Below are 288,358 nucleotides of genomic sequence, written 5' to 3'. Positions count from 1 at the left end.
CAATTAAAAACTCAGTATTATTTAATTCAATGGCTAGTATCATAGAAAGGAAAAACAGTGCCCCAGAACAGGTTTTACAGCTGAGTAAACTGAGACAAAAACAAGGTTAAGAAATTTGTCCCAAATCACACAGCAAAACACTGGGAAGATCAAACAAAACAGAACAGAGTCCCACATCTAACCTACCCCTTCAATTGTATTATAATCAATTGGATTAACCTGAAATAAACATTTTTATGGTTGAAGAAGGGAAAAATTCATTTTTTGAGCCACATTCTCTCTAAAGAAAATGTACCAATACTCCTTTTTCCTTCTCATTCCTAAGGTCTAACACAAAACCAGCAGAAGTACAGGAGCCCTGATCTCACTATACAGACTAATCTCATTGGGCAGCCACAAATTACCTCTAGGAAAACAAAATGAGCGGAAAAACAAAGCCTTTCAAACAATTACAGCACTTTTCCTATATCTTCCTTTGTGCTCACTGAAGACCAGTACTCAGTAAAAGAAGAATTTAAAGCACAGTTTGGCACAGACAAAAGAAAATATTTACCTTGTAGACTCCTCCTACACAGCTACCAATGCAGCTGTACGAAATTGATGAAATTTGCAGAACTTCATGGCTCAATCCAATTGCTTCCACTGTACAGACATCAGCTACTCTCTGTCAAACAATTTTTTTTCCATATTATAATTCAGTGCATAGGAATTTGTGCTCTCAATCTGTCTCAAAGGTTCTTCTGCATCAGAATCTTCTATTGCACATATTTACATGTTTAATCACTATTTTGTGTAATTCATGAGATTCTAGATTTTCTTTTATAAATAAACCTACTGCTCTGGAACCTCAGTGGAATTATTTCAATTGTTTTTATTGTTGCCATCGGGTAACGGCCAGAAAAATCTTGTTATGGCCCTTTCTTTTCTCTGTAGTAGGTCTAGACAATAGTAGGAACTGTGGGGAGGATTTGTGCATAGGACAAACCTGTGATGAGGGAAGAGAAACATTAATTAACACTTTCTAAGAAAAGAAAAAGCCACAGTAAGAGCTTCATCAAGACCAGCCTTGTTGCATACATGTTAGGTTAATTACATTCAATGCTGTTCTTCTGTTCTGAGAGTTATGTATTCTTTTTGCCAGCACAACTACACACCTGTGGCATAATGAAAGCATAGCTACTCTATGAGTGTAGAGTTTCCAATAAAATGTAGAAAGATATAATTTCCTTGGGATATGTGCAGTCTCTCATTAGTAAAACATAGCAGGCTTCACATTTAACCTAGAAATTGCTTCCAGTGATATCCTATGAATAACAGAGATACATTTATCCTGAGAACTTATGATTGTCTGGAAACAATGTACCTCAGTAGTTCAAGCATTCCAGAGGCCACGTCCCACAAATCAGTCAATATCTACCATAACATTTCAGCTAGCCAGAGCCCACACATCTACCCATTACTCTACAAATGTGAGAACAATTACACATAGCAATGTATTTATGTGGACCACAGGAAAACTGAGCACAGTCCTGAAGGGTCTCTTAAGCAGATAATGCTGGAGCCACAGACTCTTGGATATTATCTCGGCTATCTGGCACATCAGGCCTGCCTGAGTGAGAGAGTTTTATTTTCATTCTATGGATTCTCAGAACCCTATTCAATGATGCTTCATCTTGCTCTGAAACTTAGTTAAATAAACCTGAACTGTGAGATGTTACATGTGAGGTGTTAAATCTGCCTGAACTTTGAGCAATCTGAGTTAGTGGAAAATGTCCCTGATCGTGGGAGAGGGGTCAGAATTATATAATATTTAAAGGTCCCCTCCAACACAAACCATTATATGATTCTATGATTCTGTGTTAAAGTTGCAGCTTCCCTGCCATGCATTTTGTGCATCATCACGGACAGAATAAAATATGGCTGTGAGTAATCTCTCCCAGATTTATAAGGAAAAAAAATCTGTGTGACTCCCTTGCTGGCTAAGTAAAACGAGATCCTAGGATACAGCTTGTGTTTCCTGCCATAGAATTCCCCCAGGATGTAGCGCACTCATCTATGGGCACTTTCAAAGTACGGATGAGGAATGTATTCTTTTTATCATATGAATCACCCTCTTTAGGTAAGAGGGCATTTGGTAAGAAGCTAAGGTGAATGCAGAATAGACAGTGTTGCTTGGGTTTGAGGACATTGGGAAGACATGAGAGGGGCACTGTGTACTGGCATTAGTTAATATGGTTCTGGTCATCATACAGTCTTCAGGAAAAGATTTAAGTGCAGTCCTTCATTTTCCTGCCAGGGAAGCCATCTGACACATCAAAATACGGGTTTGAAGGAAAACTGGAATCCACATCAGTATAAATACAGAGTCGTTGTGCAACCAGCTGTAGAGTAGGTTAAATTCACTGTAAAATTTGCAATTGTGGAATATATTCTTCCACTTTTCCATAGTGAAAGAAGAAAAAACCTTATGAATACCCCAAAATGCAAACTCCCACAGCAATTGCTTAAACTGAAAGATAAGCTTCATCATGTAGAAAATGCAAGCAATTTGGGTATGACTAGAACATTCAAGACAAATTGCAGAGATTTTCTCTGAGGAGGATAAGACTAAAAGAAAAACATTGAAATAAAATTAATGAAATTAAGTTCCTGAAACAACAGTATTACTTAAAATACTGTTGAAATAAAAGTTCAGCCATAATCAACACAAGAAAATTGTCAGATGTTTCTACAGTTTGGAGAAGATTCTGTCTAATTGAGTAGACTAGAAAATATATCATTTTGCTTTATAAGCTCAGCAGTAATTTGAGGATAGTTGTGTAAAAACAGGCTCTTCTTCTGGCTACTGAACATAAAACATAGTTAAAAACAATCATTCTTCAAGCAGCGTCTATGCATTTATATCCCATTTACATTCATTAATCGGATAGACTGAGTGAAAATAACACAGTAGACCTCTCGTGCCCTAACGTTCAAAAGGATTTTGGAGAAGTTGATAAAGAATTATTCCATCACAGACCAAAAGAAAGGTCTTTCCATCAGGGAAATATTTTTCTACCCTCTCTCCCCACAAGCAGTGAAATATAACTTTCAACGTACTATATTCCTAGGATTACCAGTTCCCTCAGAACTTAAGCTTCATGCTAACAAGTTTAATCAACCTTAAAGCTAGCAAATGAATTGATGCATTATACAAGAAACCTTACTTATGGATTTAATATTTTTTTTCTTAATATACTGAATGATATCATCAATACTACACTATTGAGGCTAACCATATCTTGACAGAACTAAAGATGGCAACATCTTGACAATACTTCTAAATAGTTTGAATGACTATTCTCCATAGATGAAATGCTGCAAATGTGAAGAAATACAGGGGGAAAACACATATACTCTTTTAAAACAAATCAATATTGTTGACAGCTAATTTGGAATTTTTACTAGTTAGTTTCCCCAGTAAAGGTGGCATACTCCAGCCAGATGTCAGTTCACATGAGAAAGAAATAAATAGAAAAGGATTGCAATGGGATTCTCCAGCAAGTTATCTATGTAAACTTTGTGAGCTGAAAGCCAAATTCGATGATTTAACACTATACAATATGAGCAGCAATTAGCACCTAGCTCCAAAAAGTGTCAGTTGTGAAATCAACTTTGCAGCCTCATCTTCCTTCTCTGCTTTTTATTTTTCCTTTAATAAAGGATCTCTCTTCAAACAAAGCACAAATTATGAATAAGCCTAGCGTTACTGTCAGTGATTGTGGCTCATCTCCAAAACTGGCTCCCGAGCAGAAAAGAGCAAAAGGATACTTAAAACACAATGGTATTATTGCAGCAGAAGGAGATTACTATATAATTGACTCATTTCTAGGATCACTGTGAGCTTGTACAGAATGTAGTCCCATGATCTAGGCCCTGACAGGCCTAGGTCTTGGATGCTGATGCTGGGCCTAATTCTTTGTTGAGAAGGACATAGATTATTATTGTAGTAAAAGAATAATATTCAGATATGAGCAAGTTAGTGAGTTGTTGGTTTACAAACATAGGGTAAATAATAAGTAAGCAAGCAAGCAAACAAACAAACAAACAAACCCTATCCTATGTTAGTATTATCCTCACGTTCTCATATACAAAATTCAAGAGTATTTCCAATGAAAATGAAAGGCATGTGATGTTTCCTGCTGTTAATATCTCTGCAATACACTTTTAAATTTATCTGCTTGAGCTTCAGCCACTAGTTTGCTAAAACAGCATCAGAGCTAACAGTGAACTTTTGTTGTCAACAGTTTACGGGCATTCGGCCCAGTTCCATGACGAATGGGATGGGGGACCCACGGACCCACACCCCGGGAAAAGGGAAAAAGGGGTAAGGAAATGGGCCTGAGAGCAAAAACAGCAGCAACAATCTGAGGAGAAACAAACTAATTTACTAAATAAGATATTGGAATGCAAAACAACACATTATAATACAATATAATTATAATTTAAGCTGATATATCCAATACAGCAAGAGAGAATGTCCAAAAATCAAGGTAGGCCTTACTCTACTACCGACGATAAGATGGCTGGGGAGTGAGGTGCTGCCAGGATAAGAGACGGGCGGAAAGAGAAGGGACGAGGTCTCGTGATCTGCATGTTTATGTTTTCCCTCTGGCTAGAAATGGTAACAGAGGAGCAACGTACCCTGGGGAATGTAGTAGTCCTTCTCTTCTGAGAACCAGGTACATACACTACATGATGTTATGATGTGGAATACCAACAACCGAAAATCACAGAACCATGACATTTGTAAAATGGAACCACAGGAAGGTTGTTTCAATTCCAAGCTCATTCGGTTTGCCTATCATGAGAATTTTCTGGTGCTGGCTGTATTTGTAAATATGGTGTGTGTTAGTATTTCGTTTCTAACAAATTTGACAATTCCTCTATGTTTCTTCCCTGAAGAGTGACTGGGAATGTTCAAGTAAGAAGCAATCCACTCTAATGATAGCTCTTCGTATTATACTTTAACACTGTTGAAAAATAGTGGTATCCTTCTCTAAGTGGATTAAAAATAGCTATTTCTAAGTTTTCTTTTCATTCAGGTTGGAAAACAGAACCTTTAGACATTCTTGTTTTCAACTAGAAGTTTTATTGTCAGTCGACCTTATACTGTATCTGTCAAATCCAACCTTAATCTCTTATTCAATGGCTATTCCAGAATTTTAGTCATGTATCTCACATTGATGTGAAGAAAATCTTATCCATGATGGTAAAAATTAATGTGAATCACAGAATCACAGAATTATAGGGATTGGAAGGGACCTCCATAGACTATCTATTCCAATCCCCATATTAAAGCAGGTTCCCTACAGTAGTTTACACAGGAAAGTGTCCACGTAGGTTTTGAATATCTCCAGTGGAAGAGACTTCACAACTTCTCTGAGTAGCTTGTTCCAGTGCTCTGTCATCCTCAAAGTAAAGAACTTTCTCCTCATGTTTGTATGGAATTTTCTATGTTCCAGTTTGTGCCAGCTGCCCCTTGTTCTGTTTCTGGGGACTGCTGGTAAGACCCTGACCTCATTCACTCGACTCCCACCCATTAGATGTATATAAGCATTGGTAAGATCTCTCCTCATTCTTCTCCAGATTGAAAAGCCCCAGGTCTCTCAGCCTTTCCATGTAAGGGAAATTCTCCAAGCCCCTAATTATCTTTGTGGCCCTTTGCTGAACTCCCTGTGGAAGTTCCCTGTCTTTCTTGAACTGAGGAGCAAATAACTGGACACAGTACTCCAGATGTGGCCCCACCAGGACAGAGTAGCAGGGAATGATCATTTCCTTTGACGTGCTAGCCATCGTCTTTTCAGTGCACCCCATGATACCACTGGTCTTCTGGGCTACAAGAGCGCACTGTTGACTCATGGGGAAACTGCTTTCTGCCAGAATTCCCAGGTCCTTCTCCATGGAGTTCCTCTCCAGCAGGTCATCCCCTAACCTGTACTGATGTGTGTGGTTATCCCTCCCCAGGTGCAGAACCTTGCACTTGCCCTTGTTGAACCTCATCAGGTTCCCCTCCACCAATCTCACCAGTCTGGACAGGTCTTGTTGAATGGCAGCACAACTTTCTGGTGTATCAGCCACTCCTCCCAGCTTCATATCAAGAAAATTGCTGAGAGTAGATTCTATTACTTCATCCAGGACATTAACGAGGATGTTCAACAAGACCAATTGCTGGGGAACACCACTAGCTACAGGCCTCCAACTAGACACTGTGCTGCTGATGACAACCCTCTGAGCTCTGCCAGTAAGCCAGTTCTCAATCCGTCTCATTGTTGACTTGTCTCTCACACATTCCTTAACTTAGGATGATCTGAGAGACGGTATGTACCTTGCTCAAGTGAAGGTACAGTTTCCACTGCTATCCCCTCATTGATCCAACCAGTCATGACATCATAGAAGTCTAATGTGAAGCAAGTGTATGAAGGTACAGTAACAGAACATTAGCTATAAGGAACAACGGGAGAAAGTATTTTACAGGTGCTTGGTGTGCCAACAGAAACTAAAGTTAATATTTAATATTACATAGTTGTTTCAATAGTTGGTGTATGTATAGTCATGAAAGAGCCACAAATAGTAATAGCACCACGAATACCAAATTTTTGCAGATTTTTCCAAGTGTCATATACAAAAGGGTTTATGATGAACAACACAACTTTTTCCCAGGATTAAGTAGTGTTTTGAGTTCACTGTCATTATGCAGTTGTGTTAATATGTGTACAGTACACTTTCAGTATAACATCCTATTGGCTTCCACAGAACGATAGTTTGAAAGGATGTAGCTTCTAGACATGGACAGCATTCTGCTTAAAAGAGTATGTTCTATTTCTATAAGGCCTGCTAAAGGACATATATTACTCCATCATGTTTGTGACTCCCATTCTTAAAATATTCAGAAATAGAGAGGTAACCTTTGTAAAGAATAATGGTAGTAATGCAAGACTTATTTTGAGAAAGTGCCCAAACTTGCATCTACAAGCACATCCAAAACAAATAAAACCACTGCTCTAAAAGGGAGCTGTGAGGATTGCACTGTCTGGTTTAAAAGGCAATGATCTTCTTCTTGTTGCAGTTCTGATGCCCAAGAAGAGATTTTGCCTTCAAAATCCCTATAGTCACACACTGTCATTAGCTAGAGAACAACATATTTTGTCCCTTGAGAAGACCCTGCCTGCAGTGTTATATATTACACAGTGCAGAACACATTGTTGGCAATGAATGATCATGATAAAGGCATTTGACTTGTGAATGTGGCAGCTAAATGGGTAAAAGACGGACTTTGCTGGGAAGAAGAGAATGGGCAATTTCCAAAATGTTTTGTTCCTGATGCGTGTTAAGCTTTATGGCTGTGTAGGTTGAGTGGACTGCAGATCCCATACAGGCTTTTGCCAGAAGGCTCTGATGAATGAGAATTAGGGAGCAAGCTTGAGGGGGAAAGAATGAACTGTTTTCAAAAGCATTCCAGATGACTGAGGATCTACATGACAAGTCCTTTTGAAAGTCAGAGCAGTCAGATGAAAATCCCTGACAAATCTCTTACTGTTGGAAACAGATATGCATGCATACATACATATTCTCTATACTCTTGGTATTGTTGCTCATTGTCCTTTGCATTGAGAAATGCATTTTTCTTTGTGTTATGCATATTAACAGGGATTGAGACATGGCCATGTCACTCAGTTTTTTGAATTGAAAACTGACAGCAGTGCTCTTGTGGGACAATACAAATTCCAAAGCCAAGAGAAATATAACATAAAGTTAGGGACCAAAAGGATAAATACTTATGAAGAAAAAAAAGAAAAATAAATAACAATTGGAGGACAGGTTGGAGTCTGGTTGACTTTATATCAACCTTTCTAAAGAACCTTCTAGTCAAATGCAGAAGGTTCTTTATAACACCAATACCTTTGTAGCAATGATGCTTCCCCTCTCAGAGTTACCCATAAAACAAATTTTAAAGTAATGTATAAAAAATAGACAAAGCAACTGAACATCTCTGAAAACTTTTGTCTTGAACAGTGAAAAAAATATATATCACTAGGGTTATTATTAATTTCTAATGAAAGGCACTAGGACCCATGAAAAACAGAAATTAAAGGTGAAACCCATGACACTGAAGAACCTAAAAACTGGATCTCTGAGTCTGAGTGAGTGCATCTTGATTTTTCTAATAATTTTTGGTGAGAATTCGGCAAATTGAATGACTTGTTTATTCTTAAAATAAAATGGATATTATCTTATGTGGGTTATGAATATTAACCTGTGTGGCTTGTTATTTTTTTAAAAATTGTTGATAAAGATAGTGTTGGGGACAAATTAAGACTTACCCATATAAGCTTGGAGCAGTCAAAATAGGAAAGATGAATCCCAACATACATCTTTAAATTCAGATAAAAAACAAGATCTGCTATTACAGCAATGAATGACAAAAAAGCTGATAACTATGCAAAAATGAATAACTGGCAAAGCTGAATGCATAAGCCTGAAATAAGATAGCTAGTGGTAGAAGAAAAAAAGTCTCTGAATTTTGAAATGAGAAAAAATTACTCTAAATGTATTATGGATTGAAATTTTTAATGCTGAGGTAAGGCTTATAGCCCTTTCTCACTGTGCTTTTGTTGCTGTTTCTCTGGTTTGGTTTGGCTTGGCTTAGTTTGCATTTGAGATGTGATTTGTTATGTGTTAACCCAATTCTTGTGCCCATTTGCAAAATGAGATGAAGTTTGGCTTTTTCCACTGCATGTGGAACCCAGGTTTTCTTACATAAGCAGACCTATTCCTATGCCATTTTCCTGAGGATTTATCTACAACTTAAAACAGGAAGAAGGATTATATGTGGAAAAGGAAAAAAAAAAAAACAACAAGAAATTGAAAGGGAAAAAAAAAGACTGCATTCAAATTAAAGATTAAGCGCAACAAAAAGATAGTCACAGTCACAATGCCATAAGAAAGAGATGTTAGTGATGTATTTTGAAGAAATTTTTTTAATAAGTCAAAAGGAATATAACTGAAAGATATTGAAAGAAATCTATTTACATCAAATTTTTACATTTTATTTTTACTTGATACAATCTTTTCATGGAAGTACTACTTTTCAAAAGTTAAATAGAAGTTGTCTAATTCTTACTGACTCAGAAGAATTTGTACGTGATACAGTGATGTACATAAACATTCTCAGTGGGAAGCAAAAAGGTACTTGGGGGAAAACTGGATCAGCCCTCAAAGAAGACTAACTTTGTTGACGAAGTACAGGCAAGAGAATTTAGCAGGCACTAATTTGTGTATGCTCGTTTATATAAGTGTTTGAAAGGAAAGCATAATCTAAGAGTGGATATGCCCTACTAAATCCCTTATTAACTCTCCTAGGTAACAGCAACTTCAATGTTTCACACAAGCGATACCTTTCAGACTCACGCAGAGAAATACGCCCTCCTGCCTCCCATCATCTATCACAATCCATGTCTATCAGATGATAAATTGCTCACACCAGAAGGGCCTCTATTGTTGATTAAATATGTGGTGTGCATATTTCAGCAGTTTGCAGCATTTAAAGGCTGAACTTCTGCATGATTTCTACTTTCTTTACTCTCTTTAGAAATAATGAACTTATTTTTCAAGTGATATTTTTTAGCTTCACTTTGAATCCTCCGATACTGTGCCAATTTCTCTAGACTGTTACATTACAGTATTAAATTGAGGTTGCTGTCACAGTGATGCAGAAGACAGAAATCTGGTAAAGAATAGGAAGCTATCTTTCAAAAGTCAAAAGTTCCCATGATTTATGGCAGTACAAGATATATCCTTTTGGAAACTCACTCCTTTTAAAGGTGCCTTGAACTAACTGCTTTTTAGGTGTGTTTTCCTAACAAGATGGAGCTAAAAAGCATAAAGGTGAAATTGAATTAAAAAATAATTATTTATGTAAATTTTACTTTCAAATTCCTAAGTACAATTATCCATCGTGTTCCAGAAAAAATAGTGATAACTAAAAAAAGCAGATAATGGATAAGTACTATACCAGACCAATTAAGTGAATGCTAAAAATTACTTCTTTACAAACTCATTCTCAATCTCTTCAGTTCTTTTGACTTATGCATCATATGACCTTTTAATCTCTCAATTTTATCTGTTTTTTGAGACCTCACTTAAGAAGCTTATATTTAAGGAAGAGCTGAAAATCAAATTGGCTTTCCTTTTGAACAATGCAGACTGGATCTTCCCCAAAGACATTTCCTATGGTAGTTCTTTGCAAAAGATATTGCTTTTAATCTGTGGATATCTGTAGTGTTCATTCAAAATAGTTGTGATGTTGCCCAAGAAAGTTTTCATTAAAAGTAAAGACAATCACGTTTGCCTTTTCCTCCAAAGATGATATCAACAACACATCAAAATTGTGGTGTTTCTGTGAAATGAAGAGAGAAAAGGATGAAGAAAAGTTTTTGGTAGAAAGGCTGAGTAGTAGCTCTCAAAACTTGTTAGCACAAAATCTCTGGAACCGTATTAGATTATCATCACGTACCAAGATCCAATACTGAGGCCAAAATTTTGTGCTACAAACAAGTTTAAAACAGCTGATCACAAAAAACATGGCTCCACCTATCTTTGTAAATATGTTTTTCCCTGCTATTTTTAAGAATATTTAATAAAGTAATAAATAATTTATTTTTCCCTTTTAAATGTATTTAATTAACAAAATCTAGAATTAGCACTTACTTCACAGATATTGCCTCTGAATTCCTCTTAAAAAAAGCACAAAAAAACCATTCCAAGTTAATTAATGGGAGGCTGATTACGTCCTGTGTATTTTACCTAGGCATCTTCTCATATAATCTTATAAACATATAAGATTATGTACATAACCATATAACAGAAAAAGGTGTTTTTATTCATATACGAGAACTGCTCCTAAAGTAATGCTTCTGATTTTATTATGCTAGCCCACAATGTCAGAAGCAGACGTTGGTGGTATGGCAGTAGAGGTTGAATCTTCCCACCAACATTCCATTACATGTTGTTGCTGCACCACAGATGACAGCAGAGGGGCAGTGTGACAAAACAGTGCCTGACATGGAAGTGCACATGAGGCAAAGGTGCAGTATTGAATTAATCCATGGTACCCGTTGACATTCATCAACACTTGCTGAATGTTTATGGAGACCAAACAGTGGATGTTAGCACAGTGAAGTGGGGGGAGGTGAGATTCATCAGTGGTGACAGTGACCCGAAAGACAAGCCACTTTTCAGACAGCCATGCAGACTTATACAATCATAGCATGCAGGCTCTAGTTCATTGCCTGCAAAAATCCATAGCTAATGGTGGTGGCTATGCTAAAAATTAGCATTTTGTAGCTTAGCTGAGAATTTGCTCCATCAAACAATGTTATTGTACTCTTCGTATCTATTTTAGTTTCCATGTAAGTAAATAAGAGGTATTACTTTCAAAGTAATCTACATACTTCATTCACATTCTAGCATTTTGTGGATTAACCTGGCAAGCAGCTAAACACCACAGAGCCTTTCATTCACTCCCTCTCCTCCCAGTGGAGTGGGGGAAAGAATAAGAAAAAAAAAGTAGAACTCATAGGTTGAGACAAAAACTATTTACTAAGGCAGAAATAACAGTAATGATAATGATATATAATATATATATCTACAAAAAAAAAAACAAAAAAAAACCAAAGATGCACAAAACAGCTACTCACCATGCACTAACTGATGTCTAGCTAGTCCCTGAACAGTGGCTTCCCATCCCACCCACCTCTCCCCTGCAGCCAACTCCCCTCAATTTTGAAGTTTTTTCACATTACATCATGCAATATGGAATATCTCTTTGGCCAGTTTAGGTCAGCTGTCCTGGTTCTGTCCCCTCCCAGCTCCTTGTGCTCCCAGCCCCCTTGCTGTCTGGACACTATGAAAAGCCATAAAAACAAAAATGTAAAACTGAAATGTCCCTTGCTCTGTGCAGCACTGCTCAGCAACACTAAAACACTGATGTTTTATCAATATTAGTTTTCTCCTAAAGCCAAAATACAGCAACACACTACACACTGTGAAGAAAATCTCTGTTCCAGCTGAAACCAGGACATAGCATTAGTAGGAAATCCTTACATGCCTGTACTTTATGACTAGCTGTTACATATCCTCAAGCTATAGCTTTTTAAATGATCGCAGAAAGAGGAGAAGCTTAATATCACAGCTCTCTGTTTCTTTTATCAATACTTTCCAATAGCAGACAGATACTATTTTCTCAAGACTTCATTCCTACAACACAGTCTGCCTGCTGCATTAGCAATTATTACTGAGGAAGTAAGTACAACTTGGCTAGTGTATTCATGAAACCAGCAGATAGATAGGTGGTACTTCTTGAGCAGAGAGCCTGGACTAGATGAATGTCAGCCATTCTCTCATTCCATGATTCTGAGATCTTCTACAAGAGGATTAACTGGGAACAAAGGTTTCAGATGAAAACAAAATTGAAAAGCTATCATTTTCTTTGAAACTGTCTATTTGGTTTGTTTGGATTTATGGTCAGCAGCAACTGCTGTTATATGGGAATTCCATGTGGAAAAGCAAACAACAATCACATTTAAAAAAAGAACACCAGCAATTAAAATACTGACTAGAAAATTTCATAGAATCATAGAAACATTTGAGTTGGAAGGGACCTTTAAAGGTCATCTAGTCCAAAACCCCTGCAATGAACAGGGGTACATCTACAACTAGATCAGTGTGCTCAGAGCCCCATCCAGTCTGATTTTGAATGGAAATCAACACCAGAAATCTTATGTGACTATTTTCAAATGTGATATGACTTTCACAATTCCTTTTCTTAGTGAGACAATATTTTAGAATTAAAAACATTTCTGTCAGTTATTTGTTTTGTTATATATTTTGACCAGTTCTGTCACTTACATAGCTTTATTACCTACTCTAACCTACTTTCCCAAAAGATAGATAGGACAGGTCCATTGGCCAAAAAGCTTAAAATCAGGCAAATATTGAATGTACAGCAGCTGTTCTGACTGCACAACGTTTCACTAAGTAGAGAGACTTGTTCATTAGACTGCACTAAAGACAAAAGAAGTTAGAAGTAATCACTGGCCTTTGACTTGGTAACAGATTCCATCAAACCTACCAGAATCAGACCTACCAAGTTATGCCAAGGTTTTGAGACATACACCTGGATATGCATGAAGAGTGGTGATGTGAAACCACAGGAACACTGAAAAATCAAAAGGACTCCACTGAAGAGCTATCAGGGTTCTGCCAAACAAGAAGCTAACACAGAAAGATGCAATAACATGGGTGAATTATTCTTTCTTACTTTTTTTTTCTTTTCTATTTAGTTTTGATTTTTGCATTTGACTTCTTTGTTTCTTGTTTCCTAGTATATACAATATTCAAGAAGCATGAAAGAAAGGAAGAAATGAAGAAATAAAACCCACACAGCCAGCTTCTGACATTTTCCCAGCATTTAAAGCTGTCGCAGATAAAAAAGCTGAACTAGTTCAACACAGAGAGAAAAATGCTTCCTACTATTCTCTTATACTAAAACAGAGTAGGAATTTTTGTCTGTTTGTTTGTTTTTCAGTGAACCAGCCATGAACTAAATATCTTTTTTTTTTTTTTTCCAAATAAGTAGCAGAAGTCCTCTTGTAATGTAGCGTTGTGGGATGATGGATCACTTATGTTAATCACTGTCTGAATAGCTGAACCATTATCTTGGTTGCTAATGGTTGATAAATCAATTCTACAAACCTCAAAGAAGACAGAAAAGTAGATAATTCACTCCCGACCCCACCCCTCTTACCCAAACTCTGAAAAGAAAGCTGAGTTTTAGAGGTGACATGGCTTCTTTGTTCTCCCTTGGGATACAATAGGAAAGGAGTGAGAGAGAGAAAAACGTGCAAAAATCTAGAAAAGGCAGTTGTTTGAATTTATAAATAATGTTTTTGTTTGTTTGTTTGTTGAGATTGGCATTAATCTGTACATACATTTTTATTCTACATTATCATCCTGTTTGCTACGTGGATTGTGCTCTGGTAGTATCAGGAAGTGTCAGCATTGCTCCTATCTATGAAAGATTCCTACACTCTTTCACTTCTGGTCTTTTCTGAAGTTATGTAACTGTTTATAGCACTGAGATGTACAGATAATCTTTATAATTATTTGTATGTCATCAACTCTATCTTCTCTTACATCTTTATAAGTCACGTCAGTTCTAGACATACTAATTTATAATCTAAGTCTGTTGAAAGAGATTTATTTGTTTTAAATTATCTGAACTCTCTTTCCAGTCAAATAGTAGTGTTTATGTTAGGTCTCAGTGCCTTTTTTCTGTGAACACCTCAAGCACATTTATACAAACTACCATTTCAAAATAATATGCAAACTGCCATTCAGTGCTGGCAGGGAAGACTCCCACCCACTTTTCCTTCTTACAGGTATAATCTGCTTTCTAAGTAGGACAAATACTGATATGCTTTCCCTGAAAACGGATAAGAAAGACCTCACATTTAGGACTTATCACCACTTTGGATGGAAGAGCAGGGGGAGGAAAAGATTATACATCTTGGAGCTTACAACTCCTAATTTTGAGGTTAACAGTGATGAACAGTTAACAAGCTAGTTATGGGCAAAGGTTCAACATAGATGCATTCTTTCTTACATTTGTAAGCAATCCATCCAACTGAATAGGTGGAGACATTTTCTGAATATTTTCAAAGAGAATCAGAATTTCCAGAAAACCTTCCATCGAGCTGAAGAGCCACATACCAAGGAAAAGAACAAATGTAACCCTCAGTAGTTTTAAATTTTGTCCCTAGTACATCCCAGAAGTTTTGTCCTCAGTTTTAGCTGATATCTGTTGTTGCAATCAGTTCTTTGTTTTTATTTAAATACGTAGATCCTTTTGATCACCTGAAATGTTTTATAGACTCCTGTGGGACTTATTTGTGAAAGGTTACATCATATTTATGTCATGTCAATGAAAGAACAACACTTCAAAATAAACAGATGTTTCTAACACCAAACAACCAAAAAACCCACAACAGTAAATGAAACAGTTTGTAGGAAAACATTTTCAGTTCAAGCTTTTTTGCTTTTAACATAATAAACTGATGATTCTTTGAGATAAAGGAGTCTGAATGTATTGCTTCATTTACACTGTTCTAAGAACTACAAGTCCCTTAATATTTTTGGCATTCCTGATAAGTAGAATCTTCTCCTTTATCCTTTTTCACCATTATTGTCTTGTGAAGATAGCTAAACTAGGCCAGGACAAGAAGTATAGAGCTTGGCAGTCTTCAAATCTCTGGCGAATTATTTCAGGGACTGCTAATTACAATGAAGTAGAGAGAGAAGGAGCTGTTCATCACCGCTGAAACACAAGTCAGCATTTGTAAATATTTCACTCTGACAGCTGTCTATCTGCACTCCAGAGCTCTCTCTTTTTGTGTACTAAAGCCTGTCTGATGAGAAATCTCTTAAATTTTTTTCCTATTAATTGTTAAACACATGTAGTCATGCTTGATTTTTTCACATAACTAGTTTAAAAGGTACTCTATATTCATATCATAGCTGTATGCGTACCTAACTAATTCATCAACATCAATGGAAACACCAAACCAAGTACTCCTACGGACACCTAGAAATGCTCTGCACCTACAGCATCATTTACTGTGCAATTGGTCTCATTCCATTTTTTATTTTCTTTCTACATTTCTATTTTTATGTCGTTCACATATCTTGCTGATTCACATTACAAGACAGATCAGAATTCTATATTTTATACATGATTTTGCTCCCAAGAATGAAAATGCTCCTTTAATTTTTTACAGCTACCTGAAAAAGTGGAGTCAGAATTATGTAAGGATAGTTAAAAAGACTACTAATCACTGAAGATTTTACAGTTAATGTTGAAAACATGAAAAGTGTAATTCTAGAAGAGCTGCAAAGGAAGAGAAAACGTGCTAATCTTTAGGCAGTATCACTCAATGACTAAGTGGTGTGTGATATTCATTAAATGGGGAAATAGCTTATAATCTCTGACTGATTAATGATTAAACAAACACTGAAGTGTTACATTAAATTTGAGATGATTTAAACAATTTCTAACCAGAGGTAATCCAAATCACTAGAAGGTAAATTGAATGATCTTGGGAAAAATAAATTATGTTAATGGTCATTACGTAAGGGATTTCATTAATCTGTTCTTTTCAGGTTTTTCTTTTAATAGACATCTTACTTTTCTGTCAAAATCTAATTTTAAATAATGGATCATCCTATCATCTGTATAGCATTATTAAACAGAAACAGGAATTTAAAGTTTATTCTACTGTTACTTTTGTTAGCTACTGGATAGAAATGAACAGTTGCTGTCATCTTCTTGAAAGTCACTGGTCACTACAGATTCAAAGACAAACTTTGTGCATTTCTCTTATATATGTCCCAAGTTACCTGGCAAACATATGGAGTTCTTTATGACAAGGAATGTCTGCAGAGTTTTGATTGCCGTGGTTATTACGTTCTCAGTACAAGATTCTCCTGGGAAATGGAAGAAAAGGTCCTTGGTTGTTTCTGCGAAACTTCAATATAGGTTTATGGCATGCAACATAACATAATTCATAATGCTGAAGAAAAAAATGTAAGGGGAAAGGGAAGTTAGTGTGCACAATAATAGAGCAAAAAAGAAGTTTGAAGGTATACATAAGAGTGGGAAGAGAAAAGAGCTAAGAATAAAACTGAGATTTCAGAAGTTCCTAATTTTGCCTTAACTCGATTATCAACCAAACCTTAGTTGGTAATCCCAACAGGAATAGAAGTTAACTTAGACTGAGCACTTAAAATACAGCATGGTGAGTGGCATGGAGAAAATGGTCAATGGGGAACAAGCATTCTCTGTCTTTTCTTATCAGATATCCAGGAACATCAAATTAAACCTTTTGATTTCAAGTTTAAAGCAAGAAAAGGCATAATTTCTTGAATATACAATGAACTGTTACTTTACATTTTCAGCACAGGATGTTGCAGAAACAAAACTCATGGCAGAAAACCCACAAGAGCTATTAAATAAAAAAATACCTCACTTTAAACACTCGCTCTCCAGTCATATACTAACAGAACTCAAATTAAATTGGAGATGATTTGAATTCTCAGTCAGAAATATGATCACCACTATCATTGTCCATAGTATTACAAGATACTTGAAGAACTGAAAAAAAAAAAAAAAAAAAAGGAAGAAAAAAAAAAAAAAAACAACAAATGACTTTATTTCAAGATAATGTATTCTGGAACAAACTAGATTTCCGTGGCCTGAAAGACCAAGCTCTCTGTTTATGCTTTAACGACATCTATCATTCAGAAAGTAGTTCTGTTCCAGACATGTAATAGTAATGCAATTAAAATGGCTAGTGCCCTTGTAATACACATCATGTATTTCCTGTGTTTTAATTTTATGATCAAACTCTTTATTTGATGCAATTTCAGATGTTACTGAAGTTCTGCAATTGTTAAAAGAGTCAAAGCTTCAGCTGGGCATAATTTTCTGATAAATCTTCTTTTTTTATTTATAACATTTCATCAAAACAATATCAATTATGAAAACCTTCTGTGAGCATGACCCTGAAATCAAGTGGCAAGAACTGATTTTCAACCACGTTCGTTAAAGCTAGTCTTGTGTAAAGCAAATTGTCTATGTTTGTACTACAAAGCACTTTGCCTTGAACTTCCCTTAGGCCCTTTGTGCTCTATCTGAGAAATTTTTTTGTGTGTGAAAACATGGGGCATGAGGCTCTGTGCATTGTCTGAGATTACAAAACTGCTGAGAGAGAGAAGAAGGATGGTTCAAAGGAGAAAAAGCCAAGATTGGTGAAATTTTGTTGTACTACCTTGTAAGATCTGTGTAAGGGACATGAGAGCAGCATCCATCTCTGTATCTCTTCCCCTTGTGTCTTGTTCCAATTTATAGGAGGGAGAGGAGGTTCTTTTAATATATGTATACCCAATGGCGAGTTTAAGACACAATGGGTCAAATGTTAACCCGATCAGTTCATTACAAATCCTAGTTGCTTAGGGAGATGGGGAAGGGAAGACGGGTGATAGAAAAGAGATAAAAGCAAGGAGTCTTTGTAGAAAGCAAGAGAGATAATCACCACCATGGGTCCAGCTTTGCTCATGGTTCAGATGTTGATCTTCAGTAGTGATGGGTCATCAGGGGGTGTTGCTCGGTAGACAACTGCTTCAGTTGGCAACCGCTTCGGTTGACGACAACTTCCAACAGCAGTACGAACTTACTTATGATGACCAAAGTGGCTGAGTCAGCTCTCTTTGGAGTGGCAACTTCTGGCTTTGTGATCTCAGCAGAAACTCCTTTGTTCCCATCTTCCAGGCCTTGCTAGCAGATAAAAGGGAGCAGGGAGGTGCCCACCTGCATCCTGTATTTCACAGGATACGATGGTGTCATTCCCCAGTCTCCTATACCAAGCTGGAGTTATTTGGTCACAGGACAGATCTTCTGCCAGTAAACACTCCTGAGCACTCTCTTTCTGAGGCAAACAGCTGTGAAGGAAATGCTTTCCAATGTTCACAAGGTGATGTTGATTGCCACATAGCGACACCCACCGTTCGCCTCCTTGGTAAGTCAGTTAGAGTCTTATCACAAAAGATACCTCAGAAAGCAAGCTTTGAGCCAAAAAAAAAAAAGAAGGGTTCAGACACCCTGACTTGTGGAAACAAACTTTACAACCAGGGAAGGTTATAAAGCAGGTATGTTTATTACAGCGTTGCACCCACACGCTGGGTGCAAGGGGGATATCCCCATCCTAGCTTGCACAATGAAAGGCAGAAAACTTCCATATTTAAAGATCAAAAGCATATTCATGTTATTCCTGAGGGAGGGAGGGACTATTACAATTAATTCTGAAAAATCATTAAAATATGCTCCACCCTAGAGTCAACCCCTTGAGCAGTCGTAGTGCCTCCTGGTGGTCGTCTTCGGGGGTTGTGGGGATGAAGGCTGTGTCTCTTCCTCACTGTGTACTCTTGACCTTGGCACGGTTGAAGAGGGTGATCCAGCTTCAGCTGGTTTTTCTTCAGGATGTAGTCTCCAGTTCTGTTCCAACAACTAATCAGCAACTTCTAGGCTTCCTTGCCCCATTAACCCACATCCATCTTTTATTGTTTGTTTGAAACTGTATCCTAACCCTTTCCTCCCTCACCCTCTCCTCAGCCTCTGGCTGCCTGTGCTGAGACAACTCTGCAGCAGACTAGCGGGGTAAGCTAGGATCACACTGCTGGAAAGGTGTTGGAAGTCCTTGGACATACCACATCAAGGTCTGTCCCTGACCTTGGATCAAACGGTACATTTCACCACAGACTCCTGCTGTTGGTGCTTGCCCTAGCTATGTTGTAGCTATGCTTGGACCTTGCCAATCCTGTTCTGACTCATCCTTGACACCTCGTTGCTATGGACTTGCCCAGCAATCACTACAAAGTGTTTGGATCTGACTATCTTTTTGCATGAGTATTATAGGAGTACTCTCTTGTTGCTGAGGCCACTGCCCCATCTGCCTCGCTGTCACACTCAACTCCCCGTTCATTTTGCCTTGCAGAACAGCTAGTACTTGCTGCTCCCTGGCATTAGGTTCTTAGAGCGAAGTCACAGAGGACTGCATCTAGTGAGAACTACTTGGAGCAAGCTGAAACAGAATCACAAAGCAAATTAACAACGGAGCTTTGTGAGTAACGAGTGTACATGTGTTCAAACTTACTGCCTACAGCTAATCTACTCAGTCTGTGACTGTGCTGATTCACAGAACAGAAACATTCAGAGGCTACATAGCTGGAATACTGGCAATTGAAAACTCCTCACTGTTCTCACTACAGCCTCCACATCGATTTCCATAGCAGAAATGAAAATTCCGAACAAACAGAAGTCTTTATCCAGATCAGGCTTCCAGCCCCCTAGAGTAGGAACTTAGCCTGAATTTGTTAGCTCCATTACAGAGAAGATTTCAGAAATCATATCACAAAAATGAAGGAAGACAGTGTGGGCTTGGGTCTCATCCTGACAGTATGTTAGGATAAAAGCAGTCCTAGCAACTTCTACCATTTTCAGTGTGTCACGTTCTGGATGTACAGCAAGGATATTAGAATTAGTGAGAGATCACATCTGAATTAGGGCTACTGGGGCTTATAACTTTTTTCACTGAGTTGGAGACCCGGATTCAAAGCCTCCGAGTTTCCTTTGGCTCCAAAAGTGTTCATCTTTAAGTGCACCTTTGTTTTGCTACTGCTGATAAAGAGCTAGGAGCCCAGTGTGCCCTTAAAAGACTGAAAGATAAACTGAGAGTTTCCTTAGTATTCACTGAGTGTTTTCTCACAATAAAAAAAACGTTTAGATAGCAAAAAAAGACCGAATGAATGCCATTGATCAGTAAATTCAATCAACGTCTCTGATTACTGGACAGGCAAAATTGAGTTTGACTGTATAGTACTGCAGATGAACCTGGAATAAATACATAATCTAGCAAGATAGTTTTCTTCTGAAATAAAAAGTAATTGATACTTTGAAAAAAATATTCCAACATTTTTAGCAAGAGACATTTTTAAGCAAGATACTGCTTTTTTTTTTTTTTCCCCGACTAACAGGCATCTTAAATAAGACAAAAGTAATTTCACTTCGAAAATAAAAAAGAAAGGAAATAAAGATGGATGCAAAAAGTTTAATGGTCACAGGTCTCTAATTAAAATACAATTAAAAGTTAAAATCTAATTTTTGGTTTTGTTTCTCCACAACATATTGCAAGAGATTATTCTTCTTGCACCTTTACCTCAAAGCTTGCTGAGGAACACAGATGGACAAGTCCAGGCAAGTCTTGGTTAAAGTTAGAAAAATCTTTTGTCTGAAGATTTGCAGGCCAAGGGCAAGGAGAGGGGGATAAGTAGCAGCTTAATGGCTGGGAAGCGGTCTTTTGTGTGGGCTCATCTCGAGGAAGATAGCCATCTCAGGGGTGCTGCACATGACTCTTACCTAAGCGCCCAGGAATGCCACGTTGGCAGAAGAAGAAGGATAAAAACGGGACCTACAACCAAGAGGTGAAGTCTCTGACATCATATTCCTCGTGACGTGCTAGCTGCCTGCTGCCGGACTCTCCTGGGCCTGCTACCCGCTTGCTGCCTGTTTATCCTGGACTTGCTGTCACCGTACCTGCTTGCTGCCTAAGGACAGCCACTCTGCTGCTGCTTTCTCCTGCGCTCCTGCTCCTGTATGGGCCTCGGACCATCGGAACGGCGTGCAACGGGACGCTGCTTGATCTTTGGTCATGACTATCCCTGCTTCACATCATTCTTGCTCTTTCCTATCTTTCCTGTCACCTGCCTTCCCTTCCCCATCTCCCTGACTGCCTAGGATTTGTAATAAACTGGTTGGATCAACATTTGAACCGTTGTTTCTTAATCTCAGGTTGGGTATACATACATCAAAGAACCTTCCTCTCGCCGTGATAATCGGAGCGAGACACATATCAAGGAAAAAACACTTCACTGAAAAACTTCGAGAACATTTCAATTTCCTTTGCCCCACAAAAGTATTGTGACAAAATGCTATGAGATTACAGGCATTTTAGGACTAGATACTACAAGCTAAAATCAAGCAGGAAAAACATTTTAAGTACTGTTCCATATGTAATTGATGAGAGATGTTCCACAACATTGGCAGTCAATATCATGTCAATTAAAATTTTTGTTATCTCTTTGTCTTTATGTAATATATATGACTCTTCTACCAAGAAAGTTATTTGTTAAATTATTTGGGAAACTGAGTTTTTTTGTTGTCATCCACAACCTGTGTCAACCTGTTCCAGCACCTCACCACACACTCTGTAAAGAAATTCCCCCTGACATCCAAATTAACCTTCCCTCCTTGAGCTTAAAACCACGCCCCCTTGTCTTATCACTGTCTACTCTTGTAAAAAGTTAATTCCCCTCCTGTTTATAATCCCTTTTAAATACTGGAAGGCTGCAATGAGGTCTCTTCTCAGCCTTCTCTCCTCCAGGCTGAATAAGCCCAGCTCCCTCACCCTGTCTTCGTAGGGGAGATGCTCCAGCCCTCTGATCATCTTCGTGGCCCTCCTCTGGACCCTCTCCAACAGCTTCACATCTTTCCTGTATTGGGAGCCCCAGACCTGGATGCAGTACTCCAGATGGAGCCTCACGAGGGCAGAGTAAAGAGGGACGATCACCTCCCTGTCCCTGCTGGCCACCCCTCTTCTGATGGTCCAGGATACCATTGGCCTTCCGAGCTATGAGAGCTCAGAAGTATATATATATAGTATATATATATATATATATATATATATATACTGTATGTAGTACTAATACATCTATCTTCTCCATTAAAGAAAGAAAAAAGCAAGGATTCTAGGAAATATTAAATTCCTTCAGATTTCACTAAAATAGACCTAAGATTTGTTACTGGCAGAACTAAGGGAATGGACGTAATTTCTAGACACAAGAGAAACTTCAAAAATAGGTCAAAGGGAAATTCTGATTCCTAGTTTTGCTTCTTACAAAGATTTTTTTTTTTTTTTTTTTAAAGTTGTAGCTAATGAAAAGCCAGAAATTATTTGAGAATCCAAATAGATCTACATGTAGATAAGGAAAATGTTGACCACACGGTTATCTAGTGAACTACTATTCCCTCAGAAATAGTCACTTTAATGCAAATTGTAGTCCCATTTAAAAAGATTCATCTCTCTACATTGCAGAGCTTATGTTCTCTTCTGTCAGTCAGGAGGATCCCTAGCAGCAATAAGAAGACCTTATCAGCATTTGAGAAAGAAGCAGGAAAACAAGGTGGTGTACTTAGTTTGTCATGGAAAACTTCCAAAATGAGAGAGAGATAAACGTATATGGATGCGTTTTGAATGCAGTATTTCATATTTGTCTTACCTATGTTTAGATCTGGCTAAGTAGAGGCTGTTAAGATTGTACAGATCACTTGGCAAGAATTGTTAAAGCAGGAATATGATGTTATGGAGCTTATTAACTTCACATAAAGGTCTATGTGGATAATGTAAATGCTGATGTCCAGAATACTGATAGTTGTAAGTAATCATTGACAGAGACTAGGAAAACCAGAATAGTTGTAATTGAATAAACATAACCAGCCTTGCAGTTTTCCAAACAAAGGTGAAAAATTCATATTCCAGAAGTGTAAGTGCATGTGTTAGCAAAATCCTTAGATTGTTAAACAATATATTATACAATCTAAAACACATACTTTGAAAGAGAGCAGAATCAACCTTGAAGTCTTGAGGCTTATGAGTGCACAGAGTTCTTGTCTGCCCAATACTATTCACGAGATTTTCTAAGGGAAAAAAGAAGCCTGAGTAACAATTCTGGTACCAAATCAAGTTCATAGGTACTGACCTTGAGGTTGGGGTTCTCTTTGATACATGAGAGAGTGTAACAAGAAGAGAAGTGAGCTTAGAAATAAAGAAAAGTAAATCAACAGTCTAAAGCAAAAAGTCACTGTGTACATTACCTAGAGACGACTGATACGTAGCTTAATCAGATTCCACAAATATAAGGAGCCATAATACTCAAAACGTAACATCTGAAATTAAGATGTTTAGCTCATTGATCAGTGATATATTTTGACAGAAGAGGCTGGGATGTAATAGGATAGTTATTTTTTTAATCAGATTTTTAATAAAATAGATTGTACTTGCATTGTGGATCTTAGATGTTTAAGAGATATAAGTAGTTCTGTAAGAATGCATAAAACATTTACTGAGATACCAGTGCACAGGCTTAACGATGCAATTTTACAACTAGCATGAGTCAGAAGCAAGAAATGGCTGATATTTTTTTCTGATGTAATATTTTCCATAGGAAAATTATAATTCAGCAAAACCAACTAATTCCACAATTTCATTCACACGGTTATTGAAGAATTGCAAAAGTGATTCATTTCTACAAGTCCAGAAAAAAATAGATAAATTTGACTTCTATGTAGGTCACCCTGAAAGTAATGCCTCTTATTTATTTCCATGGAAACTACAACAGATACAAAAAGCAAAATAACATTATTTGATAGAGCAAATTCTCAGCTACAAAGCACTATTTTTCAACATATTCATCACCATTAACTATGCATTTTCACCAGTGATGAACAAGAGCCTGCATATCGTGCTTATAGAAATCTGCACCAGTGGAGGTGACCAACTATCACTGTCGCCACTGCTGAAACCCACTACCCACAACCTCACTGTACTCACATTCACTGTTTGGTCTCCGTAAACATTCAGCAAGCATCAATGAATGTCAATGGTGCAATTTTTTCTGTGTGGAGGAACTCAGTGACATACCTCTGCTTCATACCCACTTCCATGTCAGATGTCAATTTGTCAGACTGGTCCTCCGCTGCCATCTGTCACATGGCAACAACACATAATGGGATATTGGCGGGAAGGTTCAACCTCTACTAACATACCACCAACACCCACTTCTGACACTGTGGGCCAACAGACTAAATTAGAAGACATTACCTTTGGAGCAGATGTAATCATTGTGTCGATAAAATCAAAAGTAAATATTTCAGACCTATCAAAGAAACCTTGTTCAAGCATATCATTTCATAAAGCCAAAGGAAATGCTTACAGTTTTCCAGAATAATAATTTTAATTCTATGTTTTGAATTCATTGTTTTCTTCATAATAATGCCACTGTCAAATATGAGAAGTCCTGAAGTTTAGGAAATTGTTGCTTCGTGCTCTGATGTACTCTGCGTAGAAGAAAAAAAACTGAAAGAAGTAATGTTACAATTGTCTGTAACAACTAATACTTTTGAGTATTTGATTTGGCTTTGGAATTGGTATATTCTCAGAAAGCAATGGGCCATATGCACCAGGATTTCTCTTTAACATGTGATATGTATCCTTCTCCACAATTGAAACAACCAAAATATTGTCTCTTAGAATGTTTCAAACAAAGGGCATACAAAAATTCAGTACGAGAACTTCTATGTTGTTGTTCATTCTGGTGATTAAACATGGTTTCAAGATCCATTAAATGTTTTTCAACCTTATGAATTCCTGGTTCCCCCTCCTGTTTTTCCACACTCAGTGGATCTGTAGACAATTTCAGAAGTTTTGTATTAAAAATATATTACACTCATAAATTTGCTTCTCTTAATCACTTTTCATGAATATATCCTTTACAAAGCTGAGATTTTATACCACTGAATACCAAGCCAATATTCACTGAAGACAGCAGTAATGTACTCTGTAAACATCTTTTTACAGATTTTGCTGTTTTCCTGAGAATGTAACCTTTCATGTAAAAATAAATTCTCACCCTTTGGCTGTGGAAATAACTTTCATTTCCTAGATCAATGGATTTCTGTCTTGTTCACTCTGCAGTCGAGATAGACACAACAATATAACACCTGGAGAGGTGTGAGTGTCTTTCATCTGAATAGGATCGTAACTTCAAAATCAGTCTTTGACTCTTTAAATGCATATGGCTCAATTTTCTGTTTGTTAAAAACTACAGACAGTGACCAAAATCACCGTTTAGCTTTCAGTTATTTCTGTTCTAGCAGCAGTAAACCTCATACAGCTTCCTTCCCAATGTACTTACAGGGAACCACAGGTGGCTGTGCTGTCCACAATCTCACCAACTCGATAAGCATCCCAGGGAACAGTTTTCTGCACAGCTTGTGCTGTAACTTCTGTAAGGCCAATTTGGAAGGTGGAGCGTGAGCTCCCTCCACCTCTGTGCCATGCAGGTCTGTCGAGGGAATTACAGCCTTGCTAGGAACACAAGGCAACTTAACAAATAGGTTCCAGGTGGACAAACCTGTATTTTTACACACAGCATCTGACACATACACAGAATATTATGCAAGCTCACTCACATACAACAAAATAATAAAATGTATTTTATTGTTTTACATAGGTGAGTAAAAACCAAATCTAACTGAACTGCATGCAAATTATTTTTGCCCTTCGTTCCATACCGCTATTAATCCTAGACATAATTATGACCATTTTTACAGTGTTAGGGACTTGCTGACATCTCATGGAAAATATTGACAAACTCTCAATGCTGGGAAACAGCATTATGAATTATAATGACAAACAACCTCAAGTATACTGTGGTGGAAACATTGATCAAAACAATTTTGCTTATGTTTCACACTTAGGATAAAAATCATTTGTACTGATTTTCCTCTAAAAGGAGAAAGACTATATTGACAGACATGTGAGTATCTAATATTATTGGAAGACATTTTTTTAAAGTGTTTTACACATTTAAGATTTTTAAAGTAAAAATACTTGCCACAAAACTAAGCATAATATTAAAACCACAAGGTCAGTTTCTGAAAACACTGTGAAATAAAATAAACTTAAGGTTGTCTTTTGGATTCCAAGTGATGCAGACAAGTATCTGAAGTGCAATGCACTCCAAACTTGTTTATATTCATGCTGTATGAGTGCTTTGGTCCTATTTAGTTCCATTTTCCAGGACTGTTACCATCTTGTGGGTCTTGAATCCTTCAAGCACCACAAATTAACCTAACTTTCCCTTAACAAGTGACCCAGACAGATGCAGGACAGTGACCTCACTGTTAGAAGAAAAGCATTTACCTCCACATTGCTGTGCAGACTGGGTCAGTTATGCTGAAGACTGCAAGAGACATCTAAGAGGTTAGATATGGTTAGATATTTCCCATACAGGATTTAGAAAATCTGAGCACAGTTTTGTTCAGCCTGAGGAGCATGCAACCCCAGAGGATCACTGGACTGTGGACCATCCTTAGCAAAGATGGCATGAGTGACTTTTTGGTCAAGATAGGCATTTGTTTAACTATGAAATGTGCTATGTGCTATTTAAGTTTTTCATGCTTTACATAGCAAAAGCAGTACAAGCAAGGTAAAGAAACCATGGATTAGGACAACAACATTTTTAAAAATATGTAGCTTAAATAAAAGGAAAATACCTGCTGCCCAAATTCATTAGTTTGATTAGTCACAGTTAGAAGCCATTTCATTCGGATCTCCATATCATAGAGGATTTAGAGAACAGGAGAACAAACTTGTATTGATATAATCTGATTGTCACAGAATATGAGCATAGATCATCATCAAAAACTAAATTCTCCAAAATGGTGTGCCTGCAAATTGATCGTTGTGGTCATCAGTGTTTTGAACAGATTAAAACTTTACATATATTAAAAAAAAAATCAAATATTGTGTCCCATAATAATAGTAGAATTCATATTCACAGAAAATTATCTTTTCAACTAAATGAAGGTATTTTTGTTTCAAGAACTTCATAGTAGGTGTGTGAATTTTTTGAAAATAAAATTTTGATACTGTGATACTTGGCTAACTGGCAGATGCCCATCCAGTTGCTCACTTGTTCTCCCTCCTCATGACGGGTGGAGAAAATATAATGAAAAAGCTCATAGACATAGCGATATAACAAACTAGTTACTGTCATAAGCAAAACAGACTCAACTTGGGGAAAAATAATTTTTTGATAGTTAAAAGTAAAGTCAGATGCTGAAAAACAAAGACTAAGCTAAAGCTTGACCCTATCATTCCCACCTCCTTTGTCTTCTCCTCCAATAAAGTGCACAGAGGGAATGGGAGTTGCAGTCAGCCCATAGCAGCTCTGCTGTTTCTCCTTCCTCCTCACACTTTCCCCTATCCAGCATAGGCTCCTCTCCAGTATCTGATGTTCCAGCTAGGATCCTTCTGCATTTGTGCTCTGTGGGCTGCAGCCTCCTCCAGGCCTCATCCACTGCTGCCCCACTGGCTCCTCCGTGGTCACAAAGGGAGATCTCCGCGCGGTGCCCATGGGCTGCAGGGGATGGCCTGCTCCTTCACTGGTATCTCCTGCTCCAGCTTGGAGCACCTCCTGCCCTCCTGCTGTACCGACCTCGGTGTCCTCAGGGCTATTTCTCATACTTTTCTTTCACCCACACCTCTCTTTCACAGACTGTCACACAGTGTTTTTCTTGCCTTTTCTTAATGATATTTCCCCCAACTGAGCCCTGCAGTGGGGCCACTGGAGCAGGCTGGAACCACCTGTGTCTGACACAGGGCAGTCCTTGCCATGCCACACAGAGGGGCCCTGCAGGCCTCGCCACCCTGCTGCCAACATCAGGGCACCAGCAGCCCATGCAGATACAGAGAAACTTGATTCCTTTTCTGGAATATTCCCAAAAAGAAGTGAACAAATTTTACACCACTTCCTTGCATTTTAATGTTCCCAAGATCGAGATTGCTGAGATTGCTTTTTTTTTTCTGTTACAATTTGTGAAAGCAAAAGCAGGTATGCTCCTATCTCCGATGAAAATAACCATAAAATTACAACTATTAAATGTTATGTATTCCGTTCTGTATTCTGCAAATGTTTCCAATTATTTCTGAGGCTAAATGGATAAGGTGTTTATTAACGAAAGATAGGATGCTTTGTTTTTTCCTAATCTGAGGTCAAAAGTCTTTGGAACAGTGACAGACAATAGATGTAGGACATAACCCGAAATAGCAAAAAACATAAATCTCTAAGTCATTGAATGCAAAAATATACATATGAATTTTAAATAATAAATTAATGGAAGGAAAAGACATTAAAAGTGGCTAGACAGAAGGATGCTGCCTCTGGCTTAATCTACAGATATCATAAATCTGACAGCACATAGTTCCTTTTTTTTTTTCTAAGAACAGGAATAATTAATAAATTAGGACTAAATGCAGATTGAAGGGTACATTCTGATTTATTCCTGTAATACCTATAACTCTAAAAGTGAGACATCTTTTTAAGACTTAACTCCAGTAAACAGTGTTTTCCCATCTGTGCAATTAATAAAATCAGTTTCATTAGAGAATGAGTAAAAAAAACAACAAACCTGTTCTCAAGAGTGAGAAAGCTGAAAAGCAGAATAGAAGGAATGGACAAGCAGAAACTGATGGAGGAAGAGTTTAAAATGACAAATGTAAAATAATTCACTGGTATGTCTCCTCCTATGCCAGGTGGTGCATTTCAGACTGTGGTTTTTTGAGGTGAAGACCCACAGGAATTGATCTTGGAAACCTAAATAAAAGTTATATCAGTTTTCCCTTCAACCTGAGTCAAATAAGAACAGTTCCTAATTGCAGACAAGGTGAGGATTTTCTCTTGGCTACAGCACTTGCAGCAACAGTGGAACATCTCCCTTACGAAGAAAGGCTGAGAGAGCTGGGTCTCTTTAGCTTGGAGAAGAGGAGACTGAGGGGCGACCTCATTAATGTTTATAAATATGTAAAGGGTGTCATATCAGGAGGATGGAGCCAGGCTCTTCTCAGTGACGTCCAGTGATATGACAAGGGGCAATGGGTGCAAGCTGGAACATAGGAAGTTCCACATAAATATGAGAAAAAACTTCACAGTAAGGGTAACAGAACACTGGAACAGGCTGCCCGGAGAGGTTGTTGGGTCTCCCTCTCTGGAGACATTCAAAATCCGTCTGGACATGTTCCTGTGTGATCTGGTTTAGGTGTTCTTGCTCTAGCAGATGGATTGGACTAGATGATCTTTTGAGGTCCCTTCCAATCCCTAACATTCTGTGAAGTCTGTTATTTGGGAAGAGATTGTATCATTCATTCTGTTTTTATTGTGTCTGGAAGAGTGCACAGAGGAACCATAGTCTATAACTACAGCCACTTTAGGAATAACATGGCTAATTAATAGCAATCCATGTATACTATATAAAATTTAACTTTTCTTTCAGAAGCCAGATGCTCTGTCTGGTAATCACTTAAAGCAAAAAGGATTTTACACTTTTAAATCTCAATGCCTAAGTTCTAGATGAACAGCATTGTATGACTTCAGTATCTGTGCACTCCAAGTGGTTCCAAATGCTTTTTTAAAAATGTTGTGGGCTTTCTTGGTGGTGTTTTTGTTTGTTTTTTTCTTTCTTTCTTTTTTTTCTTTTAAATTGGAATTGTTGAGGCAGTTTAGCAGAAAGCTTTTGCTGCTATTTTTAGTTCCACTTTAGATTAAAATTAACCTTTTTCATTCAAGCAAACCTACACCACTAGATTGATTATAAATGGATTGGTGACAGTAGCTGCCGTTTTACTGGCAATGCTGAAGAGCTAACTAGAAAGGCCCAAAGGGCAAGATTTACAAAGTGGACTTGGGTATGTAGTTGTCTTGTTACCTGCCACTGGCAATTACAAAATCAACTTATCTGCCACTTACAGTCCTATACTCCTGTTTGCGCATAACTCTGAACAGACTTTACATGTAGTTTACAGCTAACTTTGAGAGTAGTTTATAAAACAGTCACTCTTATTATTTCATTTACCTACATACTCTGATTCAGTAGGCATGGTCAGAGTTTCTGGATAAGTAATGCCAAGAAACTACTTCCCAGCAATTTATTAGAGACTGTATATAAGACATTAAAGACCAGATGAAATTCCTTTCTTTAATTTTTAAACTGGAGTATGAATTTGTTCTTCATTTTCCCACTCTTTCCTTCCTTCTAGGTAAAGCAGCACAGGCAGCTGGGTGTTTCTTCCTACTCAGGTCAGCTTTATGAAACACTTGTTTCAACCAGAATATAACAATGACTCCATGGACAGATGAACAGGACAATCACCAATGCTCTAGTTCCTCATTAACATCCTCATCATTGCAGACAAGTTTAACAAGAGAGATTTTCCCACACATTAATATACCTCAGAGACACATACAGAAGAAACTCATGCATAAAAGCATGCTTTGCACAGCTGAAAAGATTAAAATTAATAGACAATGAGAAGCTAAATTTTATTTAGAAGAAATGTCCGCCATGACTATCTAGTGCCCAAAGAAGGAATAATATTATGCAGCCAGAAAGACTTCTCTCTCAGCAAGATGTCTAGTTACTGGAGTAATCAGACTTTGTTCATGGTGTCTCTTAGTAGTTAGCTTAGACTGACCTCCTGTTGAGTCACCTATATAGCTGTCTGCCTCCTCTAATAATTATGAAGCATGTAGTCCTTGTATATGTGTCCTTATACATATATCATCAGGACTTTGAGAGTACTGCCAGACCTTACTGCCCCTGCCTAACCTCACCTGGTCACCTCCCTCTGCCCATGGGACCAGGAGATTTTTCAGCCTAGTCCTCATCTGTTGGTCCCTGTCCCATTTGTATGGCTGGTATGGTAGTTTCCATCCCTGCCCCTGCCCCTGGCCCTGCCTTCTGGAAGGACCTTGCCTCTACTCTGCAGGTGCCTCATCTCCTGGATGGACCCTTAGACACCCACCTTCTTTTGCCTCAGGCTAGAGCTTTGTCCTGGCTCTGACCCTGGTTCATTGCCTTGCCTGGGGCTGTCAAGGACCCCATCACCTGCCCTGTGCAGGCCTTGGGTGGCTGCCCCCTTGAAGAGGGCACAGCCTGTCCTGGGGTCACCCTCAGCCAACTTATATAACCCATGAGTTTAATTCAGACTTTTGAATTTCATTAAGTACATGTGCATGATATTGTGGCACTGAGTAATTTCAGACTATAGGTCCTGCTGGACCTATGGCTCCAAGTGCCTCCTAAGCAATATTTCCACCAAAGTTCTTCAGAGAAGGCAAAAGAAACACAAGAGAATTCAAGCTTGGGGAAAAGAGCAAATGGAAGCAGGTGTTCGATCTCCAAATGAGGATCATGGTAGTTTAAGGGAACAATTCACCTATAAAGGAGTATGTCAACAAACCCTCACTTGAACAAAAAAATGAGACAGCAAACTTCTTAGTCTTGAGCTGATAGAGAAAATCTTGGTCTATGGAGGTGATTGTCTGCATATTACTCAAACATATCTTTAAAAGGCGGAAACTTATAGGCTACATTCAGAGTATATGGAGAAGTGCCTGTTACAGTTCCTCACTTCTAGGTATCCAAGTGTGAAAACAAAAGTTTTAAAGGTATCCCTGATATAACCCAAAACTGCCTTTTCCTTTTTTGATGAAAAGAACATTTTGGCATAAAAACTGTGCAGTCTTTAATGCTGAGCTCCATTTTGAATGTGCAGCCAGCTATCCATGCTCTGAGTTTCATGGTTTATGACTCCTGTGCTAACAACAAGAACCACATTAAGTTTCCTCTTCTTTGGATAGCTGACCCTGAAGCTTAGCAGCCAACTCTGCAAAGATCTTGCTACTTTCATATATGACATTAAAAGAGTTCTGTTAGCATAATAAATTAGTTTGACCATTTCAGTCTTCTGAGTATGTATTTCATGAAAAGTGCCGCCTCTACAATAAAGGCAGCTGAACTAAGCGTAGAACAAGCAGCTGTTTCCTCTATAAAATATTTGGACTCTGAGTAACTAACTCAACAACCTTACAACCTCTGTAGCAATCTCACTCAAGTCACTGGAAGTGTCAAATACAGCAAGTTAGATAAATATTACCTGTGGATAAATTTAATGCATACTCAGGTATATGCCCAAACACCAAGTTTCTACTACAATGCCTATAAACAGTGCCACTTCTGCTTAATGCCATGTTTCTACTGGAAGACATTTGCAAGATCAGTGCTGCTCTCAAAGTCAATAAGCTGCTCAGAGATCAGTTCAACTTTGCTTTGACAGTCCTCCAAAGCACTATTTCTGGAGTGGTCTAAATCAATAGCAGACACTGAATACATCTGAAGATAGAACCATCCTAAAGGACTGACAAAAATCTGAAAGCGTTACTCCAAAGAAGTTAAATATGTAAATACTTTATATACTGTCTTCAAAGGAAACAGAGTCATATATTTGTAAACACAAGGCAAAATTCCTTCCTTAATGGAAGCTGGACATACAACAGATCCATTCTCTCCCAGCAATTCAGTACTGGCTTGTCTATAGCAAGTCCTTTTTCAGTCACCATCCGAAAAGTCTTGATAATGGTATGTACCTTGTGGCAGCAAGTCACCTAGGAAATGGGAATGGCAAAGCTAAAATGCCTTTAAGGACCTGGAACAAAAATATTATTTCCCCTGGTTAGCTATGCAGCTCAGTGGAGTTCCAAATTTTATCTGGTACCAAAGGAGATGACCATGTCCATCGAATTTTCTAAGATTTTTTACTTTTGATAAAATATGCTCCAAAATGTGTTTCTGAAATACACCTGATGTCTTCCATTTGGCATAAATCACACTCAGCTTGATATACAGAATAATCACTTATTCAAAATATTTTAGAAGTCTCTATCATTTTACTTGGTTTTGCAATTAAGGCATATCTACAGATATTTTATTCCAAACTACTCCCCTACTACTCAAATATGAGTATTTTAATGCATATTCTGCGGTTAAAACATACTGATGACCATTGTGACACTCTATTTTGGTAAAGAGAACAGAGCAGTCATTTTTCTCATGTATTGCTATTTGTTTGAAACTCTCCTGTCAGTTTATAGGCAATGAAGAAAGCAGTGAACCTTATTTTCTGACAGATCTGCAGCTTTAGGGTCTTTGCTTGTTTAAGAGAAAGGCTTTTATTTTATAAAAGAAAATATAATTATTTTCTTCTTTCATCTAGCTTCTGGTTCCAACATACACACGAAGAATCCAGATGGAGCAGAAACCTACAAGTTGCTAAAATTTTTCATTTAAACCTTTCATTCAGGAACTACTGTCCCATCTACGGATATTTCATATCAAGAATCGTCGTAGCAAGCAGGAAAATCACACAGAATCACAGAAACTTAAAGGTTTGAATGAACCTCTGGAGATCATCTAGCCCAAAGTGTTGCTAAAGCATGTTACCTACCACAGGTTGCGCAGGAAAATGTCCAGGCAGGCTTTGAATATCTCCAGAGAAGGTAACTGCACAACTTCTCTGGGTAGCCTATTCCAGTGCTCTGTCAACCTCAAAATAAAGAATTTTTTCCTCATGTTCATATGGAGCTTCCCATGTTCCAGTTTCTTCCTGTTGCCCCTTGCCCTGTAACTGGGCACTGCTGCAAAGAGCCTGCCCGTACTGCTTGACTTCCACCCATTAGATATTTATAAGGATTGATTTAGGAAAGTTTTAGGAAATGTTGTACTCTAATAAAGTCATGGGAAGTGTAAGTTTCCTGAAGAGATATGGACCAGAAAGAAGTGCTGTTCTCTAAGTAAGGCTTAAAATAGTTTTAATTTACCAGATGTCCTCTATGAATCCTGGATATTTAAAACTCCTTTAGGAATCCAGTTTTCTTCAACTGTGAAATGGTAAAATCATGAAGTAGAAAACTCTTGAGCTGCTATCTGATAACTACCTGATATTTTGTTTGTTGATTTTGGGCTTTGTATCCCATATTCAGTGTATGATATGATGAAGAGAATTGTCTTTTTTAAAGATTATTTGCAATAATAAAAATAACAAATTGAGAAACACTCCAGAGTGGATGAAAAGCTACTGTTTTAAAGAGACAGACAGTATCAAAAGGCAGTGGATGAGGGAGAAATTTGATGAGGCACAGTTTAGTCGTTGATTCTGTGTTAAACAGTATTCTCAGCTACTAAATTCTGGTAGCTGAAGTATCTATGTGTAAGTCAATTTTGATCTTTAATTTGAGCAAATTTAAATAGGTCAAGGTCTAAGTTTGAATGTAGATCATTGCTATTTATCTGGAGCTGGCAGAAAATGGCATCAATAAATCCTGTATTTCAGTTGACTTAGCATGATACCTTTCTTTGTGTCAAGATGAAATGAGTTTTTTGTGCTACTTGGCTTTAAATGCACTTGGACTTAAGTGTTGTTTTGGGGTGTGTTTATTTTTCCTGGTTTTGTTTTGTCCCCCTAAAAAAGTTTTATTTTGTGTTTGAGTGTCTCCATATGAATTTAGTCAGGCAGAAAGAACAAATCAGTGACTTTGAAACAGCAGCAGTCTCCTGAAAAGGACAGAACCTGGGGACATGTAACTATATAACTGTCTAAAGATACACAGTCATCTTTAAAACTCCACAAAATTCTCTAATGATTATTCTCTGCAGTTGTATACTTGATATGATAACTCCAAAGAATGATTTTTTGAGTTGAAGAATAGACTTTCTAAATAGAATGATAATGTCAGAAAATCATAAATTCTAAGATAGAACACCTAAAATTGGATAGAAAATTATTTGGCATGCTTCCTAGTGCCACATATTCATATAGGATATTAAAGAAATTCAAAGAGGGAGGTTAATTCATAAAGTAGATCAGGAATTTAAAACAAAAGTCACAAAATGGTTGAGATGCTGCGAAAATGGTGTAAGTTATTTCAGTACAGGAACACCACCAAAGCTTCCAAACTCAGGCATCTGTTGTTGGTGTTTCCACAACATTCTACAGCATCCTGAGATTTTATCTTTTCAATACATTGGAATATTACTAGAGCATCACTAATTACCTTTATGCTTTCACTTGTGATTATACTCTTTAAAACAAAATAGTAAAAATGACAATTTTCTGTGTCAGGATAATAAAGTCTTCATGTCCAATTTTTCTTCTTCATTTTTTTTTTTTAATGGAGAAAGGTATAACCATCTTTGGAAATTTTAATAGTCAGCAGAGAGACTTAAAATAAGCAAGTACCTGGAGGATATGCATTGAAGAGCAATCTCATGCATTTTTTCTTCCCCTGGAGGAGGTGTTAGGATTGTGGGTCACTGATTCAGTGAGTCTGAGAAGAAAGCAGGTGACCTGAACACTGCCTTTTACTATAGTTTGAGACTGAGGTTGAAGGGGAGCTAGTTAACCTTTGCAACACTATTATATACACATTACTTTAAGAAAATTCTGCTTCCTGAGGTTGTCACCATTTAACACCTCTTCCATGCCAGCACATTCTCTTCCTGAAAAACAAGTTTATCTCTAGCAATGGCTCAAAAATATATGTTTTTTTTTTTCTTTTGTGCCTGAAGGCTGGCTAAAAAGGCTAACAAGAGGGAACAACTTCCCCATTACGTCCAAGAATACTGGTTGACTATTTATGGTTGAAGTAAGCAGTGGGGCCTTCATGTTCTGCCCATGCTTTCCATTGCTCTCTGCTGTTTATGGGGACAAGAGCAGGTTTTTATACACATCCATTTCCAAGACTTCTTTGGATTCTACTGAAGATAAAGTTAAAACCATTTATTTTTGCCTCTTTTAAGTTAAACTTCTTTCCACTTGGGAAATTGACATTTCTTCCTTTGTCCATTTATTTCCTCAGGTTTCTGAAAACCTGCTGGTGAAAATACGACTGCAAGCTTTTCTCTCATTCCCTTATGGGCTCACGTGATATGTGAGAAAGGCTGTGGATGGTCTTGGGAGATATTCCTTTCTTAATAACTTTGCCTTTGGGGCAGACAGGCAATAAATAAAATTCTGATCTACCTATAGCTATTGTAGGTTCTTAGAGCCTCTAAATCAAGACACATAATGATCTGGGCAATACTTTTTTCAGTAAAATGAAAATTGGCCAATTACTCATTATGATATTCAGTTTCTCAGAGGGGGAAATGGCACAAAAACGAGTGAAGCAAAATCTGTGATACTAGCATCACTATACTAGGGATACTAATCTACCTCTTTCATCCTAAAGAAATCATGGTTGCGGTAGCATTTTGTAAGTCCTTCTCTGGGATCTCTCTGAAGAACCACTAGAACTAAGAATCAGAAGTCCTAGAGTAGAGTTATCTGTTGTAGTAGGCATGTTACTGAGTACTCGGGCTGTAACGCTGAAGGTCCTTCCTCATATGCTTGCTATTGGTTCACCTACTTTACTTGAACCCATGTCGTAAGAAGGAGAGGCTGTCCTTCTTTGTTTTCATAACAAGGTGTATAACAGCTCCGTGTATGGCCTTTCGGAAGAGAGTGGCCAGAGCGGGATATTCAGTATGATTGGCCAGGGGCCTGCGTGAGCATCTGGAACAGTCTAGTAAAAGATAAGATATACTATATAGTTTTGTAGCTTTGAACAATAAACGCCATTTTGCCGCTCATCATATTGATGTGTAAATGCGACGAGGTGGCCGAGGACAGAAAGTAGTCCTTGCGGGCAGGGTGACAAGTTACGAACGGAATATCAGATGTGGTGGTCTTCACTACAGTTATCAGCTAATTATTGGTTGACTGTGTATATACTGGAAAAGGTCAAACTCTGCTGGTTATGAAGAACTCAAGGAATAATCTTGGATAACTAAAATATAAAAGACTAAAAATGAAGTACAGAAATAGTTCATTCTGGTAGTTCCAAAACACAATTTTTATTCTTGTAGAAGTAAAAGCATCCCTAGGAAATCTAATTAAGAAAGCTAGTCTCATCTTCCCCACTCACCTAATTCAAAACAGATTTTTTTACCAATTTTTCTTACTGTCACCATGATTTCTTTTAATATTAATCTGTAAACTGTTTTATATGTACTAAATCAGTTTAATCGTAAGATATGCCAGCAGTTCAGTATCTCTTGCCATCCAGATGGTCATTGCTGTAAGAAAGGAGAAGGCTTCAGAAACAGAGGCAGAAATGTAGCATTTTTACTGGGTCTCCAATACCCTATCACAGAAGCACAGAATTGTAGGGGCTGGAAGGGATCTCTAGAGATCGTCAAGTCCAACCCCCTTGCCAAAGCAGGCTCCCTAGACCAGGTTGCACAGGGTTAGGGATAGGGTTACTGTATCTTAGTAGGGTAGTTACTTGATTGGAAATGGAAGGGGAGATCAACTTCATATTTCTGAAGTAACGTGGGATCTACAGCATTAAAACGTAACAATGTGGACCTAAACTTTTGCTGTTGCTAGAAGTGCCTGAAAAAGATGTCTCATAAAATGCTATCTTTAAAATTAGCTGATGACCAAGAAAGAAAATGTGGAGTAAACCTGTATTGGCCTTTTTTTCTCTTTTGTTTCTATTAGGACTTCCTGAACTTTTTTTTACCAAAAAATGTAAATAATATCACCATAATCATCATTTTTGTTTCAGAGGGGGAAAAATAAATCCTTTTCTTTAAAAGATTGGCATATTTTACATCTGGCCTTTTTTGGTTAATTTTATTAAATGTTGATATACCTTTGGCTTGTTTTATGGTAGGAAAGACCAAAGCAGTGGACCTTACATTTGGACTAGAAAGCAGTGAAAATACTAGTTACTTTCTTCAGTTTCAGTTTTGAATTTGTCTTTTTTTATATAAGCTCCAAAAATATAGTGACTCAATGCTTTTCACATGTAGTTATGTAGTTAAATTCTGAAGGTCAGAGTAACCCACGCCTAACTCAGTCAGAGACTGGAAAACACTAGATGAAACAATACAAGTGACTCAGTGTGCTTTCTATTGGGAGTTAGTGCCAAGAGCAGAACAGTAGGTGTAGGTGCTTACTGTGTTCAGGCTTCAGTAAGCTTCACTGTGATAATTAACTCATGAAACAAGAAAGGTATACATGATTAAGGTAATTTTGTCACCAAACAATTGAGAAGTCTTTTAGTCTTCTGTTGTTTGTGTATAGGTTGTTATTTGTAAGTCCAGGTTCAGAGGGGTCCTAGAAACCCCTCTGTTTTGATGGTTTGTGCGATATGCCTTCAAATGAAGTAATGAATATGATGGAAAGCTCCCTAGGGGTTTTCTTCTGCCTGCAGGCATAACCTCTGTCTTACCTGAATCTCATTTCAATTAACTCCTCATCAGCTATGTGCTGAACTCAGTCAGGGACCAGACCAGTCAGCAGTCTTCATAACTTGTGACTAATAAACAGATTTGAGTAAAATCTAAACAGCTAACCAGAGCCCTAGCTTTTCTTTCATATTTGGTTGCTAACCATGTATATCCTGATTCAGCATTACTTTGCATTTTTGCACAGAGTTATGCTCCAGTTCAGTGTCTGAAGAAAGTTACCTTCTCTAATTTGAGCATTTTGCATTTTTTTTTGCAATATCAGTGAATGTATATCTAGACAATTGATTTATGTTTTGATGGCCTATATTGTTTTATTTTCAGCCTTTCTTTAGGTTTGCTAGGTAACATCTAAAACATTTTATCCCCAAGACGTGTAAATCATTTATTACCTGTATAATCAGCAACTGCATCTATATTTATTATGTAAAAACATTTGACCCAAGTGACTAATTTAAATGCAATCATAAAGAAATGTTTATCCAGAACGAAGTACCTCTTACCGTGTATTTGAAAGCTGCCCAGAGCAGGCCTGGCAAAAATAACTTTTTAAAATATTACTTCTAACCATGAACTGATATTAAAATACATTTCCTTTACTATCACTTGAAAACCAGCCTCTGCTTTACTGTCATAGGTTTGTTTGGTATGTTAGAAACTGCGATAAAAGGTGCTGGCTAGGTAGAAGCTCGTTGCCAAAATATACAGCATATTATTCAAGTGCATGATGATGAGACAAACTTTTTTAAAAAAAAACAGCAACTGATATTACATTTAGGAGGCATTAAGGCACCTTGGTGAACCAGACTTATTCCAACTGCTTAGTGGAATGGGAACCTAGAAAAGGGTTCATAGTAAAGGGAAGTGTAACATTTCAGAAAAAAAATTAGAAGTTCTTGCATGTACCTAACATGAATGGTGTCCCCCAGGGACAATCTTGGAGCCAATGATATTCAGCATCTTTATCAATGACATAAATGGTGGGATTGCGTCTATCCTCAGCAAGTTTGCTGATGACACCAAGCTGAGTGGTGCAGTTGACACAATAGAAGAAAGGGACATCATCCAGAGGGACATGGACAGCTCAAAAAGTGGTCACAAGAGAACCTAATGAGGTTTAAGAAGGTAAAATGCAAGGTGTTGCACTTAGGTCGAGTCAGTTCCAGATATGAGTGCAGACTGGGAGAAGAGCTCAGTGCCCTGCAGAGAAGGAGTTGAGAGATGAAAAGCTGGGCATGAGCCAGCAGTGTGCGCTTACAGCCTGGAAGGCCAACAGTATCTTGGGCTTCACTGAAAGAGCGGTGGACAGCAGGGAGAGGGAGGTAATTGTCCTCCTCTTCTCTGCCCTTGTGAGGCTCCATCTGGAGCCCCCAGTACAGGAAGTATGTTGGAGCACATCCAAAGGAGGGACACAGAGATGATCAAGGGGCTGGAGGACCTCTCCTGTGAAGATAGGTTCAGGGAGTTGAGCTTGTTCAGCTTGGAGAAGAGAAGGTTCTGGAGAATTCTCATTGCAGCCTTCCAGTACTGGAAGGGAGCTTACAAGCAGAAGGGAGAATGACTTTTTACACAGTCTGATAGTGACAGGACAGGGGAGAATGGCTTTTAATTAAAAGAGGGGAGATTTAGATTAGATGTTTTTACTCAGAGGGTGGTGAAGCACTGTCATAGGTTGCCCAGAGGGGTTGTGGATGCCCCATTCCTGGAGGCCTTCAAGACCCGGTTGGATGAGATCTTGGGCAGCCTGACCAAGTGACTGGCAACCCTGCGCATGGCACACTAGATGATCTTTAAGGTCCCCTCCAGTCTAAGCCATTATATGATTCTATGGTGATTCTCTGATCTCTCCATCCAGCGCCATGTTTTAGTATGTTGTCTAAACCTTTTCCCTCCAAAAAATATACTGTTTGCTCTATACTCATTGTACAAGTTAATATCAACCTAGTAATGTAATAATGCTGAAAAATTTCAAGTGTGTTTGTTATGTCTGGAAAGTAGAACTTTCTTTAGTTCTGCAGAAGTATTCCGAAGAGTATGGTCTGAGTTCTATACTGGCTTTTGTTTAACATAGCAGTGAGGACATAAGAAAAGCCTAAGGCAAGCACTAAATGGTATGGATCGTCTTTGAGAATTCATGTAGATGAGGTGATACTTCAGATACATGAAGAAGGTACCTTGAGGAGGATCCCTAGTGATATGCTATTAAACTATTATTTTCAAAGCCGTCTGTAGCAATTTAATGCAATTCTATGAATGGAAGTGCATACATGGAAGGAAAGAAATAGTATGGCTTCAAGCTGTATCTTTTTGTTTGTTTGTTAAAATTATAGTGTTCTTATAAGCAAGGGGGAACAGAGATGAAATTAACTAAAAACAAATATGGCATTAATAAAAGTGGCAGAATAGAACCTAACTACTGCAGGACTATGGGTATGCTTTATTTTCTAAGACTGGTAGTGTTCAGTATTTTCATTAGTAACCAGGAGAGTTTTGGCTGGGATAGAATCAATTTTCTTCCTAGTAGCTATTATAGTGCTGTGATTTAGGAAGAAAATAGTGTTGAATACACACCAGTGCTTTAGTTGTTGCTGAGTACTGCTTACACTAAGTCAAGAACTTCTCTACTTTTTCATGCTGCCCTGCCAGCAAGGAGCTGGGGGTACACAAGGATCTGGAAGGGGTCGCAACCTGTACAGCTGATCTGAACAGGCCAAAGGGATATTCCCTATTACATGGGGTCATGCTAAACAATAAAATGGGGGGAAGCCTCTGCTTTGGCACTGGCTGGCCATCAGTCAGCAGGTGGTGCACAACTGCATTGTGCATCACTTTTTTGTATATTCCTTTATCATTGTCGCTATTATTTTTGACGCTGTTACTATTTCCCCTTCCTTTTCTGTCCCATTAAACTGTCTTTATCTTAAACCTTGAAGTTTACCTTTTTTTTTTTATTCTCTTCCCAACCCACTTGGTGAGGAGAGTGAGCAAATGGCCACCAGCTGAGATGGTGCTGGGTTGAACCACAACACAGTGGGATACAGTGATGACAGGAGGTTAAAATGACATTGATCCAGCACAGGACTCAGGCCTTTAGGAAGACGACCTCAGAATGCAAAATTATCTCTTTGGTTTGAAATGATCATCAGTTGTTAAGTCCTGACACTAATGGTAAAATAAAATGGATGATTCTACTAGGTAGCCAAGCAAGTGAGAGTGAGATTACACCAAGAGGTAGATAATGAGCACTAGTGGAAATGGAAGGGCTGCTCCTGAATATAGTACACTGATTTTACAGCAACACTTAGGAAAAATTTGGACTAGTTAGAAAGAATCAAAATGAGACCATCAAAATCACTTAAAAAATTATAAAATTCAGATGTGAGGATGGGCTAAAGAAATTTTGTCTCTGATTAGGTTAGAGAAGACAGCGACTGAATCTTCCACTATAAAAGGTTGCTATTAATGAGAGTGATCAATTGTTTTTATGTCCCCTGAGTGCAGTACGTTAAGTGTTCAGCTTAATTTCCAGCAAAGGAAATCTTGGATAGATCAGAAAACACACTTCTCACTATAAGGATCATTAAAAGTCAGAACAGCCTGTTTAATAGGCTGCAGAAGCAGTATAATTTCAAGTCTTAAAAGAAATCATACCAGCTCCTTTCAGAGAAAGCCTAGCTGTATTTGAATTGTCGCAAAATAAGGAGATAAAGGATCTTTTTTTTTTTTCCCCATCTTTCTAGTCTACATTTTTGGAAGGTTTGTACTTACAAGATAAAATTATTTTTGTGTTTAAGGTTTTTTTTTCCTATTATGATTTTTTAGGATCATATCCAGTTTATCCAGCAATCTGGGAGCTCTTTGGTTTATATAAAATTCCCACTATATTACTCATCTATTGGCATTGCAGTATTAATAAAGCCAATGCATTAAACTAGGTTTCTGCTACTGGTAATCACTAAAACATAGAAAGATTCTAAATAAAAATAGTAAAACAAAGAATAAAAATAGCAATTAAAAAATTTAGAAATTGAGAGGGAAATTACTAGGGAAAACAATTATTGATATGAACTACATGTTTAGCTAAAAAGGATGAAATTATTCTTAACTACAATTTTATAATATAAGAAGCATTAAAATGAATCTTAATATAAATGTAATGTAGGAGTTAGTGAGAAGGATTTAGAAAAATAATTAAAATTCCTGTAAAAACTGAAGAACAAAAGAAGTCAGCTTTTGAAACTTTACCTGAGGAGGAGTTATGATGTAGTCAGAACATCATGTAGCTGGAAGGGTAGGAATAGAAGCTATAGGCCGTATCCAAGAAGGAAACAAATAAGCTTTAGCAGCATGCAATTCTTAATTAAATCATGAGTCACAGTGAAGCTATCAGAGACACAGGAAGAAGACAGAGAGTAAGAAGAAATTATATTTGAGTCTTCTGTGATGAAAGGACCAAAACAGTCCAGAATCAGCAGAGAGAAAAAAAAAAGAAAAAGGTTTTTACAAAGGCAGGAGAACAGCAGAAGACAAATGATTTGAAATGATCCACCAAGATAAAGCTGGTGAGCAGAGCTTCATGGTCACAGAAAAAGACCATGCCATATCCACCTGCAAATCTTGGAAGTAGTTTATCAATGTCTTGCTTAGAGTGAAGTGAATGGGAAGTGAGCAATAAAATTTCACAATATCAGCTTAGTAACATAATAAGAAAGCTCTGCTAATCTTGTTAGTTCAGGAGAGATGTTATTATTTTGTCCCAGAAATATTGGTGCTGCCTCTTTTTAATTTCCTACCAGTCAAAAAAGGAAAATGATTTGATTAGCTACTATACTAATACTTATGAAATATTTTTCATTTAGTATTGTGCAATAAATATTCTGATTGTAGCCAGGAAGTCTAGTCAATGTAATGAAAATAAAGGACAATGTTCAGGTGATATTACTTATTGAAACTTATGGAAGTCAGTATTTTAAGAATTACAAACTAAAACTATGACAAGAAAATACCTTTTCAAATATGAGAGAATCAGTAGAATCCTGATCTTGCTGTAGATGTCCCTGCTCATTGCAAGGGAGTTAGATTAGGTGACCTTTAGGGTCCCTTCCAATTCAAATGACTATATGATTCCACGATTCTAGGAATATCAAAAGTCCAAGGAAGAATGTGAATGTGTCCCAAGGGTATATAAATTATAATATCTTCCACAAAATATTCAGACAAGCGAAACTAATTTTAAATACTCAGACATTGCATAAACTGAAGTCAGTAGCAACTATCACTTCTCTTCTTACAAAATGACTATTAAAACCTCATATGGAATATTTTATTCAACTTTAATTTTATTACATTAAAAATGACAGAGATTTTCCACAGTTCCAGCATTGCAAATGAGTTGAATGTTCTAAGATGTTATATTATAAGAGCTTACTGCACTAAGCACTCAGGAGAGCCATAGAGTACAATTCTGTGAGACTGAGAATTTACATACATGTTACATAGGTAAAAAAATACTTTTTTTCTTTATGTAATGAGCTGAAAATTATGTATTTGGAAAGTGAATAAATTAGAGAAAAATTCTTATGTTGTGTGGAACGCAGCTGAGAATGACAAACATTTAGAGAAGACGGTGAAATGCTGAGAAGACATGCATGCAAACGTGCACACACACACACAAAAATTTTGAGTTCAAGAAAACTCCAAATGTAGGAGAGTAGGTTACTAGATACTATTAATGCTAAGGTAATTTGTAAGACTACTTTAAGTGTTCTTCCCTATCACACTGGCAGTTATAATTACAAGGAGATAGACAATCCTGAAACAAAATTAACTTCTGAATAAATAATTTATTTAAAATCGCAAATTGGAATTTGAAATGACAATCAAAAAAATCAATTTTTCCTTTTTTGTGCTTTATTTGAGCATTTTTTGTGCTCAGTTTTTCTTATTTTGCAATAAAAACACATGAAAAAAGAACAAACAAACAGAAGTGAACTGATTTACTGAATTACATTTTGTTGAAATGCAGTCTCTGTGGTATTTCCTTCACAGAGAGATAACTGTATTTTTAAGTTTCTATGTTATCACAGACCCAACTTTCCTTTGATCATTGTTACATTTTAAAAAATTGTAGCCAAGTTTTACCATCCATCATTCTTCTGTTATTTTGGGAAAGAAATGATAGACAGAGCTTAAATTTTCAGTTCAGGAGAAGAAAAAGAGTTAGGACAAACTTAATGAAGAAACAAGATCCTCTGAGACAGCTTCTGCAATCTGCAGAAGAGAAGGAAACTAAGAAAAATTATACAGCTACTTTTGGGTGTCCAAACCAAGAAAAATGCAGTATATTTCTGTATAAGAAAGGTGCCCAACATTCTCTAGAATATGAAATACCTTCAGTTGAGCAGCAAAAAATTCTAATTGCCTCTGAGTTAAAAAGGAAAAATCTGAAAAAAAGCTTACACTTTTCCAGTCGTCTTCCTATAAAGCCCACAATGGCATCTGCAATGGAGCACAGCATTTCATCTATACAAACTGAGCTCATCAGTTTAGCCTGATATCCAAAGAGCATCATCAAATTACACCACCTAAGGTCCAGACAAAAATTTAAAGCTCTTTAAAACAAACAAAAATCTTGGATTTTTGACTTTCTTTAACTTCAGATACTGATGATTCTGTTTATTATACTTAAAAGTCTTGTATTCTTTGTGTATTCTGTCTTGTACTAGGAATAGATTGCCACTTTTGTTCCCACTGCATGCTATTAACTGGAAATTTGTAATAGTGAATCAGTCCCATTGTTGCTTTTTCCTATAGGTGTTCCCTATGAATCTGAACTTTAATCTTTGCATATTCTTAATCTTTCCATTTTATCATTTAATATTACCGAAATTCAATATGTAAATGAACAATTTTAGCCACAGGAGAAAAGATGAAGCCAGCCAATTGTGGACTTAAAGCTTTAGGGAAAGAACAAGAAAGACTGCACTTCATGCACAGGGCCTTACATGTTCAAAGTGCTGTATGAGCATTCATTAGAGGAAAATGTCTCCTTTCATCCTCCCATGCTAATTACCGATAGATGTAGCAAAACATTAGCAGTGTTCGTGCATATACACTGCACAATATAGTACCCTGTCATGTATTAATTAGCAAGAGAGTGAGAGAGAAAACTTTTACTGGAAATTTTCCTGCAGAGCAGAAGCAGCAGGAGAGGAAAAAGCGTACCAAAGTTCTTGAAGTCAGCAAAATGTAAAACGCAAATAAGTAAATCTGAAGAAAACTGCTAGCTGTTTTCTGATTTTGGTTTCTCTTCTGAAAGTTCTGATTTGGGTTAATTTTTTTTTTTATTTTTATTTTTTATCATCATAGTGAAAGGGGGGTATTTTTTATGACAAATTTCTATTCAACGTCATTCAACTTGCCTATATTCAAAGAAAAGAGCAAATGTCTGCTGTCTGAACCTCATATAACTGATATTAGTAAATTATTTCCCATTATAAACCTGTTTCTTCCCCAAAGTGAGTTTGTAATTTACACAAATTGGGTAATGTTTCTTTCTCAGGTGCTGTGCAAAATGAAGGTTCAGATCTCTAAACCATTTATTAGAATTTTTCTTAGGAAACTTCCTAACTGGAATTTTAACACAATTTTCCACTGGTTCGTTTTATATTAGAACTCTGTGGCAACATTTCTTTTTTGCTTGAACAAGTTTTTCCACTGATTTTCTTCATCTATGAGAAATGCAAAACTTTTGTCATACTTTTACGAATAGTATCAGTTCATTTATATGGGGAAAATCTTATTTTCTGTGGTTGTTTTTTTCTTTGTTTGTTTGTTTGTTTGTTTGTTTGCTTGTTGTTTTTTCAATTAGCTTCTCATTCCACTGGTAACTGGACATTTTTATCTCCTAAAATGGTTTTACTTTCATTGATTCCACATTGATTTTTGGCGGGGCTGCAACTATTTTCTCTTCGGATTAATCTCCAAAATGCTACAGTTTAAAAAAAAAAAACATGGGTAAGCAAAAGAGATGTTGTCTAAAATAAACATTACCCATAAGAAGTTGTCTGACAAGATATTCTTTGGAAAATAATATCATAAAATTCTACTCAATTTTTATCACAAAGCTATTGAGGTCTGATGTGTATCATTCTGGGCATCCCACCATCTGTAACAAAGGCAGTGAAAAATATAAACACCCATGGTAATCATTGGTGTGTTTTCTATTACTAGAGACATTAGCTAGCAGTAACTTTGCTCCAGTTCTGCACTGTGCATTGTGCCAGAGTTTCTTTGGTGACACATGCAATGTTAACTCTGGCAGTACAGTTATGATTGCATTTAAAATTGTTTTTCTAGTCAGAAGAGCTAAGCTGAGAAAGTGACAGCACTGCTCATCTCTCAGTAGCCTTCCATCAAAAATTCCAAGAAGAATGCAAAAGAGAAGGGGTCTTTTCATCTAACAGCCAGTGAACGCACCACTGAAACTAGCAACCAGATTCTGTTCAGCACAGGTTTTACAATCACCTTTTAAGCTGAGGGTCTGGCAGGTCCATGTCCAGAGGTTTAACAAAGAAGCAGTGGCAATGAAAACAGCCTGTGCAAGCTGGGATGAGGGGCACTCATAAGAACAAGAAGGTCAAGATCCTGACAACAAAACATTTCATATCTTCATATCATGTTGCTATGTCCTGTCACGATGTGTGCCACTGTGCAGAGAACTAAGGCATTACTCAGGATCCACTCTAGCTATCCATCTCAAGCAGAAATAGCAGCTTATTTAGATTTTTAGAAAATATGTGAATGAAGATATTTGAATTTCACCTAGCCCATTCCTTGTCCCAAAGGCAGGATGGACTCAACAGGTGGACTTCATGTTAGCAATACTGGCCTGCAATCAGGCCAGCATTTCAGCACTTGCTCTGATATGAAAAGCTGACATAAAGGTCTAATCATAACAATGAAAATATCCTTCCTGTGTTTTTCCCTTCCTTTAGAAGGCCGATTCCTCAGTGTGTTGTTGAAACCCATCTTCACTGCAGCTCACTGCTAGTTAAATCTTTACTTGTAATTTAAGTCTGGATAAGACACAATCAAAAGAAAAGCATATGAACATCCATCCCATCCAGTGGTTAGCCTGCTTTCAAGTATGACTGTAGTTTGTGCCAAATAACACTCTCCTGAACTCTGTTCAAAACATAGCACAAGCCAGAGACGTTTCATAACAGGCAAACAGCAGACCCTGTGGTAAGACGCATTTAGTTGCACAAATAAAAGCTGTATTTTGTCAGGATCACAGAAAAGGGTGCAGTCAAGTCTTTTGATATTAGCAGAGTTATAACCTTTAGGAAAATGAGACACAAATCCAATTTTCCTTCAAATTTGTCATCCTTGGTGGTCTAAGATTAATCAATTGTTTCGTCTCATGTCACCAATACATACCATTGCAGAAACAGGAGCACATACTTGTCCATCTGCAAACACATATTTCCAGCACTGCAGAATTCAGCAATCATGGATTTTGAGTATTTGGACCAGATAGAAAATAAGCATATAGTCAGCCCTGGAGTTTTTCAAATTCTACACCAGTAACTTCTCTATGCTACCCAGTAAGCATTCATTGCTTTATGTCGTCTTCGTGGCTTTTTTTTTTTTTCAAGAAGTGATGTTGCATTCATACCCTAAAACCCTTAGTGCATTGTGAAATGTGTACTATTAGTCATATTTCCACATTCACAGGATTTCAAAACCAACACAAGGCACCTTGACTTCATGAATTACATGTTAAAAAGGCACAGTATAGTCATGGTAAAGTGAATAAAACAGTACTCCCAAGGTTGCCTGTAACAAGCAGACACAAGTATAGCAAGGTGCTTATTTCTTTTTCATGAGAATATTATGAATTACAATACAGAGACTGTGATTACATTCAGCTGTGCAGTAAAAAATGTTGAAACTATTACTAAACATTTATATTCTGTTCCAAACTGTTCTATCTCATGGTTGAAAAATTCCTCTAAATCTGCCCAGGGCCCTCCAAACATTTCATAATATTGACTTCTTCCAACTCAATAATCGTGAGCCATCTTGCCATCAATAGATATATGTAACATTCCTATGATATCTACAGCAACTGTTTATATATAAAATTAATATTAGGAGGGTGACACATTTTTAGTCAAGTTTTACTATAATTTTGCTGCTGGAAACCTCAGAGGAATAGTACCACTGTAAAATGATGCAGCTCCTTGTGGAATATCATCAGCTGCTCTGTGGAACAGCACTTAGAGGACTGCTGTGTTAAGTGGCCACTAAGAACATAATTAACAATTTCACTTAGTACTACTGTTCTGATCTGAGAGCCAAATTAGATTTGTACTCCAAGATATTACTTCCAAAACAATATATCAAAGTGAAATATTCCTTGGCCATCTTCTAATGAGCTACTAACTGCTAGTTGCTTTTAAAAAGTGGAAATAAACATCCAGGAATGCTCAATGGAGAAGAAAAAAAAAAAAACAAACACAAAAAATGAAGAAACAAAACAAAACAAAAAAACAAACAAGGATCACCATAGCCTGAGATTTGTGAGGATATTTTCTCTACATACCTATGCTTACCTTCTTACTGTATCAGAGCTGCTTGCGAATGTTCTAAAGGACTGCCAAATAACTAGCTTGAATCTAACAATTCACTATTTTTCAGTGACATTTTGTCCTCACACAAAATCCTGTGAGATCAGATCATCATTCTGGTTTCTCTCTAGGTCCAAATCTGATAATGCTACGTCATTTTACACCAACTGATATCTCTGCATTAGATTTTGCAAACTGCAACTGCAAAGTTTGGGTGTGTGTTAGCTCTGATGTTGAATAGGCAAATACATGTTCCATATAACAAACCATTGTCTGTCTATATATTTTGTCTTATCTAGTAGCTAGGCAGATCAGAAACTCAGGCATTGACTCTATCATATCAGCTTTAGAATTTGCTACAGTCTCTAGAGGATTTGGCATCTTCTAAAATAATCAAGGATTTATGAGACATAAATACCATGTTATGGCTTTAACAAATGATTTTTTCCCCACTAATGATCCTGGCCAGTCTAGGAACTGAAGAAGGTCGTTGGATGAAAAATAGATACTGTAATAGACTGCGTGAAGGGAGTTATAGCAGAGATAGAAATGAGGGAGGAACTTTTCCATATATTGTCATAAAACTGTAAATTATACCTTTTCCTAAATATTATGACTGTGATTGTTTCTCTGTTTTGAATATTGTTTGGGTCTCAATGAATACTAAAAACTGTCATGCTCGATAACTTTGTTAATTGCACAGAAATCCATGTTGTGCAGGCTATCTAAGGAAAAATGAAGAGCTTAAATTAATGTTATAAAAAAAAGTGCATTGTTTAGGGAAGTTACAGTAGTTTATATCAGCTGAGAATCTACCACAAAAGTGAGGGTGGCTAATAGCTGTGAAGTTCAGTTCCTTTTGTAAATTGTGGAAGACAAAAACGTGATATTTTTAGCAGCAAAATTGGAAGAGACAACTTATGCATACATGACACGAATGGCATAAGACATTGAACTCTGAAGTACTGCTTTTCCTTGTTTCCATACCAGTGCATTTTCTTATATTTCACTGATATCTTATACGTATATCTGCTCTTTCATTTCCTTTATTTATGTAAGGTGTTTTCTCCTTTACTTGGCTTGTTTGTTCACCTTGATATTTTTAGGGTCTGCACATTTATTCTGGGAATATGTTTTGTTTGTCAGGATGAGTCATGCTCATCCCCTTTCATATAAGTACACAAGCAGAACATAAATGTCCTTTATGTCTTCAGAGCGGGAAGACATTCTCTTGGTAGCATGCAATTTCTTTCGCCTAATAGAGCTCTTATCAGAGGTGAACAGTAAACAAGAGCCACTTTTTGACAGTTGCACAGGGGACTTTTATTTTGTTTTGTTTTGTTAATTCCTATGGAGACTGTCTTTACTACATTCACATATCTTTTATGATGTGGTGACTGATGCAAAAGCTGTTGGGTTCCTTACAGCTTAGTAAAATATGCAATTATTTATTCTTACATATTTTTCTTGATTCTCAAATTGAGATGTTAATGTTCTGTGCATGACCATACATTGTTTTATAGACAGAGCTATATGTCTTCACTGGGAAATTTACTTGTCAGGGTATTTAGAATAGCATAGAAAATTTTTGTATTATTATGCATCTGTTTTAAATGCAGATAACATTTCATTTAATTGTGTCTGTATTTCCCTCACACTGAAATATATGCACGATTGCTATCTTAACTTAAAATTCCTCTTGCACAAAGGACAGCAATACTTGTGCTTACTTGAAACGTGCACATACACGTTATGCATATATGCAATGAACAGGAAAGAAGTAATTCCTAAATATTCCTCCCCATGCCAAACTTATGAAGTTCAGCAAGGACAAGTACAAGGTCCTGCACTTGAGTCTGGGCAGTCCCAAGCACAGATACAGGCTGGGCAGAGAATGGCTTGAGAGCAGCCCTGAGGAAAAGGATTTGGGGTGCTGGATGATGGAAGACTCAACATGAGCCAGCAGTGTGCACTTGCAGCTCAGAAGGCCAACTGTATCCTGGGTTACATCAAGAGAAAAGTGACCAGCATGTCAAGGGAGGTGATTCTGCCCCTCTACTCTGCTCTCGTGAGACCCTGCCTGGAGTACTGCAGCCAGTTCTGGGGCCCCCAACACAAGAAGGACATGGAGCTGTTGGAGCAGGTCCAGAGGAGGGCCGCAAAGATGATCAAAGGACAGGCTGAAAGAGCTGGGGCTCTTCAGCCTGGAGCAGAGAAGGCTCCGGGGAAACCTTTTAAAAGGCCTTCCAGTACCTGAAGGGGGCCTATGGAAAAGCTGGGTAGGGACATTTTATAAGGGCGGGTTGTGACAGGACGAGGGGAAATAGTGTTAAACTGGAAGAGGATCAATTTGGACTAGATATTAGGAAGAAACTCTTTACTGTGAGGGTGGTGGAGACACTGGAACAGGTTACCCAGCGAGGCTCTCAATGCCCCCTCCCTGGAAGCATTCAAGGCCAGGCTGGATGGGGCTGTGATCAACCTGGTCTAGCGGGAGGCGTCCCTGCCTATAGCAGGGGAGTTGGAACTAGATGATCTTAATGGCCCCTTCGAACCAAAACCATTCTATGATTCTATGATACTGGAAATATTTCCTGTTTATGTGTAACTGTCTTGATTGGTATTTTTGCTTTTTCTTTTATATATAGATCACTCAAAAAGTAATGCCTCCTATTTATTTCAATGGAAATGACACTAGATACAAAGAACACACTATTTGATAGAACAAATTCTCAGCTACCAAATAGTAGTTTTCAGCATAGTCACCAGCATTAGTTAGGCATTCTTGCCAGCAATAAACAAGAATCTTCATATCATACCCATAAAAATCTGCATGGCTGTCTTTCACATCATTGTCACCACTGTCAAAACGCATCACCCACCACATCACTCTGCTCACATCCACTGTTTGATCTCCATAAATGTTCAGCAAGCATCAATTAATATCAATAGATGCCTTTTTTTTTTTTTTTTTCATGGAGCAATTCAATGACACAGCTCTGTACTTCCATGTCAGACAACATTTTGTCCCTCTGCTGCCATCTGTCACACAATAACAAAATGTAATGGAATATTTGTAGGAATATTCAGCTTCTACTGCCATACCACCAACATTTGCCTCTGATGTCATGAGCCAGCATAATAAAACAGGAGACATTATTTTCAGAGCTTTTTTATTTCAGTCCTGGTCACAATATGTTAGTCCTTAACTCAGTTTCTCCTCTTAAATGGAATTAAAATTTCTTCAGTGAAAGAAATTAACTTGGTTCCTTAAACAGGTCTCTGAAACAGAGTGGAAGAAACCATGTTCAAGTTTATTCATCCTTTGTTGTGAAATAAGCCAAACATTTTCTGAAGAGGGTGTGCAAAGATGAGGAGATGAGAATGGGAAACAAAAAACTTGTCAGAGAAAATACATATACTTCTATTTTCATTTTACTTTTTTTTAACTTCATGGCCATTACACTGAAACTGTAATTATTTTAAATTTTGAGTAAGTTACAATCTTTTATTTTTCAGTCCTAGCAGTGAAGTAGACTCACAAGGGCATCATCTTCAGCTAGTGTAAGTCACCGTAGCCCCAAAGCGGAGTTACAAAATTTGTAAACAATTATATTTTTGAATATTCACTCTCCTGAGCATATACTGAAATCACAGGCATATACTGAAATGTAGCTTGCATCCCTCTTATCATCTTCTGCTTTTTCCATTGGTTCTAACCGAACACGAGACACTAAGCTCACATAAATAGCATATGGAAGAATCAGAGAGATAGGAAGGAAATGCAAATGTATAATGCATATGCATCAGTTCAATGAGCAAAAGTGATCAGATGAATACTCTATCAGTTTAATTTATAAGTGTGTCTTGACTGCATTGCTTAAGTTCAAAGTTCGCACATCCTGCATGACATATTCAACTTGGAACAAGACATCAGAATGTTTTGTCTCATTCCTAACAATGGAATGTAGATCTCACGAACATTTTGCAATGTAAAATGATCCCAGATGCTAAAGTCTAAAAAGAAGAACCTTCTATGTTCTTCTGGAGTGTGTTCACTCATTTCCCTCAATTCTTCTCCTCTTTGTTTAAAAAAATAATATATAAAAGTGTTTTTGCCCACTGTTTTACAGTATTACTGTTAATCTCTTGTTATAAAAGTTTCTGCTTTCAAGTGCATTAAATAGTCAAGACAAAGAAACTCAGTTATGATTATAGCATTAGTGGATCTGTTGCAATTTACACCTCCACTATCTTCTTGAATCATCATTCCCGGCACAGTAGGCAGTAGAAAGGAGATGAGTTATTTTCTTGAAGATGTGTCAATGAGACAATCTGTTTGTATTGCAGAGGGACACCACCAAAAGCGTCCCTGAAATTCAGCTCCCTTAGAAATGGTACACTGTAACCTCGGAGAAAGCTGTGCTTCCTCATTCACGAATCTCCCCCCCCCCAAAAAAATGTTAAGTAGTGCCTGAAAACATACCGTTACAAAATCTTAAGCAGGCATGACATTCTTAAGTTAATCACTTGCACTAATGTTCAGGTCAAAAAAGAATTAACTATATGTTGGGAAAGATTTTCAGCTTCTCAAGCAATAGTTAGCTGATTCATAACCATTGCCTTCATAAATACAGAAAATAAATAAAGTTATGGATAGAAAATATCACGAACTTCCCTCCTGAGTCTGTGAGCCTGCACATTTACCTCACACCTGACTTTAGCTCCAGACAAGTAGTGAAGGCAAAAAGGACCATGGAAACTAAAACTAAAGGCAAGTGTGTTTATAAAAGCATGTATCTATCTCACTGATGAGACATCCTATCAACAATAACTGCCAACTAAAAAGAATGTATTGCCCCAAATCTTTTCCAAAGCCAATACTTTCTTATAATTTGTTTTAGATCTCTATATTTCTTTTCCTTCTCTAAGCTTGGATATATTGAAAAAGTAATTTAATTTTGCTTTCTAGTCAAATTACCTTCTAAAGTTTTCATGCTTTAGTTAAGATTTTGCTGAAAATTTTGCAGGGCAATTTTTACCTCAAGAAAACTAAATATGGGAGGTTATCTTTTTTATATTATTAAAATAGTTTCATAGTAGATTTTTTTTCTCCTTCAAGCAGGTATTAAACCAAATTTGATCATATAATACCTTTTCTAAAGGAACATTGAACAATTAAAGTCTTAATGGACACAGGACTATAACGTCAAGCTCATGAAGTTACAATAAAGTATATTTTATCATAGATCTAGTAGATCTGTTTTAGCTCTTTCATAAAGCATTTAGATAATTATCCAAATAAAAACAACAAGAACCCCTCTACACAAAAATCAGAATGAGAATGCTAACTTTTTTGAATCATTTAAGTAATATGGACCTCTTATGACAGCTCTACCAGCCACTATATCTTTTGATGAAAACATAAATCTTTTCTGGCTCTTTACTTACTTTTTAAAAATGAACAGCCGTTTATTTAGGAAATAAAGGAAATGCGACATGAGGTTTTGTTAAGGTGATTTTAGTCACAGAATCACCACCTAGCTAGTAGAATTTGACTGAAAATTTAGCTAAATTAACAGTATCAGGATCTATATACTTCACTAGGGAGGGTGAATCTGCTGGCTGTGTAATGGTTATGCTCTAAGGGTATAAGTAAAATGATTCTTGTAAGGAAAAGACGTAAAAAAAAAGCAGCAAGTGTAACATTTGCTATCACATTAATACTGTGATTATGAGTATCAAAATTATATACAGAGAGGTATTTGATGATAGTCTTTGGCTATACTTTGTACAGTACAGAAAATGTTGGATATAAAGAAAATGCTTTTCACTAGAGGGTGGTTGGGCGCTAGAAAAGGCTCCCCAGGGAAGCGGTCACAGCCCCAAGCTGCTGGAGGTCAAGAAGCATCTGGATAATGCTCTCAGACATATGATATGACTCTTGAGTGTTCCTGTGTAGAGCTGGGAGTTGGACTCAATGATCCTTATGGGTCCCTTCCAACTCAGGGCATTCTACGATTCTATGAATGAAAAAGACCCAAGCACTGATATGCTAAAGCTCAAACAGCAAAGGTATGGCTTGAGTTCTCATGACTGTCCAGAGTAAAGTGATTGTCAACGTCTAGCTTTAGATCTTGGTTCTTTGTCTCAGATAAGGGACCTGCCATCAGTGAAGATCCTGTAATGGTTCTGAGTCTATGAAAATTCAAAGTAACATCAAATTCAGGATTCTGGAAAACAATAGAGCTGAGAATATCCCCTAGAGAAGGTCACCATTTCTTTTTCTACTGATGAGGGCAGAACAATATTTTTTATTTTATCAAAGTGAGGATAAAAATCCTGCAGCAGAATAATTTGGAGTCTTTAGTCCTTTGGAGAAGAATGGCTTTTCCTGTGGAACAACTGTGCTACAAACTCAGTGAAAAATACAGATTAAAATTCATGAGGCAAGTACATATTCAAGGACATAAGATATTCATGATGGAATAAAGGACAGAAGTTACAGTAGCAGAAAGAAGTTAGTAAAGGTGATCCTCTTAAAACTTCTTAGATCTGGGGGATGTGAGAAGGGAAGCTTCTTTTATAACAAAAGGTCATTTCATTAAAGGAGACGACAGCTGTTTTCTGAGGCAAACTGCTTTGCCCTCTACATTTCTTCGATACTTTCCCATTGGTATCTTTAGCACTCATAAGAAGGTAAAAGAAAATGTTTACTCTGGAATGTTGAATGATTGGGTTTCCATTCTTTTTCTTACAAAAAGAAAACCCAACAACCATTATATGTAAAAGAAGCATGTTATGAACACATAGTTATATACAATGTGCATGTATTTCTTATATTAAATTATGAACTAGTTAAAATTAATTTTATTAATATTAATACAATATGATGCATTTCATAAAGCTTAGAAAAGGTAGTCGTCACTCAACAAACTTTTAAATATTGTTACATATTAGTATGTCCCTCACATCAATTCTGATATGATCATCAAATGTTTTTTTTTAATTATACAGACACTACTAGAAATAGAAAAAGAAATAGAATAGACATAGAATAGAAAAAGAATGCACTTTTAAGATTTTTTTTTTAAAAAATAAGATAATTCTGCCTTGAATCCTTGTCCCCCACAACTACCTCAGTCTTATTTTTCTGTTTTTACTAGTATCCAATTAAAAACAACTTCAAAAGAGTTAATATTTTCATGGAGCTTTTATGTCAGTGCTTGCATGAGATCATTATGAGGGTGACCTTTTCATTTACCTTATAATTTCTTTCTTCAAACTGAAAAAAATGAGGGCTTATTTTTCTTGAGAAAGGGGAAGTTGATGGCTATATTAATATGTCTTCAGCATTCTTGTAAGCAGGGACAATCCTGTAACCAAAAACTATAAAAAGTCTTTGTATATTATATACTGAGAAAATGCATTTTACATCTTACAACTTTATTTCCTAAGAGATTTAAAGCTGAATATTATTTGGAAATCTGAACCATTATTTTCTATTGAAAATTTCACAATACAGCTGCATGACTGTAATGTTCATAAAGAATGATGGATATCCAGGTAGATAGATATACTATTCTTTAAAAAAAAAAATCTGAATTGCTTTTGAGATTAATTGACATAACTGGTACTAAATATGTGAAATATGTGTCTGACTTTTTTTTTTTGTTAACAACTTCACTTGGTAGAGGATGTTTCATCTGAACTTTTTAATAGGATGAAAGAAAAGAATCTTTCTTTCCAGAAAGAACTACAGAACCTCTTCTCTTAAACCCACTTGCACAGATTATAAGACAAAGTAAAATTACTGTGATCTTCAGATCTGATCTCTTGCATGACATCAAATGAAATATTTCCCCGAATAAGTTATTTGACAAATTATACTTATATTTCAGGGGAGAAAGAAAATTTTTCTCATTCTGATTTTAGTATTTCAAGAAATAGTTGATTCAAGACATTGACTGACATGTTTTCCTAGCAACAACATAGAGTTCACACATGCCTTGTTTATAATCCTTGTTTTTCAAGTTTAAGACTTCTGTCTTATGAAAATTCTGGTAAACTGAAGATCTTCTCAGAGCTTCTTTTCTCATAGCCTTGGCTCTGAACCCTGAGATTATTCCCTGCTCCTGCTTGACAGTTCTCTGTGCACAGGCACAAAGCTGGCTTCAGCCTTTCTGTTTGCAGTGGCTCTGCCTCTCATGCAAGGCAGCAGTGCATAAGGATTTTCCCTCAAGCACCAGTACCTTTCTGGATTCCTATCCCTGAGGAAGCCACATGGAGACCCAGAGTGCTACAAGGGCCTTCCAGGCTAGCAGCCAAGAGTAAAAAATATTAAAATGAGGCTGCTTGGGATCAAAAGTGTTTTCCCAAATCTGGCATGAAAGTGAAAACTGAGTCCCAGAGAGAAGATAGTGGATTGTGTGATAAAAACTTGCTGACATACCCACAATGATGGTCAGAGAGATGATGGTAGGTGAGGAACCTCAGATCACACCCTTCCAGCCTATGCCCAGGCCCATGACAGGAGTCATCATTCTGTCAAAGGTCCACCTCATGTAGGCCATGGGAGCACAGAGGCCCAAATGGAGATGGGAAACCAAATTAAGGATTCAGAGGGAGGGACGCTCTGTCCAGTCAGTTGCAGGGCTGCCCAGGAGAATCTCAGCCGTACTGTCCCAGTATGAGACTCATCTAGACAAGTCAGTGCTGGAGTATGTTTCAGTGTGGTATGGAACACATTGTGGAGTGTGAGGGAAGGGCATTTTAGGATTGTACAAGTCTTATTGTAAGTTGTATAGAGGAAGAAACAGAAATGGTGAGAAGGATGGATCCAGGTGATCTGGGGAGGAACAAGTGTGTGAAAATAGAGGGGTAAGGTGTTATGAAGGACCAGTCATGTATAATCAGTTATCTAATTGGTTCAGTTGTCTGACTATACCCTGCTCCTGATCAGCACAGTTTGTCCTATCTTATTGCTAAGTTCCACTTACTAATTATTTTCCTAGTGTCGATGTGGTACTTAGGGACCTGGTTTAATGAGCATGGTGATATAGGTTGATGGTTGGACTAGATGATCTTAGAGGTCTTTTCCAGCCTTTATGATTCTATGATTCTTTTTTAATGTTTATTTGTGTATGGGAGTCTGGGTGCCAGCAACTGGGCTGGTACCACATGCCAGCCCCAAAGAGGGACCTTGCATCACTGTGTCTGTGAGGCCAGCAGCCAGAGTGAGTGTAGGTATGCAGGTAAGTGAAGAGCAATCTGAATGAAGTGGCAGCCTTGAGAGCTAGTTTGTACAGGTGTCAGCAACTGGGGAGACTGGGATCCAGGAGTAGCTACTGGGCAAAACGAGAGTTTGAACCAGCTGCTGGACAATCCATGCGGCATGTGAATACTCTAACAAACCTCAGCCAAGAATCTCGGGAACAGTATAAGCCCATTGGTAATGTTCATGTTTGTGTGAGTCCTGTGGCTGTGCCGTGGCTGACAATTTATATATGGTGCATGTTCTCTGTGCATGTGTGCCTGCTGGGAACAAGCTCAGCCTCACTGATGGTTGGACCTGAGGGGATGGAGCTGCTGTGTGTCCCAAATGAGACTTTGCAGATCTTATCAGATATGCCTACTGCTCCACTGGGAACTCTTCCCACAGACCTACCCAGTGTGATCCATGATTTCCAGAGCCATGGATTACCAGGAGAAAGTTCTCCATCCTGTGGGAATGGACTGCATTCACAAATGCTTTGCTGAGGGTCCTAGATAGTAAGTAGTCTGCGAAGATTTTTCTGTACCAGAATCCAGGCACCCTCATTCATCTGCTCCCATCTGCCCTTTCCCTCCTTTGGCAATTTGTGTGCCACTTGAAAACTGTACCAGTAATTATTTTTTCCCAAAGACATTCATAACTGTGTTAAGTAGATTAAAGCCAGAACTTGATCCCTGTGAATTAACATCCATAGCCACTTAACAATGAATTCTGCTTGTAATTACACTGAGATATTATTTTAATAGACTTTATGTAGAATGCACGTCTTCTTTCTTTTACATTATTTACCAGGGTATCATGCCATATGAAGTCAGTGACAGAAATCAAAGAATCTTACAGTACCTTAATAAGTCAAGAAAAGATCTCTTTTGCAGAAACCTGTGCTGATTTTCATTAATTTAATTTTAATATTTTGAAAATTGAGTCCTCTATTACGTGTTTCACTATTTTTCCCAGACTGATTTTAAGATGAGAGGGTCACAAATAAAGTGTTTATTCTATTTATTGTTTCTTGAATATTGGCATCACATCTTTCTTCCAGATGTTTCCTGGATGTCCTCCATGCTTCAATACAACCTTGACAGTGTAGAGAAATCCTCTGACCCTTTTGTTATGTCTTTGATACAGATTATATAGACATGCTGACGGTACATCCAAGCAAGAGGGGAAAACTTGACATCCTTCAAAATAACTTCTGCAATGGAAATTTTTTTATCATCAACTATGATGGCACTGTATTATCTGGATGTTTTGCAAAAGAGAACAGGAATGGTGTAACAGCAAGATTTTAAATTTGTTAAGTGACTATTATTGTGAATTCATTAGAATGTATTTTATCCTGTGTTCAAACACACAAAAAAAGCCACAACCCAAATATACAATCAGCCAAGTATTTTCCTCATTGATTTGCTAACCTGGAAGCTTTGGGTCCATGATGTTGAAAAGCGTGTTGAAATATCTTCACCATGATGGGCATGGATAGCAAGGTTCCAAGAAGGCCTCCTCAAAGTCCACAGTCACCTTAGCCCATAGCCAACACTTAGCAGAGAAAGGCACTGAAACATTAATTTCACCAAGCAGCTGAAGGGCTGTAATTACATTCAGCTCAGTTTATTATTTCTTTACTTTTACATTATGGTTGTTCAAATGTGAACTGGAACAAAATCGAAAAAGGGCTGAATCGACTATTTAAACAAAATCCACTCAGTGGACACTTTAACATCTCTCCAGCCACCTTAGGTCTAAGAACAGATTACACCTTTCCACAGTGTGGAAAGGCAGCTTGACTGGATTGATTCCAATTGTCCTGACCATACACAAGAAAAGTAATATTTTTATTATTCAAAGATGCCAACTTCTTATTCTGTTGATCAGAGGAAGTGTACATAGTAATCCCAAGTGATTAAGCTGTTTTTGAAGTGATAAAAAAGAGATAAGGAGAAAGGGGATAAAACAGAATGGGACAGCCTGGGATTTTTGTGTATTTTAGATTTAGGAGCCATTTTTTTTTTTTTGTTTGCTTTCATCTAATAAATACTCTTGAAATAAGCATTTTATCTTTCTATTATTATTGTTTTACAGAATGCAAGTTTTGCTTTGTATTAGTTTTTAATCTAATCAGAAGTTTGTCTTTGTAAAATTTACAGCTATAATTAAAAGATAAAATAATTTTGAATGAGGATAAAATACATGATTTGAGTAAATTTAATATTTTCTACTCAATGCTAATTAAATTATACGATTAATTATTTCTCTTTATTTACAATATTTCTTAAATAAACTAATTGCAAACTGATTACTAAAAACTTTATATAATAATATTCAAGCAAACTTCCTCTCAGAAATTCAAATGTGTCACTAATATTTTACCAGTAGTTAAAATCCTTGTTTCCATTCAGGTTTGTGAGTTTCTAAGTATACAGAATTATAACTTTTTGGGAGTGTTTTGTGATTAATTGCATCTGCACAACTTAGGTCTGGTGATGGTTTACGTCTGGAACCAGTCATGCAATCAGACAACAAGAGGAGTTGAATAAGTCAAGTAGTTTACACGTGCTTACAGAAAACTGCAGGTGCAAGTGGAAAAAAGAAATAAAATGTGAATATTAGTGAACTACTATCAAAGAGTTTGTGGCTATGCTTTGGACTTTTGAAACAGGTTTGATTCTGTAACAGCGACAATTCCTACTTCAAACATTTTGGATGCTCTCTGAGCACTGAAGGTGGCTATTGATACCAGAGAAGATTCAGCAGCATCTGAATTGTCATCTGGCCACTATGCTGAATGAGTGATCATGAATTATATGCACATTTTGCCCATTATTGTTGTTACCTTTTCTTTCCTTTCCTTTGGGAGAACATGACTAATGGCAGTAGAAGCTCTTCTAGGACATGATGTTCTAGTTATTTACCCTGACTGCACATGGTAAGTGGCACACATATTAGTTCTAATCTTCAACATCATAATTGATACATGTTCCACTAGGGCCAGCATGTGCTGGTGAGAAATCTGAGGATAATATTATTTGCAAAAACAGATCTAGATGGGGTTTCCCCAGGGACTCCTTAATAAGGTGAAAAATTTTACCTTCTGAATAATAAATCTGTTTGGTTTTCATTTAATTAGCAGAATGCATTTTTTCCCTTTTCACATTTGAAATGCTGGTTTGTTTTGTTTGTTTGTTTTTTCCCTCCCTAGGTACATTTTATGTCAGAATCTAATTTCAAAGGGAAGGTCTCTGTTTAATGCATAAGCACAAACAAATGTGGTTTCTTGGAATTCTTTGAATCTTAAATTTTGAAGAGATTGCTTAAAATTTTGTCAAGTATTTTGTTGGATATTTTGCTCACTGAATGAACAAAACTGACTATTAGCAATATTTTCTTTTACTTTTTATATAGCTATAAACTTCAAATACTGAAAAATAATCAGCAAGAATAATTTTTTAAACATTATAATAATTTTGTATTTACTTTTCAAGGCAAGTGGGATATTTATTCAACATTCACACCTTTCAAGAGAGAATTTATCTTATTATTTTTGATGTAAATCTAACAGAACAGAAGACTACAGTAGCAGGAATTATACGTTACTGTAGCAGGAAAGATACTTTGGTTGTGGAACCCAGAAGCAAAGATGGCATTTTACCACAAGTATGAGAGTCACCTATATATTGAAAAATTCTTATCTTCAAAGAAGAATCCATAAGAGCAATAGTGTTCCATCATGTCAAAAGTATTGATCTAGAGGTAGAAATTGAAAAAAATATATAATTTCTGCATTTAACTTCTAGTACATGATAAAAAAAGATGTGTGTATGTGGCAGAGGGAAGGGAAGAGTAGGGTAGTGGGAGAGAGGAAGATGAGCTAAAAGGAAATTACCTGCATATACTCTTTTGATGTATAGCCCATTTAACAGAGGATTTTATGATCTGCAATTACCTGTACATCTCATGAGAGATATTTTTTTCATTCTAGCCATCAGACTCAAACAACAAATGTGTGTCACCCACTTAGTCTTATCACTACCGCTGACCCAGGCAGGAAGATGGTGTCATTAATTGTCATAAACCATTGAAGTCTGTAATATTCTTTTTATATTTTGTCTAAACTTCTACAAACAATTATACAGTACATGTTACTTTATGTTATTTAAATATTGATGAAATTTATGAAGCATCATGGCACGAAATGGACTGGACATTTAACTGAACAAATTCAGTGCTAGCAGTGTTAGTTTTCTGGTAGAACCCAACTCTCCTGGAGTCAGAGGTTTATGAATTCTCTAATTTTCACTTACTGAGGCTTGAAAACAGCATGTCTGAGACAGTATAATTTACTGGAGCTTAGAGTATGACTACTCTGTTCTGCAGCTACTTAGCTTTCATTAAAAATAAAAGAAACAAATTAAAAAAAAACCCTAATACTCATATGAAAAAGACAACTTAATAGGAACTAATAAGGCCAATATTAGGGAAGTAACTACAGATGAGTTAACGGAAGGAAGGTTTTCGTATTACTTAACTAAGTATGCAGGCAGTTGTAAAAAATATATATACACAAATTGGAGCAAATAATGATTATAGTCCCACATGAATGGTCCCGGTCACCTTTGTGAGAGGATATCTCAAATGCTCGGAATAGAATTTGCTCACAGATGCATTCTTCCAAATGTTTAGCATTTGGTGTGGTCATTATAGCAATTCAAAGCTGATATCATGAACATCCAGATTATCTACAGAATAACTAGACTATGTATGGACACTACCATAGCAACATAGAGGTGTAGGTAGCTGTAAAACTTAATAGAAGTAAGATAAATACTAACACAGTTATCTTGCTCTGAGAATAAAACTGTTCCATGATACATGTTATTATTTGCTAAACAATCAGACTCCATACTCTACCTCTGGCTCCGTATCACTGAAAAAAGGAATGTGAACCTCTCAGGGGAGTGCTTATACTAAACTTTCAGTCCTTCAAGCAGCCTGTCTCTTTACAGCAGAATTTATGGTGATAAGGTTTTACTTCCATTTCCTGGGGTAGGTTGGTAATTTAAGTAAATGTCACTCGAGAAACATCCTGTATTTTCAAAGCCCAGGGAGTTTCAGCTTGGAAGAAGTACTGCCAAGTACATCTCATAAAGGTCTTTCATGTCCAATTTGATGATACACTTGATTGAGAGGGCTTGGAGTTAACTTAGTGGGCATGGTGGATTTGGTTTCTTTCCTTCTACTTCCTTTCCTCCCTCTCTTCTCACTCTTCCTCTTTCTTATTTGATCTTTGCATCTCAGTTCCACCCCCCCCCCCCCATCTTTGTGCCCTATATAAATACAAAACAAAATTAAAGAAAACCTTAAGCAATACATTTTCTTTCTCTAGGATCTCAAGGATTCACAGGTGAGGTTAGAAAACCACTACCACTTTCCTTTTTCCAAGACATCTTTCTGTAAGAACTAGTATCAGTGCTGCTTTTTAATTGATGGCATAAGCAGGCATAGTTCCTCCCTCACTTCTATAGTCCTCAGCAGTAAGCACAGTCTCCACAGACTTTGAAATGTTCAAGTAACTAGGGCCTCGTCAGCTAAAGGCTTTGTTGCACAGTACTTAGAGATATTTGGTATGTGCTTAAAAATACACAGGAGTTACACAACCAAGCTCACTTTAATGAATATGAGACACAGTTTTGCATCAGTCTCCAGAAAGTTTTGTTTAGCAACAGGTAAAGACTGAGCATCAAGAAGAACTTCTTTACTTTGTGGATGGATGACTCAAAGGTCTGTTCCAACCTAAACCATTCTGTGATTCTGCGAACATGTAGCTGCAGTGACCCTAAGAGGGGTATCCCTGCGTCTTGACTTCACACAAAGATGTCTTCCCCTGTGTATTCAATATTCTGGATGAATTCAGCACAAGTCCATCACTTTGAACTGTGTTGGTGAAAAGCAGTCATCGTAGACTTCCAACTGATGAAGGCTGTTACTAGAAGAAGTAAGACAACAGTTGGCATCCCAACTGATACAACAGATACATTACTCAGAGAGATTATAGCTTTCTTTCAGATGTGTCATAATAGACAAAGGTGTCATGGTTATTGGTATTCCACATCATAACATCATGTACTGTATGTACCTGGTTCTCAGAAGAGAAGGACTACTACATTCCCCAGGGTACTTTGCTCCTCTGTTACCGTTTTCCAGCCAGAGGGAAAAAGATAAAAACTTGCAGATCACGAGACCTCGCTCTCTTTCCGCCCGTCTCTCGTCCTGGCAGCATCTCACTCCCCAGCCGTCTTATCATCGGTAGTAGAGTAAGGCCTACCTTGATTTTGGGACATTCTCTCTCTCTGTATTGGATGCATCAGCTTAAATTGTAACTATATTGTATTATAGTGTGTTGTTTTGCATTCCGATATCTTATTTAGTAAATTAGTTTGTTTCTCCTCAGATTGTTGCTGCTGTTTTGCTCTCAGGCCCATTTCCTTACCCTTTTTCCCTTTTCCCTTTTCACGGGGCGTGGGTCCATGGGACCCCCGTCCCATTCATCACAGAACCGGGTCGAACGCCCGTAAACTGTTGACAAAAGGTAGTAATGAAGAGCTTTATGAGACTGGCATATTAATGCAATAATATTAACCTTTAAACCTGCAGTTTCTTGTGATTTCAATTAACAGGACCCTATCGAAGCTAGAGGGAAGAAGACATGGACATGTGCCATAAGGACTTTGCTGAAGAAAGCAAGTGCTGTTTGTCTTGCAGAGCTAGGTGATTTGGCTGTTCAGTATTCTTCAGCAAGATTCCACACAGGTGTGAACATCACTAAAGATAAAGCACTCTCTGCTGAGTTTACAAGGAGAATTAATTTCCTATCAGGTACAGCAGTGGTTTTTAGAAGTGCACAAATGACAGCTGTGCACCAACAATTTTCAGGAAGATGTCAAAATGTTCTTCTTAGAAGAGCTTTGCATGCTGTTACTAATGCAGTTGAGTCTTAACTAGAAAATCAGAGTTGAAATGATGTATGCTCCATACATAATTTCACAAACAATCTCCCTTCAAACATACTCACAAAACATAGAAAATAATTTGACTAGACAGGCATGCAGTGCTTTTAGTAGATTCCAGACAAATAAATTCATTTTCAACCTCAAATTTCAGTTATATATATACCCTAAAAATGCAGTTAAAACATTATTAACCAGAATATGAAATTATATGATTAATAAATTCCTTTAGAGTAAGATTTGATTCAGAGAGGGAAAAAAATCCACCATATTTTGCTGTCTCATATTGCACTGAAAAATATAGTCACTTTCCTAATGTTTTTGGTCTGATGAAAGTGAATGCCATGGGCTTTACAATGTTTCAGATGCAGCCATCAATAAGAACAATGTTGAGGGCCATAATCAATAAGTTTACAACACTGCAGTCATAAGCCACCAGGAAATCCATTTCGATTTAATCAGCTTTCCTATTTTTCAAGTAAAAAAGAGCTTTTTTGGATCATATCCAAGCAATGAAGACACAGTCATAAAATGTTTCAATACAGTTTGGACCATGTTTACAATTTTTAATTCAAGACAGTATTTTAGCAAAGGTTAACATTATGTTTCCTTCATCTAGTTTATCTAATTCCTCCCCCTTTTCTGTTATGGCAATGAGAACTAGTCTCTTCCTACTTACTACTGGTTTATGAAATCCATGTCTCTGTGGATACTCTGTAGAAAGTTAAATGTGTAAAATATGCCTAATGTGATAAAAGCACATTTTGCTGAAATTACTCTGCCACAGCAAAGAGACATTTCACAAGAAACAACACTTCTTCAACATTTTCTGAAAAGGTGAAACATTATTATTTTATTTTTATTTATTTTATTTTTCCATTATAGTACTCTTTCTTACGCATATTTGCCATGGTCTAGTGTTTGAGATCTTGAGTGTTCAAACTAACTAAAGAGCATGGGAAGCTGTGGGTGGGCAACCACTGAGAATAAGATTTAGGTTTGTACAGGCATGTCACAGAAATTCTTGTTTGTATTTTCAGCAATGTATAAACATATTTCTTTGCAAGTGAAGCTTAAATACATTTCATATATCTGGCTTACCTTCAAAGACATTAGACAATGTATATATCTTTTTTTGGTGAGAACAGAGATAAATCTGTGTATTTGAAATACCAAGGATGTTTGTTATGCCAAAGCAGTACTTTCATTAACAGCTGGAAGAATTCTTCCCCTTTTTCTCTTGGTCTCAGGCACTTCCTCTTGGAGTCAAAAGAGGCTCAAAAAGGTTGATCCATGAGTGTAGTCTTCCTCTTGCTTGTGTACACTTCTACCCTGCCTTTGGAAAAAATATTTAGAAATAAAACTATTCTGTGGATCTACCATATTTATGTACTTTCCAAAACAAGTTTCATCTATGTGTGAGGAGCACGTGGTGAGTGTATTTTTCTATCAGTCATAGATCTACATTGTTTTCTACTAAACACTTCCTAAAAGAATTTCATAGAATGTAGGAGGAACTTCTATTTCGAAGGCTAATTGTTTGAGTTTGATTTGCGTTGTAATTAAACTACTAGCAAGACATCAAGAAGATACAGTGGAAACTACTTTTTCAAATCTACAGATACTTAATTAAACCTCCCTACACCAACTTCTGCCGTTTTCTGAACGAGGAGGAGCTGCTGGATATACATTGTTACTGCTCTTTGTGAAATAAGAATTAAATGAAAAAAAATCTTTTTTTTTTTTAAATTAACTATGATATTATAGAAGAATGACAGTTTAAAACTTTTCCAATATTCCTTTCAATGAGAAAATTGGTCTAGTAGGAATGTTGTTGACTTTGAAGAAATGATGAATTCACTCCCTCAATAAGAGATTAGAGGTAAAGGTGATAGAGAACAATGGTATGAAGTAGTTTCCTTCAGATGTATTCAGGCTGATAACAGAATCATAAATCATAAAACCATTGAATCATAGAATCATAGAGTCATAGAATCACAGAAACATAGAATGGATTGGGTTGGAAGGGACCTCAAGGATCATCAGGTTCCAATCCCCCTGCCACAGGCAGAGTTGCCAACTGCTAGATCAAGTACTAGATCAGATTGTTCAGGGCCCCATCCAGCCTGGCCTTAAGCAACTCCAGGGACAGGGCAACCACAACCTCTCTGGGCAACATGTTCCAGCACCTCACCACTCTCTCCGTAACAAAACTTTCCCCTGATTTCCAATCTAAATCTCCTCTCCTTTAGTTTAAAAACATTCCTCCTTGTCCTATAACTATTACACTTGTAAAAAGTTTATTTCCCTCATGTTTATAAACTCCCTTTAAATATGATTACATACTCTTCCACTTCATAGTTGTTTGACCAGTTCAAAATTTCAAAGTCAAATCTGAAACTGTTTAACACACTCTACCAGCAACAGAACTAAGGCCTGTAATGATGCATTTCTGTATTTATTTGTGCTATGATGCTCATCAAAGGTTATTTACACATCTTCATTGATTCTGGATTCCAGCTGTTCTGTTTTCTTTGTTCTAAGAAACATGCTATAGGAGGTTGCCTCTCATCTCTGTAAAACTCAGTGCCTCATTTAATAGTCTTTACATATGTTTTTACTTCTGTTAATTTTAAGATTTTCCCTCCACAAATAATGCTTTTGATTTTTTCCTAGGGAATAATGAAAGATTCTTATTTGCTTTTCCTTCACTTCATTGGAGTCTTTGGTTCTAGATGGTGTACAGAAGGACTTGCTTCTTTGTCTCTAGGTTCTTTCTTCTAACACTTTTTTTCCATTAAATAATTGTCTCTCTGCTATTTTTTTTTTAATCAGTCATATTCACAGTGACCATCTTAGTATTTGGCTTCATGTTCCAGTTTCACACTGCAGATATTCTGAGGAAAAGACTGCAAAGAGAGGGGTAAGAATTGAAATGCTTTCTTCTTGCTAAGGCTTGTTTTAACCATGTGAGAATGAGACAACAGCTAACATTTTAATATGAGGACTTAGAGCCCATGGCTTGAAAGACCAAAGAATAGAAGGCTAACAGCTTTTCTCAGAATACTTTGCTACACTCTGTGTTCTGAAGCCAATTTTTTATGGCATCGAAATACCTGGTGAAGACAGAGGCTCCAGCATTATCAGTGAGCTCTGCTGCTGAGGTCTTGAGTACTCCGAAGTTATGGCACATACTTTAGTTCAAATCCTCTTTCTCCTTCTGTTCTTCACTTTAAACATGATTAATCTCACAATTTGTGAAGCATCAGCCAAAGGGAAAGTTAGCATAATCTATTGTTGACAGTCAAGCTTCCCTTGGGACAGACTGTACTGAGAGTTACTTTTCCTCCATTCCAGTCTTTCTATTTCTTTCCACTAAATTGGCAAAAATCTGTTCTATTTTCTCAAATGCAAAACACTGGAAGTACAGTGTAGCTACAAATGAGAAAAATAGAAACGTAAATGATTTTTTTCATATGGCACGTAGAATTGTGGATTTAAAAAAAAAAAAGGTTTTTATATGAACAATCAATACTTGAAGAAAATCTCAAATTTCATTCTGTTAAAGATACAGGTAAATCTTAAAACAGTGGAAAATACTTTCTTATTAATATAATGCTTCTTGCAGCTTTTTTTATTTATCTAGTTTGGCTTCTGCTGGAGACAATTTTTTGGAATATATGCAACATTAATTTGATTCTGGGTTGACATTATTGTGCTTTAACTACAGTATTATTTAGAAAGATATCTAATCCAAGTGAGGAATGAACATCTCAGCTTTTTCTAATGTTTATTTGCGGAACGCAAATGCCAACCTTAGCAGAAGTCGGATTGCATTCTGAAATTATTGCTGTTCCAATGCAATGAATTTTTACTTAAATATATTCAATGAAATTCCTGTTTAGATATATCTTTCCAACCTACAGATCCTATCAGGATGAATGCAGATGCAAAACTTACTTCAGTTATGATGCAAAAAGTTCCAGTATAACATTTCATAGATTATGGACATATGCTTTTGTTTTTCTTTTCCTTTTTTTTTTTTTTTTTAAATAAAGTATTAACTTTCTTGGTTACATTTAGCTCCAACTTGCCATACTTATCCAATGGCAAAAAGCTGATCGTGAAGTTTTGCCTTTATTTCTTGGAAGGTGAACTTCTTCTCAGGATACGACTGTAGCATGTGCTCAATATTAAAGAAAATGAAAAGAAAGGTATCCTTATAATTAAGCTGGTGCTTACTTGCTTAATGAAAAAGAAATGCTTAATGAAAAAAAAAAAAGAAATGCTTAATGAAAAGGAAATAAGCATGTACTTAAGTATTTGTTGGAACTGAAGCCTGCTTGCTGAGTTAGAGGACTGTTGTTTTTTTTTTTTTTTTTGGATTGGTTTTTAACAGTCCTCTTCATACAAACACAGATGGAGCATTCAAATGTCCTGATTGCTCACATGTCCTCATGATCTGTAGCCAGGATCTGGTACAAATTTTTTTAGCTCTGTCAAAACAGGACTTCATCTGGAAAGCAGCAGATGGAAGGAAGGGAAAGGATCCAAGTTTTTAATTTTTTTTTTAATTTATTTTTTCCTGAACAGATGTTGTTGAGATGATTGAGCTACAGAGCCACAAATCCAACCAAAAAAATGGATAGAGAAATATATACAAACATATGTTGATATTTGGTATACGGTTCATTAGGCAGACTACAGTCATATATGGCTGCCATGAAGATCCACCTCTCATATGATGGAGATGACAAGATTTTTGCTATTACTAGGCTGGAAAAAATTGAATTTTATGTACACTTTCCATTTTTCTTCTAGTCAGGAGAAAAGCTAACAACTACACAGATACTTTAATAACTGCCAATGGATTCAGAAGAGTACTGAGACGTTGGTCAACAGCAAGCAGTAAAGTACATGGAATAGAATTTTACTAAAAGGCATATGTTATCAGACATAGCTCAGGTTCATGGATTTCAGTTTGGGGCAATAATAATGAAAACTGCCAGATGGGATATAAAATGCACAACAGAGTAATTGTGCAGGACAGGATTTACTGTTCAGTTAAGAAGTGGAAGTTTTCTCACTGAATTCTCAGTAAAAGATGATCTTATTGAAATAGTATTACAGGGTCTGTTGATCTCATGGTGATCATGATGAAATAATTCTGATTTTCTGATATCAATTATTAATCTCAACATCTTTAAAAATATGCGGGATTTTGATGGCAGTTCCTTCAAAGTAAACTGTAAATGAAGTGCACTTCAGGTTTTTTTAGAATTTCTCCAGTTAAATAAATGCCAAACTATGAAAAAACTATTAACGTACTAATTGCAGTTTATTATAGCTTGTTCTATGTAGTAACTTCCCTGTTGGAATTTAGTAATTATGAAAAAAGGGGATCCCAATAGGTACCTATTTTACATTTGAATGTTCAGAATTACTGCACAATATTAACACTTTGTTGTGCATAAAAGATAATGAAGGAATTATATAGCTATATTTCTATTACCTTGGCTGAGAAGCTCAGAAATTGAATTTATTTTGGAGAGAATGGTTTACTGTCATTGTGCAAATAACAAAGAAAGCATATAATACACAAAATAGCCTCATCAAATCAGTATTTCCCTTCAAAAAAAAAAAAAAAGCTTCCAGATGCTTCGATTAAAAGCATTACACTGCAAAATATTATATTATATGTTCTAATGATCTTCTAGTTCCATTCAAATCATATTTTACTGGCTATATGGAATATAACTTTCTTAATTTTTTGAGGCATGAAAAGACTACAACAGCAGAAAACTGTAACAGCCTATGTAGAAGTTATAAAAGTAATTTTGTTTTAATTTAAATATATCTTGAAGGGGAAAAAAAAACCCAAAAAACAAAAACCATGAAGAAACTCAGTTTGAATGTGAAGCACTGAAGCATCTTTGATTCTTGCATTTTTGTTTTCACAAAAAAAACTTTCTAGCTAAAGCAGTAATTATGAAAATGTCTGGAAAAAGAATTGTAAGAACACAGATAAACAGATGATCTTAAAACAACAAAAAAAAAAACCCACAGAAGAGTTCACAGAAGTTTTCAATTCCATGGAAAATTCCTTATTCAGCCTATGTCACACTCATTATATTTACAGAAACTAGTATTTTACCAGAATTTTGGAGTACCTTATGGAAAATGAAATAGAATTTTTCTTTTTAAATGTTGAATTTTATAAATGCTATAAACCCCCGTGCTACAGATTTTTTTAGACGAAGAAAACGCATTGCTTCCACCACAATATATACGTACTTTGGATTCCATTAAAACTTTTCTGTATGTATAGCATTTTCTAAAGAGGCCCTTAATCTTGTCCTGCCAAGATACCAGAAACAGATATAAGTAATAAGAAGAGATGACAAAATAATCATTTTGTGCAAATCGTGTTTGCCAGAAAAATAAATTTTAATATTTAAATCAACCAAAATGACAATTTCTACAATTAAAAAATAGATTTTAAAAATGTCTCCAGAAATCATGGACTAGTTGAGATGGTCTAGAGAAAGCTACTTGGATATGCAGGAGCTAAAGCCATAACTTTATCAAGATTAAAACAGAGAGATAGAATGGATTCATTTCACACAAATGGGAGGGAAGGCTACATGGCAACATGGAAAACAGGAAGAATTTAAGGAGGAAGATGAAGAGTAGTTTGGTTAAACAGAAAGATCATGTAACCCTGTATAGCTCTATAGCAGGCATTTACCATACCCCAGAGCTCAATGACAGAACGGAGGTTGTAAGGGACCTCTGGAAGTCAACACATCAAACCCCCAGAAACAAAAATAAATCAGAATAAAAGAAACAAAAAAACCCACACACACAGAAAGTGTAACATAAAAATAGTAAATGAAATTATGAGGATACAAAAGGGAATAGACAGGCAAGTAAAAGATGAGGAAGTGGTACATGTTTATAGTGATAACTGTATAGAAAACAATGTAATGCGATAAAAGCCAATCCAGAACAGATTTCTGGTTAAAGGCTAAACAGTAAGCCATTCAAATGGAAACAGTACAAGAAGTTTCCAATGTAATTACAATAAATTGTCTAAATAGTTTCATAATATTCCCAGAAGACATTATGGTGTACTGAGAACAAAGCTGGATCACTTCAGAAGTCGAAATACTGTTTTAACTTTGCATACATCATGAGAGCAAATATGTAATATTTCAGTCAATTTTCAAAGGTTATACCACTGTGGAAGACATGGTGTTAACAGGATTTCTGTGCTCTAGATTTAAGAAAGAGAGATAAAGCAAAACAATTATCAAACCTTAACAAGATTTCATTTCAGTTTCTTGAACTCCAATCAAGCTTATGTACATAGACATTAGGCATTAATCATATGCTGGTAAACCAAAAAGCTCTGGTTTAAAGTCCTCCATGGAATTCAGCAGCAGAGTTGCCCCCTTTTTATGATCAGGACTTAAATTTTCATCTGGAATCATAACCACTTGCATTCCTGCTGCCAGTGCTCCTTTGACTCCAAGTGGTGAATCTTCAAACACAAGACACTGAGAAACAAGGAGGCGAGGAGAAAGAAAGGAAAGAATAATGTTATTACATACTTTTCATATTCTATTTATAAAGAGAGAATGATACCGAATAAAAGAGGTTTAGACATCCCTGATTAGAACAAGGCTAAACCTCTAAATTTGGACATCTGCATGGTAACTAACCTTAAATTCATTTCAATTCAAAAAAGCATCAACACACATATTTAAATCCCAACAAATGGTTATCCAGATGTTCCTAAGAAATTTCTTTTATAGCAATAGGTTTAAGCAGAGGCTTAATGTAAAGTTAAGCACGTGCTTACATACCTCTATAAGCAGGCAATTTAACTAAAACCAACTTTACAACTTTCACTTACAGATGTTGCATTTCTTAATGTACATGAGAGGTGGAAAGACTAAAGTACTTAGGTCAATATTAGGACTCTGAGTGAGTGGAGGGGAAGATGGAAATTATTTGTCAGAAGAGTACTGCTGAATTCATGTCCTCATTTTTTATTTCTTTTGAAACAATGGTGACAAGAAAATCAGAAATTATATTAGACTGCTACTCTTAGACAAGGCAGTTTAGTCAGGTTGAAGTTACATACCTTAAAACAGTCAAAATCACTGACTGGTGAAATTATTGACAACGTGAAATCGAAATTGTTAAAAATAATGTATTATTTGTGTGAATTTTGTAGTTTAACAGTACAATACTGAATAAGAAATACAATATTTTGAAAATTGAATGGCTATACTATTAAAAAAAATTGCATTCATTCTCTGTGTTTCAGCATTTAAACTATAAATTACTCATAAGGATAAATTACTGTAGCTTTTGATTATTGGATTAGAAATACACTTTTCTGAAAAAAGAAAGCACTAAAAATCTAGTATTTTTTAAGTCCTAACTTAAAGGTACTTCTCACTATCTCGTTTGATTACTATAGCAATTCTAAAATTGAAATGCTGTAAATTAAACTAACCAAAATAAGAGAGGTGAAACATCCTACCTCTTTAGATAGTATGCATTATCCATATAATGTGCTGGTGCATTATCCATATAAAGTGCTGGTGAGAGAACCTACCAGGGGAGGTGCCCTGCTAGACCTGCTGTTTACAAACAGGGAAGGTCTGGTGGGAGATGTGGAAGTTGGGGGCTGCCTTGGACAGAGCAACCATGAAATGGTAGAGTTCTCAATTCTTGGTGGAACCAGGAGAGGGGACAGCAAAACGGCTACCTTGGATTTTCGGAGGGCAGACTTTGAATTGTTCAGGAGGCTGGTAGGGAGGGTCCCTTGGGATTCGGTCCTGGAGGGTAAAGGGGTCCAGGAAGGCTGGTTGTTCCTCAAGAAGGAAGTCTTGAAGGCGCAGGAACAGGCTGTCCCCCTGAGCCGCAAGATGAGCCGGCGGGGAAGGAGATTGGCATGGATGAACAGGGAGCTTTTCCTGAGGCTCCAGGAGAAAAAGAGAATCTACCTCCTGTGGAAGAAGGGACAGGCAATTCGGGGAGAGTACAAAGAGGTTGTCAGGATGTGCAGGGAGAAAATTAGAAAGGCAAAGGCCCAGCTCGAATTAAGCTTGGCTGCTGGGATTAAAGGGAACAAGAAACTCTTTTACAAATACATTAACAGTAAGAGGAGGACCAAGGAGAATATCCATTCTTTACTGGATGTGGCTGGGAATGTGGCCACTGAGGACAAAGAAAAGGCTGAGGTTCTCAATGCCTTTTTTTCATCTGTCTTTAAAAGCCGGACCAGTTGTCCTCAGAGCACTCTACTCTCTGACCTGGAAGTCTCGGATGGGGAGCGAAACAAATCCCCCATGATTCAGGAGGAAACGGTCAAAGACCTACTACTCCACCTGGACTGCCACAAGTCCATGGGGCCGGATGAGATCCACCCGAGAGTACTGAGGGAGCTGGCGGAAGAGAGCCAGCTGGAAGCTGGCCAAGCCGCTTTCCATCATCTATCAGCGTTCCTGGTCAACTGGAGAGGTCCCAGAAGACTGGAGACTCGCCAATGTGACTCCCATCTACAAGAAGGATTGTAAGGACGATCTGGGGAACTACAGGCCTGTCAGCCTGACCTCGGTGCCAGGGAAGGTTATGGAGCAGATTGTCCTGATGGAGATCACGCGGCATTTGCAGGACAACCGGGGGATCAGGCCCAGCCAGCATGGGTTTGTGAAGGGCAGGTCCTGCTTGACCAACCTGATCTCCTTCTATGATCGAGTGACCCGTCTGTTGGACAAGGGAAAGGCTGTTGATGTGGTCTACTCAGACTTCAGCAAAGCCTTTGACACTGTCTCCCACAGTAATCTCCTGGAGAAGCTGGCAGCCGGTGGCTTGGACAGGTACACCCTTTGCTGGGTAAGGAGCTGGCTGGAGGGCTGGGCCCAGAGAGTGGTGGTGAATGGAGTTAAATCCAGCTGGCGACCGGTCACGAGTGGTGTTCCCCAGGGGTCGGTGCTGGGGCCTGTCCTCTTCAATATCTTTATTGATGACCTGGATGAGGGCATTGAGAGCACCCTCAGTAGGTTTGCAGACGACACCAAGCTGGCAGGAAGTGTCGATCTGCCTGGGGGTAGAGAGGTCCTACAGAGAGATCTGGACAGGCTGGATCACTGGGCTGAAGCCAGTGGGATGAGGTTCAACAAGACCAAGAGCCGGGTCCTGCACTCTGGCTGCAACAACCCCAGGCAACACTACAGGCTTGGGGCAGAGTGGCTGGAAGGTTGTGTGGAGGAAACGGACCTGGGGGTATTGGTCGATGCTTGGTTGAGCATGAGCCAGCAGTGTGCCCAGGTGGCCAAAAAGGCCAATGGCATCCTGGCTTGTATCAGAAACAGTGTTGCGAGTAGGAGTAGGGAAGTCATTGTCCCTCTGTACTCAGCCCTGGTGAGGCCCCACCTTGAGTACTGTGTCCAGTTTTGGACCCCTCACTGCAAGAAAGACATTGAGGCCCTGGAGCGTGTTCAGAGGAGGTCAACAAAGCTGGTGAGGGGTCTGAAGCACAGGCCTTATGAAGAGTGGCTGAGGGAGCTGGGATTGTTCAGTCTGGAGAAGAGGAGGCTCAGGGGGGACCTTATCACTCTCTTATAACTACCTGAAGGGAGGTTGTAGTGAGCTGGGGCTCAGCCTCTTCTCTCTTGTAACAAGTGACAGGACGAGGGGGAATGGCCTCAAGTTCCGCCAGAGGAGATTTAGTCTGGACATTAGGAAATACTACTTTTCTGAAAGAGTGGTCAGGTGCTGGAACGGGCTGCCCAGGGAGGTGGTTGAGTCACCGTCCCTGGAGGTGTTCAAGAAACATTTAGATATAGCGCTGAGAGACATGGTTTAGTGGAGTTATTGGTGGTAGGTGGATGGTTGGACTAGATGATCTTGTAGATCTTTTCCAACCTAGCTAATTCTATGATTCTATGATTCTATGATTCTCTCTCTATATATAACAAACATACAAAGTCTGGAAAAACTTTGAAGAAAACAACCAGAGGTATATTCTCAGAGTTTCAAATTACACAGATTATTGGAAAAAAATATTCACGTGTGATTTAAAGAAACAATCATGAGCTCAGTCAACTACATAATAAATTAATATTCATTAAAAATAAATACGACTACCAAACGTACAATCTCACTTTCAGTAATGTTTGCTTTGCCTAAGTAAAATTGAGAAAGCTACTTCAGCATCTGATATAAAATTAGATTTTGATTGATAATACTTCTTCATATTTCCCACTTCTGCAATATTTTCATAGATGTCAAAGATATAAACATATAGGAGTAACTAAAGTGCTGAAAAGTTTGTCCTCTCAATTTTTATGCATGTATCTGAATGACCCTGGAGCTTTTGCAATTGGCCAGTGTACCATTTCCTAGAAATTTTCATTTTTCCACAGTATATGGGTTGGGTACATTTCAGCAAAACACAAACATTTTCTAGGCATGAAACAGAGTATTGAAGAATTGAACTAACTGAATTAAACTGAAATATATTTGCATATTTCAGAGTGTGTTATAATGGCAGAGTGAACTTTATTAAAAAAAAAAAAAAGGTGAGTAACCAGTAACACTGAAAATAAAGTTTTCCATTCAGCAAAAGCTCTAAGAAAGACAACAGTAAGCATGCAGTGTAAGTTTTGAGGTATTATCAGCTGAGGACCATAACAAAAGACATGAAATAGGACAGATGACTTTTAGGCACCATTTAAAACACATTTAAAACAATTTTACAAAGACACACACTTTTCAGCTGGATTCTGAACAATTCATACAGAGTCAGGTTGATTGCCTGGTTTGAACTTTCATATAATAAAACATTATGCTTCTCAAGTTCATTGTAGCATGAAATAAAGCATCTCTTCCTGATGTCATGCAGTCTTAAGTTTGAATTTTTGGTCATGAACAATCCACAGCATGGACAATTCAAGTATCCAAGAATTGAGACTTATGCTGACCAACGTTTTCTAACAGTTTTGTAATTTAGACTGTATTTATTAGCTAAGTTATTAGTAGTGTTACTACTACCAATATCAAAAATATAGCCACAAGTCATTTCAGTAATTCAATACAGATGCTGGGATAAAAGTATAGTGCTCCCCACACCCTCCACCCACTGAAACTATGACTCATTACTAACTTCTCTCTCATGCATTAGGTTCTTCTTTACCATCTTTATCAATGTAGCCAATGCTTTCCTACATACACTGGATGAGTCTTCTCATCCTTTTCTTCACAATGTAATAGATTGTAGCAAATAATACTTACTGTGTGAGAGTAATAAATACCTAAACTTAGTATAACATCTGTCTGAATCCAGATTTGATGCATTGGGAGAGAACATAAAACAGTATACTGCATCTTTTATTTTTTAGGTTCCATAAAACATTGTTTGATCAAGAAAGATAAGGGATGTACAGAGCTTATCTGTTCTGGCTCTGCTCTTAGACTACCAAGTCACAACCTGTACAAACTTTATTATGATCAAAGAAAACATTTTTGCAAGACATATTAAATAGGTGCACTATATAAGTGTACCCATTCCTATGATGTGTATCAGAGATCAGATCAGACAGAGGGAGTGAACCCCTTCTTTACACTTTTTCTTTTCTTTTTAAAATATTGATCTTTGTCCATGAATGTGTCTGTAAGCGCTTGGGGTCAGCCAAGGAAAAGTAAAATGTGTTTTCTACCTTGCATTTCCTAAAGCAAACTTTAATGACTTTTGGTGAGCCAATGGAAGCAAACCAACCTCTCCTGTGCTGATTCCATTTATACAGTCTCTAAATTCTTTCTTTTCTTATTCCAGTTTGAACAATATGATATTTTCAACTGTTGATCAGTATCTGTACTATAAATATGCAAATCTGAAACAACTGCGATTAGAACAGAAGCACAGTTACGCCTACAGGTTTTCCTAAGAACGGATTAGTTTGTTACCCTAAGAACTCTATGCATCCTGAAACAGTAAATAAAGCCCTGACGGGCTTTCCCTTTTGAAGACAGAGCTTAAATGTTGCACAAAACAGCATTATCAAGGCTTTTCAGAGACTTTTTCTAATCCAGCTCATACAAAGAAATGTACTTCACTGCTGTCTTAAAAGACTTAATTGACTTCCATGATGTTACTAATCTTAAGAGTATGAGAAGTGATGATGATTATGGAAGAAAATATGCATAATGAACAGCTTAACTAATTCCCTAGAACTAGATGCAATTAAAACTCTTAATTACCAAAGAAATCACACAAATGACCCATAATTATAGTGCTTTTAACATTTCAGGAAACAAAGTAAGTGTACTAGGTCTTCCTACAGTCTTTCTTGCTACTGATGCTTATTGTCAACAGCACAGCAACATTTTTTAATAGATGATGAAAGGTTTACAGAGGTCATATACAAAACAGATTTATTAACTTTTCTGCACACAGATGTTATAAACTGCTCACTGTCCCAGCCCACCCACATACTAAATATAGAGATATGAAAGCAGCCAAGTTCTTCCCCATTTTGCATAAATACTGCAATATCAGCATCACCCCTACCAAGAGAGACAGATGAGATTTATACAGACTTCAGCTGAGATTCTGGCTCCTTTTCTGCATTATCTCTATAACTTGTGTCATGGATCAATACTACTGCTATGAGATCTCTCAAAAGGTCATACTAATACAAGATAATTTTCACTTTGGAATGAACTAGATGCTTTAAAAAGTAAAGTAATAAAGCACATTAATTTATATTTCGCTCTGTGGATCTAGCATAAAAGAAAAAATAATCACTTTACCTAAGAAAGAAATAATATCACCACAACACATAATTACCTCATCTTCCTACATGCAATTTAAGAACATAAGGAACAAGCTGCTAGTTAGGTCCATGGTATATACTGCAGGCCCTCTCTAACCTACATACCGTAAATGTCTGGTTGGAACAATTATATAAATTACAGAGATAGTCATAAGTGTTAATACTATTAATGATAACCAAAAAGTTTTGAAGGGAAGGAGATTAATAACAATTTTTAAATAAATAATTTTAAAAGCCTGTGTGTATAATATGCACGGGAAGTGCTTTTTGAACACGTAACTTTGATGACATAGGACATTATTTTACCAGTTCTAAAACAGAACAATGGTTGAGACTAAAGATGACATAACACATACAACTTCTTTGAAAAATAAACACTACCATTTGTTTATTGCTTTACAAAGAAAAAATGAAAATAAAATTTTCAATTTCTTAAAAATTGGTAAATAGAGCACAAGATTGTTTCTTATTCTGTTAAAAGAATCTTCTGTTTGCTGGTTCTGGTCTGAATTTGAGCCAAACCCATTGAAATCATTTGCAGACACTGGGACCAAGACACATATTTTAGTACTTTGTCTTTGAGTCAAGGTCATACAGGTATGTTACAAATACTGCATTTCCTTTGAAAAAAGAATGAGAAGAGTAGGAACTGTGTGTTTGTTAATTTCTCCCTTTTTTTCCCAAAGCATTTTCTTTAATTATTATTACATTGTTTTCCTTGTGTGCAACATAGAAAACAGCTACTATAGAATTAATAATAAAATATTAGACTTCAGGTTTCATTTTTTCTGTTATCACTGTTACACTTACATCACCTTTTGGTCTCTTCAAACTGATACCACTGTGGTTAAGTTTTTCACTGGGTAAAATATACATAAAAACCATTCCATCCTACTGAGTCTTAGAACTAAATTAACATAGCCTTGCCTTCTAAGGAACTACTGACACAATGACTCCAACCATGTAGGAAAAAAGAAAATCATGTTTGGGGAAAAATTGTACTCTGACTAAAAATAAAAACATGCTCTGTGTATGAAAGCATTTAAAATTGAAGACTAATAATCTATTTTATTCTCCCTTCCCGCTAAGTCAAAACAAAAAGGGAAAACAGTAGAATTCTGAGGTATTAGATAGATTTTAAAAGGGCTAGTAAGACCTTTGAGACGTTATCTCAGTGTTCATTTTTCAGCTTCCAAACAAGATCTACCTTTTTCTTTGCTTAGTGAGAAGGAATAGTAGAAGATTATTTTATATTCTGTCTTCAAATGATCCAGAATCATTTTTATGAGAATGTTATGTATTATGTTTGAAGCTTCCTACGGCTTGTATATGGCACTTCCATAAATTCACTGCTTATCATCATCGATTTTTCTCCTTCATGATCAAACCAATAGGACAAAAGCATAATAAGCTATTTTCAAAATTTATACTTGGTAAACATTAATTTATGTATACATGGCACAATGTAGTCTTCCATAAACATTTAAGGCCTAATTAAAATTCTATCATATCATTTTAAAAACAAATGCTCTATTGACCTCAACTGGTATGAAGTCATCCCTAAAACAGGCCTCCAAATGAAACTAATCAAGTACAACTAGCTCACATTGCTTTCAGAAGTAAGTTGTTCATCTCTGCTAACTAGAGGGTGGTCAGGCCTTTCATGTCTATGGATAATTTGTTCCGTTGAATTCCGAAAGTATTTTTACTTTCTTTATAAAAACAAATGAACAAACAAAAAATCTAGTTAATACTCTGTGGTTATATTCAAATTTAAGTAGCATATAAGAAATTATTAGTCTGAAAGATAATAATATTGTAACTGTTTTTTGTTTTGCCCAATGACTTTTACTTCTCTTTTTTGCTGACTCATTTTTTTCAAATTTTCAAAACAATTCCACCACGCTTGACCAAATGCTACTAATATGAGTGATCTACGTATATTCAGGAACGATGATATAATTCAGAATACAGTGCAGACTCATCTACACCCCTTATAAAAAAAAAAGTGAGGAAACACCAACAACTTCACTATCATGTCTCAGCAGAGCTGCTGGGCAATTATTTGGTAACTTGTGATTCCTTTTTTCTTTCTCTTTGACATACAAACTATCTAGAAACTAGGGAAAAAAATGTATTTCTCTATAACTAATTTGCCAGCAGACTTACTTAAGTAATATTGAATAAATGCATTTTAAGCAGCTACAAGTATTTGCAATTTTGGCCTACAACATTGTTAACTCTGAACATTTAACAACAAAAACAACAATAAAAAGAAATAACTTGATTAGTGCTTCATAACCTTTGGACTTAAGCTCCTTCCGGAAAACAATGGGAAATCTCAGTCGAAACAATGAATTACACTTATTTTATTAAAAGGATGTGTGCCCGGGATAAAAGAGAAATATTAAATATATTGATTAAGAAGGTCACACAGCTTACAATTCTTCCTCCTCTCTACCCACCTTCTCTCCCTGCCCCGGGTTCATTCTATTAAGAAACTACTCAGAAGCAAGCCAAGATGTTTTCAAATGATATAACAAATGAACAAAAAAGCTGAAAAGTTATAATCAAATTAAGCATCAGCATATAAGGAATACCAACTACAAGCCACCATTCTGTATGATTCACATCAAAACCTGTTCAGAATTTATATGCACACTGGCTACTAAATTCAGATTTTTATTAACTATTTTGTATTATACTGTGCAAGTCAGTACAAGAATCAAGGTATTCACCAGAAAATTTACAAGTTAAAAACGAAAAAGTCATTAGAAGAATTAAAATACAACCACCATCACACCAAACTGTGCTACAACTGCACATTATTAGATTACTCTGCATTTCCAGCAAAAATGCCACTCCACATTCAAGCACATTCTAGCAGCTACCATCTCACAAACCAGTTCATCAGCAGTTATCTTAAGGTGGGCCAGAAAGATTAAAACAGTCTGAATGGGAAAGAGGAAGAACAAGGAGGAATTTCAAATTTCTTGCTTGTTTTCAAGGCTCAAGTGAAAGAAAGTGTCTCTCTGAGTGACAGATCGAGACACAGAGGCTCTGTGAAGCAAGAAGGTGACATTTACATGCGGGGTTATTCTGATAATTCTGGATGGATGGAACATTCCCTTTATAGAAGACTGTGTGTTTAGAGGACAACACATTGAGAACGTTGTATGGCAACTTGTGTTACAGGCCTCAAGAAATTCCCAGGCATTTCTGAAACAGTATCCAATTATCCACACAGCAGAATTCTAACTCAATCAACTGTGGTTTGGATTAGCAATAGAAGAGTATTGTTCTTTTATGGAGGACCCAAGGCAATCCAAGGCAATACTGAAGCTATTCAAACTGCATAACATGCTTTTTTTTTTTTTTTTTTTTTAATGTCACTTACCTGTAGAAGTAGACTGAAAAAGGAATTCTGTGCAATGACCTAGTTAATCTGTGCTGCCTTCCCTTCCACACAAAAGCACATTTACTAAAACCACTGGCTTTCTTGACAGGTAACACAGAACACACACACATAGCTGCATCTCCAGTGTAAAGTCAGAATAATTTACACTTGAAGGCATCTCTGGATCTCTGGAGGCCATTTAGTCACAGCTCTTTCTCAAAGCATGTCCAGTTAAAGTAGGCTACTCAGGGCCTTGAATGGTTGAGTTCTGAGTATCTCTAAAGATAGAGAGTACACACACTTTCAGGCAACCTGTTCCTCTATTTCCCCCATCCTATAGTGAAAGTGGTTTCCAGTAGGAGACTAATAAAAGTAATAGAAAATGTATGTATTTATTTATTTATTTTTCTCAGAATGGCCTTTGCATTAAACTGTACACTACACATTGTCACTGATCTAGAGTGACTTCATGAGATATATCTCTGTCACATTTTAACACTTCACAATCAGGAAAACCAGTTTTCCTTCAAACTTCAAAGAGCTAAAGGTTATCTTTTAGAGAATATTTCAGTTTCACAGCATAAAGCCCCAGGCATGAAGCCGCAAACTAGGACCTTTAAGTAACCTAAATAAAACACTAACAAAATTTAATTATAATTATGTACACATTTCAACTTTGGGAAACAAGTACTTATCCTTAAAATGGCTATTGTCTGTTCTGAATATATATGTATTTTATGACAAAGATGGACAACATAGCACAAAAGCAAAACAAGTTGGAAGAAATATTGATTCCTAATTTGTTGAATTCCAGCAAGCACCTGACCTGAATCTTAAATTCTTATTTTGGAAAATGGAGTTTGTAAATTTTGAAGGAAAAAAAAAGTCACTTCTTGGAAGAATGAAGTGATAACACTGCCTTCACAGCAAATAATAATTAAATCAGGATATTAAAAGCTAGTTTTATTCCAGAAAAAAAAAATCAGGAAAAAATCCTGAAGTCTTAAAAATTCACTATGTTGGTAAGAGTCACACCTCAAAAAGGGACAAAGAAACGGAAGAGCTAAAGAAGAAGAGAATGCTTAAAGTAATCAGCGTTAGGAGGATCCATCAGAATCTGAAATAAACACATTATTTTGAAGAAGGAAATAATTCAGCATCATAGAGAAATACAAAACTGCAAAGCTTCGTATTTTGAAACACATTAGTATGATGGTTCACTTGGGAGAATATTTGCTAAAACAGAATTACTTAAATGTTTTCTTTTGAACTCACTGCTCTTTGAATTACTGTTTCCACTAAAATATGAACTTGTAATAGTATTAATAGTAATTGTTTATCACAAAAAGTTTGTCATATCTGAGCAAAGGAAAGTATGTCCTTCAATTAAATGTATGTCTATAATAAACAATTAAATTCCATATACATATTTATGACAAAATTGAAGGTGAAAAAATTAGAACATTATTTCCTAATCAGAATTCTAACCTCTTACAGGAAGGTACTTTAAAAAGTAGCTATGCCAAAATAATGGTTTGTTGCCAGTTATAGGTAGAGGTGCTCCTTCCGTCTTTATTTTAATCTCCCACAAATGAGTACATGTTTTCATCTGTTTCCAAGTGATGGATATTGCATTCATGTGCCCTTCTGTGAATCAACTCTGTACCCTAAGAGAAAATATTTTCATGTTAAGCTCATTAATTAGAGAACAATAAAGTAACACCTGGGAGAAAATAGGAAGACAGAAGAGGAATGTAAGTTCTCCTTTTTGGACAGTGTTTAACTCATAGAAGGGTTCATCATATCCTTTCAAACTACGGTTTTATTCCTTGCATGTCTTTCACTCTTCTAAAGCACTCCATGTGTGTAAAAGCACAAAAAAGCAGAACAAAATTTTACAAAACTTACTCTTTCAACACATACCCAACTCTGGGCATGGTATTGTGGTTATGAAAGTCACAATTCCAGAATTTACTCTGCCATAGTAATCTAAAAAATTAACATCTGAAATGAAATGCCTCAATACATTGTTAATCAAATCTATTTCATTAACTGCCCTCATGAATTCAAAAGATGTTTTCTCCAACTCTTAGCTAGCAAAGCTGCTCTGATTGTGAAGTCAAACTAAGTCAGAACATTCTGAACTAAAAATTTCTTAGAACACATTCTCTACCTATGAAAATATTTATGTATGTTAAAGGCAGAATTTCAGAATAGATAAATAAATAAAGCATAAGAAGTGTACAGCAAGATCTACTAGGTCAATACAATTACTATGGGGCAAATGTACTAATAAGAGGAAAGTTATATGTCAAAATTATGTTTTTTAAGGGTTCAGTAGAAAATTACTATCTTTCACATTAATCGCTAAATTTTTCTTATAAGATTACTTTATAAATTTCAAGAAAGCAATAATTATCCAGGTATGTCAAGCTAAGAGAACTCTAAGATGCAAAACCAATGAATATCAAGCAGTGTTATATGAATTAATCATCAAAATAGACCAGTTCTCTCATTTTTTTTCTCCTCTATAAATTCAAACACTTCTATAATATAAAAATGAATACCATTTTAAAAAGAAGTATAATGGAAAAAAGCTATTTCATAGAATCATGGAATGGTTTGGGTTGAAAGGGATCTTAAAGACCATCTAGTTCCACTCCCTCTGCCATTGACTGAGTTGCCCAAAGCCTCCATCTAACCTGGCTTTCAGCATTTCCAGGAATGGGGTATCTACAACTTCTCAGAGCAACCTATTCCACTTAAGTCATAATCTCCTATTGAAATATATTTCAAAATACTCTAATTTCTCTAATAATATCATCTTGCTACTTTAAATACTGCATGTATACATTTCTAAATGCATTCATGATCCACAGTTATCAAACTGTGCTTATTTCTCTATTAAACTAGTTCTATCATGTAAAAGAGTACTGCTAGTTCTCTTAACCAATGGTTTCCAGTCTTGTTTGAATTCAAGCATACTTAAGGGCAGAATAACAAGTCATTTTCAGTGAAAGAAAAAACAGACATAAGTAAGCGAGCCTTTCACAATAAACACTGAACAAAAATAGAAAAATATGCTTCTTTAACACTATGTGTACACGTGTATAAATATATGGTGTATAGATGGTCTCAGTAGTCTCTATAGATATGTGGTATGAGGCTTATTTAATTTAATGTATGTTAGATCAGTAACTAACACAGCTATAGCACTGGCTTAACATTAACATTAGTTTGGGAATACTAACCACTAACAGTGTTTACCACACAAGTTCTACTGTAAGTAGTAGGTACTCATTTTTTCAAAGCAATAAGTTTATCATCATCTGGGCTCTCATCACCTTTTACTATCATTTTAATTTAACGAACAGCACATCTGTATATTTCAATCAGAAGTAATGCACAGATGACAATGGGCAATAAAGCTTACAGACAGCAGACTAATTTAGAAGGGAAAGTACCACCTATCTGCCTGTAAATTGACCTCTCATGAGAAAAGTCCTCAAAATATGTTTAAGTGCAAACAATCTGCTCATCCAACACAATCATGATTTTATATTAAAAGAATTATATCAGCCACTCTGAAATATCCTGCACTTGTTGAAATTCATCTGTTTGAGAGAGCCTTTGGAAAAGACATGAGGGTTGATTTATTTCAATCTATTTGACTGTAACTACTGAAATTGTTAGTTTAAAGCTGGTTTCTGTGTTGTTATGCCTCTTGGTTACCACAGAATCACAGAATTGCAGGGGTTGGAAGGGACATCAAGAGATCCTCGAGTTCAAGCCCCCTGCTAAAGCAGGTACCCTACAATAAGTCGCACAAGTGGGCGTCCAGACAGATCTTGCATATCTCCACAGAGAGACTCCACAACCTCTCTGGGCAGCCCGTTCCAGTGCTCCTTCACCCTCACCATAAAGAAGTTCTTCCACATGTTAGTAAAGAACTTCCTATGCTCAAGTTCTAGGCCATTACTCCTTGTCCTATCACAACACATAACTGAGAAGAGCCTGGCCTCATCCATTTGCCACCTACCTCCCTTTAGATATTTACAAACATTTACTAGATCCCATCTCAGTATTCTTTTCCCCAGGCTGAACAGACCCAGGTTACTCAGCCTCTCCTCATATGGGAGATGCTCCAGGCCTTTAATCATCTTTGTGGCCCTCTGCTGGACTCCTTCTAGGAGATCCCTGTCTTTTTTGAACTGAGGAGCCCAGAACTGGACACTGTAGTCTAAACGTGGCCTGACCAGAGCAGAGTAGAGGGGGAGGATCACCTCCTTCAATCTGCTGGCCATGCTCTATTTAATACACTGCAGGGTACCATTGGCCTTCTTGGCCATAAGGGCACACTGCTGGCTCATGGGGAACCTGTTGTCCACTAGGACACCCATGTCCTTCTCTGCAGAGCTCCTGTCCAGGAGGTCACCCCCTCACCTGTACCGATACAAGTGTTTATTCCTTCCCAGGTGCAAGACTCTACACCTACTCCTGTTAAACCTCATCAGGTTTCTCTACCTGTTATGGATAATAAATACCCACATACTCATAGAAAAAATAAAAACTTGCTCATCTGGTCAAGCCCCTGTGTTCAAGCTGATAAGATTATTAAAAGCCTTTGAAAAATAGGTAGTGTCTCCTAAAATACTGTCTTATTTATTTCCATGGAAAAGACAACGGATACAAAGAGCATAATAATATAATTTTATAGAGCAAATTCTCTGCTGCAAAACAACAGTTTTCAACATAGTCACCAGCAGTGAACAAGAGTCTGTATGCCGTGTCTGTAAAAAATCTGCACCAGCAGAAGTGACCCACTGTTACTGCTGAAACAAACCACCCACTGCCTCACTGTGTTAACAACCACTGTTCAGTCTCCATAAACATTCAGTACGTGTCGATGAATGTCAAGTGGTGCCATTTTTTCTGCATGGAGGAATTTGATGATACACCTTTGATACCTATGCACTTCCACATCTGACACCACTTTGTCAGACTGCCCTTCTCCTGCCATCTGTTGCACAGCAACACAATGTAACAGAATATTGGTGGGAATGTTTAACCTTAACTGCCATACCACTAACATCTGCCTCTGATGTCCAGAACCAACATAATAAAATAAGAGGCATGACTTTCAGAATAACCCTCAAATAAAACCAGATGTGTTTAGCCACGCCTTCAGAACCTGAAAACTCAGAACATGTATCCCCAAGACAATCTTTATGTATGGAAGAGAAATTTCAGTTCTTGGTCTTCAGACATATTTACTCTCTGATTTATACATTTTCTGTATTCAGTACCGATATTCTTACCTATGTCTCACTAGACACAGTTGAAATCAACATGCAAAGTTTTGAAATATTGTAGAGAGAAAATACTACTACTTGTCTTTCACTTCTTCACCTGACACCCTGTCCTCTTTTTTTTTTTTTTTTGTAGTCACAGCACTTTTTACCTGGTTGCCAGAACATATCTTTCAATACATTGTATGGCAGTGATACTTTGTCACCTTGACATACCTGCTGAAATCTAGTTTCCCCAGGGAATCTTATATACTGACTGGAAGCAGAAACTTCCAAGCTATCGGTAAAATGCTGCTCATACCACTCAGCTTCCTGTCAATTTATCTTGAAGAATTTGTGGCAATACCTGTGGCAGTGTCTATTTCAGAACTGATCATGTTGCTGTAATAAGAGGTGGCTTCTTTCAGTTCAGTGATAGTTAGAACAATGTAAAATCACTGTTTGTGATATGCTATGGTAGTTTTGCTAACATATAAATAGGCATGATGTGCTTTTAAAAGTGAAGAGGAGGTGGTGAAGGGGGTGGCCTGATCTTAAACAGAAAGTACTTAGCTTTCTTAGCTTTTCTTCCTCAAAAATGTTATAAGTACTTAAACCTAAACTCTCTTGCAGTTTCTTATTTGCAAGTTGACTGCAAGCTTTAGTGGAGAAGGTAATTTAATTTTGCTTTAACTGTGAAGAAATGCAAAGTGTTTATACTAGTGTTAGGGTGGTTGAGAAATTTTCTGATGGAACTTTTCTTTCTCCACATCATAAGTTCTCTAATGGTCTCTTAGCAATATATTTTGACTGGTTTTTTTTGCACATTTGTCAGTCAAACCCTTAAATTTAGAAATACCAATTCAGTGCCATCTGTCTCTTCACCATTGAGTATGGCTGTACATTTTTGAACAGGAAAGAAAATCAAGTTGATTCCATACTCTCAAAAATAAGTAATCATAATAATTGGTGGACACCAAGCTGACCACGAGCCAGTAATGCAGTTTTATGGGAAGAAGACTGGTGGTATACTGAACATAACGTGGCTTGCTGCCAGCAGGATGAGGGAGCATCCTTCAGTACTAGTGAGGCCACACCTGGAGTCCTGCGTCCTATTCTGGGCTCCCAGTATGAGAGACATAGACATGCTGGAGGAAGTCTAACAAAAGGCTACAAAATGACTGAAAGAGCTGGAACATTTCTTCTTTAAGGACAGACTGAGACTTCAGAGAAGAGACTGTGTGATGCTGGGGCCAGGAGGGGAGCGTGCAAAGAGGACAAAACCAGGCTCTTTCCAGTGACAGGAAAAGAGGCAATAGGCACAAACTGAAACACTGAAGGTTCCCTCTGGAAATCAAGAAACGCATGTATCAGTACAGGTTAGGGGATGACCTGCTGGAGAGGAGTTCAGCAGAGAAGGACATGGGTGTCCTGGTGGACAACAGGTTCCCTGTGAGCCAACATTGTGTCCTTACGGCTAAGACGGCCAATGGCACCCTGCAGTGCATTAAATAGAACATGGTGAGCAGCTCAAGGGAGGTGATCCTCTCCCTCTACTCTGCCCTGGGGAGGCCACATTTAGACTACAGTGTCCAGTTCTGGGCTCCTCAGTTCAAAGAAAACATGGAATGTCTAGGGAGAGTACAGTGGCAGGCTACAAGGATGATTAGGGGTCTAGAACATCTCCCTCATGAGGAAAGGCTGGGAGGGCTGGACCTGTGGCAATCGTATTGATGCTTACAAATACCTAAAGGGCAGGTGTCAAGGGGGTGTTTATGCTGTTCTGTGGGGGAGACATACGTATATGTGTATTGTATAAGTACACATATTTGCATGACTACTGAAAATACACAGTCAGCCCTGATGCTGTTTGGATATGGGGCCACGGAGCTGTGGCAGCCTTGCTTCTATCAGGGTGCAGAATTTAAAACAATTATTATATGCCCTTGCATACGTAGCATGTAGTTTAAAATGTGTATCTGTGTATACGACCACATATATACATAAAACTGTATGAATTTATACAGATTACATCAAATGCTGTCAAAATATCAATCGTAATTCAGGAAAGGAAGGAGAGAAAAGGCTTTGTCCACAATACTTTGTCATGACTGAAACAAACTCTTAAGATGACATCCACCAGGACAGTATCCAGTACAGTTCACCAAGGTCTTCCCAAAACAAGGTTACTAGTTCTAAATTCTTTCGTATCTGATATTCTAAATATTTGTAAGTTCTCATTGTAATTAATTTTTCAGTCTAATGGAAACATATGCAACTACACTATACCTGCTGAATAGTTTCTAATTAAAAAATGTAGTTCTTGCTAAATGTCCCACAGATCTAGCAAAATAAGGAGTAATTCATATTCCACATTGTCACTGTTTGTGACAGTGTTAATAGATATTAAAAAAATATGAATGAATTATGTATCAGATACACTACAGTGTTACTGATACTGGTAGCCAGTGCCTGCTGTTTTCTCCAGGTGCTTCCATCTCATTAACTGTTGCTGAATTTGAATAAGGCATACAGGAAAATTAGACAGATTTCTGTTTTTATTCATGGCAGTGTCCTCCCATGTTCTACTAAAAATTTGTTTCTGAGCAACAAAAATGTCTATTTTTTTTTGTAATCAAAGATGACAGCAGCAGCCTAGCTGTAAATACTTTTGCAATACTGCATTCAAGGCATTTACTTAAAATAGATCTAGTAATTTTGTTGGTGCAGTTGGCATATAAGGTAGATTTGTCCAACATGTCTATGCATGAAAGTGAGAAAAGATGAATCCACACGACCAACACAAAGGTAGGTTTCAAAAAACAGACATAACTTCTCTAATATACATAAGCTCATAACTTCTCTAATATACATAAGCTTATTGATGCTGGCAGAAGCTCATGTGTCAACAGGTTTGGCACTTCACTGTCTGCACCGTGAGGAGAATCACATCACAACTTCTCGCAAATTAAGGTGATTTTCATTTGTACAAAATGGAACTCATTAATAGAGGCATTTGCAAATAAAATGAGAGAACCATATTTACTGCCTGTGTATTTATAAAGAAATAAAAAAGTGCTTGGTTGGTTTGTTTTTGTCAGACAGCACAAGTTTTTAATGTCTCAAATCACTTAGACTTTCAATTGAGATTTATTAAACTGTCAAATGAAAGCAATTTTAGAATGTATACAATTGTAGTTCATTTCAGAACATACTGTACTCTGTAAACAGAAAATCCAGATTCTCCATAAGCAATCTGTCCCTTTCCTTCTCTTTGAACCAAGGAGGAAGAAATGTTAGATAAAGAAATTCTAAGTGAAACAGAAACAAAGAAAGAAACATTTGCAAGCCTATATATGTTAAGATATTCAAAGAGTGTAAACTTTGAAATCATAAGACTGTCACAGTGACTGCCTCAAAAATTAATGAAAGAAAAAAAAATTTGGTGTCAATAACTTTTAACAAACAAAACAAACAGAGGTTTAGAAATTAAAGGCATTTAAAATGAATACCTAAGTACCACAATTCTTATAGGAGAATGGCCTCTGCCTATATTATGTAGAATACCCCTACATTTAGACAATACTGATGGGTAGAGAACAAGAAATAGGACCTCAGCTCCTCATTTACTTTGTGTATTTAGCATAGGGAATGCTACGAAACTCCCTAACTGTAAACAAAAGTTAAAAGAGGTTTCAGGTTTCTGTATGCTCTCCAAATCTTTAAATACAGAAAAGAAGAAAGAACTCCAAGGAAATCGAAATAATTGTGGAAGGTTATTTGGCTCATAATTTAAATTAGTCAGATGTTGCTATGAAATGCTATTACAATTTACTATTGCAATCCTCAAATATGCAAGAATTATATTTGAAAAGTTCATCAGTCATTAAAATTAGGAAAGAAAAAAAGAAACAGAAGGATGATGACAAACTTCAGAGGGTCCAGCAGAGGGCTGCCAAGATGGGTTAGGAATGTAGCACTTGCCCAATAAAGAAATGATGAGAGAAAGCTGGGCTTGTTTAGCTCAGAGGAAGAGAGGACCTAATGCAAATGCCTAATCTCTCTGAGAACATTACCAAGAAGATCAAGATAGGCAATTTACCATGGTGCATTGTATGAATATGAGATCATATTCATTCTGTGAGTTCATGAATTGAAATAGGAAAGGTTGTGACTAGATAAAATGAAAAAAAAAGTCATAACAAGGATTAAGCAGTGGAAAACATTGTCCAGTGAAGATGTGTCAACTTCACCCTTGGAAGTTTTCAAGAACTGACTGAACAAGGCTGGAGTAACCTGGTCTGAATTTAGTATTGGCTTACTAACAGAGGGTTGGATTAGTTACTTTGTAAGGTTACTTCAAACTATAATGCTTCTATGGAAGAGTTAATGTATTAAGTGTCCTTCAGCATTCCTCTGCTTTAGTTTTCAAACCCTCAGAGCATTAAGAATTGTTTCTAGAGTACTGTTAGTACACTAGATGATAGCCTTTCCAATCCACTGCATGCCAGAACAATTATTACCTACAGAAAGACTTGTCTGCTAGGCCAAAGGAAAATGTTTTCTTTCTTGAACACTCAATTCCCTGGTATCTCTGCTATACAAAAGAAATTAATAGGTAATTGAACAATTGAAATATATTTCTAGTACAGTACTACCATAAACTGAGATGATTTCATTACAATATAAACAACATTAATTTTAGATATCCTTTAGTCTCTTAGTTTAGGTCTTGACTATGAGGATATTCCACTTCTTGAGTCAGAGGGTGGGGAAGATAGTGACAGTAAGGTGATACTCCCAGATTGGAACAAATGGATCAAGAATTGATTCAAACAACTGCAACAGAAAATACGAGAGAAGGCAGCACAGATCTTTCTGCTATTCCTAGGAAACTTGAATGAAAGAGTTCAAAAGACTCTGACAAATATTTAGAAAGGAGGAGGTTTATTAGAAGTCCAAAACAAGACTAAAATACCTATACGGACAAACACAAAATGGTTATTTAGTCTATTTCTATGCAGACTAAAGTGATCCCTGGGGAACAGTCTACTACTGTTCAGGAATAGGGCCTAATGTGACCGAGGGGAGGAAGCTGCCGGTCCATTTGCCCTCGTCCAAGTAGTACTGAGACTGAGCACATACTCCCAGTAGGCACATACAAAGACATACGTAAATATATAATGGCTATTTACACACATAAAAGCTATACTTAGCTCTCTCATGAACACAAACATCACCAAATAGCCTCATCTTATTCCCCTCTCTGAGAAAAAAGGATGAAGCTCTGGTGGCGGGAATATACACATATATACAATACAGATCCCTCCAATTGCTGGGCTTAGACACTATCTAGCAGCTGCTCCTGAATCCCCATCTCAGTTGCTTGCTGTGGTGGTTCTACACCAATAGGTAGCTAAGCTCCAACAAAGTAGTCTCTCACTTCCCTGTCCTCAACAGAACAGGGGGCTCCCATGATGGGTCTGGCAGTTGGCTTGTAGGATACAGTTTAGGATCCTCCACCTTCCTCTGCCCCTCTGTGCTCTTTTTGTGGGTTTTTAGATGAGCTTTTATCAGATAAGTGAATGACTGCATCCTGTGGTAGATCTTCCTCATGCTCCATCCAATTCTATGCAAGTTTCTGTAATATATGCTGCTTGATCCCTAACATGCAAGACCAGGAATTCAAGTAGTTTTCCACAGGTCTTTATAACTCAGACCTTTCCTAACATACACTGTACTACATATAGCAATCAACAGGAGAAAAAGTGACACTCAAACATTCTATTTTTTCTTCCTTTTCCATGCTGCTATTATTCCAATGTTCAGTTTGATCCTAAAGCAATACAGCGCAGCATGTCACAAGCATTATTATGTCTTTATACTGCAGAGTAACTGAAATCCTTTTATTAAAATACAGCATTCTGTGATAGATTTCTTCATCCTTGGAGTGACATTGAGCCTGAAGCTCTTGCTAGTAATCACTTTATACAAAGCCAGATCACATACGCAACTGTAAGTTGAGAAGCTAAGGACTCGATCCACATACTTTTAAAAAATGGCATGAAAGCTGCTAAGATTGAATTGCTCCTGCAAAGAATGGATATATGTGAAAATGTGAAAGAAACTATGCTGACTATGCTGAACAGACAGGTTTTTTTTGTTTGTTTCTTTTTTTTTTTTAATAATAGACTTCTGGAATATTTTATTCATCCTTCATTAATATTGTAACGTTAAAACAAAATCAACTCCCCACAACACCAGAGAAACAAGAAGATAGTTATTCCACTGAATATTAATAATCAGAAGAAAATTTAAGGCTGTCATACACTAATGCTGTAGCTGTAAAGAAGAGCTGTGAATGACATAAAACTAGGATTTCAAAAAAGAATCAGTAAAAGTCTTCCACCACCTTACTCAAAACCAACCAATATTTTTCAAGCATCCTTGATCTTCCACAGATTGTTAAGATGATATGAAAAACAAATAAAAGCAAGTGACAAGAGAAAGGGACAGTAATAAATTGTCCAAATGCCTTTGAATTACTAGCTAAGGCAAAGCAGAATAGAAACAAAACACTGACATCAGTATTTCCAAAGAAAATCTTTCTGCTTTGAGAGACATGCCTAAGTACACATTTGCAGCTGAATCTTCTTTCCATTATCTTCATGAGATTTTAAATTTAGAAGTGTAACATCCTAAATGTTTGAAGAGTTTTTGCTGTAATGTTAGCTCTGTCATATCATCTACCAATGCTCCTGAGAAAAAAAAGCTTTTACTATTTCAGTATATACATCATTAACTTACCTACTGTTTCCTGACTCTTCATCTACACTCCCTAAAAAATTTTTGGGAAATCATTAAGGACAAATGGGCTATTGCATACTATTAACTCTTCATAATTTACAATGAAGATATAGAATATAAATTACTTAATGCAGTAACAAATTTAAGTTTTCATTTTCACCTTCAAGACCCCACATTATCTTACCAACAATTACTGTAAGTCTTGCTTTTATTTCCTTCTACTCCCTAGGCACCTTCTATCCTTTCACTTAATTACGTTCTTTATCTCTTTCTCCTACTTTCAGCTGTGTGTCTTATATCAGGCTGACTTCTTTGTCTTGTACAATCTCCATGCATACACTCTTCATCCTTCTTCAGCAGCATCTTTACAAATACACTCTTTCAGGAATCAGTGGTACGTTCTTTTCTCTCTCTCCTTCGTATTGCTGAGCTATTAATTGAAATTTGTCTTATATCACTTTCCCTCCTTGCTGGACCAGAGCAGTAGAAAATACAGCTGAAAGGTAATGCAGAACTGATTGATTCAGTTCTTAACTCTATCAAAAATGACCTTTGTTGTTAACTAGTGAAGCCTGAGGAAAACTGAGGGACAACACTTGCTGGTCATCTAAAATAGGTACTTGGAAAAATCATTCACAGTAAACATCCACAGCATTAAACAAATGCCAATCAATGTGGTATGTGGTGGAAAGTGAGTAGCTTCTACAAGGTATGTCTGTACATTTATAGTTTTACATGGTTACATATATAACAGCACTCTGTCACTTGCCCAGATTAGACTTCATGCCTATCATACAATGTACATGAACTTGATTTCTTTTCTTTCCCCCTCATAGGTTAACGTGTATTTAAGGATCATTATGATGTAGATGGTGAGCAGCTACAGCACACAAATATCAGGAAACATGGAGCATTCCAAGTTTATTAATATTAGTAGTATGGTAGAGTTATACATTATTCCTGAATCCTAGAACACCTGACTGCAGGACTCTCAGTTTTCCAAACACCTGTTCCATACAATATAACTCTTCATGGAAATTTTCAGATTGTCATTTATCTAGTTATTGTTATAATTATAAAACTATCTTCTCAAGGAAACATTTAAGAAATCTGGGAGCACGTTTTGCTGAAAGTTTAAGGAAAAATACATCTTTGCAATGAAAATTTTCTGACTGAAAAATTAAAAATTTGCAATTTAAAGCAATCTTCAAAGAACATGTCACAGTTAATTTTAAAGCTACAAGGGCATTCTGTGTAAAATACACTATCATTCTTTGTCAAAAAAAAGGTTCTGTTTGACTTTCTCTTGGGAAAACTGTATTATTGAAAGTGGAACACAATAGGATATGCCACAAACTATTATGCTTTTTGCCCCTGGCAATTTTTGTTTTTGAGTCTGTAAGAGCTCTGAGGCTCAGGACAATAGCTTGAAATCTCTAATTTTTCTGCACTTTAGTCTAAAGGTGTAGGATCCAAATATTTTCTAGAGACAGCAACAGAACAGATTGCTATGACTGGACATCTGCTCAGGAGAAAAAGGACAATTTCCTAACAGAGGCAAATATTTTCTATAAAACACAACATTTTCAGTAATGGATGAAATCTCATCTACTCAGCTACTGAGCAATACTTCAAGGCTTTGAAGCAACTTCACTATGAAGTGAAGGAGTTTCTAATGTTAAAAAATGTTTCTTATCAAACGCTACTATTTTAGAAAGGAACTGTAGGAAAAAGTAACTGTAGATGCATTTTAAAATAATTCTACTACCCAGAGAATAATGGACAAGTATGCCTATATATTTAGTAAAGTGACATGACACAAAGTTATGTGGGTTAGCTGGGATGAGAAATATTTGTAAGAAACTCAAACTCTGTCAAATGGCAAATGAAGTAAAATGATCCAGAAGTTTATGTAATACATATTATATGAAAAGAAGTTATGTGCACATCTTGTTACATAACGTTTAAGTATTAGACATCACTGTAGACAGCTCAATGAAACAGCTTGACAATAAAAAGTACACAAGTTGCTATAAGAGAAGAAAGTATATAATATGGATGATATTGTATAATGCCTGTTATTTTATTATATTAGCTCATGACAACAGAGGCAGATATTGGTGACATGGCAGTAGAAACTAAACCTTCCTGTCAATATTCTGTTATATTTTGTTGCTGTTTGACAAATGGCAGTAGAGGGGAAGCCTGACTAAATGATGTCTGATATGGAAGTGTGTACAAAGTGAAGGTGTGTCATTTAATTCCTCTATGCAGAAAAAAAATTGCACCATTTACATTCACTAACACTTGCTGAATGTTTAAGAAATCCAAACAGTGGATGTCAGCACAGAGGTGTGGTGGGTGGTGCATTTCAGCAGTGGCAACAGCAACCTGAAAAACAAGCCATGTTCTGGATGGCCATGTAGATTTTTATAAGCATGGCATGCAAGCTCTTGTTCATCACTAGCAAAAATGCCTAGCTAATGCTGATGACTATACTGAAAACTAGTGTTTTGTAGCTGATAATTTGCTCTTTCAAATAGTTTTATTGAGCTCCTTGTATTTATTGTTGTTTCTATGGAATAAAAATAGGAAGCATTATTTTCAGAGCGACCTACATACATGTATAATGCTGTCTTATCTGGAGAATTCTATGTACTCTGTGCCACAGACATTATTCTGTATTAAAACTCTTTTGATAGGAAAGGTGTGAAGAAATGCAGTAAAATGCAAGAAAACACACACACACTAGAAACACAGAAGAAAAACAACCTATTTGGATGGTAAGAGTCTGAACAGACTAAAAAGTGTTTTACATGACGAGCAAGAAATAAAGAAGGATGTTTATAAGTATTTAAAATACTGATCAACTACTTCATATCTTTGTAACTCATAACATAAAAAGCTGACTTCAAGGAAGTTAAAATGTGAGAAATTCAGAAAAGACCATTACAGAATGTATTGTCTCTGGTTGTCAGCAGCATCAGGAGAATAAAGTAAAATGTTTACTAAAAGTATTTTTTCTGTTTTGTTTAAAAACAGTTTTCAATTACTTAGCAAAGGAATAATGGAATTTAATTAACCAGATTCTCCAGACAAAAGGGAATTATTATTCCCCTAGCATAAGCTGTCATCAGAGATGTTATACAGTAAAATGGACACTGAATCTGAGCATGAACAGCAATTCCTATGTTCAGCACTATTTTGACAAGAAAGAAAAACTATTCTTGGTGGAATAGGAGGGAAGTATTTTCTACCATTACTTGGAATTGTTTTGTACTTCTAAACAAAACTACTTAGTTTGACTGAAGATCAACTTGGTCCACTTATCTATTGGCTTTGAATCATGCTACTATTCAAAATAAAGAGATGATGGAATGGAAGTGTTAAGCATGCATTTTTAGCTGATAAACCTGTGACTTCATAACTTCCATATGTTACAAGAAATAAATCACAATAATAATAATAAAAAACAAACATTGCTTTGTGGAGTACATTTTGTAATAATCTTCTAAGTGCACTTCTTTTGTGATATAGCAATCAGCCTGAGCAAATGCTTTGTCCTGTTTAGACTATAAATAATTTGCCAGTATTAACTGATGGTCCTGTATGTAGATTTTCTGTAGGCATGCCAAAAAACACAGACTTTACCACAGAACAGAATAAGCAGAATCCTGCCAAAAATATCATCTTTGAATTGCATCTTTATAAAGTAACTTAAAAAATAGAAGAAGCAAATAATTAAACCTTTCCCCTGCTTCAGCGTATTAAAATAACAAACACTTAGACTTTAGTTTTCCAAAGGTTTCTAGAGATCTTCCCATGATAATAATTTTAAAAGGAGCAACCAAAAAATACTGCTAACAATGCAATTCCTTGTTTCAGTCTTCATTCTTTGTTCTAAAACTGTGAAAAAGCATTGTTACAATACACTCTGGGCAGATTACAAAGGTAACCTGGGACACATAGAGGATTAGTGCACTAGATCTTTTTGAAAGAGAATTTCTTCATGCTTGCTGTAATGCAGAAAACATTAAAAAACATTTTTGTGAAAATTCTTGTTAATTAAAATTTAATTATTCAATGAATGCTTTTTTTTGGCATCTCCAAAAAATGCTCAAGGTTTTAAAAGAAAGAAAAAGATAACTCAGTGAGCAATTTTTTTTTCTGCTACTTAATATGCATACCTACTATATAATAATATCCATAATTAGTTCCCTAAAACAATTAGTAATGCATCTTCAGTGACCTGCTAATCTGAATATAATGCTTTAAGAATTTCAAGGCATACTAGTCTCTTTATGCTTACACACTCACCTCACGTAGACACATAGAAGGCTGCAGAACATAATTTATTATTCTGCATCACATTTCATCAAGTCCCTTAGCAGCTGCTTGATACATTATCAAGACAAATGCAAGGAAAAAAAAATATTCCTGCCACCCCACCCCCAGGTAGGGTACCCCCAAAGACTATGAACCAGTTATAATCTCTCTTTCTTCTTACAATCAGATACATTAAGTGAAAGTAAACCTTGACCAGGTTATTTTCTATATGGAATTTCAATGACTTTTTTCATCTCCATAAGACAAATACATCCATAAATAAACATGCAGTGCAGTAACAAGGGCAATGTCTGGAACACTTAAGAGCTAAATTACTTTCAAGCCATTCAACATCTCATTTCTCTTCCACAAATACGTAATAAAGACTGCCAGCATGGGGGAGGGTGTATTTATATGAGTGCATGCATATGTGAGCATACATGCCTCAAGAGAAGAGGAAGGAAAAATAAAAATTAACCACATGATCTGAGAGAATGATAACAGAAAAAAACCCAAACCAAACCAAAACAACAACAAAACCTCCCACAATTTCCAAACAGTCTCTTTTCTTTAATAGTATTGTAAATATAAAATAAAGGCCTACTATGAACTTAGGGAAAGGGTGCATGTGCATGGCAGATCTTTAGATGTCCTACACTGTAAGTTTTGGTGAGATATCTAGTGCTCTTTACCACCATTACACTTATGAAGCTGGAAGCTGAGGTTCATCACCTTGGACTTTACCATATAGCCTGGGAGGTGGAAACAAGCACTACATGTTTAGACAATTTAGAAATTAAGGAAGGTGCAGGATTCAGCCAATAAATTGTCCAGCACCACACAGCACAAAAAAGAATATTCCACTAGAGTGCTGAGATCTTTGTATCCCAAGTTGGAATACTACTAGAAGCTTAACTATGTGATTTATACTTAACTTATCTTCCTTCTGACACTGTAATTTGTAGGTAAGATGAGCATTTTAGCTGAAAACTGGACTTTTGTTGATTGACAAGCATCAGTTTTAGAATTAATTTCCACCAGGGCAATATTAGCACAGTTTAAACAAACAAACAAACAAGTCTGCATGAAGAATTGGGAGAGAAAAAAAAAGTGTTTTCAGGACATATGCTAAGTTTATCTTAGACATCCTATGGAGATATGTCATTGCTGCACCTCCTAGTATTGTGTTTCCTATACCAGTCAATGAGGGATTTGGTAGTTGTCTCTGTGTAGACAATGAAATACATAGATAACAAAATAACAAGCCAATAACACAAAAATCTCTGTTTCTTTACTTCAAATACTGAATTCCTTTAACACTCAATAAAAGTACTAGCTTGCCCTTTTTAAATAATTTTTTGTGGAAAGGAATTTGAATTTGATAAACTAGTTTCTACTTAGTCATGTCTGTGCCCACTCTAACCTGAAAGACAGAAAGAAAATCCTAATTTGCCTCTAAAAAACACCCTTGACACCTCCCAGTTTATTTCTGGAAACATGCAGCTATGATGCTAAAATTCTCCTCATGTGATCCTATATGATCAGGCATGAGCTAATTATTCCAGCATATCAATTAAAATGAATGGTGACTGTATTCTGCACATTTTAAGTACAGTGTTAAAAAAGTCCTATATGCTTGGAGTCATAGTTTGTGAACGTAAAAGAAAACAGAGATGATTTCTGTAGATCTGTCTGAGAATGGGATGATTGCCAGTTTCTGGAATATTACAGGAAATATAACAAACTACACACCTACCTAGAGCTTACAACAAATAATAGAACAAGGAAGGAATAAGTTTAAATGGAGAATCTTTCATTAGTGTTTTTATAGTAAGATTCAGTGAATCATGATGAAGAAGTAGTTGCATATATATCATTTCTATTAATAAAACTTTTTCAGCTAGCATTTAGTTACTTGTCTTATATCTCATTCACTGATAATCCAGCGTACCTTGAAGGATAAGTTCATGCTACAAACTTCACAGCTAAGCTAAGAAACATGCAATAGCCTGATGTAAGGTAAAAATGAAAAGGTGATTTTTGTGTCTATGCATTTCTAGTTCTAGCCACCAAACCTTATACACATTTGCTTTTTACAGTGCTTGGGAATATGCTCAAAAGGTATAATTTATTCACAGTTTATTCCTCTAAATTCTGAAAACAACAGCTTCTCCAATGTGGGAAAATAATAATAAAAAAAACAAACAAAAATATTAAAGATATGCTCTTGATTATTTTGCATTGTCCCATAATCATTGAAATTCAAGAGCTATGCCAGCAACACATCCTAAATAATAAAATTAAAACTTGCTCAAATGCAATGTGTAAATAATTCTTCAGCCATAGTGCAAAGCAAGAACAATTAAAGCTTTATGAATTCAGAAAAAAGTTGTGGCCAGGAACATTATGGAGAAAACAGCAGCTGGTATATTCTGTTGTAACTAGGTCATTCTCTAGGGAAACACAAGAATGAACTGAAGACTGAATTGTCAGTTTAAACAGTGATCAAGAGTCTGTTTTTCAGATTTTTTTGAGGAAATATTCCATCCAGCGGACAAGACAAGGGCAACCTTCTCCTCTGGTTTGCTTTAGAAGAGAAATGATGGTCCCAGACTTCTGCTACAATGTCTACGGAGTCAATATTTCTTGATGGTCTAGGAATGACCTGGGATGACTTTTCCAATTATGCTTTGCAAACAAGTAACCAGATGAGATATTCAGTTCCTGAGAAATAGATACAAGCTGTTCAGATCAGGCAATTTTGGACATAGAGAAGAAATAAAAAAATCTCACTTCTCAAGAAACTATAGAGCAAGAAAGGGAGTCTCCCAATACGTTTGGCACATCATCTTGGTTAGAAGGCAGACAAGTGGAAATGTCCTGATCTCAAGTCAGCCGATACACCTTTTCAAATTTTACTTACTTTCTGCATGGAACAACTGAAATAATCTGGATACACAAATGCTGTGACATATTTCATTCATCTCCCACTCACTCTCCATAAATTAACAGTAATCTGTCATACATAACCTTAACCTGTCAAGGGAATGAACTCTGCTTTTGTTGTAAATCTGAGCATACACACAGGAGGACTGGTTCCAAACACTTATGCAGAGAGGAGTAGATTCACAGCCCTGAGACAATTACTCAGTAGACCTGCCATCTCCCAGAAACTGGTGTCCCCACCACACAACCACACTGCTGCCAAGGAAGGGTCTTTTCTGTTTTATAAGGAATTTGGCCACTGTGCAGCAAGGATAATAGAGACAATGAGAGAAAGCAAAACACAGGATATTCTTTACTGGTTCCAATCTATTAACAGCTTTATCCAAATTCACCAATCACCAGCATAGACAAGTAACTTCAGGAAAAAAAAAAATGGAAAAAAAAAAAAAATCGGCCTTCCATCTAAAAACATACCAGAAGCTAGAAAGAATATTAGAACAACAATTTTCCTCTTCACTCTGCAAGTGGCTGCTGGCACAAGATGTATTTGCTTCTGTACAGTACACAACATATCTTGAACAATGGATATACTACAAACATCATTCATTTGTGCCACTGACTGAAGCCCAATGCTAAGACCATTATGGTCACAGGTTATTCCTCTGGAAAAAGCAAGTATCTAGCAATATGCTAAAATAATTGGTAAAAACTGGGTGTCCAAGAAGTCAGCAGAGCACGTCAAAATGATTTATAGCAGGCACGTCCAACATGCGAGACAGCTAGTAACGTGCCCCACGCCCTGCCACCATGCCACCATGCCACCATATTAGTGGCTCTTCCCCCACCAACCAGTCCAGCCGAAAAACTGAACCAATGGTCCAAAATGATTCCTCTTCATTCAATGCAGCCCAGGCCAGCCAAAAGGTTGGACACTTTCATTATATAGCACAAACAGATGTTTAAAGAGTGTTTTGGCTGAAGAAAAATAGGTGATGTAGGCCTATTTAAAGAACAGACTAGAGCAAAGGCTGAAGAGACAGCTATTTACGAATGTTTGAACTACGCTGAAAAATATCTATGTATTTTTCCTTTAATGTTTTTGTTACTTCGAAAATAAAATGGCTGATTTGTGAATTGTAAACACTCAGGAAAAAGTATGTGTCAATTTATTTACAAAATGGAAAAGGGACAGACATGATGACTAAAATATACGATTTCAACAGCAGGGACTCTAATTTACAGCTCAGTGCATCGCCTAGAATGACTGTTCATGCCTTTATAATTTCACTGTCTTATTTAGAGTACTCTTAATAAATTCAACTTTCAGCTATACATAAAAAATAACAAAAATAACACTAATAACTCGTTATCTGAAAACCATAATGACTGAAATACATATACTATATGAACATAGTAGAAATGGTTCAATAGAGAGAAACAAAAAAGAAAGGTATAAGAAAAAAACTTCGTTTCTGATATGCTTTTTGCAGAAGCTCACAGTAACAATGGTCACATTAAGTGCTATACCAGCCTTCTAAATCCTCTGCTTTGTTGTACAACATAGACTAATATTGCTCCACAGTTACAAAGTCCTGAATTTATATTACTCTTTCATCGTACCTTTGTAAGAAAAAGCGTCTCCAAAAATTTCACTTTGGGCTTCTCTTTTCTGTGACATAAGAAGTCCACCGAGACTCTTAACGTCTAATGCCATTTAATCAGCCTGAATATTTTTAATGAGCTCTTCCTAGATTTGATGCAGAGATTATTCATAACTGTTAGATCAGTTAATTAATTTGAAATGGAATAAAATGCTAGGAAACACACTTTTAAATTAAAACAGATTTAAATCATTTTGATTTTTTTTTTGATAGAACACACTGATTCTTCATGAGAGTTCTGACCACTTATAGAAACAGAGGTTTTTTCCAATCTTAATGATTCTAAGATCATATAGTCCAGTTGTTAACCCATCACCACCATGCCCATTAAACGATGCCCCTCAGTGCCACATCTACCCTTTTCTTGAAAACCTCCAATGATTGTGACTGCACCACCTCCCCAGGCAGCCTGATCCAATGCATTACAATTTTTTCTAAGAAGAAATTTTTCCTAATATCCAACCTGAACCTCCCCTGGTACAAATTAAGGCCATTACCTCTCTTCATATCACCAGTTATATGGGAGAAGAGGCCTATCCCCCCTCTCTCTCTATAAACATGTAGATATAGTTATAGATATATATATGTAACTATAACCTCCTTTCAGGTAGTTGTAGAGAGCAATAAGGTCTCCCCTAAGCCTCCTCCAGACTGAAAAATTGTAATTCAAATGGTCAAGAACATTGAAGTATCTTTTTGAAATGATGTTGATGCACACATACAGAATGAAAAGAGGGAAAAAAGTTTAGGAAACACTGTTTATATTATGGCACATTCATTGCAATTTATTTCACTTTGCAATCCCATACAACACAAATACCATGTGGACTTTGGGTGAAAATTCAGAGCATGAAAGGCTGAAGATTTTTAGCTAATCATTCCTTATATCTTTGCATACACACTTTTTTCTCAACAACCCTACAGAGAAATCAGTAATCATAGTCTAAAATACCTAAAGTTGTTCCTTAAAAATTAGTATGCAATGCATTTTTCTGCAGTAGTGAAACTCAAAAACTTCAGAATTTATGTTTTACTCAGGATGGACAAGAAGTGAAAAAAATATTTTCAGGAGAATGACAATTTTATTTGAAATAAAAGTGAACACATACTCTCACTATCAATTTGTCTTTGAGATATTCTCCCTACAGATTTCTACTTCAGAATCAAGCTTGCGAAGCTATATATGAAGGAGAAACTAAATATTGCTACTAAAGAAAGATTGCTCAAACTTACCAGTCTTAAATCAGAAAACAAGAAATATGATCTCAGAGACTTAGAATGCAAGAGGAAGGAGATGGATTAGAAAAAATATATACTACTCTTTATCAAGAAATATCTTCAATGTTTAGGTAAATCAGCCAGGAAGATGTGAAAAGTGAGCTGATCCATGTTTAAATAACTGTTTCTAAACTTTGAGTAGTGAAGGCACACTTGAAGATTTATACAGAGAGGAAAATCATTGAACTTTCCTATGCACAGTACCATGCAGTAAATCAGAATAATCTGCATTACAAATATTACATGCAGTGAAGGGGAATGATACTTCTCAACAACCTCTTACTTAAACAATATAAGCATCACTGGAAAAAAAAAGACATTGCTGATTTTTCAAATGTTTGCTTTAAATCCTAACCTAAACATTTATAATATTAAGAAATTATTCAGGTAATTTGTTCCCTCCCCTCCTTACCTTCTCTGGAGGTGCAGGAGGGTGAAATCTCTTTGCACAAACTAGAAATGCATCAGGCTGTGGCTTGCCACCCTTTACCTCAGGGTCATCTCCCAGCACAATATGATGAAAAAGATTGAAGAAGTCTTTGTGTCTGGCTGTTTTCATCTGAAATGTCACTGCAGCTGAGCTAGTGGCAACAGCTATGGGTATGTTGTGTTTGTGTAAATGTTGGATCAGTTTATTGACCCCTGCAAGACAAATACATACAGACATTTTAATCTATATTTACATAGACATATTTGCATATGTATTAGTATTTTTGCATATTTACAACATATTTAGCAATATTTCAAAAATGCTGTCTAACAGAATTTAACAACCTATTCCGATCGGTTGGTGGCAAAGAGAATTCTTGTTATATCTGGAAATGTTCCTGCTCCATGCAAAAATCAAGGAATATTCCTCTAAGTATATAATGATTCTGTCATCAAATGATGATTTTCTCAAAACGTGCCCAAACTAAGTTCAATGAACTTATATGCCCATAAGAAGCTTACTCAGCAATGTCCTCAACTTTATATACATTTATTATTTCAATCATATCTAGAGTTATGTTCTTGGAAAAAAGAATAAATAAATAAATACCAAAGAAATATGCTCACTGACTGGCATAGTCTTTAATTTCTGAAGCAGGAATCCAACTGGCTTAAACCAGCCCCTAAGAGTGCTTAGTTTCTCTTTTACAATTACTAGATAAAGCAATTGGGCAGAAAAGTGGAGCTGTCAATCATAGCTGTTAATACCAGAGCTTTATCTATTGATGATGTGAACCCAGAGTAATGAACACCTTGACCACAATAGATATAAATTTTAATCTGCTCCAATCTTCTTGTGGAGTTGTTAATGCCAAGAATGGTGAAAACACAGCAGTCAGTGTAAGAAGGAAACATGCCTTGTTATTCCGCGCAAGTTTTGAATTTCCTATGCAAAGGCCTCAACATTTCTTCATAGCAGCATTCTGAACACATGATACCTCTCTTCAGATTGCTAATTATCTTCAGCCCTGCTGCATCAAAGCTTCAACTTATCTGTCAGTGTATGTTTACTCTACATGAGTATGTTTATTTCTACTGGAGGTAGCCAGCCACAGAAAAGCACTGTTGCTGAAAGGTTATTTATTCAAGGTTCTCTCTTATATTCCCTCAGCACAGATCATGATTTCAGTGTGTAAATGTATGTGTATTTACTGTCTCTTTTTGACTTTTTTACCTGTAAGAGAGCTAGAATGTAGAGAGCTGCACCTAACACCTTCAGAGAGCAAAGATTTACATTACTCAGAAAATGTACTTTAATAAAAATACATAATTTTAAAATGATTACTTGAATACGTGTAAAAACAGCACGACAGATTAGAAAAAATATAGAGAGAGTAGGAAAATTAGCTGTGCGGGAAAAAAGATTGAATTGCATATGAGAGAATAGCTAGCATAACTTGGTAAGTTGAAGACAGTAGGAATTAAAAACATTTTCACTCAAGGTTTGTTATTTCTTTGTAAAAGAAATACATCAACAAAATCCACTTTTGGTTGAGTCAATTCCCACCAATATATCTCTAGGCATTTTTCCACCACATTGAATTACCAATACAATCACTGTATTAATTCTGCATATAGTTCTTTATTAGGAAGACATCTTTCTCACTGTCTTCCTTGTGCTTTTTTTTTATTCTTCTTCTTCAGAGAAAGCCAACAGAAAGGGAAATGGAGAACTGATTTAAAGATCTGGAAGAAGCTTCAGTTGACATACACTTGTTTGCTAAATTCCCCCATACTTACAAAGAATTTTCAAATGAAATTGCATCAAAAACAACCTATCAAAAATACAACGGCTCTGAGTAAGTATAGTGAAAACTCCTGTGCACTCACTTACTAGTAGCTAACATGCACAGTATCAACACCCATCCACCACAGAGAGACCTATCTGCTAGGCTTCTTGGCACCATCCTCTACTCCTCCTACTGGATCAAAAGAAACAAGGTTCTCTGTTTTTTCAGGATGAGTTACAGAAGACTTTCCTGATGTGGTACATACACAATTACAAACCCAGGCCATACAGCATAACTTCTTCAAGTAATAAGATCAGAAACAAACATATTGTGATGATTTATTTCCAAACATACTCTTTTCATTTTAAATAAGAAGATAAATAACATTTCCTTCTTCTATCCCTTTAAATATTAAGTTTTAAAAGAGACACAGAAACTTACTATATTTCTATTGTAATAGTTACACAATGATGACTATTGGAAAGAAAACTAGGTGAAAAGAATTGTACACTAAATTCAGATATGTAAGGATCAACTTTAAACATCAGCATATTTAAAAACAGATTAATCACAAATGTCAACAAAGTTAGAAACTTTGGGGGAAAAATAAATACAAATAAAACCTAAACCAACAGAAATAAGTTATTACCCTTGAGACTACAGATACATTTTCAAGAAACAATCAGCATTTTTGTACATCAAGTTGTTACACATTTTTTTCAACATAATTTTTTTTTTTTAAAAAAGAAGCAATATTCCCCCACAACTATCACAAAGCACTCTTCATTTTTTTTAGTCAGTTGAAATCACTGTGACTAACACACTGGATCAACTAAGAAACTTAAGACTTATTTTGAACAACAAAACCCTTTGGCTAATTGTCACACTTTCCTTTTCAGTGACCAACACAAACACGCAATGCAAAAGTTCAGGAACTTAGATCCCCCCCGTTCTGTTCTCCAGGCTACACAGCCCTAACTCTCAGCCTCTCCTCAAAGGGAAGTGGTCCAGCCCCTTGTTCATCTTGGTGGCCCTGAGGTAGACTCTTCCCAGTACATCCATGTCTCGCTTGTACTAGGGGCCTCAAAACTTGACACAATAGCATCACCAATGCTGAGCAGAGGAGAATAATCACTTTTCTGGACCTACTGGCCATATTTTGTCTTTATTTGCAGCCAAGAATACCAGTCTCCCCAGTTTTGTGTCATCTGCAAATCTACTGAAGATGCACTCCATCCCAACATCCAGATCTTTAACGCAAGACTGGACCCACTATTGACCTCTGTGGTACTTTGCTAACTACTGGCCTCCAACTAGTCTTCACATCACTGACCACTACCCTCCGGGCTCGGTTGTCCAACCTTTCTGATACACCTCACTGTCTGTTCATGCAACCCATACTTCAGTAGTTTCTCTGTGAGGGTCTTAGGCCTTACTGAAGCCCACTGCTCACCTCTTTTTAGTTATCCCATTTTATACTCAAATGGCATTATTCATTATGATGTGAAAGATGAAGATACACTTCTAACACCCAAAACCTAATTAAATTTGACGAAAAAAACAAAGGGAATTTTGATTTGTCTCTTAACTTTATGCAAACGATAGCCCTGATTAATAAAAAATATTTCAAAATGATAAACAAAACATAAATCTTTGCTACATTTCAATATACTTCAAAATTGTCTACTCATCCCTTTTCCTGTGTGTGTCTACCACTGAACAAATCACTGTCCTTAATTTGCATCGCTACTTGGAGCTCCAGATTCAAACCTAATTATTTTGAAATGCGTCCAGACAAATATGGAAATAATATAAAGCTGTTCTATACTTTTTCTGGTACAAGTCTCCAACCAAATTTCTGTCTTACAAAGAATTTTAGAATTTTACTTTTCTCTTTTCATGAAGTGAAGCACGTATGAGCATGTTATAGTAGACTATAAGAATGTTTCTCAAGATAGAAAAGAAAATGATATTCATCATAAAGTGGACAAACGTATGAGATAGGGAAGAGGATTATTTATGCTACCTCAGCATTGAATCCTAATCTGTTTCCTCTGTTCACCAGTTGAATGATTTCTGTTCATCATATTTTTGCCTACAGTCTATTCATTTGAAAGCGTAACTATAGCACCAGACAGAATCATATACTAAATTCTGCCAGCATCCTAACCTGAAAACACACTTTTTAATGGTCTTATTGGCATGGGCAAAATCCTGCAGTGTTGTGGCTTCAGGAACACAGCTGGCTTGTGCACAGCAAGCACAGAGTGTAGGAACAGATTCACAAAATCCCAGGTCTACACAGACAGTCTCACAGCCTTTTCTAGGTGTCTACTTCAATTCTAAAAAAAATGAACAAACTATGCAAGAAAAAACCTCTACAAAATTAATGAAACTCCCTGGGGCCTTCAAAAAGCATGCACTATATACAGCACCACAAGAAGTTAACATAGTATAATTTACAAGATAGCTCTTAACCATCAAAATTAGGCCTCAAATAAACAGCGGCATTGTTAGTGACAAATTCTTTCATGAACATAACCATGTACCCTATCTCTCATCCATCGTTGTGTGCCATCTATGTACTAATGACATCCAATTAACAGTTTTACTGCTACGCAGTCCCCTGTAATTCTGGAGTTTATCTAGACTATGTAGCCAATGCTAATATAACTATGCTTGAAAAATCTTGTAGCTGAGATGTAGCATATTCTGTGGAAGAAACAACATGGCTGCAGAGTTTCTTCAGAGAACAATCTTGAACAGATTTTTGCCCTGTGCACTGAAATTTTTGTTGGAAGAGACATACAGGTCACCATGCACTTTCTTCACATAACTTGCCAGCAAATTATGAGCACAAATACAACTTCACTGTCTTCTTGCTGACTTTCAGCACTCCAAGAAGCTCTTCAACTATATCACACAGTGTTGCTCCTCATTCACTGTGCCCGAGATAGCTTTCTACTCACACTAACAGCATGAGTGCAGAGGACACCTGACCTCTGGGTCACAAAAAACAAGGCATTTCAGAGACCCATGCTCAAGTCCACAACTTAATACACAGAAGTAGTCTGTGAGGCTTCAGTGGGCATTAGAAAGAAAACATTTACTTCTGAGAAAATGGCTGAAGAAGTGGTTCACATGTTGTTTAAATTAACTATGTACATATATTATGCTTGTCTTGTATGATTTATGTCCAGCTGTGAACAAACAGAAATCTTAAAAATAAATATAGTTTCTGTTTAGAAAGATTGCTCTTCTTTTTCAAAATCATGTACAGTAACTGTGTTAAATGTAATATCAGATCCAAATTGAAGCTTTTCAAGATTTCATCACTCTTAATCAAAGAAAAGCTAACATTGCCACTCAGGGCTTTGTCAAGTTGATTGGATTTTTAGCCAATTCAGTAATAATCCTTTAAGATCTTAAAAGCAATTTACAGTAAAAATCTCAACAGCAACAAAACACAAAAAGCACCTAAAGAGAAAATAAATCTTACTGAGAACAATAAGAAGCTGTCTGTTCACCTAAGTCACAAACTGATTTTAAAATATTTTTATGTGCTACAACAGCTCCAAGCCCATCAGAACAGTGCTATTCATTACCTGCACATTCTCTATCCTCAGGTGAATTCAGCATTGCTGCTAGAGTGATGGAGGTGGGGCTATCCAATACTTGGTGTAATTGCCATGAATCTCGTGAGACTGTGGAAATATCTCTCTCATATCCACCTGTTTCTTTTTTTGTTCGGAGATATCATTTTTTAAAAAAAGCTATTTGTAATGGTACATTATCTTTTCACTGAGTTTCAGAAGTAGAGATGGAAACTAATAACCTACTCCTCAACTTGGAAAAATAATTGGCAATTAATGAAGAATTCTATCTTCTCATCTTATTTCTCTCTAAAGAGCACCAAAGACTCTTCTTGTGGCATAGGGTCTCCTTGTACACCAAACCAATAATTTTGTCATAGTATAGACATTCTGACACAGGTAAGGCCATGGAAAAAATATATAACTGCTAAATTTTACATACTTCAAAACCTTTTTCAACTGTATTTATGACTACCTGGTAAAAACATTCTAGGGTTGCAGCTCTTCAGGACTTACTGCAAAGGCCAAATGTTTGAAATCAGCTAAACAGACATGATTGTTCCCAATGTGCAGTAGTTAACTGATTGATCTCTTGGAGTTACAGGCTCACTGAATCCAGCATGGACTCAGAGTTTCTTACCATTAAAACAATAATAGCAAAAAAAGAAAACATGGTAGAAAGTCTGTTTAACTGTTAAGGGCACAGATGCTAATCAAGGAAACAATAGCTAAGCAAACTAAACTAGAATGCTGGTTGAATAGAATTGTTAAGATTAAAAAAAAAAAAGACATACAGCTCTAGAATAAGTTCTCATTGGAACTTGTACTACTTCTCTTCTAGTAATTTCTGACTCACTTTATTCAGTACAAAAAATATGCTTTGAAAATACCTCCTCCAGCCTACAAGAGACAGTCAATCATAATTGAACAGGACGATGGTTTCCACTTCACATTCTGCACTGGCTGAAAAGGAACTACAAAGGAAAAAACCCCATCTATTACAAAGGTGACCCAGGAGGGGAAAATTTCTGAAAAAAAAAAAAAGCACACCACCACACAATCCTCAAGCATCTGTGCTTTGTATTGATGCTGAACCAAAAAATGGAGACAGGTGTGAAAGAATGGCATTAATTTCTTAACTTTGACATGATAATAGTACCTACCGACAGCTGCATAACTTGGAGTTAGATTTTTCTGGCTGTGCATATATTCTGGGTTTATGTTAAGCCCCAGTATACCTATATATGACACGTATATGCAAATGTACATATTTTTCTTTTGTTACATTTGTCACTCCTGATGATTTGTTTAACAGCAATACAATACTGCATTTACAGAAACAGAAACCTTACTATTTTACTCTTGCAGATAACAATGTCAGCACTCTGACAGCAGCATTTAGATAAGCAGCACAAGTAGCTGGCATTTTGTCAGCTCTGTCTTAATTCTTTCCTGCACTAAATTAAAACTAGCTTACCCTAAGATTCTTTCAGAATGAAAAATAACAATTAAAAACTCTCCAATACTTACTGGAAAAGTAATATCAAAATTCAAATCTTATTTCTCAGAAAAATTGTCAAAATAGATTGAAACTAGAACCTGACCTGCCTATTAGCTGTCAAAAGTTGACCAGATAGAGACTCATCATGTCAGAATCACCTTACACCTCTATTAAATATCATGACAATTAACTTTCACTTTCCTGTATTTACCTATAACAGTCTGAAACACTAGCTTAGTCAGAGAACATTGTAAACCTAAAATGTCACCACTGCCTTACATCTTATACAACACCTACATGATGTTCATTCTTAATGAAAGAATATTAACAAGCGGCAGAATAAATCTACAAGGCATATATTAAACAATGTTCTCAGAAGATATAAAAGTACATGAGAAAGGTATCAATTAAAAAATTCTGGCTGTCAGAATGAAGCACAAGTTAGTCTTTAAATAAAATAAAAAACAAGTCGCTGGTACAATTTATTTCTAGATTAATATCTGACGTCAACCTGGTTTTCTTAAAATTCATGGCAGTTCAGCTTGTATCTCATATACTGCTACGAAGTACAAATCCCATTACTTTAGTCACCAAGGCTGCATTTGATCCTCACAATGGCATAAAGCATCAAGTATTTAAGTTCACATTAATTCTGCTTTAGAGAATTGTCTGAAGAAAATTATTCCATATATATACTTGAACTGAAAGAGTTCACTTGAAAAATTCTGGCTATGATAAAAATGTTTATGTTTGTCCCAGTAAGAATTTTGCTTGATTCATCCATAATAGTCAAGTAAGCCCAGAACTCATTTTTTGAAATCGGAAACAGCACAAAACTTAATGTTTCCTTTGGCTAATTTATTCCATCACCTCTCTACATCTTTGTTCAAACTAGTTCACTGATATTATCTCAGGCAAATACAGGCTATTTACTCAGTGGCATCTACTACATGTGCTGCTCCATTAAAGTGACTGTTCTCCATGATTTCTAACACATCCACCACTAATCTGTCTATGCGACACTTTCCAAACCCAAACTAAAGTGTTTTCTTCATCTTGCAAGAGATCTGCTAAGTTAGTCCCAGAAGTTTCACGTAAAAAATGGAAAACAAATCCCTCCATCTTTTTTGTTTTCCTAGCGAGTTTAACAAGGCCTACAGTCTTAGGTGGATCTATACGCAAGAAAGGCAAAATTTCAAAAATCCCGCATATAAAAAAAGATCAGAGAGACATGTAGGTAAGTTGGCTGCACAAGAGAATCAAGTATTTAAAGTTACCTAAGCAAATTACATCTTTTCTTTTTGCTTCTTTTTATTTGGTCTTAACATATCACATATTTTTAACACTTAACCTCTTAATGCCTTATGAGACTAGGTATAAAAAAATGATCTACAAATTAGAATACTATCATTGATATTTGCTCCAGGACTTTATTTTCTTCTCTAAGCATTTCACATGTAAATGTAATGGAATATAATGTATGAGTTTATATCATAAATGAGACTCATTTTCACATACATATCAAGGCGGCTGCTTTATGTTTCATAGAGGGGCTAAACTTATCTGTCTTAGGATAACCTGAGAAACCCTCCCTCTCCTTTGTTACACAGCTGGCTCACATGTCATGCTTAAGCTTAAATGTTCAAATTAGGAAACATGAATCCAACCTTAAAAAAAACATGGACAAATATATTTGCCTGTGCACCAAAATGCATATTTGTGCTTAAAGTTGGACCAGAGAAAAATGACTGTGTTACACAGTTGCCAGCAACTATTCTAAAGAATTCCTGGTTTACAAAACCAAATTTGTGCATATTTACATTGCTTTTTTCTTCCGTTCTTTAAAACACATAAAAAGCAGCTGTTCAAGTAAATAAGCAAAAAAAAAAATCAGTACTTTTAACAGATAGAATATCTTTAACATGTAAGTAATGGATTTGAATAAAAATTGCTAAAGCAAGAGAGATGAAAACGAGTCTCTAAGATAAACTTTTATTGACATCAGATTAAAAAATTCAACTTCGGTTAGCATTTACCTAATTCCATAAGCAGTTTATAAATACTGAAGAGAAGCATACCTGGCATCAGTTCAGCTGTATGGAATATCTTCTCCTGCTTCACTTTACTTTCATGTAATAACTCTTCTTTAGTTATAGGAAGATCTAGAACATCTCGAATAATCTCTGCCCCTTCTAGTGCTTTTTTACCCATGACCAATGACTTTATGTCCCAGGTATAGGTCTTTCCAAAACGCCCACATATCTCTTCAAACACTGTTGTATATAGACGTTCGGTATCTGCCAAAAATAAAAAAAATAATAACAACAGATTACAAATACATGCAGTCAGTTGACCAGCCAGTCATAACAGACAAGATAGTGTTAAACGATATAGCAATCTTCCAGGAATAAGAAAGCATATTGCCTCCCTTTGCTCACCAAGGTGAAGTCAGACTTCTAAGATCACCTCAGAGATATGTAGGTCTTTCCAGTTGTCAGAAAACAAAGAACTATGTGGACCTGTTCTTCCATCAACTTTCTTTTCCACTGGCACTTTACATTACAGGTTAGCAAGCAGTGACTTAATTAAAATACTGTATTCATTCCTTGAATGAGAAAGAAAAGAAGGAAATCTGGTACTCAGGGATGTCATTACATATTCCATGTAAATTGGGAAAAAAAATTTAATTATTTAAGAGTGTCTTTGAACGGAAGCTTCAGAGTGCTTTCAAAAGACACTACAGTCATTATTATAGTGCTGCTGGCACCTCTGCATTTACATGTGATTATTCAAGCAGAACACACCTACTTGGATTTCTTGGATATCCAGGGGGTTTCTGGCAAGAGTAAACTTCAGGCTGAATCTTGACAGTGAAAGGTGTTTATAGTTTCAACACTCTTTTTCTTTTCTTTTCTTTTTTTTTTTTAAATCATCAGCAAGCAATCCTTCCTGTCTTCTCCGTAAGATAAATCATTGAAGAAGAAGGTCAATAACGTTTAATTTAACACCAAATGGAGGAAGAAAAGTCCTTTCAACTCTTGATTTCATTTCTGCAAAGATACCAAAACAGTGGTATTTCTACTAGACTGTTTATCTTTTTGAGTTGTCTCCTTTGAAACAAAGCTACTGCTGTTAACCATCCTTTTATTTCCTTCCCATGCATTTTTTTTTTGCCTTCTGTACCTCTAAAGATCTGCTTATTATCATCACTTTAGCAATGAAAGACAAAAGTAATGAAAGAAAGCAGCTGCATTTAGGAAATTTGTTTAGAGAGATCAGGGACTTCTCTTGTCACCATACCTTTCGCTGCGCAAAAAATATTTTTATAGGAAAATAAAATACTGAAATTATTCACGAGCACCTTGCCTTTCTTTCTGAATATTTAGTATGTAAGCAACAGCATTTAAATTGTAAGACTTAACAAAGATACTATGAAAAAGACAGACCGAAGAAAGAAAAGTAGAGCCTACAGCTACAGTATACCCAGAGACCTTCCTCTGCAGTCTGATAAATGCTTACTGCTTAACTTAGTAATCTGCTTGTCCTGAGATCAGCAGATGGTTCTGATCTGAAATCAAATGAGAAACATCACAGCACTTATATCATTGTGTGACCGCACAACAGTGCAGAAGACACGCTCTGCTGCCTGTCAGAACAATCCCCTTCGTCTTTCCCTTCAGCAACCAGAAGAGATGCTGAGCTAGAGAACCAGGGCACCTGTCTGCGCTGTTTAACAGGGTAGCAAACCATTTACAAAACTTCTTTGCACAAATATGAGAGAAAAATAATAACAGCTCACGTACAACTGCTTACAAGTGCTTCTCAAACAACTATACTTAATGGGAAAATGTTAGGAGTAACCCAGAAAGTCATAAAACACATATTAAATGTATCACACTATCATTCTGAATCAGAAGAAGCACAAGTGATTTGGTATTAAAAAGTGATAAGCTGGATAGCACCAGGAAGAAAAAAAACAAACTTTGCTTGCTTTACACTGACAGGCAGTACTCTCAGCAAGCTGAGAAGGTGAGTTAAGAACAAGATGCTTCAGTTTTCACGGTTTGTTCCTTCTATTTCTCTGATGCATTGATTTTTCTTGTACATCTCAGATTCAACTGTTGACGTTAACTTGAAAATTGAAACTGAAAATTAATCCTGATCTTATTAAGCAATACATAGCAAACTAAGCAGAAATAAAACAAGGAATTAAAAACCTAGGAGAAAAAAATCATGTTCTCCAACTATCTGTATAATCATTTCAATAATCTGTTGGAAAGTGAATGAGTCAACTGTATAGCTACTCAATTTAATAGCCTCCTGCATTTAAATATCACATGTTATACTTGAGAACATAATCTTTTCTTCTTAAATAAATGCTTAATAATGTCTAGATTACTGACCAAAGAGTGTTAGATAATGCTGAAGTTTGCAAACCAAAGAGCACTTATGAACAACTTTGCGTCAAATCTATTAAAATAGTTAAATATTATGCTACATGTATTGTGTTAGAACTTAGTTCTCTTGAGGCCAAGCAAAATAATAGCTAAAGCAAAAAAGACAAACTCTGGTCAATACAGAAATGATCACTAAATATATTTAATTTAAATGTGAGTTTCGCTCACTCATGTGCTTAAAGCAACATAAATGCTTAAATAAGCCGATTATCAGAAAGCCTTCTTTTCTTCCCTTTCCATATTTTACTTGCTCAGACAGACATGGGCCACTACAGCACAGAAATAAAAAATGAAATCTGGGAAGAAGAAGTTACAACAACCCTCACACACACACTGCATAATCTCCAGTCAGAATCTGAGAAGACTACTACTGGAAGAGACACAGTTTTTGTAGAAGTGTAACAGATAAGGACATGCAATCTTTTTGACTGAACAAAGAAAAATCTGTACACCCCTCTCATAAGCACACAGCAGCAACTAAATACTAAATGCCAATACAAATTCAAGTCTTCAAGTCAGGGAGATCTCAAAAAAACTAATCAATTGTGACCTGACGATACGGAGGACCAGCAGGTTCTTTACGGATTCTTAGACTGAGGGCTGGTCACAGGGCTGCGGTTATAATTAGAGATTTATCACTGCATAAAATAATTAACAGTGTAGGTTATTATATATAATTTGTAGCTCTTAGCACAGCTTATATTTGCACAGATTTCTTAAAATTTTGAGTTACGTGGACCTTTTCAGGTCCAGTCAAATTCTCATCAATAAGCATGCAATATAATCATAACCTAGAGACTTTACATAGAAGATCATAAAGTCTTTCAGTCCTTGGAGTAAGATACCAGTGGAGGCATCCTCGGCTATCAGACAGCATAGGTTTTGCTTTCTGGTTCCAGTTCCAGCCTAAGTCCCACTTAGGGCTTGGAGCTGTCTGACTTTATAGCACCAGACAGTGCTCCATGCATTTTCATGTTTCCCCGTTCAAAGACAGAGGTCACCACATCCTAGCGACACAGCAGCTGGGAACTGCTAATGCTGATGGGCTTAATCAGACAGTCATTGGAGTCTCCCACACTTGAGTCTTGGTATCTCTAATGACCTTATCGTTCTGTCAGTGGGTGACCTCACAATTCTGTGGCCAAGAGGAGAGGGAGAAGGTGAGAGAGGTATAAATTAACAGTCTGCTTACACAGTACAGATATTTGCCTTACTGCTGGCTATCCACACCACCGGATGTCACAAGCAGACGAGACCAGTCACACATACGAGCTAGGCTAGGTTTTCCCCCCAACTGAAACAAGATATAATCCACAACAGCTGATTTACCAGAGTTTAATTACAGTCAGAATCCGTCATTTCAAACCACTGTAAATCTTCAATAAGAAATCTAATGCACACAGATAAAACATCAACAAAATAAAACAACTATGAGGAATTAGAAATTCAAGTGCTTAAACGTAGGCATCTACTGGTATCTTAATATGTCCAAGACACCCATACAGCCAATATTAAAAAAAAGAATCTCCATGGGGCTCACACCAGACTGCAAGAGCAGCTGGAGGCTTAGCCAGGTGCTGTACAGCATCCCAAATGGTAATAAACACATTTGTTTATAAAACTGAATTTGACCCCAGCTGCTAGCTCACATCAGGAATACTTATCGAGAACACTGCAGGACACACGTAGCTGTGGTCTGTTCCAACAGGAGAAAGTAAAAGCAGGATTTCTTAGCCCCTGAAATTGGCAGTAAATGTATTAACTTCAGCTTTATTGTCTTCTGCCTTTCAAAATATTCTTAATCTTTCCAGTTCTCACTCCTTGGTGCATCTTTTACACAGACATCATCAGCATGACATACTGCTCATTCACTAATCACAGTTCACTGTGGATGAGTGACATGCATTCCCCAGCCACGTATCATCTTGCAGTCATTTTTATAGCAATTGTCCGATATAAAAAGCACAGGCAGCCTGATACTGTTTACAGTGTGTACAATCACAACAAATACAAGTAAAGTGACAAGAATGACATAGGTGCTGGATTGCTCAGTTTGTGATTTAGTAAAAAAAAAATTATGTTGGCATGCATTCAGAAAAGTCTGTAGGTCACTTGGCATCAGACCACAGTGAAAGACGTGGGTGTATGAGTTGTTCTAATCACTGCAGGGTCAGAATTAGAAATGCAGACCTATCTAGGTTAAGGGTACAGCAGTCATCAATTCAGTACCTAAACCTTAGCTTTAGCACTGCTTACTTATACAAGATGGCTTAAGACAGAAGATAATGACTTCATAAATGAATAGGGAACTTAATTTTTTTTTGCATGACTTCTGAATTTATGCAAATAATTCTATTACAAATCTAAAATAATCTCTAGTTTATCAAGGAAATAAAGTTAGTATAAGTTTACACAAGTTCATCTTAGCTATTGGTTTTGAGTTTGAATAACCCATCCAATCTTTATAACAAGTTTCCTTGATGCAATATATGTATGATTTAAGCTAGATGTCTAAACAGAATTTCAATCCTATGAATTCAATACTTTCTAGTAAGTCAAAATCAGATCCCAACTAAAATTTCCAAGATTTTTATTTTGATGGAGGAGAGAGAGCTTCTTAAGTAAAGAGAAAATTTTAATTCCAACAAAAGGTTTAATATGTCTATAGTCATGAAGCAGATTTTAATTTGTGTGCAGAAGATAATCATCTTTGGTATTCAGTTAAAGCAAATTCAAACATGAACAGTTATTCTTACCACAATTTTGGCCCCTATATGAGAAAATCTCATGAGATTTTGTCATCAACACTAAATGAATTCACACATATTACTATGATTTTGCTTTCCTATTAGTATTTCACAATGTTCCTTTAAACCCCAGAGGATATGCAACAACGTATGAACCCATACAAATGTTCATTTATGGCACAAAATATAATTATAAACCATAATATAATTATAGAAGTGGAAGTGTTTACTGTGCTTTTTGCAACTTGGTTACAATTAGCACAGTATCAAGCGCTTACTTGCAAACAAATCTGTGCAGTTGTTGAAATGGTGGGGGAATGAACATTCAAAAAAGTATGTTAGATTGTTCTTCTACTCATGGAGTTATAGAAATAATAGAGGCATATTTATATTTTCTGTCATTTCTGAATATAAGGTAGCACAGGCCTTGATGTGTGTTTTTTTTTTTCTCCCAGTATATCAGCGGAAGTGGGAAAGAACACTGGATATGAATGTAGTAATGGCAAAACCAAAATAGTGACAGATTTCCCAAAAGAAAGACTAATTTCACCACATCAATTATCACTTGCAAAACTCAATCAGTAATCCTCCAAGTTTCATGCCCACCTACACTGACATGCAAAATCATGAACTCACAGTCCTGTTCCCTCTCCAGCCTATGAAAGGTAGAGCTGCTCAGCTCACTGACAGCTGAATTGTGCCAAATCCATGAGACTCAGGAGCACAATTGCTGCAGCACTGCGTAAAAGCTAGGGAACAAATGTCTCTTAGTAAGGCCCTACGTTCCAAAGAGATTCATCATCAAACCCACTGCTCTGCAATACCTCTCCCACAAGTAGAACATGCGCTTTGCTTGTTTGATCACAAAAGTGGATCAGTCCCTGAAAAGTCCATATAACTGTGGATGTGAATATGAAACAGAGACAGACCACATTTCCAAATGGTATGTGGACTATCACAGAGTTTATGAAATGTGACTGCCAAGATAAAATTTATGCAAGTATCCACAAACCTTGCAAGATCCTATTGGTGCTTTTGATAAGCAGGAAAAAAAGAGTAGTAAACCAACAGCCTGTGAACAACAAACTTAGAAGGGAGTAAGACATCCTCTTAAACCAAAAAGTAATTCAAGGTACTATCCACAAAAAGTTTATTAATTACAGTTCCATCTCAAAAAAAAAATTACTAAAATGGCAGTTTACTAAAACATAAAAAAAATTCAACAGCATTATAAAAACCAGTCACTGAAGTAGCAATAGTTTATTTCACTGAATAAACATGGTGTATAATTCATTCCCCATTCTTTTTCTATCACTTACAATATCTTTCAGCTGGAATCTGAACCTTTCCCCTTAAGGTTTTAGCAGTCAAAGAAGACAGACAAAAGCAGCATAAACAATGCCAAAACCATCAAGCAGCTATACAACTAACACTGGAACAAGTCTGAAAGTGCAAAACTGAGCTCAAACTATCCAGAACAACTGAAGAATTAGAGATGAAAGCTCCTGAGTTAGCAAAACAACCAATAAAAGGGGAAAGAAGAATTAAGATTTTTATTTTTAAATAATCTTTAGTAGACAACTGTCTTGTAATTTGTCTTGCAGTTCCCTTCCAACACCTTTCCATTCATCCGTGCATCACCCAGAGAACTAGTTTAAAAATGCAAGACTGCAGCTACTGGCGATGTCTAAAAGCTGAAGAAAACAGCAGTTTAACAGCTGACCTCAGAATCACTTACAGCAGCTTAGCAAGAGGTTGGATGAGAAACACAGGCAACAGAAATTGCTTTCTGCACAATAGCGTAGTAGTTACAGCACTAGTCCAGAAAATGAGATTCAACCTTTCAATCTATCCTTAGGATCTAAGCCTACTTCTCTAACACCTCAAGAGATTTTTGTTAAATATGATGTGTGTATATTATACACACACAAACTGATGTGGGGGAGGGAGATGTGTTTTAAAGGCAACAGCTGCCTTTTAAACAATAAAACTTAGATGAGTGACAGCCAGTGAATCCAAATCAACCTAGAGCCTGTTGACTTAAGGGCACAAAGGGTTATGGGTTGAAAGACCTTAGCAAAGAGGGCCTCCTGAGGATACAAGGAACAAGAATGTTCTAATCTTCGCTATATTGTTCCCCCCATTCCTTCCAAATGAACTTATGAAAAAAATGAAACCTAAATTTGTCACCATACAGAGGCAATCATTTCAGACACTGTCACAGAAAGAAATAAACACCACTTCTATGTGTGCTCAATCAAACAGTTTGAGCCATGCCTCAATTTCAAGGCATGGGGTGTTGATGTCCACAGTCAGCCAGGCTGAATCCAAATGCATCTGGCTCATGGAATCAGTCAAATAAAATTCTACTACAGTATTCAAGTCTTATACCTTTGAACTGATCGACTTTCATAAGTACTAATAAGTTTATCTTATCGTTACTTAAAGCTATATTAAAATAACTAGCAAGCACCAACTAGTAGCTGCTTCAAAATCATAAGGAACAGTTTATTCAGTAAACCATTTTACATAACTGATAAACTGTAATTTCTGGAAGATAAAGAAAATGTAATGACTATAATTGCTGAAAATTAAAATTACTGCTCTGATTTGAGCAATGATTTGCAAATCATTATATTTTTGATTAGCACTTACAGCAAAATCATTGAAATGATCCATTATTCATTTTAGTAGAGAGCAGGAAGTCTGTTTCGGGGCTTTAATTTTTGCAAATCTATTACTTATGTTGTACTGGAATATTAATAGAAGTATATTCCAAGATATTCCAATATGCTACACAGTGATTGCTTCACTAAGTCCAAGGAAACACACTGCTACTGGCTAACTCAGTTCAAGAACTGTCAGTCTGCTTGTCCTCCTCTGATATGACACATCTTACCATGAATTCAAGTTATTGGTAACAGGCTTAAAAGGAAAGTAAGTTTAGTATCCAAAAAATATTAGCTGCATAGAACTGTTCCCAAACAAGCATCATATATTTGCCCCTCTGGGCTTATACTACTGGGAGAATTCTTCTATGGAGCTAAAGAGGAAGTCAATTTCTCATTTTGTATGCAAGGAAATATTTTACTTCTTTGGGGTGGGGAAGAAGCTTCTGAATAAATTCAAAAGACTCTTAGTTTGCATTAATAAAGCAGATATCTTAATGCAATCTTGTATTTACATATGCGCCTTACCCTTCTTTTTAATGCCACAGGGAACTGAAAAAAATGGTTTGAGAATAAGCCACGCAAATAGTTTCCTAATATGGAGCTGTAAAAAAAAATATTCCACCACCAGTACAGCAGAGCACATGATAAAGTAAAGATAAATCTGTATTTCAGTTCAAGTAAACAAGGGAACCCAATTTGATATAGCAGACAATATATATTACTTAATTAAAAACATTTAAAACTATACTTATTAAGTATAAATTGTGTGACAACACCTAATTAGTTTAAAAGTAGAAAAGCTATTGATACATAGAAACTGTGATATGCTCTTAGGCATTCCTGAAGGCCCTTAAACATTGAAAAAAAAGAAAAAAAAAAAAAAAGACCGTGAAAACAACAGTTGACATGGTGCCTATATCTGCTTGTTAGGGCTAAATCTACAGCTAGTAGAGCCATGGATTTTAAAGATGTATGTGACAAGTCACAAACAGTTATACTCTCATTAGCATATGAACAACTATAATATGGCAACAGTATTATACAAGGATTACTCTCATCCAGAGGAGCAATCACTAGCTCCTGGAAGAACAGCTTATATCACGTTTAAATAGGGGTTTTATCTTCTTCCTGATACATTACTGACAACACATGACCACAGTACTGTCTTTGAGAACACAAAATGGAATTTTAAAAGTTACTTTGAAGTGAGATGCTCCGAGGCACCTGGATAAAACTACTATGCAAGGTAGATAAAGGGTTGCTATATTACTGAAGTTAGCAGATGAAAAACCAAATAAATCTTGTTAATTAAGACGTACTTTCTCCAGGAAAAGCTATAATATAACCTTCCCTGAACAAATATCCCAGAATTTTTTTTTGTTTAACTCACAACCTGAAGCAGAAAACAATGGAAAAAGGAGTCTGAAGGAGAGGGGAAAAGAGTCAGAAAACTTTATTCCTCCCTCCAGGAAAAAAAAAAAAAAAAATTATCTTCAGCACACCACATTCTCTCCAAATACCAATTTCCTTATTATCAGGAAGGTTTTGCTTGCCCAGAAAAAGTACATATATATAAAGACTTAGGTGAGTTGGGAATTCAACGTGTTTCACTTCCAGTGTTACGTCTTTCTAAATCACTCTCTGGAATACTGCCCCAAAAGCCCATTTCCTAAATAGTGGAAAGACTTCAAAAGACAGAGTAACTTTAATAGAAAAGAAAAATATTTTTCCAGTGTAGCTTGAACAATGTTCTAAACTTAATTGCAGCAATGTGTCAAAAATATACTGCCACAAGGGATGTGTAAAGGACTAGAGATTAATAAAGCTAATCTCTTCCTTCCGCTCAAGAGCATCTAAAAAACTTGAAATAAAACAGCTGATGGAGTAATTTCTTTGTGGTGGTAATAGTTAAGAAGAGAAAACCAATCATCATCAATGTGCTTGATTTTCCAAGAGAGGACATTTGATCTTGGCTGGCTGCCTACAGTTTAGGGGAAAGTTTGAGAAATAGTGCAAGACCTGATCACATTATCTCTCTAAAAGCAGTCTGCTAAGAACTTCTAACCTTAACCAGAAGGAGTATTAATAAATGATGCACATATGAACAAATCATGTGGTAGGTGTGACAGAGGAAACCGAAAATTACATTTCATGAGCTGAAATCACTTTTTGTCTGAAAATCACAGATGAAACCTCAAAAATCATTCTACAGGTACCAGTTAAAGGTACTTCTAACAACATGTGGAATTTTACCCAGACATCCCAGAGGGCTCTCTGAAATTCTGTGACTACAACCCCTGCCTCCTACACGGGAGGCTGAGGATTGGAATCTAGGGCCATTACCACACAGCAGTCTTACATGGTGACAGCAAGTGTTTTCCCCTTTTCTCTTCTCCAGACTCCTGGTAAACGAGAGGCGTATCTTAGCAGACTCCAAGGACAGCAGGCAGCCTACAGCAGGACCATGCAAAGTTAAACCAACAGTCATGACAGTCCACTGTTTATCAGCTATTTTTTTTTTACTTCCTAGCACCTTGGATAGAAGTACACAACTACCAAAGACTTCAATTTATTTTACACTATAATCAGATGCTTTATAATTCACATGAATTAAAAACTTATAGTTTTTAAAAGCTTTTTTGGCCAAGTAAGTCTCACTGAACCCACTGATAGACAGATACCTAAATGCTTTTGTGTTTCCGAGCTTTCTGAGCTCAAACACTATCTGCAAACCAACCTATGCTGTGTGCTGAGGATACCTTGTATTGCAAGAGGAACTTTTCCTACTCCCAGGAAATGAAGACCTTCTGCTATTCAACTGCAGTCAAACTGCATCAGTATTCTTTTGTAGGAATATTCTCCAGTAAATTGCCACCTCTAGAATTCAGTATGCAATAACAAACATTTAATAGAATTCCTTTTATTTTCTTCATGAAAATTCATACAATCATTCTCAGGACAGCCCATGGCCTGCTGCTAAAGTGCTGTATAGTTTTCTTTCCAATACATATTCGAAATTTTGCTGGAAGTCTTTAGACTCTCTGCATATATGATGAAGTCTGCCCGATGATACTAATAAATACTAACAGTGAATATATTACTCCTTTTTAAGTGGATAAACTTGTTTTGAGTTAGGCTTCAACTGTGAAAATTGTGCACTAGATTATATGGTCTGTCCACGAACTCCATCTCCCATCATACGTAGTCGCTACTTAATATGGAAGATGCAGACTGATTTGGAAGACTGAGCAACAGAAACAAATGTGAGGCATGAACTACAGTTCCTGTAAGATATGGAGGAGACACTTTCAAAATTAAGCATCAAATGCAAATTACCTGTGAAACGGATTAAAACCAGCTCAGTCTGAAGCCACTTCAGGGATCCCCATTTGGGGAAAAAAAAAAAGCATCAATATACCTCCACTGCACACAAAAATAATTCTATTTTAGCAGAAGTGCCTTTAGAGAGACTTCAAATTTAGCGCACATCAGGTACCAAAATGTGGATACACTGGACCAGCCTCAACTTCCACATAAAATATTTTAGATTTTAAACCTTTTCTAGAGTGGCATTTCTCAGCAGAGAGGACATGACTAAGAACAGATTCTCCTTTGATGTCCTGTTTTTGCACAAAACTGGGCCAGTATTATGACATTTTATGGCACATTATACCTGTAAACTAGCATAAGATCTTCAAACATTAAAATTCATTTAACCTAACTTCTTCCAGCTTGTTTAAAACATGGAAAAAATAACAATACCATGGATGCTTTATAAAAAGACATAAAAAACATCCACACTACCATCCTGAAAGAATACAGTGATTACAAAAGGTTGCAGCCAGAGAACCTTGCTAGCACCTTGGTGAACCCAATTCACATGAGGACTATAGGAGAAATACGAAGCTGGGAGAAGATGCTCTGACAGAAACTATTAAGGTTATATTTCAGCCAGCTCAGAGGGAAGAGGCTGATTCTTATTTTAGTACGGAATGGTTCTGGGCATAATGGAAATGTTATGTTATGACTGTGTTTTGAATGTGACAGCTTAGAGTTACAAAAAACACTGCTGTGTATCCTACTAAATGAAATAAAAAATACCTGTTCAGAGACTCAAAGACTGCAAGAAACTGTAGCCCATCATTTCTTTCTTCCATGTGGTTAATGTGCTAAAAATAAAAACAGATATTCTGGACTGGACTAGCTGTCATTCCTGTTTTACTCAATCTCTCTTTCCTTCTATCTCAGTTCTGTAAGCAGAGATCAAAGTTTTTTATCTTAATTAACAAGCAGTTTCACTCTCCTGTGGTTTATCTTTAATATGCCTGAAGCAGGAGTTACGTCACTGGGGTGTGCTTAGTCCTACTACACTCACAGAACACAGGCTGCCAAAGTATGAGCTCAGTAAATACATCAACATAATTTCTGCTTTCCTTCCAAAAGTAGCCCCATCTTCCTTCCTTCTAACCAAAAGGTAAAGGGAAAAAAAAAAAAACAACAGGAAAATATCCAGTAGTCTTTCTCTCATTGTTCAGAATTAGCAACAAATCTACTGAATCAATTAAGGTATAATGGCACAAGCAAGAAACAAACTCATTTTTTGTAAATATAAATACCTCAAATAATGTAGGCATTTCCAATTCTATAGTAACTAACCTGAAATTAGATTTACTAAACAAGAATTCTTTGCTCCATAGCAACAATTTGCTATAATTCTGCTGATAAATGAACAAATTGCGTCTGAAGTGCAAGGCAGGTAGCTTCACACTTAGCAAGTGGTGAGAAGTTTAAGAAAATGTGGAAAAAATTTAACCTTTCTGATGAACACCTGAAATGGCGTGGGAAAAAAACGACAGCTAGAAATCATTAATAGAAGAATTACCTACAAATCTTTGTTCCATTCTGTTCTAAAGAGCTGATGCTTTTATCTTTCAATTCTAATGATAACAACGAAATACAGATCTCTGTAGTTTTCTACTACAAGAAATCTCAGATGTTCCAAAATATTTTTTCTATTAGCCTTCTCTGTCTTCATTGGAAGTAGTTTTCAAACACTGTAATAAAACAGTTTTCCAGTCACATTATTACAAAACAGTTCCAACAAAGATCTCTTGAGTCTACTATTCCAAGTCTGACTCCTGCAGGCATGTAAGATATGATTAAACAGAAGCAAAGTATCAGGCCAACATATAAATTTACTATCAGCCATTCAGCTATTCATAGCACAAGAAGACTGCTTTGAAGAAATAGGAGGAAAGAAAATGTGGGATCCAGTCCCAAAAGAGATAATGTACACTGGAAGTATTTTTATTTTTTATTTATATTTTTATTTTTTAATATAATTATTTTGATATACTTAAAAATAAGGTTAAAACACTCACTAAATATAATTTCTTGAACATTCATATATAATATAAAGGAAAAGCTAACAATTTCAGTATGCAAGATACTGTAAGAACTGCAAGTGAAAGGTAAACGATCTCTACTGATGAGTACACAGAGGGAAAAACGCATCCTGACAACCTCCACATATAAATACAGATATAGCTGGATCAAAAAGGAACATTTATTTTAGTCCCATGAAATCTGCAAGAAGAAAGAAAAAGAAAATGTCAATCTATTTCATGTTATAACTACAAGACTAGAAATGGACATGGATAAATACTGGAATAAATTCCATGGTTTTGCTGTAAATCTTACAGTATGGATTTTCTTTTTCCCTGTTAGTAGAAATTGATTAGATCATATAGACTTTTCTCAATTAACTAGAGTAACAAGAAGAGAAGAGAGGAAAAAACACCACCACTCATTTAAGCATCTTTCACAACTGTTGGGTGTTGGCAAGGCGGGGTGAGGGGAGGGTGGTATGTAGAGGGCAGATCTAGCTAGTATAATGCAGAGAGGTACCAGGTACACAGATTCTGAAATGTAAACCCTTAGAGCCTAGAGCAGTGACTAAGGAAAACCAAGGTGTAAAATGTAGAATTATAGAATTCAATTTTATTGTTAACTCTCATTTATGGAAAGAGATTTCTTCAGGAAAGTTTTGACATACCTTTTAAGGCATTTCTCTTTGCAGTTTCAAAGTTACTGAGAAGTCACTCATTACCTTAATACATTTTTTGAATGAAATATATCCTCTCTTTTGCATTCATAAAACATGTGCATGAAAGGACATCCCCTATATTTCTAAAGCTTTCTCTAGGCACTGTAAATTTCTGTGAAACACTGTAAATTTCCTATCTAGAACACTGTTTGAAAGATTCTAAATTTTGTGAAACAAATTTACATTGGATGCCTAGCTATAGAATCATAGAACAGAATCATAGAATTAGCTAGGTTGGAAAAGACCTACAAGATCATCCAGTCCAACCATCCACCTACCACCAATAACCCCACTAAACCATGTCTCTCAACACTATATCTAAATGTTTCTTGAACACCTCCAGGGACGGTGACTCAACCACCTCCCTGGGCAGCCCGTTCCAGCGCCTGACCACTCTTTCAGAAAAGTAGTATTTCCTAATGTCCAGCCTAAATCACCCCTGGCGCAACTTGAAGCCATTCCCCCTCATCCTGTCACTAGTTACGAGAGAGAAGAGGCTGAGCCCCAGCTCACTACAACCTCCCTTCAGGTAGTTAGAGAGAGCAATAATGTCCCCCCTGAGCCTCCTCCAGACTGAACAATCTCAGCTTCCTCAGCCGCTCCTCATAAGGCCTGTGCTCCAGACCCCTCACCAGCTTTGTTGCCCCCTCTGAACACGCTCCAGGGCCTCCATGTCTTTTTTGCAGTGAGGGGCCCAAAACTGGACACAGTACTCGAGGTGCAGTCTCACCAGGGCTGAGTACAGAGGGACAATGACTTCCCTACTCCTACTCGCAACACTATTTCTGATACAAGCCAGGATGCCATTGGCCTTCTTGGCCACCTGGGCACACTGCTGGCTCATGCTCAGCCGAGCATCGACCAATACCCCCAGGTCCGTTTCCTCCACACAACCTTCCAGCCACTCTGCCCCAAGCCTGTAGCGTTGCCTGGGGTTGTTGCGGCCAAAGTGCAGGACCTGACACTTGGTCTTGTTGAACCTCATCCCATTGGCTTCAGCCCAGAGATCCAGCCTGTCCAGATCTCTCTCTATAATTTAGCAAATACAGAAAGGTCAATACTGTGATGAACACTTAATAGAATTCCCTCTGTTTACGAAACAAATGTGAGATAAAAACAATACTAACATAATTTATTCAAACAATGATAACTGTAGAATGAGAGAACAGTCTGGAAAAATATAAAAGGAAAAATAAAAGAAGCCCCAATGCTATACTTCCCAAAATGCCATCAAAGTTCAGAAGTTTTCAAAGAGACCTAGTTGTCACACAAAGACTACCACAGAAAGTATATTTGCAATGTATGCGTACACACATATGTATTGAGATAAACTCTGATATGTTAATACAGCCAACACACACGGGTTCAATGTATATCTTCTGGAACTCATAGGCTACTTCTGAACCCTGGGACCTAGTAGCACTCAAGACATATGCCAAGTCTTGCCCAGCCTATGCATAGACAGCTTCCACTCTCCACCACCTTGTTTCACACAGAAAAAGAATGATCTTCACAGCAATTATGGTGCTACAGAAGGTTCCAGAAAGCTTTCCCATTAGGACTGTTCAGAGTCTTAAACTAAAGCTTCAGTTTTTCCTTTTTCCTTCTACGGCATTTCCAAGGACACATACTAATAACCTGCTCTCCGTAACAGGTTCCAAAAAAACAGACAAGTTCAGTTCCTTTTTGAAAACAGGCAAAGCCATGATAAAGAGAAAATTAAGCAAAGTCAATGGTGACTCAAATATTTTTACAAACTAAATATTACAATAATGTGCAATTTGCAATCAACTGCCAGATAAAAATTTGAGAGTTCTAGGACACACAAGAAGAGACATACCAGAATAACAGTGCTACCTCTTGCTCTTTATTCTTCATTCCCAAAAACTGAAGTTTAAATTAAAAACTATATAAAACAACAATATCAATTCATTAGGCATTGAAGTAGAAATTGGATCTGTTGCAATACCTTAGTGGCTCAAGTATTTTCATTTTCCTGAGATATATTTCCTATGAAATATTCTTTTTAATTTTTAAAAACTAAAAATTTATTGCACTGCTACACGCTCTTTGTAGCTCCATCTCCACAGAATCAAAAAGCAAAGTACTTTTTATTAGTCCAATATAATGCTATAGGAGGGTTAAGTCTTAGCATAAAGACCCATTATTTCATGTGGTGTAATTTTTTGCAGCAATGGTCTTGAAGCAGAAGTTATGTCACTTTACAGTCATGCTGTAGGACCTACTCTCCCATCCTGAAGAGATAGGGGGCTAAAGGAAGCTTTCTGTACATAAATTACAAAAACTTCCTTACTTATAAAAAAAAAAACAAAACACAAAAAACTCTTGACCACACTGCAATTTATTAAAATGGAATTGTATCTCAGTGCATTCATGGTTCACCTTAAAGCCACTAATTTCCACTACTTCAGCCCTTCTGGAACACTGTAATGTAATCCCATTTTTTTCATGAAACAGACATAATCTTTCATTCATTCTTCTCTGAATATTAGTGTAATGCTTTATTCTTTTCCCTAGAGATGTTCGTGAATGAAAATGTCAAATTCATAACAATCCATAAACTAAGAAAGACACTTCCCCTGATGACTGGTCTCTAACCAAATAAGGCCTATAGTTTTGAATATGTGACAGTTTACACCCACATGGATTGATAAAACAGAACAAGTTTCAAAGGCAGTGTCCAAAAAGATGCTCTGACATGAGTGGGCAATTTGCAGTGCACAGTCATGCTGTGAAAGAGAACCTAAATTAACTAATATTTATGCAGAGCAGATGATCAGTGTTCAGCAGCAAACATTAATTGCTTGGCAGCAAACCCGATCAGTTCAGAACCTGCAAGCACAGGACCAGCAAGTACCTTCAGAGAGCAAAGGTTATACAAGGGCTACTGGAACTATTACATCAGGTCAGAGAACGAGTATTAATGAGCTGAGACAACTAGACACTTTATCACACTGTACATATTTCACAGTGACAAAGGTCATGAATAAATTCCTACGGATAGCAGATAGAAAGACTAAACTGACAAGTAATAAAATGGGTTTTCTTGTGTTATCCATACAAGTAGAGCCACTCATAAGCACAGCAGACAGGAAAACCAACAGTAGAAGAAAAAGATAATATATGCAGTGATTATATGTAACTGGTGCCCAAAGGAAAGTATTAAAGCGAGACTTAGAGGACTTATTTGACGACTTAGAAAAAAAAAATACTTCATATGTCTTAAAAGGGAAGAGGGAGTAAGATTACATTTTTTAAAACAAACTATTATCCATAAAAACAGCAAAACCATACCTGGGAAAGAACAATGTCTACTTAAAGTTCTCCCAAATTACAGAATCAGATTTATTGCCAAACTACTATGGAAAATGGTGATATAAGAGGAATTAAAAATAATGATAAGCTGCAGAATAATGGAAGCGTACACAGAGGTAGCAATTATTGATACTGTCAACAAGTGTACAACCCTTCAAGAAGTAAAATAGGATGAAAAAATTGTTAGTATAATAAGCCACTTGAAACTGACATTCTTTATCAGTTACTGAAGCAAGTAAAAAATGACATAAATAGATAGGAGATAATCAACCTATTTTAAGTGCCAAAAATATCCTAATAAAGGTCAGCAGTGATTTAAGAATAGGGGCGTTATTATAATCATCATCATTATGGTAAACGGAAAGGAAAAAAAATCAAGGTCAGGAATTTCTGTTAGAATCATTATAAGATACAAGAACATTCTTGATTAAATGCATCTCAGTAGCGTTGTGAAAAAAATTATGATCAATACAGAGAGGTACAGAAACAGAACAAAAGCAGCAACAAGTATGAGCTATCTCTATACTATCCACACAAAAACTAGTTTTTCGCAATAAAAGTAACATATACTAAGCTTGAAAAGAGGAGATATTTAGCCTAATTGCTTTTGCATCGTTAGTTAGTATAGTACCCCATCATTAAAAGAACAACGATCATCTTGTGCGAATTAACATCACCATTAGCAATCTATTACCAATTAAGAAAAAAAGTTAAAAATAGTTAAAAATAAACACCTCAAAAGAACTCTCTAAGTACAAAAGCAAGTATTCAAGATTAAAATTGCCTCTTGGGAAAAATATACCAACAGAACTCAAGAGTAGAATTTGGCTGGTAAATTGCTCTACACAGACAAATTAAGATGTCGCTAAAAATTAGACTCTTGAGAGTTCAATTAGTTAACTTAGAACAAGTCTACACAAATGAATTGCAAGTAGTCAGAACAAGAGCTGCAGAGCTGGGCCCAAGATGGCATCCTGTGTAACTGTTGTCACTTTGTAGAATAACAAATCCAAATTTGTTAACATCTTTTTTCCTCAGATAAAAAGGAAATTGGAGTGTGGCAAGTGGAAATAGTGTTACTGAAAGGGAAAATTCTATGCACCTTTTCTTTGTGCAAAATTATATTCCATTTACAGCACCTTATTATTTACATTCAAAGCAAAATAATTGAAACTTTATACACAAAACAGTGTACGTAGCTAACAAATATAAAACCTTATCACCTCCAAACAGACTCCAAAATCTGCACTAAGGCACAGAAAGAGACTAACTTTCATAAGTGGTCAAACTGCTGAGTGCATTTTTAAAATCACTAACCAGAACATTTAGATTCTCAGCACCTCCAAAACATACCTCTACACTTGATAAAGGTCCTCGGAAAGAATTGGATGTGTGTCACATTATTAACACAAAAAATTTGAAATCTCTTGGGATTTATATATTTAACATGTTGGGTTTTTTTCCTTTTAAAACCAAATGTTCTGAGTCTGACACAACTAAAATAAATAAGCACCAGAACAGCATTGAATTTTTGTGTAATTTATGTGTAATATTAAAATCAAGTCACGAGTATTTCAGCTTGGGAGCACCGCACTCAATTCTTCAGGGAGAAAAAGAAGATCATTACTAATGCTGCTCAATGCATTTTGATATGCAGTAACCATTACAGAAATGAAAAAACCCTATTCAACAGATGCTGGACTGAGTTCCAATTCTGGTTAATTCCAAACACAAACAACAGACAAAGGTGAATGGACAATATGCAAATCAATCATGGAAATAATAAAAGTTAGACTCTACGACAGCACATTTGTTACGTTTTTGCCAAAATTCTTGTGGCAGTTAAATGAAAATGTTAGCTTTCAGATACGTGACAAACCTCTTCTGTTCTACTTATGGTTAGCTAATTCTCAAATGAGGAGCTGTTTTACGCATCTTCATAATTTGCTCATTAACCATATATGAATTAACCTAACAATATCCTTAATTACATTGCTTTTGAAGCAAGATACAAATACAGAACATAGAGGCAAGAGAGTATTTTTGTTTCCTTCTTTGTTTCCCAAACTCAGGTGAAAACTGAGAATGGCAAGAAAGTTTCCACTATCTGGAAGCAGGAAATAGGCTTACAAGATTGCCAGTATATAGCCCAAGAAGATTAATTCCTGCACTTAAGCCATAATAGTGGACAATCTAGAGAGGACTGATGTTTAGCTGAATTGGTGCTATTTGCTCTGATGCAGAAGAAATAGGAAGCTGTTTTAACCTTCCATTCACACTGTAAAATAATAGACAGCATGCACATAAGCAAACTCCAGCATGGAGCTCTTACCAGTTTTCTTATAATAGAGATCTCCTAGGCAACTTGTGCAATGAAATGAAAGTGAGAGTAAACTTTTGACTTCCAACCTTGTGACAATGGTCAGGTAATGCTGGAAAGAAAGAAAAAAATGCCAAAACTCTTGTGGATCTCATAGCACTGTAATGAATTCAGCTGCAAGTTAATTACAACTACCCTACAGATCAGATTCCCTGTATGACTAGCAATGCACGAATTGCTAAGAAGTGGCATATGAGAATCCCAACACCCTCTCCATGCTAATGAGATGGTGGCTGAAAAAGGAGAAAACTGATTCCGGTTGCCTAAAGTAGTCCTTGCCCTTCTGCAAATGGTCAGAACACCATGTGGAGGACATCCTGATTTAAAGTTATGGTAATGGTATCTTGCAAAACTAAGTTGTTTAAGAAACAATCTCTTACATCTGCTTGAATATGCTGGCTTATCTAATGTAAGGAAGCTGTTTCACTGGCAAGGTTAATAATTTACGTGAGGCTGTGATTACTTCTAACAAAAAAATAACAAAAATAAATATATAATTAAATTTTGTGTACTAAAGTATTATGTTCTGTGCATGCTAGTTTAACTTTAGTTCAAAGTACAAAACTAAGAAACATTTTTACAGCAGTTTTCCTAATTATCAGTTAGGATAGGTGAATATTATACACATCGTTTGTACAAAACGTAATTTCCAGGTTAAAATATTTTCAGCTCCCTAGAAACCTAGATCCAGATCAAATACAACATTTAATCTCCTTTGTGTTCTTGTTTACCAAAATTTCAACCCAGTGACCTGGTGGAATGTTCTGGTACCTGTTGCATATGCCTGAATTTCTTTTCAGTGAAATTGGAGAGTCAAAGCCTGGTGTGACAAGTTCCTCTCCAACACAGGTCAAGGCATAGTTTATGCTTGCAGCTGGGTCTCCCAACTTAGATGAGCCAAAGAGTTTTAAGATGTGAAGGATGGGAAAAGTTGATTTGTATTGGACTATCATCATCCACTCACATTCTGAGAAGAGAAGGAAAAAAAGAACCACGTGCAAAAAATCCAACAAGGCGTAAGTCTAAAAATTTCTCTTCCTTATTTAGGTATGTACCAACAATACTGAAATAGGCAATAACATGAAATGCTGATGAACAACACAAATCTTTCTCCTGAGCTTTAGTGTCTTATCTGTGTCTTTTATTAGCTTTATTCTGAGTAAATGCTCACTTTCCATGATTTAAAGGGTTACAACACTTGCTCATTAGCAAGTACCAAGCTAACCCTTCTAACTCTAAAGCATCTGCTTTTGTATTTCCCTCCCAGTACATATAGTCCAGGAGAGCATCTCCTCATTACTGAAAACTTACTAGGAATTCAAGGTTCAGAACTTCTAATCTTGACCAAGTGTTTGCTTTCATACATATACCTACTCTATTCAGCATTCATCAGTCTACTAGCTCTTATCTTTCAATTTTATATTTGTTTAAAAACCAAACAAAACAACAACAACAAAAACATAGGGTCAAAATATACTTGCAGGGTTCTACTAAAAAACAGGTCCTTAATGACTTGTCTTAACATTTAAGTCTGCAGCGAACCTGTATCATTCACATTTACTCAAAAAAGCATTGTGAAGCGTCACGTTATACCACAGAGAATGTTAACACCTGAATTACTTCCTGCACAACAATTAAAATTTTTATCAACAAAATTTGTGATCTCATAAGGAAAACAGGTAGTTAGACAAGAGCTGGTGTCTACAGCACCAGGTTATTTAGATTTAATTACATCAAATCCCTTTAATTTTTTATATCTCAGCTCCTTGATCAACAATTGTATCACAATAGATTAATCATCAGATTCACTATCCTGTAGTTAACAGCATTTCTGTTTAGATTTATATGCATAAATATCTATATTCATTTATTTTAGAAGAAGATTTGTTTACATTTTGCAGTCTGCTGAAGCATGCCTAGTGCGTTTGTCACCAGATATTAACAGCTCAGTAATGCCTATTTTCAGTTCTTTTAAAGCACACTACTTGATCCTAAGTATGTTACGCTGTCTTTTAGTTATTTATTGTTCTTCTAAAGGATAACTCCAGTGTATCTTCGTGATTCAGTAAAAGTTACCTCATTTGTTTTTCTCAAAACAAAGGAAATGGCATAGTTTTTTTTTGAATTGTCTTGTTAAATATATTGTCCTACTATTACACTACTTCAGGAGCATAAATAACATAATTCCTGAATATGAAAACATGGATTTTTATCCTCATGTCTTTTTCCTTTCAGTAGTAGCTTCTGCATCAGATACAACCATATAGCTTTTGCTATTCTAATCATGAGTCATCCTGCAATGTTTTGACAATGCTAACTAAATCATACTTATGCTTAAATGACCATTTTGATTCCTTTTATTTATTACTGGAGCTTGCAGCTTCTGCATATTGACAACCATCTTGTGTCTTGCTTATTTTTCCATCACTAACCACAGCGCACTTGTTCATGAATTTTTGCAGTGTTTGTGCTGTTAATTCAGCAGTCTCCTGTCTCTTGTATGAGTGCTGACTACTCAGCACCAGATATTCCGTTCGTAAACTGCACCCTGTTTGCAAGGACTAACACCTAGTCCCTGGCCATCCTGACGCGTGCACACACCAATATGATGAGCGGCAAAATGGAGTTTATTGCCCCGTTACAAAGTCTTATATATCCTTCCTTATCTCCCTTATCTCTTTGTTCGCTTCGTCTACACCCACAACCTCTGGGGCAGGGGAGGTCCTAGCGCGTCCCATCCCGTACCTTCGGTTGCCGCCTACTACATATGAGCTGTTTCCCAAAGTGAAATTCACTTTCAGCGTAAGCCATACAAACTTCACACAGGAGGTGAACCAACATTCTATGAAAAGAAAACCCTTCTTAAATGTATTAGCTAGGCAATAGTTTTATTTCCATCATCTGACTTCCTATGCCAACAAGTCAAAAAAAGATTTTAAAAAAATCATTTAGGTTTCTCCTCCTTCAGCACAAATTTCTGGAAAGTTCTATACATTTCAGCTACCCCACAATTGTCATTAAAAGCATCTACAGTGTAATCAGAATGTTCCTAATTCGTGCAAGTTATCTTTTCCTGTGTCACAACAATACAGTGGGGCTTTTTTTTCCAGCTACAGAAGATGCTAAACATTTTGAAAAACTGTGTGGCTCCCCTGTAATTCTTCATTCCATTTATCTGCTAAGTTTTCAGAAATACCTGCAGCAGTCACCTTAAAATTTGCGTCACTTTCATTTTTCAGTTAGCCACAATTCCATGCGGTATTCTTTTGTCTCGCTGGAGTCCTTTACTGTAACAAACTAGGCACTCAGTTTTGAGAAATACCAAACACAACGTTATCATTTGAAGTCTCTGAAGGATGACACCTGACACTGAAAAGCTATTGTCTACAATTACATAATTAAAATACTTGTAGCTCAAAAGACAACCTCAGCAGCAAGTAGAGAGATCCTAGAGGGCCTTACTCTTGTTGTATACTTTGTATAGATGCAATAGATTTTCTCTTCATTCAGCAATAATTTGCATATTTTTACAATATGCTAAAATGCCAGTATCAGATAGTATGCAGTGCAACTATATCAAAAGTGTTCAATTAGGTACCAAAGATCTCTAACTAATGTTCTCTGTTCTGTTGTGATTTTTATTTTAGCTAGCCAACTCTGTACAGTATGTACAGAAGTTTAAAAGTTTTAATTATACTTTGTTTTAGGAGTTAGATCAGTAGTCTCTTGTAGTAAAGGAATAAAGCAAGAAAAAAAACCTACTATGCAAATTCTAAGCATTTACTTTCAGGATTCAAACTCCTGTGTTATAGGAAAGCAAGTAGCAATTTTGAGCTACAAAAGTAATGATTTGAAATAAATAAATAAATAAATGTTCAGCAGTATATAAAAAAATAAAATGTAGTTATTCCTGTTCCTCTGGGGTTATACTATACAGTGAAGCGAGCACCACTTTTAAACTACGTAAGTAAATCTTTCCGCATATCTATAAACATGAAAGATGTAACTCTACTATACTAGTACACACACTGTCTATTCTGTAACAGCTCATGCACTGCTGGAGTTTCCTACAAAAAAAAAAAAAAAAAATCCTTTGATTAATTTTACCTATTCAGTAACAAGCTGTCTACCAGTGCTGTTCACATATTTTATTTACTAAGTGACAGCGCTGTTTTCCAGTGTTTTAATTTCCTGGCAACAGCAGCTGGAATGATGAACAAAAAAAAGATGTCATCCAACAGCTCAAGGGGAAAAAGAAGGTAATCCAAAAAGAGAAAACTGCAGGCAAAGGGACCACATTGGTTATAAGTGCTGAAAAAAGGGTGTTAAGTAACGCTTCAAAGAATGATACAGGACTCCAAAACAACCAGAGACAGTTCAGGAACCAAAATTTCTCTGTTGAAGGTAAGCTGATGTATCAAGGTGGGACTCAAGGACAACTTAATCAGAGTCAATTATGTTAAAGTGATGGGGGAGTTAAAGTCACAGAAGATTAGACTCAGCAACACTGGGCCTAGCTTTAGCCACATAAAGTATATGGATGCAGGTTCTACAGTAGAACACTGGGATTGTTTCTAAAGTCAAATCAAGTCAAATGAGCACCTCAGACTTCATTTAACACTCACAGTTATGCAAATTTGTAAATACCTTACAAACTTTCCTATGTTATACTTCAATCAGAAGCGCATGTCAGCTACAGAAAGCAAGAACATTACATTAGATCACTTCAATGTTCAATTTGTCATTGTATATAGATCCATTAATATTTGTTTTATAGAATCAGAGAAATTTAAATGAAAACTTCCAGTAACAGATATATATTTTCACATACTACTTCGGAGCGAAAATAATTGCAATATTTAAAGCTTCAGCTTCTGATAAGAGCAACCAGTTATGAAAGCACTTGAAAAAGTTACAAAAATTTAGTTTTAGACATCCATTATAGAAAACATAGTTTTTCAAAAGAAGTAATTCATGCAGATGTCAATGGTTTGTTGTGGGGTCTCCTTCTCCGGAGACATTCAAAACCCACCTGGACACAATCCTGTGTGACCTAACCTAAGCGTTCCTGCTCCTGCAGGGGGATTGGACTAGATGATCTTCTGAGGTCCCTTCCAATCCCTGACATTCTGTGGATTCCAGAAACATGTAATTTATTATACCACCTTCAATAATTACTATGTAACACAAAAATTTCATAGGAAAATTAAGGATTGGTATTTTATTTCTCACATACATTTATAGCTTTACATCAATATACCACTTCTCTCATTAAGAACATTCACAGTAGATGGATAGGCAGAAAATACCTAGCACATGTATCCCGTATTTCATTCCTTTCCCAAAATTACCCCAAATTTATTAAAGCGTAAAGAATCTTATAGAATCATCGAACAATAGAATTGTTTAAGTTGGAAAAGACCTTCAAGATCATTAAGTCCAACCCCAACCTAACCATACTACTCTAACAACTCACCACTAAATCATGTCTCTGAGCACCATATCCAAGAGGATTTTAAACACATTCAGGGTGGTGACTCAATCATCTCCCTGGGGAGCCCGTTCCAGTGGTTAACAACCTTTTCTGTAAATAAGTTTTTCCTGATATCCAACCTAAACCTCACCCGGCACCTTTGAGGCCATTTCTCCTTGTCCTGTCACCAGTGAGAAGAGACCAACTCCACTCTCACTGCAATCACCTTTCAAGTATTTCAAGAGAGCAGTAAGGTCTCCCTTCAGCCTCCTCCTGGGGGAAGTCAGGAAGACTTCCCCATCTTGGGGAAGTCAAAGCAGTCTGCTGACTGCCTTCTGCTTCGTACGGGTCATTATAAAAATTATGTTAAAGTTGTGACAGAACTTAGTCACACAGACCTCTAAACATGGTCAAAAGCATTTAGAGGCTGAAATGTACAAGTTTCCTGAAAGGACGTTTATGTTGTGAAAATCGTCAGGGTGGCATCCCTTTTATGTCTCTGTACTGGAAGACACTGAAGAGTATTTTCAGTTTGACTTTACACACAATTATGGCTTTCATCACAGCTGAAAGATTACTAGAATACAACACATTCTTTCTACGTAACTTTGTAAATGAAATAAATTACATCCACAGTGCAGCCTAAGAGTAACTAGGGGAGGAGAAACATGACATAATAAATATTTTAGCAGTGCATGACGTCCCATTTATATGGATAAAAATAAATTTTATCAGCATGTATAAACTCTTCATCCAGAAAATGACAAAGTATTTATCTGGTACTGTACCTTAAACAGGCAGATTTAATAACAGCAAGGAGCAGGTTTATACCTTGAGTGCCTCAATCTTGGCAAACTTAGGTTGAGAACTGTGGATCCTTTGTAATTTACTTTCCCAGCATGAGGCATAATTCACAATTTAGAACATTTTTAATGCTTCTTAAATGTACGCACCCCAGGAGTCTGGAGAACTAAACATGATTCAGAATCTTCCTCCCCTCCCTGTTTGATATGTTACAGAAAGGTAATTTCTAAATACAGACAGGGTACTCTCTGTGGAAAAAAAAGTCTTTAGATCCCAGAATATCATCCAGTGCTAACTTACCCGTCCTTTAAATACTCGTGCATAATAAGTTCACTTAAAACTGATCTAGAATTCTTATGCATTCATATCACCAAGGCCTAAATATTTTTATTGCTTACACAGACAGACCTACTCAGGTGAGTACTATGTGAAATTACACTAAAAACCAACAGTAACAACAACAACAAAAGTTTTCTGAAGCTTCTAGGTAAAAATTAAATTAAAATAATTGCTTCTAGATAAAGCAACACATTCTCAGACTACTTGAGATTCCAGAAGTTACACAGAAGATGAAACTGAAACAACTCATCTTAATCAGTGTTTTGCACACTGTATTGAGACTGCAGATGGCGCAAACTGAAAGAAACCAAAGGTTGCTTGTAACTATTCCTGGTAATAGGAACAAACCCATTTTTGTTTTAAACAATAATAAACTAATGACTTTCACCCTACTATAACCAGATGAAAGATGGAGAAGGTATCATTTGTTAGAAACAAAGTAATTCTGTTAATCCTTTACACATGGAAAGGAAGGAAAAAAGCCAGACATTTCTTGGAAACACAACTCATTAGACTTCACAGCAGTCTTTCTACAAACTTCAACAATCTGAGTTTTGCATCAACATACCACTTTTTAAGAATTCACCCACCTCCAAAGGTGCTTCCTCTACTGTGATACATAGCAACTACTTCAAAACCATTCCATGATTCTACAGGAAGCACAGAGCACAAGGCCCTGATTCAGCAAGCAGCTAAAAGTAAACACAAAGGCTACACTGACTATCCAAACCCCCAAACCCCAATCCAGATGTAGCACAGAGCTGACAGATTTCAGACTCCTTCAGGATCATCCCTCAGATCCGTATCAAGTCCTAATACAAAATTTGGGCGATGATAGCATGAGTGATTTCCAGACTTTCGCCGGGAACAGCAACTGCTTTAAATACTTGGGGCCTAAAGGATGCTCTCATTGACCTTGCACAGCAAAAGCAACCCTTCGCATGGTGGACTCGCTACCCCCGGCTGCCCCGCAGGCCTCCCGAGACGGGGCAGCCTCACTGCCCTTAGCTTCCTCCAATAACCGCAAACCTGCTCCCTGCTCTCAACGCAGAACCTTAACCCCAGGCTACTCCCTCAACCTCTCTCCCCGCATCCACGCTGAATTTAAGGGCAAGCACCCTCTGCTTTCTAAAGCTTTACAGTCAGGCAGAATGCAGCCTCAAAAAACAGGGGGTGGTGGGAGAAGGAAGAAAACATCGTTTCCTGTTGCGTTAATCCCTTCAGTCAGGCTGCCCGGAGCGCGCTGGCCGCCTGCCCGCCGAGGAGGCCGGCAATGAGCGGCTGCCGAGGACAGCCCGGCCGTTCGGCCCCGCTTGTTCGGCCCCGCTTCCCGCGGCCCGGGAGGCGCCTGGGCGGAGGGGCGGCGCGTTCGGGGCTACCCACCGCTGCCTTCAGCCCTTCACAGAGCCGTGTAGCGCGCGGCCGGGAAGCTGCAGGGGAGGGGGGCGAAGGCTACACACCCAGCAACAGGCCGTCCATGTCAAAGATGAGGTGAGTGACCGGCCGCAGCGCGGCCGTGGAGGAGCAGGAGGAAGCCGACATGGCGAGGCCACAGCAGCCGAGCCCCGCGTGTGGCGGCGGCGGCGCAAGCGCGGCAGTCGGGGCTGACGGAGAGCAGGGAGCGGTACTGCCGCGGGGCCAGGCGGTCGGAGCCGGCGTGCTGGGCCGTTGCGTGCTGTGCTGCTCTGCCCAGCTCCAACGGGCGCCCACGGGCACTGCCGCTCGAGGTGTAGGGCAGGCGCCGCGGGACGGCCCGCGGGCTGCGGCACCGAGGGACCGCTTAAAGAAACAAGAAACTTTTTTTTTTATTATTTTTTTAAACAAGGGAAGTCCTATTTTCTGCTTGTCCTTTTCTTGTTTAGAAGTTTTGTTTGTTTGTTAGTCCTCTTGGATGCCGCTTACTGAGAGGACTGGGGAGTTGCTCCCGTTTTGATGTTGTAGACAGTGTTTTCCCACAAAGTTTTGCCCATGTGGGGATTCACAGGGGTACAACTACTGCTGGATTGGAACTGGAGCTGTAAATAGCCTCAAATCTGCATAAAAGTGTTTGTGGGGAAGGAATAAAGCAGCGGTGTATAAACATCAAATGAGTTTCTCTTAAGGGCTGGAGTGTTACTCTAGTTCCTTTTTTTATCTTTCTTTCTGAAGTTCAAGAAACAAGCCAGTGTTCCTGAAAATAAGGAGACCCTTCCAACATACACCACCAACTGGTTGTTACTGAGTAGTTGTGAGGGAAAGCTGCAACTTTCCTTCACCAGCCTTTCCACCTTAATTTTTTTTCCACGCAGATAACTCAGTTTTAGTCATCAGGATCACTGCTTACAGGTCAAAACCCCGGCAGATGAAGCAGACATGATGGTAGCTATCTCATGCTCCCAAGGTGCCACATTGACCTGAAGATGTATGCTGCTTTGAGGTTCTCTGCCAAAGCGATGTTGGAGGGAAGTGCTCTCTCACCCTGTAGGTAGGCCTCCCAGCAGTTCAGTTGTCCCTGATGGTTCTTTCATTTGGATAGGCAGTATTTAACTGTTTTGCTAAGTTGGTGTTGTTTTTTTAAGCTGCAATTGTAGATGCCGTGCAATTGTATTTTAATTTTAATTTAGACCCCTTTGTGTCTCACCTTACCCCAAAATCTATCCCTTAAATGAACCCTTACCCAACATTTGTGAGAAATCTCCTAGACACAGACTCATACCTCTTTTGTTGGAAGTGAGAGAAGACATAAAATACCTATGGCCTTTATCATAGAATCATAGAATCACCAAGGCTGGAAAAGACCTACAAGATCATCCAGTCCAACCATCCACCTGTTGCCAGTAGTTCTCACTAAACCATGTCCCTCAACACAATGTCTGAATGTTCCTTGAACACCTCCAGTGTTGGTGACTCCACCACCTCCCTGGGCAGCCCACTCCAGCATCTGACCACTCTTTCAGAAAAGTAGTATTTCCTAACGTCCAGCCTGAATCTCCCCTGGCACAACTTGAGGCCATTCCCTCTAGTCCTATCACTATCTTTTTAATAATAAAATTTCTTTTCCAAACAAAGTTTTTTTGTCATTTTTGTTTTGTTCTTTTGTTATTGTTTGTTTGTTTTTAACATTTCTCATTTTCTAATGATTTATATTACTGCTTAGGCCTTGCCTGTGTAAGCTAAGAAAAAGACTATGCCTTAAGGGTATTTAAAAAGTTCCTTGCACAGTCATGACGTACATACATCTGTTAGTCCTTGTGTTGCCGTAAGAAAATTGATCCTGTACTTCCAGATAGAATTTTAATTTGTAACCGTACAATGTGGTTGTTAAGAACAATGCCTGCAACTATTTTGCTTCTCTGATAAATAATGTGCAATAACTCAATGTTCAAACGTTGTTTCAGGTAGCAGTTGTCACTGCTCCCATTTAAATGAACTACTAAACAAACACAACTGCTCTTTTTACGGTCAAATAAGTGTTAATCTGTTAGAAGGAAAAGTCATTATAGTCATTTCAATACTTGTAATCCTAGTATTCTCTTAGACAGAGTGTGTTTCTGCTGTAAGAGTGTAAGCTGTTGCGGCAAAAGTTTCTAGAGGCTGAGTAATGAGATCGTACAGCAGTTGTACCTGAGATGGATTCATTTGGTTTCTAATTGTAAAATGTAAAAACGAAGTCCATTTTTATTTCTATTTGTTGCCATACCAGCACATGTACTTTTTAGCAAGAAAAAAGCTACATCAGTCAGGTACCTTTAGTCACTATTTTAGAGAGAAGTATAAGTGTTTTGGTCACAACTTCAACTCTCCCTCAAAAAAGGGAAAATATTTACTATTTTTAGCATAGTAAAATTCCAGTTCATGTGTTTTGACTGTTTAAAGTGCAAATGAATCTGAAAGAAGATCTATTTGATAAAATATGTTACTCAAGAACAACCTTTTTACGATTAAGTAGTCTATGCTACAAATTTTATTGTTGACATTTCAAGACAGACAAGTTTGCGGACATGCTGATGACCTCAATTTGCTTTGCCTTATTTTGGCTTATCAGTGGTAATCAACATAATGTTAGCTTATTTGATTCTTCAAAGCTGCATTAAAACATAGAATTTTTTTTTGAATGTAGACTGCTTAGGTTTATTCTGCATGACATATTCTTTTCAGTAACAGAATGAAATAGGATGAAAGTCCAAGCACACATTTTTGTTTATGGTGGATCATAGTTTGCTAAATGCAGAAATAAATGAAGAAGTTTCTCTAAGTTTTATTTGAGCTGCCTTAAATATTTATCTCAAACTCTTCAGCAGTAGTATTTTGTGGTGTATGTGTTGGTATTTGTTTTTAAAGTTGTGAAAAATTGAGAATTATGCAGTTGACTTTTGTTTGCTACATTTTTTATTTTAGGCCTTTTTCATGTGAAAGGAAAAATTAAAATAGCTTTTGAGTTGTGGAAAGCATAGTATGGTGGGAGCATAATAACAATGAAAACTGACAATTATATGGATATTAACCTTATTAATAAGAGTGAACTTGTGTTATTGAGAAATAATCTTGCAAGTTAGGCTTGAATCCTGCAAAGTCTGAAGAACGCAGCTTCATGTATGTTTTTAATGCATTTAACTTTCTGTTTAGGCACATACCAAACCAGATCAATAAGTTTTTGCTGAGGTTTACATTTTATGGCATTATAAGGTACAAACACATGCTGCATGTCCAGTTTTTTAAAAGACTCTAAATTAGATGCCTATAGGTAATCTTTCTTACCCCAAACACGTCTGTTTTCTTTGAATTTGCTTTTATGATAAAATTACTTTGGCTTTATTGAATATTCTTGAATGTGAGATAAAGAGAAAATATCCAGGTGCCTCTCCATGCAGTTCTTAAGTATGCAGTACTTTTTTTTTATACAATCCATATGTGTCCAGCTCACTAGTTTTGTTTTTGTTGTCCTCTTTTTTTTTATATTAAAAAATGAAAAAAAATAAGTTTTGTTGCTTACAAACTTTGACTATACTATGTATTTTATATGTGTCCCAAGACAATTCTTCACTCCGTTTGGACCAGGCAAGCCAAAAGATTGGACACAGGTGTACATTTTACACAGGCCATTTTAATCTTTCTATGTTTGTTTGTTTGTTTGCTTTACCTTGAAGCTAAAAGGTTTTCCCAATCATGGAAACTTATTTATGAAGTTATTTTCCTGGAGAATAAAAGCTTCAGGATATACATAAGTGTTTTCTTGGGTAATAGACTTGAATCAAAATTGCAGTTTCCTATTTCATTACTTTATAGTGTTCTTAAAACATGGATTTGCTTACAGTAAATTTATAACATTGATAGGAGCATCATGCACTATGTGTTTCATGCTGAAAAGGCTGACTTTTATTTTTCTTGTTCTGCAGGTGCTATTGCAAAGAGGATAAACAGATTATAATCCGTTTTGGTTTGAATATTAAATAAGAATCTAAAGACTTGAATAAATCCCTTGAATAAAATGAATAAATTACTTGAGTAATTTAAAAGCTTTCATGATGATTTACGTGAACAGCTTTTAAACCCACTATTAGTAACAAATTACTTGGAATGACACAGTGTTAAATGTAATTTAACTCAGGTATCAACTGAGATTCACAACAGTTGCTATAGTTGAGCCTATAAGCCCTCAGAAAATGAAACTCCTCCCAGTGCTGAATGTCATCAAAGAAAAGCTTTTCACCTTAAGAATGTGAATTAAATTAATTATATTGTTTCTGCTCATGTTTTTATGGTTGAAAAAAGGAAAATGCGCATATATCTTAAGGCAGTGAAACAGCACCGTATTTCTGCTCTTCTACGTTATTTTCATTGATTATAAATATATGTATATAAATACAAAAAGACAAAGAGAAGTATATCCTCCTTAGATATTAGTATTGGTATTCTTATTGCAAAGCTTATAGAGGGGTAAGAGCCCTCTGTCTTCCAGATTTTCATATCTTTCACCAATTACAAGTGAGTTAGTTACAAAGGTGAGAAAGATGATGTATTATGCTTTAAGGAGAAAAAAGTGAAGATATACATTGGAAATCTATAAATTTAGATGAGGCACTATAATAAGGTTCTTAAGCAGCAATGAGGAGTGAAATTCTAGAACCAACCAACCACACAAGAGGGGACAAGGGATCTAACATATTTTTAGATGACAATTTTTATATTTATTGATGAGAAATGGCAATGGAATGAACAGGTTCAGAAGCTGGGAAATGAGAGTTTAATGTCGTGCTTCAGGGTCATTTGTTGTTTCCATTAAAGCCAGAGAGAATAATTTTCACTCCTCTACATTACATGGCTCGTGAATTAGCCTTTTAACATAATTTTTGGTCTTCCAGTAAAATATTGGCTGCACACGGCCAATGTGCAAATGATTAACAGTGTCATTGTCACTGAAATCTTAAATGCTTAATGGATGAGTCCTGCTTATCCTTAAACTATCAGAAGGATTGGGGCAGAAGGAAATGCATACCAAGCTAAAATTCAAAGTGTTTTATCTTGTTTTGCTTTTCCTATGGTTTCCTCTGTTGGATCTCTAGTAAATTTTATTTATCTAATTTACATTATCAAAAGACCCTAAAATACTTGTTGTACTTATTGGTTTCTTTGTTGGCATGTGAGTTTTATGGCTATATTTTTTCATTTTACTGCAGTTTGATTGTTACAAATTATAGGGAAACAATAAAAAGTAGTGCCACATAGAACATGTATTTAATTAACTCCTCAAAGCAAGACATTCCTCACTTGGTTGCCTACAATAAGGTTAGAACTAAATGCAGACACCCTTCCAGTGGTCCCTTTTAAGACCTGTGTTCCTAAGCTGAACATTGTCCAAGATGGCAATAATTGCATCATCAGAGAGTAAAGAGAGAGAACAATTTGTTTTCTGGATGACAAGTTTTCTGAGGCACTGATCAGTCATGTTCTAAAGTTTTGTGTGCATGTAGCCCAGTCAGCATGCAACAAGCTGGAGAGTTGAATCTCCACAGCTCAACTCTGAATTCTGTGCAAGTGCATGCCCTTTTAGTGTTGTTTCTTCTCAGAAAGTAGACCAGAGGGAAATGAGCTAGCTGACCCTCAGCCCAGAATGTCTGCATGCTCAAAGGTGAACACACTGTCAGCACCTAGGTAGTACAGGAGACAGCTGGAAGCCAGTTGTGTTTCTTTATCTGGAATGGTTATTCTGGTCTGAGAATCTCATCTATCTAGACTGAGAAGTCATACCATCATGCCATAGCAGCTCTGATCAGGGAGCAGAAATGGTGGGAAGGAAGGAGTCAGTGTTGAGCAGAGTTAGCCAGCTTCTAGAGTTGATACTGAAGTTGAGCTATATTAGATGTATTGACTAGGGGAATCAGGACTCTTTCTTAGTTCCAAGAAGTCTTAGTTGACTGTCAAGCCAGTGATAACTTGAATTTAGTTTTCTTTCCCCTAAGCCAGCTTGCTCCACCTACTAAGTGCACTTCAAACATTTCGTTTTGGATTCTGTAAGGTGAATGCTTGTTCACAGCAGCTCTACATGACTGAAAGGTTCCAAGATTTTAATTCAAGGTCTAGCTGAATTCTTTTCATTGAGACAGAACTGAATATGCGTAAAATGTTTGTCCAGGATAGACACTTGTCTAAAATTTTCTGAAGTTTAGAGTGAGTCATTTTCTAGAATCATGGAAAATCCTGAATTGTAAGGGACCCACAAAGATCAAGTCCGACTCCTGGCTCCACACAGGACCACTCAAAATTCAAATCCTATGTATAGACATAATGCAAATGCTTCTTGAACTCTGGCAGTTTGGGGCCATGATCACTGCCCTGGAGAGCCTGTTCCAGGGCCCAAACACCCTCTAGTGAAGAACCTTTTCCTAACACCCAACCTGACCCTCCCCTCATGCACCTCATGCAGTTCCCTTGGGCCCTGTTGCTGTCACCAGTGAGCAGAGCTCAGTGCTGCCTCTGCACTCCCCTGGTGAGGAAGCTGTAGGCCACCATGAGGCCTTCCCTCAGTTTGCTCTTCTCTGAGCTGAACAAAGAAACTTCAGATACTCCTTATATATGTTGCCCTCTAGATCCTTCACCAACTTTGTTATCCTACTTAGATAGCCCATGTTGTTCCTCTGCTCTTTTTTTCAGACTTAACATGTTTCTTTAGAGTCCAGCATTGGATAGGTCAAGTTTTACAACTGTGGGTTTTACGAGTGGCAAATAGTAAGGTCACCTTCTACTAATAGGCTGCCTTCGTTGCCCCAGATACAATATTCCTTTGAATTTGTATGAGTACTGAATTACTATTTTTTTTTCCAATAAACATAATATAATTTTTTTCTGATAATGAATGATTTGTAGTTCTAGGGAACATTTGTTGCTACTGCTGCTTAATCAGTTTGTTGTCCATGTTTGAGGTCAATCAACTGTTTCAGCAAATTGTTCTGTGAATATTACAGCATATGTAGCCTATAATCTCTAGACTTTTATCATGGCCAAGTTTATATGTGTTTTAGAAAAGTGAAAGGGAGAGATCATTGAGGAATGTTCACGATCAAACCATTGGTACCATTATGATCAGTGGGAGAAATGGATTCTAGAACATGCTATGTCCATATTTATCTTTGTGCAAACGTATTTCAGAATTAAAGCAAATGTTTGTCATTAGTCTTTACTTGGACTCTATATTCGTCTTTGTTTCTTTCAGTGTTTGCTGTTTCCTTTCAAAAGCTGAAAACTTGTTGCCACTTATCCAATTTAAAATTTTCTTTATGAATCACTTCTAGCTATATCCTTATTACTTAAATATATTTGATATTATACTCTACTAAAAGAGATCAGTGGCAACATATCTAGCCTATTAGGTGCTTAATATGTCTTCATACAGTTTGAAAGATTTTTCTGCATTTTTTAAGTATAAAAAATTATAATCTTGCCACCCTGATGAGGCAGCTATCTGAAAGGAACTGTATTGCAAAATAAACACTTGTATCGCTGTTTCAGGAATGTTATCTGTCATTTAGTCCAGTGACTACTACTAGCAATAAGTAATGATCATGTGTGACAACCTGGCTCCATAACAGTATTTTTATAGTTTTTAACTGACCGTTTTTTTAGTCCAACAATTATGCCCTCATCTGGAAAAATTAGGCTAATACAAATTTCAAAAAGCTATTAACAAGACAAGTTGAGTGTATACCCCAGTTAAGTAGGATTTACCACCACAGACTCACCACCTTGAGTTGTGGCTGCAAAGTGAAGAAGGGTTAGGCTGCATTCTTGAGTTGCAGGGCTCTGAGGAAAGCCTGTGCACTTCAGGAAAGAGCTTCATTCAGTAGATGGCATGCTTGTCACTAATTCTCTACCAGCATCTCCTGGGGTGATATCCAAACTAAAGCATCTTAAAGTAGGTGGAAATAAAGTAAATGTTTGATCTCTTGCAGTTTTCAGCTATTTCATTTAGTTGTGTGCCTGGTTCTGCTTGAACAACCTGACAAAGGGTGAGGACCTACGCATTCATCTGCTTTTTCTAAATTAACGTATCCAGGAAAAGTAATTAAATACATTATCTAGTAGATCCAATGAAATATATTTTTACTGTCTCTTCAAATCTTTAATTCTTTAAGGAACTTGTTTTTTTAATAACCTGGGGTAACTTAGATAAATATTATCTGATAGTAAGAAACTGTGATTATAGTGAAAGCAAAACCTGGATCATAGAATCATAGGTTGGAAGGGACTTCTAAGGTCATCTAGTTCCAACCCTCCTGCCAGGAGCAGGACCATATACTGCAAAGGATTACTGAAAGTAATGCCTCCTATTTTATTATGTTGGCCCACAATGTCAAAGGTGGGTGTTGGTGGTATGGCAGTAGAGATTGAACTTTCCTGCAGATATTCCATTACATGTTGTTGCAGTGCAATAGATGGCAGCTGAGGGGCAGTCTGACGAAATGGCATCTAACATAGAAGTGCAGATGCAGCAAAGGTGTGTAACTGAATTCCTCTGTGCAGAAGAAATGGCATCCATTGATATTCATCAATGCTTGCTGAATGTTTATGGAGACCAAACAGTGGATGTGAGCCCCATGAGGTGGCAGGTGGTGTGTTTCAGCAGTGGCGACAGCAACCTGAAAGACAAGCCACATTCCAGATGGCCATGCTCAGTTGTCATACCACAAAATGAAGAGTATCTCGATCAGTTCATCCATGCATATCACTGGATTATGACCAGGGAACTGTGTATGGAGCTGAATATCTGCTTCAGTGAGTCAGAAACGATTGTGGAAGCATTGGAGTATTGTAAAGTTTGCACCAGGTAGGTCCCACAGATGCTCACGCAGGAACCATAAGAACACTGTACGCAAGTTTGTCAGGACCTACTGAACCTATACGAGGCTGAAGGTGAGAGTTTGCTGGATTGCATCATTACCAGTGATGAGATGTGTTGTCACCACTACAAGCTGGAGTCAAAACGGCAGTCCATAGAGTGAAGATATGTGAATTCCCATTGGAGAAAAAGTTCAAGATACAACCCTTAGCAGACTTGAGGGGTAAGAAAGGGGTGATCCTTCTGGATCCTCCTGAAACCTGGACAAACCATCTGTTCTGTCCACTATATTGTGATGCTGACTAAGCCGAAGGCTCAAACTTTCAGAGTTGAGCCAGAGAAGACAACAGCCTTTCTCTTGCAACATGATAATGCCAGGCTCCGTGTCAGTTTGAAGACTGTGGAGAGTACTGCTAATCTTGGCTGGATTGTCCTGCCACACCCACTGTGTATTCTGGATTTGGCACCTTCTGACTTCCAATTGTTTGGGCTCATGAAAGATGGACTGCATGGGCAACATAGTCCTAGCAGTAACATTCTCATAGCTGTTGTGAAACAGCAAGTCACCTTCTCTGGTGCAGATTTTTACAAGTGTGGCATGCAAGTTCTTGTTCATTGCTGGCAAAAATGCATAGCTAATGGTGGTGATTATGTTGAAAAAGAGTGTTTTGTAGCTGGGAATTTGCTCTATCAAGTAGTGTTATTGTGCTCTTTGTATCTGTTGTAGTTTTCCTGGAAATAATTAGGAGGCATTACTACACAAACCTGAAGAGGAAATGCCAATACCATTAGACAATGTCTCTGAGTTTCATACATAAAAAAAACCTTTTGACATACTCAGAACTGCACAGTCATCTGCAGTCAATAAGTTTCACAAATCTTTATTGTATAGTGATTTTCCTACAGTCCTCCAGGGTAACTAAATGGTTAAAAAAATTTCAGCAGTGAAATTTATTACTGGTGTTCTCAAACTAAGCCAAAGAGTGAAGGGATCAAAGTGTTTTCCATTGTTTTTCACTGAAGATTTGCTGCAAAATAAATACCATAAAAACCAATAATCTAATTTATATATACAAAGATCCTAGGAACAACAGAGCATTATCTTTTCATTCTGCATGTCTGTAGCTTTTCAGACATTATCTTTTCAAATTAGCTACATTCCTTGGATTTTAACATGAAAAAAAAAAAGTAATACAGAGATTTTAGTTCTGTTACATCTGTATTTCACTTGAGTAGTTGGTATTAATAGATTTATGTAGGAGCATAACAATTTAGATGTGCACTATCATTCAGCCAGTTGAAAATGGGAGTGATCTTTATTGTGTTTTGTTTTCACAAGGATGCATGTAATTTTCCTGGTAGATGAACACTTAGTTGTATTTGAGACTAAATTGTTAAAGCATTAGCAGAGATGTTTTGATAAAGTGAGTCAAAAGGTCTGGCTCACTGCAGCTCTTTCCTGCTACCTTACAATAAATTCAGTCAGGGATTTTTGTATCTCCCTTTCTTTCCAAACACAGTTTCAAAAATAATTTTCTTTACCCATTCAGAGAATTTAACTCTATTATGCATATGGATGTTCATATTTAGGTGAGTAGATACTGGTTCCCACTTGGTGTCTAAAGACTAATGTTTGATTTTCTATGTTGAATGCTTTGAACTGTCATATTAAAGCAGATAAGTTCACCTTGTCATTCAATTTGTCTATATTTTGGCATACATACGCTCATTTTGTTATAATTTTCTTCTAATTTACATCACCACAAGTTTTTTAATTATTAAGATTTCTTAATAATTTACCTTAATAACATTTATTGTAAGTAAATAGGTATTATACATCTCTATTATATGATTTGTAGTACACATACATAAGAAACTTGGTAAAGTACTGAGATTTTGTCTCTTGTACTGATTCCTCGTTCTACATGAAGGACTTTTCAGTACCTTCTAAAATATGATTTATGAACAATACGATTTATCATAGGAATTAAAAACTAGCTGATTACTTATTTTAGAGACGTTATTGAGATTTTTAAAAATATGGTTGGACTTTACTTTTAGTTTCCAATGCTTTCAGCTACTGCAAGACAGTTTTTTCAAGCTGTAATGTAGAACTAACATTTCTTATATGTATTTGAGATGAAGTAGAGAAAAAGTTCATAATTTGAAATGCTTTTAGAGTTCTTATTGTAGAATAGTATTTTAAAGTACAGGGAAAAACACAAGAGAAAAGCTCTCAACAAGCTGTGCTGATTTCTTGAAGCAAATAAAAATTTAACACAAATGTTGCATGCAGACAGCTATTCAGAAATATTGTTTTAGTTTGATTTGTCCCAGTCTTTCATTTAGCTTCAGTATTTTGCCTGAAAGGAAAATGAAGTTCTGTATTTAGAATGCAAGGGTTGCAGATTCTGTTGTGTCATTGGCAGCAGTTGTCACATTTCTTTAGATGTATCTTCCTGATCAAGTTTTGCTGTTAAAAATAAATAGACTGGGGTAGATGGAGGAGTATAATACACAAACTAACGATCACTTTTCAAAGCTTAATGACTGAGTTTTAGTAATAGGGTCCTTGGACTTCCTGGGAGTAGTCATTTTCTGCGATCACGTCATTTCTAAGAGAATGCTTAGTAATCAAAACAAGATTAGCTCTGGTGTACAATATTTATGTAGAGAGAATTTGTTAATTGCACATTAATAACACCTCAGGTGGAAGAGTCTGAAAACCAGTGATCTGAAATAATGCTTCTAAAAGCCGTTTTAATACAATTTTTTAAACGTTGCTATGTAGGTATTCTGCAGGAATGTTTACTATGTGTACAGAAGGCAGAAACATAGCCGCAGTTCTTGCACTACCCTAGTTTTCCAAATATACATTACAGTGTCAGTAGCATTTGAAAAGCCTGATAGAAGATCTTCAGCAGCAAACTAAAATGAGTTCTTGGTTAGTTTTGAATGTATGTGCATTTTGAAAACATGTTGAAATCGTTCCTACCAGTGAATAAGTTTCTTATCAAAAAGCAGTGTAGGCGTTGTATAACAACACACTGTGGTTTTCTTCAGTGTTGTCCTTCTCTCTTCCCCTCCACCCCTCTGCTTCAGCTCATGTGACTGGACTTTGCACTCGCTTACTTATAATAGGGGCACAGCCGTCTTGTTTGAAAATTAGAGGCAGACACGGATACAATTCCATGCTGCAAGGTTAAATGCCCCTCCGACACCCAAATATGTTTTTTATATATAGTTTCACTGTAAACTTTGAGTTCATGTATTGTTGTTGTTCATATCCTTTCACAGCTCAAAGCAAATTCTTCATGACTGGAGGCTAGTAATTATGGGAAGTAATAACATGCAATGATGTCTTTTCCTCATTAGATTAATCTAATGTATTTTACGTAAGAAAGAAAAAAAGAATACTAATACTGTCTTCTCTGGTCTGTAAGGTACTGTTTTACATAATGGCTATTAATTATTATTATTTTTGCAACAAAATGCACTTTTTTATTAAGTATTGCTGTGGAATAGAACATTCTCTGCCTACAGTGGGCTAAAAAGAGCACAAGCTTTACTTGAATTGTGAAAGCATTTTGAATGAAAAATAAAGCGGGTTGCTTATGAAGTAGAACATTTTCTAGCTCTAAGAGTGCGAGTTTTTTTCTTACCACTTAAGCTCTGGTTGTTTAAAAAGTAATGTTAGAAGTGTATGTAATTTTGATTACAGACTCTTTCAAGATCCAATGGAAATAAATTGTTAAATAGTTTTGGAGGTGGCTAGGTTTCAAAATAAGCCTGGAGTTTTGAAGTGACCCTGGTTTATGTGCAGTGTAATCTAACCAAATCCCTCTGATTCAAAGGTGGAAAAGTGTAAGACTTAACTATGACTTTTTAAGCAATATTAAATAAAGCTAATCTTTTCCTTCATAATCTCACACACATCCACCTGTTAACTGAGTGTAAACATGGTTAGTGAGGAAACAATAGCCACAAGGGGAACTACTGAGACAGAGAGGATGGCAAGGAATAATAGAGGAAGAGAGCAGGCATGGAAAATGGCATAGCTTCTAAATAGGTTCTATCTGCCAGGTTTCTACAGAAGGACTCTATTTGGGCAAGCACCCAAGACAAGAGGGAAAGAAGATGAAAAGAGAAGAAGAAAATTTAACCGAAAAATGTGTTGAAAAGAATGTATGAATCTGACCACATGTATTGCTTGCTATGCAGTTTTGTAGTGAGTCATTAACAGTATGGATTCCATACGTCTTGTTCTCACAAACACATTTTCTTCTTCTCCCCTTAGGGTACTCTCCATGTGGATTTTAGGAAGTGCAAACCTGTATTTGGGTGTTCAGTCACTGTCAGACCAGCAGCTGAGGCTGCTCTAATACCGGGAGAACCACAGTAGCCAGTGGGAAGCACGGCGTACTGCTGCCTGGTGGAAAGAGTATTTGGTGGAGAGAGAAGTCATGGGGAAGTCAAGCAGGGAAGAACAGCAGCAGGAGGAGCAGTGATGGAGTGGTAGTGGAAACAGCAGCACCTGGACAAGCAGAATTGGACGAATCAAACAGCTGCATCCAAGAGGTATTCAGTCTGAGTTTGTACTGATGTCATGGTAGTATGGAGTTCATAAGTGGGAAGACACTTGAAGAAATAAGGACATGGCTTAGAAAGATTAGGATTGTAGAAGAGTTTGTGGAGTGATTTCCTGATTCTGTAAGAGAAAGTTTGAGGATGAAGAGGAATGAATGAAAATCAGTTTAGAGTGAGAAGAAGGACTGGAGGTAGTCAGGACATTTCAGATGAGTTGCCAAGAAATGCTTAACAAGAATCATGACTATAGCACTCTAGGCTGTGAAAATGAAGGTTTGAACTGCTTCAGGTTCAGAATGATCCTGGATTTTTTGTTTCCTGGACAAATGTTTGAAATTAAAAGGCCAAGGTGTAAAGATTGTGTGTTCTTTTTTTTTTTTTTTTTTTTTTCCTGCCATGCTAAAGAATCAGAATCAGTTTAACAGTCATATTACAAAGCCATCTTAGAACACAGTGCTCGAACAGACTATTTCTCCTCTGACGTTACCTTAAACTAGCCAGACTGGTATGAAAACTTGTTTTCTTCTAGAATCCCCGGTGTTACAAAATGTATTTAATTAGAAATCAAATCAGTAAACTAGAATGCTACTCTTTTTTTTTTAGGGGGAGTAATGTTTATATCCATCACTCCTGACAAACTAGCAACTATGAATTAGAAGCTGATGACATGGATTACTCATTTACAGACGTTACTCTTAGCTATGTAAGAAGAGTTACTATAAATCTTCAATTTATATCAGTTATTATAACTAACAACTGAATATGCTGTCTATTATGACAGTTGTTAATAGTAGCAGTAAATTATTAGTTCTGAGAAATGCACGTCAGACAAAGAATGGTATGTTCTTTTTCCACTGATAAGCAGAATCCAACCTTTAAGAACATAACTATGTGTCATACCTAAGGGCAAAGAATGGAGGGAAAGAATTACTTGCAGATATTCTGATATGATTTAAAAAACACATTATTCATTTGAAACATACTTGTAGCATGCTCCAGTCTAGGCCAGAAGATAATGAGACCCCTGGAGCTATTACTGAGAAACGGTTCAAATGTTAAAAGAAAGTTAATACTGGAGTGCCACAAGGAAATGAAAAAAAAATCTTATTTGCTATGCTTTTTATATTTCTTTACGATCTTGAAATGTCCTAAAAAATAAGATGAAAATGAAATGGATTAATATAGTCTTGAGCTGATGATAATTTTCATTCATTCTGTTGTGTTCAGATTTTGACTTTTTTAATGTGTTCTGTTTTAACAGCAAGTATTTAAAAGTTGTGTAGAGTCCCCATGAAAAAGAAAGGGAAAATCAGATAAAAGAAGGAGAGAGAATGGAGAGAGGAAGGAAGGCAAAGTGCAAGAGTTTATTCATAGGAATCTTGATAGTTTATAACTTTCCCTTTTTCATATATTGCTGTAATACACTGTATGCATTTCCGTGCTGTTTCAAGATTTTTTTGTTTTGTTTTGTGTCAGACTTTCAGGACCCATTTAGCCTCTTCTTGTCTTATAAGTGGATATTTTTAGTTGGATAATTATTTACTGCTTCAGTTATCCTTATTTTTAAGACATTAATTCTAACTGTTGCCTAATCCTTTTATATTTAAATAGTGTCTCTCAAATATTTTGTCAAGCTAAGTAAATTCACAAGGTGTTTTTTTGTTGTTGTTATTTTTTTTTCTTTATAGGAGTGTGAGTCAGCTATTCTTTTGTCTTCTGAAATTAGTACATGATTAAATCTTTTAAGATTTGGATAAAAAGTTGACTAATGTATATGCATTATTTTGTTAATGTCTTTGTCACTTGGCTTGGACATTTTTTATGAGAAGATTCTGATCTATATAGCTTGTAATCAAGCAACTGTGTAACAACTTTGCAGCTCACAATCCTTTTTCTAATTTCAAAAGTATTCTTTCCAGTGTTTTTTGTAAGATTTCTTTTTCCAAATCTGTTTTCCAATAACAGTATTTGATTTTAAAACTGTTTATTGTTTAAAATGAATAGTTGTGGTGAATTACCTCTGTATTAGAACTAGTTAGAAAATGGCTTATCTTCTTACTATGTATATATATATTTATATATATATATATATATGTTATGTTTCTGAGGCTTTTTTGTCACCATATGATAACAGGACAGAATAAAAATTCTGAATAGTTCTGTTCTCTTTGTTCTAATTTTGCACTGGGTCATAAAAAAATTGCAACTTTGAGCAAATCTTTTAGCTCTGTTCAAAGCAGCATAGCAAAAATATCTCTCTGTCCAAGACAAAAACATAAGTGGTTTGGTTTCACCTTTTAAATTCTAAGAAGATCATTTTTCTAGGTGCAAAAAAAAAAAAAAAAGATAATTTTTAAATTGTGACTTTTAAAAAAATGTGGGTTTGTGCATTATTTTTTAATTTACTATAAATTATCCAATCAAAAAAATTTCAGAGAGTTTTTCCAGAGACATGTTCGCATCTGTCTGCAGAATGAGGACACGTCAGTCCCTGAATATTTGTTGTATGACAGAAGTAAAAGCACATCATTCCTGCATTAGTTATATGAGTGAAGTAACAAAAAAATAGGTTTTCCTTTTTATTAGAAACTGCAAAGAAACTTGGTCTTCAACAAGCTATTACCTTTTCTTCATGTGCATGTGAAGAGAAGGGGAAAAAAAGCTATTATTTTGTATCTTGTGAGCCCCTGCAACATGGACACCTAGGCACAGAAATTTCCTCTCAGTTTGCTTACATACATTCTAATATAGCAGAGGACTGGTTACAGTATACTTCTTGCCATCAAAAGACCCATATATGCATAAATCTCATTTGATAGGTACACTGCTACTCTCTTTTCTCCTACTCTTTACTTGTCAAGAAAGGCATGTTCATCACCATCATGTGCTCAGAATGAGTGTATCTGCCATGTGTGACGAGAGACAGGGAGATGTGATATTTGGGCCTGTGGGAAGTTGCATGATCTTTCCATATGAGTCGACAGACAGTACCCAGGCACAGTCACAGACTGGTTCTTGCCATGTCAGAATCTCTAGTGATTCATTCTTCTGTGAGAAGGTAATAGGTTCTAGCCTGAAAGAAGGTAATAGGCTCTAGCAATGGCTGGCTGGTCATCTGCTGCTTTGGTTTCCCAATGTCTCTGTAGCCCTTAGGCAAGAAGGCAGCAGGGAAGAAGCTGTGAACCACAAACTGCACTCAGTATCAGTCGGTTGGTCGCCTCTGACAACAGCTCCCTTGAAATATCATCTGGCTCAGGTAGCAGCAGGGAATGCAATTTCTATACTGTCAAAAGTCTGTCAGAGATGAAGTTTATTTGTCTGATCACACTTGTGAATGTAACCTAAATACAGGGTTGGCTGTAGCTGACTTTATTCATAGAGTGAATTACAAATACTCCTATAAAACAATGTTTGCTGTTGGATGTAATCACTCATATCACTTCAGTTTTATTAATTAAGAATAATGAAACAATAGGGTACTTAGGATAGAATATTCATCAGATTACCATACAGTCTGGAAAGGAAAAATTATGTGCATCCGTTGAAGAAAAATTTTGCAGCTAAAACGCTTGAAGAATTGTCCCTAGTTCTCAGGTATCTGCGGTACTGCACAGAGTAATAAGATATTACACTAGTACGGCTGGTAAAACACATTATACTAATGGAAAAGTATATTGGTTGTATACTACAAAAAGTTGATTTTTTTCCTCCTATTGTATCATAGGTGAATGCAGACAACCCATTATCAAGTTGGGATACATTTTATGCAACTTTATTCCTTTTGTATACACATAGTCTAAATTAGGTGTTTAGGCTCTCTTTCTTCTCTGGAAAAAGATCATGAACATCACCTTCAACCTTTCATTGTATCAATCTTAAGAAGAGTTGAATCATCCTCTTACCGTGTTTGTCTCTTCCTATTAATTAGAGTGGATGCATAGATAATTAACTCAGGCTAAACACATAACTTTAAGATGAATAAAATTCAGATGGATTGGTTTGCACCATGACTACCTAGTATACTAAAGGCCATACAGGCTTTTAACCTCTCTGTGGGTAAAATTAGGTTGGGTGAATGCAGCCTTTTTTCAGTTGTTGACTCTGACACAATAAGCTGTATTGAGAGTCTTTGAGTGTTGTCATAATGAAAGCATAAATAACAATAGAGCTGTTCTAAAAATAATAATCTCACACTTTGAGAACAAATTTATGCAAATACAGTTTCTCTTTTCTTTAAGTGGAACATCCTTTTGGAAGTAGCATAACATACTGGATCAGTTTGTTGGTATGCTACTTGTTAGCTTTATGTAGCAAAGAAAAATTAACTGGCTGTTTCACAGCAATTTCTGTAGTAAACCACTTTGACTAGAGAAGTGGTTTTAGGTAGACGGAAACACAATAATATTATGTTATGAAATCCAAAGCTTTGATCTTGACATACTCCAGAGGATGCTGCTGAGTAACTCAGAAGAGACAGTTTTTGTCATACAATTACTTCCTCACTTCCATTTGGCACTCTTGGAAACAGCCATTTCATACATCATCTAGCTCAGGTATATAACAAAAACCTGACTCAACAGCTTTCAAAAATATTAATTAAGCTAGATATCATGGATGCATTTAAGCTAAGCACTCAAATATGTAGGGAAGTGTCATATTACATTGTTTAATGTGGCATTGTAAAATTCTTATTCTGACAGGCATATACATAAAAACAGATTTTAATACTAGCAGATGTCAACAGTATTGCACATTTCATCATTATTATGTAATATTTATTGAAGTGAGCTGCTATGTATTTTGGAAACTTTCTTATCTCTCTTACCTTTCCTTTCCATCAAAATCTAATGGTATTGTATTGTATCTTTAAGCTAAACACAAAACAGATGCTGCATAAAACACTGACCTAAAATCCCGCTAACTGCAAAGACTGAGCAGAGACACGTTTTTCATATGTTCATATACATCTTAATGATGTGCAATTACTGAATCTGAAAGATTTCTTTTTGCTTTTTAGAACACTTGTCTCTGGGAAATTATATGATATTGTTAGTACTATTGATATGGTTAGTATTATTAACAGTTAATCATGATTTACCTTTTTTTTTTTTTTTTAATCACTCAGGATGGTGGGTATCTGACAGCTAGAATGACGACCTGTGATACTCCTTTGTTTTACTGCTGACCAGAGCCCACATTCAGAGCTAAATTTCTAATAAGTATTTGTCTGGCAGAAGGAATGTTGTTGAACAGCAATCATGGAACTAATATACATATCTAATTATACAGTTATTTGAAGTGTTGTTTTCTTAAAATAAAAACAATGGTACTATATTAAAAAATAAATCTTATCTTCCATTCATGATATGATTTACTACAAAGAAAAAAATGGTTTATTATTTAACAATACTGCTGTTAAGTTCTGTAATTTTGTTGGGATTAAACTAATAAATTTTTGACAGTTCATTTTAGAAAGATACTTAAATTGAACTTATGTCTGACAGAAGCTTTGTGGCTTTGTCTAGATTTGATTCAGACCCAGCCGATAATCATGACTGAACAAGAAATGCATTTGTTTGTTCTTGTGTTTTTCTAAGCTTACTTTATGTGAAATTTCTGTCTTACAATAAGACAATTTCTGTCTTGCAATAAGACGACTTTTAATAACATAAATACAAATTTTCATTTATGTACATAATGTTAAAAAAAAAATGAAGCAATCTTATTGCTGAGGGTAAGTTACTAGTTAGGATGTCATAACTGAAGTTTTGCATGGTTTTAGTCTGTTGCAAATGCGAAGTAAAGTTTTTTTATCTAAATGAATTATCATTAGGATCAGGCCCGAAGGGTATTGTTTTATTTATCTTTTTGAGGTAATACGACATAAAAGATGTAACAGTCAGAACTGGTTTCTAAGAGAGGAACTGGGACTTTTGAATGAATCTTAATCCAGCAACAGAAATTTATCAGTTAAGCAAGGTAATTTTTTTTTTCTTTGCATACCACTTTCTGGTAGTACAGCAATTTTTGATGAGGTGGACATATATAGATGTTGCATATTTCATCAGAAAACATTATACTTTCAAAGATAAAGTATATTAAGCATCATCTCCATTATATTAGAAGAATAATTTAGAGATAAATTATTTACTCAGATGGGAAGGAGGGGATTCCAAAGAGTTTCCATATGACCACTCTTGTAAGAAATGCACAAGTACGTAGTAATCAAGATAAGGTTGAAACACTGAAGCATATAGCCAATTATCTTTGGGGGGGAAAAAAAGACAAGTCTTTGGCTTCTGTATGATTTGCCAACATTTTTAATGCAGAAAGCTAGAACTTAGGAGTGTATAATAAATCTATCTGAAATATCAACAAATAGTGGGTAATATCTACAATTTGCTTTCTTCAATTGGCTCTACACATTTATATATCTTTTTAAGATATCTTTTAAATGTGTATTAGAAACCTCAAAATTTAATTTGAAAATGTGTTGAAAAATTAGGATATGTGTGTATATGGATGCATCTGTCTACGCGTATGTGTAAGTTCACATACACTAATTAAATTATTATAGATTGAAACAGTATGTATGAAATCCATATCCTTATATGACTTTCATTATAGGAGATTAAGTACCTTCTTAAATCTTCCCGATTTAGCATCTACCTTGGGAAGAGAGGAAGTGTTATTAGTGTTATTAGTCCTATTAAACCATAGGGAAATTGAAACAGGAATTCAAAATTGCATTAATGTGTCCTCACCAGTGCTGAGTACAGAGGGACCTGTACTCCCTGCTTCTGCTAGCAACAGTATTTCTGCTACAAGCCAGGATGCCATTGGCCTTCTTGGCCACCTGGGCACACTGCTGGCTTATGTTTAGCTGAGCATTGACCAACACCCTCAGATCCTTTTCCTCTGCACAGTCTTCCAGCCAATCCGCCCCAAGCCTATAGCATTGCCTGGGGTTGTTGTGGCCAAAGTGCAGGACCTGGCACTTGGTCTTGTTGAACTTCATCCCACTGGCCTCAGCCTAGCTACCCAGCCTGTCCAGATCTCTCTGTAAGGCCATTCTACCTCCAGGCAGATCGACACTTCCTCCCAGCTTGGTGTCATCTGCAAACTTACAGAGGGTGCACTCAATCCCCTTGTCCAGGTCATCAACAAAGATACTAAACAGGACTGGCCCTTATACTGACTACTGAGGAACACCACTCATGACCGGTCAAGTCTTAACTGTGGAGGCTCTTCTTTCCAACCGTTTCCTTTCATCTTCCTTAGTTGTAGCTCCTCAGCTTTTTCATCCCACACAGTCCCAGTTCTCTCACCCTTTTTCCTCAGTTTCTCTGGCTGTTCACTATCATGCTATCACTTCCCATTTCTTAAAAGCTCTACTATTTTTCCTCATTTCAACCCACATCTCTCATTTCAGCTGGGTCTCTAATTTCCTTCCTTGATTTTTATGCAAGTCAGAACAAGTTCTACCAGTTGTGACTACTGTGTGTTTATGGATACTTTTGCCCACCACACCTCACTGATACATGAATTGGTCTCCCTTGTTGTTTAGTCCCTTTGTACAAGCTCTTCCAGTTCTGAATTCTTTATCTTCTCTCCAATTGCTTTTATCTATCATAACTCACTGATTTACAGCCTTTTCTTTCTTGACCTGCTGTCGCCATTCTCTTTGGAAATTTTTGTATCTAGTTCTTTTTCCTACTCTTCTGCTTTCAAATTTCTACCTCAGTAGAACCTGCCAGGTGTCCTCCATTTTCCTTTTTACCCCAGCATCATCAGGTGTGCAGATGGGACTCATACCTCATGTGTGTTCGAAAAAGGTTGCCAAAATCCAGAAAAGATGGAAGTATCACTAGAGGCAAAAAAGAAAGAGTCTGTGTTCTCTTTTGATGAGTGTGCTTGGCACAGTCCATCAAAGCCTAGAGGTACTCAGGTTCAGCCAGAGCTTAGTCAGTTTAAGCAGAGATTTGACAAATCCGTATATAGGTAAAGTAATATTCATAGCATTCAATGTAGCATTGTGTACATTGCATTACTCTTCCTGTTTGAAGTTGGATAAAGCATGAGCTATTTTTATAGGACATTGTTATATGTAAAAAATATGTTTACAGTTTTGCTATAGGCCATGTTATTTGTGGAACTTTTAAATATTCCTTTCAATAATTTTGCAGTGTGTAATTTTATCTCCTTTGCCACGGTATTTTATCCTATCTAAAAATAGGATTTTCCTTTGTTGAAGAAATATTCACTCACTTAATTCAGCAGCAGAATTGATGAACCTTTTTATGCAATGTACATTTGAAATTTTGATTCCAAATTATTTCAGTTTCTGTGTTCCTAAAATCACATTTACACTTCAAGAAAAAAAATACTGCTATTCAATATCATGATTTATTTATCTGTAGTGCATCTATGTATACAAAAGTACTATCATTGAGGTTCTAACTGCTAATTTGTTTTAATTTAAAAACTTAGTAAAGGCTTGGAAGGAGTGATTAGATGTTTAATAAAAGATGCATTTTTAATTATAAAAAATATAGGAAACAATGTGAAAAATCTCTTAAGTAAAAGATGACAAAAATTGACGATCTAATTTTTATTTTCTGTTATAGAATCTCTGGCAATAATAAGATTACAATAAATTGTTTTTTTGTTAAGGTCTTTATCTCTTACATTTTCCTCTTGTTCTTGTACACCAGGAAGAAGATGGGACTCCTTTTATTTCTAACAGTTTTCCAATGTGCCATAAATAGTGTCAATACCTACAGTGTTTCAAATCCCAATGTTGTTTTACTGATAGCTGATGATCTTGGTATTGGAGACCTGGGATGTTATGGGAACAGAACTTTAAGGTATAATTATATGTTTGGGGGAGTCATAGCTTTATGTTTATCTTTTCCTATGGATTTGTCAATTAAAAACAAATGAAAGCAATAACAAAAATCAGAGATTGCATTATATTCTTTGTATGTTACAAAAGTAATTATCTTTCCATAGAATAGAATATTCAACCTTATATGCATTACATCAGACTTAGCTGATGGCATCTATCCTGACAAAAAGTTGCAACGTAAACAGAGAATTGAGCAACCAACTGTGATGGGCAGATACTCTACACCACATTGCTCATGGATTGAGATAAGGACAGGGAGATCATTCACCAAATACCATCATAGGCAAAACAGACTCAGTATAAAATAGGTTAATCTAATTTTTTGCCAACTACTGACAGATTAGAAGATGTTGTCCTTCCCAGACTGATCCTGTGTGGGTTTCCCACAGGCGGCAGCTCCCCCACCTCTCCTGCCCCACCATGGGCCCCTCTCCACGGGCTGCAGCTCCGTGGGCTCCTCTGGCTGCACGGGGAGATCTGCTCTGCTCGGAGCCTCTGGGCTGCAGGGAGACAGCCGGCTCCTCCATGGACCTCTCCTGGGCTGCAGGGAGCTGCTGCTCAGCCTGGAGCACATCCTGCCCTCCTGCCACACTGACCTTCGTGCCTGCAGGGCTACTTCTCTCATATTTCTCACTCCTGAGAATCAGCTCAAATAAATATACTCTATGATGTGACAATTCAGAATTCCATCTCTGGAGTATGAAAAAATTGCTTGTTGTCATGGATGATGTCATAAAATATGATGTTGCAGATAGCGAAAAAATCTTTTGGAAAATTACTATTTCTGACTAAATTCAAACTTTTATGTGGGAAGACTGCTATTTCTTGAGGTCATAGTCATTAGTCTTGTAGGTTAGTGACCTACCAGAACACGCTGTATCTCCTGGCCAGTTTTCGTTTCTGGTTTTCTCTCTGTAGAACTAAGGGCACAGGATTTACCCCTGCAGCAGCCAACTTTTATCTGCATGATGACCGGTCACAGACAAGGTTGCCAGACAAGGTTCCCAAGTAGATATGGAAGCTTGGATGTGCTCCTGTATCTAATATTACAGACATAAACTGTGATCATTAATAATATAGAGTCTAATACAAAATCTTGATCTCACCAAGCCCATTTTTAAATAATCCTATCTATATATTCTTTTTTTCTTTTGTAATTATCTTTTGCCTTTTTTTTTCTAGAACACCTAATATTGACAGGCTAGCGAAAGAAGGAGTGACACTTACTCAGCATATAGCAGCGTCACCACTGTGTACTCCAAGCAGGGCAGCTTTCCTGACAGGGAGATATCCTATCAGATCAGGTAAAATTCAAATATTGTATTTTTATATATCTTATTTTATTTGCAGTAAACAGAGTGCATTTTTGCTCTGCCTTTTTCTCATGTCTTTACCAGGTTAGGTACTCATTTCAGTGGCTAATCAAGCGCAGGAGAGTTGGGCAACATTTGGCATTTTCTGTATATGGTAAATTTTTTCACTGCAGAAGAGTTTACACAAAATAAAGCTTTTTATTGAGAAAAATATTTTTAAAAATACTGAGAAAAGATTGGACTATGGTTGTTCAATGGCAGGAGCAACCAAGTTCCATTGACTTCCTATACTGTCCGAAAACTGTGAGCTGTTCGCCTCTTCAGTTGTATTCAGTCTTCTGCTAGGGTATTGGTGGCAGCCTGAGTGCTGTACATCATAGAGATGCACCAAACAAGACACAAAGGAAGAAACCACATTCTTCTGCTGGAATAATTCTATTTCTGTAAAACGTTTTGGTTTAGATTTTTTTTTTCTGAAAAAGTCTCTTTGTTAAGTTTTTCCGGCGACCCTGAAAACTGAGAAGAATGCAGAAAAATCTCCCTTCTTTCTAAATAGTTTTGTTTCATATCTTGCCATACACCGTATTAAGTGTCCTATGAATGCATATAACTTTTCTTTAAATAAAAAGCAAATCTGAGGCAATGTAGAACCTGTTTATTTTAGTGTGCTGAGACTGATCTCCTCTGTGCTTAGGCATGCAATTTTAACATTCTCTCAACATAATTTTTAGCAGGGATCATTATACATTAATCAGATCACTTGTTCATTAGTGATAAAACATCCTGTCCTTGCTTCTGGGAATGAAAGCAAAGCAAGACTCTGGAGCCTACTTGATACATTCATGTTCATTCAAATCATGTAACAAGCTTCTGCAAAAGTGCCAGCTAACATAACTTGCTAAATTTTCCATTACATTCAGCTGCAAAGGAAAATTTTATATATCTGTTAGAGTTATATTGCTATTAATATTTACCATAGGTAAAGCCACAGATCATTTTCAGTTATAGTCCTTGTTCTTCAGAAAAATTAGCATTTGAACTGATTTTTGTTCTTAACTGATCTGTTCTCAGTTACACCTAATAATTTCCATGTGCATGCAAAAATTGAACTTTGTCGTAATTAAATTATGAAATTGCTAAATATGGACTACTCCCAAACATCAGTAAAGAATTAGTACAAAATTATTGCAGAAAATGCTAGAATCGCAGTTTGGAAAAAAAAAAGTAATATGAAACTCCTACTGCTGCAGAAAAATATTCCAAAATATAGTATTTGATTAGACACAAACTCAGAGAAAGATACTGACAAAAAAAATAAATCATGATTTTATAATTTGTTTCTGATAACTTAAAGGAATTATATGGATTTCAGTTATGAGAGATCCAAGTACGCCTTGAAATGAAGTATGGATATGTATAGGTAACTAAAACTGCCTAAACCATTGATAATAAAACTGATGTTGCTGTGCAAGGTGAAAAGCTGAAGTCAGCATTTGAAAGACAGGGTGATCTCTTTAATAAACTGGTCTAACAAGTCTTTTTCTCTTCTAACCACAATGGATACCTTTGGGAAGATTCTGGTTGTCTAGATCAATCATGTAAATTTGGCACTGCAATCATACAAGTTGCATAATTCAAACTTCCTGAAGATACATCTGCACAGATTTGCATAGATATCCTGTGTTCTGTCTGTCTGTACTCTGAGCCAACTCTCATCTGGAATCCTAGTGATCCAATTTTAATGAACCTGAGCTCTCTCGTTCATCATCCTGAGAGTAGCTTATAAGCTCAAGTTAGTGTTTTCAGACTCTCAGTGTATAGAAATTACTGTGCCTTATTTAGATGTTATCTTACTAGCTGATGCCTGATGCTGCTTTGATGCACTCAGGCTGGAAGTCAGTCATGTGTGTTCATGCTATTGGAGCACTTTTTCAAATAACCTTAAAGTCATGAAGAAAACCATGTATGAGGGAAGTGGAAGTTTTGGGAGAAGAACCTAGGAAGTGTCCTCAACTCCATTCCTTCCCCATGACCAAGAAAAACAAATTATGCAAGCTCAACTTCTTCCAGTTATGTTATATCTTAGAATACCTACAGGAGGGCTTCAGCAATTTATGTGATGGCTGACCCCACATTTATAGTGACAGAATTTTCATTTTCACCACTTACCAATTTCTGGTAAAAATACAGGAAAAACTCAGCTAAACAGATGTCAGGATCTGCCACATAGTGTTTCATAGTGACTGCTGGTAATACGTCATTTTTGCGATACTACTTCATGCAAAAATGTGAGTTCAGAGATAAAGAATGAAAACTGTTTTGCTATGTTATCTAAGTCTCATTCATTCTCACTGTCTTTAGGGATGGCTGCTTTTTCACGAGTTGGTGTCTTCTTATTTTCTGCTTCTTCTGGGGGACTTCCTTCTGAAGAAATAACATTTTCCAAACTCCTGAAGCAAAGAGGTTATGCAACAGCTCTAATAGGTAAGATTGCATAAATATATAGCACTTTTTCATTCTTTTGAATAAAAGAACCTTAGCTTTCTGTGTAGAGTATTAAGGATCTGTATTAAGGGTCTCCACAGCATGATAATGAGTTTTGTTCACCAACACAATGCTAAGTACATTCCCATGCATAAGTGAAGCACAAATCATGTAAGTATGTCTAATTCTCTTGAGTAATTGTAGTTTCATTTGCAAGATATGAAATTAACATGGTGAACAGACTGAAAATCAGAGTCTTGAGAAGTTTTCAGTATAGATAAAGTATATTTCAATATAAGTAGAGACGGTGAAGGGTTCCAGAGTACAAGTCAGCACGGTGGTGTGTTTTGTTTAATTTCACCAGTTTTTGGATATTCATAAAATAGATAATGTTGTACCTGGGCTGTCTGTATTTTCTTCCTAGTCATGTATAGGAAATCTCAATATATGGTAGATTTTTAATAAAAAGCTGTGTTCTCTTGTATTACAAAGAAAGTTCAAACAACTAAATGAATCATAATGTCCAGTGATGAGTAAATGTCTATTGATGGGTAAAAGGAATCCCACTAAATCAACATTAAACAGAACTGGAATTAATATCACAAAGGTTCAGATTTAAATAATGTGAAATGTTCTATTTTTTCCTAGTTTAGCCGCTGACTTATTCCACATTGATTACAATTTAGCTTATTTTTATGAAATAGTACTAATCTACACACTACACTTTTCTTCACTGGAATTTTGAGGAAATAGTTGTTTGGAGAACATCATGCAGGAATGTTACTACATTCGTTTGGAAGGTGGATGCATCCAAATTTATACAACTTTTTAAAAAATATCTGTATTATGTAGATCATTCAGTACTGATGTTCCTGACTTGAAAAGTCCCCCTTATCTATACTTTAGTCTTAGAAAGTATAAAGTAACTTCATGTCCTGCCAGACTGAAAACAGAATAACAGGAGATCCTAACATAAATATATTTAGTGCAGGTATATTTGAACCATGGTGGAAAAAATTCATTAATAATTTCTCATGTTCATCTTGGAGTTAACTCCATATTCAATTAAGACTGCAAAAAAAAATCATTTTTATGTTTCTGACGAGCACTGTAATGCAAAAACATTTTTTTGGAGCTGACCTAGTTAATGTTCTTTTTTTAACTATTTTCACTGCAATATGACAGCTTGCCACTTAGATCTCCAGAAGTTATCTCCATGAAGCTTAATGAACAGTTCTTCCAAGCAGCCTGAATGATAGCTATGAAACCATAAGATGTAATATTACCATACCCTTAGAGTATAATGAAAGCTTCCAAAAAATCAAGAAGAGTGTTAAAATTAAGGATAAGCATATGTAAATGACAGAAATAAAAATTATGTAGATTTGAAGACTAGATAGACAGATTCTGATTCCCAACCAGTCTATTTTCTGACTTTGCTGGTATTCTTCTCACATTGTACTGTTCTAGGTCAGGGAATCTTTGCTTGGTTCAGTCTAACTCAGCAATTCCCAAACAATTAATTGCCAAATTCTGCTGCTGTGATGGATTGGCATAAGGATAGTTTGAAGCTTTTCTGTTCCTCAGATCTGTACCAACACTGCTTTTCTTTTTTTTTCACCAAGTTTCTCTCCCCTTTAGTCTCTAAGGACATTTTTTCCCTCCCTAAATGTATTTTCCTATCTCTTTGTATTTTTTCCTGCTCTGAATATGTGTTTCCTCTTGCTTGATGCATCCTTGAATATATTTTAGCTGTAAATCTTTTTTGTGTATACACTTTTTTTACCTCATTGCTTTTCCCCTGTGGCACAAAGAAGGTGGCATCCGATAGAGCTGGTAGGTGGAGACTAATTCAGAAGATCTGCAATAAAACCAAGTTTTTCTCAAAAAATTTAGATACATGGAATCTCTAATATTTCACCAGTTAAAGATTGTAGATAATAGCAAGAAATGTTGATATTTTGAGGGAAATAGCTACTCATAATCTAAGAAAATCCACTGCAGGTGGATCAGTATTGTTTTAACTACTGCTATAAATACATTGATACTGTTCTTCCTACAGCTGTACTCAATCACACTTTACTAAAAGTCAACTTTCCATTATGACTATTATTTGATGCATTGTCTAGCATTCAAAGAAGTTTAAAATACACTTATGTCGATTATCTCCAAAGTTAAAAATACTAATTTATAAAGTGGAATTTGTACCTTTAGTCCAGAATGATATGTTGCAATATTTGAACACATCATCACATTAGTAAGAACTAAAAGACTGGCTGAGTCTATGTAGTGGAATTAATAGAACAGTTTTTAACAGAACAGTTTAAAATCTTACAATATTAATATATGCACAAGTACTTCATATTATCATTATTGCTATGTGTTTCGTATAAATGCATTTCTTTGAGCACATAAAATATTTTTATTTGCTTGTTGGTCTGCATCTTGTATCTTACCTTTTATCTGCAGATCAGAAAATGATACAAATACGTGAGCGTATACAATTCAACCTTCAGACTGCTCTCTTTTCAGCTGTTTGAGGGAAAAGTAGAGGAAAGCATGGATTGCTACAGCCTACCCAGCATTCCGAGTTTTGAAATCTGAGTTCCAAATGAATTTTTTTAGCTGTATAGGACTTCCTTCTCACATCCACTTGTCTTTTATTGCATTGCTTTTGCTCTGCAGAAATTTTAGTTGTGGAAGAAGGATAATGAAAAAAGCTAGGTCTCAAACTACCAAGGAACCCATCATGTACAATTAACAACATTAATTTCACTCAGAAGTCTGGTAGAATCTGCTGAAATTTGTATGTGGTTTGGCTGGTCCAAATGATGAAGCTTGACTTTAGCAAAAAGCAATGTCACAAGGAATGATGGAGAAGTTAAAGAAGCAAAAATAAAAGAAAAACAATATTGTGTACCCAACCATCTCTTACTTTTTCAGAGTAGCGCAAGCCCTATCAAAACACTTTGCTTCGTGAGCCATTTAAAAATGGCAGTTTTGTCCTTACGTCACAGTTGCTGGTATAATTTGAACCAGTGCTGTTCCTTTGCCTAGCTAGCTTGCTCTCTGTTATGTATGGTTTAAGTTGCTTCAAACAAATATTTTCTGAAGCCCAAGTTCATCTTGATTATAGAAGGTGTTGAGCTTGCTAGTAAGCTTTTGTAAGTTTTCACCTGCCCTGAATATTTTGTTGCAAGATTCTTCTGTTGTGGCTTGCAATGTCTAGTTTTATTGCTCCAGTTTAAATTATTCTATTTATTTATCATAATAAATCACCTTGAAAATATATTTGATTTATTTGAGTTTCTATCTTATATATTTTTTACCTATTTATAGGTGCTTTGAGTTTAACAAATAAAAGCAGGAAATTAAAAATTTAAAACTTTAAGATTTTTTGTATACTCATGATTATAAGACTATATTTATTACAGTTATCCAACTTTATGAGGATAGTTTAATGCTGAATTTGCTATATATTGGGCTTTAAAATTATTTCTCAAAGAGAAAAAAACTGAAACATTTATTTTCAAAAATCTGTGCCTTTGGTCACTGGCAATGAAATTCAGAGTTGTAGTCTTAGATAATCCTTTATGGCACCATTTCTATTGTTTGAAAATTTAGTAAAACTTTTCTGGTTTTGGTCACAGTGTTTTCTGAGCCAAATGAAAGTAAGCATTACCGCCATCCTGTCCATGAAAAGCAGTGCATCAGTACATCTGCTTGGGTTAAGGAGCCTTTCTTGGTAAAAAGTGGTAAAATCTTCTTGATGTGATGAGAGAAAGCTATAGAAGGCCTCCATTTCACTGTCACATTAAGCATACCTGAAAATGTATTTCTAACTACTTCTCTAAAACACAGAATATATTTCTAATCAAAGACTATCTAGGTATGTAGGAGATCTGGAGCATTCAATTAGACTAATGATTACTGTGGTATTTTCCTCCACTTCTGCTGATGGGTGAACTTCAACAAATGTCATTCCTATTTCATACCTTAGTTTTGCTGTTTATGAAGGAGAAGTAATGATGCTAAATCCACTTGCTATGTATTGTTTTAAAATATCAGAACTGATCCTCATCTTCATGCTCTTTCATACTGCAGTCCCCTCATTCATTACTGCCAAAGGTGGGAGGTGTTCGGGACTGCCTGCAGTCAGGATTCTTTCTTGCAGATATGTAAGAGCTTTTGCTGGGATGGTTAGAGAAAGGGGATATTTCTATATATGCTTTCATGTATTTTCTAGTAAGTGTACCCAGAACTTTTTACAACAAAATATTTCAAATTGTGCTAAACAATGCATAATAATATGATAAAGAGTTATCCTTGAGTCCTAGAATGAATTATCTAAATACTACCTGTAATCAGCACAAACTTAGATTGTATCACTATAATGCAAATCAGATCCACTATTTCCACTATTTCCTTGTGTCTATATCCAACATTACTGCAGGATTAGAAAAATTTCCTACTCAGACTGCAGTGAGATGTAGTATTTGGTGGCAGTTTACTAGTTACAAGTTATTTTTCATATATCTATATGTAATGTACATGTATAAATATATATATATATAGTGAGCAATAATGCAATTTCAGAGACTTAGGAATAATTTAAGTAATAAATGTTTTGGTAATTTCATTATTCTTTTTATTTCCTGTTACTTTTTTTTTCCTTTAAGTAGTCAAATGTGAGTGATTTGCTGGATAAAGTATTTCATAACTCTGCATTTTTTCTTCCTCAGAAAGCAGCAGCCACTACAAAACAGTATTATTTTTATTCTATTACTTAACTACACATGCACAAAGGCTTCATTTTCAAAGCTGGAAATGTGTTAGAGCTCTGTTGCTCTTCAGTGACCTGCTAGCCCACTCAGAATTTAATGATCTCCATCAAGAGTGGTGCCAAACTATTTCCAGCTAAAAAGAGGAATGGATATTAAAGAAATTATTTGAGGAATGTGTAAAGAAAGTTATGTAGAAAATAGGGATCCACACAATAAATGCTGGGGCAGGGAAAGGGGCAGTATCAGTCAGGTAGCAATAGTTTCATATTTGGAATAGCTCACAATGTAAGACTGACTATTTAACTACAAAAATACTCCCTATTCTCCTCTCTTTGTAGGAAAGTGGCATCTTGGGATGAACTGTGAAAGGAATAATGACTTCTGTCACCACCCCCTCAGTCATGGATTTGATTACTTTTATGGGCTTACTGTGACCAACCTTAGAGACTGCAAGCCTGGCCAAGGCAGCGTGTTTCTAAAAGGGGTTCAGAGGTACCTTGTCATCCTAATCCAAATCCTTGGAGTCACCGTGGCCTCATTGGCAATAGTGCATTATATTGGCTTCTTCAAAGTACCTTTCCAAGCACTGGGCTTCTGTCTGTTAATAACCTGTATTTCACTTGCGGTTTTGATTTTTTTCTTTTTTCATTTCCGTCACCTGAACTGCTTTTTAATGAGGGACCATCAGATAATCCAGCAGCCACTATCCTATGAGAATCTTACTCAGAGATTGACAACAGAAGCTGTACGGTTTATAGAAAGGTAGGTTTCTAGCTGTGGTTTGAGTCAATGATGGCAATTTACAATGACATTGCTTCCTAAAAAGTAGAATATTATCACTTTTTTCTTTAAAACATGTCTAAAATTAATCACTGTAAAATGACTGTTTTACAATGGAGAATACGTATGTGTAGAGGAAAGCCATCACTTTCTGCTTTGTCTTAATCTCTATAATTTTTTTTTCTGCCAGGTATGTCATTGTTTTCTCTGTAAAAATCACAAACTTTTTACATTTATGTATTTCAGAATAAAAATGTTTAAAAAAATATATATTAAACTTCTAACACTTTTTAGGGCTTTCATTATTTGGAATTTGAGGTAACCAAAAATATAAAGTATTTTGTAATGTGACTTAGTTGTATGAAAGCAAAATGTGGAGCTGTAATTTATAAGTTTTCTGGAATGAGAAACTGCTCTTCATTGTTGTTTTGGTGCATCCATTCAGGGATGAAAACTGTGTACTATGAATACATTCACACAGTATAATTGCTGAATGCAAACTTAAACCAAGGAATCAAGGGCTAATTTTTCTAAACTTAATAACTGGATGTAATAGTCAGCAATACTGTTAGCAAGGAAAAATGCCTATCTAAAATCTTGATCTCCTACTGCAATTTTTCTGTCATTTCAGTCATTATAAATATTTGATTTGGCTAGCGCTACTCACAATACCAAAAGAAAATGTCTTTTAAATCAAATTTCTTTAACTAACTCTCATGAGTAAATAAAATTAAACTAAAGCATCATTATTTCTTCTTGTTAATGGTGATAAATAAATACTTTCTCATTTGGATTCTAACTAGTTTAACACTGTAATACTTGTTTATTATAAATGCACACAGGAACACATACACACACCTTTGGAAGTTTTTGACTGTTTATTTGCTTAGTGACCAAGCTTTTGATGGTTTAATATCTCTCTTGAGCAGACTAACTATATGTAGGAAGATTCTGCCTTTTTGTATAAGTGTATTACTTTCCTGTAGTAATTCACAGTGCTTTGGACATCTCTGAATTATACGTTGCTTTCAACATACTGTCAATAAAATGGTAGCTCCAAAACAGGTGAATTCAAGATTGAGAATGAATGCTAGAAAACTGGTAACACTATTTATTTATTCTCATAATGCACACAGAACATAATTTAGTCAATGTTTAAAGCTGGCTAAACAAAATATGGTCTGTGTCAGCATAGCTCTGTTGACTTAGCTGGAGGTTGAGGCTTTACATCAGCTAGCACTTGGCCCCAGTTCTCAGAGTCGTTTCCGGACAACAGTTATGTAAAATTGAAGTGAAGGTTAATAGCATAATTGGTAATTTACAATAAACTTCATTACAGGAATTCTGCAATTACATTGAGAATTATCACCCAGACAATTCAGAGTCAATGCTAAACTGAAAAAATATCCAAACATATTAAGGTATTGAGAAGGCATTAGGGTACCCAAGCAATCTTAATTGTGCCCTGTAGTGATTTCATATGTAAGTATATGGCCATAAAACTTGCTCCTGGGGAGAAGAGTAATTAGGTTAATATACACTGAACTGATCTGTCCCTTATAATATTGTGAGCAACAAAATCAATATTTGCTTTGACACACTGGTTCTGACATTATGTAGTTCATTCCTGTCAAATTCAGTGCATCCATAGACCATTGCTTTTGTGACTGATCTACTGACTGGCTATTTGTAGGGGAATGGCAATCAAGAAGCAAACCAATTTTAACAGGAGACAGACATCTGGCAATCAAAAACAAAGGACTGCCAGGTTTTTGTAAGCCATAGTTGCTTCATAGCATTCTTGTGATTCCACTTTTTTTCAGTGAGCAACGCTCTTTTAGCTACACAAGTGACTCAGTACTTGATTTATTACACAGATCTTCTTTTGTTTCAATAAGCAGCAAACTCATTTCTGTACAGCAGTAATCCATATGCACGAGTATACCAGGGTTCAAATAATTGTGAATTCGAAGAATTGTCTTTCACATTAACTGATTCTTAATATATTCTGTCATCCAACTAAAACTCACTGGCTATTATACGTTTTAATTGGTTATCATTACAGTGAATACACGACGAAGTTCCAATCTTCAGCAGCAGTGGTACTTCCTCTGTAGACTTTTAATTTTACATTTATGCATGCTATTTTATACATGTATGTATGTAGTTATGTGCGTAACAAAGACAACACGTGACATAAAATAGATATTTTATCTATGTAAGTTTATTATACCTATTACCTGTATAACCTTTGTAAGTTCTTCAGTGTTCAGGCAATGGATTTTCTTGATATTATTCTCTTTTCTAATTATTTCTATCATACTGTCAGCTTTATGACTTCTTAATATACATATTCATCAGTTTTGATATTTTTTAATCCTTAGAATTTCTTCACAGCATATAGCTATGCACTGTTATACTTCCTCTTCTTCACTCTGCTTTTTGGAAAGGTGATATAGTATTTTTTCTTCCTCAGTCAAGTATATGTTTATTACTATTTTAATTTGCTCCTAGGTAGAGGAAAAGAAAGTAAATACAATATTGAATGCTCAGAAATGATACCGCAGAAGAATATGTACAACTGCATGTGACAGATTTGATGTGTGCAAACAAATACAACTTTAATTGCTCACTCTAATTGTAAGTGGGCAGGTCAACTCACTGTATGTTAATTCTAATTTTACTTTTCCCCAAGAGTAAGTGCATGTACATGTTTTAAACATATCAGAACACTCTCTAGACATTACAGTATATCTGAAAGTCAAATGGATGCTAATTATTTCATTTTAAGTTCAATGTGGTTGTTACTCATGTCTCTTCAGCATATCCTTTAATAGATAACTAGCTGCAGAGACAATCCAAGTTAGAAAATGCCAGACCTTTTTTAAACATCTTAGAAACCAGTAAGACAAAAGTACCACTCTGTATTATAGAATCTCTCTCTTAACAAATTCAGAAAGCTGACGACAATTAATAACATTCTGTTTTTATAGTAAAGATGATATTGAGAAATTTTCATGCAGATTTTTTTTTCCAGTTATAGATTACATAGCCATAATGTTCAAAATTTGTGATAGCGGTTAATTTTTTAACTACTTATCTATTGTATTTCAGTGCTTGAAAGACTGTCCTGTATCTAGATTTATTTTCATCTGTTCTAGCAGACTTGTTTGGAATTTTCCCATGTGTCACTAGGTGTTATTAGGCAGTTGGCGTGATATACTGAAGTTAGAGCTCTGAAATCAACCAAATTTTAACAAAGCACAGTTTTTGTCTAACTCAGAAGACATGAAACACAAGAAAGACATGGAGCTGTTGGAGCAGTTCCAGAGGAGGGCAGTGAAGATTCTCAGAGGGCTGGAGTACTTCTCCTTTGAAGAAAGGCTGAGGGAGTTGAGCTTGTTCAGCCTTGAGATCAGAAAGCTGCAGGGAGACCTCGTGGTGACCTTCCAGTACTTTAAAGGAGCTTATAAACAAGATGGAAAGTGACTTTTTACGTGGTCTGATAGTGATAGGACAAAGAGAATGGTTTTAAGCAAAAAGAGACAAGATTTAGATTAGATGTTCAGAGGAAAGTTTTTACTCAGAGGGTGGCGAGGCACAGGCACAAGCTGCCCAAAGAAACTGAGTGCCCCATCCCAAGAGGTGTTCAAGGCCAGGTTAGATGGGGCACTGAGCAGCCTGGTCTGGGTGGCAACCCTGCCCATAGCGGGGGGAGTGAAACTAGATGAACTTCAAGATCCCTTCCTACCCAAAGCTGTTCATCCTGTGATTTTCAGGCAAATCTAGGTAGGTTAGATGGGGCACTGAGCAGCCTGGTCTGGGTGGCAACCCTGCCCATAGCGGGGGGAGTGAAACTAGATGAACTTCAAGATCCCTTCCTACCCAAAGCTTTTCATCTTGTGATTTTCAGGCAAATCTAGGTATATCTACTTTCGTAGTCAGCTGCTGTGAATACTTTCACCATTATAGGTTCTGTAGCTTAAAAATACATGTGCTTTCAGATGAAATTTGAGGATAATTTCACATTAACAGAAATTTTTTGTTCTGAAAAATAGTACCTCTTCATAATATTAAAGATTAATACAGAGTTTATTGTGGGCAAGTAAAACTGGGCCCTGTCATGTCATGTTCCCACTTAGTTTCCAGTATTAAATCATGCTGAAAATGTCTCTCTGTTTTGATAGCCACAGGCCTTCAGATACTGAATCTTGCCTATTGCTCTGCCACAGTGGTTTTGGATGAGCATCCGTGCTTGGGAAGACAAGCAGAAGTACCCAAGGAGCTTTTAGTTCAGCAAATACTTGAAACAAAGTAGCAAAAAAGAAGTTAAGGACCTGTTATGTGAAGGGTGACCTCAGAGTAAAGTTGTTTTTTTACAGCTCAAGCCTGAACTAAATCTTCAAGTAATGTGTAGACTGCTCACCCTAAATAAACAGAATTTAATACTATATATTGTGCTGAGGTGTTGCCAGCAAAGTGATGCATTTAGATGTTTTCAGTGTCTGTTAAGTGTACGTTAAGGAATGTCTTATGTTGGATCCATGTAATTTCTCTTGCTACTCAGTAAATTGAAAAGACTGTGTGATTCGTGTTAGGATAAAAATTGCTCTCTAGATTTGGGTAAGTGAACCTCAGATCTTTAGAAGCTGAAGTTCCCTGTATTTGAAGTGTGTAAAAGATAGTGGCAATACACCTTTGAAGGAGCTGTTTACTGAAGTGATTCAGGAGAAGGAAGCTGTTATTGTCAAATTTCTCTCCTACCTACTAGCTGGTATTGTCATTCCACTTTCAAGGTCATAGTAAAAGTAGTCTTCTATAATTCTCAAGGAGTTTTGGCAGGAGATAAATAGCTGCCTGTGGTCGTTTATAGGATATTAATAGGTGAGACACTTCTCCAGCTGACGGTGAGCTGTCAATCAGAACCTGTCAATTTGAGTTGCAAAGGAGAGAATGATTTACTGCCCCTCTATGTCAATCATTGATTGAATGCCTTTTATGAAAGTTTGATCTTTATATCAGTTCCATTAAAGAAAAGAATTGCTGTATCTTGGAAATAGCATACTTTAGCAATACAGATATACATTTACAAGTATGCACAATCTCTATGAAATTAGAACAAGACAGTTTGCATGGAAAGTAATCATGCCTACACTGTCAAAAGTATATTTTTTTGTGGTGTTTTACCCTAAAATTTATGTATTGGTCTCAATTCATTGAACTGTGATTAAAGAAAAAGCTGAAGATTAAGATGCAATAGAAGGATTCAGGTTGTAAAACAATACAAAAGAAAACAAAAACAGTTGCCTTGTAGAAATGTTCTTTAATGAAAGGTCAGTGTTTGATTAAGAGACATATTAAATTTAAAATTAAATTTAACATTATATTTATAAGTATACATCTTTTTGACTTAAAATGCTGACATTTTCAGTCTTATTAATTGACTCAGAAGGCTCCTGTATTATTTTTTGCTACAGTAATGAAAGTTTCCCACATATATGACCTATCAAATAACAATAAATGCAACCTCATGCTAAAAGTAAATTTTATGAGAAACATTATCTTTTTATTTTGGGGAATCTGTACTTTATAATATGTTTATCAATACTGAGATCATTAAGGACATATGAAAAATTATCTGAAGGGAATTCAGATATTCCTTTTCAATTTCCCACATGAAAAATCTTCTATTTATTCTGTGATTACTTGGCCATTTTTTTTTAAAGGAGAAATATTTATGGAGAAAACTTCCCAATCAGAAACACTGCTATCCAGTGAGTAATCTAGGTAAATGTTTCCCTTTTTGTGTTTATTCATTGCTGCCTGTGCCAATAAAATAAGAAAGTTTTAAACATGCAACTTCTCAAAAACAGATCCAATCAATGAGAGAGATGGACCAAAATGTACTATATTTGTTAATTTTCCTTGATAGTATAGTATTGATGTCATATGAATTTCTTTTATGAAAATACCTTGTTTTCAGGTTCTTGATGTTGATAGATTAGAATATATTTTTTTAAATGAAAAATTTGCATGTGCATATCTGAATTGTTCCTCCATCCCTTTAAAAGATGGGTGAATTAACTGCATGAGGAAATATATAGTTTTCCTTTGATTTTGACATGAATCATATATATCATCCACCACAAAAGTGGCAAGGGAAAATATAGTAAATAACCCCAAGAATGCTCTATAATTAGCTGAGTGTCTTAAGGTGAGATCCAGTCAAGTTCTCTGGCTAGTGCTCTTGTGATTCAAGTGAAATTTACAGTATGCGTAATGTATTACAAATGTTGTTAGAGCGTACAGCAGTAAATTCAGCTAGTACTGCACTCTTTAAAGTAAAGTTCTATAAATAATGCATAAGGAAATGTTCTTATTTGAGCTTTTCTTTCACAGCCTGCTGGAACTGATCATAAATATCATGTTGACATATCACATGAGCAGCAAAATTTACAGAGTCTGTTTATTGCTCTCTTTCGTCTCAGTTCAAGAAGTAGAATTAAAACAATGGAGACTATTACTGTGAGAGGAGAACAAGTTCTTTGTATTAGTATGTATTTTAAAATTATTTATGCTGTGTTGCAGCATATAAAAATGCAATGTATTTCTAGTGTTGCATGCTGATCACGTGCATAGAAACACCTCATTAAATGACAGGAAAAGATTTTGTCATAAACCTTAGTCTGGATAGAGGAGAAAGTGCTAGTATACTTGGTTTGACACAGTCAGTGATACTATGGTATGTTTGGCCCAGGTCCTTATAATAGTCTAGTTAGTTGATTACCTTCCATATGACCTTGTTGAGGAAAGTGGTTATATATACATATGTATGTTGTCCTAAATGAATGTTTCTGAACAGCAGTTGTGTTAGGGCTTTTAAACATGCACTTGTAAAACTAAGAGATTCTTGTAGCCAGAACCTGCTAGGTTCCTGTCTATAAATAAAATCTCTTTCTACAAATATAGCAAACAGTGATTGAGTAAATTTTGTTCTTTTTTAATGCATACAATTCAGTGTGCACTTTTGAACTGAAATTTTTACTATGTGTTTGTTGTGTGTTCAAAATTTACCCTGTAATCAGATACTTTATCCTATTTTGTATTCATTTTACCTTTTTTTTTTTTGAGCTATACTGACAATACAATTCTGCTTAGAAATTTTGTTGTAAAATAGACTAAATCTTTTTTTTTTTTAATTATTGTTTTGTTTTTCTTTTTCCCCAGGAACCATGATGCACCATTTCTTCTTGTCCTGTCTTATCTTCATGTCCATACTGCTCTATATGCTTCAAAAAATTTCAGAGGGAAAAGCAAACATGGATTATATGGAGATGCAGTGGAGGAAATGGACTGGAGTGTAGGTATGCTGATCTTAGTTTAGTATCAGTGAAGGTAATTCATGCGTGTCCATCAAGCACAGAATTCTGCAATCTAGATATCTGTAGTGTATCAGACATAATTACTCTTTATAGTTAGGGGGAAAAAACAGTCAGGAAAGAAACAATAACTACTTTGTGATCAAATTTGTTATGTCCCGCAATTACTTACTCTCTTCTTTGACTATAAAGGGAAACAAGTGTGGACTTTCTTCAGGAAAATGGTGTTTTCTAATTCATGAATTCAGCTTTGAAGCATATGCATGTAGACTGATCCAAAAGTAATGCCTCCTATTTATTTTCTTGGAAACTACAACAGATACGAAGTGCAAAATAACACTATTTATAGAGCAAATTCTCAGCTACAAACCACCATTAGATATGCATTTTTGCCAGTGACAAATCAGACTCTGCATGCCTTGCTTATAAAAATCTGCATGGCCATGCTGAACATGGCTTGTCTTTCACATAGCATCACCACTGAAATGCACCATTCACCGCCTCACTGTGCTCATATCCACTGTTTGGTGTCCATAAATGTTCGGTAAGTGTTGATGAATGTCAATGGGTGCCATTTTTTCTGCATGGAGGAATTAAATTCCACCCTTTACTTCATATGCGCTTCCATGTCAGACGTCATTTTGTCAGACTGTCCCTCTGCTGCCACCTGTCACACAGCAACAAGATGTAATGGAATATTGGTGGGAAGATTTAACCTATACTGCCATACCACCATCTGCCTCTGACATGGGCCAACATAATAAATTAGGAGGCACTGATTTTGGAGCAGCCCTTGTATTTTTAAACTATGCAAGCACATATGGATAAACCTTGTGTATATTCTTTTGCATCAAGAATTGTAGTTGCAGAAGTTAGGGGACAAAAGACAACATAGTATGTTTAGTGATTTGTAATTTATTTAGTGCAATACTTGCAAAAATGAACAATTTGGGAAAAACCTTATGAGAAACTGTATACACTTAGAAGGAATGGCTTTCAGTGTGAGGGGTAAATTGATTAAGTAGAAAAAAAACCCCTCTTTTATATATCTGACTTTGTAAAGAGAAAGTGGATTTAATTCAATTTGTATTACATCTTGAATCTTTATCACTTCCATTAGTGCCTACATGTATTTAGTAAATCAAGTGCTTGCACTGGATAAAGGTATTCATGAGTCCTGTCATTTCTGTTTGTACCTTTGCTGTGGTAAGCTACTGATCCTTAGCTTGTTTCACTGTCTGCATTTGATTTTTCTATTTCTTTTTCTATTCTGAAGTAGCAAGGTTGTTCTAGCCTAATTGATCATTTGCTGTCTTTGGGTTTTGCTGCCTCCTTCAGGAGAGTGGCTCTGGAGTTTAAACACAGTGGAAACCTAGGCAGCTGCCACGTGCTGTTTCAGACTATCTAATGATGCAGAGGTGATAACAGATTGAAAGCGACTACTCTGTTCCAGAATAAGCACAGGCTTTTAGGAGATATGTCACACAAACTCTTTCAAACTGCAGGACACCAAAATATGATTTTAACTGTTTGAGGTAAATCAGGGATAAAAATCTAGCGGTGATAGCATAGAATTTTGGACAAACTTCAGAGAAGAGAAACATCAGTGTCCTTTAGTATTGTCCTCTATTATAGGAGCATCAGAGCTATCAGGGCTAGCTTAATTAGGAAACAGATCCTTGGCTAATTTAAACTAGTGTACAAACATCAAATTTTGTCTCAGCTGAGGATCTGGCTATTTGGTGTGGTTTATGTCTTGTAAGACTCCTCTGCTGACAGATTGCATATTGGCTCCAGGAGGCAGCAAATGTGTTTTGTTTCTCTGTTATTTTTTCCTCTATTATTAATGTGATGAAGGAAAGTTATGTCTGACATTTCCAAAGTAGACCAAAGGAATAATATAGCCTTTTTTTTTCTTTTTTTTTTTTTTTAATTGAAGAGAGTACTTATTTCCATTAACTTCTACTGAAAATTCCAGTCTTAATGGATCAACTACATTAGACAAAGTATATTTATTCACTAAACTATTGATGCTGGTAACCAGTGTTTTCCTGGATTGCTTCTTAAGACGTTAACAGAAAAATCAAACGAAATTGTCTGGAAAAGCTGAAAAAGTGAAAGCTGTAAGCTTTCTACAAAGGGTTGTATTATTATTTGTTAAACAGAAATTAGTATTTATGCACAGAGGAATGTAATTTGCAAAAAAATGAGAATAAAATACACCACATACAGCAATATGCTACACCATCCTTTAATTAAGACAATACAAGCATAATAAATAAATAATGAATGTATGGAAAACGTGATTATAGTATATCATCAAAATGTTTGACACTTTCTAGGAAACCAAGCACCAACTGCAACTCATTTCTAGAAGAAATTTTCAGTGTACATTTCACTGAGTAGGAAATATCGATCCTTTGTGCATGACTAAAAAGAAAAAAGAAAAAAAGAAGAAAAACCTAGAAAAGAAAACAGAGCCAGTGTTGTGGTTGTCAAGTAACAGTAAAGGAAAAATTATATCAAACTGGGCCATGAAATGCAAATTAAATATTGTCCCTGATTTGAGAGACCAATTAGTATCAGAAATAAAGTTTTAACTGTAATTTGCAAGAGGAAAAGCAACATCTTTTCTAAAAGTAAGACAGAGAAGTCCACTCTGACTAAGAATCCTACATGAAAGAAAAATCACCCTTTTTATTTGTTTATTTATTTTAATCCAATTACCTAATTGAGCAATAATTCAACTAGAAGATAATCTCCATGCTAGGAGGTGAAAAACAAAGATATAAAGCATAAATAAAATATTCTATTGAATGTTTCTTGTTTGTGACTTGTTAAACTAACACTGAAGAGTATGTTTACAGTCCATGTCAAAAATAGTAAATACAAAGTATTTGAATAAGCTTTAGGTCCATGTATTTCTACTGTTTTTGCATACTGATATACATTTAACAGAATTCAGTGTTTAAAGCATTCACAGTTATAATGTCACTATATGTGACATGCCTTAGAGAGTTATTCTCTAGATAATAACATTAAATTTGTTTCAGTGTAGGCTAAGCACCTTATTCATGCTACTAATTATAATTCAACTGAGAGTAGATAAAATAATCTTGCGGTCTAAAATGGAAGAATGAATGAACAGAATGTTATGCTTCTTTTCCTTCCTCTCTTCTTTCATTCATTCATTTCTGATTCAGTATAGGAGAATAAATGGGTATTTTCAGAAATATTTTTTGCTAAAAATTGCAGAACCCTAATTTCATCCAAGAAACTAGCGCTGATATGAATTCTGAAACCCTCTGTAGACTTGTATGCAAGCTGCATGAAGGTAGACTAATTCAACACCACTTTTGTAAATGGCTGTTTGTTGTTCTGTTTACAGTAGTAAGCATACTAACCAATTTTTAATCCTTTGTGGAACAATCAGTTCTGAATGTCTCAAGTGTAAAAATGTCTGGGAACCTGTAAGGTAACTATGCTGGATGTCTTTATTATAACAATGCCCTGCAAGCTGAAAAATCTTAAATGCTTCTCTGCCATGTTCTTTTATTGTGTATTAGGATCAAGTTATGCCAGGATGCCAAAATTTTGCCATTTGATGTTACTTAGTTAGAATAAAAGGGGTGGGATCTTAATGTGTCTTACTTCAAACTTGTGCTTGAAATATCCTAAAAGGTTCAATAAAATTCTATATTGTGAGAGTAGCTCTATATCTCCCCAGTACAAAAGAGATAATAGAGCTACTGAAAAAAGTGCGGCAGAGGTCTGCAAAGATGATTTACAGGACTGGAGCATCTCTCCTGTGAGGAAAAGCTGAGAGTACTGGGACTGTTCAACTTAGGGAATAGAGGGCTCAGGGGGGTTTTATCAATATCTATAAATACTTGAGGGGATGGGCAAGGAAGAAGGAACCAGGCCACTTCTCAGTGGTGCCTAGTGACAGGAAAAATGAGCACTAACTGTAGCACAGGAGGTTTCATCAGAAAATCAGAAAGCACTTATTTACTGAGAGGATCATGGAGCACTGGCACAGGTTGACCAGAGAGGTTGTAAAGTCTCCTCCTTGGAGATATTCGAATGCTGTCTGCACATGGGCCTGGGCAACCAGTCTGAGTGAGGTGCTAGACCAGAGGTCCCTTCCAACCTTAACCATTCTGTGATTCTCTTGAGATGTTCAAGAAAAGAAGAAAAAATTATTCTCTAAAATCAATTTATATTTTGAAAACAAATCAGGCATAACTTCTAAAAGTTAGTCTGGAGGAACTTTTCACTGAAGAAAACAGAAGCAAAATGCATTATGTTACTACAGTAATGACAGATATTGAGGATTCTGATGATATCTTAAATAGGTTTTCCTTACTAAATTATACAATGTTTTCTTGCTATATATAATGTTGGACAAGGAAAAATTAGGATGTGAAATCTAGAACAGAACTTGTACGTCCTAGCTCTTTGAAATCTCACTATATGTCAATAGCTAGAGTTATTCTAAGTCAAATTTACACTAGTATAATTCATAGAAATATCAGCCTTCACAAACTTTCATTACTGTAGAGTTTACGTAAGACGAACCCTAGTGTGCTAATAATCTCTGATTGAATGAGTTTAAATAAAGACGTCAGGAAACTGTAAAAAAAAGTGAGATTTCACTTTCTTATTTATTTATAGGAGAGAAATAAGAGATTGAAGGTAATCTCACATTTGGATTATAATACATTTTAGAGCTGAACAAAGTAAATATTTTGGTTCAAACACTCTTTGTGCCTAAATGAAAAAAAAGGGACTTAAAAAATAAAAAAATAAAACTGCAGATGAGGAGACACTGATCTAAGTACTCAGTAAATTAAATTTCTAAGTGGAGACTATTCTAATTTAGTATAAGAAGTTTCTATTGACTCCTGTGTTTTTTCTCAGACCCCCACAGTTTTAGTAATAGATTGGTAATAACAGAACATTTCCAGAAGTAATCTGAAAGCTACTTTTGGAAAACCATAAAATATTTATGGAAAAGGAATCTGAAATATGCCCACAATCAATTTAGTAAAATTCTTGCTCTGGTGTAGGTATCATAGTCTAAAGCACTCACAAAACATAGGGTCTAAATTTTACAGCCAAGGAATTTTTAATTATTATATGCTTTCATAGTAGCATGTAATGTGTCTTCCATTTCTTAGTAAAAGTATTTTCCTTCTCATTTTAAAAGTTATTTTACACTTACAAGCCTATCAGCTCTTAAACTTGACCTATTTTTTAATTGCAAAGTAATCAAAAACCATTTTTAGTAGTTATTTCAAATTCTTTTGCACTGATGTTGTATTCCTAGATTCTTTTAATATGCTTTTTTAATATACTTTTTTTCCTTTAATATGCTAGGAAAGAGTAGTATCTTTTATTCTTCTGGGAAACAGACATAGCATTGGTAAGTTTCAGCTGAAACCTATGTCTTTTTGTTAATATGTAATTGTTAATGTCTGTTATTGTGAATTACCACAGCTTTATTTTAATAGACAGTAAAATAAAGTGTTTGTATGCTTTCAAACCCTATTTAGAATCCTACTTTCTTAGTATCAATCTAGAAATAGATCATAAATCTTTTGCTAAATCTGAATTGTGCTAAAAATCAAAGTAAACAATAATATGAAAGAAAAAAAAATTCTTATCACTTTTTGTAAAACAATTAATTAGCTATTCTTATTTTTTCCAGAAAAAAAAACTTGTACTTTAGATCTTTGCAAGATGAGCCTAATTTGTCATTACTTTTCACCTGATGTAGTCATTTGTAACAGTGCAAAGTCAATTTAATAGATAATCAAAGCAGAATGATACCACCGTATTGTAGATGGTAGATAATCAGACTTAAATTGTTTTATCCAGCTATGATGAATGTGACATAATCTTTGCTGAGCCTGAAAACTTAAAAGATGAAACTAAAAATCTGGAGTGTGATGGCTGATGCAGATGGCAAGTTTCTTGACCTTGCTTTTCTGAATTGATACTGTTATATGTGAGAAGGTTTATTTTTAAGTTGTTTTGGTTATCATTAAAGATGTTCAGCCAGTAACTCTAGGAATAAGGTATGAAGCCAGTTCAATACTTTATGAATAGTATTTTCCCATTCTATTCTGCCATCCTTCACTTAGACTCTAACATTAAGAGACTGTTTTTTTTCAGCTAAAATAGTAGTTAAGCTCTTGAAGCGCATTAAGTCTTCAGATCAGATCTTGGAAAATTGTCAATTAGAATGCAGATTAAAGAAATTTGTAGTTCTGCCTTTTATGATGTGGATGCTTTCCAGTTGTGATCTGGGCTAAAACCCAAGCACATTTTATATGTCACTAAACAGTAATGACTCTCAGTCACTACTGAACCGGACTGAATTTAAAAGGTAGGTGATAAAAGGTTCCCGTTTACTCTCTGATAAGCCTCCTGAGCTATCTAATCCTCCTTAAGTACAGTTTCCTTTTTCTATAGTACATCTTTGTACACAGCAAATCTCCTTATCACATTATTTACAAGATTATAAAGCATATTTTAAGCAATCATTCCTGTATCATTTTTTAATCAGCCAGGTTTAAATAATGTCTTAATAATGCATACTCCATGATAGAAAACTTCAGTGTAATGTAGCTGGTTGTAGTAACAGTGCTGTATTGTTCAAAAATTTGCTGCTACCTGCTGAATAGATTTCATTTACCTCTGCTATCACACAAGTTAAATTATCAGCACAAAATGTTAGTGTATTACATTATAAAAAAGTAATATCATTTTCAAAATTTTAAAGTTTTTATATTAGTAATAAACTTCTGAATTTGATCCTAATTAAAAAAAAAAACAGTGAAATGACATCTAATATTGTGATCAAAATGCTCTAATCAGTGAAGAAAAAGAAACACTTGACGCTTGAGATAGGCAAATTTGTATTGGTAGGAGAAAGCTCACAGCTTTTTTCAGATGACCTTGGGATAACAGAATCCCAAAGATGCTCCAGACTATGAGGATATGAAATTCAGCAATAAAATGGGCTACCAACATTTTGTTTGATCTAATACGTAAATGATGTTTTTTTGCTCCATGCTTGAGGTGGGTGGGGAGTCCTCATCAGTGGAATTAAGAACACAGTAAAGGTTTAAGCCAAAACTAACCTGTTGGAATATAGCGACTTCTCTGTATGCTTGGATGAAGGTTACACATAAAAAGATAGTGCTGAAAAAGAGTAAGAAACAAGTTCACTGAATGGGGCTCATGTTACCCAAATTGAGACTAACATTATGCTAACTGTAGAGAATCTCAAAAATACAGACTGAGAACACAGTTTAATGGAAACTAGTAAAGATTTTGTTGATAATTTGACTCTGATCTTTAAGGTCTTTTCCAACCTGAGCGATTCTATGATTCTATAATTCTATGTATAACATTTTTAGCATGGGTACTGTGAAGCTGCTAAGTGGAATTACATTTGCTCCATCTCAAAGAGATACCACAAGAATATAACAGTCATATAGAGCATGGGATCAGGATGGAAGAGAAGGAGATGATTTACAGCTCCGTTTTCTGTCTTTGGAAAATGTGTCCCTATTTTGAACCTGAAACCTTCAGCACTGACTTATGAACATGACTTTGCCATCCTTTTTCTTCAGTGCTTGGAACACAGAAAGCAATATCTGTCAAGTTATTTATAGAGCATGCAATCATGGTTTTCATAAAGAATGCAGTTGAGCTAGTAGGTGAAGTATGTTGCTGTTATAGCTTGCATATCAATGAAAGAAGCCTGAATGTAAAGCAAAGAGGTAGAGAAACAAAAAGTGAGAATTTTTAATCTGGTTGTTTAAACCTCAACCACACCCCTTCCTTGTAACTTCAGATAGTTTTTAAATGGATTATTATTCAGTACATCAGTATAACTGATAGAGTCCCTGAGTAATTGTACATTCATACAAGTACACAAAAGGCACAAAATAATTTTGTAAGTCTACAATATCCAGTACTCCAAAATGGGAAAAATAAATCCTTCTATGCTTGAGTCTTATGATACAATCTTTAACTGTACAGTTATGTGTCATTTCTTTTCCCATTGGAACTCTGTTTCCTCATAACGGAGCCCCTTCTTAATGTGCAGCTATTCAACAGCAGGTGTATTTCTTGTTAAATATGAATTTTCATGTTTTATTTAACAAACAGTATTGAAGTTCTGTTTTGATAACAGTTTTCTTTGGCATCTCATCTTTTCTATGGCATTATATCACTAGAGTATATAACAGTTTCACAAACAAGCTTTTTCACAAAGGTTTTGTAATACAAGGAGATCCCATTAATCTGTTCTGTGGATGAAAAACTGAAGCAGATAGATGATGTTAAGATTTACTAACTTGCATAGAGCTTTGTGGCCAGTCACCACTAATCCAGCTCTGGATCTGTAGTAAAGCATTAGGACTTCCATTCAGGAGGCATAGAAGTGGCAGAGAGGAGAACGCAAGACATTTATCCCTTCCAGGCTTTCTCCATGTTGGAGCTGGGAAATGATTAGAATGTACTTCTGGACTCAGGAACCCTGTATTTCTTCTGGTCTTGAGGATTAAGTAGTATTTTTTAAAGATAAGTAAATATCTTCATCAAAATATGAATACAATTCTATGGGCAGGTTCTAAGATAATTCAGGAAATCTCTTCTAGCCTTTTATACTTTATTCATAGCTGGCTACATCTCATTTAACTGTAGAAAATAAAAAAAGTGGACCATCTGCATTTCAGTTTCAGTGGAGATGCGGAGAAGACTACAAGTTCTTTTTAAATCATCATGGCTGGTTTTTGGAGAGAGACATCAGGTTTTTTCTTACTTCTTTTGAAATGTATCTTAGTAATTTTGAGACCATACTGCTAAAAAAAAAAGAAAAAGCAACTAATTGTTTGTGTGAAAACAGTAATCATTCAGGTGGCTCAGTGAGGCTGTGTATGCCCCATCCCAAAAGGTATTCAAGGCCGGGTTGGATGGGGCTATGAGCAACTTTGTCTGTTGGGAGGTGTCCCTGCCTTTACAGAGGTGTTGGAACTAGGTGATCCTTAAGAACCCTTCTAATCCAAGCCATTCCATGATTCTATAATTCTGTGAGTATTGCTAATTGGCAGGATGTTTTTTATTAGTAAATTGCCATGACACTGAAATTTCTTTTCAAACTGGTGAGTTGTAAGGCTCAAATATCCAGTGGTAATAAGATCTTGTTGATGGAGCTGGTAAAACTGCCTTTTTGTTGACTGTGGTTGTTTTGCTTCTTTTTTGATAATACTTTTGATTGCTAAAACAATGCTACGTAAGCAAGCTAATACAAGTAAAGATCATTATTCTTCTAGTAAGTATTGTGCATTTTGCAATACAAAAGGTTTGTAGGGATTTTCTAGTAGGTTGTTTTTTGTTGCCTTTTTAAAAAAAAAAAAATTACACCAGCAATTCTGTAATGGAGTTTTTAAAGTTAGGGAAAGTACAAGTGTAATGACGCTGGATGTCATCTGCATGGATTTGTGCCAGGCCTTTGACATAGTCCCGCACCACATCCTTATCTCTAAATTTGAAAGATATGAATTTGAAGGCTACACAGTTTGGTGGATGAATAATTGGTTGGATGGTCATAGCCAGGGGGTTGTTGTCAGCAGTTCTATATGCAGATGGAGGTCGGTCAAGAGTGGTGGTGTCCCCCAGGTGTCTGTCTTGGGAGCAGTGCTCTTCAACATCTTTGTCAATGACATAGACAAGTGGGATTGAGTCCACTCTCAGCAAGTTTACTGATGACACTAAGCTGAGTGGTGCAATTGAAACAATAGAAGGAAGGGATGCCATACAGAGGGATATGAACAGGCTCAAAAAGTGAGCACAAGAGAGCCTAATGAGGTATAACAAGCCCAAGTACAAGATGTTGTACTTTGGTTCAGGCAGTCCCAGGTGTGAATACAGATGGGGAGAAGAACTCATTGAGAGCAGCCCTGCGGAAGAGGACTTGGAGATACTGATGGATGAAAAGTTGGATATGAGCCAGCAGTGTGTTCTTGTAGCTTGGAAGGCCAACAGTATCCTGCTGCACTGAAAGAGAGGTGGCCAGCAGGGGGAGGGAGGGGATTGTCCCCCTCTACTCTGCGCTTGTGTGGCCCCACCTGGAGTACAGTGTCCAAGCCTGGGGCCTCCAGTACGGGAAGTATGGGTAGCTGCTGGAACACCTCCAAAGTAGGACCACAGAGATAGTCAAGGGGCTGTAGCACCTCTCCTATGAAGATAGGTTGAGGGAGTTGGACTTGTTTACCTTGGAGAAGAAAAAACTCCCGGGACGTCTCACTGCAGACTTCCAGTACTTGAAGGGAGCTTACAAGCAGGAGAGGGACTGACTTTTTAAGTGGTCTGACAGTGACAGACATGGGGGAATGGCTTTAAACTAAAAGGAGATTTAGCTTAGGTGTTAGGAAGAAATTTTTTACTCAGAAGATGGCGAGGCACTGGAACATATTGCCCAGAGAGGCTGTGGATACCCCATCCCCAGAGGTGCTCAAAGCCACGTTGGATGGGGCCCTGGGCAGCCTGATCTAGTAGCCGGCAACCCTCCCCATGACAGAAGGATTGGAACTGGATGATCTTTAAGATCCCCTCCAACTGAAGCCAGTCTATGATTGTATGGATAAGTTAAGGGCAGGATGGCAGACTGACAACTTTGATCTTACCCAGCTTTTTCCCCCACTATTTGATTGTAAAATAAGTCATTTATGTTTTGTTTCATGATGCTGCTTAGGGAAAAAAACAATATTGAATCTTTACTACATCGTCTTAGTTTTTTTGTTTTTTTTTTTAAATGCTATTGTTTTGGTTTATTGTTTTTTTTTTCTCACATTTCATTCAGTATACTCAAGATATTTTTGACTATTTTGAAAGCTTTCTTTTTGCTTTCTTTTTATTTTTTGGCTTTCTTCTTGTGTGTTGTATAGATGTTACCCTTTTTAAATTATTTCCTCTCCCTATCCAGCGCTGAAAATCTATTTATAACGTATCGTCATGAAAGGCATGGTGTAGTAACACTGAGAGCACCCAACTGATTTTATGTTAGTAAATTATGCGTTAGTAAGCACAATATACGGAGGAACATCTGAAGTGCTTTGAAGTGAATTGTTTTCTTGTGATGATAGAAGAGAAACTCCAGGATAATCAAATCTCTGTCTTAGAGTAGCGTGAAGTTGTATTCGACAGCTTCAGTGGATCTTGCGGCTTGCTGCTATCTAAAGTTGAGGCAGAAGGGAGAAAGCTCTTTTTACCTCCTTTTCCCTAACAAGCTTCCTAGGATAGCGTGGTAGGTCTGAACAAAATAGAAAGAGGAAAAACATCTTCCTCTTGCATCACGTGTCCTTTTAGCAACCTACTAGGTGGATATTGTGCTACATCATATTAGTTTATTTGAAATTATTTGGAGTTAACTTGGCCCATAGGTGCTTCAGTTTGCATAGTTTTAAAGTTAATCTATCATTTCTGTACTATGAGGATAAAAAAGTTAGGCTCTTAGATTTTAGCTAGTGGTATTTGTGTGTTAGATATTGATTTTAATTCCATTTCTGAATCAGACTGGAATTTCAAAACAAAGCAGGAAAACAAGGAATAATACAAATGCAAATGTGCTTTGATCGTAAAGAACAGAGTGCCCTGAGCCAGAAAAGCAACATTATTTTTTTATTTCTGCAAACCCAAATCTATCTTAATTCCATGTACTTGAAATAAAAGAATAGCTTAGGGTGTCTCAATATTTCTTGCAAAGTTGTGGAAGATACTGTTCTTGGCAGTGTGAAAAGTATGGATGCATTTAGGCTGTGTGAAAGATATCAAAATGCTCCTTTCTAATCCAGTGTAGGGTTGATTAAGGCAGGATCAAAGAGCAGACACAGTAAATAAATAATGAATATGGTTTTTTCTTTATTTACAATATGAACTAATGTATTTTGTCTTGTAAAATCATTACATCATACCAGAACTTTTGCAATCAATTTAATAGTGTGGAACATTAAAAAGTGTAAGGAGCCTTTGTCATTACATGTTTTTCAGGTGCTCATTTTGAAAGTTCCTGGGACTCCATGGCTCTGAAGCTTATAAATCTGAAGTTAGAGTTTCTTTTCTCAGTGAAGAAAATTTATGTTTCCATTTCTTGTTAGCAAGTTTTGTCAATGGGAACCCTTTAATGAGTTAACTCAAAAACTTTCTATCAGGGTTAAATTGTAAATACTACTAGAAGAGAAACAAGGGATAACAAAATAGTGTACCAGAGGGCATCAGAGGCTTTGATACATGATGTTTGAAAGTAGCATTTTTTTAAATAAAATTATTTGCATACATAATTGAGCTAGATTGGGGCAGTCAGGAAATAGATTTTAACAAAATATCTATGGTAGGTCTTTTAGCGTCTCAGGAAATCGGACTTTATTCCCTTTTGGTAGATTCTTTTCTTTCCCTAACTGCCAAAAGTGATCATGGCCCACAGTAATGGCCACACAGTAATATACATATAGGAATATTGTTATGGAATTCTGGTCCCAAAATAGAGTTTTAAGACCAGGTTCCTCTCTCCCATGTTGATATGAAATGTCCCATTGATATAAGTAGTCAGGATAACTTTAACATATTTCTATATCTGCAATAGTGGTTTTATCTTCCATTAAAGAAATTTCTGCCTTCCTGATGTAAGAGAGGTACACTTTCATCTAAGGGTAGAATTTGGCATTTTTTTCAGCTCCTCATATAGTATGAGTAGATAATTTATTCTTTTCTTTCCTTTGCAGTTCCTTTTTGCTAGTTCTCCCAATGGATTGTGACAGGAAATCACACTGTATTTTTTCCCTCCCCTTTGCTGCATTTCATTACTTGGCATCTCCTACAATGATCAGTCTCTGTTGATAATAGCTTATCAGAACATTGTTGTTTAGGTAGTTTTGGAAAGACTGGACTTTAAAAGAGAGGAAAAAAACTGTAATTCAATTGAGATTGAAAGGGAGATATCAATTTAACAGACTTTAATACTACGTCTTCTTTATGAAGATGTCTTTTTAGATGAGCTAACAGAATTTTTTTTATTGCCTTTATTCTACCTTTTTTATTACCTTTCCTTTTATATGTAAATATTACCAAGTTCCATACAACTCATGCATTAGTTATTCTTCCCTGAGATTTGAAGAAGACATCTTGTTAATTGAAAAAGAATGAGGTTACATTAAGATCAAGATCTTTATGTAGCATAAATATGTGTTTCTAGATGGTTGATATCCTGGTCCTTCGTACTGTTTTGCTATGTTTTGCTTTGTTTTATTTTGTTTGTTTTGTTGGTTGTTTTGTTGCTGTTGTCGTTGTTTTTTAATTTTGTCTTGTTTAAAGAGGGTTTTTCAGGGACTTCTGTGGAAAAAAAAAACAAAGAAAGGAAGAGATCTGTCCTGATATATACCAATTGCTTTTAACCATGTTGGGGTAGGTCTTCTGTTTGTGTAAAATAACGTAACTGCCCTGGGGTCAGTGGAACTGGAGTGAATTGAAGTCAACAGCCATAATATGGAAAGGTTTTCGTTGTTGAAAACAATGTCATCACAATCATTCAAACAAATTATATTTTTTAGAGATTTGGTTATGATAAATAAATAAATAAATAGAAATGAAGTTTGGAATAGAAGAACAGTAAATTTTCATGTCATAGTTTAACCACACTGTCAGAAATGTAGTAGAGTGCACCTTCCTAATATGTATAAGAAAATGCAAAGTATGTTACTAGCAATGGCTGGCAAGGAAAAAGAGGAAAGCAGAGGTGGCTGCCAGCAACTCGCAGGCAGGGAGCTGTAGCTTACAAATGTCAAATGTCCATTAATAGAAAATTAGAGAGAAAACCAAAGCCAAAGGTAAGGATGATGTCTGTGCTGCTGTAAGTGGGATGAAATGCCCCATCTGTCTCTTGAAGTCCTGACTAGGGCCAAAATGTTAGGAGTTAAAATAATATAAGTTCCTATGTACCCACCACACCACATCCCACAGGACAAACTTTGAACATCCTCAGCATGTTGTTAAGGGCAAAGTGCTGCTAGAATGGCTTTTTAAAACCAGTGTAATTTTAATAAGGCACAAAATTGGCAGGTGTCCCTATAGTCCTGAAACACTTCTGTGGGATTTTATTCTGAATGTTTTTGCCAATTTAGAGCTGAGATAGTCAAGCCCCATATCCTAGATTTCTCAGCAAATTTAAACTTTTGCGCAGTTCTATTGCAGTTCATCAGCTGGCTGTTGCAATTACCCCCAGCTACTTCTCATAAAAAGTGAATGACTGATTTAAACAGGTAAAGACAACTTTGAGGTCTGTCTCAATAGAAAATGTTGGAGAATAATATCACAGCTCTGCCACAGAGCATAAGCTGATTTTCTGATGTGACATTTAATTACTTCCTTTGTTCTTTATTAACCTTATGAATACACAGTATGAGAATAGAAGATAATTGTTTGAACCAGGAGACAATGGTGTAATAAATATACTATCCAGAAATGTGTATACAAATGCTCTATCCTACTGTTGTGATATTTAATTGTTGAATCTTGATAATCAGTTACTGAATACAGCTAGCCTTGCTTCTCCAAAGCCTTTTAGAGCAGAAATCTACTTGCTTTTGAGTACTTCTCTTTGCCTCCAATACTGAAACACCAGTCTGTTATGGAAGAATTCATATGAAATGTTGAGATTTTAAACCTCTTCTGTTCAAGAATGCCTGTCTATGTACAGCTTCCATAGATTTTATGGAAAGTTCAGGAAGAATTAGGCCTCTAAAAATATATACATTGGTAGAGATGGACTAGACCTCTCTAATCCTCTGTAACTGCCTCTCCACTTACAGAATAGTGCCCTTCCCATAATTAAGAAATATTGTCTTTGGGACCTCATAGTCATTGCTTGCTATATGTGCTTTAAAGGATTTGCCTTGGCTGTAACACTCCCTTCCCAAGATTTGCAGTTAGGTTACTTTGTTTCTTGTATCTATGTTAATATTTCAACTGATCTGTAGTGTTACTTACATGAATAATCTTACTCATTTCAAATTTAACTTTCAGATATATCCTTAAAAAATAATCTCAGTGGGATTCTGGTATGCAAAGCAGAACCTTTCCCGAAATGCTTTGCATTCTTCACACAATTCACACTTGAAAGTCTCCCAAGTTGCTTTTCTGTAACTTCCCATTACAAACCAAATGACACCTAGCGTTTATATTGTATCTGAACATTAGTAAGCTCAAGTTAGTAGCTATGTTAGTAATTCTGCATCACATTTTGCTTTATTCGTGAGTAAAAATTAGGTAGAGGAAAGGCAAAGGAACAGATTGATGATCTCAAGGCCCTCATTCCATCATGTTTTGTGGGCATCAAATGCATCTTTACCTAAGCTGAGACCACAAGTTGCTCCAAACTAATCTGAGACTGACATATTTCTCCTTCCTAGGTTTCAGAACAGAAAGACAGTTTATATTCTTTTCCCGTAAACATCTACTGAACTACTGAATACTATTATGAAACTTCAGCAAAAACTCTTTCTTAGTAGTCTGGATTTCTTTTTTTTCAAGAGTACTTAGATGAATTAAGGATTCGAAGTCCCATTTTATAAGATAGATAATCAGTCTTTTGAGATAATCATCTATAATCAGTGAGGAAGACAAGGAAAAAAAAAATTCTTTTCCCTTCTGATAGTATCCTAAGGAGCTTAAACCAGTATAAATACTGCCGTATTGAATATGCACATATTAAAAAAGAAGGAGAGAAAATTATTTGGGGAAAAAAAAATAGCATACAGAAATATTTGTGGCCTTACATTTTCTTGATTATTCCCACCACCTAAAGTTTAGAATGTCATCTAGAGAAGACAGATTGGACTTTACTTTCTATGGTGGAAAGTTCCCTTGAGAACAATTTTCACAGTCAGGCATTTTTTTTTATTGGTATTAAAAGTGTCTGTACAGAGATTCATTCACTGCTACTGTGATTTGGAGACAGTGATTGCACAGTAGGCTTCAAGTGTCTTAGCAGGCACAAAAGGCACTGAGTTGCCCAAAAGCATTTAGAGAACTAGGTGACCTGACAAGCCTGCATGATGATGGGAAAAAATGGGGATGTCATGTCAAGGGGGCAAAAAACCAAGAGTCTTCTGTTCTGTGGATGAATTAATGAACAGATAACTTCATGTAAGATTGGATTTGGACAATTAAAATCAGAAAGCTGGGAAATGAAAAGAATAAAGATTTAATGATGAATGCTAATGTGATCCTGGTAAAAATACTATTTGCTTTATAGTATATGATGTCTAAACTCAGTTCCCAAATTCAGCAAAGGTGAAAGTTTGTCTGCTGAAACATGAAAGGTGTTTAGGCTCTAATGACAACCAATTTTATGGCAGTTTCAGTTTTGTTTGATAAAAGTTAGAAAAATAAAACAAAGACACTGGTGTATAACTTTACTTTTTTCAAAAAAGTGGAGAGGATTAAAATATGGTATTAATTTTACTTACCTGTTTTAAATTGTTCATACTTTAATCTGCCAAATTTTTTGCATTATCCATTTGGATCTAAGATCATAAACATACTCAGTTTAAAACTGTCTCTAATTTAATAGATGTTTAAACTTTTGAACATATGGAGAAGTGTTTCTTTTATTACTCTTCAGTTATCAGTCACCATCAGCTTTTATTGGAATGATCAAACAGTTGAAGCCTTAATTTCATCTGACAGTCTAATTCAAAAATGAATAGTATCCTTTGGTTGTCATTATGGTTTACCTCAACCCTTTCCAAAACTGGGAGGGAAACACAGGAGATCTTGAGGAAGTAGACAGTGTCCTTTGCATTATGCATCTTAGTTTACAGATTAAATGGCATCTTATTCTCAGAATTAAGATGCAAATTCACCCAAAAAGTTATCACATCTGTCCTGAAAGATGCAAATGCGATGGACCCTCTAAAATCTCATGACCGTCACTCATATTTTAGCATTTTAATCAGGCTAAGAATTATGATTTTCATTAGCCTTCTGTAGAAAGATAGCTGTAAGGTCTAAAAGTGAGCTTTATGCAATGCACTTATTAGCTAATCTAAATATTAATAGGAAGATGGCCACCAAAATAGTTATACTTTTGACCTCTAATAATTCCCCAAATTGTATCATTTGTGTTGTACTACCAATGTGAACATGAAAACCTTGTTATCAATATAGCAACTGTACTTACATCTCTTCACAGCCACAGTGACCACAACTTAACTCTTAGCTTTATTATCCGTGTGCATTTCTATAAGTGTAAAATATTGTTCCAATTTTCACATTTACAAAATAAGTTGAACCCCACATGAATAGGAAAATAAGAGAAGCAGTGCTTATTTCTAGGAAAAAACTATCTTATGCATAATTGAGTCAAAATGTTGTTGATTTATTCATAGTTGCTAAGCAGTGCATGCCTAATCTCTTGTGCACTATGCCGAAAATTCATCCTCAGGGTCTGAAAGAAATGTTATACTTATAAGACTATATAAACAGTCACAAGCCAATTCAAGTTTGCAATTACATGGCAAAATCATACTGGTATCTTAGCTAACCCTACACCATTTACCTTGTTATATTTTTCAGAAGATGGCCTTTCAGCGAGCCCTTACACCAATTATACTTGTCTGATATTCTACATGTAATCTTGACCTAACTACTACTGATTTGAAAGGTAATTTACCTTGCATTTCAGATAATTGAATCTGAGGTAATTGCCTCACTTTCCCCCATTGTGAAAAGAATTCAGAATTTTTGGGGCCAAATCATTCATCTTACGATAAGACAGCTGCATATAAAAACATTGATTTTACTTCATCGCCCTTAAAAGATGGTGTAGTAACTATCTCAGATGTAGATGTGTATACTGATTGTTAATTGCACCCGCTTTACATCCACGTGAAGTTTGCTTGTGCTACTAGCAGGGTTTCAGTGTAGGATTCATCAATCCTACCACTTTTGAACTTCCAATAATGACAGATCTGAACTGTCTTTCATTCTGGAGAGGTACTGTGGAGCAAAAAATCAAGGCAACCTACCTTGATTTCAAAATCAAGCAGATAGATAAGGAACTTATTTAGATTAGCAGTGCATAATATGAGAAAAAAAAAAGCCTACAATTGAAGCAGATATCTAATTAATTATACATAAAGTATTAATATTGTAGAATATTTTTACAACTGTCTCATACCCAAAGACGGAATCAAATTATTTTGTCATTTATAAATGTTGTTTCCCATGAATGTTTGAATAAGTAATACACATGATGCATATGTTATGATACATCACTCATGTAGGATTCAGATAATTTACATATTACTTAATTCTTCACGTGCTCAGAGATGCCTGGAATATGTACATAGAATAACAGTTACTCATTTGTCTCTGCAGAGGCTTCATCTGTTTGTTCTTGCTCCTGTTGGTGTAGTTTTCAGCTGTTGTATAGGTCATCTGAGTCTCATATTCATGAGAAGAGGGAGAGAGCATACACTTGAGAAGGTCCTACTGAAATAAACCCCTAAGTAGGTCCCCACTTCTCTCTTCTTGAGTGCCTAAGAAGTCATATTTTTTTCCCACTTAGAAAAGGCCACTAAATTATCACACAAACTCCCTTGGTGACATCAATTCTGCTGTAGTTACTCCGTGTTTGTCTCAATAATTGGCTTTTTCTCATTCTGCCACTGCAAGATCTTGTTCCCAGGTAGGAATAAACCAGTTCCTCCTAACTATGACTCTTCTTTTTTGTTGTAGCCTGGTTTCAAGATTAGCAAGTAGTCTAGCACAGTAGAAAGGGACTTCAGATATAGGATCAGTGTCTAGAGTCTATCAGCATATCAGCAGAGAAAAAAATCTACTTCAGACCAACTCTACTGTACAACTCCCAGAGGCTGCATGTTTCCTCAGTAGTGCCAGTATTTTAAGTGCATTACCAGATTCCATCCTTGAGTTTAGTTAATTGGAAAGGAATCCAAGTCAGAAAATCCAAGAAATCTTTGCTATGCAAGCAGAAATATATAAAGTGGTGATAACTGGATTGACACAAACGTACATTCCTGCTCCTAATTAAAACACTGATATAGATGTACTTTTTCAGAACAAGATGGTACTTGTTTACCAGAATGTCCTTTTGACATTGAAAATCCCACTAAACTTTAGTAGTAGAAACTTGGCACATTTTTGCTCTCAGTGTTATACTTTGAAGATTACTTCATTGTACAGATTGTTTCCATAATGTAACTTTATAAATAATGTTAGCACAATGAGACTGAGTCAAGACTTTCTGCTGAATCTAATTTTTGCTTTCTTCCTGTAGGAATTATTATATATTTTTAAATAATTTCTGTATTTACTGTCTCTTCTAATCAGTTATATTAGCTGTTATTTTCTCTCACCACTGAGGTTCATATGCTAATGCTCCCTCTATACAGAATCAAGTCTTTTTAGGTGAGTGCATTCAATTAATGGGCTACTTAATGTTCCAAACTATCAATCTATGACTTTGTCCCAGAATTTCCACTTCCTAGTGGTTGTATTGAAGCCCTGAATGTTAAACAAGTTTCACACAGAGTTTATGTACTGCTCGCCATATGTGCAGCAACTTCTTGTTTTGCTGTCAGTGGTTTTATTATTTTCCATCTTTACCTCAAGTGTTGTGCTCAGTGAGTGGGTCTGAAAGTGATAATTACTTCCCCACTGCAGAGACAAACTGATTTACATATTTATCTAGGGAAAGCTGTATGGCTTTAAGCATATCACGAAACATTTGCATATTTATAACCTGAAATGTACAAAAGCTAAAATTAAGATACGGATGTCTTGATCTAAGTTACTAAGCTGATTTTTATACAAAGGTTATAGCCAATGTATTTTATAATCAGATCAGTACATTAAAGAATGAAGTCTCTTTTTTTATTACACAAAATCAATGTAGAGATTAAAATGTTTGTTAACTTGTTAAAGACGATGGGCAGAAGTTGCAACAGTAAGTCTTTATAAGATGAAAATATTAGCCTTTGAGCCTGGAAGAGATGATGAACTGTGGGATTACCGTAATGTAATTCCAGTACCAGAAAGAAGGTCCCAAGAAATTTAATATGCAGTGGATATTTAGCTGAATGGCATCATTATCTTTTCTGGGAGCAATATAGGCTTCCAGATATTTATACATGTAGGGGTAATGTGTAGGAAAGTATGCATGTATTCAAAACACTATCAGATGTAAGCCCCTTCAGCTTCGAAACAAGTTACTTGTCATTCTGATTAGTTATGCTATTCAAAAGCAAACACTGATATCAGCAGGGAATTCTGAAACATAAACAGAAAAAAAGTCTCTAGGCAGAGATGTGATGGCTGATCTTCCCGGATCAATCTTTGTCCAATAATTATCTCAAGCTTACTATAAACTTCTGGGTATGACAGAGTCATGTGAAAGTCTGCTGAGTAGGATAAAATGTTCTATTAAAAGAAATTTCGTTTGTTGCGAACTATCTTGTCCAGAGTCATCCTTAAACCTCCGTCTGAATCTTGCTGTTTCTTTGAATCAGGCGAACTGCTTTAAAGCTTTCCTAATTAGTTGAATGATCTTTTTCCTAATGCCTAGACCACACTGAGGTATTCTATATTCTAAAGCTTTTTTTTCCCCATAATTTCAGCAAGATTCTACATCATTTCAAATTAATACAGATAACCCTTCTGCCCTATTGACTTCAAAAGACAGTAAGCTAATTATGGAGCAAATACATTCTTCATACTCTTGCTTGACTGGAAGAGATTTCCAAATTGTTAATACATTTATAAACACTTTATTGTTCAGTGTTTGTGCCGTGTTTTCAAATGAGTAGTCATTTTTTATAAACCCTGTAACCTAATGTACATGAGTACAGAGGAAATCTTATATGGTTAAAAACTTCAAAAATTAATTTCAGCATTATATAGGGAGGTTCAGCTTCCATTTATGCTGTGTTAGGCAAGTTTAATAGTGGCATAGTGCTCTCTCTTTCCTTCTAAAGAACAGAGTCAATTGCTCTCATCTTTTTTACATGAGTATCACTCCATTGAAGTCAGCATTTTCACTTTCACAATGAAACAATCCTATAATTTAACATAGCTTGAAATGAGAGCAGAGAACAGCATGTAGACAGCTATCCTCACTGTATTTCAGAGGAAGCTTTGCTTAAATTTTGAAACATTATCGTCTTAATTAAAGCAAGCAACATCTTAATGCTATTCTTAATCTATTTTTTTTTGTATAAATGAAAGAACAGTGTTTAATGATCTAATGTCTTTGATTCAGTGTTAGACACATGAATTGGAATATCCACTCCTAGAATGGCAATAGGTGGAGAAGGTTGAACTTAAATTATAGTTGTTCTGTAGGTTCAGAAAATATGCAGCTCTCTCAGTGTTAGATTTATTTTGTTGTTTGTAATGCTGTCTTTCAAAATCTGTTCTGTTCAAACCAGAAATATGTAAGCAGTGCCATTCACAGAGATCAGTATGGCTGTTAATTTTTTAGAACAGGACTTTCAGTCTTTTTGATAAAGAATCTTTCCATTTTTATTAATAGTTTCCTACATTGGGGATTGCAAGCCATCATTTCTTAAACTGAGCTACAGTTTTCCAACTATTTTAACTTATTCATCCTATGGTTTCGTATTCTAACCTTTTTATTTCTACAAACTCTTTACATTTGTATTTTTTTCAATAACCAGGAATGGGATTCAAGGAGATCAGCTAGGCTTGCAGAAAACCCATTCTTGTAATCAAAGAGCATATGACGTATGATACGTACCCAGTCATATTTTATGTGTGAAGCAATAGTTTTAACATCTTTTCTTACTCTGATCTCATTTAGCTGTCCACCACACTCATAAAAATTTAACTCATGTAGTGAATTTATTCAGTTTCAGGTAGGATTCATTTTACCTTGCTAGGTCTCTAATATGGAGGTATTTACTTTCCAATTAGTTGCCTGTTTTTTCTTTTTAGTCGGTAGGTTAAATTACTGCCTTCTTGCAGTAATGATTCACCTTTTAAAAAAGTTAGGCAGCTAAAACAGCCCAGGTGAAAATCCTCCTTGTACATTAACTAACATTATCTAAGAATGTTTATACATCAGTCTTAGCTTAATTCTAAAGTATCTTTGTAATCTAAAGAAATAAAATTAGAAGAGTAAAAAAAGAAGATATTGTTATTGGAAGATGATAAAGGATATATTTTGCTTATTTTATGCTATTTGCTTTCAAAATTTATCTAATATATGGCAGTATGTCAAATACATCTGTTTACAGTACAGGCATTGCATTTTTATTCTGTTTTGTTTACCATTTAGAAATGCTAGTAAGTAAATGCATGGCATGTGTTAATAGAAACCATATCATTCAGATGTTCTTTAATGGGTCTTATTTCACACACTTTATTGCTTGTTTATACAGTGTTCATTATAGTAGGTGTAACTATTCAAGATTAAAATAGAAACTGAAGTTTTGGTTCATTTCTGTGAGTGCATTGTGAATGTCATTCTCTGACAATAGTGTGCTATTTGAATTAATTAATTAATTCTGAGTGGACAGATGAGCAAGTCAAAATTAACATTCAAATTAGAGCATGCCTGAATGTTTAAGTAAAAAGGATAAAGAGAAAATCATAGAATCACAGAATTGCAAGGATTGGAAGCGACCTCAAAGAGATCATCGAGTTCAACCCCTCTTCTAAAGCAGGTACCTAACAATAGGTCACACAGGTAGGCCTCCAGATAAGTCTTGAATATTTCCATAGAAGGAGACTCCACAACCTCTCTAGATAAGCTGTTCCAGTGCTCTGTCACCCTCACCATAAAGAAGTTCTCCCACATGCTAGTATGGAACTTCCTATGTTCAAGTTTTAGGACATTATTTGTCCTATCACTCCACACCACTGAGAAGAGCCTGGCCTCCTCCAGTTGCCTCCCACCTCCCTTTAGATATTTATGAACATTAATCAGATCCCCCCTCAGTCTTCTTCTTCCCAGGCTGAACAGACCTAGGTTACTCAGTCTTTCCTCACTTGGGAGATGCTCCAGGCTATTTATCATCTTTGTGGCCCTTTACTAGACTCCTTCTAGGAGATCCCTGTCTTTTTTGATCTGGGGAGCTCAGAACTGGACATAGTATTCTAAATGTGGCCTCACCAGTGGAGAGTAGAGGGGGACGATCATCTCCCTCAACCTGCTGGCCTCGCACTTTTTAATGCACCCAAGGATATTGTTGGCCTTCTTGGCCACAAGGGCACATTGCTGGCTTATAGCCAACCTGTTATCCACCAGGACCCACAGGTCCTTCTCTGCAGAGCTCCTCTCCAGCAGATCAATCCCCAGTCTGTACTGATGCATGCAGTTATTCCTCCTCAGGTGCAAGACTATATGTGCACTTGCTCTTGTTAAATCTTAACAGGTTCCTCACTCCCCAGCTCTCCAGTCTGTCTTGGTCTTGTTGAATGGTTGCACAGCCTTCCAATGTGTCAGCCACTCCTAGCTTTCTATCATCAGCAGCCTTGTTGAGTTTGGACTCTATCCCTTCATCCACATAATTGATACAGATGTTGAACAAGACCAGACCCAGCACTGAACCCTAAGGAACACCACTAGTTACAGGCCTCAAAAATTATCTTTATGTGCTGTAGGATCCCTGAAGAATAAGGTTAAACCTCATTTGCAGGCTGATGTGTGCTATATTCTTATTCTTTGGTTGGTTTCCAAGACCAATAATTTTAGATTCCTAATCAGTATAAAATTCACCGGAGCAAGTTACAAAGAGTTACAAAGGGTGGCTTCACGCTCATTAGTACAGAAGCCCTCTTTAAAGAATTCAGTCTAAATAAATTTGAATGTATGTGCAGTGCAAGACTCCTCTGTTGTGCCAAGGGAAAGAAGTCTTGTGTAAATGAAATGTGAGAACCCACTATGCATTGGAATTTCAGAACATAACCATGTGGCTTTCTGTGGATTAGCTCATTTTTCAGTTGTACACAAATCTTCTCATTTTATACTTCAAGAAACCCTGCTACAATTGAACCACAGTCTTGACTGCAACAGGCTGTGTGAAATTGTCCCCTGCTGCATACTGTATGTTGCCAATTACAATGTGTATTTGTACATGCCACGGTTAATTAGAACAAGCCACCAAAGGCACTATTTTCTTTTATTTGTTTTTAGGACAGATTCTGGATGTGCTGAAGAATTATAATCTGAGCAATAGATCTCTTGTATACTTTTCGTCTGACCAAGGGGCTCATATTGAAGAAATCTCCAGTTCTGGAGAAGTCCATGGAGGTTGCAACGGTATATATAAAGGTGAACATTCTCTGATATTTTTTTTTTTTTTAAATTGTGTCAGAAAATATTTTCTTGTTTTTCTTCCAAATCTGTAATATACTCTAGGGTCAAAAATTTCAAAACTCAATTTCTTAATAGTAAACTGCTTGTGACCTTCAAACTAAATCCAAGCATAGGCAGTAAATATAATGAGTTTGCTCATCAAATACAGCAGCTCAACCAGAATATGTGCTCAGTGAGAGCTGTGTGGAGTTGTAGTACTAGCAACTAGACTCTTGTATTGGCCAGATATCTAGCTTTCGAGAGATGTTAGTTCATAGTACTTTACTATCATGGATGGATAGCAGAATAAAAAAGGAAAAGATTGTTTGTGAGCCATGAGAAATCATAAATAGGGGCTTAATGCAATGGAATGAGTGGGAACCAGACAAAGAGAGGATAAAGAGAAGATTAGAGGAGTGGTACTGTGTTCATTACAGAAAATGTAACAATAGAGAGTTATGTTAAGAACTAAAATGAGGAGTTGGATTTAGTTTGGGATAGGCAAGTTCCGCAACAGCCAGAGAAGGACAAGATTTCAAAAAAAAGTCAGAATTGAAGAAGATTGTTTTGAAACTAATGCCTACCTATTGAGTTAAAGACTTATTTGGAAATTGAAAGACTTTAATTAGGGGAGTTTTGTTCCTTAGGTACAGATCTTTACAAAATATATACTCTAAAGTCTGTTTGTTCTGTGAAGGACTAAAATGTGTTTTATGTCTATCTTATTGCTATACACTATTTTCTTGTGATATCACCCAACAATACTGAAAGGTACTGTTTACTGCAATATGGTGATCATTCAGAAAGAAAAATTCTTTGTTTGCTTAGCAAACAGCCTTTCTTGTTTTGTCCATTCTGATATCTCTGGTTAATATGATCCCTTCAGTCAGCAAGAATGTAATTCATGGCTGGATACTTTTGAGAATGTGTTTCCATCCTGGGAATGAACAAATTTATCGTCAGCAATTTGTTTTTGACAAAGGTAGAGAGAAAAGGGATAATAGAATGAGAGAAGGAAGAGTGTGGAGATGCAGGAATTCTGCTTGATTTCATGGTTATAACATTTAGTCAGGGATTGGTTATAATAATGTTGCAGAACCATAAAATCACAGAGCAACTGAGACTAGAAAGTGCCTCTGAAAGTTTCTAGTCTTACTCTCTGCAGAGCGGAGTTGGCTATAGAAGGTTTCTTATGGCTGTGTCCAGTCAAATTTTGAAAATTTCCAGCGACTGAGTCTCCACAAAACTCTCTGCGCAACTTGTTCCAGTAGGCACTGGAGCATCCTCACCATGAAAATGCTTTTTCTTATGTTTTTAAAGTAATTCCTTATGTTTCAGTTTGTGCCCTCTACCTTATCCTGTCCCTGTGCACAATTAAAAAGTGCCTTGTTTCTTGTTATCCTTGTCTTCTTCACTTGGATAAATCCATGTAAAATACATGCATAAGACCTACCCCCCACTCAGCCTTCTCTTCTCCAGGCTGAACAATTCCAGCTATCACAGCTTCTCCTCTCATGTGGGAGGATTACATGTATATCGTCCAAATGCCCCATCCCTGGATACTTTCAAGGTGAGGCTGGATCAGGCCTTGGGCAATCTCATCTAGCTGTGGATGTCCCTGTTCATTGCAGGGGAGTTGGACTAGATGACCTTTAAAGGTCCCTTCCAACCCTAAGAATTCTATGGTTCTATGATACTACATGATCTTTTTCATGGCTCACCTTTGAATTCACTCCATGTCCTTCGTTCACTCTTTTGTACTGGTGAGTCACGCATGTATCAGGGCTGAGCAGATTGAAAGAATCACCTGTCTTTAACTTCTGTCAAGATTCATCCTAGTGCAGCCACAGATATTGTTGGCCTTCATTGCCACAAGTCTACATTGCTGCCTCATTCAATTAGTCATGTACCAGGACCTGCAGATATTTCTCTGCAAATACGCTTTCCACCCAGTTGGTCCCTAGCATTTCCAGGTGCAAGAGCACAGCAGATTTCTCCTCAGATGCAGGCTTGGCACATCCCTTTGCACAACTTCATGAGTTTCCAGTCAGCCAAGTACTCCATCCCATCATGGTTCCTCTGGATGGCAGCATGATCCTCTGGTGAATCAGTCTTGTAGCATCTGCAAAACTGGACAAAGGCAGAAAGGTATATAGAGTAAGCTATAACAATGCAGTGAAGTTTTCGAGTGAAAAGACTCAACTCCTTTTAGACAGTAGGCATCTTTCTGAAAAATGACCCTTAGATTTTAAGAGAGCTACAAAGGAATTGCGACTCAAGCAAAACAAGTAATGCCAAAGTCATGATGTTATGGAGTATCAGATGGATTCCCTTGGGTTAACACCAGAGTGAAATCTATCTTAAACATTAGCACATAGGCCTTACGTATTGCTTTAAGTAATTAAGGAAACATATGGCTACATATCTTTAGCTGAAGGCACAGCCTGAGGTGTTTTAGAAGCTCTAAAGAATATTTGCCTTCTAGGATGCCAGACATAAGACAGAGGATAAATGATGACAAGAAAGAAAGAAAAATACTCTGGGGAATATGCCTTCCTGAGGAATAGTTTGATTGAACGGAATATTTTCTATTAAGCTTTGCAGAATTTTGTATTCATACTTACAGAACGGAGAGCAATTTGGAATAGATCTTATCTGAATTAATAAAAATCTGATTGATAGGGTTACCTTGGGAATAGTAAGTCTTTTATTTTCAAAATGAATTATAATGTGGTTTTGCAGTTGTCTCTTATGCTATACTGGAAGTACTGCAATATACTATGGAAAAAAATAATCGCTATGTAAGAAGCAAAATAATTATTGCATGAGATACATTCTTAACAAAATAAAAAGAAGTTAAGACCTATGCAGTCAGCTGAGTATACATTTACAGTTTTAAAATACAATGAACTCTGTTTTATCTTTCACTCTCTCCATCTCTGTATCAGTCCTCAATTTAACAAGTATATTAAGAATAATTTGCAGAAGAGCTGAAGTGGAAATGATCAATTGGTTGCATAACAGCAATTTTCATACATAAGGATTTATTCATATTAGCAGTCATGTGTTAAGGCTCTGTACATAACAGTGTGACTGAAAAAATCAAAAGAACAATCCCTATTTGCTTGTGGTTATGTATGCATGCACTTGGAGCTTGATTCATTTGCAAAACTGGGAGACATGTATGTCTTGTCTCCCTGACTTTGCTAGATAATCTTAGTTACTTACCTTTTTGTGTATGAATGCTATATGAATGTGAATATGAATCAAGCCACTTAACCCTCTTGTCAAAGCTGGTGCACTATATTCAGCTCTAATTGTACTGCCCTAAATCAAAAGCTCTCAACATATCTCCACAATTTGTACTCACTAATTTGTCTTGATATCCAGCCAAATCAGCACCAATAATAAAATTTAAGAGGAGTTTGGAGAGTTAGGCTTTCACTGCAAGTCTGAATGCCGAAGAAGGAGAAATATTATTTGAGGTTGTTATTAGACTAGATCCTGACTGTGGAAAGGTCACCGTATATTTGGATATCTCTTGAAATTAGAAACCAGAACTAACATGGAGTTTAGTTGATACCCAGTCTGATTTTCCAGCATCCTTTTTTAGAAGGTAATATGGAAGTGACTGATTAAAACAGTGGGCCCTCTTTCCAGTTGCCTTTTTCTGACAGATGTAAAGACCAGAAGCTTCAGAGGAAGATGCAGGAGCTCTGCTTCCCTTCTTCAGAGAAGACTTCCAAATCCTAAACAGTATGACTTTGGTTTTAGACACAAATCATGACAATTGAGATTCTAGAAAGGCTTTTAGCTTTAGCTATTACAATTTTTCATCATATAAGTATGAAGGTCCACTTTGAGTTTTTCTAAATTCTTAGTCTAAATTCTTAAGCAATTAAACCCATAATAAAGAAGACAGTTACTGTTTTGAAGTGGGACAGTTTCAGATTCCATTAAACATCTTCTGGAAGTTTAATATTTCTTCTTTGATAAAGGAGTAATAAGCTATTATATCTTCCTTATCTTACCTTTGTTTTCTGTATTTTCATTGTGCCTCTTTCCCCTTAGTAGTTCATTCAGAAAAGTATTGTCTGGTTAATGTCTGCTCTGTTTTGATTGATGTGTTTTCCCTTGCCCCTAATTTCTTATTGTTTTTTCTTTTCTTCTGTGAAATATTTCTCATTGCACAATACATTCTCTTGAAATAGCCTTTTCATGTTTTCCATGAATATTACTATCCATTTATCTATTTACATTTTAACATTAGCAACTTTATTTTGTATTCCACCTGCTATCTTTGTATTTTATTGATTACAGATGTGCTTTAAATATTAGGCTTAGCATAGGTCCATTTTATTATATGTACAGTTAAGGTTATTGTATGAATAACTAAGAGCATAGACTCTAGTTCAATTATTTTTCCTCTAATGTCCATTACACTGCAAATATTCATACAGAATTTGACCTTGCATCTTGTTTCTTTTTCACCCAACTTGGTGAGAAGTCCATTATCTTTTCTCCTGAATTTGACTAATCAGTGCTACTTTATGTCATATGTAGATTTTTTTAAATTTCACTACTTTCTCCACTTCCAATATTGAAGTAAATATATTAAAATAACAAAGGACATAGTACAGAGTAGCATCAAGATACCTTCCTATTAAGTGTTTTGCATGTGTCATAAGCTGTTTTACATCTTTTTTTCCCAACTGTTAGTCACATTTTGATTCATGACAACTCTTTATCTCCTAACCCATGTTTAATATTCCAGAAACTTTTCTTGAAGGTCCTTGTCATGGATCTTTCAAAGTTTTAAGTGTAGATACAACCTCTGTGGAAAAAAAAAAGAATGACTATTTTAGTAAGATCTTCTGCCCAACAGCTCAGAATCTTCTGAATGAATGATTCCCCCGGCAACGCTACAGGCTTGGGGCAGAGTGGCTGGAAGGTTGTGTGGAGGAAACGGACCTGGGGGTATTGGTCGATGCTCAGCTGAGCATGAGCCAGCAGTGTGCCCAGGTGGCCAAGAAGGCCAATGGCATCCTGGCTTGTATCAGAAACAGTGTTGCCAGTAGGAGTAGGGAAGTCATTCTCCCCTTGTACTCAGCACTGGTGAGGCCCCACCTCAAGTACAGTGTCCAGTTTTGGGTCCCTCACTGCAAGAAAGACATGGAGGCCCTGGAGCGTGTTCAGAGGAGGGCGACAAAGCTGGTGAGGGGTCTGGAGCACAGGCCTTATGAGGAGTGGCTGAGGGAGCTGGGATTGTTCAGTCTGGACAAGAGGAGGCTCAGGGGGGACCTTATCACTCTCTATAACTACCTGAAGGGAGGTTGTAGTGAGCTGTGGGTCAGTCTCTTTTCTCTTCTAACTAGTGACAGGATGAGGGGGAATGGCTTCAAGTTGTGCCAGGGAAGATTTAGGCTGGACATTAGGAAATACTACTTTTCTGAAAGAGTGGTCAGGCACTAGAATGGGCTGCCCAGGGAGGTGGTTGAGTCACCGTCCCTGGAGGTGTTCCAGAAACATTTAGAGATAGTGTTGAGAGACATGGTTTAGTGGGGTTATTGGTGGTAGGTGGATGGTTGGACTGGATGATCTTGTAGGTCTTTTCCAACCTAACTTATTCTATGATTCTATGATTCTATGATTCTATGATTCTATGATTCTATGATTCTATGATTCTATGATTCTTGGGTGCACACTTGATAATATACTTTTTCTGGGCTTCTTGGTGTTATTAGGTGATTACTTTCTCTTAGAAATTTGTTAATTCCCATGAGCCTCTTTGACCAGTAGGTCCTTTGCATCCTTTAGCCCCATTAGTTCTTTTGGAATCCTCCAGTTCATGATACGTAGTGAATGATACATGACAAAACAAATATTTCTTACAGACATAGTCCCTGATTTTTCAAATCACATCTATTATAGATCTGTGAGTGCTCAACAAAGACCAGTGAAAAGAATTAGCTGATATTTTTATTGAAATTTATACATTTTCACTATACGACAGTGACCAGTTCATTCAGCAATGTTTATGTTATTAGTAAGCCTTCTCCATTCTGTAATTTACAGAGAAATCAAGCTGGCCCTTATTTTGGCTGCAGAAACTGTGCTAACACATATTTAGTAATATTAGTTAAGTTTCTCTTTTGACTTTAATAAAGAGCAGGCATTGAATTTGTTTCCAGTGTACTGTATTTTTGCATTCTCTGAAGTGATCCAATTTTTTTTTTAATAATCCAGATGAATATGTATGCAATTGAAAACAAATAGTTATTTGATAGTGCAAGGTAGACGATAGTAACCAGATCTGATTATCAGTATTTGTAGTGGAAAGACAAGCAGGCAGGCAAACAATTTCCTTGTATTTTCATTCACAAGAAAAGTATGTTTTGAAGGGTTTGTTTTTATATGAATTCAAGAAAGAATGAAAGGGTAGCATGGTTATAATCCAAGTGATCTAAAAAGTTCTTTTAAATACTTTTCATCGTTCGTCATTCAAAATATTAGTAGTGATATACCACAGAGTTCTCCTTTGTATATCAACTTTTATACAGCCTCTATTCCCAGAGTTTGGTAATAGCAGTCAATTTAAACCAGAGGGTGGGGAAAAGGAGATATTCTTATAGCTAAGATTTGAGATGTGGTTAAAATGGAAATTTGAGATCATGTTGTGGATGACTGCAGAGAGTTATGTCTATTGCTTGTCTGCTCCTGCAGTTTTCAGGAAAAGGTAAATGTAGGCTTTTGTTCAATAAAACACTAAAGGGTGCAACTACTCAGAAAGCTTAGGTAGCTAAGCATGAAAATACAGCCTGGGGTGTTTTATGCTGTTTTAAAAACATTTTTAGAATAATTTAAAAAAAGAAAAATAAAATATTGCTACTCTGCCTGGAGTTTGCCAGACATACAGACTGCTAAGTTGCTGCCTTTTCTCTGTTTCAGTGCTGTTGATGCCAAGCAAAATAGAAAACTAATGAGTTAGATTTTGAAGCAGCAAGAGATTTTATTTTTACATAATGACCTTTTGTGGAATTTTTGTTTTTCTTTTAATATTTCAGCAGTTTGAATGTTTACTTCATGTTTCAAGCACCAATGTGAAACCTTGATTTATTTTGTAAGGAAAATAAAAGCAAATAGCTTGAACAACATGTAACAGCTACAGTTTTAAAGACAACATATATCAGAATTTTCATACTCACTTCACTTCAAGCAAATCCAGTGATGTCACTAAACAAAGTTTTAGTAAAGAGGAAAATCATGTAGGCATAGAGAATAGAAGACAGTCTTCCTCAGTAACCTGTCATTCCTGCCCTAGTTCCCTGCTATTTTTCTATCTTCCTGATATCTCCTCCAGAGTTATAAAAAACTCCAATTAGTCCTTTTTAAAGGAATACAGTCTCTTCTTCATAGAAGTATGCAAGGAGATAGTCCTACTGTGGAGTCCATTTTTGCTTTTTGTATCTCACAGTAGGCAGGCAGAGTTTGCTGAGCGCTCTGTTTGTGCTGGGGTTATTTGAAAGTTTTCTATCTCTATAATGATTCATGAAAATTGTACAGCGAATTTAGTAGCTCTAAAAGTTATCCAATATCTCGGGTTTAAAAGTTGCAACGTGTGTGGGAATGGGTTTCAACTTACCTTGAAATTACTTCAGATTACACAAGACAAAGATCAAAGCAACAGTAAAAATAGAATTTATTTTAACAATCTAATCTGCACAACACTGTTACTAGATTCAGACATGCACAGAAGTAAGAGGAGCACAAGAAGGAAAGCTACCTTTAGTAGGTAGATATGCTCTCAGGATTTTCTCCGTATTGTACAGCCAACAAGCTGTTGTGATGTTTACACAGAACAAAGATCCGGCTCATCTGGATACATCATCTCCCTGGGATAAATTTTCACTGAAAAAATATCTTAATTTGCAAGCATCTATAATTTTATATCCTTATGCTTTTCCTGGATTCATGTTCAGACTTAAATACTCCTGCTCAGCAGGATTTACTGTGATTCATAACTCAGCTGAGATATTAACCTTGACACTTTCCTGCTGGGTAACATATAATGCCCAACTTGCTTTTAAAGTGCAAATGGCTGTTGTACATGGATAGGTAGAGACATCTTTTGTACGAAAGGTGAACAGAGTTTCTTAACATTTATCTGGTTTTTGAACTAACAGTATTAAATATTTGGTATACATCCTTCTGCTGAATGGTAGGGATTTAAAGCCAAATAACCAAATAACATCTTTATAAATTTAAATCTACATTTTCTTTAGATAGTTATTTTGAAAGTCCTTTTTTCTTTAACAATAATTTAAGCAAAAATAATCCTGGCATGTAATTTCTAACTTTTAGAATAGGTACCCGTGTACTTTATGATGAGGAATTACATTTGATGCAGTGGCAGGAGATGATGTTTAAGACTGCTCTAAAAGAATGTCCTTGTTGAAATCTGAACTTGCACTGCTTTCCAAGAACAGCTTAAGCTAAGGTTGTTGCTTGATGTAATGTTGTACATTAGAAAGTTTAAATTTTTTAATGTCGGATTAATAATTAATTATGTATTCCTGGCCATTTTATAGTATATAATATATTCAGCATTACATGTTTTGATAAAACCAATGAAGAAAATATGCAGTAATGTGTTATAACAAAAAATCACAAGCTAAAAAATTTCATCCACAAAACTCTCTCTATATAATGAGTAAACATCTATGAAGTTGCCATCTTGTTATTAAGCAATGAAAAAATTGTAGGAAAAGAAGTATCTGTTCTGAATTCTCCAATGCAGAAATGAAAAAAAAAAATCATGGAGAAGTCAAGACAGTATGTACGGAATGGCCTGGGCTTGGCACTGAAGATATGAAAATCCTTGTGCGTGGAAGGTCTAACTCACTGAGGAAACAGAACTATTCAAACACTTCAATGTGATATTTTGTTTTATTAATCAATTTATTTTTACTTGAAAAGGGAGAATCAAGAAATATAGACTTGTAATATTTGAGCCATGAGTTACTGTTGGCTTCAGTTAGTGATGTGAGTTCAACACACATATTCCATTTCTTTCAGACATTTCTATTGTTATTATCATTGTAGCAAATTTCTTACTAGTTCATTTATTTAGAGAATTCAGTAAGAGATTTAAATTGATACTTTTAAAAGACCATTTTTAATACAATATAATATATATATTCTGGTTTCATACCTAAGATTAAGTCATACCTCAATTTATTTTGATTCCTGTTTTTGTTATGTCTGCATATATCTGTAAGACTCATTTTCAAGGTCATATTTTCTAAAAGGATTTCTGCAAGATGCCTTTTTATTTCCCACAACCATTATTTATTTTTATAACTACATATACTTTATAAACTCTGTCTAATATATTAGAAGATTTACTATAAGAAAGTTTCTGATTGTGGGTGTGAAATCTAGTTCAGTATACCTTGCAAGTTAAAATGCATTTAATGAAAAACTACATAGATAGCATGCTTATTATTTATAAATGGTATCTTATGGGGGCATGTGCTGTTTTTCTAAGAAGAAATTGGTGTCTTTTCAAACACTTTCTTTTTCAGGTGGAAAATCAACTAACTGGGAAGGAGGTATTCGTGTGCCAGGTCTTCTCCGCTGGCCTGGAGTGATACAGGCTGGCACTTACATTGATGATCCGACAAGTAACATGGATATTTTTCCTACCATTGTCAAACTTGCTGGGGCACAGTTACCCCATGACAGGTACGTATACTCTGTAGTTTTAAACAGCTAGAACTCGGTATCAAGCACTAATTATTTCCCTTACTTTCTCTTGTATCTTTGTTGGGTTTTTTTTGCTGACATCATTTGTAAAGATCAGCTCTGTGGCTAGTTCAGAACATTGCAATCTAGTTGTGTCATCTGGTGTGGTAAGCCTGCAGGGGAGGGAAGAAGCACTGGACAACTATAGGGTGACAGAGTACCAAGAGCAACATGCTGGCCTAGAATTATTTACCAAAAAGCAAAAACAAATGTATCAGAAAAAGTTCTGCTCTATATGATTGAAGATGGTAGAAAAAAGGACCTGCAAGTTTAAATTATTTTAACTCTATGAGTTAAACCTTGACCTACTTAGTATAGCAAGTCTAATCAAAATGCTACCTATGCTTTTCTCTCAATTTATTGCTCTCTCCCAAATGAGTGAAAATAATCTCTTAGAGAGTTTTGTAGTCTGATAAGAAACTCCCATCAGACTTCCAAAATTCCTAAGATGTTTTACTGGCACTCCCACATCCCTGTGTTTTATTTTGTTCAGGAGATCCCCAGTCTCATCAGGAATATGCACCCACCTAAATCCTGTTGCCATCCAACTCCAATATGTAGAGAAAGCTGCTGCTACACTTATGCTTTGAACACATCTGCCATGCACAAACAACTTACTTGTGAGCATAATGCATCCAGAATCCACATGAGATAGATCAGCCATGAGCAGAGGCACTCTGCTAATGATGATTCATGAAGTGTGTGCAGGAAATGGCAGGGCAGGACATGTGTAGGACATGAAAAATTAGTCAGACTTGCACTGAGACATCCCCTACAAACAGAAACTCTGTCAAACCTAAGCAGTTCAGGCTAGTCTAAATAAGGGCAGATCTTATGCATTTCATTGTAATATTTCTTGAGTGAAGACTCAGGCTTCGATATTCTCATACAACTAGCAGATGTGGGCTACACTCTGTGCAAGACTACTAGAGATATATTACTGGAAACAACTTTTTCCCCATCAAGAATCTGTAGAACAGGGTGTACGCACTAGACATGAATCTGTCCTGCTCTCAGCTTAATGGTGGCCAAGCTTGCAGGGGCAAAACCAGAGCGAATAACTCAGAGAAGAAAACATGACAAATTGAAAATGTAACCCCTTGCTGCCAATAAATTCACAGTCATATCTGTATCATGGCTTAAAAAAGTGGAGTTTGTACCTATCTTGTAGTTATGAAACAGGTCTTAAATAGTCATGAAAATTGACATTGGCATTTAGATGTTTAAGAATTTAAAAAATCTTTTTACAAAATGTTGCTGAAAATGTTTAAAAAAATACTTACCTGCTGATCTGTATACTAGCACAAATGAACTTCATATGAAACTTCTTGTAAAAACTGTAATTCAAACAAAGTATAAAATACAGATTATTTCTGTCTCATCAGCTGATTACAGCTATTCAGTAGCTTAGTTTATGGAAACATTTAACTGACTTGCTTACTATATAACTCTATTTCAATGCAAATTGACATACTTCTTCGAAATATCATCAGAATTGTCCAGCAGCAGAAAGAGAATTTATATCTGTATTCTGCAAAAAGTAATGCCTCCTATTTATTTTCATGGAAACTGCAACAGATACAAAGACCACAATAACACTATTTGATTGGGCAAATTTTCCACTACAAAACGCTATTTTTCAACATAGTTACGACCATTAGCAATGATCAAAAGCCTACGTGCTGCTCAAATAAAAATCTGTACCAGCAGAGGTGATCCACTGTTGCTGTCACCACTGCTGAAACGCACCACCCACCACCTCATTGTGCACACATCCACTGTTTGGTCTCTATAAACATTCAGCAAGCGTTGATGAATTTCAGTAGGAGCCATTTTTTCTGCATGGAGGAATTGAATGACACACATTTGCTTCATATGCACTTCCATGTCAGATACCGTTTTGCCTCCCTGCTGCCGCACAGCAACAAAAGGTAATGGAATATTGGCGGGAAGGTTCATCCTCTACTGCCATACCACCACCTGCCTCTGACATTGTGGGCCAACATAATAAATTAGGAGTCATTACCTTTGGAACAGCCCTTGTGTTTGTGCGTGCATATGTATTTGTGTGTGTGTGTGTGTGTTTTTATATGTTGTCGATAAACACATATTTATACATAGTTCATTTTCAGCATTGAAATTACTAGTTCTGTGTTAAATTCTGGCATTCATAATTTACTGGACATAGTTATTACCATTGCTTCAGGGAATACAGGCACAGTATAGCAGAGATTTCTCTGGTCATAGTTGTTACTTCAGCCAGACTACTTCCAAGCAACTTGAACAGGTGTATGTTTACATGCAGAGGGCTGTGTTCTAGCAATTTATACACATATGTCTGATATCATTCTCAGCAAGACAAGAGAAAAGTGGAATGAAGAAGCAATCATTCGTAGTGGCAAAATATAAAAGTAATGCTTTCTTAAATAATGTAGAAGTCAAAGGGGAAGGCTTTTACCCAAACTGGTCAATTGGAAGCGACCATTCAGATCATGAGAGCTAGATTTCAAGAAGTGAAAATGCACATTTATAATATCTTCTCAGAAAGGGGAAGTTTGGATTATTCTTCTGAATTTCAAATCTTTATTACTCAGAATTATTGATGGACATGATCTGATGCCTTTACTTCAAGGAAAAGTTATCCGATCGAAGCATGAATTTCTCTTCCATTACTGTAATGCATATTTAAATGCAGTGCGCTGGCATCCAGGAAACAGTAAGTAAACTCACCTACTCAAACTTTAAATATTTAATATAATTGTTATTGCATCTTGAAAAGAATAGTGACTTGGACTGTAGTAACAAATAAATTGCTTAAAATATCTAACCATTCTCCATTATTTTTTTCAGTTTTCTTTAGCTATAATACACCTATTCACAGAGCCATTTCACTGTCTTACATTTGTTTGTTGCTGTGCATTAATATTACATATGAAGACAATACTGAGATCTGTTTTTTAAACTTCCCTGGAATATAGTCTGTTTTGCAGAACAAAGTAGTCAAGGTTAACTGTTACATCTGTCTAAAAATGTACGGATAATAGGATGGCTTGCTGAGTAACAGCTTGAATATGATGCCAACCTGGCCGTTTTTATTACTGAAATAACAAAGCATAGAAGTATCACTGAGTCATAGTCATTATTCAATAAATTAATTCAGGATTATACGTAACCTTTTCATGCTTTTTATGAACTTGCCTACTTATACTCTCCTTCTTAACCAAAAGCTCACTGTTTCTGATAGCATTGTCCACAATAACTAGAGCATGTTTCCCTTCCCATAAAAATCTCAGGGCTGAATGAAACTGAGTGTGTGGTTTTCACATATCAATCAACATTCAAAGTGACTTATATTACTGCTTAAAAATGAAGATTTGGAACAACCCTTTGATGTAGCATTTTTGGTTAATATAACTGTTATATGTAATATTTTCCCTTTTCCTAGTTTAAGGAATAAGATAGAGTGTAAGCCTGCAGATGACTAATAAGACCAAGTTTCCAACTCATTTCAAATCTGCAAATTAAATCCTTTTCCAAAGCACTTAAAGCAAAAAAAAAAACCTACATCAGTGTTTTGTATTTACTAGAACTTTGCCTATACATCTTGCATTTGATAAATAACCATAAGGAAGAACCAAACAATAGGAAAATGTGTTTATCTAATGCCGTTTTTTTATCTGTGGTTGGATGTAATTATTCTGCTTCATAAGGAGAGAAGCAGGCAGAGCTCCAGGCAGACAGAAGGTTTTTCTCGCTAATGCACGTTTATGAGATGAAGTATCCCCTTATCTGAGCAAAGGGTCAACTTTGTTAGTCACTGAAGGGGAGTTTAATGAGAAATGAAGGGGAGCAATGATGAGGGACTAGTCTACTTTGTTTACTGAGGGAAAACAGTTTAGAGTGTGATTTTCCTTTTATTCTTCCTCCAAAGCAAGCGAAACGTAAAGCCTATTCAGAATCTGACAATAACATTGTCATAAGACTGATTTCAGAAAGGAAGCATATTTAATGGGACATTTTTTCAGCCTACTGTATAGTATGAGAAAAAGAAATAGTTAAATATTCATTTCTGCTTTCTTTTGAATCAGACCCATAGAATAGTTCTCCTTCAGTTTTACTTATTCAATCTCAGATCTTCAGAAATGCCTTTTCAACTTAGACAACACAAACATATTTTTAAATATATTTATTGCAGTCAGCTAAAGTTTTGTGCCTGTTTACCTCTCTCTCATGTTATTGTTGTGTAGAGATAAATATACTTGCATTACAGCTGCATGCACCCTGATACTATCAGCATTGTTGTGAGTACTCATGTGGAAAAATTAGTATGGTTGTTTTTTCTTCTGATATCTCAGCAACTCTACATGAAGCAATTGATAAGTTTGAAGTGTATTATATTATTAGTTAGTGTATTAACTGTTCTCTAGCCTCCCTCCCCTAATCACAGACTCCATTGACAGGCAATATTTCTGCAATAACTAAGTGATATTATATTTTCATAAGTGAAAACACTGCTAAAGGAGAAATGTAATATAATGCACTTTTTTTTTTTTTTTTTTTTTGGAGAAGCCATTATTTCAGTCATTTAATTCAAAGTTTTTCCAAAGCAACCAAGAACTAAACTAGAAGTATCCTATAGCATCAGCTCATTTAATATACTTAGGAACATATCCAAGAAAGCAGATGAAGCTACCTTCATTAAAAACATGATGGAGAGTTGAACAATTTTCACTTAACCTCAGGTAGAGTATGATCAGTTTCACGTACATGCAGGCTTCAGTGTTTAGGTAGCTCTGATCATCCTCCCTGAGTCCACATATATCCATGTCTTACATACCTTGTGGCCTAATAAGCACCACATTCTTCCATGAGCACACACATTTTCCAGTATCCAGAAATGGCTATAACATCTCACATCTTATAGTTGTGTCTTTTCAATGACTGTGGTGAAACAAACAGCACTCAATTCACAAAGGACAACAAGAAGCAGATACTTGATATGCTTAAGTATAGTCTCGAGAACTTATGTAAGAAAAAAACAGCAAATTCTTGAGAAAAACATCAGAAACTATTGTCTCTTTCTGTTTACTGTAAGAAGTCTTTTAGACTAGGAAAGACTTATGTTGTTCTTGAGCTGTATTTCTTAGATAGTTAACTAGATTGGTTTCAACTACTTTAAAACTGTACAAAAACATGCAGCCTATAGATTATGCTTGTACATATGGGCCAAACGCTAACCATCTCTGCCTCTCACTAGGACTGAAGCCTCTCACATGGCTTAGTGGAAGACATTGTGATTATGTGGAATGAATAATCCCAGCTAAGTTCATCTTCTGCACTGGTCTGGTGGTAGACCCTTATTAGAAGTATCCAGTTGACTGACTACATTGTAGACTGATGGTCCCTTCTTCATCAAATACGTAATTTCTCTTAATTTAAATAAGTGTATTTTTTGAAGCATGAACAGCAATGTAGAAAAGAAAACTTAAGAATTACATCAAAAGAAATGTGGCCAGCAGGTTGAGGGAGGTGATCCTGCCCCTTTACTCTGCGCTGGTGAGGCCTCACCTGGAGTACTGTGTCCAGATGTAGAGTCCTCAGTGTAGGAGAGACATAGACCTGTTGGAGTGCGTCCAGAGGAGGGCCACAAAAATGATCCAAGGGATGGAACACCTTGTCTATGAGAATAGGCTGAAAGAGCTGGGGCTGTTCAGTATGGATAAGAGAAGGCTCCGAGGTGACCTGATAGTGGCCTGTCAGTATCTAAAAGGGACCTACAGGAAAGAGGGTACAGACTCTTTAGCAGGGTCTGTGGTGATAAGACAGGATAAATGCTTTCAGATGTAAAGAGAGCAGATTTAGTTTTGATATAAGGAAAAAGTCTTTTACACTGAGAGTGGTGAGGCACTGGAACAGGTTGCCCAGAGAAGTAGTGGAAGCCCCATCCCTGGAGACTTGCAAGGTCAGGCTGGACTAGGCTCTGAGCAACCTGTGGATGTCCCCATTCATTGCAGGGGATTTGGACTAGACGACCTTTAAAGGTCCCTTCCAAGTCCCTTCCAAAGATTCTATGACTAACTGCTAAGAAATATGTTATTTTTTATTAATTAAAGTACAACTCATTCTAAACATATAGAAAAAGTACATATATTTCCCATAAGCACCTCTTAATGCTTATATTCTCATATTTCCTACTGTATTTTTTTCTGGGAAGTCTTAGTTTGTATGTCAGCCTCAGCTTCTATATTTCATTTTTTTTTCCCCTAGATAGTCAAAGCATAGGTTTAGCTTTGACCCTAAGGAAAAACTGCATACACCAGGGAATGTGGAGGGAACAAGAGTTCTGCTTAGTCAATCAGTCTTCTGTTGCTTGCATCACTCCTCAGTTCACTTAATAACTTTATCTTTGACATTGTTAGATTTCTACCGTCCTTCAGTAGAGAAATGAAAAATGTTTTTTGGCTTTCTTTTTGAATCATAGGCTACATAATATGAAACAGAGAAATTTGGTGTAGGTGAAATCTGTAGTATTTGCACACCTTTCCTCTACTTGCATGCTTCTAAAGTCTGACTTCAGCAGGTGTGCTTCTCACATCACCCAGGGAAGTTCGGAAACTTAAAAGTGTACAATTAGTATTGCTGAATATTTTACATTTTTATGTTTACAGTCTAGACATTCCTCATAACCAGATCAATGCTCGTCTTCATGAAAATATATTAGGTCGGTTACAACACTCACAGTGTATTTTTCCCTTCATCAGCCCTTTGAAGGAGCATTTAGAGAATGTGTGCTACATAATGCTCTTCTCAACAAACAGTTCAAAATGTAAGCCTTATCCTGGATGTGAGAAAAAGAATCTGTCCCTTTCTTTTGCTCTCCTCTCTGAGCCAAAGAAAAGAGGCTAACACCATCTTCTTCATCTCTCTGATTCACTTGCATTTTGCCTGATACTGAAAAAGAAAGAATGAAATACCAGGCAATTTCCTTTGCTTACAATTCTCGTTTCTCTCTCATAGACACATGAGTGCTAACACATGCTATAAGGCCTTGAAAACAATAAAGACATCCAGTCCAAATTATTGGAAGGTGACTTCCTGTTACTCTGAAACCTTACGAATATCTGTAATTTAATTTCTCTCTTGTGTACAGATTGGAAGATCTTATAACGGTGTCAGCAAAGTACTGTGATTTTCCATTATCAATGCATATTCTCCACAATTTCCTGTTGTACCATATAAGTACCAATATACAGAAGCAGCAGCTGTGAAAAAAAATATTAGCTTTTTATTCTGCTTAGTCTAGTATAATTACTTAGGCTTTTTAGTCATTAAACATTCAAATTTAAAACAAATCAGGTGTATGTTCTGCCTTGATTTTCTTAAACTGAGACAGAGTTTCATATAGAGCTGTTAGCTGTATGCATCAGATAATGCTTTGGCCTAATTTAACTCATCACACATTCTTCTGCTAGTGCAAGTAGACTGATACTTGTGTACTTGCTAAAGCTATAATTTAGCATAACTGAACACTAAAAAATATCAAGAACTCTGTCTCTAGCACATTTGTGGCCTATGAATCAGTATTATTAAAATGCATTGCTATGACAACTTAATTATAAGGAGAGAATTCATCAGATACAGAGTAAATCTTCAGCTGAAGGGAACTGTTGCATCTTTCAGGTTCCTCTGGCTGTGGGCAAAATTTGAATTTGATAAAGAGGGAATATTTTGTAACCCTGCTTAATAAACATTGAAAAATCTTATGCAGTACAGTTTGTATTATAAAGAAATAACAACATTCACAATATATTGTTACTAATAATACAAATACTATAATATTTCTGATAAATGCTACAGTGACTCTCCTGGCAATGCTTTACATTTTCTACTTCAAAATGGATTTCATTATTCAGTGGCAGCTATTTTTATTCTAAGAAAAGAGAGGAATATAAACATGCAATACATGTTTGCATTATTAGCAAAATATGTAGTGACTTGTGTGCTAGATTTCTGTGCTAGTAAGTGATTGTAAAATTGGCATTTTAGAATTATTTTCTTCCATATGCTGAATTTGTCATTCAGTAAAAAAAAAGAACAAGAGATGCGCTATAGCAGGTTTGACTGAGGCACAGTAGACAGTAGAATCAAACTGGCACATCATACAAATATGACTTTTAAAGGCTGTAGAATTTCACTGAAAAACTTTAGTTTAGTTTACATGAAAAGACTCTTTGTTTCAGCAAAGGAGGAAAAGACGGACAATATTATTGGTTATAAAAATGTAAATACGGTGAAATGATCTTTTCTATCTATGCACACTTGTCTTCTACAAAGGACAAAATAATCAGTTTACAAATGTCGAGATCTAATGTACTAGCAATCAACAGGAAGACTGTAAACGTATCAAATACTAAGTCCTTATAAGTTTTTTGAAAATCTGATAAGATAAATCTAAATGGTGATATGCTCTGTTATCTGATATTTTAGCCAAAGATTTCTTGCTGAAATAGGATGTTTAATATGGAATAATGCCAGGTAAAGATTTTGATCTTAATGTTGAAGCTTATATTAACTCCTTGAAAGTGCGTTAACTGCAATCCAGAGATATATCTTCAGTGCTATTCTGTTTGAGGAAAGCATAGTTCAGTTCAAAACCATTGGACAGGTGATGAAAATGTGTCAGAATATTACCTTTGAAAGGAAAGTTTTCATAAAACTTACCTCTATCTAGCTTGTGAGCATAGCTCTTATGAAAATTTCCACTTAGCTTCACTTAAAAAGTAGGACACATTTCAATTATTGCTTATTCTGAGTTTCTTGTATCTTGGGATCTATTACAATTGCTGGCAATAGCTCAATCAAATCCACCATTCAGGGATTCTTTCTATGTTATTATAGAATTCATAGCTATTGTGATTACTAGTTATTGCAACGCCCTCCAACAACCAGTTGTCCACAGTATTCCATGACAGATATTTTCTTCTTCAGATAGGAGTGAGGACATCTTTCTAGTCATGTATTTAACCTTTTCTGCAGCATCAGTTGTTACATGATTAAAACAATAAAAACAATGAGGGTTATCTTCTATTTTGCAGGTTTTAGTCCAATAAGTGGGAAAGATTTACAGAATCTGTAAGGTTCTGTAAAGGTCATAATAAAGAGAAAAAGCAGGAAAGATGTGCTCAGAATTGCCATTTTAAAAGAACTTCTAGTTTTGACAGGTATTGCCTTTTATGTGAGATGGAATTAAAATAATATTCACTTCTGAAGAGGTGAGAGTAAGAAAAGGAATGTTTTGCATTTTTCCTTACCCCTTGAGAGGAATATGTTATTCATACTGTAAGGCGAAGTAAGGCTTACATTGTTATTGAAGAGGGCTCACGTTATTTACAGAATCATTCTTACTTTCATTTTCATTAGTATCATATTGAGTCTTAACTAAAAATTGTAGACTGAATTCATATGCTTAAGGAATGGCAATTTGTGAACACAATATTGTCATTAGAGAGTATGCGGAAGACAGAGTCTGGGTAGATACTGAAAACTGAGAAACCCTATGAAGCTCTATGGAACCAATCTGAAAATCTTATTTTTGCAATCAAATTCTCAGTGCAGGAGTAGGTAGGTGGAGCTAGTAGTTGTCTGTAGCAAGTGGAAATGCATTAGTTTGCAAATGAGAGAGATTTTGGATTGAAGGTGGTGGCAATATACTTCTATTTAAAAAATTCTGCCCCTTTCTTGTTTGGCCCTCTTTGAGCATTTAAGAAAGAAAACCCTTCACAGGTTATCCACACAGTAAATTAGCAGCTCAGTTTTCTCTGAAATAGAAAACATTTGCGATCTCTTCTCTCTGGTGACAGTAATAGGACCCAAGGGAACAATAGGGCAGGCCTGCATGAGGAAAGGTTTGGGTTGGGGATTTGGAAATGTTCTTCACCAGAGGGTGGTCAGACACTGGAACAGACTCCCCAGAGTGGTGGTCATGGCACCGAGTCTGCATGAATTCAAGAAACATAAGGACAATGCTCTCAGGCATAGGGTTTGAATTTTGAGTGGTCCTGTGTGGAGGCACAGGTTGGACATGGTGATCTTCATTGATACCTTCCAACTTGGGATAGTCTATGATTCTATTATTCTATCTCCAAATATCTGTTATTTGAAATATATTATTTGTTGTTCTACTCTCTTATATAATAAAGAATTTGCAATTCATACATTCACTGAAGCCTTGTAAGTAGGTTTCCTACCTCTAATTCATTAATTTCAAAGTAATAAGAAAGTAATTTGTTCCTTGTGTTCTTTGATTTACCATGAATGAATGTTACATTGTAGGTTCACAAGTGAACAGTCAGGTGTGGTTGTCATACCCATTTGCAGAACCAGTATCCTTGCATAGGTGTTTCCTATTCTTTTGCTTGCTTTCTTTGTGGTGAACAAAGGATGCTGGTGCAGATTAGTAAGGATTCACATTGTCACAAGAATGCCAAATGTTATCATTTCTTGCTTTCCTTGCTGAACAATACAAAAGAAGATAAATTTAATAGAAAATTGATCTGGGAAGTGACCATCTTCTTTTGCACAACACGTTTATAAGGAGAGATAATAATACCATGTGACCATAACTGTCATCAAGGAAACGTTTTGTTGTCTTACAGTGAAATATCTTTTTCTTTAAATCAAATCTTATCATAACAACTTCATACATTTTCTCAGAAAATAAATGCTTTGAAAGGATGAGAAATAAGGGATTTGAAGAAGAAAGATTTTTCTATTGTCACAAAGATTTTTGCTTTCTAGTTGGAATAGACTTCTTTAGTTATAGTAAAATTGATGCAGCAACAGTTTTGTCTGAGAGAGCCATTCCACCAGCAAAAGACCATATTAAATGTCCTTTGACATAGACATTAAACACACAGACTTTCTTTCAGTGATCATATAATACTGCTTTTTCTTCATATAAAAATAGCAACCATAACATAGTTGTCTATCGAATCCAAGATATCTTGACCTAAATTAATAATGTTCTTAGTGAACAGAGAAAGGTTGACAGTTTTCAGTGATCATAAAAAGGCAAAGGCATTTAAAGTAGCTAATTCAGTATTATTTAAACTTCAGCATGAATGGCTTGCTGTCAGATACTGTGTCATGCACTTATGACAGAAAAAGGAAAAAAAAAGAAGGATCTTACTGATTTTTTTCTTTTTTTCTGTATAATCTACAGCTAACAGTTCAATAAGAAAAAAAGTCTGAGTTAAAATACTTGTCTGATAATTTTTTTCTATTCAGACAGTTAATGGGAGTAAAAACAAATACAAATAATAAGTACGTAAGAGTAGCTAAAAATGTGCTGCAAATTTCAAAAATGAATTTCATCTTACCAAATAAGGTAAAACATGGTTCTTAAACGATTTCTAGAGCATTTCACTTCCAAAAATGTCTTCTGTTCAGTGTTGCATTTGAGCCTGAAACATTTTGTTTATTACATTCAGAACATAGCACTCATCCATCCTAATCTAAGGATCAGATTCAAATGGCATTTATCATCTTAGGCAATGTTCTTCAAAGGTAGTAGTTATTGCATGCACAACCCACATAAAGTATTCTGCATGCCACAGCCTCTGCCATACTATTACACCTAGAAAAGTAAGTGAAGTATCGGTTTACTGAAGAAATTCCCTGGAAACCTGACTGTCAAGAGTTGCATGAATTCTCAGTAAATTACAAAAGACCGTGCTGTGAAGCACGGAAAAAATATTTACAGATTAAAACATTGAATGCTCAGAGAGTAGGTGCACATGGACAATATTATGCTGGGAGTCAATGTGTGCCTATGGACAATGTGCACTATTTAAGTGTAGGTGCTTTCCAAATATAAGTCCTCATTAGTACTTTGGAAAGCCAAAAGAACAAGAAATCAGTATAAATGTCATCAGCTTGAGAAAGGCTCATGCCTCAGTGTGAACAATGACCTTCCTGTTAATTTCAAAACTTTGTATTTGATATCAAAGAATTAGGGGATACATAATACATTAAATGCATTAATAGGTTTATTTTAGGTCAAGAATAATTCCTGAACACAAATGTCCAAGTTCAGTTTCATGGTTAATGGAAGTATAATTTGTCAGTGGATAGAACAGAAACTGGGAACTGCAAAAATACAGGTTGTTTGTTCACCTGCTTCTGTTCATTCAGCCCTTCCTGAGAAGAACTGCTAGGTCATTTAGAAGTTCTGGTGGTGTCAAGAATACCAAGTAGCTCAAAACACCAAGACTATGTAGAAGCAACAAAAAGCTGACCTAGAGCACCATGCAGATGTTCACAAGGAGTCTGAAATGATTGAGAAAAGGTACTGCAAAATGCTTTGACTAGATTTTGGAATTTGATGCTAAACAGATTTTACACTGCCTGTAGTTCCTGAGCATTATCAAAGGCCTCTTTCCCTCCTCCCTCACTTTAATATACCAAAATATTTCAGGTCTAAAGGGAAGGAATTGTTTCAATTTCTGCCTGTGCTTTTAAATAGGTGTATGGTGTACTGATTTTTGGAAAAAAAAAAAAAAAGTAGAATTAAATTCTGATAAATACATTTGAACATTTAGTAACTGGCAGGTAAAAGAAATTCTATTACTCATATTACACAGGGTATTTTTGAATATGAGCTTTTAAAGCAGTTAATCCAGTTATGTGTTCACATTTGAAGACAGGAAATATGCAAAAGCAACATACTTCTGTGTTTCCTTGGCATAGCTTAAATTGATAAAAGTTAATAAATTATGTCATAGTGAAGTGGGAAAAATAATTATTTGAATGCAGCAAAGAATTATTCCATTGGTAAGTACTCCTTGAATTTAGGATGTGGCAAATGATTAGAACTAACAAGGGCAATATGTACACGCACAACTGCCTGAGTATTCTCCACAAAGTAATTCTTCATATTGTAAAGCATACTGTAAATCAGTGTACGAGTCGATACGCCATTCATAGAAAAGGGTTGTGGCCATGGCAAGAAAGAGCCAACAACAGTCAACATAGTCTTTGCCTAGACATACAAGAAAAATTGCCCACAACAATTGTCTTTCCTAACAGATTTCAAGAATTTTGTTCAGTTTGTGGATTCATTGACCTCAGATATATGCTCACCCTTTGATTAAATTTTGTGTTTCAGTTGCTATGTATTCTGACAAGGTGTATGAGAGCACACTATGTCTCAGGCGGAGAGAGGAGCACATTTAGGAGGACTTAAAGCATCTGTGTTCTTTGGTGATCCAACGGTCCACATGGCTGTGTAACATGTCTGTACTCTTCTGATAAGATTTGATATACACTTGGGAAGACAGCTGTAGAAGCTGGCAACCTATTTTACATTTAGTTTTGGAGTCTTTTTATGATAGACAGACAAGAATAAAGTAGTGGTCCAAAATCTGGAAGTTAAAATCAGATGAACTTATGAGAATCAGCAAGTCAGAGAAAGCCTTCAAAGTGAAGGTGAGGATTTGGGTCATAGGAAAATTGCTTACCAAGTCTGTCTGCCTGGCCTGATTTCCTTTTGAATGCAGTTTGATTGGGAGATTTCCAAATCTCTAATCCTAACTGAAATGCAGACTCCTTTCTATGTCTCCATGCCCCAAGACCATGGGTTAGAATACAATGTATTGGCAAAGAAAGGAGTTTAAGCTTGGGCATGTGAACTAGATGATTCTGGAGGTCTTTTCCAACCTTTATGATTCTATGATTATCTGTTTGGTATGATTGCCAGCCCATTAGAAACATCTTTGGAAATATAAGAAAAATTTCAACAACTATGGAAACATTGCCTGAATTTCTGTATTTTAGTTAGTCTCTTTACTGAGTTGTTGTCACTATCTGTCAATTCTTTTTTGGAGAATAGCAGAGAAGAGGGAGACACTATAGTGAACACAATAGAAAACGTATATTATCCTTACTATTGTCACAGATCTTTAGAGAGTATTTTGGCAAAGAAATCAGCTAAATTGAGAGATGCAGACTGAGTTTGCAGACCTATGGATTAAAAATTGTTTGTAAGCTTCAAAAGCCAAAAAATAACTACCAGTATGTAGATGTTTGTATTTCACAGTATCCTTTGAGTGCTGTCATCGCTCTTAACTACAGTGGGAAGGGAGGGCATATATAAAATTTGTATCTTGCCATGTAATGCAAAAAGCATTTTCAGTTGTCTGGAGGAAGTACAGTGTGTAACTGAATGACTTTAGACAGCAAGCTGTTATCTATTCTATTTATTTATATTACATCCTAAAATAAGGGGATAAGGCCATTAACCTAAGCCATAATCTGTAGGAGCATATTATATGAGTAAAAAGAAGATGAAAAGGTTTTCACGCTCAAATACATGGCTGTCTTTGTTTAACTCAACTTTGTAACTGTCTTGTACAGAAGAACCCAGACTTCATAGTGTTGCAATAACTAATAATAAATGTTGGATTAAATTTGTGTCATAAGTGCACTCTTCAAAGACACTCTGAGCTAAACTAGAGTTATTACATTGAATAATGGTTAGTTATTTAGTTTATGTAGAAGAGCAAGGTAATGAGAAGAAACACCACTGGCAGCAGTGGCCTACGTAACCCTCCTACAACTGTGTTTTACAGGTTGGAAGAAAAAATAACCAGATTCATTTTGCCATGGGAAAAAAAAAGAAATTCTTTGTGACACATGAAAGTGATAGGCTAAAAGTTTTAAGTTAGGAACTGGACTGTAGTCATTTTTAGGATGAAAATCAGACACTGCCTGAAATCATAGCAATTTTGTCTTTTTACACATAAGATTGTAAGGAGATATATAGTATGAAAGATAATGGCTGGAGCTTCCCAGATCTCTTACGGCTTATTTTCTGGTTTGAGATTAACTCACTCCAGAGTTGATTAAATCTCAGCTGAGCACTCTGGTTATTGCGTAGGACTGTTCTATGCTGCTGAATCTCTCCAGTGGGCCCAAGAAAGGCTTTGTTCAGATACAGGTTCGTGCACCAGATAGTTTGAAAAACACCTGGAATTACCAGGGGAAGCTATACATGTCCATTTACATATCATGTAAATATCCATGTGCTACCAGAAAAAAAGACAAGATTTTACTGGCAGGAACTTGGGAAACTGAGGAATTTATGTTTGAAGTTAGAAGGTGTTTCTAAGCAGACATGAATCTAATCTTCAGCAAGGTAGGAACTGAAAGTCGAACATATACACAGTGTAGATTTGTCCAGTATACAAAACATTTGTTATAAGGAAGCAGGAGTGCAATTTTTTTCTAAATAAATAAATAAATAAATAAATGAAATTTAATAGGAGTTGAAGAACACTTGTAAATGCTTGCTTAAACAATTAGCTGAGCACAGAAGTAGCTTCAGTCACAGATAACATTGTGCTCTGCTTAATTTAAGCATGAGATTAGTATTTGGATTCTGAAACTAAAATACAAATACTTTGTTGAACTGAAGGCAAACAAGGTAAAATCATACTCTCAGTAAATTCTTGGGAATTTTGATATTCACTTCAGAAGATCATAACTCTAAAAATGGCATGGAAATGAAATTTGGAATAGACAGTGCAATGAAGAATGGGGCAATCTAAATGAACAAACACCTGCACCAAAATCTTTGTTAAAACTCCAGCAAAAGTTTGTGAAAAATATGTATTTGAAAAAGTTACTAGATAAAACACTGAGTGAAAGGAGCGTGCCAATAAAATGTCTTTGTCTTCAGCAATAAAGGAAATGAATTATAGTAGCACAAAAGTTACAATAGAAGAAACCATCTATCAAGAAAGCTCTAAAAAATACATTGTAGGGAACAATCATGCAGTGGCAGGGGAATGAGGTAGATGACAAAAAGAAAATTCGTTTGAAATACCTGAAATGAGCTTTTGTTCTTATTTCCTAAAACTGGAACAGAGAAAACTGCATATATTAATGTAAGAAAGATATGAACACCACATAAGCAGAGTCAATTCAGATGTATTTTTGCTAGTGACTATTTCAGAGGTCATTCAATGATTCTTACGGATGAGTAAGACATTAAAAAAAATTATGTTTATGAAGAAGGAAGTTTTGTGGATATTTTTGTTTGTTTTCAAGAAAAAGGTCTGCAAAGTTGCTTCTGTATTTTCTGGCTACCTCAGTTAAATATAGGGACTTTAAACATACTTGAGGTGAGATTCACAATCTGTGAATACTTTAGGGTATTTCATAACCAGCAGCATCTTGTGAATAGATATTTGCTACCAAGTCAAATCGAATATGGGCTAGAGAACACTGGAGAGGTAGAAAGTTTGATTCTCTGACTTGTGGCGGTGTCTTACTCTGAAAATGACTACAGTAGAAAGAACTTAACACAAATGCTTTTCACAGGAATCTCTATGATGTTTATGAAAGCAAATCCACTCAGTATCTTTGACTTCTGTCTGGTTATTTTTGCGTAATAAAGAAGCAATTATGGAGCAAAGGACTAACTTCATATTCACGTCGTAAGAGCACTAGGCAATAGATAGAGATATATAGAGAACTGAGAAGAAAAAATAAAATTAACCATCTCTTTTTAAAAGCATCACTTGTTGTGATAAGGGAAACAAAGTACTTTGCAAGAAAGTTGTTCATTGAAGAATGATGACTTAGAGGTAATTGTATTATGGACAACCATGGAACAAGGTTGGTCACCTCTTATCAGGGAGCAACTGGAGCAAGGGGGGCTTTATAAGGGGGCCAAGTCAGGAACTACAAGCGACCCTAGATGTGGAAGTACCCTCACTGGCAGTACCCAAGCAGAATGAGCAGAGCTGAGTGCTAATAACAGGGTCCATCACTAACCCCTAACTAGGTGAACTGGTCTCTAGGTGATTCAAGGTCTATTCATAGAGTCCAGTCAGAAGCAGGAAGAGATAGCAATGAAGACATAGGTGGAAGAAAGGCTACAACCACAGGCAGTCCAGAAATGGGGCTTGGGAGTGGCACTCCTACAGCAATAGTGGTGACCTCAGACTAAGATCAAAAAGGGATCCTGGCACTTGGGCAGGATGTGTGGATGGAGTTCCAACATAGGGCTAGTCAGGGCCAGTAAGGCATGCTGGAGTTCTCAGGGTTCCTGCATCTTAGGTTTTTAGCAAATTCCGAGGGTGGTGCTAACAACAGGCAGGTTTAAGCTTCTGCATCTGATCTGATCTGATCTAATTGTTATCTTTAAAAGAGAAATGAGCAGAATTATTCTCACCCTAACATAGAATTCTAACAAAGGTAAAAAGCAGATCAATGAACAGTGGCAGCTAGCTTTCATAAAAATGAACACATTTCAGAGATCCAGTATTAGGTGAGATGACCAGATTGTCGAATTACATAATAAATAGCAGTAGAGCACTGAGCAGTAAATCCTGAGTGCCTTACATGTAAAATTAGGCCACCTTTTAATCTTGCCACCTTTTTCACAATGTGAAAGAAATGAATGTTTTTCTAAGTGTCAAGAATGACACTGTATGTCTTTTAAAGTTGACTGGGAATTTTAAGATCATGTAATGTAATTAATGTCATTTTTCTTTTAAATCAGCAGAGGTTCAGATAAGAGGCTGCCTACAAAAATGCAGTATATAAGATAGACAGGTTAGACTATGTAGTAAAATACAAGGGATGAATTGTTTTTGCATAACTGAATATCGTTTTATCCATGCATCAGTGTCCTGAAAGATCTGACAAGAATAGTCAGAAAAGCATTGATTAGATACAGATCCTGGCTTGAGTTACACTGGCTTAAAGCTCTTTAAAGTCCAATTAAGAAAGTGCCACTTACTTCTTATGCTCAGTTTTCCTTTTAACACAGAACTAAAATAGTCATTTACTTTGGCTATTAGCATCAACTCTCTGAGAGGTGTTTTTTTTATTTGTTACAAGTAATTGCTATTGCTGATTGGGGCAGCTCTTACTGTGGAGGCATGGGGGTCCTTCCCCACAATCACTTTATAAACCTCAGTAAGACTCATTAAACCTCATTCTTTGTTACCAGCTTTTATCTTAATGGCAACATGCAGTGGCGGTGTAATCTATTAGAGAAATCATACAGAAACTTGTAGGAGTATGTAAGAAGTTTCCATAGACACATGAGCATATTTTTTGCTGTTGCTTACACATTCACATGCTATAATCTTATAGCAAAGTATTTGCTTGAGATTTCTTCAACGGAAGGCAGACCACTTTTCTGTTTTTGAGGGTCACCATCCATGAAAAACATTCAAGTGTCGGCATAATGTGGATTTACTCCAGTTCTCGACTGGTTTATCTACACAAGCCTATGAAAGATTTCAAAAGCAACAAGTATCTAATTTAAAATAGTGAAGATGTGGGAGAAATAAACTTTCCCTTCAGGGATAACTCATGAGTCTTCAGCTCACTTAAACCACATTTTTGCTGGACCAAGTTTTTTCTCCTCTCTGAACTGTGTTCTTTTACCCTGTATTCATCCTTTTCCCATCTCTTTATTTCACTTTCTCTCCCTATTTCTCTGCTCCTAGTCTCACTTATAGTGAATCTCTTTTTGGTTATCTGAATAGATGCTTGTATGTGTCTTTTCTTTCTTTTTTTTTTCTGCAAAAACTATAATAAACTCCGACCTTCACAAGAATTTTCCTGTCATTTGCCTTTTCTGTCTCTTAGTTTTGCAAGTCCATTCATTTCCACTGTTCTCTCTAGGGAAGTCCTTTATTTTCTTACAAGGTGTTGGGTTTTTGTTTTGTTTTTTTTTTTTTTTTTATTCTGTTCGTGTGTGTGGTATTTTTCTTTGTTTTGTTTTGCTTTACTTAACTTTTAGTTTTCTTTTTGGCTTCTTTCCTTGTTCCTGATTTTTTTTTGTTGATATACACTTTATTTTTTTATTTTGCATTCTATCAAACATCTGTATCAATCATTTATTGTTCCTTAGTGAAGGTCATTCTGGTCTTTTCCCCTTGATTACTGAAGTTAGTTTTTTTCTCTTACTTCCAAACTTGCTTTATGAGCATCATCTTTACTCTTCATTTGCCACCTTGTTGGGTTTTTTTTCTCCACATGATTTTACCTCTTTATGGAGCATCAAAATCAAGGAAAAACTCTAAAAGTCCCCAGTGCTCTCACAAATCCCTAGTTTGTTTTCAGTGCTTCAACCACAACAGCTGGAGGAAGCAGAACAAGCATCAAGTGTCATTTACCTAAACTACCCGATTAACTATTTTAATTTGCTGTCTTGAAACTTACATCAGAACAGGTGCAGCTGAATTGGGGTGACAGAGTATGGGCATATTGCTTGGTAGGTGTGAAATAACATCTGAAAGAAAGAAGAGCATTTCTATCTTAAACAGAAAACACAAAACTGTTTATATCAAGCTAAAGAAAATTGACCTAATCATCAGATACACATTTCTGTTACCAATATTTTAGGTAGGAGAATGTTTTCCTTGACAAATATGACAAAACCTTTACTCTATTTTCTTGTCTCAGTTCACTGTGTGATGGTAGAACTAGATGGTCTTAGTGATCTTTTCCAACTGTAATGTTTCAGTGATTCTATGAATGGCAGCAGAATTACTGTGAAGCTATCCAGTAGAGCTATTCATACACTGCGACATGGAGTGCTCTTTTCCCTACTTACTCTAGCTGAGAGAGACAAATAAAGTGGAAAAATTAATTAGATTGTCTTTTTTATTATTTTTAATATTTATTTAATATTTATTCATATTCATAATAAGAACAGAAGCATAAATTCCTAGTTAGCTGATGAAGCTGGAATGAAACAGAGACCTTCTGTATTAAAAAAGGTGTACTTTTTGCATCAGATCTTCAGCTAGTGTTTAATTTCAGGGAATGAGGAATCCCAGCCTGGTTTCCTAGCTGTGCCATTGGAAATTTCAGCATCTCAGAGTCTGTTTCATCAAATAAAAGAGACGCTATCCAATTTTTGTAATTATTCATTGTTTCGTTATTTAAACAAGAGAAATAAAGTAAAAGTAAAGTTGTACTGAAGTGAAAATTAATTTATTTTCTAATTATTTTGAGTTCTGATAGGGCTAATCAGGAATCCTTTTGGGCCTGTTTGTGTATTTTTTGTTTGTTTGTTTTTGCATGAAGTTTATGAAGTTTCTAATATTTTTAAAACACAACAGTTTCTTGCACAGCAAGTGCTTAAAATGTGAAAACTTGACCTGAGAGTTGTCTAAAATCACAAGAGACAAGGGAAATAAAGGAATGATGGGGAAATACATTATATGAAACAAAATATTTCAAATTGTGCTGGAAGTATTTTAGATAGGATTGATCTGAACAGAATTGTTTTAAAAGGATTAACTAAAGCAGGAGTAAGGCTAAAAATGAGCTATTCTTTTTTTTTCCTTTTTTTTCTTTGTACTTCTCTCTCACCTGGTTTGCAAACTAAGGGGTGGGAATAGCTGCATCATGGACAGCATTGGCTGAACCTTCTGGACACTAAACCAGTGAACCACTCCTTATGAAAAAAAAAGAACCTCAAAGTTACAAACTTTGATTGTTTGGATTACTTCATGCTTGACTGAATGGCGTTCACTCTCCAGAATGATTTTACATTAATTGAATGACAGAGCTGAAGTAACCTGTCTTCAAAATAATTCTGAGCTCTCTTCACTTAGGTTCTATATACACTGCAATTAAAATGAGTTCATTCCATTTACAGCCCCAGGAGACTCTTCTCTGATCTTGTTTTTGGTAAGAAGGAGATTTTAGCACATTATAGCACCTCAGAATGGTGAAGCCTGTTTTTCATTACGCCACATGCCTGCCTTCCTTAATCCGGAAAGTAGGAAAATGTCAAGGTTGTTTCCCTTTTCCATCACTTACTGTCAGCTGGAGAGTAGCTGAAGCTTTCTGTGTCCGTATTCCATACCACTAAGGACAAGAAAATGTTCCCATTGCTTTCCTAAAACTAGTCGTCTCTTCAAACTCAAGTATTCATGCTGGCTGGAGAACTGCAAAATGAGGTTTGATTTTTGCATAAAAGTTCACACTGACAGACTACTGAGTTTCTCTTTAAAACCTTAATCTTGTACATGTCCATGTGAAAATAGATAATAGACAACTTCTAGAAATTTTCTTAGGAATAAATTTATATGAGAGATCTTGCTGATTGTCTTTAAAATAACACTCTATGATACATCCTTTTAGTGTTTATGTTTAATTCAGGATTTGGGGGAAGAAGGGTTTCTGCTGCATTTATTGTACATAAATCATATTATTCTGCATCACAAACCTTCAATAAGCGTCTGTTTTCCATTCCTTTCAAGTACTGGTTTCAAAGAAAAGGCTTAGTGAAACAAATTTAAACTTTTCCCCTCATAATTCGACTACCAGCTGCAGCGTCGTGTATTAGCACACTGCCAGGATATCAGATAATATCCATTTCTGTAGTTCTAATTGCTTAATATATGCATATTTTTTCTAAGTTTTCTTTCTGATAAAACCAGAGGACTCAGATTTGTTTTTTTTTTCTTTTCTTTCTCTCTTTCTCTCTTTCTCTCTTCCTCCCTTCCTTTCTCTCTTTATCTTCCTCTCTTTTCTGTCTTTCTTTCTTCCTTCCTTTCCTTCTTTCCATCTTTCTTTCCTTCATTTTTAAATTTCAGACTGATACTGAATTTTTAGCACTATATAAGGAACAATTTTTTTAAACTCCATTTTTGAGTCTAACAAAAAGACTTCCCTTTGCTATGTCATCATTTATATTTAAATGATTCAATTTTAGAAATAAAAATAAATCTTTCAGATTTTCTAAGTACCTCAGTGATTTCTAAAAGTACAAAATATACATATTCAACTACCTGAATCACATGTAAGGAAATTTTCCTGAATTCACATTTGTCCTGAAATTTTTAAAATAAACCAAATTATATTCAGTATTCTTTGGCAGTGTACACAGTTCTAAGCTACTGAATATACAGAATTACTGCTTTTCACTTTTATTATTACTCTGCGTAATTCTGTCTTTGTTTGGATGTGTACTTCTTTCTATTTAAAGGTTAAAGTCACTATCAATTTTCAGATAATTGGTTTTGAATATTTCATTAACATTCTGTGAATCAAAATTTGTTTTAATGTTCAAATTTTGAAAAAATGTCAGGGAAAAATTGTAGGGGTTGGAAGGGACTTCTAGAGATCTTCTACTCCAACCCCACTGGTAAATCAGATTCCCTACAGTAGATTGCAAAGGAAAGTGTCCAGCTGGGTTTAAAATATCTCAAGAGAAAGGGAATCCTCTCTGGGCAGCAGCTTGTTCCAGTGTTCTGTCACTCTCACAGTAAACAAGTTTTTCTTCATACTCAGATGGAATTTCCTGTGTTCCAGTTTGTGCCCATTGCCCCTTGTCCTGTCACTGGGCACTATTGAAAAGAGCCTGGCCCCATCCTCATGACAACTGCCTTTTAGATATTTATGAGCACTCATAAGAGCCCCCTCAGTCTTCTCATCCCCAGGCTGAACAGTTGCAGTTCTCTAAGCCTTTCCTCACAGGGGAGATGCTCCAGGCCCCTAATCATCTTTGTGACTGTCCACTGGACAGTCTCTAGAAGTTCCATGTCTTTCTTGAAATGAGGAGCCCAGAACTGAACACAGGACTCCAGGTATGGCCTCACCAGGGCAGAGCAGAGGGGGAAGATCACCTCCCTAGACCTGCTGGCCACACTCTTTTTAATGTACCCCAGGATGCCATTGTCCCTCTTGGCCACCAGGACACACTGTTGGCACATGGTCACCATGTTGTCCACCAGGACACTCATGTCATTCTCCGCAGGCAAGTTTAAACTTGTCTGTAAATATTTGCAGTAGTTGCTTTGAATTGTTTTTGCATCCTTGTCTTGTAGGTTTGCCTCAATATCAGGAAAATAACTATCTGAATCTTGCATGCCTGTTTACATCACTCAGGATGATAGCATCCACTTTATGTCAGATAGGAATTATTGTTCTCAATTTTTAAAGGACAGAAAGGACAAAAGACAAAATACAATTCTGAGTAGATTTCTCTTTCATTTTTGTCATCCTTAGAAAGTTGGCTGTGTATTGTTACATTCTTAAGTGTGTTGCTCTCATTTCTTATCTATATCTCTTTCTAATTCCACTGGAAAACTAGTACATGCAAAGCATAGGAAATAGATAGGAAATTACCAATAATTTTGTTTGTGCCAACATTATTTTCTGTCTTCAGAATGATATTGACTGCTCTTTAAATGAAGTGAGAATCACATGGGCAATTCAACAAGTGAATAGACTTTTGAAGCAAATCTTTAGCAAGTGTCTGGATTACATGCATTAGATTACTCTAAGTGAATTTTTTTTTTCCAGGGCAAAATGTATTCTTCCATGTTCCTGTTAGCTGCACCTTCCAAACAGGAGGCATGACATTGCATTAGCACTTTTGATTTTAGAAACATAATTTCTATACTGATTTGTGTGTAAATGATCAGTCATTGTTTTTGAAGATGGTAATGAAGAGTTCAGAAGGATAATTCATAGTCAGCTCCTACCAGTTAGCAGATTATCTTGACTCATGAAGAGACTTCAGTGGAACCTTCTTATTCCACTGCAGTTGTTCATCAGCTCACTGTTGTCTTTTGTTTCATATTTTTAGCTCAGGTACTCCATATTCTGCACAGTTCTTCATGCAAGCCTCTTCTACCAACAACCAGTTCTCATGAACTAACATTATGTCTTTGAATATCACTCGGTTATTTTCCACCTACAGTGGGATATAATATGTTGTCTTTTGTCTGAGGTAACAGTAGAGCATCTTAAGATACCCAGATAAATGTATCTAAAGAATATTCTCCATATGACATATGTAGTTCTACAAAAACTCAACAACCAAAACCTTTTTTAAATAGTTAAATTTTTGAAGAGTAAAGGACATACATGCGATATCTACCTTATATAAGATTAGTAGAGAACCTAGAACTTCTGAGTTACTCCAAAGATATAAGAAGCAGGAAGAAAGGAGTCAATCCAGCAATAGCAAGTTATCTGAAGAGTATTTTCAAGTAAGTTTGAACTTTAATCTGCTACTCTGTACAAAAGTTGAAGAGCTGGCTTTAGTTAGAATGTGAGAGCTAAACTTGGCTACAGAGCTCTCTTGAAATACAGGAGAAGTCTGTGGGCAATTGACGTTTGTATGTAGTGCTATGACCAAAGGGTTATGCTCAACTGAGTCTTAACTCAAGGAGAGACCAGCTCATCAATTTGCAATGAAGAACAGACTTGTTTAACTTGTTCTTCTACCAAAAGAAGAAACGAAATAGTATGAACAAAGGAAACGACAACAGTAGCAAGCCTAGATCTACCCACTGCAGATTAAATACAGCAAAAATAAGGTCCAGGCAGTAACACAGAAATAGCTCCTATTTATTTCAAGCCCGTATCGTAAAATAGGATATAGCCCTTGGTAATTAAGCACAGTGCTAGTATAGCAGAAATGACATCTATATCCAGTGTGTCACGTCATCTTGGAAATCTTAATATATTTTACTGAGGTACTTTTATTTACCCTTCTGGCCTCCACCTGTCTATTGGAGTTCTGATTGTCTGTGTGATTATGAGAGAATAAACAGATAGATGAAAGATAATAAAACTGAAGAGGAATCTGTTAAGGAGATCAAATGCTTAGTAATTATGTTCATAGCAGATTTGTGCAAACTAATTGCAACCTATTTTAACTTGAAACTATTTATATGTACACCTTTTGTGACTTTTGCTTTTTTACATGTGCAAAGGAAAGTGATATTCTGAGGACTGAGCAAGTGAAGCCCTTGTGCAATTCACTGAGCAGGAAAAATGGATGCTGAATAAAGAAGCTGTGGAGCACTGGGAAGGGATGTCAAAGGATGCTACAGATATCTAGTTTGCCTTCTGTGTTTTGGAAGGACTCTGATATACTGACTGTGAGGGAACCCTGACAATTTTACAGCTAGGCTCAGTGAAGAAGAGAGATATAGTTATCTTTATATAAGAAGAGAGTCCAAATGGTTTGAAGAACAAAAGTACTGTTAATTATTGAGAGATTAACTTGATCCTTGTAGTTAGCCTTCTGACAAAATGAGATTTTATATCAGCTGAGAGAAACTGGGAGAGAACTCTCCGTTTTTAATATCCTTATACAGCTCATCAGCTTTACAGATTAGAAGTCCGACAGCTCTTTATGTCTCCTAATATATTACACTGGCTTCTCCATAGCCACAGACACTGACAGGTATGCTTTAGCTTTTATAATGCTTAGGCGATGGGTAGTTAAACTCTGCACTGGTGTTTTTCCAGCACCTCATGAAGTTCCAGATCGTCTGAAGCACCACTGCAGTGCAATAGATGATCATTGTACAATAACAGCCTTGCTCTGCCAAGGCTGTGTTTTGCACAATATAGCCATGATGTTACATAGCAGCATAGCTGACAACCATCAGATCTTCAAAAAACTAGCAATATAATTCAAACCTGATATGATGTCACACATGTCTGTCTCCAATCCCACATGTTTTGCAACATGACAATTGCTCTAGATATAGGCAAGCCTGAAGAATTATTTATTCTGTAAGGGAAAAAAGCTCGTAGTACAAATTCCATGTTTCTGCTTTTTTTCCCATGTCTTTGAACTTACCTATATGAACCTATTGTCATGTCTTACAATAATTCGCAAATCCTTAAATTTGTATTGCTGTGTGTAAGCCCTTGAAATGGCCTGGTGCTACAGTATCCAACAATGTAAGAGTTGATGGAAAATTTGTTTTCAAAGTAATTCAGCAGAAGTATTCTATCAAAGATAGATATATGGTAAGACAGCCTGACCATTGAGCTTTCATGGGCATTTTTCTGCCCTTCAAGGTATTATGGTGCTTGAATTGAATTCTCAAATGGAGTAAATATTGCATGGTCTACAAAAACATGCAGTGCACTAATTAATAGTGCCTTTTGGCCATTTCTTCATTGTCCATCCTGACAATCAAACACTTTTAAAGAGCCAGAATAAATGCTTAGTATAGAATCACATAGCTTCCCAGAATATGTATTTTAAATCTCAATAAATGAGAAGCATATTTCTGCTCTGGGCAATGTTCTGTGCATAAGTTCAAAGATATCTGAGGAGGAGTGTTAGATTGTTGACCTGGACAGACTGGAGAGTTGAGCAGTGAGGAACACGATGAGGTTTAAAAAGAGCAAGTGTAGAGTCTTGCACCTGGGGAAGAATAACGGCATATATCAGAGCAGGATAGAGGATGACCTGCTGTAGGTGAGCTTTGCAGAGAAGGAGCTGGGTGTTCTCATGGACAGCAGGTTCCCCATGAGCCAGCAGTGTGCCCCTGTGGACAAGAAGGCCAATGGTACCCTGCAGTGCATTAAAAAGAGCATGGCAAGCAGGTCAAGGGAGATGATTCTCCCCCTCTACTCTGCCCCGGTGAGGCCATGTTTAGAATACTGTGTCCAATTCTGGGATCCCCACATCAAAAAAGACAGGGATCTCCTAGAAGCAGTCCAGCAAAGGGCCACAAAGATGATAAAGGGCCTGGATGATGGAACACTGAGTAACCTGTATCTGTCCAGTCTGAGTTAAAGAAGACTGAAGGGGGATCTGATTAATGTTTATAAATATCTAAAGGGAGGTGGGAGGCAAATGGACAAGGCCAGGCTCTTCTCAGGGGTGCGTAGTGATAGGACAAGGAGCAGTGACCTAAAACTTGAACATAGGAAGTTCCGTATGAATATGTAGCAGAACTTCTTTACAGTAAGGGTGATGGAGCCCTGGAACAGGTTATCCAGAGAGGCTGTGTAGTCTCCTGTGGAGATATTCAAGCCCTGTCTGGACACCTACCTGTGTGATCTATTGTAGGGTGCCTGCTTTAGCAGGAGTTTGGACTCGATGATCTCTTGAGGTCCCTTCCAACCCCTGAAATCTTGTGATTCTGTGATTATTATTATTTTTAATTTTAATTGTGAGGAAACAACAAAGAATTCAAATACTAAATCAATCTTTTAAAATATTATTGGAAAAGGAGGCAGAGAAATGCTGCTATCCTGTCCAGTCGTGTCCTGTCCCTCCTCCCCAGTATGACTGAGCCATTGCTGCTGTTACAGCCAGAACCTTTGGTATCTTATAAATCTTGCCACATCCTATTGTCTGTGCCAGCAAGGTGCTCTCTGCCTTTAGAGCTGCTTCCCTTGTTCTGACTCTCAAGCAGCATTCAGAGGGTACTCCTAGACTAATGCGTATAATAACCATCACCCTCTGACCCTGATTTAAGTGCAGACTAAATGAACTGGAAGTCTCCATGTTCTGTCATTGAATTTGTTCCTTAAGGTAAATTCTCTTACAATGCAAAAAAATGCTGCAGGATAGAAGAAGCTGTAAAGAATCTTAAGGTCACTTACTTTCTTTTAAATTCATGCTATGAACTGGAACTGCAGTCTGTGACTCTTTAATCCACTGAAACATTTATGTCTTTAAACCTTTCTTTAAACATTCAGTGTGATGTAGTTACAGCATGTGATGTACCAGTTCATTTCTGCCCTTCACTAACCTTCAAGTGCTTTCTATTCTGGTGAATGGTTGAATTGATTAATGAATATTAACCACCATTGCACATATAAATATCTAACAAGTTACTAGAATAACAAAATTTCTGTGGACTTAATTCAGCAAAATACCACGGAGTTTTTCCCCTAGTATTTAAAATAAAAGATGTGATACAGACATGTCTCTTATGAGGAAAAGCTGAGAGACCTGCTGCTGTTCAATCTGGAGAAGACTGAGACAATTACAAATCTCGAATGTGCTGAAGTCATGAGGATGGGGCCAGCCTCTTTTCAGTGGTGTGCAGCAACAGAACAAGGGACAGTGGGTACAATCTGGAACACAGTAAGTTCCATCTGAACATGAGGACAAACTTTTTTTTACTTTGAGGTTGATAGAGCACAGGAACAGGCTGCCCAGATATGTGGATTCTTCCTCTCTGGAGATGCTCAAAGCCCTCGTGGATGTTTTCCTGTGTGACCTACTATAGGGAACCTACTTTATCAGGGGGTTGAACTCGATTATTTCCAGAGATCCCTTCCAGCCCGTAACATTCTGTGGTTCTGTGTGGTTCTGTGAAAAAAGTTTCTGCAATAGGGCATTGAGGAAAGTTAATAACTAATGACTGTGTATTTCTGACATTTGTATATGCTCAGATGGATAGGTAGTCAGGCATCATAGATTTCAGCTGTTTATTATCCTACTTTTATTAAGAATGAAAAGCAGATTTCGACTCTGACTAATTATTCCCTGGTCTGTTTCTGGAGAAGTGCATGCTACCCCAAATGGGGAGGACTGTGTGCTTCCTTTAAAATGCCTGTCAGTTCCTGCCTGTTCTGTGATCCTTGAGGAGAGTAATAGCCATTTCCTGTTTATTCCTTTCTTGTTAAGTATTTTCAGGTTCTCTAGTCTTCTGTTCAAGACTGTTTCTTGAAGGAAATGACTGATATTTCCTTCTTCTTAGCACAGGAATTTATTTGTATCTTAAATAGTGAAAACATTGAACAAAGTTACTCTAGTGCAGGCAGTTCAGTGCCTGCGCACAGCGTATTAAGCTAAGTCATAATGACCTTTCTGGAAGATGTTTGGTTCCCACTTTACAGAGCAATGTCTCACCTAAAAATTGAACTACTGTAATAGTTATATATTTTTGAAAAAGCATCTTGCAGCCTAAGACAGTATCTGTTATAGCAGTTCCTGTCATTGCATTTAATAAAATGAGAATCTCTGTCTCAACATGTTTGCAAAGTAAGCATGTGGCAGAGGGTGATGTGTTAATACCACAAGGAGATGAAGGGAGAAAAAGATAAGAAATGAAATTATTTTTATTAGTGAAATGAGAATCATTCATAGCCCAACAGTGTCTGGATATGGTCAAGTGGCAAAAGTACATTTTAATATGTCTTGAAGAAGACAATGCAATATCTTTGTAAATATTTAGTGTTTCACTGTTTACTTAAAAACACAAAGTTCTTTTAAGTCTTCTGTAATTTACTTAATTCTAATTCTTCCAAGAGACTGAAGTGATCATCATTATTTTATAAATTTGTGTAGCATGAAAATCAACGTTTTGTTTGATTTTGTTTTTCTGTTTCAGTATGTTATAGCTCCTCTTTGGCAGAGGTTGTACAGAGAGACTGATTTCTTGTGGTGTAAATTAGAGCTTCATAAGACTAGAGGATTTTCAGTTGGTCTTTTTATCATTGATTGTTTTGTCTTTGTAAACTGCAGGTGAATCTGTCTGGAAGGTCTTTTTCTTCACTCCAAACTTCAGTCCTGAGGATTCCAGTGGTTGCTATGACTCTCATGTTTGCTTTTGCTACGGAGGATTTGTCACACACCATGATCCCCCACTGCTCTTCGATCTCTCCAGAGACCCCGAAGAGAAAGTCCCACTGACCCCAGAAACAGAGAGTCAGTTCTATGAAATTCTCAGGGTCATACAGCTCGCAGTAGATAACCACACCAGATCGCTGCAAGCTGTCCCTGACCAGCTGTCCTGGAACAACCTTCTCTGGAAGCCGTGGCTCCAGCTATGTTGCTCATCCATGTTTCCGTTTTGCTACTGTGACTATGACTCGGAAAACATCCTGCCAGAGGTGCATTCTGGATAAACAAACTGCAACTTCCTTGTTTTCCTTCTCAGAATAAGGAGAATGTCTAGATAGCTTTAGAAGTCTTTGTTATATAGGATGAACTGTCTTTAGTACAATATTACAGTAGAATTTTAGAAAATATGCCATGAGAATGAGCTTAAAACACATCTGCTCTGACTTAATAATACAATAAATTGTATAAAGAACATTTTGTTGCCCTTATCTACAAAAGTATGCATTTTCTAGAGGAGATCATTTTTTGCATTTTCAGCTTTAACATTGTTCTTACACGCTGAGGAATTTACTTATTGTTTCTGCCAACTACAGCCACTAAATGCATACTTTACAGTCCTTTTCAGTAAGTATTATTCACCACTATTATGACATTCTACCAAAAATTAACAAATAGAGATATAGTGGTGGAGAGGTCCATGTGACTGTAATTTGATAACTGATAGATAAGTAAGGAACAGATTTGATAGCTATATCAGTGATATATCAGTGATATAATAAACAGACTGCCAAGAATCTAATATTGCATGTGCCATAAAAATATAGTGTGTAGTGGAAGACCTTAGTCCACATTAAAATGGTGTTCCCTCACTAGCATCATGCTGCATGATATCAACCTTTGTTTGGAAAGGAAACCACTTCAAGTGCAGAAGTGGGTGCTTAAATGAGTACTATAACTCTCCTGGAAAACATGCAAGCCAAATTCATACTCTCTCACTTACCCCATCATCAAAATTAGATCAGTAAATAAATAAATGTTTAATCCCCAAGGTAGGCAAACCCTGACATTCATAACCTAATTGCTAAAATGAAATATTTGGTCCATACTTAATAGCTGCATTCCAAATTTATACTATAATAGTAATTTTTTTAAAACGTATTTATTTACCATACCTGTTCTTCCACGGATAAGTGCAGTGTGCATCACAAATACATAATATTTGGTCTTGCTTTAAATATTTTTGCTGTTACTTAAGCTCCTTGAATGAGATTTACCATTTTCAGAGAATAAACTTGGACTTGAGCATTTACATTTTCTCTAAGCCAAATATAACTGTCTCCAAGTTCTCGGGCCTTGGGAAATCTACAATACTTCAGGGCTAATTTCTGTATCCATTTTTATCTTTGTCTTATTCAGTCACATTTTTTGTTTGCTCTATACCCAGGCAAACTATTTTATTTGGCAGTTTTTACCAGAGCAGAACATATCAGCAAAATACTAAAATGATTTGATGCTTGATAATAGAAGGTGACTTGCTTCTTATCAGAAAACACTAGTTAATTCCAACATTATGGTGTATTACAATCTGTTTGGTGGTATTAGTGCAACACTAATGCAAAAGGGATCTCAGTTGATAATAATGCAGTAGCTTCAGCCAGCAGACATTGAGGTTGTGACCCAGTTGTTGGGAGCTGCCGAAGCCTGTCATATAAAAATATATTGTGATATATGGTATATTTCTCTCCCTGTAAAATCTATTTTATTTGATTTTTCTCCTGCAATTTCCTGTCTTGGGAAATGTTGTACTCTTTCCTTGAAGTCCAATTTTTGATGTTTCACCTTGTGTTTATGACTGTGTACTTAAGTACGTGCTCTGTGACCTCTCTGTAGCAAAATCCTATGTGTGGTGATGAAGTTAGTCAGTTCAGATATTTCCCCAGTAGCCTCTCAGGACTGTTTATATTGTATCTGGAAAGCTGTCAGGTGGCCGTTCATGCGGCATAATTCCCTCCTTGCTTTATTTAAACACTGAATGTACAAGATAAATTTAGTAAGAAAGATCCCTCTGGTTTAAATACAAATACTCCTCTGTAGTGTTCATGACAGAATCTATGTCTCCCAAATTCCTGGTCCCCATCTTGTGGCCAAAGAGCTCATTAGCGCTGCTCCCTCCACACCTGCCCTGCAGTTGGAGGGAAGCCTAACTGCAGCCAGGTTGGAGGATGTTCTCTCCAGTTACCACAGCTCTCCTGCAGCTTATGTAGTCTTTGCAAGCAAATGTTCCTGATGAATCATATGGGCAAAAATATATGTTAGGTATGTAGCTGAAACTCAGACAAGGCATCATTGGATCTCTTTTGCTTCCACAGTTTCTAGGCTGTGACCTTAACAGGGACCTCAGTTTATACTGTTAAGGACATCCACGCCTACTTTTCATCAGGAAGATGCTATGTTACTGTTATGTCTTTACTTTCTGCAGGTTCAAGAATTGTTTTTCCTCTCAGCATAGCAGCTGATCTGTGCTGCCTGTCTGAGTTACCAAAAATGATAATTTTTCTTCTGCTCTGATTTCTTCTTGACTGAGTAGAGACTTTCTTTTATACCCTCCTTGGGTTTTGGTGTTGTCTCTCTTATGTCCTTTCTTAAAATCTTCAACCCCTGAAACCCTTTTCCACTTATTTCTTTGCCACCAAGTCCTCCAATTTGCACGTCATGTTGACCGCAATGGATATTTTGCCCTGATCTGTCAGAAAGTAAAAAGTGGTCTGTGAAATGAAGTGATTTTTACAGCACCTTGAGTCAGCAAACCTTCTACTTATTTAACTTCCAGCAAGAATTAACATTGCATTATAAAATCTAAGAAATGAAAGCTCACACAAGGTACCCTGAATAAAAAAAGTTATTTCTTGTTTGTGCCAGAAGCTTCATATTTACCAAAATTTAATTTAATATAGCATTTAATATTTTGACATCAGCAATAAAATCAGAAGTTCATTTTTACAACTGTTGCTTCAAGAAAGATTCTTTTAAAAATACATAGTATTTTTCATTGCAATGCTATTTCATTTAATGCCTAAAATAAACCTTCCCTGTACTGAAAATGTATTATATCTTCCAGTACTGCACCTTCTGTTCTAGAGATAGCATGTCAGATCATGGTAATTAAAATACTCTTGTTTATCTGCGAAATAAAATGAGAAGTACGGTATACCATTTTTATTATGGCATTGCCTGATCTAATATGGAAAGTTTTGTTTTTCATAACAAGTTGTTGATGGTATATATGTGAATCACAATTTATTAGCAAGGAAGACTTAAGGAGAATGTGCAACTCTTTTACTTTGAGACTGGCTTTCAATCTATCATTTAACTATCATCTATATTGTAACATGGTGCCTGACAGTAGAATACATTATTTTAAACTGTGAGTTCAGATTCACAGGAAAGTATATTCCTCTAGAGAATTATTTAACAGTATCACGTTGTAGTTTATCACAGAGTCCCTGTATGGCCCAGAGCAAGTCATTTAACTCTGTTTCTCAGCTCCTCATCTTTTCCTAAAGAATGATAACAGTTTTTCTCTAACTGCTAGGAATACTGAAAGAGTAAAAAGTACTTAAAGTAGTGAGTTGGTAAAGGTGCACTTTCTGGTCACCTTCTCTATAAAACATACAATGTAAGAGATGGAAAACTAGGCTGTATAAAGGTATCCTTAAACTTCAGATGTGCATGTAGGTTCTGTGCTCACTTTTTAACACAAGTGGGGTTAGGGCCTGGAGCAGAGAGCAGATGGCTAAAAAAGATGCATGTGGAGAAAGATGTCAATCACTTATATCTATTTTATTCTCAGTCTTTCCTCTTTTAGCAGACATTGGACACCACATGGAATTATTTCAATATTTCTCCCTTGCGGACTGGATGTCAAAGGTTCCTGGCTTTTAAAAACTGGAATGTTCTGACTTGCCTTAAATTACTGTGCAAAAAAAAAAAAAAAAAAGAACAAGAAAAGAAAATACAGTCTTTTGGAGGGAGTCAGTTCAGTGAAATCCAACTGAAAGTTCAGTGATCGAAGTGAATATGGTCCATGTCCTTCACAGCTCAGTGAGAGTCATCACTTGTCAGCAACAGCTTATCTCACATAGTCATAATGTGAGATCTGGGCATTCAAATGTGTGGACAATGTAGAAAAATTTAACATAAGATGTCATTCAATATAGGAAAATAATTGAGAAAGTCATAAAAAGAGAGCAAGCATAGCTGCAGGAATGCAATGTTTTAATGCCATGTATGCTAGCTTACCTTATACTGCCTTTTTACTTCCGTGCACTGATCAAATAGGAAAGCACAATTGCTGAAGCATCTAATGCATTGGTTACGCTTTGTACAGCTGTTGTCATTAGGGGACATGTATTAAAACTTTTTTTTTTAACTTTCATTAGGACATGCAAATTCTGTACATAAGACAGACATTTGCGTCTTTATTGTTTCTCTTTCCTCTGGCCTTACCTGTACACCATCAGAAATATGCTTTGAGGAGCTCACTTTCAGGAGTACTCATCTTGGACGAGTACACTGCAAGCAGTGAGGCTGGGTGTGTGGGCAGGAGGAGAGGCTGGCGTAACAGAACTCTGCACTGGGAGCCACTGGGGAGCAAATGTTGTTCTGAGGATTGTCTCCAACCTGAAGACGGAGTCCTACTAATTGCAAGTGTATTTGAGTCTATCAGGAACTGTGAGCGAGCAAGATGAACAAGGGCACATTTGTGGCTAGCTGGTCCCTGTCGTGCCAGCTGCCAAATGAAAAGTTGCTGGGGGCCCATGGGGATGCATGATCCCATGCTCCCCCTAAGTCGTCATTCAGGAGGTGATATCTTAATCTGAAATTTCGCGGTATGAGGGAGCAGCAGTCACACTTTCTGTTCCTGGGAAAGCCGGGAGACCTGAGCCAGACCCTCAGGCCTTCCAGCCTCACTGGCTGCAACAACTGCAGATAACTCAAGGAGTGCTAGGAACACTGATAGACCATGGGGCTTTTCCAGAACATTCCAATGTTCTCAGTAGTTTTCATTCACATTGAAAGCAACAAGAATCTTCCTAGAACTTCACCTGCACAACAGAGAAGGGATGTTACAAGTTGTTCTTAAGATTATCCACAGCAACTATAGTCTGCCAGCTCAGCACTCAGAGCAATGAGCTTGCACCAACAAAAGCTTCAATCACTGAAGTTTTTCTAAGCTCATGGAAAGAACTGGATTCCAGCTTCCCATTGAAGCTTGCAATACACTAGCTTGTTCGATTATCCTATGGTCACATCTTTAATTTTAGTTAAAGTTATCAAACAGTGCAGACTTTGAATGATCAATTTTGTAGTGCTAAAACAGCACCCTCTGAATACTTAGAAAGCATTTATTTAATATTAATCGTGCTCGCTTCCCTGGGTAGAGAAATGTCAGTCTTACCTATAAAAGAGTCGTGCCGTAGGTATTTCTCTTGAAAAGAAAAACTGTATTTGAAATGCTTATATGGCCAACTCAGTTACAAAAGTAGCCCATTCGACATTGTTTATTCTATGGTTATCAACGAATAAAGCCTTTCTATATGAATAATATTTAATTGAACTTGATTTATATGAAAAAAATTGTGAAGTTCTTGAAATTATAAGGCAGAGCACTTCATTTTGACACGTAAGAGAATTTCATATGAATTTGCTTTGTGTAACAATATTTATTACAAAAGGTTAGAGACAAAGCATCTCAAAAACCTTATGAACTTAGATTGGGCTGTAAGAGAATATCTTCAGTTTACTATGGTCGTCATTGCTCTCAAATGAAACCAAGCTCTGAAGGAAGACAAAAAACAACCTTTAAAAATGACTTGCCTGTGATAGTGATAAAAACGATCACTAGGAACTTGTAACTTGTACCACATGTGAAAAAAAACAATATTTATCTTTTGCCCAATGCCATCTCCTGTGAAATAAACAAAATAATTAGATTTAGAAAAGTGTTCTGATTGATTTGCAATTGCCAATCTCATGTGATCATATGCAATGCATTGGTAAGCAGCTGATTAATGCTACCAGTAAGATAACTGTTTAAGCTCAAGATATATTGTTAGAATAGGAATTTTAGATCCTAACACCTCAGTGTCTAATACATATGAAAAACACATTCATCCAGCAACATCTGATCTCTGACCAGGCTTTTTAACAACATATTATTCAGCAAAAGAATTTGCTTGGGGCCCCATCCTGCTCTCCTGTGATACTTAATAAAAATAAGGGGAAATCCTGCTTGATGGCAAGATTTATGCCACTGAATGACAACTGTCTTTGATTGTCGTTCAGCAAAATTCTGTAGTGAGAGGCCATCCCTAGCAGCTAGGTGGCATTCTGCTCTTTCTGGAAATTAATGACAATGAAGTGTTTAGATGCAATTCAAGCAGTGACATTAATGAGCACTATGTGGAAGCTGCAGATTAACAGTTGTGCCTATCAGTTTCTAAGCACTCAGTACCAGGCTTCATAGATGGATGCCATGTTCACATGTTAAATGTGGGCTCAGTTTTAAATCTCTCTTGGATTTCTCCTTATTTTCCAGACCTATAGTGGGGAACGCAGTTCAATTTAAAAAATCTTGCTTGGCAGACTTTTTAAGACTGATTTATAGAGGTAAACCTTTTTTGTGTGTGAAAGGAGATTGTTACACAGTTTGATGTGACTATTCATTAAAATCTAGATAATGGCCTTAATGTGTGAAGGTTCGAGTGTGGATTGTAATGGATAAACGTCTTGATATCACAGTGTAACAACCTCCTTTCATGCAAAAGAAGAGGTTTTCATCCATGAAACTGTCTTAGGTAAAGTTGCAGATAGGTAGCAGTGCTCTAGGAGACTTCTGAGGAACCATTCTTGACTATTGCCACAGTTCCTCATATGTGTTGAAAATGATGCAAACTGGAACTGAATTTTTGCTAATCATTGAAATCTTGCTACACCTAAGCCTCTTTCAGTTATTGTAGAAAGGCACCAGCCCTCAACCATAAGCTGTGGCTCCTTTTATCCAACTGATTCTCAGGGTACAAACCTTTAAGCTAGTTACACTAACCTGACAATGCTGAAGGAATAGATCATTTGGAAAGAGGTAAACAAGAGAATGTGGAGTATGTTCATAAACTGATGTTTTGGGTGTGCTTCCCATCTCTGACACCAGTTACAGGCCCCAGACACAGTTTCATTCTGTACTGTCTAGCCTTGCTGTGATGCGGGAGAAAGTATAGAGTCCATAGGCAAAAAATGGACTTGGACCACCAATTATGGCATGGCTAATTTAAAAACAAAAAAAACATATAACATAAACAAACAAAGAAAAAACGACTGTGGAGTTCATCAGAGAATGCATCTGCAATCCAGATTAGAGGAGCCAAGCAAATTATCAGGAGAATGAGGGACGAGATCAAAATTTGTGAAGGCATACATACTGGGAATGAAGAAAATCACCCATCTTTCTGTTAATACTGTGCCAATGGGTAGCAAACAATCATAAATTCAGGGAATCGGGAAGAGGATAGTACTCCCTAGAGGTAAGGACACTCAGTTAGGTGGTGATGACAGCCTTGCTAAAAAACTTCAAGACTGATTAAGTACTTTTAATCACAAGAAGTACATAGATCACCTCTAGAGCAGAAAGAGACATACCTTAGGGCTACAAAGTCACTTTATGTTACTTACTCCCTGATCCAGTGAGTCTAGGATCCTTGCCTACAGAGTGGCAAAGCTCGTACAGGAAAGGTTGAAGTTATTGTGATTCTCTTTTGCCACTCTCTTTTCACACTCAGCCAGCTGCTTTGTTTAAATTTCATGTCCCATCTAGAAAAGAGTCAAGGAAGGAAGGCTTAGAGGAATGATCTCTTTTACTTGATCACAGAATTTGCAGGAAATCTGTACTTGTGCAGGAAGAACCCCATTCTTGCATTGTCAAGTATGCTCTGAAAACAGGATCAGAGTCCACAGACATTGTGGGAGAATGTATTTCCAGAAAGCTTCAGAAGTCAGTATAGGTAGTAGTGTAGTTCCAGGTCTCAGATTTATCTTACTTAATTTTGTGTACTCACATTGAATGTATCTAGAGCTGAGCTACCTTCCATTTCTACCCAAGAGAGAGGAAAACAAGATATGTCTAGCGTAACTTGTATGACTACTTTCAGACGAGATTGGTTATGCCTAGAAGTCATTCTTTATTGCTTTTTCGTATATTTAAAAAAAAAAAAAAAAAAGAGGCATGGGATAACCAGCAAAACCTGCATAAACCTCAATACGTTTGTGTTTAGGCAGCTGAATCTCACTTCGATCTCCTGGAATCTTTAAAATCTTATTGTAAAGTAAGAATGTTTTCAAGATTGTTCAAAGGAAGCTTTTCACAATCAGAATTCTGCAACTAAATGCCAAAAGCTTCTTTTATTGATTGCTTGTTGGTTGGTTGGTTTGCTGCTTTTTGTTTGTTGTTTTTTTTTTTTTCATCTGATCTTCAGTTCTTTTAGTCTCCACCATGCTCTGCAAATCAGTGAAGAAAGATCTTAATGAAATTATTTAAAAGAAGTGCCATCATTATACAGGTCAAGCAATTTGTTTTTAAGGTCATATTAATCATTTTGTATGCCAGCATTTTAATTATTGTACTAGGATGAGATATTTTTTAATTAGAATAGAGTTTTGCCAACAGTAAATTAAAATCTTTTCCAATTTACATTTTCTGTTAACATCAATTATGATTTTGTTGAATGAGCTGGACTTGAAGAATACTGCTCAAGTTCTGGAAAAAGTCGTGACATTTAATATACAGCAGTCAGTCTCTAATATAGTGTGTGCATATCTGTGGTGTTAAAAAGCTCACATTTTTACATAAATACCTTATGTCTTCCATCTTCTAGTATCTCCAGAAATACTTATTTGCCAAGCAAATAAATAAAGTGCTTGAATTATGCATGCAAAATTATTTTAGATCTCCATCTGCTAAGTGTTTTTTACAATTTGTTTCTTAAGTTAAAAATGTTTAGCCTGAATTATATTGGGTATAAAACTAGTTACAACACCTTAATGGATAAAATTTCTTAATAATCTGTATTATCACAAGACTGAGTACATATCCAGTAAGAATAGGAGCAGAAAGCCTGTTGCTGAGCAAGGTATTTGAAGATGGGCTTGCAGTTTGACTCTTTGCCATTCCACTGTACTCAGGAGCTTTGCTGAGTGAGATCCTTCACCAACAGAAGATACACAGACTGATTCGTGCATAACTTTTCATTCCTCATTGTCTTAATGTCTTTAATTTACTCTAAAATTCACAAGTTGTATATGGTGTAAGTGCTAGGTGTTTCCAGCCATTCTCATTTCATAGTTTCAGGTTTTAGTCTTCGTGGTATTTAAAGCTTGCCTCCAGCCTTTCTCTTTGTTAGAAATATAATACAAGCTAATATTTTTTAGAGTTCAACAGCCAATTCCTTCTGTTACTAGGATACTATTTACCATAACGATCATGATGTAGGATGTACTGGCTAAAAATAAAAAATAACAGAACAATGAAAAGCTTTCAGAAAGGATAAATCCAAAGGCACTGAAGGTCAAATACTATCCAGCTATAAAATATACATTTTTGCATGGGTCATAAGAAGTACCACTGAATCTGTTAAATTCCACTGTTAAAAACAGGAAAACAAATATTTAAATGAGAGCTGAAAAGCATTTTTCCTGCAGAGTATGAAACTAGTTTGAAAGAGCATTAACTGCCATCACATTGGCTTATGGCTCTGTAGAAATAAAATACTGCTGGCAGGACAGAAAATAAGCTAAAAGATAGAGAAATTGCATGCAAAAATCAAGTACATAAATTAGATAAGTAACCAGAAAGAGACAAAAAAAAGCATATGCCAGCTCTTCCAACCTTCATAAGCAGAACACTGAGAAAAATATGAAATTAAAAACTTTAAGAAGTTATAAGAAAATATTTACCATTATTGCTGCATGTTGTGCATTAGAGAAAAATATTTCTCTTTGAAATGAATAGAGAAAGATAGGTGGCTATATTCTTAAACTTGGATGGGAAATGATCTGTTTAATTTAGAGATCTATGAAGTCTCTGTAAACAACTGCTTTTCAGATATATCTTTAGTTCAGGAATGTAAATGTTTTTGCAGGCTGCTAGAGGAAGGTCATTTTTGTGTTAACTGTAAGCAAGAAAATTAAACAAATACGTTCCCTGTCAATGGTTTACGGGCGTTTGGCCCAGTTCCGTGACGAAGGGGATGGGGGACCCACAGGCCCACGCCCCGGGAAAAGGGAAAAGGGGAAAAGGGTAAGGAGATGGCCCTGAGAGCAAAGAACAGCGGCAACAATCTGAGGAGAAACAAACTAATTTACTAAATAAAATATCGGAATGCAAAACAATACACTATAATACAATATAATTACAATTTAAGCTGATAAATCCAATACAGAGAGAGAGAATGTCCCAAAAATCAAGGTAGGCCTTACTCTACTACTGACGATAAGACGGCTGGAGAGCGAGGTGCTGCCAAGATGAGAGATGGGCAGAAAAGGGGACAAGGTCTCATGATCTGCAATTTTTTATACTGTGAGCTTTTATCTTTTCCCTCCGGCTGGAAAATGGTAATAGAGGAGCAAAGTACCATGGGGACTGTAGTAGTCCTTCTCTTCTGAGAACCAGGTACATTCACTACATGATGTTATGATGTGGAGTACCAATAACCGAAAATCATAAAACCATGCCAGTTCCCCCACTTCCAGATGTGCTGAAACAGAACTTTTCAGGGGTAATTTCATAAAAAATCACTATCTAGAAGAGACAGTTTTGAAGTCGCTGGAGATCTGGGAAAAAGGATATCTTCCAGGGTCATCGGGAGCTTTTATGGTAAGTCTTTGATTATTCCCTAAATAAAATGAAAGAAATGTTCAAATGTGATTTCATCAAACTATCTTGGTCAATATTATAATAGGCCAAATAATTAGACAAACAAAATACATTTGGGGACAGATACATCTTAATTTAATAGAGCTGATGATTGGGATGAAGAAATTACTCATTACTTCACCTACACTGAAAATATTTTATGTTTGGACAAGTGGCTATTTGAATTTTCTTTCATCTTTATCTGAAGTAAGACATTAACAGTAACAGATTCAGATTTTATGAACTCATTGCTCTGATACAGGACTGAAAATATAATATATGCATCTGTTTGTAATTTTGTTTAAAAAAACACCTGTGCTTAAGGACACTGAAGTTTGTCTTGGTATGAATCTCTAAGTCAGTAAGTCCATTTTCAAATTTATCTCCCCCTCTTTAACCTTGCTCTTTGTTTACTTTCATTCCAATGCAATATCATGACCCTAAGCGCCTTCAAAAAATATAATTTTGTAAAATTCTGAAGACTACTAAAAAGGATCTTCTGAAAGGATAGTAAATAACTTTGCTTAGCAACATAAATTAAACCTTGTTCAGTTCTGTGCTATAAAAGTTAAATTGCAAAACAATAGCCGGGTCAGCTCAGTAAAAAATCTAGTTCTTTTATTCTTACACTATGCTGAAATCTGAAGTACAGCTCAACCAAAACTGAGGTAAATTGACATTAACAAAATATCTGACATACCCATAGCACACAATATTTTTTCTCATGAATGCTATAAGCATACACTTGGCTCTGTATTTGTAAGAATTATTGTCACTGTTGCTACTATAGAGTGCAGACAAGTAGTGAGACACGATATATCCAAGAAAAAATAGATCCAAAGGTAGATGCACATTTTCTCTGATGGAAACACAAGATAACTGTCTAACTTAATGTGTGTTCCAGTATCTAGAAGTTCCTAATTCAAAAGACACTATATATAAATTAAAAAGGTATATTCTATAAGGCAAGAACCAAAGTAGATATTTCTAAACCTTTATTGTGTGAATCTTTTTTGGAACATAAAATAGTGAAAAGAATTCAGAGTTTAAGCAGCATACTCTCCATTCTTATGCATTATTAACTGTTTTAACAAAAGTAACATGTACATGTCAACATCTATTAAAACAATTGAAGCATGTTAATCTATTTAAGGACTGTCATATCATGAAGCCTACCCAATGTAACTGATTGTTTAGAAGAGATAATTTGCAATTTTTAGTGGACTGTCTACAAGTTCCACTAATCATCTTAGATGAAAATCATGCCTAATGATTATAGCCCCCAACTATGGTTATTTTGCCCATGTTTCAATATTCATTTGCTTTTGATTATTCCTAATTGAATTTAATTGGAATAAATGTGTGTCAAACAGTTTAGAAGTCAGTAGCCTGATTTTAGCAGAACAATTAATTTCAGTTTCACAGAAATGTCTCTCTATATTTTTCTTCTGGTTTTGCCCCATGGTCACATTTCACAGTGTAATATCTGCCCATAAACCCTGGTTGTAAAAGACTAGAATACAGCAAAAAGGATTTATTCGAATTTAAAGTTAAAATAAAAAAAAAGTCATTAACATGATAGTTGTTAAGATGTAAATGATTCACAGCTGACCAATTTACAGTCACATACTGGTGAACATATTGAGTACACTGCGTGTAGTATGAAGATACTGTGATTCGAAAGGTAGTTATAACACTTACAGAAAATACGTTGTGAGTTAACCACATGGCCCATCGGACTTCTAAATTACTCTCTTCCTGTACAATTGTTTATTCATGGGAAAAAAGCACTTTGGTTGAGTGTCCAAAAAAGAACATTTTTAGATGGAACCTAGTGCAAGATATAATTCTAGATTTTCCTGCAACAGAACCTTTTCTGGGAGCCCTTTAAAATCATAAAATCATTGAGTATCTTGGGTTGGAAGGGACCTCAAGGACCAGCACATTCTAACCCATGGTGAAGCATGCACAGATTATTGCAAAGGACTGTGCTGGATAGGGATTATAGTTCTGCTCATCTATTTCCTTCCTCCTGCAGCACAGCAATCAGCTCTCTAAAAGTTACTGCAGCAGCTGGCAGAAACATCTAGTCACATGACAGTGATCACAGCAGTGTTCGCAAAATATTTGGCTAGTTCTGCAAACCTGATCATTCAAATTCAGTAATTATTTGAACATGATGGAGGTAGATTTACCTTTTTTTTTTTTTTCCAGAAGAATCTTAAAGTTCTACTAAGGACTAATCCAGAACCAGTTTCAAGTTTGTATCTCTCATATTCAGACTCTTATCCAGCCATGAACAATGCAGATAATTGACGTATCTTGAGGTGAAGAGCTTTTCTGTCATTGTCACTTTGATTGAACAGACAGATTCTTAAGTGCAGTGTAAGAAGGGACTCTCAGCTTTCAAAGAAAAGTGCAAGCAGGGGTAAGAATGGTGTGACAGAAAAATTTTTTCCTTAAAAAAAAAAATCCATCACATTTTTTTCCCTCTTTATGCTATGGCAATTTTTTTCATTTTCATCATCAACAAGAAGCAGCATTTTCTAAGGAAGAGATGAAAACCGTTACCACCTTTAAGAATTGATTAACAGGAGATATTCAGGTTGAAAGTTAGGGAAGGATATGAATGAGTTTCAGGAGAAAAATTTAATCACTGCTTCAAAAGACACACCTGTGCAATTAAATGGACCTGTAGCTAATCCTCCTAGCTGGTGGATGTTCCTTACAGAACACCCTTAAAGTAGCACTTCTTCCCTGTATGCTTTAATCAGGTGAAGCACCGATAAAGTCACTGTTATATGGTGATATTGTTTGATTTAAAATTTGTTGTTACACTGATGTCACTTTAAAAATATGCCTCAGATCTAAGAGCAGGAAGGTAAGAAATTAAATGTGGAAGAGACAAAGGCTGTGTGCAGAAGTAGAGCTGGATAGCCATTGTTAGAGAGGTAGCAAACAAGTTGAGTGAGAAGAGCTGCTAACAAAAACGTTGAAGACATGAGGGAAAAAAAGACCTGAATGTATGATGAAAACACCAGAATAAAATAGCAAATACAGCAGAGAAACAATGTCATAATATTAACAGATATATTTTTTTCCACTAAACTAGAAGGCAGAGTCATATTTCAGCCCTAAAAAGTGAATATTTCTGTCAGCCCTTTGAATTAAACTTATTTATAAGTAAACTTGGACTACATAGTTTCCCTAGCTGCATTAGCTTTTCATCATTCAAGGCTATATATAATGAAAATACTCAAGTTCACAATGAATGCATTCAAGGAGAGCCAAGTAGAAAACACTAAGAAGTTGAGAAAATGCTTCAGAGCTTTCCGTACTGTAGAGTTTGTCTAATGAAAAATAATCTGAGGAACTATTGTTATGAATTTAAGCTAACCTATTGTTAGGAGTCCTTTAAAAGCAGGTTACAGGAACCATTGTGCATCGCTGCCTGTTGAACCACATTATCTGTTCTTATCTTTTCCTCTGTGTCCTTGTATCAGCAAGATTAAATAACACTGACAGTTAAAAAGCCCTGGTTTAACTTGCATAGATATATCTGGAGATCCATGCCAGATTTGAGTTCATTTAAGATGTTGCTTGACAACCTGATCCTTTGAACTCAATCTGTACTTGGTCTTGCGCCTCTGCGTTGCCATGGCTCCCAGATAAAATAATGTAGCTATTTTACCCTAAAGACACACTAACAACTAACATATTCCAAAGAGGTCTCCTCTTAAATACCTTCTGGTATACTAATGCACGTACTCCTTTCATGCACAAGCATGTACATCATTAAGTTTCCTTTATAAGCCTTCAGGATATCCTTTGAAAGAAAAAAAAATAAAAAGAAAAAAAAAGACCTTGAATCTCTAAAACTCCATTAAAATGATTGTTATGATCTCTACCCTATTAACCTTTATGATCTCATTTTACACAGTTGCTGTTAAATTGCTTCCTGAAGTTGCCAGAACAGGTAACATTGGCAATATGTTCTTTGTTTTACCTGCAGTATCCATGGGTAAAAATCATTCGAACAAGTCTTCATCAGTAATTATGATCACCTAAGAAAATACTACACTCATCCTTCTGTAAGATGCAAGAATGGTAAAGTGCATTTCACTGTCATACAGAATGAAACACGCTTTGGAAGAGCATAAAAAATATGACAAAAAATAAATATATTTATTATATACTAGGAATCTAGGAGCATAAATGGATTCTTAATGTAAGCAGTTTTTCTTCAAAGGAAGAGAATTTAAAATGTATCAGAAAAACATTTATTTGTGAAAGACTTGAGATGCAGGAGGTATTTGAAAGCTTTGCAATGTCATGTGGTTAAGAAAAAAAGTCATGATTACTAGTTATGGAGTAAGCATTTAAAATCAGTTTGAAAATGTTTACCACACTAGTTTAAATTCAAGCTGTGATATGTGGCCATGGTGGCAAGCATTTCTCAGCAAGCATCTAGTTTTCAAAGAATTAGCTGAAGTGAAGCAAAACGTTCTTACGAATGTGGGCAGTTTATGGCACATGAGAGTCAAGCTGACTTGGTGAATTTTGTTTTTATTATGAGACCTTTGGTTGTGTAATTATAGGGGAGAAGAGAATTTAATCAATCTTGCTGAATTTGTTTTTAATTTCAAATTAAATATTTTGGATTTTTTTTTTCTTGAATTATTTCTTTACCTTTTTGTTTCTTTTCTCCTCTCATCTGGACTACAGATGAGAGAGAGAGATTTATTTCCCTTTTTGAGATAAACATGAGTGTATTTTAATAAAAGCTTTTTTTTTTTTCTCACTTCTTCCACTAATGGAAAATATAACAAAAAATTTTCTGGTAAGTAACATGCTGTTGTCTTTCCTCTGTTTTCTGAGAGACACTGTTATGGTGTATGTCCTGAAAGCATTACTGCAAGTAAAGAGGAAAGAGGTATGTCTGGTGCCTACAGTCAGGGGTATAAATCGATATATCAGCTCATAAATACAAGGAGATCGTTTTTCAGATACTACAGTACTCCCAGCTATCTGTGACTTAACTCTGAGAGCTAGATACCATATGTTTTGCTATCAGATAAAACATTTTGTTGTAATACAATGTTGCTTAAAAAGATATTTCTTATCCAGTTTAGGTTTTTATTCTCCAAGGAATACAAAGCTTTGTCTCAGCTCTAGCATAAGGGGGTATTTTAGTTGTATTTATTATTGCTTATGAGTATTGCTTGCCCTCTACACCTTACTTTTAGAATCATACTGTGAAGCCGACCCTTCTTTAAAGGTCTTTCAAGAATACACTAATTCAGTGTTCAAGATGCATTATTGTTTCTGTTAAGGTTTCATTAAGGCACTCTATCTCTGTAACACAGATAGGTCCAATTGAGTTCAGTGTTAGATAACAGATTCTTGAAAAAGATTACAGAAACAGAGGAAAGCCATAGAGCTAAGAAATTAATCTCTATCATATGAAATATTTTTACCACATACGTATCTTTGAATTTACAGATGGGGCCAGTGGCCTCTCACTTAAAAGGTACGAGATAGCATACAACCATATCCTTCATTCTAGAGGATTCATCAGATATAATACTGATTCCTAATCACAAGAAAGAAGGGAATGCGGGTTGAGTTTTTCTTGGTTTTCTACCTATCTTTTTTTCCTCTGTAGGAAGCCATAATCTTTTATTTAGAATACTGAAACAGATGAATTTCCTAATTGAACTGTAACTATTCCGCATTACAATGATACATCTGAACTTGTAATAAACTTCTAAAATTCAATTGTTTATCAGACTGTGTGATTTCCTTACATGTATTTCCTTCTCGTTTTCATTTTTTGGCTTTTGACACTACTTTAAAGAGTTTATTGTATGTAATCTACTGCTCACATTTATACTAATGTATTTAGCATTAATCTTCTGCATTTTGTTGTAAGAGCGCTTATTCTCCTGCCTCCTCACCTTGTTTGCCATCAGTCAAGCCATCATGACAGACTATTTATACTTTTCCAGTAACTCAGATGAGATGAACAAGATCTCTTTCTTATAAAGCTGCAGTACATACTTCAGAACTGCCACCCTCAGTGCAAGGTTTTCCCAAAATGAGAGATCCTTTTTCAACCCAACCATAAATATCTTAAAAAAAAAAAAAGAAAAAAAAAAAAAAAAACCACCACCACCAAAAACAATAAGTATCTCTAGGTTTAGCTTTTTCATATGACGTGTTTTACTATCTTCCTGCCACTCCAATACCAGAACTTGCAGCTCCAGGGATTTCCAACTCCATTTCCTTCCCAAATTTTTGTCTTTAATGGTATCCTCCATCACTGGTTCCAAATGAGCCAAATGTGAAAGTGCCATTTGAAGAAGAAAAAAGGAAGAGGGCTTCAAAAGTAATGGTATTTTTATGTTTTGCCCCAAATACTTTTAAAAGGTATCTGTTTATGCTTCTCTCTTGCCTGTTTCTATCTGTAAACTCCTCATTGGAAGAGATCTTTCACTGGCTATGTATTGTCTACAGACTGGAGGGAAACCAAAATTCTCCCAGACTTGTTATAAAAGTACTGGAGTTTGGAATTCTCTCATCATAAAGAACAAATCAACAGAGTGAAGCCAAATGGCATTGTTCCTTGGAATCATATCCCAAGCATTGGTGAATCTTAATTGTGGTGTTATACCTAACAGGCCTGGTATACCTTCTAGGCCGTATTTGTGTTGCCTTATGAAACTTTGATCCTATGTTTAAAGTGAGATCAACTAAGTTACCCAAAGAACGAAAGAAATCTGAAAATAAGGACATAGAAAGTAGGAAGTGAAGGAAACAGGAGAATTCTTCCAAAATCATAAGAACTTTAAAATGCCAGCTGTTTCTTACCAAAGAAACAGAGTGAATTCAGATAGCAAAGGAGGCAATTCCAAGCTTGTTCCTGTATAGGAGCCCTACATAGGAGCTAGAAGCTGTACTTAACACCTTTTTTTTTTTTTTCAGAAGGACACTGTGGAATGAGAAAGAGAACTTTAATTACTAATTGTTTCTTAGTTCAGTGATATGCACTCTACCCTCTGCACTGGAGTGACTGCATTCTGAGGAAAGCACAGTCATAATTGCACTGGTGGTAATCTTAACTTGTGGGGAAAGCGAAAATGAATTTTGTGATAAACGATACCAGACAGAGAATAATAATTTTCCACATGTCTAGGGGGAGACCACTACCTTTAAATGCAAATTAAAATGTAAATTTTATTTCAATTGGATCAATCTGAAAGAGCTGGTGCTGTTCATCCTGGAGAAGAGAAGGCTCTGAAGTGACCTGATAGCAGCCTTTCAGTATCTGAAGGGAAGCTACAGGAAAGAACGGGACAAACTTTTTAGCTGGGTCTGTGGTGACAGAGCAAGGGGAAATGGCTTCAAGCTCAAAGAGGGTAGATTTAGGTTGAATATAAAGAAAAAGTCTTTTACAGTGAGGATGGTGAGGCACTGGAACAAGTTGCCGAGAGATGTGGCTGATGCCCCATCCCCAGAGACTTTCAAGGCAAGGCTGGAACAGGCCCTGGGCAACCTGACCTAGCTGTGCATGTCCCTGTTCATTGCAGGGGAGTTGGACTAGATGACCTTTAAAAGTCTCTTCCAACTCTAAGGATACTACGATTCTAATGTACCTGCATAACAAACTGAGGAAGAAACAAGCAAAGAGAATTTAAAACTACAGATAACTAAGACATCTTGTTTCAAATAAATGGATGCATAAAGCTTTATCATTCCTTTGCATGATTTGTCTTTGCAACTGCACAGAGTAAATAAATAAGTGCAAAACAACTACTAGGGATCTGTGTGCCCAAGGTGCTAGTTTGCATATAAAATCAGAGCAAAATGAGAAGTGTTTAAAAAAATATGCTCTTGAGTGGTAGTCTAGAAATGGATGATAGACTACAGATGGGAGTGTATGCTGGAACAAAATGCCTGGATGTGCTAGTGTTTTCAATATATTTTGTCCTGAACATTAGGAGATGCCTGTGACTTTGTAGCTCGGATTTCCAGTAAATATAAAAACTAGTGAAATATATGAAGAAGCTAAGGGGATTAGGGCATGATTATATTCAAAGAATAATTAACTGTATTTATTCACATTGACACTTCTGAAACAATACTGTCATTCACCAAGCAAACCAACTGTTAGTCAGGAATCTTAGCATACTACATCCAGATGTGTCTGGAGCTGAATCTAAGCTGAGGTCACTGCACAAAGATGATTTTTCCACACTGACACATTTCTTTTTCACTATAAAATCAGGTGATTTTTTTTTTCTTACAAAAATCTTGTAAAAATCTCCAAAACAATGCAAATCTTTCTAATAGTGTAGTATTGTTTGAATAGGAAAAATAAATAACAACAACAACAACAAAAAAAGGAGTTTCATCTGGTGCCTTCCTTATATCCAGCTGGGAAGGAGATGGTCTGGCACCAGGAGTCAGTAACTGCTACAAAGAACATTTACATTAATGTGGTATCTCTACACCTGTCTACAGCTCTAGTATTTAGAAATAGTGGGAAAAAATGGGTTTAGTATTGCTTAAGATGAAACGATATATTTTTATTTCCCTCCAGCAGATATTCTATTCTGTATGCAAAATGTGAAGTTTCTGTTTTTGTCATGTTGTTTCGTTGTTGTTATTTGTTTGTTCAGTAAAGGGAACACCCATCTACAATGAATATGATCTTTGGTTCTATGCATGAATTTCATATACAAGCTCAAGTTTTGATCCGTGCACCTGCTAGCTTTTCTATACTACCCAAAGCTCTGTCATAGAATCATGGAAGTTTTTTAGTAGGAAGGGACCATAAAGATCATATAGTTCGAACCTCTTGTGACATGGGCAGGGTCACATTCCAGTAGAACAGGAAAAAGCCACATCCAACCTGACCTTGAACATTTTCAGGTATAAGGCATCCACAACTTCTCTTGACAACCTGTTCTATTGCCTCATCACTCTCTTAGTAAAGAATTTCCTTTGCTTATCTCACATGGAAATTAATACAGGTGGAGTTACTAATTAATACAAAATGGAGTTACTTCATTTGACACAAAGAATTAATACAGAACTGTAGTTACATCGACTGTATTTCATTAAATTAGAGTTATTATGTAGGTAACACATGCTTACCTTTAGAAAAGGTAGTTAGAAGAGATAATTCCTTTCTAAAATCTGTTTTCATTTTGGTGGTTTTACAGAATAAAGTCAGTCATACAGCTCAAGAAAGAAGAGATGTACCAAGACAAATATGTATCCCTGGTCTTTTCTTGTTTGGCATTCCACTCTGACTAAATACCCTAGAGAGATTTAGGCACTGAAAAGTTAGTTAATTTCAAATTGATCTTAATTTCATCAATTTCAGTCCATGGAACTTTAGCATCAGAACTCTTATGTGGATTAGACACTCAACATATTTAATATCTATGTTCAGCCACACAGCTTAGCACCTGTAAAATGACTGTGAAATAAACTGGATCAACTAACTGCAAAGGAGTCATAATTTTCCTCTGGAAGTTGCCTAACTTAATTAAGCAGAAAACATCATTACGGAAAGAAACATTTATTTTGATCATATATGATTTAATGATACCACCTGCATATGTGTGTAAATTCTTACACACAGAAATGTTTATTTAAATACACATATACCCACAATTATTATTCTCAGATGTGTGTCTTGTACTGCCTGTCATGTTTGACATATCACTATAATTGATGCACTTGTCTTAACTGGATATTTTAGAAATGTTGTCATGGCAAGTATAAATGTAAACCAATTCTCACTTACGCTTTTATGCTTCATGTTTTCCATTCTCACTTATTTCTCCCAGTCTAATATTCATTTTGTATATATACTCATTTATCCTATATTTTGGTTTACTTTAATAGCTACCACCTGAAGTGGTGCATCTCCTCTACTCTAGGACCTCTGGTTCCTGGATTAGAAAAAAACAATTCAAGCTCATTGTAGCTGCAGTATTCCCTGAGCAAATAGTGAAATTACAGTCAGATGCCTCTGAACTGCATATGAATTCTTTCTCTTCCTTGAGATGCCAAGACTGTAAAATTTTCTTTATGACTAGATCAAATCTCTGTCTGTTTTTTGTTTCTTGCTCATGTAACTGTAACGGTTTAATTCCTGTTAAGAAAGAACTACTGTTCATTTTTCTATCTTGCCATGGCCTGATCTCTATGAGTATTTGTACCCTGGTTTATCATAATGGTTCTTTTCTATGTGTTGGATTTTATGGAACAAATTGATGTGTGAAACACTCACACTTCAAGTTCCATACATTGTCAATTTATATTTATTCATGAGCATCGCTTACCTCAGGATTAATTTGTATATTTCACTTTATGATTTTAAGATGTTTATTCCAAATTTTCCCTTCAGATTTCTCTTTTACTTTTCATTGGTCATGCATTTGGAAGAAAGAACTACAGTAAATAGTAAATAACAACAGCTGCGATGGCAACAGCAGCAGCGTGATTTTACTAGCCATGCCTGTAATAATATATAAGATTGACACAGATGTGCTACTTATGAAGTGCCAGCTGTTGGCACTTATTTTCTTATTGACTATAAGCAAACAACAAAAAATCTACAATAACAGATTATTTCTCTGACACACCACTTACTTCACAGACATTTTAGCAAACATAAGGGTACATTTTGTAACTGAATATATTTTACCCTTGGATACTTTCAATTTGTTTTCATTTTAGAATTTACTCTGTTAATTAGAAAAGGTTATAAGATTAATAAGCAGTCATTGCTAATGTATGCAGTGGACAGTAAGCTTCAGTTGATGATGTTCTTTTTTTTTTGTTCCCAAAGAGGCATTAGAGATTAGTTCACACAAATCATAGTGAGCAATATATCCTATCTTTCAAAGCTGGTCTTTATCTCTATGTTGCCTTTTAATCTCTGAATCATTTCTAAAAGCCCTGCTGGAAAAAGCCAACAAAAGTCTAGCAAAACCTACCCTACCAATATAAAATGATACATTGCAATTTCAAACAGTCATACAGAAGAATTGATTTTCAAGCAATCCTTTGTATGTGTAAAAAGAGAGAGCTTAGAAACACACAGAGAATACTGCAGCTTTTGAAAAGATCCTTATTTGTTAAGAAAATGTAGTGTTAAGTACATGACATCAGCAGGCGGTCTATTTTTCTGTTTTCCAGGATGTTAGGCTGACCCTTGGCGTGTGCTCCAAACCCAGCCTGCAGCATTTCTGAGATTCATCATTCTGGTCCAGAAGGGCAAGGTCCGCTCTGCAGTTGTGCAAGATCACTGTGCTCAAATTCTGTCTGATGAGAAAGGCGGTTAGACAGTGTCCTCTTTTCTGTTCTCACCCAGAGCAGAGGTTTGCTGCCCTAAGATGTCATGATGACCTGTAGATCAGTGGCTAGTGAAGAACTTCCTCACCTGGACAGGTTTCCTGACTAGATCACTCATATATGAAAAGAGGTTACTAAGATCAAGCACTTCTTTATGAGGGAAGATGAAGCATCCACTACATCCTATATCCTGAATTATTTTTATACTGTCATGTTGAACTAATCACTCTTCCCTCTGCACTGAACTTCTCCTTTCTGACCTTTCTCCTACAAAAATTTGGAGGAAAATACTCCAATGATAGGTTAAGTACTTATAGGCTACTAACAAGTAATCAGCATCCAAGGGCACTATTATGTACACAGCTGCTCTCCCAGTATCTTACTCATCACCTCACATCCCTTTTGCCATGGTCAGAAGGCACAGGTCAGAATTAGGTGGGCCTGGAATCTTCTCACATCTTATTCATTGTTCAGTCACATTAGGTCATTCTGAGATATCCTTAGCCTACCAATATTGGAAAACAATTGGAACTTTTCTAGATCTTTATAAACAGAGCTAGAGTAGTTCCCTGGATCTTTCTTTCTACCCTTCTTAAAAATGGGAGTGGTGTTTCCTTTTCTCCAGCCACCAGGGACTTTGCCTGACAGACATGACTTTTTCAAATATGATGGAGAGTGGCTTGGCAACCACATCAGCCAGGTCCTTCAGGACATTGCCTGTCATTAGACCCCATAGACTTGTACACATTCAGAATCATCAGGTGGTCTTGCACTTGCTCTTTGCTTACAGTGGGAGGGATTTTACTCCCACAGCCTCCACCTAGAGGTTCAGGGATGTGAGAGTTGATGGAAGCCTGACTGCCAGTGAAGACTGAGGCAAAGATCTTGCTGAGGACTTCGGCCTTCTGCATGACTGCTGTATTCTTCCCTGGACACACTCATACCTGTTTCCACTGCCTGCAAATTTCCTTCTTCTCTCTCAGTTTGACCAGCAGGTCCTTCTTCAGCCATGCCGATTTTCTACCTCCTCTGCTTGATTTCTTATGTTGGGGGATGGGGATGCACTCAGAAAAGCATCCTTAAATAGCTGCAGCTCTGTTCAATTCCTTTGTCCCTAAGGACAATATCCCAGGGGATCTCATTAAATAATTCCTTAAACAACCAGGAGATCACTCTTCTGAAGTTCACGTCACTGACTTTGCTGTTTGACAAGCCCATATTCCTCAAGATCATGAGTTCAATTGAGGTATGATTTCTACAGCCTCGACTGCCTCCAGTGTAAACCTCTTTAATGGTCTCCTCTTCACTGATGTGCACCAGATCTAGAAACACTTCACCTCTTGTTGGTTTATCCAAAACCTGGAGCAGGAAATTATCCACAATGGACTCCAAGAGTCTCCTGAACTGTTTACACCTCACCGTGTTGCTTTCCCAGCAGGCACCCAGGTGGTTGAAGTCCCCCATTGGGATGAAAGCCTGCTTGCCCAACACCTCTTGTAGCTGAAGAAAGAAGGCCTTGTTAATAGATTCCCCTTTATCCTCTTTTGGTATTAGACCCCAACACCATATGTCCTTTATTGGTCTACTCCCTAATTTTAACCTACAAGCTGTCGACCAGATGATGGCTGTTTCTCAGAGGCAGCTCATCGCAATCTGTCCACCTCTTATCATAGAGAGCTAATTCTTTCAATCCTCCTGCCCTGCCTGTCTCTTCTAAAATGCATGTAGCCCTCAGCAAGCTTGCTTCACAATATGTTCTTGCTCCTCCTGATCAGTTGCATCCCATCTGACATGAACATGCTTGATTTCTCAAAGATGAGAGTCCAGAATTATAGTATCCAAAACCCTGAGCATGACATTATCCAAGCAACTATTCATTCTATTGTTCTCCTTCTTCTGCCCAGGTCCAAGCTCCAACCAGGACTGAGGAGAACACAACCTGCACATATATCCATATGCAAACACTTAAATGTAGGTCTCACAGATAACAAGGCGAGCCCCAGTGCTCAGGTGAGATGTTTCAGAATATAAAGAACATTCAGATATGTCTTTTTGCACCTCTACATCAAAGCTTTGGTACATTTTTTACCCTTGAGAAAGTGTTGAAAGAGCATCACAAGAACTTTTGAGTACTACAAGATTCAGGATTAAAATTATAAAAACTACCAGATATTAGTTGAAGAAAATTCACAAAAATACGCAAGCTTTTTATCTTAAAACCCTATTTGAAGGAAAAGCCTGCAAGAATCTTAAGAAAATGTTCATATAATTATTTTCTACATAACTTAGATTCACTTTTGTTCCTTTAAATATTTTGATATGATGGAGTTAACTGAGTTAGTGAAATTAAAATTACTGACAACAACATCAAATAAATATTTAGGTAGTAAATGATGTTTGTGTACAGAATATTATATATTTCATAATAATAAAAACACAAGTTATTCAAGACAATTGAAAGATTCTGTCTAAGGCAATTTAAAGATTCCATGGAGCAACAATTACATTAAACTCAGAAGCAGCTGACTGGCAGGTTTGTTCAATACTTTAGTAAGTTATTGTCTTTTTTCACTGATAATAAAAATTGTATTAATTTCTTTACTTTTCAGTGCAGACTGTTGTGGTGAAATATAAGCTCAGAAATGTGTGCACATATTTTCAGAAGTTCATACAATAATCCACATCTACATATACGGTTCTTTTAAAGAAAGCTCTTAACGTCTCTTGAAGCCATGAAAATTGATGTGCATTCTGATCCCATAAATGTACTCACAATTTCATTTATAAAAATAGCCTATATTATGAATACATTTTAGTTCTTTATTATACTGTAGCATTGTGCTGCTTTATATAAATACAGATTATAAAAAAGTAATATTAGAAATTAAATATTAATAAACAATGTACTTTCGAAATACAGGCCTCTAAATGCAGTTCATATTTCACCCTTAGTGCTTGACTGAAAACCCTCAGTAATTTTTACAATAAATCTGATTAGCTGCTACACATTTTTGTTTATGACTGAAGTCTATCTTCATTAAACCATGCTGACACAAAATGGCAGATTTTGGAATAAAGTTTTCAATATCCAAAATCATTATGATATGTTTTATACCTCCGCCGCTTTATACCACTGGGAATATTTAGTGAACAAGAACAATTAGTGTTTTAATTGTAGCCTAAAAGTCCAGATTTCAGTAGCATCTTGTAAAAATGATCAGTTAGAAAGGTTTTATGCAGTGTTTAGGGGTTTATCTGTACATTTGAATACTGTCCCTAACAATGTTCAAGAAGTGTGTAGATGTGGCACTGAGGGACATAGTGGGCATAGTGATGGTTGACAGTTGGACTAGATGATCTTAGTGGTCTTTTCCAACCTTAACAATTCTATGATTCTATGATTTCCTCTTGTTTGCTGCTGCATTGCCTTGTCTACTGCAACTATATTCTCACCTCCTCCCTTCTGCCTGTGGCTAAATTGGCAAGGGAGCTGTAAATCTTCATCAGAGAAACAAAAATACCATTTCAGAAAAAAAGTGTCTATTTATTGAGCACAAAATGGAGAGTGGAGAGGGGAGGGGAGGGGAGAGGAAGGGGAAGAGGAAGGGAATGGGTAGGGAAAGAAGAAGGGAGAAAAAGCAAGAGAAGGGGATGAAATGGTAAAGTCTTGGTTTCAGAGATCTCTTTCTGCTTTTCAGACAGGACTGAAAAGGAGGTTTGCCAAGGCTACTGCTTCTAGCTAAGGACAGTGGCCTAGGGAGCCTTTGGCAAATGCTAAATGACACTGACAGGTTTGTCCAGTTTACAGTTAGAATTAATACTGACACAGAAAACAATGCCAGTTTTAGAAGATGGCTCTAAGGGCATTAGGGAAGCTTCTGGCTTGCTAGAAATTTATGAATATTTCCTAAGAATGGAGTCCAGTAGATAACATTTTTTTTCCATGTATCTTGTATTATGTGGATAGCCCTCTTTCAGTCTTTCTCACGTCAGACTTTTTTTTTTTTGTTCCCAACACCCTGCCTGTAAATATGCATAAAAATTGTAAGTTCTTTTATTTCTGAATATTCCACATTGCCTCATGAATGCTCTAAAGTAAGTTAGAACAGGTCTATATAGTCAATACCTATCTGGCATGTTCTAGATATTTTCCACTCCCTCTCTTAATTGGGTACATGATAAACCTATTACTCTCCAATTTACTTCTCCTCTATGTCTAAAACATATTTGTTTCCAAAACTATGCTTTGAAAATAAGACACTAACACCACTGAACTGTCATGCGGGCTTTAGGAGTAGCCTAGAGAATGAATATCTACTTGTTCATCAGCTATAACCAGTGTCAGTATCTGCTCAGGTGAATGTTATTTTTACAATGACAGGCCCACTTTAATTGTCTTTCACAAATAAGCTATGAAGAAAAACACTATCAAGTGTCAATTTTTTTTCCAGATGTTGATGGTCAGCATCACCACAAGCCATGCAGTTACGGAGGATTCAACTCTCATCACAGATTTTTTCAAATATCTGCAAGCACACAACAGCTTACTGAACAACCGTGCTTGAAAATTAGCATCTGTTAAAAAGCTGCAATGGACAGAAGTAGCCAATGTGATCCTCCTTTCTGAAGACTGTTCACATATGTAGTATAATCTGAAGAAGTCACCTTTTTCTCTGACTTAAATTTTCTCTCTTCCTTTGTCAGTCTTGACAGGAAAAAGGAAAAAAAATAAAGGAGGACTATGTCACTACTTCCTCCATCATCTATTTTTTTGACAGTCACAGGAAGGATCCTTAGCTATTCAGACCTCTAATAAACGCTTATATACAGGGAACAGAAAGAGGAATGGGGTGTAGATCAGTTTCCCAGCCTTAGGGTGTTAAAGAATCCCAGCCACTATGTGAAAAATGGAGTTAAAGAGGGGAACAGAATTACTGGGTTCATGCTGAAAACTACAATATTGATTCTGAGATTTGGGGGAAGAATTAACTCCTGGGCAAGGAATGAACAAGTACGGGCTCACATGAGAAACTGAAAGACTTTTATTTCTATTTTGCTCGTGCACACAGATATCAAGCTTCTCAGTTTAGGTACAAATTACTTATATTTCATATTCCTGTTTCTTTTGTACTTTCCCCAGCAGACATTTAAAATTATGAAATGTGGGAATTTCTCTGATTTTCTTTTTAGATGAGCTCACTGGATCCTAATGTCTCATATGTTTATGTGATTAAAGAAGAATTCTGATTAAACTGATGATCTGATTCATCTCTGGGAATAATATAAAAACAAGGGCATTACGTGTGTTTATACAACAGAAAACCACTGCATACACATTTACATGTATAGAATGTTTCTGCCAGAAGCAATTTAAATAATCATTTGTTCTTTTCCCTTAATTTTATAAAAACCTTTGCATGCAAATACATTGTAGGCTTGCAAGCAGACGCTGACAGAGAGGGCTTGACTTGGGCCAGCATGAGGCAGTATAGTCCAGCAAGTATACGTGTTCCCAGGAATCCATAAATGTCAAGACTGTTAACTATTTTGCTGTTCATCAAGGCATGTCAGAAAAAAAGAGAGTTTTGTTCTCTGAAGAAGTGCTCAATCAACTGTAAGTGACAGCTCCTTTTCGTGCTGTGAATTTATGGGTTTGGGAAGTGCACTTTATTTATTTTTCCACAGCGCAGAAGTCCAGCAGAGTACTGCAAGATGTCTGGAAGTATACGACTTTGTTGCGAAAGAGACAGGTTACACACACCCTTGCTCATTCTGTTGCTTACTTTAGATCACATACAGACACGTGCTACCCCTCAGCTATCAGAACTGGAGAGCTGTCCATCTGTGGTAGCCCACAGCCAGCTCAGACTCTCCAGCCAACCCCTGCGGTTGTGACCTAGCTGTCCTTCTCTCAGGGGACACCCTGCCAATTAGGAAGCTTAATGAGCTAATCTAATTTAAATCTCCCTTCTCTAGGAAAAACCATTTCCACTTGTCCTATCACTATCAGGCCATGTAAAAAGATGGTGTCCCTCCTGCTTACAAGCTCCCCTCACACACTGAAAGTCCACAATGAGGTCTCCTCAGAGCATTCTCTTCTCTGGGCTGAACAATCTCAGCTTCCTCAACCTTTCCTCATAGGAGAGGTGCTCCAGCCCTCTGGTCATCTTCATGACCCTCCTCTGGACCTGTTCCAACAGCTCCACATCCTTTTTGTGCTGGAGGCCTCAGACCTGAATGCAGTACTCCAGATGGAGCCTTACAAGGGCAGAGAACAGGGGGACAATCACATTCCTTGCTGTGCTAGTGCTATGCTTGGCACCCCTCTTTTAGTGCAACCCAGGATACAGTTGGCCTTCTGGGCTGTAAACACACACTACTCATTCACGTCCAGCTTTTCATCCATCAGGTCATAGAATCATAGTACAGTTTAGGTTGGAAGGGATCTTCAAGATCATCCAGTTTCAACCTCTCTGCTATAGTGAGGGACACCTCCCTCTAGACCAGATTGCTCAAAGCCTCACCCAGCCTGGCCTTGAATGCTTCCAGGAAGGGGACATCTACAAACTCGCTGGGCAACCTGTTCCAGTGTCTCACCACCCCACAGTAGAAAGTTTCTTCCTAATATCTAGTCTAAATCTACCCTATTCCAGTTTTAAACCACTTCCCCTCATCCTGTTGCTACCTGCCCTTATAAAAAGTCCCTCCTCAGCTTTCCTGTAGCCCCTTCAGGTACTGGAAGGCTGCTATAAGATCCCCCCAAAGTCTTCTCTTTTCCAGGCTGAAGAGCCCCAACTCTCTCAGCCTGTCCCTGTAGGGGTGGTTCTCTGATCATCTTCGTGGACCTCCTCTGGACCTGCTCCAACAGCTTGATGTCCTTTTTGTGTTGAGGGTCCCAGAACTGGATGCAGTACTCCAGGTGGGGTCACACGAGAGCAGAGTAGAGCGGCAGAATCACCTCCCTGACCCTGCTGGTAACATTTCTCTTGATGGAACCCAGGGTACAGTTGGCTTCTGGGCTGCAAGAGCACACTGCTGGCTTATGTTGAATCTCTCATCAGTTGACACCCCGAATCCTTCTCCTCAGGGCTGCTCTCAAGCCATTCTCTGCCCCACTTGTATCTGTGCTTAGGATTGTCCCAACCCAAATGCAGGACCTTGCACTTGGCCTTGTTGAACTTCATGAAGTTGGCATGACCTACCTCTCAAGCCTGTTCAGGTTCCTCTGGGCCCACTATCTGAACTTGTCCAGCTCCATTGGGATGAAATCCCTTCCTTCTTTTGTATCAACTGTATGACTCATCTTAGCATCAACTGAAATCTTGCTGAGAGTACACTCAATCTCACTGCCTACATTGCTGAATAACACTAGTCCCAAGACAGACCCCTGGCAGACATCAATCACAACTGACTTTCACATAGGCATAGAGCTTTAGATCACAACACTCTAGCTGTGACCATTCTACCAATTCTTTTTCTGCCTAACTGTCTGGACTACAGATCCATATATCTTCAATCCATACACAAGAATCTTGTGTGGGACCATATCAAAGGCCCTGCAGAAGTCCTGATAGATTATGTCAGTCTCTCTTCCTTTATCTACTGACACTGTCCCTCCATCACAGAAGGATACCAGATAGGTTAGGTATGATCAGCCTGTTCTTGTTGACACAGATCACTTCCTCATCTTGCATGTGCCTTAAAATATCTTCCAGAAGGATCTTCTCCATGATCTCAGGCATAGAGGCAAATCTACTGGCCTGGAGTTCCTCGGACCTTCCTTTCTATCCTTATTAAAAATGGGAGTGATGTTTCCCTTTTTCCAGTCACCAGGGACTTTGCCTGACAGACATGACTTTTTCGAATATGATGGAGAGTGACTTGGCAACCACATCAGTCAGTTTCTTCAGAGCACTGCATGTCATCAGGCCACACTCATACCTGTTTCCACTGCCTGCAAATTTCCTTCTTCTCTCTCAGTTTGACCAGCAGGTCCTTCTTCAGCCATGCTGATTTTCTGCCTCCTCTGCTTGATTTCTTATGTTGGGGGATGGAGATGCACTCAGAAAAGTATCCTTAAATAGTTGCCAGCTCTGTTCAATTCCTTTGTCCCTAAGGACAATATACCATGGGATCCCACTGAATAATTCCTTGAACAGCAAAAAGTTCACTCTTCTGAAACTGAAATCTCTGACTTTTCTGTTTGACAGGCCCATATTCCCCGAGATTATGAACTCAGGGTGGTCTGTGAATAATAACTGCCTGTTCCCCTGATTCAGTAACTTGCTAAACAAAAGTGCTAAGGTCTGAAAACGATGGCAAATAGTTTGAAAATATGACTCATAAATGCTCAGACACCAGTCTAATGAGAAGGATGTTGTACTTTGTACAAACTCTAGCAAAGCATTACACAAGACTCCTCTGATATTTTGTAGAGGAATATGTGCAAATATGCTCTTAAAAGATACACGGTGTATACTGAATAGAGTGCTACTAATCAGTGGAGCTAATGTACATGCTCAGCATATAAATATCATATTTAACTAATTAGAAATGCATATTGAAAGATGACAACAAAAGGGAAATTAATAGCATAATTCATATGGAACTGCCTGGTTATGTTAAGTAGAATTGTGGGTTTGATTCTTTATTTTGGACTGTGGACCAAGGAGAGTCATTTTTGTGTTGTGTATTTGCTCTTTTATGCATAGGTTTATTAAACAGCATAACTGTTCCCAGATAAAGAAATCTGACTGACAAAAGCAATGTCAGGTTGGTCAAGGACTAAATGAATGTATTCCTTTAAGGAGAGAGAGACTCTGGATGGAAGTGCTGTGGTCAGTGGAAAAGCAGCTGCACCTGGAATGACAGGAGTAAGGCAAAGCTGCTGAAATGTCCTGGAGTGCTGACAATGGTCAGAGGGGCACAGCAGCCACCATCTGGTAGGAGAATGGAGCTCTGTAAGAACAGCGTACCTGTGGTCTCTTTTGTTCTTGAAAATTCTGACACTTCACTGGTCTTTCATTTTCTCCTGAGCAAACAAGACATCCGTGCAAGGATCTTGCCCTTTTATGGATTTTCTTACTGAGCCATACACTGCCCACAGGTGAGCTCATGCACTGATCTTCTGGAGCAGAAAGAGTAAAGTCATTTCCATTTTCATCCAGGTGCCCACTTCTTCCTCATGCAATATACAGTTTAACGTTAGACAGGCTGAATGCTAGCACTTCCCTTTGGAGTATGTTGCACGACTTTCTATAAGCTTTATCTGGTAGCTTGTACACTGACCAGTATTCCCATTATGTCTCTTCTATACTCCTGCAATGACTCCTGTGACACACCTTTTACATAGTACTACCTAGGCAAAACAACCTCCTTATGGAATTGAAAGTATTGTTTCATCTTCAGCTTCTATCTATGCCAGGGGCCATGATAGAATATTAGGAACAGGTGGTGGTAGCTGGAGTCCTAGGTTTTACTTTATTATTTTTGTGCATTTACAGCCTTCCTATGTGACAGCCTCATTTAGTCAGTGCTAAAGGCAATCTCTGTCTGTACCTAAAAATATCTTCAACAGCTGCACAGAGGGAACAACCACAGGGGAAGGAAAAGAAGCATACAAAAGCAAAAGGCAACTTAGAAAGGAATTGGAGACAGAGGAATTCAAGACTGGGGTTCTTTTATTAGCTAAAAGGACACTTATTTGATGGAGCATGCAGAGTTTGCTTTTACAGCTTCTATTTTTGTTGATATTTTGTCCTATCCCATTGTTTGCTTAAAATAATTTCTCAGGAGATACCTGGTGGCTTTAGGCAGCAAATTTTAGCAAAGCGGCTCTGAAGGTGAAAAATTGGCGTATTCTCTACAGAAGATGACTGCTTTAGCAAGCATAATGAAATATCTCTGAATCTTGGCATCATATACTGGGATGGGTGATAAGTCACTATAAACTCACAGATACACCCAATAAATAGTATAAAAAAAATAACTGTCTCTCTTTTCAAACCAACAGCTGGGCAGACTAACAGATAATGTCTTTTATCTCTTTTTTTTCAGGTACTCATTAGAACATTCACATTTAAAAGTCCTCTTCTATCCTTTCACCCCAAAGTCCTTCTTACATTTATTATTTTACAAAGTTTGCCTTATCCACTTCCTGATGCCATGTCACCACTTCAAAAATTGTTAAGCCAGGGCTGATAAAAATCATTCTCTCTTTGTAATCCCAAACAGGGAAACAGGAACCGATTTATAACTCCTTTATCCCTCCCTCTATTTTCCTACACTCCTTATAAGTGTTTTGGATGAGTGACTAGAAAGAAAGTGCAGTACAAACCAATCCATCATTGGGCACTCTAGAAGGCTGCCTGACACCTCAGGTCAGTCAGCCTGTTTAAGACATTTGTCCAAATCCTGATTAATTTCCCACCCACCCACCCACAGCTTCAAGATTATAATAGAAGTAGGTTTCAGGATGTCCTAGTTTCCTGAGGGATAAAATGAAGTATTTTCCTCATCCCACAACGGTGTAGGATGTTGAGTAGGTTTTAAAATTCATGCTGTCTCCACTTGCAAGGTATTTTCACTTGCTCAATGTGTTTTTTTTTGGTTCCCTGAGAAACTCTAATGAGAATTATGTGAGAAAAAAAGACCTACTCAGGAATGTAGAAAATTATATGAGTTCCTCATATGAAGTGTAACAAAAATTCTGGCATCATATCCAATATATAAGAAGATGACCTCCTGTTTTCCCAGTCAGTTTACCCTGATACCAGTGTGACAGTGCCCACACACACACACACGTTTTTGAATAATTTTCATGTATAACTTATTTGCATTAAAAGTTGTTTTTGCCTTCTGTCTCTCAGTTTACCTCAGACAAATATTAGTCTATGCAGTGATAAAGTTCTCCAGCGTAACCTGCCTGAAACCTGCCTAAGAACTCTTCACTTGTGTTTCACTAAATATTCTTAACTTAAAAAATGTTCATCTCATTCCAGAAGGAATCAGAAACAAAACAGAACAACCATACAGATGCCATTGTTTCCAAGCCATTTTTATTTAACATGTCTCCAGTAGGTTCCTTCAAGCCTACATTAAGATGTCCATGATACAAATATTTGCAGTGAAGACTGCCATTGTCTCCTTCTACAGTCAATGGAGAAAAGGAGGAACTTCTATACTTCTGGTAATCTCATATATTTTACCTGATTAGTACAATTAATCGTGACCTAGAATCTCCTTTTTCACTCACTTAGCTAACAAGAACAATATTACTATTAAAGACCTATGAAATATTTCTGAGGAAAACTGATATGATTTACGGTGCCCAGAATCAACCAATAGCATCATAATAGCTTCTCGTACCTCTGAGATGAGTCTAATATCTCAGAGTGAGGTCAAGTACGGAAAAAAGAAAAAGAAAAAGGCATGAACAAAAAATAAATGAGCATAAATTAAAGCTGCCTGAGGGTTCTTTGCAAATACCAAGACAATCAGTATTATGAGGTCCAGAGAATAGATGTATTAAGAACTTGAAGGTGAATGAAAACATTCATGATTCATATAATAACTGCAGTAAATAACTCCTTTTAAAGAACCTGAAATTTAATTAAAAACTAAACTAAACTAAACTAAAGGGCTTCTAGCTGTTACATTAAATGAAGAGGAAACTTTCCAAATATGAACAGAATGTTTTTAGACACAGAAGTGATGTAAGTGCCTTTGAGGTGAATGTCTACCCTCTTTGATTCACCCTTGGCCTCCACTCAACTAACTGCACAGCACTACCACAAGGAGTTCAAAACATTAGAAAATAATGTGAAGACTTCAGTCTCCCTGGGGGAGATTCAAGCCAATGACTGAAATAAATAAAGGTTTGCTGCAAGTTTCCATTTTGTGCTAAGATAAATTTGTTCACATATTTGTAAAAGCAGAAGACAAAGGTGAAAGTTACAGTTGCTAGTTGGGAAGTCAAGCATTCAAAGGTTTTCTTTTTTTTTTTGGTGAGAATTCATAGTTTTAAAACCTATCTATTAGTTTTTCAAATTTCTGCTTTTCCAAGTAGCCTGCCTTATTCAGTGCAAAAGAGGGAAGTTACAAAATTGGCATGTTTTGGTATAATTCTTTTGACAGAGTTGCTGATAGCGTGATTCATTAAAGACAGACATAGGGATAAGAAGCCAAGTAAAGATCTCATGGTAAGATCTACAGTATGGAAGACTGTATATGAAGACAAAAAACAGTAGTCAAAGAAATTGAGAGGAATAGAAAAATAGATGATAGGAACATTGGTATAACTAAGTTTGATTTTTGCCTACAATTATCTGGTAAAGCACCAGAAAATAGAAAAGCTGTCAGGTCCTCAAAGATAAAAACTACTCTCAAATTCACACAAATGACTAAGTTGTAATCAAGAGACAGCAGCTAAATATCAGGATGCTGTGATGCAGAAACCTGGAGTCCAGGGCCATTGAGAAGCCACCAATGTCATGCCCCCCTTGAGCAGGTCCCCACCACACAGCACCAGAGAAGGAGCAGGGCTGGGCTATGAACATTGTCCAGTCTTCCTTTGAACAAGAGGTTCAAATACACAAGTCCTAGAAGTTGCTTCAAGCAAAAAAATCATATGATTATTTGCAGTACACCCTTTCTAGTACTTGTCAAGGTTTGATAATAAGTGGAAATCCTGGGCAACATCTTCAGAAAAAACTTAGAAAAGCAAATTTTTCACCACAGAAAACTAAAAATGAAAAACAGTAATGAAGACTAACAATGGCAGAAGTTTGTAACAAGTTACACACATCTATCTGTTGCAGGTTAACTACAACTATTTCTCCCTCTTTCTGAGCCCTAGGTTCCTACGTACTGCGTTTGAGTTGATCAGAGAGGCCTGGGGTAGGTTGTTTTTATTTCTTACATCTAAAATAGAAATATGTAAATACAAAGTGAAAAAAAAAGAGGGTAAATACTGCATACAGTTTAACAGAATTGGTTCCATGTAAGGTCTTGTTGAGTTGCTGGAAATGGAGACTCCTTTAAGTGAAATCCTGGCTATGTAGTTCTGCAGCTCTCAGTGCTAAAATTCACTCATCATCCTTGAGGCTGATAGCTGGGAATTATGAGGTATAAAAATGCCTGAAGTAGTCTACATTTGATTAACAAAAATAAATTCTTGAACTGTGAATCAACAAATGAACAGTACTTAGTTGTAAAACATTGATTTCCAAATGAAAAATATTTGAAGAATTTCTGTTGGCCCAGGATAAATTAGCATTGCAGATAAGTGACACTTTGAAAAGGTTATATCACTTTTTGTACGAGATTCAACACTGCAGAGGCTTAATTTATGTACTGTCATTGCAGAGAGGGAAGTATAATGGATTTTTAATTATTCCAAGTTACAAGGAGCAAATGGAAGGTAGTCTAGTTTATAGAAAAGTAGGAAGTGAGTTCAGACATATAAAGAGCAAATTGCACAGTCATGGGTTATTAAAGTTTAACAAAGTTGTATGCATCAAATTATCTCCAATTTATTTATATTCTTATATGCTTCTTCGCTTCTGAGTAAGTAGGTTGATGTACCATACAAAGACAAAAAAATCTGATAATTGACTTTTAAATTTTCTGGATTTTCCTATTTTGTGACATGAGAAATTGTAGTTATTCATCCTCCGATCATGTAATAAAATATACTATTAATGTGACCATTACTCTTAAGTTCTTTCAGCAAATGTTAAATTTTTTTCATTCCACTTATAGGATGAAAAACTTTGGAAAATTTTTTCATCAGTGTGTTACTCTCTTTTAAACACTTGCCCAATGATAGCTGTTTAGAAGGCAGACAGTAGTACCTTTCTGTATCTCTATTTCTTCATGTTCACTAAGACTGTGAACAGCACCTGTTAAAGCCACAAAAAGTTTGAAAATGTTATAATAGATTTAAGCCACAACAGCACGGACATAGTTTTTCCTCCCAGTGTCTACTAGAACCTTATATTTAAAACTAAGTTTTCTTATTTTCATTTCTTACCTATTTCCCCAACCTTTCCATATCTTCTCACATCTTATTTATTCTCTTTTTCTCTCGTTTGGCAGTAAAAACATATGATATGGATTTTCACTGAAGTAGGTAAAATTACAAAGATTCTTTGTTTAGGTTGCATCCATCTAAACATTAGATGAGTAGACAGAATTCATCTAAAATGTTTGAACCGCTTGAGCATGTAGAGCAAATATTGAAATCTCTAAAGAGGAGATTTTTTTTTGAGAAATTTAGGGTTCTATTTTATTTCTGAAATATCACAACAAGCCCTGTTGGTGTTTCAGCATTTGCAGTTCCATCTGGAACACATAAGAAAAATTTGCATACATAATAATAAAATGTTAACTGAGTATTTCAGACCTTCATTAAAGTTTTGGTTCAGTTTGTGGTCTAATCACGCATGAAAGTCAAGTGGTGTTGAGGGACACTTAGATTTGGACTGTTTTGTATTTAATTTTCATCAGCAGCATAACTACCTTCTCCTGGGAAAAGGCAATAATTAAAAAAATGATTATTTTTGTCAACATTCGTTTTATGGGAAAGTGATAAAAAGAGTAGATGGAGAGGTTTCAACACCTATGGTGCCTTTCAATAGGCACTGAAAGGCTGTAACAAATGAAAAAACAAGAACTCAAAGTTTGCATGCACCTACTGTTAGTACTATATTTGATTTAGCGCAGAAACTTCACTTGTAGAACGCAGTACTGATTATGGACTGCCAAACTGAGTGCCTGTATGGTAATGACAGCTATGATAAAGCCATACAGGTAATTAAATGTATTTTTGTTAGAGTGTTAAATTCTTTAAAATAGATTAATATCATTCTTCTTTAGAACATTATTTTACTGTGTTTCACAGCAGAAAAAAATCACACTGGGGCCTTTTGAAGAACCCTGATGGCTGGAGAACTTGGATAAAATTTAAAGGGCTTGAAATTGAAAAGTCTGTGATTCCACAAAGATGACTCTATTGCTTCCATTATTTTGAATTATTACTGCTTGGTTCCTTCCTTTTTTTTTTTTTTTCTTTTTCTTATTCTATTTTTTTTTTTTAAATACATACATAATGTGTGAGGTACTTGGTTTCTTTTCTCAAATTATGCTTGACAGTAAATGATAACAGTTTCACCAGAAATGTCCCATATACCACAGAGACTATGACCTCGTCTGCTATCAATAACATAAAGTAATATCTGAGACACTCCAGGGACTACTAAAAGAGGAAACAGCATCTACAGTAATAAGTTCTTAAACCAGAAAAATCTAAAATGGTAACATCATTAAATCCACTGCTATGAGTAATGGCAGACATGGGTACAAGTCTCAGACTTAACCTTAAATGTAATGTATTACTTCTGCTCCTACCATTCCCTGGTGCCTAGTATTGTTCTCTGCTGGATGGAGCATTTGAGCTACCAAAAAGTTTGTGTTTATTACATACTGTTTGAGAGAGCAACAGATAAAAAGGGAAATCAAGTTCTATCTGCTCCTGAGGAAGTTTCCCAAGAGGCTGCAAGCAGGGATTACCTGTTCTGAGAGAAAAGTATGGGAATTCATTTACTTATTTAGTAAATTGTGCAGGAGGTTGGGCCTAGTGAAGTTTGTTGAAGATGCCAGAAAAAATAATCAGTTATTTTTAAGATCCCAGACAATAGCCTTAAGTTCAGAGGGGGGAAATTGATGAGAATATTTGTTTAGGTTAGTGAAAAATTACCTTTTAATCAAAATTAATATTCTTGATCTGCTTAAATTTTTTCAGTCACAAGCACAGAATCTAAAGGTTAATGTATTTACCTTCATCTCAGATCTTTTATGTATTTTTGTTTTTGCCACACTATTAGTAAAAAAGATAACAAAAGAAAGGTAAAAAAAAAAATGAAACAAACAAAAAAAACCAGAGAGAAATGAAAGTAAATAAACAAGCCTCCCAGGGGAGCATGAAAATTCATCAGTTGTTATAGTGAGTTTTAAGAAAAAATCAAATTGCTCCTGGAAAAAATGCTTTTCACTGCTTTTTTTAACACTTCTAAATTGGAATAATTTCTGGAATAGTATTGCAGCCATATTATATTCTCGTCAACGGAAGCACTACTGTTACTAAATGTGGTAAACATTTACCTTGCAGGAACACAGAGAATAGAAAAACAACACATTAGAAAGACTACGTAGTCAGTATGGTTTTTTAAAAATAGTTGCTCCTCCTCTACACATTGCAGCTAATCTCACAGAAGTGAAATTGTATTTCCTTATACAAATATTTGTTGTTAAAGAAATAAAACTTTGAGATATGTTAATTAGATTGCCATCATCCACAGGTTTTTGAATAAAAGCAGTACTGCCTTTTCTTTCTGAATACTGTTTCCAGTGAATAGATTTGGCTATCCTGGAAATATGAGGTGAGTCTGTATATATACACTGTGAGAATGTGAAATACTGATACCAAACAGTTATAGTCAAGTTTAAACAGCATTTCTGGAGATAAATATGTGTAGAGGATTTCATTATATTTTCATCTCATTCCAATTTCCTGTTCTGATCTGCTGTTTCTCAGAGGCTGTGTGACCCCATGTCTATTGTTTTGTTTCCTTTTTCAGGACTAAAATTCTTCTTATTTTTCTTTGTAAACTTTAGTGGAATAAAAGGCTTTTTGATATGGATCCTCTACATCCTTTAGAAATACTTGGATTATGGGGTGATGTGAAGCGAAGACTCATACCAGTTATAGTAAGAAATCATCCAGTCTGGACCTGAGAATCACTCCAGTGAAAACCAGTACAGTTCCATTGAAATGTGTGGTTGTGACAAATCAACGTATTCTCCACTGATCTTCATGAGAAGTGAATTCTGTCTACTTAGAAGCTATATTAACTGAAAACATAAATGAGCTAGGCAACCCACAGAAATATTTATAACCAAAAATACAGACAGAATACTGAGCAGCTTCATGTAATCAAAACAGAAACCCACAGAAAACTGACTAGCTCTCATCAGATCAATAATAAGGCATACTGAAAGGTGGAATTACATTAACGACCCCTTTCTTCTTTTTTTACAGCAGAAGTGTGAACTTATTCATTTAGATACCATTTGGTACCACATGTGCAAGACAGACGCCTTTCTCTGTTTCGCATATGTGAAAGTGCTACAGAAAGGGAGATAATGCATGAAAAAAGCATCATTCTCCTTGCAGCTCTGAAATCACAGTGCTACCTGCCTCACTGTGGTATACAAGCTACAAAATCTTCATCTCTACTGCTGCAACCCACACGGTAGGCTTCTCTAAGAACAGTTCAGGAACAATGACACTTCTGTCAGCAAGATCTGTTCTTGTTTCCACTAAGTATAATTTCGGTCTAAGGACAGCAAAAAGAACCATGGAACAGATTTCCATGCATTACACTTCTGCATTTCTAATGATGCTGTCAAGAGTTTGGAAGTGATGTAGCTCTTGTTACATTTCTTTCATTGAGACTGGAGTGTGACATTAACTGACAGACCACAGGCAGGTGGCAATGTCATGCTTTCACTGAAGGGATTCCTTAAAAAATACATGACCAACAAAAGGGGGCTTAGTGGAATGAAAATACATAATTATATGACAGTGAAGTGTACTTAATGCAGAAATTCTCTAAGAAGTTTCTTAGAAGTAGAGAACAGCATATCTATATAACTTGAACATGATCTGACAGTAAAATTCTGCATTAGATTGAAAAATAGAATAATGTAATCTAAGATATTATCAGCAACCTGGTTCTTGACAGTCAGCTGTGCTTAAATAGATGTTAGGGATCAAAGTCTTTGACAAATAACTCTGACAGCTAATTATTATTTTCCTGAAAATATTATTTTTTAAAAACAAGGTCAGTGCAGGAACATAACTGAAAATGAATAAAAAGAATGAGTTGTCATTTTACAAAGTCTTTGTTATAAAATTAGCAATACACAATTAAGTAAAGGTTGTAACACTACAAATGTTATATGTAATATAAGCATCTTGATTTGTTTCATGTTAAGTTTTACAGAATAAATACAGAATTAATGTCCACCCCAAGTCCTACACCATAAACTTCAGCCATAAGCAGCGTTTGAGTACATTGGAACATGGAATGAGTAAGACTAGTGGGGTAAAATGTAGTCTAATAAAACAGAAGAGCATTAGATGCTTCTTATTTACTATATGTTACTATCAGTGTATTTGCTAATAACATTAAGAATTTCTCATCAGTTCAATAAATAGTTGTTTTTTTAAAAGTGATAGTAAGAAACATAACCATTATTTTATGTAGATTACACTGAAAGTAATGCCTCCTATTTATTTCAATGAAAACCACAACAGATACAAAGAGCACAATAACACTATTTGGTAGAGCAAGTCCTCAGCTACAAATGCTATTTTTCAACACAGTTACCACCACTAGCTATGTGTTTTCACCACTGATAAACAAGAGTCTGTATGTTGTGCTCGTAAAAATCTGCTCCAGCAGAAGAAATCCACTGTCAGTGTTGCCACTGCTGAAACACACCATCCACAGCCTCACTGTGCTCACACCCACTGTTTGGTCTTTGTGAATGTTCAGCAAGTGTCAATGAATGTCAGTGGGTGCCATTTTTTCTGCATAGAGGAATTCAATTCCACACCTTTTCTTCATCTGCACTTCCATTTCAGAAACCACTTTGTCAGAATGTCCCTCTGCTACAGCGAAATGTAATGGAATATTGGTGGGAAGGTTCAACATCTACCATACCATCAACACCCATCTTTGACATTGTGGGCCAACATAATAAAATAGGAGGCATTACTTTTGGAGAAGTTCTCTTATTTTCCATAGGTGTTTAAAATGATATGCATGCATGTATACACACATTTTCTGCATTCCACAAATTATTTTTTACTTCTAGCTTCCTGTATGTATAAATGATATGCATGCACGTATAAATGATTAAAGATCAACTTTTACCCGTACATTTCATAGGCTGCTTCATCAGCACCTTGAGGAAAAGAACAACACTAGTAAGGTGCAGGAGTGGAATTATGTATGTTTGTGAATTTTTATTCTACTGTAAATGCTGTTAAGGGAAATGTCATTATTAGTCCTATTAACATGAAAGATTTTGTATGAATGCCAGCAAGCAAGATTTGGCAAGAATTCTTCTTGTGTATTTGAACTATGTGTTCTCTTCTCATCAGTCTTTATGATTTAACAATCAACGATATTCTGTACTTTCTGATACAGTCATACAAGAACCTTACAAAAGGTATAATTTCAGTTCATAAAGGAAAAAATTAAATATATTTACCTTTGAAGTAATTAAAAAGAAAAAAAAAGAACAAAAGAAAAGGAAAAAGAAATAAAAAAAGAAAAAAAGAAAAGGAAAAATAAACACAAAAAATCCTCTAAAACTGCAAGCCTAACAAATACTTCTTCTGATGTGAAACAAAATGATAAGAAAAAATGTTTCAAATTGAACCTGCTAAAAATTGGATGATTTTAATTAAATGTTATAATACTATATTATACAGAAATGTCAAAATGAGTAGTAAAACACATACTACTTATGAATTGACATTTTAGCTGCTGACCCACTGAACTAGAACATCTAGAAAGAACTGAAATCTGTTGACATTGAAATTTTATGTGATGTTCAGAGTAGCATCACCTCACTTACCTTTAAGCGTCTCCACTGTTGGTGTAACATTTAAGCTAAGTACTTTCATTTTATTTGGCAGAGATCTACTCAATACCATACATGGCCTCCAGAGATCTATCCATTTCACTGTGATGCAGGATCAACATTTGGTCAAATAGTTGTATCCTAATGTCAGTTGATTTGCTACTCTACTATAAAGAAGATCTTGATAAGTTACCAACATGCTGATGTGCCCAGCGCCCTTAATGTAGGTATCATAATGTCCTCCAAGAAGGGAGAATTGTAATTCAGTGGAGACCAGTCTTCTTTTCCTTTTTGACAGCAGCCAAGCATCATTACATGCTATTAGTCATCATGAGAGTGACAATTCAGAAAAACGAAAATACAGATGTCACTTTGTTTTAGGAGGAGTATGCATCAGCCTATTAAAGTAGGTCAACACTAGCCTTCACACTTTAGTCTGATGAATACAAGAAAGAGAATAAATGAACTCTGGATCTTGATGGACAAAAAATAACTTCAACAGTGAGAATGTAAGAAGTTTCAATGTAGAGCAATAAAAAATTATTATTATCTAAATGTCTTTTAAAGTAGCTTTTCTTTGAAGAGCTTTGAATAGTGAACTTTCTTCTAAGTACCAGTAGTGTTAAATTTTGGATAATATTTCATTTCTCAGACAAAACACAATTGATGTCATCAACGAAAACCATATGAGGCTGAGAGTATAAAGGTATCTCTCAGGAATAGCAAACAATTGGCTTTTGTGTTTGCTGCTTTGTGTTTAAAATGAAAGATAGTGATAGTTTATAGCATTATATTTTTAAACAAATGAAAAAAAATCCAACTTAAAATAATATATTAGGCATGTACCAAATTAATGGCTATACTGTGGGAAGGATTTATACTAAAAATAATGTTGAATTTCTCTTTCTAAATATCTTTGTTTTGAGAAAGGCTATAGCTCTAATATAGACAAATTAGCAATGAAGAAAGGAGAATACAAAAAGAAGTATCCAAGAACATATTGCTAACATATTTAGGAAGGAACGTATTTAGTACAGAAACACAATCTCATACTGCATGTTTTACTTGGAATAAAATATATAAAATGATGTGTGTGTGTATACCTGCCTGCTTTGGGATAAATTAATACAAAAAAAACCACCTTTTTCTTTTAAAGTGTATGAAATACAAATAGCAAAAGCAAGGAATGAAATATGTAGATTCATGGAAGTAAATTAAGCACTGAATACACCATACCTAGGCAATAATTCCTACTTATTTATGCTGAGACAATAGCTTTCCCAAAGGAGAAATACCATCTGGTAGTAAAGTAGCAGGGTTCTTGATGTTAGTATACTTTTTTAGACATCTTTAAATGACAGAAAAAGAACAGAAGTGACAGATTATTCAGA

General features: G+C 36.3%; 2 protein-coding genes across 10 annotated transcripts; one reads left to right on the top strand and one right to left on the bottom strand.

The window, feature by feature from the left end:
- On the bottom strand, positions 71,999–142,558 carry PUDP (pseudouridine 5'-phosphatase). The gene is made up of 4 exons (XM_021411091.1): positions 142,233–142,558; positions 114,537–114,755; positions 105,558–105,787; positions 71,999–73,148 (listed from the first exon to the last, which is right to left on the bottom strand). The coding sequence occupies exons 1-4, from the start codon at positions 142,312–142,314 to the stop codon at positions 72,972–72,974; spliced, it is 708 nt and encodes a 235-aa protein (XP_021266766.1). The 5' UTR covers positions 142,315–142,558; the 3' UTR covers positions 71,999–72,971.
- Positions 140,420–253,907, top strand: STS (steroid sulfatase). 9 transcript variants are annotated; one of them, XM_021411032.1, is made up of 14 exons: positions 140,420–142,263; positions 155,382–155,662; positions 161,545–161,650; positions 164,386–164,538; positions 165,762–165,883; positions 168,254–168,376; positions 173,499–173,922; positions 181,168–181,300; positions 186,699–186,744; positions 205,570–205,707; positions 215,316–215,475; positions 218,130–218,251; positions 235,381–235,479; positions 244,817–253,907. In XM_021411032.1, exons 4-14 carry the CDS (start codon positions 164,393–164,395, stop codon positions 245,197–245,199), a joined length of 1,896 nt encoding a protein of 631 aa, XP_021266707.1. In that variant the 5' UTR covers positions 140,420–142,263; positions 155,382–155,662; positions 161,545–161,650; positions 164,386–164,392; the 3' UTR covers positions 245,200–253,907. The 9 variants fall into 9 exon arrangements, with proteins under 9 accessions (XP_021266707.1, XP_021266745.1, XP_021266699.1 ...); XM_021411024.1 differs by lacking the exon at positions 161,545–161,650 and adding an exon at positions 143,098–143,236 and having other exon boundaries at positions 140,423–142,263; XM_021411041.1 differs by lacking the exon at positions 161,545–161,650 and adding an exon at positions 143,061–143,232 and having other exon boundaries at positions 140,423–142,263.

This window comes from Numida meleagris, chromosome 1 (genome assembly GCF_002078875.1).
Source record: "Numida meleagris isolate 19003 breed g44 Domestic line chromosome 1, NumMel1.0, whole genome shotgun sequence".
NCBI classification, from domain to species: Eukaryota; Metazoa; Chordata; class Aves; order Galliformes; family Numididae; genus Numida; species Numida meleagris.
Note: the sequence above shows the minus strand (reverse complement) of the source record. Positions and strands in the feature narration are given on the sequence as shown.

Excerpts from the sequence above, each read along its gene's own strand:
- PUDP (XM_021411091.1), bottom strand. The coding sequence starts at position 142,314 with ATGTCGGCTTCCTCCTGCTCCTCCACGGCCGCGCTGCGGCCGGTCACT. Across the intron at positions 114,756-142,232 it reads CATGGACGGCCTGTTGCTGG|ATACCGAACGTCTATATACA; the intron begins GTGTGTAGCCTT and ends TATTTTTGGCAG. Across the intron at positions 73,149-105,557 it reads CTCCTGCACCTCCAGAGAAG|TGTCTTGTGTTTGAAGATTC; the intron begins GTAAGGAGGGGA and ends CTTGTTTCTCAG.
- STS (XM_021411032.1), top strand. The coding sequence starts at position 164,393 with ATGGGACTCCTTTTATTTCTAACAGTTTTCCAATGTGCCATAAATAGT. Across the intron at positions 165,884-168,253 it reads GAGATATCCTATCAGATCAG|GGATGGCTGCTTTTTCACGA; the intron begins GTAAAATTCAAA and ends CACTGTCTTTAG. Across the intron at positions 168,377-173,498 it reads TTATGCAACAGCTCTAATAG|GAAAGTGGCATCTTGGGATG; the intron begins GTAAGATTGCAT and ends CTCTCTTTGTAG.